General features: G+C 42.1%; 6 protein-coding genes and 4 long non-coding RNA genes across 20 annotated transcripts; 5 read left to right on the forward strand and 5 right to left on the reverse strand.

Annotated features, from left to right (window-relative positions):
- Positions 1–23,074: 23,074 nt before the first annotated feature.
- CAB39 (calcium binding protein 39) lies at positions 23,075–74,511 on the forward strand. Of its 4 annotated transcripts, none has more exons than XM_083613917.1 (9): positions 23,075–23,745; positions 49,559–49,714; positions 60,054–60,218; positions 64,944–65,062; positions 68,095–68,263; positions 69,570–69,629; positions 70,162–70,227; positions 71,137–71,280; positions 72,146–74,511. In XM_083613917.1, exons 2-9 carry the CDS (start codon positions 49,601–49,603, stop codon positions 72,332–72,334), a joined length of 1,026 nt encoding a protein of 341 aa, XP_083470043.1. In that variant the 5' UTR covers positions 23,075–23,745; positions 49,559–49,600; the 3' UTR covers positions 72,335–74,511. The 4 variants fall into 4 exon arrangements, with proteins under 4 accessions (XP_083470043.1, XP_083470046.1, XP_083470044.1 ...); XM_083613920.1 differs by lacking the exon at positions 23,075–23,745 and adding an exon at positions 24,097–24,427; XM_083613918.1 differs by lacking the exon at positions 23,075–23,745 and adding an exon at positions 43,387–43,481.
- On the reverse strand, positions 71,668–75,916 carry LOC310762648. Its single transcript, XR_014548104.1, has 3 exons — positions 75,902–75,916; positions 72,072–75,121; positions 71,668–71,951 (listed from the first exon to the last, which is right to left on the reverse strand). It is a non-coding gene; the product is annotated as an uncharacterized lncRNA (long non-coding RNA).
- Positions 75,917–91,102: 15,186 nt separating this feature from the next.
- On the forward strand, positions 91,103–112,902 carry ITM2C (integral membrane protein 2C). Of its 2 annotated transcripts, XM_083616392.1 has the most exons (6): positions 91,103–91,377; positions 102,666–102,815; positions 104,009–104,194; positions 104,625–104,735; positions 108,902–109,052; positions 109,821–112,902. In XM_083616392.1, the coding sequence occupies exons 1-6, from the start codon at positions 91,258–91,260 to the stop codon at positions 109,910–109,912; spliced, it is 810 nt and encodes a 269-aa protein (XP_083472518.1). In that variant the 5' UTR covers positions 91,103–91,257; the 3' UTR covers positions 109,913–112,902. The 2 variants fall into 2 exon arrangements, with proteins under 2 accessions (XP_083472518.1, XP_083472519.1); XM_083616393.1 differs by lacking the exons at positions 91,103–91,377; positions 102,666–102,815 and adding an exon at positions 103,565–103,819.
- A 2,122-nt stretch (positions 112,903–115,024) lies between these two features.
- On the reverse strand, positions 115,025–121,268 carry LOC310762604 (G-protein coupled receptor 55-like). 5 transcript variants are annotated; one of them, XM_083613909.1, is made up of 3 exons: positions 121,092–121,268; positions 116,771–116,843; positions 115,025–116,157 (listed from the first exon to the last, which is right to left on the reverse strand). In XM_083613909.1, exons 2-3 carry the CDS (start codon positions 116,837–116,839, stop codon positions 115,213–115,215), a joined length of 1,014 nt encoding a protein of 337 aa, XP_083470035.1. In that variant the 5' UTR covers positions 116,840–116,843; positions 121,092–121,268; the 3' UTR covers positions 115,025–115,212. The 5 variants fall into 5 exon arrangements, with proteins under 5 accessions (XP_083470035.1, XP_083470034.1, XP_083470036.1 ...); XM_083613908.1 differs by having other exon boundaries at positions 120,929–121,268; XM_083613910.1 differs by lacking the exon at positions 116,771–116,843 and having other exon boundaries at positions 120,929–121,268.
- On the forward strand, positions 117,297–197,566 carry LOC310762668. The gene is made up of 3 exons (XR_014548125.1): positions 117,297–117,375; positions 192,529–192,664; positions 196,996–197,566. It is a non-coding gene; the product is annotated as an uncharacterized lncRNA (long non-coding RNA).
- Positions 124,782–130,890, reverse strand: LOC310762582 (tubulin alpha-3 chain). Of its 2 annotated transcripts, none has more exons than XM_083613848.1 (5): positions 130,730–130,890; positions 129,626–129,848; positions 129,239–129,387; positions 127,435–128,115; positions 124,782–125,488 (listed from the first exon to the last, which is right to left on the reverse strand). In XM_083613848.1, the coding sequence occupies exons 1-5, from the start codon at positions 130,730–130,732 to the stop codon at positions 125,192–125,194; spliced, it is 1,353 nt and encodes a 450-aa protein (XP_083469974.1). In that variant the 5' UTR covers positions 130,733–130,890; the 3' UTR covers positions 124,782–125,191. The 2 variants fall into 2 exon arrangements, with proteins under 2 accessions (XP_083469974.1, XP_083469975.1); XM_083613849.1 differs by lacking the exon at positions 130,730–130,890 and adding an exon at positions 130,361–130,486.
- LOC310762626 (small ribosomal subunit protein mS25-like) lies at positions 145,117–145,817 on the reverse strand (the record flags this gene model as incomplete). The annotated part of the gene is made up of 1 exon (XM_083613976.1): positions 145,117–145,817. The coding sequence occupies one exon, from the start codon at positions 145,815–145,817 to the stop codon at positions 145,296–145,298; it is 522 nt and encodes a 173-aa protein (XP_083470102.1). The 3' UTR covers positions 145,117–145,295.
- Positions 149,783–180,266, forward strand: LOC310762654. The gene is made up of 3 exons (XR_014548110.1): positions 149,783–150,292; positions 178,759–178,891; positions 180,119–180,266. It is a non-coding gene; the product is annotated as an uncharacterized lncRNA (long non-coding RNA).
- On the reverse strand, positions 157,199–164,260 carry LOC310762601 (G-protein coupled receptor 35-like). Of its 2 annotated transcripts, XM_083613902.1 has the most exons (3): positions 163,757–163,831; positions 161,329–161,477; positions 157,199–159,724 (listed from the first exon to the last, which is right to left on the reverse strand). In XM_083613902.1, exon 3 carries the CDS (start codon positions 159,710–159,712, stop codon positions 158,750–158,752), a length of 963 nt encoding a protein of 320 aa, XP_083470028.1. In that variant the 5' UTR covers positions 159,713–159,724; positions 161,329–161,477; positions 163,757–163,831; the 3' UTR covers positions 157,199–158,749. The 2 variants fall into 2 exon arrangements, with proteins under 2 accessions (XP_083470028.1, XP_083470027.1); XM_083613901.1 differs by lacking the exon at positions 161,329–161,477 and having other exon boundaries at positions 163,757–164,260.
- Positions 197,567–198,906: 1,340 nt separating the features above from the next.
- LOC310762669 lies at positions 198,907–209,778 on the forward strand. Its single transcript, XR_014548126.1, has 4 exons — positions 198,907–199,021; positions 199,528–199,580; positions 203,058–203,126; positions 209,620–209,778. It is a non-coding gene; the product is annotated as an uncharacterized lncRNA (long non-coding RNA).
- Positions 209,779–235,416: the final 25,638 nt, after the last annotated feature.

Below are 235,416 nucleotides of genomic sequence, written 5' to 3' on the forward strand. Positions count from 1 at the left end.
AAAGTTGACAAGGTAAAGGTAAAGGGACCCCTGACCATTAGGTCCAGTCGTGGCCGACTCTGGGGTAGCGGCGCTCATTTCGCTTTATTGGCCGGCGTACAGCTTCCAGGTCATGTGGCCAGCATGACTAAGCCGCTTCTGGCAAACCAGAGCAGCACAGGGAAACACCGTTTACCTTCCCACCGGAGCGGTACCTATTGATCTACTTGCACTTTGACATGCTTTAGAACTGCTAGGTTGGCAGGAGCAGGGACCGAGCAACAGGAGCTCACCCCGTCACGGGGATTCGAACCGCCAACCTTCTGATCGGCAAGCCCTAGGCTCTGTGGTTTAACCCACAGCACCACCCGCGTCCCTCTAAAATTGACAAGAGGATACTGCAAATCAGATGCAGAGTATCCTCACAAGGCAAGCGAGGCCAGGAATCCTGCACCTTTAATATTAGGGTAGAGATGGGAAATTCAGCAGGTGTAACTTGCCATGCACATCTATTGAAGGTGCAAGAACCCTGTCCTCTTTTGCAGCTAAACTCCTAGCACAAGGCACCTAGAAAAGCAGCAGTGATTTCCGTTTGGTTCTCCTTGTTGGGTAGAAGCAACCTTGCATGTCTCCAGTCAGTAGAGGGCAGGGTTGAGACTAACAGATACTGTAGTCAGGGGAAAATACACTCAGTAGTGGTTCGTCACTAAACAACCTAAGCTTCGCCACTGCCTACTGTTCTCTTTCTCTCTCTTCCCTCTTTTCCTGCACCTCGCAGACATAAAAACCTCTTCACAATTTAGATTTAGAATCCAAAGTCACCCTCGTGAACATGAAGTAACTATAAGTAAAGAACCATTTTTCTTTAGCAACGCAACTCCTGTGTAGTTATTTAGCAATGCTAGTGATGTATGAATGAGATAGACAAGCTCCAACTTCCAAGTGCTTTTTTAACTCTGTTAAATATATATGAAGTTTAAGCCAGCCAGTTTTAATTCTAAAACCTATCACTCCTGTCCTAACCTAGAGCCAAACCCCATGGTCAAGGACTCAAGAAGCATAATTCTGCTCTCTGTCACCTCCTTATCCATACAGCTGTTTGTGGCAGATAGCTTTCTAGCTAAGCATCTAATTCAGCGTAGTAGTACCTACAATTGTTTTATATTTCAGTGACTCTGCTGCCCTGTATAATGTCACCGATAAATAAACCCCCAAAAGCCAGTGGTAGGTGGGATAAACTTCTAATCTACAACCATAATTGTGATATACATGTCAATTTGTTCACCAATGGGAACAAACTCTAGGAATAATTCTGAAAACTTGTTACATTTGGAAAATTCCACAATTTACATAGATGCCGGTTGCAGATGCTCTACCCGAGGCAGCACCTAATTTACGAGGTGCAGAGCTGGTCAGGAAATAGAAACCAGGGTGGTGTGGTAGTTTACCCATGCTAATTTCCTGCTTTATTTGTTCATTTTAATTGGTGTTAGGTCAATCAGTTTCTTTGCTGCACAAAGGCAGATTAAATTCAAAATGCTAGGTATTCATTTCCTATCTGTCTACACAAAAACACATTACTAAAAAGCTCAAAGGTTCTTTTAGTCTGTTTACTGGTATCATAACCTGTTTCAAGTAGAAGACCAACATTTCTTCATGTTTTGGTTTTCCATGCTGTAAATAAAATCCATTATCAGACCCTCCGAGTTTCCCTATTTTCTAGGGACGTCCCTGATTTAGAGAAGCCATCCTGGTTTCTGATTTGATCCCAGAACGCCCCACTTTTCCTTAGGATGTCCCTATTTTCATTGGATAAATGTTGGAGGGTATGGAGTTATCTGACCCCTGAGCCATTTGAAGGCAATTTTGTATAGGGAAGTTTTAATGTTTTATTATGTTTTTATATATGCTGGAAGCGACCCAGAGTGGCTGAGGCAACCCAGTAAGATGTGTGGGGTATGAATAATAAAATTATCATGATGGAATGGGATGTCCCTATTTTCATTGGAGAAATGTTGGAGGGTATGCATTGTATGGATGGAGATCTTGCAAATGCCATACAGGGCCATATCCATAACTTTCACCACCACAATGTGAAGACTGAGCTTTGTAAGAGAACTGTTTAAAAGTCCTCCCTTCTCCTTTAAAATAAGCAGCAAACTTACAGGTTCCATCTTATTTAGTTTCACCTTATTATGGTGAAGCGGAGACACTGAAGTGCCTAAGGGGGAGCCGCCTCTTGCAGTTCTGCCGCCTGAGGCAGTTGCCTCAGACCACCTCATGGGCAGGCAGGCCCTGCACTCTACCTTGCAGTGTTGCTACCGCAATGAAGACCTTGAAGACTGCAAAGCACATTTAAAGTAATGTGCTACACAAGTAATCATATGCCTGGGAACAGCCATGCATGATTAATACCTGAAATGTGCCATTGCACAATATCTATAGATTTTAAAGTATACACACACAGCTAAAAAGACAAGCTGTCCAAGAATAAGCCATTAGGGTGTGGACTCTGGATGAAATCCTAATACCAAAACAACTGCAAAGGGGGCAAAGACGGACTCTGCTTACTTTATTACTCCAATGAACTTAGCCAAGACAGTGTAGCTGTTCTGTAGTAACACTGTAGCAGCCTTCACCTGATGCCATTTGGAAGTTTTGGACCCCCATCCGAAACAAGGGAGAGAATATTTCAGGCTTGCTTGATCTACTTTGGTCTGCCAGCCAGAGTTAGCTCCAAGGGCGGTTCCCTCACTGCAAGAAGTGAAGCTACAGGGAGCCAGGCAGAGGGCCTTCCTGGTAGTGGCGCCCGCCCTGTGGAACACCCTCCCATCAGATGTCAAGCAAATAAACAACTATCTGACTTTTAGAAGACATCTGAAGGCAGCCATTTTTAGGAAAAAAATTAATGGTTGATGTTTTATCGCATTATATAACACACAAAATTGGGTGGGTGGGTGTGGACAGACTGACTGGAGCAGGCCCTGTGGTTGTCTGCTTCTGCCTCCCTCACACTTGAGGTTAGGGACGTCAGAAGCGAGCAATTTCTGTTCCAACTTTGTTTATCCCAATTCGTGCTATTTCTGTTCCGCTGTAGTTCAGCCTCCACAAAATACTACATTATTCCTCTTGCTTTCCTCTATTTCTGTAGCTGACATCACATACACTCATTTCAATGCAAAGAAAACGTTAAAACATGCTTTTTAAAAGCCATCAATGATGCATCATCTGTGGGACTTGGAAAACCCCAACGAAGGCAATGAGAACGGATACCCATGCTTAACTGATTTCCATTTCTGGTGGCAGATGAATCCACAGACTGCAGCAGTTTCCACTTCCTTTTCGGTTTTCATCAAAATTCTCCGATCTTCCAGTTCCTGAACAAAAGTGTGTGGGGCAACAAATGTAAATATGACCTTTGTACAGGAGCCTATCTTCCATCAAAGCAAACCAGAGGGTCTGTTCAGTGACCTACTCCAGCCAGGCAAACATATTGGTAGAAGATACAGTGGTACCTCGGGTTACATACGCTTCAGGTTACAGACTCCGCTGTTCCAGAAATATGACCTCGGGTTAAGAACTTTGCTTCAGGATGAGAACAGAAATCGTGCTCTGGTAGCGCAGCAGCAGCAGGAGGCCCCATTAGCTAAAGTGGTGCTTCAGGTTAAGAACAGTTTCAGGTTAAGAACGGACCTCTGGAATGAATTAAGTACTTAACCCAAGACACCACTGTATTCCTTTTTTTTTAATGATATTTTATTAAGTTTTTCCGTAATATCATACAATTTTTTAACATCACATATTTTAGCTTAGTAGACCTCCCTCGACTCCTCTGACAATCATTCATGCTTACATCCTATCCACACATTCCTTAGTATAGTATCGCCTTTTAATACATTTTCCATCCTCTTTTACATTTTTACGATATTCCTTATTTTTTCACAAAGCTTCTTTGAAACACACTAGCGTTATATTTTCTTCACATACAGTTTTCAAATATTCTCTAAATTTTCCCCAGTCCTCTAAAAACTTATTATCTCTCTGAAATCTAACTTTCCCAGTTAGTTTATCAAGTTCTGCAAAATTTGTTAATTTTACTCTCCATTCTTCCAAGGTTGGAAGTTCTTCCTGCTTCCACTTTTGGGCCATCAATGTTCTCGCAGCTGTTATTGCGTATTGGAAGAGTTTACAGTCCCTCTTATTTATGTCATTTTTAGTTATTCCCAAAAGGAAGGATTCTGGTTTCTTTACAAAACTGTATTTCAGTATTTTCTTTAACTCATTGTAAATCATTTCCCAGAATCTCTTCACTTTTTTGCACTACCACCACATATGTATAAATGTACCTTCCTTTTCCCCACATTTCCAGCATTTGTTACAAATTTTATACATTTTTGCCAATTTAGTTGGGGTCATATGCCATCTATATACCATCTTCATAGTATTCTCTTTCAACGTAGTACATGCTGTAAACTTCAAGTTCTCATTCCATATTTTTTGCCAATCTTCCAAATCTATACTATACCCTAAATCTCTGGCCCAGTGAATCATTACTGCTTTGACTTCCTCGTCCAACGTATGCCATTCCAGTAAGATTTTATACATTTTGGAGATTATCTTATGATCATTATTAATAATTTTTGTTTGAAATTTCGAATCCTTTTCTTTATACCCTCTTTCTTTCACCTCCTTTTTAAACATATCACTTATCTGATAATAGTGTAGCCAATCAAATACATGTTCTTTTACTTGGTCATATGGTTTCAGTCTCCATTTCCCATCTTCTTTTACCACTAAGTCTCCGTAAGTAATCCAATTACTTCTCATGTTGATTTTTTTAACTCCCATAACCTCTAATGGGGATAACCAATGTGGAACCCCCATTTCTAATATATTCTTATATCTGTCCCACACTTCCATTAGCGGTTTCCTGAAGATGTGGTTTTCAAACGATTTATAACCCATTTTCTTCCCTTGCCATAAGTGGGCATGCCACCCAAATCTAACATCAAAACCCTCTAAATCCAATAGTTTAGTGTTTTTTAGTTTTATCCATTCTTTTATCCAGCAAATACATGATGCCTCATAGTACAGTTTTAAATCTGGCAGGGCAAAGCCTCCTCTTTCTTTTGCATCTGTTAGTAATTTATATTTGATTCTCGGCTTTTTGCCCTGCCAGATATATCTTGAGATCATTCTTTGCCATTCCTCAAATATCCTTACTCCTTTTAATATTGGGATCATTTGAAATAAGAATAGCATCTTTGGGAGCACATTCATCTTGATCATTGATATCCTGCCCCAAAAGGATAATTTTAGCCTTCCCCATCCCTCCAGGTCTTTCTTAATTTGATTCCACACCGGGACATAATTATTTTGGAACAAATCTATATTTTTGGGGGTTAGCCATATTCCCAAATATTTGACCTTTTTGACGATTTCAATACCCATTTGTTGCTGCAGCACTTCAATCATTATTTGATCCATATTCTTGATTATAATTTTAGTTTTTTTCCTATTTAATCTAAAGCCTGCCACGTCACCAAACTTTTCGATCTCCTCTAGCACTTCAAATGCACTATTCATCGGGTCTTCCACCATTATTACCAAATCGTCGGCAAAGGCCTTAACTTTATATTCATTTTGGCCTACTGTCACCCCCTTTATTCTTTCATTTTTCCTAATTGAACTCAGAAAAACCTCCAAGACCATTATGAATAGCAAAGGTGAGAGCGGACAGCCCTGTCTAGTGCCTTTTGATATTTTGATTTCTTCTGTTATCACATTATTCACTATCAATTTCGCCTTTTGTTCAGTATATATTGCCTTAATTCCATTAAAGAAATCATTCCCCAGTTCCATATATTCCATATTTTTCAACATAAAATCCCATGAGACATTGTCAAATGCCTTTTCGGCATCTACAAACATTAACATTGCCCGTCTCTCATTCCTAGCTGTTAGATATTCCAAGGTATTTATTATGTTCCTCACGTTGTCTCTCATCTGTCTACCAGGAAGGAAACCCGCTTGATCCTCATGAATGATTTCTTGTAAAACCTTTTTTAATCTCTTCGCCATTATTCCTGCAAAGATTTTATAATCTGTATTTAATAGGGAAATCGGTCTATAATTCTTTACTTGTGTTTTGTCCACATCTTCTTTTGGAATAAAGGTTATAAATGCATCTTTCCATGTCTCCGGAATTTCTCTCTCTTTTAAAATGTTATTCATTACTTCTTTTAATGGTGTTGTTAAAGCTGTTCTCAACTCTTTATAATACCTTGCTGTAAACCCATCTGGTCCTGGGGATTTCCCGTTTTTCAGTTCTGTTATTACCTCCTTAATCTCCTCTATATTAATCGGAGTGTTCAGCCTTTCTGTTGCATCTGTCGGGATCTTTTGCACCTCTTTTTCTTTTAGATATCTTTCTATTTTCCTCATATTATTCTTTTCTTTACTCCTGTACAATTGTCTGTAGAAGTCCAAAAATCCTTTTCTGATACCTTTAGGGCTAACTATCTCTTCTCCTTCCACATTGATTTTATTTATTGTGCTTTGGTCTTTCCTTTTCTTAATCTGCCAGGCAAGCCATTTTCCTGATTTATTTGCAAATTCAAAGTTCTTCTGTCTTAGTCTTTTGATATTCCATTCCACCTCTTTGTTTATTATCATTGCAAATTGAGTTTGCAGGGCCTTAATACTTTGTCTGATTCTTATATTATTTGGTTTTTTAATTAGTTTTTTCTCGTTTTCCATAATTTGTTTTAATATCTCTGTCTTTACTTTCTCTCTATTCTTCTTCCTAAATGAGTTTTGTTGTATGCAGAACCCTCTCATCACTGCCTTGCCTGCATCCCATACTATACTCATCTTCGTTCCTTTATTACAATTATCCTCAAAGTAGTCATTCACCTTCTTTTGTGCCTCTTGGACAAAATTTTGGTCATCAAATAGGCCTTCATTCACTCTCCACCTAAATGATCTTTCTTCAAAGCCTTTGAGTTCTAATTTAATTGGACTATGATCTGAAATTACTCTTGGTTCAATTTCCACTTGAATAATTCTTGGAGTTAATTCATTAGAAATCCAAACTTGATCAATTCTAGACATCGACTGATTTGGTTCTGAGTAATACGTAAATTGTTTTTCCAGTGGGTATCTTAACCTCCAAATATCAATTAGATTACAGTCTTTAACCATTTCGAAAAATGTTTTAGGTAGTTTACCTTCTTTTGTCCCACTGTCTCTCAGTCTATCCATTTCTGTTGACACTACCCCGTTCATATCACCCATCAGGATTATCTTTTGATCTACATATTCCAGCAGTTTTTCTTCCAAATTTTTATAAAAATCAGTTTTATTTCCGTTAGGTGCATAGATCCCGACAATTATTAGTTTTTCACCTTGCCAGTTGATTTGGACAGCTATAATTCTTCCCTCTTCATCCTTAAAAACTTGCTGAGCTTCGATTTTACTTTTTATATACAAAATCACTCCTCTTTTCTTTTCTTTGTCTGATGATATGAATTCGTTTCCAAGTCTTTTATTAACCAAAATTTTCCTATGTCTTTTCGCCACGTGTGTCTCCTGTAGACAGATTATATCTAAGTTTTTCTTCTTTAAGAATTGTTCCACCTTATTCCTTTTTTTTTTTATCATTCAATCCATTAACATTCCAATTCCATAGTTTTAACGCCATTTTATTTCCAAATATTCAAAAAAAAAAAAGAAAAAATTTTCCCTCTAACGTATTTTTTTTCCTTTTTCCCTTTTTTTATATTTTATAATCTTTCTTCTTCTTCCTCTTCTTCCTCTTCCTCCCCCTCTCCCCCCTCTTCTCCCTCTAACTCCTCTCCTGTTTCCTTCCTCTCCCCCAAATCCTTCACTCCTTTAACCTCCACTCCTCCTGTTGCTCCTTTCAATTCTTCTTCTTCCTCTGCTAGCAGTTCTTTATATTTCCTCTGAAATTTGCCTATCTCTTCTGGGCTGGTCAGTCTGTGTCTCTTATTTTTGTAAGTAAAGGAGATCCCCTCCGGGAACTCCCATTTAAATTCTATATTATTCTTTTTGAGAATCTGCACCTGTGGCTTGTAAGGATCTCTTCGTTTTAGCAATCTGATTGGGATGTCTTTAAAAATAATTATATAATATCCATCTATCGATAGTCTTTTTTCTCTGTTTTTTTGGAGTACCAAATTTCTCATGTCTCTATCCTTGAAGGTTATTAGACAATCCCCTGGGAGTCTCCTTGCTTTAACCGTTTTCACTTTCATTCTAAAAGCATTCTGTATCATACCTGCTACCTCCTCTGCTTGGAGCTCCAACCATTGTGCCAGTTCTATTATTAATTTTTGTCTAATATTTTCACCTTGGTTTTCTGGGACCCCCCTCAGCCTTAGGTTAACTTCCCGTTGTCTGAGTTCGTTCATAGAAATCGCATCCCACATTTCTTCTTGTACTCTGTTAGTTTCCAAAAGGCCTACCCTAATTTTATCATCTTCACGTTTTAATTCTTTCACTTCCAATTTCGTCTTTTTCATTCCCTCCTCTAACACATGAGTTCTTTTGGATACTTCTTTGATTTGGCCTTTCAATTCATTTACAGTCTCCTCTATTTTCTTATCCATTTTCCCTATCTTTAAATTTACCTGTTCTATTTTTGTTTCTAAATTCTTCTCACTTTGTCTAATTTCTGCAAACATTTTTAAGATTTCTGATCTGAAATCTGATTCTTGCTTAGACCCCTTTCTCTCTGCTGGAGTCCCCCCATCCCCACCTTTCTTTGGTAAATGAGACATTTTCAAATATGGGAAGATAGCAGTAGTAATAGTAATTCAGTTCTATCAGTATTTACATAGTTCAAGACCGGTTCTAATAGATCGTTTAAAATAACCTTCCAATAGTTCTTCTTAGTGCCACCAATTAGGCTAATCCATTAATTGAAGTGATCCCACATCCTGCATAAAGAAAGATCAAATTCAAAGTTCAGAAATCAAATCCAAATTCAAATTTGTGCTCCGGTCATAAATGTCCAAAGTTTGCAATGAGTTCAGATCAGATACTTAAGTCAATTCTTCCTGCCTCCAAATAGGCTAATCCTTGTAATATCGTTTGCAAAAAGAAGATGTATTTTTGATAAAGCCCCTCTTTATCTTCTATATCTTCTTGCCCTCAATTGGGCTAAATCCCAAAAAAAATCGAATCAACAAAGGGTTCCAAAATAAATTCAGGCAGACCAAATATATAAGTCCAGCTTTCAGCAACGTTGAACCAGCCCAGGGAGGCTAACCAGTGCCAACAAAGTCAGTTGCAATTTTTCTCCCTTCCACCAGGGGGCCAGCCGCCAAAGAGAAAAAAGTGAAAAAAAACAGGGAGAAGAAGGAAGGGGAGAAAAAAGGGAAGGTATTATCCAATTCCCCTCCTCCAAAAGAGGAAAAAAGAAAAGATATGGTAACTGTAGGCAGTCTATATGAATTACTTACATTTATTTGTTAAGGATTCAAAGTTTCAAAGTTTTAAAGGGCAGAGGAAAGCTTAACTTCCGTGCCTTCCTTTCTCTTCTTCTTCTGAGATATTCGAAAACAGTGGGTAATGGCGTCCACGCCGTAACGCAATAGAGTCTTCCGTTATGCAAAACTTTCAGAAGTGAGATTAAATTCCTCTTCTTTCCGCCATCTCAAAGAAGACTAGTTTGTATCACTCATTATCCAAATATTGTCTCTTTGCTCCCCCTCTACCTCCCTCTCTTGCCAGTTATTTTGTATCCTCGCATATAGTCTTAGAAAAAAGAAAAGAAAAAAAGAAGTAGAGCGGGGAGAAGAACTTTAGCCGCTAGCGTCACTTACATTTTCCTCCGCTTTGTTTAGTTCTCTGCGTCTACGCTGATTTCAGGAAAGAATCGAGCTCTTTTTGACTTCCTCTTCTTCGAGTCTTTCCTTAGTTGTTATCCATTTAAATTTTATCTCTTTTTGAGCTCGAATTTCTTTTTTTTTTTTTGAGAATCCAGTGCTTCTCCTGCAGGCTCGGGGCTTCGCTTTTTCGGAGACAGCTATGGCTTCCCTCAGCCCACTTCTCCCCCCGCTGTACTCTTCGCTCCAAAGCGGAGTTACCTGACGGCCGGGAGGTCCGCTTTTCGGCTCCGCGGGAACCAGTGTATCTGAATACCCCTCCAGATACTTTTCAGGGGACCACGGCGCCCTGTGGAACCCCTATTTTCTCCGAAAAGCTCGGGATTTCCTCTAAAGAAAAATCCCCGCCTGACTCAGAGTCGCGCTGAACCGGAAGTCAGACACCACTGTATTCCATAGGGCTGCTGAGGGGAGAGAGACTGGGGAGAGTCCTTAGGGCCAGATAGAGAGGCGTGGAAGACTGCGTTTGGCCCCCAGGGCCTGAGATTTCATATCTCTGATGTAGGACATAAAAAGCTGCCTTAGACTGAATCAAACCACTAGTCCACCTAGCTTAGTTTTGTCTATGTCAGGGTTGGCTAACCATTTCCAGGCTGAATTGATAGCCAAGCCCACCCCTGCAAAGGTTGCCAAAACACACTCAGGCATGTGCACACCCACTCCCATACCACACCCTCCAACATTTTGCTGATGAAAATAGGGACGTCCTAGTCAATAATAATCATAATTTTATTATTTATACCCTGCCCATTTGACTGGGTACCTCCAGCCACTCTAGGCGGCTCCCAACATACTGTATATAAAATCATAACAAAACATTAAACATTCAAAAATGTCCCTATGCAGGGCTGCCTTCATATGTCTTCTAAAGGATGTATGGTTGCTTATCTCCATGGCTCAGGGGTTGCATAACTCTGTACCCTCCAACACGTATCTGATGAAAATAGGGACATCCAGTGCTTTTTTCTAAAAAAAAATGTTTAGGGGTACTCTAATTTCCCTACTCATATTGAAATACTGCCCCTCAATGAGGCCAAACTTAGATTCACAAAATGTTTAGGGGTACGTGTACCCCTGCGTCCCCCCACACAAAAAAGCACTGGGGATGTCCTAAGGAAAAGTGGGGCATTCTGGGATCAAATCAGAAACTGGGACTGCTTCTGTAAATCTGGGACTGTCCCTGGAAAAAAAGTAAACTTGGAGGGTCTGCTATGCAGGCCACTCACATACACTCCCCATGCAGACAGACACGTACCCACTTAGCAGAATGGGAGGGGCCAGCAGACAGACCCAGACATTGGAAGCTGACTTAGGACTGAGTCAGACCATTGCCCCATCTAGTTCAGTATTGTCTATGGTGACTTCAGCGCTTCAGGGTTTCAGAAGTGAGACATTCCTCTCCTTACCTGGAGATGCCAGGGACTGAACCTGGGACCTTCTGAATAATACGAGCAGATGCTCTGCCACTCAGCTCTGGCCCTTCCCCTATACAGTGGTACCTCGGGTTAAGTACTTAATTCATTCCGGAGGTCCGTTCTTAACCTGAAACTGTTCTTAACCTGAAGCACCACTTTAGCTAATGGGGCCTCCTGCTGCTGCCTCGCCACCAGAGCACAATTTCTGTTCTCATCCTGAAGCAAAGTTCTTAACCCAAGGTACTATTTCTGGGTTAGCAGAGTCAGTAACCTGAAGCGTATGTAACCTGAAGTGTATGTAAGGTACCACTGTGGTACCTCAGGTTACAGACGCTTCAGGTTACAGACTCCGCTAACCCAGAAATAGTACCTTGGGTTAAGAACTTTGCTTCAGGATGAGAACAGAAATTGCGCAGCAGCAGCAGGAGGCCCCATTAGCTAAAGTGGTGCTTCAGGTTAAGAACAGTTTCAGGTTAAGAACGGACCTCCAGAATGAATTAAGTTCTTAACCCAAGGTACCACTGTACTAACATGCCGGCAGGCAGGCATACCCTTAGCAGGGGAATATACAGGCAGGGAGGCAGACAGACAGACAGACACACTCAGCAGAGGAGGGCGTGCAGACAGACACACACACACACACATTCAAGGAGCTTGCCTGATGTCAGCCACTGCAAAATACTGCTAAATAAACAGCCAGTCACCACCACCACCACAGAATGGGAGCTTTCTTCACCTTCCTCCTTGCACAGTTCCCTCAACAAGATGCAGCTGGTTTGGGTCAGTAGAGGATAGAGGCAGGTCGCCTTTGCAAAGCCTCACACTGGGAGCAAGGGAGATCTCTGCATCCATAAACCAACAGAGAAAAGTCAGGTGATTGATGCAGCCCCCTAACTCAATGCATTAGGTGGTATTCAGCTAAGTTTTACTTAGAGCACACCCATTGCAATGAATGGATATGACTCAGTTAGGGTCATTAATTGCAGCAGGTCTGCAACGTAAGTGAATAGCACTCAAAGACTGACTGGCTGCAGCTTTCCAGGGTTTCAGCCAGGAGTCTTTCTTAGCCCTTCCTAGAGATGCTGAAGATTGAACCTGGGACCTTTTGCATGCAAAAAAGGCATGTGCTCCCCACAGAGCTACAACCCTTTCCCAAGCAACACATCAGCTGAGCGGCTCTTCTATTCCATTCAAAGCCTGGCATAGGCTGTGTAATCTGCACGGCTGGCCTTCTGCTTTGGGCACTGGGGTATCCTAGAAGGGGAGTGGGGAGAGAAGATAGCTGCATTTTTGTGTAAATACTTCCCATCCTCCTCTCTGAGCACTAGAACACTGACTGAGGAGTGCAAGAAACTGTCCTGGAGACATTCTCATGGCATGTGTAGCTGGAACTTCTAAAGGCTGATGCTTTCCCCCAGGTTTCTTAAGTTCCTGGAAAACCGGTTTTGATAACAAAGTATGAACTATCTATTGGATGAGTAAGATGTTGTGTAAATGCTTCAGCGGCTGAGACAAGATACATCTCTGCTGTGGCCATGGTGCAACTTCCTCCACCTTCTTGGCTTGAGCACAGTCCAGTAATGCATGTGCCAATACCACATCCTGATCTCTAAAGCTGAGCGCCATGCATCACTTAGCATGTTCTCTTCCTTTGTCATGGCTTCTGGTTTTCTTGCTTTGCAAGGAAGGGTGGCATGTTTGCACGAATACCTTGAGCTCTCTCTGTGTTACTCAGCAGCAGCAGCAAAAGGATTAGCAAAGCAATGTGCTTATGAATGAGCTTATTTTGAGCTTGCCCTTTCTCTCGAATGGTTCTAACAATGGTAGATTGATGAAGAAAATAAACATACTTAACGTTTCTAAGAATTCATCACATTGCTCCATTGATGTGTAACTCAAGTTCAGAGAACCCTTTTGGCCCCACAGGCAAAATCTTTATGTCCCCTGCCCCACAGGCCAACCCAGCTGTCAATCGTCAATCATCAGGTGTCATGATGATGTCAGGTGACAGAACGATAAATGGGTGGTCCCATCCCAAGTTGATACATGGGGAGGGTGCCTGCTTCACCAGCACCTCCCCCACAGGGAACACCCTGGTGAAGCAGCACCCAGCAGGATTGAACTCTGCCCTCCTCCAGTACTGAATCAGATGGACCAATGGTCTGACTCAGCTTCCTGCATTCCTTCTGAGGCCACACCCCTCAGGAACCCTGCTCTACATCCCCTCAAGTGCTTTTGCATGGAGGAAACGTGTCCTTGAACTGTGATAATGGGGCAGGGCAGTTTGAGCATACAACACCGATCCTGGACTGACCAGTCAGCTTCCAGGCCCACTTCAAAGTGTTGCTTTTGAGCTATAAAGCCTTAAACAGCTCAGGACTGCAATCCCTCAAGGACCATATGAACCAGCCCAGACTCTGCGATCATCTTCTGAGGTCCTTCTTCGTGTGCCCCCTCCACAAGAGGTCCAGGAGGTGGCAAGACAAGAGCAGGTCTTTTCTGCAGCGGCTCCCCACTTGTGGAATGCGCTCCCCAGAGAGGCTCACCTGGTGCCTTCACTGCATATCTTTAGGTACTAGGCAAAAACTTCCCTCTTCACCCAGGCCTTTGGTTAATTGACCAACTGATGGTCTTTTAAACTCTGTATGGGGTGGGGGTTATTGTTTTGCTTGTTATTGTGGTTGTGCACTTTTGTGTTTTATGCTGTAAACCACCCTGGATGAAGGGCAGTATATAAATTCAACAAATAAATAAAATAATGCCTGTTGCTTGCCTGAATGCAGTGTCTGCGCAGAAACCTCCGACTTGCGCACAGCTGCAATGGAGGCCACTGTACACTGATTTCCAATTACCCCATGAACTGCTCCATTCCTTAGAACATCTGGAGGAAAAGGGAGCAGAGGCTGGAGAAAGAACTGTAAGTGGCACCGTGTCCTTTCCCCATCCTTTAAAAAAAAAAATTATTAGATTTTCCACAATTATAACAAAAACCACAAAGCAAAATGACACACAAAAACAGGGGGGAAATACAAAAACAGGGGGGGGGAAATACATCAATGAACGAAAGAAGAAAAAAGGAACAATAAACAGATAAACAATAACAACAAACTTAATTCTGTACATATCCAACCTTTTAAACATCTTGGTTGACTTCCTCTAGTCCCTCCCTTCTGAGTGTCCTTGTAGTTAAAAGTAACAGCTTTCCAATATCATTATTAAACTAAAACAATTTCCAATTATAGTCCATCTTATTCACTTTTCTTAACATTCTAAATCCCATTTATTTAATTATAACTTAGTTTAATCCTAGGCCTATTTGTTTCTTTCAAGTAATTTCTAATTTTTTATATTACAATATTTATTCAAATAGTCCTTGAATTTCCTCCAGTCCTCTTGAAACTCCTCTTCTTTCGGGTCACGGATTCTTCCAGTCAGGTCAGCTAGCTCCAAAAAGTCCATCATCTTCATGTGCCAATCTTCCACTGTTGGTAGTTCTTGTGTGTCCTTTCCCCATCCTTTGGACCCCCCTGCCAAACTCACCAAACCTATTGTACCTGGAACTGGATTTGGAGAGTGCAGCTGACAGCTTAATGGGACACAGCTGTTGGCAGCCTGAGGCAACTCCACCCACCTTCCCATAAAAAAGCAAACATAGAGTAAGAGACTAGGGTGATGTCAGCAGCAACAATTCCTTTGTGAGACTTTTGCAGGTGACCTGAGTTTGTTTGAGTCCTGGGTGAGAGCCAGGAAGCTGAGAGGGAGGGTGTGTCCAACAGTGAAAGAATTGATAATTTGTTTATATTTATTAGTAATTTTATCTTAATATAACATTTTTATTCTGTAATTTTATGCAGTGAACCATCCTCAGATCTTCAGATGATGAGTGGTATACAAATTTAATAATAATACGTAGTAGTAGTACAGTGGTGCCTCAGTTTTCAAACATCTTGTTGTCAAATGCTTGTTTTCAAATGCCATAAACCCGGAAGTAAGTGCCTTGGTTTTCGAACACGCCTTGGAAGTTGAACCGGAATCATGGCTTTTGTTTTGAGTTTTTGGTTTTTGAATGTTTTTGGAACTTGAACAGGCTTCCAGACCAGATTACGTTCGCAAACTGAGGTACCACTGTAGTAGTTAACTGTGCATTTTTTAAACATTTGTTGCAGACCCTCCAAGTGTCCCTCTTTTCCAGGGACAGTCCTGGATTTACAGAAGCCGTTCTGGTTTCTGATTTGATTGTGGAATGTCCTGCTTTTCCTTAGGATGTCCCTATTTTCATCAGAGAAATATTGGAGGGTATGTTGTTGTTTAAGAAGTCTGTTGTTGTTTTAGTTTTCTGTACACCACGCACGCACACACACACACACACACATGTATCAGTATAGAAATGGTGTAAATAAATAAGATAAATAATAAATATATACATAAAATAATCCTGCCCCATTAATTTTAAGTGTCAGCCAGAATATGGTGGGTGAAAATTCTTCCCTTGCGTGTGTGTGGGGTGGGCAGAGAAGCTACTTGCAAGCTCAAGCTTCCCCTTGGGATGTATGATGCATCTTGTGCAACCCACTCAGACATCACTCTATTAAAAACAATAGAGCAACATGAGAGATGTGGGGAAGCCTGCAGATCCTGGTTACTCCCCTGCCCCCAAGCCTGGAGAAGCAAAAAATTTTTTAAAAAATAAATGCAAATCGAGAACGTGCACAGAGTTTTGATGAGCTTCAACCCTGCAGTCCTGGTTCAAGCCTTTCTCTGCAACAAGTTTTTCGATTTTGTTTCTGCTGCTGTTCGTCTATTTTTATTCCCCCACCCCTTTAAAATATTGTATGTACATGGTTGTAAGCTGAAATATGAGGGTTTGGTGCTATTTCCCCCCCCCCCCCTAAGAAGCACAAAAACCCACACGGCACAGTTCGACTTTGTGCAAGGTGTCTTCTCAGCTTTGCTGTTACTCTTAAAATTTATTTCCCAGCCCCACCCCACCCCCAATTCCTGGCTGATTTCTATAAAACCTATAAAAAGAAATCCCACAAAGCCCCCCCTTCCTTCTTTCCATCCTCCTCAAAACCGCTGAGGAATTAGCATACATTTGCATTGCATTATTCTTGTTGATCTGCCTTTTTGTGCCTCTCTTTTCCATCTAGAGTGGGGTTCCGATTGTCTTATTCCTCATTTCCCTGGAGTGGTGAGTACAATAGTTCTGCAGTACTTCAGCTGGTTGCTAAGCACAGCTGCAATAAACTCGCCCATAAACAACAGCCAGAACAATGAATCCGAGGTCTGCAGCAAATCATGTAGCTACATACATAGATGAGGTTTAAATGGCACACCAGAAGTGGATATTATCTTGGAACGTTAATGGACATTGCACATGGTTTCCTCTTGAGACTGGATGCTTTGAGGGGTGTCGCAGTTATCCCATAATATTCTCCATGACTGCAGCATAAACATGGTAGCTGTGTAGTGCAGCTTTATCATAGCTTTCCTAAGAAATACATATGGATCTATTCTACTTATAGCCAAGCAGAGCGAGTTCTTCCATTTAACTCATCAGTTTGGCATTCCACTTGTTTGCATCGGAAAAGCCCTGCTAGATGAGACAATCTGGTCCATCCCGTTTCCCAAAGTAACCAATCAGATGCCTCTGGGAAGTCCACACAAATAGGGCAAGAGGACAATAGCCCTCTCCTGCTACTGCTCACCAGCAACTTAGTGGTGAATTGTCTCTGAACATAGTTGTTGCATATATCCACTGGGCTGGAGTGAAATTCCATTCATGGGACCTCTTGGTTATGCGATGAGGCAAACCATGTTCTCCTGTTGCTCTTTCCCCTTTCAGCTTGCAGCAAATCTGCTCTAGGAGATTGGAAAGCCCCTGGAACAGCATAGGAAGTGGGACAGGAGACCAGAGTGGAAAGTGAGAATCAGTGAAAATAACATCCTCTCTGCCCTTTTTGTGGGCAGAAGAAGCCTTCACTGGATCACCAGCCCATCCACAAATGCAAGAAACCCTTCTGCATTTCTCTAGATCCAAGCCACAATGACTAATAGCTAGTGATAAACATATCCTTTGCAGCCATCCAAGGTCCAGAAATGTCTGTGCCTGAAGTGAAGGGTAGGCTGGTGTTTCTGTTCCACATACAATTGAATCTTACTGGCAATTGGACAGGGGCCTCCACTGCAAGCGAAGGCAACAGGCTAGCTTAGAAGAATCAGGAGGAATAGGGGGTTACTGCCACCCCACTCAATATCTGATGCCCAAGCCAGAAACCTCACTCTGCTTAACACTTGGACAGGCCCTGACATCATATAAATTAGCGAGTATCGCAGCGTCTTTCAGCGGTGAATTTTGTGAATAAACTATGAATTGTGTGAAGGAATGTTTTCTTTCATCTGCCTTGAATCTCATGCCCATCAGTTTCCTTGTGTAATGATACGCCAACTGACTACTGCAGAAATTGGAGGTGTATCCTTGAGGTGGTGGGGGGGCATCAAATAATCACCCAAGGAATGAGTTACTCTTCTAAAGAACTCTTTCTTCTTTTCCTTTCTCGTAATGTGATCGCTCCTTGAGCATCAAAACATCAGAATGAAATTTGCTATACTCATGCAAGGCACAAGTCTAGATTGCAAATTCAAATGCCAACTTGATCCCTGTGCCTGCTCTCAAATGGAGGAGTGAAATGAATGTAATCTCTCCTTTGGAAAATGTGAGATTGTCAGATTGGGATCATGCAAGTTCAGGACAGCATTGTGCATTCAGAGAACAAGCCAGCACCCATTTCCCTCAGGGACTAGAAGCACACAACACACAGTGCAATGCAATCCCCCTTGAATACGATAAAAAATGGTGTGCATGTTCAGAATAATTCAGAATATGAGTCTATGGGGGCCAGACTCCCCTAAATTCCTGGATCCAGTAAAATGTTCGAATTTCATCAAGGACTGACGTGATAAACTAGGTGCCAGACCTTTCTAAAGTTTTAAAATATAAGCCAGGCTAGCTTCCTCATGAGGTAATCTGCCAGAGAGGTCAGCCATTAAAGGTAATGGCCCATTAAGAAAGCCAAGGAGAGGCGGTTGTGTTGCAAGGTGGCAAATAACTGATAGAAGACAAAGCCAGAGTTCAAAGCAGAGTTTTAGAGTTGGTTCTGGAGGGGGGAAAGGTTGCAGGAAGGTAAAGGCAGCAAGCTGGAGAGGGGGTCAAAGCATGATGACTGATTTCTGTTTGAATCCGAGGCTGTGGTTATGGGAGAAACAAGCCCCTCTTGGGGTGTTTAATGCTGGTCTCCATGGAGTGTCCTCTCACTGGGGAATAAAGAGCACAGCCAGCTTAAACCAAAATCTAGCCTTCTCTTTCTTTATAATGGACTTTTCTTGGTTTGTAAGCAATTGGCTGTTTATTTTAAATATTTGCTTTGTCATAGTTTAACGAAATTCACTTTTAAATGAATGGAATCTCAGGGTTCTGCGAATGTTCTCTAAAGGTTTATGTACCCACTGGTATGATGAATGCTTTTTTGCTTTGCTGCCATAGGAAAGATCAGTCACATAGTTCAAGGCAACAAGTCTGACTTTCCTTCTGCTTTGTAGGTTATATTTACACTAAAAACTAGGAAGCTGAACAAGCTCAACCAGTCAGTCAAATAGCTTTTCCATAGTACCTATTTACCGAGCATTCAAATTCCATCTGAAAATAATGATTGCCAAGAAGCAGAGTATGCTGTATGCACCACTGAATTTAGTAGGACTTCTGAGCAGACACGGTTAGGATTCTCAGGGTCACACGTTAATGAAGCTCTGTAGGAGTCCTTTCCTACAGAGTCATTTGATATGAACAATGCCGTCCTTTGCATCTTCTTCCCCACCAGTACTGCACAAACTGGAGTTTTGCTTACATGCGTTTTCAAATGAAAACAGTCTGTTAATGCTTTTTCTCTGGTTATTTCTTTAATGTTTTTGTGTAAGAAATATTTATGTGTGCATAATGTAAAATAACTGCTTCAGCTATTCTACTTTTGCTTAAACAGAAAAAAAGCTGTGCAAAATGGCCATTGCTGTGTGGTAAATTGAGGTGTACTGACATGTATCTTTCAGAGGACTTTTCACTTGTTCTTTCAAGGCAGGCTTCACCTGCTGCTAGTCATATTTCAGTGTGACTTTGTCTAGGCTGCAAACCTGATTTTACATGGCACTTCATTCATGCAATTTCACAAAGCAACTGCTTCGGCTGAACAAAAAAATCACTGTAATTTACACATTGTATTGCTCTGGGGATATTATTTAATTAAAACCAGCATGTGACAGAGGGAGTGTCTCGAAGAACAATTCCCCAACTGATGCTGTGGGATGGCAAAGCAGCAAAAATGTCATCTTGGCAAGAAAAAAGCACATGAAGGGTGGGGAGGGGGGAGCCTTCTGATTCAGTGTTTCCAGAGATCAGTCATTCCAGTCTGGTCCTAGCTGACACCATTTCAATCTGTAGCTTTTCCCCAAAACCTAGTACGGAGAGCACATAATGATTCCACCTAAGTATTAAAGCAGAAGCAGGGAAACATTTTGAGCCCATGGGCCACATTTCCTCATGGGCAACCTTCTGCAGGCAGCATGCCAGGTGTGTATGAAGCCAGATGCAGAAGTGGGTGGAACAGCAGGTGTGACTCGTACATATTTGCACAGAAGGCTATATTCCACCTATGCAAACAGAGGGTTTTCCATATAGTCACACACCTCTCCCTATCCTGCATCCAGAGAGCAGAGCAGAGCTGTTGTGCAGTGTAACCTGCTGATGGGTCTGGTCTAAGAAGAGTCCCAGAGGCCAGATTGGGAGACCTGGAGGTCCACAGTCACACCCACCACCTGTGCCAGAGGTTTAATGCCCTGGCATTAAAATTGCTTGATCTGTAGCAGCAGCAGCAGCAGCAGCAGTACTACTCCTCCCTTGTTATGTGCATCGGTCTCTCTCAATTTTTGGGATAAATTTAAAAACATCCCCATTTTCCCAGGCATTAAATTATTTATTTAGAGCCTTCGTTACCCCGCTCTTCAGCCAAGAAGGCTCCCAGAGTGGCTGGTCATTCCTCTTAAGCCTTATCTATCTATCTATCTATCTATCTATCCATTCATTCATTCCACAGTGGCTTGTGCACAATCTAAACAGGACAGTCCCCACCCACAGGCTTGCAATCTTAAAAATTGCAACACGTGAAGGAAAAGGGACAGGGATGAAATCAAAGCTCAGGCACTGATTTCTAAACAGTTTCTAAGCAGATGTTGGGTGGCCATTTGTCATGTATGATCTAGTTGAGATTCCCTCATTGCAGGTGGCTGGATCAGATAACCCTTAGGATCCCTCTTACTGTTCTAACGCATTTTTAATTCTTTTTAATAAACATGGGGAGAGGGCGATGACAGCTGAATGTTTGAAAGTGAAGACTCTGAAAATGAATCACCCCTGTTTCTCTTTGACTCTAGTACGTGCTTCACCCATTAAATTCCAAGTAAATTATCTGTTTAAACTTGAAAGTTTTAACATAATTACAAGCTAGTGTAGTTTTCAATCATGCATCCACACCCTTTGCAACGTTGCCTTTGAAAGCATTTGCCACTCTCTCACAAACAGAGCGAATAAAGTGGTAGGTTAAAAACAAGAGTCTGAGCCCCACATGGCTTAAACACACCTGGTTAGTAATGTCCTCCTAGAGGCTAAAATGTATTTTTCACTTTATGTGGGGGCCCATTGAAAGTGAACTCCCTAGTTGCCTTTTCTTTCAGCAAGGAAATATATACATATTATATACATATATACATATAAAATATATACATATATATATGGGCATGATCCAAGCAACGTGGAGCCATAGCTCATTGTAGACTGCCTGCTGTGCATGTAGATGATCCCAGGTTCAAGTCCTGCAATTTCCAGGTAGGGCTGGGAATGTCCCCTGATGAGCCTCTGACAGTCAGTGTAGACAATAATGAGCCAGATGGACCAATGGTCTGACTAGGCATAAGGCAGCTTTCCGTGTGTCAAGCATTTCAAAGTCTCATTGATTTCAATGGGAAGGTTACAGCAGGTGCTTAGCAATGCAATCCTATGTCTAATTGGAAGTTCAGCAAGACTTTCCCCCAGGAACTGGGTATAGGACTCTGCTGCAACCCTATTCCCACTTAGCTGGGAGTAAGCTCCATTGAACCCTATGGGACTTACTTTCAAGTAGGCATGTATAACATTGCACTCTTCACCTTCCTGTTGAAACCAGTGGGATTTAAGAGGCTGGAACATGCCCTCTGGGGTTTGCCCTTGTATTCAGAAGCCAACAGTGAGAATGATAACAACCCACAAATCCAAATTTAGCACAAAGCAGTTTGAGCAGATGCAGGAAATGCAATCTCTTTGAAAACATGTATCTAGTTTGGCCCTGATGTGCTTTGAGTTCTGCTAGCTCTCAGCAGGGGAACACAGACAGAATTAAAAAAGAAACATCTCCTTTCATGTGCTTTCATAAGGAGTTCCACAGTAGCCATGTGCTGCAAGGAATAACCCTTCCTTACAAAGACAACTCTAGTTCCTTATAGATATCACAGTCTGCATACACACCATACATTTAAAGTACACACACCCAAGAATCCTGGGAACTATCGTTGGTTAAGGGTACTGGGAAGTGAAGTTTATTGACTGCTTTGGGTTGTTTTTTTACAATCAAGCAGAATTTAACTCTGTGAGTGTTAAACTACAGTTCCCAGGATTCTTTGGGGACATGGCAGATATGTCTTAAATGTACAGTGTGTGGGCATAGAATTTGTTGTGGACCATGACTGGTTTGCTTAAAAAACAACCACCCCAAAACAGTTTATATTGTCCTTCCCTGCTGCACATTAAGTTGCTTACAAATCTGGGTGGGGGGTGGGGAGAATAGCTATAGGTGTAGGCTGTTATAATAAAAGGAAGAGGGGTCTCCTAGACCAGTAAACACTCCCTTATGTGAGCTTCAGCAGGTTTTTAAGCCCCTATTCATTTCCCCCAAGCCTCTTTCGATTGTACCACACCTGTTCTTACATTCTGTGCGCTGGATAGCTTTTCAGAGACTGGAAGGCATTATGTTAGAACCGTCACTGCCTCAGGCACACAACTTAAAACTTCTGACCGAACAGGTTTCTGCAGCATTACTAAACCTGTAGAACAGATTTGTCCAGAGACCATAGATGGATAGAAATACGGGCGTACCATTGGTGAACATAGGGCTATCATGCTACTTTAAGTATCTGGAAACTCACCAGCCTTGTCCTTTCAGTCTTGGATTGAAGGAAAACCTCTCCCAAGTCACAAAGTGTATCTGCTCTTTCCTGCAACTGAATGCACATTTGACCTGGGAGTAAGACACTTCGAACGCAGTAGGGTTTACTTTCGCATTGGAGCAGACTGCACACACCGGGGGAAATGCTCTTTATATATGCTCAGAGGCCCTGCTATTTATTTCCAAACAGGATGACGGGTTGAGATGTGTCACTAAAAATTGCTGCTGAATTTCCAGGGTCTGCTGCTGCTTTCTGAATTTTTATTGCAGATGCGATTTAACAGTTAAAGCATTGCTAATTGCTGATTAGAGACTAAGGTGTTAAGCCCGTACAGAAACTGTTCAATAAAGCCGTGTTCAGTGAGGGAGAGTTCTTTCGACTACGTAAACGCTAAGAATTTTGAAATCTGACGAAATCCCACCTAATCCAGCATTCTTTGCAAAGAGAGCCAGCAAGAACCAGGTAGAGCACCGTAAACTGTTCTCATCTCACTGTGACCTAGAGCATGTGCAGATTTTAATCTCGCATAGCACATGTAGCTTTGGGGATATTATGATGATGATGATGTATTAGGTATTATATTAGCTTAACCACGCCCTACGATTTACGAAGGAAAGGCCGCGCCCCCCTCCCCCGGCGTCTGCCCATGCTCAGAGGCATTCCTTTCGCCCATTGTCCGCGATCTCCTTCGCGTTCCGAGAACATTGGCCGGCGTTGAAGGGCGCCTGGCAGGCCCGAGGGCTGCGGCGTCGGCTGCGCGGATCCCGCCAGGCCGCAGGGGGCAGCCGCGAGTCGCCTGCTGAGTTGGGCGCGGGGCTTTCTCCTGCTCCGCCGCAGCTGCTCGTCGGGTCAGTAGTATCCGCCGCCGGGCTGGGAAGGGAAGAGGAGAGCGAGAGCGAGCGAGAAGGGAAAGGAAGAGCAGGGGCCGCTGCGCAGCCAGGACCGCGGGGCGGGGGAGGGGCCAGCCAGGCCGACACCGAGCGAGCCGAAGGCCGTAGGCGAACCCAGCCGGGGAGAGGAGCGCCGGCCGAGGCCCACACCGAGAGCCGCCGCAGCGCCACCACGACGCCGACTAGGTGGGGGTAGCCGCCGCCGCCTGCCTGCCTGCCAGCCACCCGGCCCGCCGCGGAGCGAAGGTACTGCCGGGGCCTTGAGGGCCGCAGCTCGCCGTGTTGCGGCGCCTGAGGAGGCCTTTCCGAGGGAGCCTTGGCGCTTCGGCTTCCCGGGCGCGGGAGGCGTTGGCGGCCAGGAGGAGGAGGTGGGGGGGTCCTCTGCCTGTGGAGCTCGGGCCACGGGGCCCTTGAGGCCTCCTCGGCCCCCGTTGGGCGGCTGCGGCCGCTTGACCCTCAGGGTGTGTCCTCGGGATGCCTCGACACGGGTTCGGCGGCCCCTGACGTGCCCTGCTGGATGGAGGCGGATTTCTTCCCCTCTCCGCCCCGCCTTCTTCCTCTCTCCTTTATTATACCTTCCGCGCCCGCGGCTGAAGTGCGCGGCTCCAGCCGACCTTTGTGACTGTGGCCGCCGAGCCGGGAGTCGGTTAGGGGAGGGACGGAGGGAGGGCGGAGGTCGGGGGTGGGAAGCAAAGGGGTCCCTGCGAGGCGCCTTGGCGGCTCCTGCTCGGGGGGGGCGGCGGCATTGTTGTCCTTGTGGGGCTCCAGGAAAACTTTGCTTCGCCTTGGGGATCCTCCGTCGGCGTTGGGAGAGGGAGGAAAGGAGGGACCTCCTCGAATCCGGAACTGCTGCTAGTTCGTTCTCTTTCTTTCTTATTTTTTTAAAGGCAGCCTTTTGAGGCTTTGAGCGGCCAGAGTCTGTCGTCAGGTTAGTTAAGCCGGTTTCTTGGTGGTGCAGGAATGAAAGCGTATTTGCTTTTCTCTTGCAAAATTGCCCTGTACGCAAAGGGCCCCGGTTTGCGTTCATGCAGCTACTACATAAATCAATCTAGCGCTTCTTGGTTGCTAGGTTGTTTTAATAAATAGCGTAGATGAGTAGGCCTGTGCCTATTTTTTTAAAGCCGGAATATCGCAGTAGTAAATAATGAGATTGAGGGTGAATCACAAGGTTCTTTGTATACAGCAATTATCCTTCCTCTGGTAAACTGATTTGATCTGGTCTAATGCATCCCTCTTGAAAACTCGGACAAATGGTGCTAGCTGCTCTGCAAAAAATATGTACCTATATGTATCCTGTACATACAGGGTGTTCCTTTTCAAAGAAAATTTTTTGAGTTTTGCACAGAGTGATATTTTTTATCTGTTTTGCAGTTTGTAGACCTGGAGTTTCTGAAAATATACTGCTAAGTAACATTGGGTCTGAAGTCCCATATAAGATTTGTTTCTGGAGAAAGTGCAGCTACTTTGGACAACATTTCTGTTCCAAATGGTAATAAGAGAAATGAACCAATATGATGGACAGAAGTAGTATTTTAGGTTGGCATGTTCATAATCTGGTCTACAGCCAAATTGGTTTAAAGTACTTGGGTCAACCGATTCCATTTTATAGAAGAGTGCTCTGGATTGGGTTATACTATAAAATTTTAAAGACATAAAATGCTCTTGTGGAAAAGTGTGAAACATCAGATGCCTCCCATTAGGTCACCTGTGGCTTTGGAATATGTTTCCTCTTTCGTTTTAAAGTGCATGAATCAACTTAAGAGTATAAACATGACTCAAACTCTCTAGTCCAGGTATCATCAACCTTTTCAGTTCCAGGGTCCGCTTTTAACATATACATCCATTTGGGGACCTATTTTTTAATCTTTTACCATAGATTTGCATGGTAGCAGTGCTCCTGTTGTGACCCACATTGGATTAGGTCCCAGTCCACTGGTGGGTCCTGACCCACCAGTTGAAGACCAGTGCTGTAGACCCTGCAAAAGTGACCATAAGGCCCAGGAGTTGGGGACATTTTTTTGATACTGGCTGAGGGTCCAGCATGACAAATAATTGCACCTGGTAGTAATGAGAGACTGATAACAAGGGCCTCCAGTGCAAGACGAAGGTGAATGAGGAGTGGAATTATGTGGTTGCAAGCAATTTAGCTTGTTGAATGTGCATTATAATTACTTGGGAAGTGGACAAAAGCATTTCCAACACTGGGCTCTTACACATTTTTATCAATCAAGCTTATGTACTGGTTTATATGTATAGTAGAATATTTTTTTTTTATAATCCAGTTAATGATGGGATTCATGCTCTGGAGAAAATTTAACTGAATTGTTGAGGAAATTGCTGCTTTTGGCTCTTCTTAAAAAAACAACTAAATTACTAATTTCTTTAATCTGTGGAATTTTAACAGAAGAGAACAGTTTCTGCACAGACAGATCAGTTGTTATAAACAGGTATATTTGAAACCACCTGTTTTTTAACACAGTCCTATTAAGTTGTCCATAGCAGCTGTTGAGAATAGTAGCCTTAAATTTGACTCTGCTGAAATAATTTTATCAGGAACATCTTTTATACTTGGTTGAGGTTCATGTTGTCAGTCTTTGGGAAGAACACAATGTAATATTGTAGCTTTGGAATATAGGCTCCTAGTGTTACATTTATGGGTTCCATTTCTGCACAGAGTTAGGTGCTTAACTTTCTTTGACTTCAGCAAGATTCAGGCGAATCCGTAGGATAGTAACTTTGCAAATTATAGCAGAACCACATAACAGTTGCTTGTTAGTATTGAAGATGAATTTTGTCAAAAAAAATTTTTAGTGTTTGTCTGGCAGAACAAGTAGCTGTTTCTCCTATGACACAAAGTGATTATATTATAAATCGGTCAATTGGCATAGTATTTTGCATCTCTAGTTGTATTGTTTCACAATAGTGATAATAATGATGATGATGATGTAATTGTGGTATTTGAGTACAGATCCTGAAATGTTAAAGTGATGTATGTCTGGTGTGTTCAGTAAGTTCTCAAATTTGCTAAGTGGAAATGAAAAACATCCAACATTATGTTCCTTTAACATTGGCTAGGATCTGTAGATCCCTATGTGTACACCCTTCTAGCCTCATGGAAAGCTGTTCTGGATAATCTGATGACCTTTTGGTGCAACTTTTCAGGGGATATGAATGGCTGACACTAGAAGGGGATAGCCTTTGGATCTCAACCATTATTTGTTCTGTTTCTGTACATGTCTGTTTTCCAATATACACAAATTATACAGTGAACAAGTTAAATGTTGTGCTTTGTTCAAAAGAAGTTTAACCTATATGTTCATTGGTTATTCCTGTGTTACATGAAAATATGGTTTCTTAAGAGTGTTTTTCTTATTATCACTTTCAAACCCAGGGCTACACCTTCTGTGAAGTTATGTCAAGAATGCCCCACCTCTGAAATGTCTAGATTCCTAATATGTTTCATTGAAAGTGGAAAGGCAGTTATTTTTCACATTATAAAATGGCTTACATTTTTAATGTTGGGTCCCTATTAAATTGTGCTAATAAAACTATTGTTTTACCTTTAAACTGACTGTAATAATTTCTGTTTTAGTTCTTTAAGAATCCTAGTAGCATCCTCACAAGCTTATTCATGATTCAAACATTATTACTGATTAAAAGGAGTAGTAAGGCTTGATTTTGTATGACATTATAAACTTGCTCAAGGGCTCTGGAAGATTCAAGTGCTGTGACAAATCAATTCTAATTTCAAGTCACATTGAAACTAGATCTCATTGATGTTGAGAGTACATGCTACTGCTGCAGGTATTAGTAATGATGGTTCATTACTTTAGGTTTTGTGGCATGGTAGGGAAACACAAATCACATTTTTCAACAGAGAGAGATACCAGTATGGTTAAGATTGTATGATCAACTTTCCTTCAACCAAAACAGTGTTATAAACTCAGGTACTGTATATAAGCTAGGCACTAAAAGGCTCCTTAAATAAAGGCTACATTTGCCAAAATGGAATGTCTAGTTGCCATTTGGGGGCAAGGCAGCTCTAAAGTTGTATTTTTCAATATGACTTTTTTGTTCCTGAAATTCATTCTGATTGTGCAGATAAAAATATAACTGATAGAATTCTATAGGATGTGGTATTAGTGTGTCAAAACAGTCAAGGTCCAATGATCCCCAGGCATGCATATCCAGGTGGTGGTGTCAGGCGCCATCCTGGCGCTCAGGCATCTTCATTTGGTCACAAGTGGTCAGTAAGCCAGGTGCAAAATTATCCTGGCTCATTTCTAGCACTGATGAAGAGAACATCACCACTGAGGATTGTGGCACTTTGAAGACTAATAGTCGCATCCTATGTTAGCTGCCCGCAACCAAAATGGACTTCTGCTGGTGCAGGACTTCCTCACTTTCCTGCAGTCCCCACCCCCATCTACTCTTAGGGGACTCACTGGAGCAGATATGGGGAGGGTCTCGAAAGCAAAGAGGGAATTTTGTTTCATGAGCACTAGTTTGCTTATTGAATGTTGGCTGTCACTCTAAAACAGTATTGAAGAACTTGGTGCCTTGCAGATGTTTTGAACTGCAACTTTTACTAGCCCCATCCAGTATGGATCTGCTGGCTAAGACTGATGGGAGTTGTAGTTCAAAACATATGCAAGATACCTGGATGGCCATGTCCTACCCCAGGCATAAGCAAACTCAGCTCTCCAGATGTTTTGGGACTACAACTCCCACCATCCCTAGCTAACAGGACCAGTGGTCGGAGATGATGGGAATTGTAGTCTCAAAACATCTGGAGGGCCGAGTTTGCCTATGCCTGTCCTACCCTAACAGATTCATTGTGGCATTGGATCAGATGACATATGATGCAGTGTCACAAGACTGTTTTTGCTCCCGTATCTGAACACTGATACCTCTCAGGAATTTTCCCAGAAAATAGCTGTCCTGAGTTGTATGTGTGTGTGTTTTCTTCTTTGCTTATGTTCCCACTTGTTAGTGTTGTAACAAGATTAATAATTGTAGAAGAGCCAGAAATAACCTGCTGCTGTGCAGTAATTCTTTGATTTGTCTTTTAAAGGGGGGGGAGCTTTAAAAAGAAAATCAAAGATAGCAACATTTAGAACTTACTTTAAAAACAGCACACATCTTTTGTTCAGGAAATAATTGCAGAATAAATAAAGCTGTCTTAAGTAGTTAGTAATGAATTCACTCATTGCTATTTTTCACAACTACTTAAGATACTTAAGCTGCTCCTTCTTAGAATCGGGCAACATTTGCTGCATCTATAAATAAGCGTGTTGAATACAATATGGCAAGTGCAGCCCTAGCACTAGGCTGCAGAGTATGAAGTTACAGGCAGACACACCAGTGCAAATGTTTAGGATATAATTGCCAGTTTCCCTAACCATCCTTAAATAATTTTAAGACAGTCTTACTATGAATAGCACCACTCACTCCTTTTAGTAATTTCATTTAAAACATCCATTGTGACCCCCAATCTCCTAGAAGGAGATTTTAAGCTTGGCAGTAGAATATCTTACTTGATTGCATAGAGCTGGCTGATGCAAGGTGTGCCATACTATTGTTGCTTTCTGGTTTATAACTGTAAAACGCAGATGTGCATGCAAAGTTTAAAATTGCCTCTGAATTCCTTGGGGCATGTCCTCAAACAGAACAGTTTTGAAAAGTTCCTCTCTAATTAGATTTCAAACTCAGTGTTTGACCTTGTATAATCTTGTTGTTGCACCAGAATGGATGAGGGTGTGGGTAGATTAATGTGCTGCACGTGCAGCATGCTTAAATTTATTAATAAAAATAAATTTCCCTTGAGTGGGAAAGAGGCTGGCATTTATACCACAATAAAAGCGGAATGTGAAAAAGAATATAGGAAGTTGAGTTGGAAATGGCAAGTTATTTAATTTTTTAAAATTCATAGGTTGGAGCCTAAGAATTGCTCACCTGCATCTTCTGGAAAGCCACTCTGTAAGAGCCAAGGGATGGTATTAAATATATGGAGGGGGTATATCTGGAAGTTTGAAACCACCATTCATTAGGTGCTAACAAAATAGTTGCTCTTTTATGCAATCAACCCTTAGGATATTACTGAATTTTGGCATTTCAGTCCTGGATGTGCTTATTGAAACGTTTGAGTAAGCACATTTAAGGCTGTTTTACAATCTGAACCTCAGAGTCAATGCAGTAATGTAAATTTGGGACTAGTAGTGCTATGTTGTAGTAGCTAACAGATGTGCCCTGTGTAATAAGAGCAAAAGGATGGGACTTTGCCACAGTTCCAGCAATATCCATAAAAACTAATATGGGTGCTGTCGGTTAAGACTGGAAACAATTCAAATTACAGCCAACTATGTGAGTCCAGCCCTTTGTGAACTATTAAAATGGGACAGAGCAAAGCAGGATAGATTCCCATTTGCATATGATGCTATTATAAATATATCAGGAGTAAGCTATGTTTTTGCTGTCATAGAGGCACATAACTTACATTCTGTGGGTGACAAAGGCTGGCTCAGGTGCTCTGAATTTCAGCACATTGCCATTCAGTAATTAATAGTGTGTTACAGGGGACACGTGAATTGAATCACATTTTACAATGCAAATATACATATTTACTTTCTTTTTTAAATCCTTATATTTAAATTTTTGTTCCATGACTTGTAGTACATTATTTTAAAGCTAGTTTTATGCATTGTGATATGAATATAATTTTAGTACAGGCAACTCCCATTTTTCACGCCTTCAAAGAATGTGTGACTGCGCATTGCCACGTTGCCAGTATATCAGTTCATCGAAATACGTTGCATCTCATGAGCATTATCAGGCAAAGAAAAGACTATTCTCTACATTTAAATGCTGTCAGAAGAATCTCTCAACTACTCAGTGTCATGTCTAGACTAAAATTATGCAGCCCCATAAATCTTAATTGTTTTTTTGATTGGACTGGCTGTTATTGACAGTTATTGGGAATAGGTTTCCTCTTTTACCCTCCCTAGCTGGCCGATACTTCTCTGGATTAGGATAATACTTCTCTGGATTAGGTTAATACTGACTAGATCTGAAACCAAAGATTGAAGCTGGTAAGCAAATCCTGATCATTTAAGAGGGAATCTGGTTAGAATTAACCAAAGTTAATGTTGCTGTAAGGGCATGGAAATGTTTTTCTTTTCTTTTCTGGAGGAGGAACGGGGGGAAAGAGCATGTGATCTAGTGGCCCATTTTAGATCACTTAACTATGGGGCCATGCAGAGGCACACACACCAATACATAATATTCTAGGGCTTTGGTGCTATGCATCAGTTATTAAAAAGCTAAAATGCACGATAAATGAAATATTTCACAGATGTGTATATAGTTGGTGTGCCCTCCTAGTTAGCAAATATGAACAAAATATAGTGCAGAGGTCCTATTTAACTTGTAAATCAATGTTCTTTATTATCATTACTGAAGTATAAATAGAATGCTGGACCAACATCAACATTTTAAGCTGAGGTTTTCCACTTGGTGATTTAAATCTTGATTTATATTGCTAGCTTAAATCAGTCCTCCAATGTTGTATAAATGAACAGATTCAGAATTAAGCCCAAAGGGGAGCAGCCAACTAGTTCATACAGAAATAACTACAGCACTTTCTCAAACATATGTGATCTATTTTGGAGGCATCAAGATGTAATTTTCTCTCATACCAGTCATACCCTACTTCAGCTTTAAAATGTGAGGAAGCAGATTAACCTTTGTAACCTACTGCATAATTTTAACAAAAACATATGTAACATTAAAAGTACTTGGGCTGTATATAAGCTAGCTAAGACTGCAATACTAAGCATAGTTTCTAAGGAGTAAACTCCACTGCGATTTACTTCTGAGCTAATATGCACAGGAATACTCTGCATAAAAAGGGCCTTTTCAGTCTTTAGACATCGCTAAAAAGTTGTAATAGAAAAGTATATATTGCACCATGAAAAGCAAAATATGTGGTAATTTAACTTACTCTTTCCAGGAGGAAAAGTAATTGATGTTGAAAACAAATGTATAGATTTGGGCTGTGCCCAAATTAAAGAAATTTAACGACTTAATCTTATGGGTTTCAGCCCATTCATTGATTAAACTTGCACAAGAGTAAAACATATCTGAGGTCAGAAATAATGGAGTTGTAGGAGGCATCATCTGATATTCAGCCTTGTTAATCAGAAGTACTTTTTTAGTCTATTGAAAGACCTTTGAATAATCTTACAGATTAATCTATTAAGCATTGCATCACTAATGCAGGTATGTTTTAGAACTACTGGGGGAGGAGTAGAGGGGATTCCTTTCCCCAAGAGTTCTTAACTGATTCTTAAGGCTGCTACACTTTTTTTAAAAAAAGACTTAAGAAGCACTCTGCACATGTGCAGAACCTTCCATTCTGAACTGCAGAAAAATTTCTTAGCAAAACAACATCAATTTATCTTGCACCTGAACCTGGGAAAATTCATAATTTGAACCTGGTAATTACATGGTTGATACTGTCTCTAGTCACAAGTGACTTTTTCTCTGTAGATTATTAGACTGTGGAATGGCAGCAGCACAACATAGCCAAGCCCAAGGGCCCTCCTTATCTCTGAGTGTCACAAACTTGGTCTTGCCTGTGCTACTTGTCCTGCAGGTTGGTCATCCATTCTTTGTGTCATATGACATACATCCACATTATTTTGCTGCTGTTAGAGCACTGTATCATACCGTAATAAAGAATCTCTCTTGTGTGTCTTTGATGCTGTACAGGTCTTTTAAGAAACGAGGTAGATTATCAGAGAGAGACTGGGATGAGTGAAGAGATTCAGGCTGCAATCCTACCCCAATAATAAGTTCAATAGGACTTACTTTCTGGGCTGACAGGGATTGTCCTTTGAAATACAGTCATACCTTGGGTTACAGGCGCTTCAGGTTGCACGTTTTCGGGTTGCACACCGCTCCGAACCAGGAAGTGCCGGAATGGGTTACTTCCGGGTTTCAGTGCTCGTGCATGCGGAGAAGCGCTAAATCGCACTATGCGCAGAAGCGCTGAATTGCGACCTGCACGTGCGCAGACATGGCGCTGCGGGTTGCGAACGTGCCTCCCGCACGGATCACGTTTGCAACCCAAGCGTCCACTGTACACAAATCTTAACAGAAATGGAGAACCTTTGGACCCATTATCTCCAGCCATTGGCCATGCTACCTGGAGCTGATGGAAGCTGTAGTCTGGAGGGCCACATATTTTGCTTCAGAATGTAATATTTTTAAAGAACCACCCCCCAGTGGATATTGTGTTTTGATCCATCTTTACATTTTGCACTAGTATTTCTGTATATAGTGCCACTGAAAGCCTGTATGGCCAGTGTAGTGGAATGCCAGTTTGCCCAGTCAGGAAAACTGCCCTGTGGTTGGTTACATGTCTGAGTGATCCTGAGTTGTACCATATGATTCTGTTATGAGCCATTTGAGCAACTTCTCTAATGTGTTGGTTGGCTTGGATATTGATAATATAGTAGTTCTGAATACTGAACACTAACGGCTATAGTATTCAGCTTGGCAACAGACTTGGAGCTATTGTCCATCAATTGCTCTGCTCGCCTGTATCTATTCTTCTGCTGTTACATTCCAGACAGACAGATAACAACAACAACAACAACATTGTTACCTACTCCCCTCCTGAGGGGCATGGGTGGCAGTGGAGCCACAGTGAGGATGTCAGCACTTCTGTAACACACATGACAATGGCTTAATTTATGGTGTCAGTAATTGTGATATCAGTGTAGATACACCTGTAGCCTAGAGTCAATTGTTTGCCATAGGTAGTGAGAAAAATGCTGAATTATAAGGCAGTGTGACATAACTAAAGCAGTGATGTGTTGTTGGGATGGCAGTGTGTATTTCTTTGCTTTGAAATGAGCAGTGTTTGCAGTTTAGACATCTGGCTCCAGGATGTCTAAGGAAGCTGAGAAATTCTGCCTCATGTCCAAAACTTGAAAGATGCACTGTGTAACTCAGCGACAGGGGGTACTTTTGAAGCAACCTGTCTAATTCTGGCACATAGACTTTTAAAAATAACAAATACTTGAAACAATGTGGAATTTGTGGCATCTTCTTTGGCACCAAAGACTCCCAAGTTGTCCTTTTGCTCCCTGAACGCAGAGAAAGATCAATTTGCATTTACCTATTTAGTTGGACTCTGACCTCAGCAGTTACAAGGAAACTTTTCTTCTTGCATCCCTCCCCAACCCTGACATGTAGCTCCATTAGATCTTCATGGCACATCCATAATCTGAAAGAAAACAAACCAAAAAAACTAACTCATTTTTCTTGTTTGTTTTAAGTTCTGTTTCCTTTGCCGTTACACAATAACCACTTGGGAGAATTCAAATTATTATGAAACTACATCTTGTACTTCCTTTCCACAATATTTCTGATATCAGGCATGTCAGTGGGAAACTGCCTCTTCTCTGTAGTTAATAGGGTTGGAAGAATGTCTTAGGAGCTTGCAAAGTATTTCAATTTCTAGATAACATTCCATTTTTTCTGCCCCAGGGGAGTTCAATTTCTAATTTTATTGAGGCAGTTTTACTAATATATTCTAAAAGGGATTTTGGGAATTGGAAGACAGTAAGTGTTAGACCATTAATTCTATTATTTGGGGACTCTGGAATGCTTTTTCCTGTGAATGGGATAACTTGAGTAGTCATATTATAGAAGAATCCCATTTCAAAGCTAGAATGATTTTTTTTAATGTGCACTTTCTACAATTGATTAGTAATGTGAATGCTTAACCTTCATTGGCCAAGTGCATCTTTGCTTTTTCTTCCAAGTGAACAACTGTCAGGTGTTAATTTGTGTTGGCCCAGGCATCTGGTACCTTCATTATGCAACTTCTGGTGAATGCTGAAGATGCACCTTTTTGCCCTGGCTTTTGACACTTAAAGTGTGTGTTTTTAGGATCCTCTGTAATTATAAGTTGTTTTAAACTGTTTTTAATGTTGTGCTTTAAATCTGCCCTTGGACCTTGGTGTAAACGGTGGGCAATAAATTAAAAAATACTAATAGTAGTAGTCTCTCACCCTAGGGTTGAGCCTCATCATGGTGGTTATAAATTGAGAGGGGTTGGCATCCCTGGCCCCATTACTCCTCCGAGGGATGACTCTTTGGAGGTGGTGATGTGCCACCCATGGCAGGACTTACTTTAATAGGCAGATACCTGAAGAAGCTTCCTTAGACTGCCCCCTGCCATGTCTCGTTCAGCAGTCAAACCAGCTTCATTTCAAACACCCAGTTCCAGGCTACATTGGCCTTAAAGTGTTTCCCAGAAGGACGAATGTCCGAAAGGGCTCCCTCAGCGCACAGTTCTTTCTGCGGCCTCTGCACACCTCTTCCAGCTGTGTAATGGGTGCTGGTTACCCAAATTGCAAGTGTGTAGGATGGCAGGGATAAAATATGTATATTTATAAGAATGTGCCTCGTGATGATTCATAAAAAGGCTGTAGAATTTTTCATTCAGAAATTACCACACACCGCGTAACACACCTTGAGTTCACCTGACTGGATCTTCTAGATCCCCCTTGCTTTTGATCTTACTGAGTGAGACCTATGCTATCCAGCATTTGAAAGATCAGAGCTAGTTCCTTGAATAGTGCTGGGAACCAAATTGGCACATGTAATTTCCGTAAGTTGAATGCTGTACTGCAAATGTCATTATCCCACAGATTACTTCCTTGTCTGCCAATATATGCTTGTGCTGCTTGTCTGTATCATATCAGTGGTGGGGTGGGTAGGGGGGAGAGAAACTTAATTTACAAAAGCTTCCTGAGTTGCCTAGAGTTGATTCTTGCATGCCACAGACAAAAAAAATGAATGGCTTTTACAGGCTGGAGCTGACTGTGTTGATTGTCCTTACCTTGGGCATGTTGAAGCTTCTGAACAGGATGACAGCCCCGCATAGAATACACTCAGCTTCTAAGGTTACACATGTATGGGTGGTAGTTGGTAAACTGGCCACATCCCTTCTTATCAGATGAAACTGATAGAATAAGTCATGACCGTAGCTGCCACTTGAGCATTAATTGGCTGTGCCAGGTCTAATCCCTTTCCCAGACTGTAAATCTGATATATCAAACAAAATGAAAGTAGTCTGTTACTGGTTCAGGATCCAAATTGTTGCTTGTTGTTTGCTAAGGACTCTGTAAAGTACAGTAGTCTCATTTACGTACATCTCTTATGCATACATTTTTTTCTAGATCACAAAATAACCTTCCAAAGCTGGTATTCTGTGCTCGTACCTTATAATACTTTGCTTAGCACACCACCTGCTACTCCAAAAACAGCTGGAGATTTGGAAGATTTTGAAGGATAGGTGAGTTGAAAAGCATAGAGGAGATTGCTTTACAGTGGTACCTCGGTTTATGATCTTACTCTGTTCCAGAAGTCCGTTCTTAAACCGAAACCATTCAGGTGCGCTTTCCCTAATGAGGCCTCCAACTGCCAGTGCCCTTCCACCGTAAGGTTTCTGTTCTTAGACCGAGGTAAAGTTTGTAGACCGAGGTAAGCCTCCGGTTTTGTGGAAGTTTGTAACCCGAATCATTCGTAAACAGGGCTGTTTTTAAACTGAGGTACCACTGTATTTGTAAATATGGATTCCAAATGCCAAGGCTTCTGCAACAGTAGCAGTGGCAAAAACAAAGCGGCAACACGCTATATAATATTAGTAAATGCAGGTGTTATTTATTTTGTTAGAAAGAAGCCATTTTTAAAGACACACACAGGGGCGCACATTTTGCTTCTGATGTTTGCTGGATGAGAATGCAAATATAAATTGTTATAGGCAACATAAGTTTTTATCGCATCATGTTACTAGTTCTGCTTTTAAGATTAATTCTGCCGTTTTACTATGTGTTTTTGTTGTTTTGCTATAAATAAATCAAGATGCACAAGCTTGGGTGCATGTGGCAGGAGCATTCTTTTCTCAGCTTCCACTTTATGCAGAAGTGGTACAGTCCCTTTTGCCCTTGGGGAAAGATAAAAAAGGACTCTATGCCTTAAGTTACAGTTCACCTTGTGGCGCATTCCAGTTCTGTGATCTTGCAGTTCTGTATTTCTGAGTTCCTTTGGACTAGTGTCTCATGCTTTCTGTTCCTGATGCTTGACTGTATCATCCAAAATAGAACTTTTGCATCACTCCCTGTTGTGAGATATACAGGTTTCCCAAGTGAGGACAGCTTACGTGTCACGTGGGAACAGAGGCGGGGCAGGAAGAGAGATGTAAAAAATTATTTTAGGTGATAAGGGAAGTGGGGGGAACAAAAAGCATAAAAATAAGGCTGTGAAGTGATCCTAACAGTTCTAAGCTTTGTTCTGTGCTTGAGTACCCATTTTCCCCTGAATTTCAGATTCTCCTTTTTTATTGGCACCAATCCCCATTTTGCTCCTACCTAAGCAAGGTCAGTCTCTCAGATTAGTTAGAAATGTTGTGTAACTGGAAGAACTTGCAAGATATCAGTGAATTGCACCTGCTTGCAATTCCATCACCAAAAAAACAAAAAGCATGTAAGATTTCAGTAAATGTTTCCTAGTCCATGTCCAGTGCAAAGGAATATTTGTGAACATTTCTGCTGGTTGGTCTTTTTAGCTGGTAAAACGAGTTCTGGACCTGGGCACGAGGTAGCAAGGTACCCAGAGGCCGATCTGAACTCTCCTTACAGTTAGAATGGGCTATATCTGTCGTTGGGACTACTCTTCAACCAAATAAAGGACCAGTATCTATCAGTTGGACGCGGGTGGCGCTGTGGGTAAAAGCCTCAGCACCTAGGACTTGCCGATCGAAAGGTCGGCGGTTCGAATCCCCACAGCGGGGTGCGCTCCCGTCGCTCGGTCCCAGCGCCTGCCAACCTAGCAGTTCGAAAGCACCCTCGGGTGCAAGTAGATAAATAGGGACCGCTTACTAGCGGGAAGGTAAACGGCATTCCGTGTGCTGCGCTGGCTCGCCAGATGCAGCTTGTCACGCTAGCCACGTGACCCGGAAGTGTCTGCGGACAGCGCTGGCCCCCGGCCTCTTAAGCGAGATGGGCGCGCAACCCTAGAGTCTGTCAAGACTGGCTCGTACGGGCAGGGGTACCTTTACCTTTACCTTTATCTATCAGTTAACTTCTTTCAGTAGAAACAAACTCAGATTTGTCAATGGCCTGGTTAAATGATTAATGATTATTCCACAGCTGGTTCTAGCAGTAATGGTTTGGTTGCAATTTGTGCTAGAGCCTTCATGTCTGATTCCTTAGTTCTTAAGTAAAAAATAAACAAACATCATTTTTTTTTTATAGCCTGCCTCTCAAAGCTATTTTTTACTCTGTAGTGGTTGAAGTACTAAACGCAACCTAATGAAATACGAATGTATAATTAAGAAGTTTAACACCCCCATTTGCTCTAGATTAGAATGTGATCATCTAGTTCACTGCACTATGTATGCTTACCTAGGAGTAAGTCATAGTGAACTTAATGCTGCTTACTTCTGAGTAGACTTGCACTGTGAATTAGTGTTTAAACCTGAGAAATTATTTTTACTTGCATTCAGAACCCAAGGAGAGATTGACATGGTATAGTTCCTTAGGGAAAGAATTCCAGAGAACCACTATCTTATGGACAGCCTCTTAATGTACCTCTGCAAGATCTTGGTAGTTCAGACAAGTTTGAGACATTAAAAGTTAATCCATATTTGTGATTTGTTCATAGTTTTCAACTTCACATTTTGAAGTAGGTCTACAGCTCTCAAGCTACCATCTAGTAATGCTTTTTGAAGAGGTTTTTTTTTTTGGTCATACCAAGGCCAATATAATCAGTATATTATGTATTTCAATTTAGTTGTCCTTTAAGTATTAGTTATTGGATTACTTTAAAATACTGTTTTCTACAGTTTCATTCAGTTTACATTTTGAGTCAATTAAGATATTGAATTTGAAACTTGTAGTTGGCAGTCTGCTTTTAATTAGTTGTGTGAAGAATTTGATAAGATCATATGAATGTGTATACCATTTTGTGAAGATTGAAAAACATATGGGAGAAGTCGTGATAAGATATTGAGTCATAATAGTACAATAGACCTGTCAAACTTTGGGTCAGATTATGCACGTAATTTTTATACAGCTGATGACTTAACATATATGTCACAAAATGTTCTTATCATACTAAAATCCCATTAAATCTGAATGGTGCTTCCACCATTATGCCCATGATATTACATTTATGTCATGTATTTGTTAGATCCTTAGTTCATACATGTTTTTTTCTGTTCTGAAATGTCATATTCACTGGTCAAGTAAAAGTAGACTAGAAGCTGCTCTAACTTCAAATGCTATAAAAGCCAAAGCAGATCCAATGCAAAAGATGGTAATTCACTAATGGCAGATTTTATTACATAAATAACTTATGTCCTAAACAATATGATCTTTGATATATGGTTATCTTTCCACTGTTCAAATGGCCAATTTTGTTCTGTGCCCAGCACATAAATTTGATGCCATCAAATGAGGGTTAGGCTATCATTTGATACAGAAAATTATGGCTCTAACTTCTAGCAAGGTCAAGGTGATCTTGTCATAGACTGGATTAGTTGGCTCAATGCAGCTATGGTTGTTAGTCACCAGTCTTTGCATTATTTGCATTCCTGCATGACAGGTGCCACATCAGTTCACACTTCCTGATGAGAATATCAGGTAGGTATGCTTTGTGACAACCACAGGCTATGGTACATGTGGGAAGTATACCCAGAGCTACCTTATTTGAGAGCAGAACTTCTTGGAAGCATCTGGTTTATGTGTTGGCAGGAGTAGTGTTAACTTCCATTTCCACTAGCTTGATTGCAGAGTCACCACAGATTACAGCTGAATATGTGCTGTGCAGTTATCAGAAGTTGTGGTAGGATTCTCATGTCAAACATGGATATTTCTTGTTTACTGTTGGGAGGCAGCATGCTTCTGAACACCAGTTGTTGAAAACCACTGAGGGGAGAGTTCTTTTGCACTCAGGTCCTGCTTGTAGGCTTTCCGTAGGCATCGACCACTGTGAGAACATCGACCACTGTGAGAACAGGATGCTGGACTAAATGGGCCACTAGGCCTGATCCAGCAGACTCTTCTTATGTTTAAACTTCACATATTGTAAGTCGCTTGTTAGGCAGTTTCTGAATTTATTCAAGCACTCTTCACTGTGCACTGCATAGAGTAGGGACAGGGAGCCTGTGGCCTTCCAGGTGTTTCTGTATTTCAGCTCCCTTCATCCCTGACCCTCGGCCATGCTGACTGGGACTGATGGGAGCTGAAGTCCAACATCATCTGGTGGTTCATAGGTTTCCACCTTCTTTGCACAGATGAAACATAAAGGACTCCTGCAGCTGCTGTGACATCTTATATGGCATGGGGGTGGGGGCGATCAGTGAGTAAAGAAAATTTATCACATAGCTTTGAGTCTTCTATAATTCAGATGCCTTCCTAGCCTATTTGAACTTACCTGATGTTGTATCACACTCGGTGAATGGGAACACTTTCTCCCTATTCCTATTTTTTTGTGATTAAAAGCTACGTATGGCAGTCTGGCATTTTGTTTCTTTCAGGCTTCAATAGGAAAGTTCCTTGTTTTGGACCTGCATGTGTTAACTGCATGCAAAACAATGCAAGTGGGTCTGTATCCTCGCCAACAATGGCCACATGATAACCATGACCAGCAATCTCAAAGGCACTGAATACCATCATTGTGTCAGCATCACCATCTGCCAGCTTAACATTTGAAGCTGGATGAGTAGCTGCTGTACTTGTTCAGTGGTGTTGTGCGTGCATTTTTCTTCAGCAGTGCCACTTCGTTTTAACTTTGATTACCACTTCGGTGATCAGTCACTATGTGTTGGCAACAGTGCGAGTGCTGCCAATCCACATTTCCTCACCTGGTTACTTACTGTAAATACGTACAAAGGTCAACAAATTTTGTGTGGCTCCCAAGGGGAATGATGGGTCTCAGTTGTGAGTTTGGGGGATGCTTGAAGTGCCTCTGCAGCTCAGTGCAGCCGTGAGGTGAGTGCTGCTTTCTGCCCCCGTCCTAAGCTGATAGGTGGAAAACCAGCAAGTTCACAGATTCATTATGAAGTTAGTGTGAGGTCTTTGCTGTTTTCCAGGCTGGATACGAGTGAGATGAAACTCGCCAGAAGTAAAACTTCACCAGTGGCAAGCCCATTTGTAATCCCCTGAATAAATACTATTGATTATGTGAAGGAATAGCATATCACAGCTGCAGTTTAACACTTTTGTGGCACGAAATATATACAAAAAAATAAAAAATAAAAAATCCAGTATTACCTTAGAGACCAACTAAGTTTGTTCTTGGTATAAGCTTTTGTGTGCATACACACTTCTTCAGATACACAAATTGGTTCATTTTGGCAACAAAGTTGATCAGACAATTTTGGCACCTGTACTTGCTTCTTGTAAAATCATACAGCAAAGGGAAAGCACCTTATTTGTCAGGATCTTGCAGATGACCAGATGGGAGTGTAATGGGGACTGGTACTCTCTTGTTTATAAGTCCTTTTCGAGAGACAATAGAGAACGCCTCCAGGGTGAAGTCAAACCACTGTGTTAGTAGCACCAAAGTGACCTCCTTGGGGCACAAGCCATGGCAGTGTGTATGGATGATGAGACTGCCCTCTTGGCCTCACTGTGTTCCAAAGGAAAGCAGAGCAGTCGTTTGGCACCAGATTGGCTGCAGGAGTACAAGGCACCATCCAACTGTCTTAGGGACTCTACTTAGATTTGTGTAGGGTTTGCTCCTTAGCTTTTTCTTCTCCTGAAGATATCCTTCAAGGCAGCGGAGGTTTAAGATCAGAGTTTTTCTTCTCCTGGATGGACTACCTTTCCAGGTTGATGAGCCCCATCTGCCCCTCATTTCCCTCTACAGCACATGCTGTAACTACATCCTTGATCATTGTACCTACTATATCTTCGCATTCAGGGGAAGTTCCTAACTCACCAAGGGTTTGAGACCCATCTGCAACCTTCACCTTGGTTTAGCCAGTTTATGGGGTGTTAGGGGACACGTTGTGCTCCTTCTGGGATAGTTTTTCACCTTTGGTTCCCACCCTGCACTCAGCTCTCACCTGTGGCTCCTAAAGGCTGTCAGCATGTGACAGAGGCCACAATCCTGTGTACATACTATTATAAGAATAATGCTATAGAGTATAGAAAATAGAAGCTCTCAAGTGGAAGTAATTGTTATGTTAAAGTTTCCCATGGATTTAGTTGTCGATACTTTATTTGTATGCCGTGTTTCCATTTTATAATAATTACTTGAATCTTCTTTTAACCATTCTACTGGGCTTGAAGAAAGGATTCTAGGTTTAGATTTAACTGTATTATTTTGTTTAGATGGAATGTAATGTGGAGTTGCTTCCCACAATGTCATTCTTAGAACTAAAAATAAAGCAGTTGGAGACAGATTATTTAAAATTTAGCCCAGCACTAAGAATTACTCACACTCAGTATACTTACACTTCAGGTGTAAAAATGTTTAGAAATGAAAAACGTTAGAACTAGCAATGCTGAATGGGAGTTAGTTTTCTGTTTCATTGTTACCTAGAATATGGGTTGCAAAGTAGGGTTTATGCAGTCAAATGCCATAGTTTTGTGAATACAATCACCAACAATTCCTGAGATTAACAGTACCTTTTTCCAGTATGCCATTGTCCATTGCATTAAAAAAATTACTCTGAGCTAATATTTCATTGGGGGCTAATTTAAATAGTGTCGTATGGGAGTAAAAGGCATTACTTGCCATAACAGGTTTCAGTATAACTGAGTTGCTTTATCATGTACTGCAGTAAAGCCATGATCCGGCAAAGGCTTAAATCACATGCTTCACTGTGATCACACTAGCTCCTCTGGCTTCCAATTACTGGGTGAGTCATTCCTGAAAAAAGTACTGAATCCCACCAAGGCTGTTGCTGGCAATCTTGAATATATTGCTGTCATGCTAACACGTTTAAGCAGGGATGGAGAGCCTGTGGCCCTCCATATATTGTTATGACTCCAGTATACATCAGCCCCAGCCAGCACAGCTAATGGTCACTGATGATGGGAGCTGTAGTTGGCAACACACTTGGAGGACCAAGGTCCCCATCCCTATTTTTTAAAGGATGAAAGGGGCCCTCCTAGTGACAGAACTTTAAAAATTGTAACCAGCATTCAAAGACATGCACAAGTAGCTATGCATAGTCAAATGTTCTTTGGGTTTCTCTTTCTCAGGTAGCAGTCCTCATGTAACATGACAGGCTGCCTTAAAATGGAGAGTTTGAAAAGCAATCTTGGACTGGGTTGGGGACATAAATCTATCACCTTCACACAGTTAAGAAGCAGGATCACACCTGCCACCGTACCACACAGTGAGATAATGTTTGTACATAGAGCCTGCTCTGCACATGTAGGCTCACCCTGTGATGTAGCTCCTCTCTGACATTGTCACTTCCACACAGGGAGGGTATAATGCATGAAAGTGACTGTAGGGTCTCCTGTTCCAAGAGGACAAGTAGCAATTCCACTGTGGAAGTCCTTGGGTACAACTATAATAATTCTTTAAAATCCAGGATCTTATCAAGAAGAAATTTCTGCGTGCTCTTTCATAGTTATCCACAAATATTTGAATGGCCTTTTTAGACAAAATATTTGGTAGTTAGGACACTGCATGTCTCACAATAAGGTAGGGGAGTGTTTGCTGATGTCACACTGAGTTGCATGAGAAAAGTCAGCATGAGCTCAGGAATTGTCCCCTTCCCCAACAGGATGACACTTAAAGGGCAGTTGCAGCAATGAGCCATGAATCTGTGAGCCCCTGCTCATTTGAGAACTTACCCGTTGGAGTTGATCAGTCATGAATTCAGGGTTTGGATAGTATTGTCCTTCAAAACTTTGAAATGTGAATGAGGGTGTCTGTTTCAAGTACTGTATTGGCTTGAACATGAACTCTCTGTGGCTTTATGCAGATTTATGGCTTTATGTGACTTTACGACTATCTGCTAGCTTTACCCTCTTCTAACAAAACCAGGCAGGGGCAATGGAGGGATGGAAACTGAGAAGTTCTGCTCTTAAGTCCAAAATACTGTTTGGAACTGTGGCTGAAGCTTTTGGTGCTCAACATTTCAAGGTCTCTGGGCCAGGATTGTTGACATTTTTCAGTTGCTCTAACATACTGTTGCTCTTTCCTAACTTAACATCTGGGTGCAAGTAGGGAAAAGTACATTGTTTTCATGCTTGATGAAACCAGTTTTGAAACCCATTTAGGAGGGCACTCCCAACTTTCAGTGTTCTTATGCTCTGCTGTGAGCTAAGGCAAACCCTTTTGTGTGTTTAATTTTGGAAATCTTTGCAGACGAACACTTTTCCAACACTTTTCCCTTGCCACCTGAATCTGCTAGGTGATGGTCACAGGAGAAGTTTTAGTTTTGATATTTTACCCATGAAATTGCTATTAAGTTTGTGAAACTCACTACCACCTTACAGATGGGTATGTCATTTCATTTTTGTTCAACTGCCTTTGGGTACCTATAGCTTGCCACATTATAAACAACCATTGTAGGACAACTATGTCTGACATGGTTGATGAAAATGGGTCAGTAGATAAAAATATACCAGTGTGTAAAATTCCAGCAGCACAAGAGAAACAGCTGCATAAGCCCTGTGTCTGGCTAATCTATGTTAAGCATTAAAGTTAGCTGTTGAACATTTTTAGTTTTCAGTGTCTCAGCACTTGTTTACCTTCTCATTTTTCTCTGCTGACATTGTGAAAAAGTTACTACTTAAATGGGGAATAAAAGATAGAGCTCCATTAGTGATAGGATAGCTTTGAGAGCCTGTGCATATTGACTCTATTTTAGCTATATCAGTGCTACCATTCCCCCCCCCCGACTGAATGTGGTAATTATTTGTCTGAGGATTGAATATCAGTTCTGTTCTTTTCTTTTTACTTTGGGTTTGCAGGTCAACCACAAGTTTATGTACAATAATCTTAAGATATTGGATAAATCACTATTTCAGAGGTTAAAAATAAATTTAAAATATTTTATTGATTGGTTTACAGGTCACCTTGTAATGGAGTTTTCAGAGTGCTTTGGAACAAGAAGATAGACAATAGACATAGTGTTCTTGCATTGGCAACCAATTTACTTTTTGTAATTTGATTTACGTCAACAATAGGGCCAATAAGATGTAATGATACAATATGTGTGTTGAACTAGTTTGTAATAAGAATGCCAAAATACAAACAGTGCTTTGGAAAGTCAATTTATTGTTTAAATGTAATGGAATTTTAAAATTCTAAAATTGCCTATCTACACCAGATAGTCTTAAAAAGGCATATCAAAGTTTTTAAAACAAACAAATCAGGTGGAGACCAGTATTGTGATAAACATGGACCAAAGATTTGGTCACATGAACCAGTGACTTGGCTTTTTATGGGTTAGTAGAAAATATTTACCCAAGTCAAATGTTTAATTGAATTTTGTTATCCTTAGTGTATCAAACATTGAGGAATCCCAAGGCTTCTGTCTGGTATGACTGTTTTTATAAGATGTGAATTTTATGTAACATTCTTTCTCTCAACCCATTTCATTTTTATTCATGGAGTTGTTAGAAAAGACAGTGTAATACTGCAGGTAGGTTGGCATTTCACATAAGTACTATAGTACTTTTAAATACTGGCTTGGATCCCAAGATAAGTTAACCTAGATTCAGGGGTACCTAAACTTTTTTCAAAGAGGGCCAGATTTGGTGAACATGTGTCAGGGCCAACCAAAGTTGTTGAGCTTTTGAAAGGCATGATATAAATGTACTAAATGATGAATGATAAAGCCACTTCAAATACAAAGGGGTTAATACTTTTTTATTTAAAAACCCCACAATTTCTCTTAGTTTTCAAGATGATCAGTCAGTGCTGACCTGCATTCCATATAATCACACCCCAAACATTGTTGTGTGCAAACAATTTACTACTTGTTAAAGAAAAAATGCTAGAACATGGATGAAGGACAGACCTGTTTTCCAGTTGTTTTTTGGGGAATTTAGTACATGATCGAAGATTTGATGTTCATATAATATGATTTTAATCCTCTTTTAGTGGGTTCATGACCTGTATGCTAAATTGTTCCAGAAGTATGTACTTTTCCTGGATAAGAGCCTAGGTTTTATGTGAACAGGCCCTGGGGCAGAAGTAAGATAATGTGAAAGGGAATATTGACACAAGAAAAGAGACAGGAAGTGGTTGAAGGTTGGTTTACTAAACCAGGGATTAAGAGGATAAACAAGGGCCTTGTTCCAGGCAGTATTCCATTCCCCTGTGGTGCAGCTGAGGAATTTTCATCTTGATATGATTGGATGAAAAATTGAAGTTTCATTCTGTATAATTTTTTAACAAAAGGAATGGTAGGGAATGTTCCTTCCCTCCATTTTTTAAATTGCAAGGTGATTTTGGATCAGGGAGGGCATCTGTCAGGCACCACCTTAGCAGGAGTTTACCCAAAGATAGTTACAATAGACTGACACCATTAAACGTCCTGACAAAAACTATGCTTTTTCAAAGCTCATAGGATGACTAAGCTTAGCAGAACCCTGTGGACTATCAATTTCAATCACTTGATGTGGGTTGCTTGTCATTATCTCTTCGTAGATCATGATTTGGCATTTTCCACCTGCAGCAAAGGTAGTAGCAATCTGCTAAATAGGTATTTCCCCCTATTCCCCCACCCCCCCTGTCATTCACAATTCCAGCTACAGAGAACTAAGCAGTCTTTTGAAGTTGAAATCTTTTCAGCTGCTTTATCAGATGAAAAACGTTTGCAAACATCCCAGTTTAGTGCATGTGGAGTTGCCTAGCATGCATATCTGAGAAATTCATAATGGCAGCTGGCTTGGAATAGAAGTATTTCTCCAGCTCTGGAAAAATTGCATTTTAATTAAAACACTAAACCGCTTACTATTCTGAGAGAAGGAGGACAGGGACAGTCCTTCACCTTATTTTTATATATTTTCTTTCTGCTGCTATACTTATTTGTACTATAAACTAGTTTCTATAGGTGGCCTAAATTGCCTTAATGACAGAGGGTGGAAGCCAACATTGTGCAAGCAGACCGGCTCATGCATTGAGACACCTCCCTCTTCTCCCCTGCAACCATTTGTATGCACCTAAAATGTGCTTTGCAGGGCCCATCAACCCTACAGAAATGTTCTTGTGGAATTGTGGGTGACAGAAAGAGAGGAAGGTGATCCCCTGTAGCATGAGTAGAAGTCTGTGCATGGACAGTTTTGGATACAACTGAAATATTTACTAGTTTTACTGTGCATTGTAGGAAGATAAGTACTGTAGTACATGGGAATAGTGGATCTATACTTTTATTTTATTTTATTTTACTATTCCGTTTGTAACAAATATAGTCCAATTGATGGCAGAAGCATATTGATTATCTCAGTGTTCATAGAATTATAGAGTTGTAAGGGACTCCAAGGGTCATGTAGTCCAACCCCCTGCAATGCAGGAATCTCAACTAAAGCATCCATGACAGATGGACATCCAAACTCTGCTTTAAAACCTCAAAGGAAGGAGAGCCCACCACCTCCTGAGGGAGTCTGTTCCATTGTCTAACAGCTCTTACTGTCAAAAGTTATTCCTGATGTTTAGTCGGAATCTCCTTTATTGTAAATTGAATCCATTGGTTCAGGTTCCACCTTCTGGAGCAGGAGAAAACAAACTTACTTCAGTTTCCATGTGACAGCCCTTAAGATTCTTGAAAATGTCTATCATATCTCCTCTCAACTCTTTTCCCGGCTAAACATTCTCAACTCCCTCAACTCTTAGTTTCCATACCCTTTATCATTATGTAAATTATTTTGGTTTTTTACTCAGTTTTGTTGTGGTGGTGTGTGTGTGCGCATTTATTTTAGTGATAAAATGTCAAAAGCTCCATCACTAACACCTTGAGCCATCAGATGTAGAAATAATGAAATCATGTAGCTCTAAGTAGAGAATTAGCCATTCTAACATCTTCTCTAAGATTCTGAGCATAAATATATCCTTTAGGTTTTTCATGTATCAGACTGATAGCACTAGTGGTGATATTATTGTGAATTGCAACCCAAAACTTGTGGATTGTATCTAACATAAGTCATTCTTGGAGTAGGCCCTTTGAAATTAATGAACATGACTAATATGGTTCCAATAATTTCAAGGGGTGTTATCTTGAGATGACTAATATTGGCTACAACCCTATGTTTATTTGTAGGCTATGGCCCAGATCCAAAGATAACATTGTTCCTTGAGCCCAAATCAAGAGTGACTTGCACTTGCTTTTCTTGAACAGCAGCCCTCTGCCATTGTAAACTGCAAATTCCAAATGTGTGTGTTTATGTGCATTGCCTCCCACAGGTGAGATGTGCAATTTTCCCATGCTACAACATGCAGTAAGAATAGAGGCATAAGTAAGCCTTGCCTCCTTGCACACTGTGCTGTAATGTCTAAAGCAGAGGTCACCAACCTAAGGCCCATGGGCCCGAAGCAGCCCGCGGAGGTCGTTTGACCGGCCCATGAGCCACCCCCTAACTAAGCATAGTTTGTGGCGATTCTCAGGCCCTTTTTTTTTTAACCTGTAGCTTCTACTGCCTAACTGGTTTCCAGTTATATATTTGCGTTATTTGCAGATTAAAGCCACTGCTGGCTCTAATTTGCAGATAATGGCGTTAGAACAGCTGAAATCTATGAATGGCCTGACTGATGGAAATATTCAGGCTTGAAATTGTGAGCCCATAGAATTGTGCCAAGTTTCACTGTCCATCCCCACATTGTTCCAATGAAGGTTTTTATTTACATTTGTTGTAAACTGAGCAGTAGCGATTTGCTTCCTGACCCAGACTGTGGGCTATTTTCATTTGTGTCAGGTGGGGACAGGCATTCTTTGTCATGACATTGTGACCTCTGCTCTGTCAGCTTCAACTGTCCTTTTGTTTGCGGCAGGAGTAACCAACCCATCAGCATTTTTTAAGCACAGGCTTTTCTGTTGTATCCTATCGAGAACGCTGGAAGTCCAGTCATGAAGTAATTTAAGGAAACATTTATTAATTAGCACATACATATTTGATGGCTAGGCTGCTAAAGCATTTGTTGTTACCTGTTTTGTATTTGAATAAGTAAACTGTAAATATTGCTTGAAAAGGTTTACTGAGTTACAGAATGCTACTCATATTTTAAATACCTTCAGGTCTGTACTTCAAGCACTTTACCTACAGGTGGCTTGTGTTACTTGTATCAGAGGTTGTTGACCAAACTACTAATGAGAGTTGGAGCCTTTTTGAAACCATAGAGTATTCATCATAGAACTACTGGAAAAATACAACGTAAAAATAAACTGATCCTAATCTCTGTGGAGTTCAGTTGTGCACTGAGATCCCATATGAGTACTGTTAACTTCAGTGTGGGGGCCAAAAGATAAGAGAATGTTTCCTCTGCATGGTTAGATCTCTTTTTATCATTTGTAATTACATACACACGACACTTTAGTTTTACCAGGACAAGCTTCCAACAAGGCTACATTCTGCCTCTCCTGTGGCCCAATGGCAATGAAAAGTTTCAAAGTGGCTCCATTTTTTATTAGCCGCAGACCAAAAACTCACTAATTTTCACTATTGTTAGCAAAAATGAGCCATTTTCATAAACTATGATATGAACTTGGCTTGCTTCCACTAATTACAGTTTGTCTTGGGTTTATACATCACAAGAACCTGCCCTTTGTCTAAAATGGAAGCAGATACTTCTGCAGTGTCAGAGGCAGACATGAGGGGCTCAGGAACAGCATTTTGACTCTGAATACAAGTTGCAAAGTTTCTTGCTAAAAAAAGTGAGATGATAATAGGAAGTAGTAGAAAGCACTGTAAAGTCTTGTTCAATTGTGGTGCCTTCTTGCTTTGGCTAAGCGGTCCTAAGCTTTGTTTTATTGCTCCTAACTACAGACTCTCTCTTTTAAACTTTTTTACAGGTGAAGGAATTGTAGAAGGAGAGGCGTGCTTAGGTTGCAACCATGCCATTTCCTTTTGGCAAATCACACAAGTCTCCTGCAGACATAGTGAAGAATCTGAAGGAGAGTATGGCAGTGCTAGAAAAGCAAGATATTTCTGACAAGAAAGTAGAAAAGGTATGTTTTTGCATTTGCTTCTTTGGGGATCTGTTTTAATACAAATATGTGCTCTCCATGCAGGAGAATAATGTACTGGCTATGTATTAGTTTTGTAGAGAGCTTGTGTCTTCTCTCCCTTTTCTAAAGTAACGCTTCCAGGAACCCATTACCGTTCCTCTTTGTTGATGCTGGCACCCAAATGCTTCAAATCTTTGTAAGCAGCCTATGTGGACATGGACAACTCCCCAGTGCTGATGCTGTTTCCAATCTACACTAATTTATTTTCTGTCACTACTACCATCATGCCATCTCAAACCTACTCTTTCCTGAGCCTAGCCTGTATTCTCACCTGATTCTTTCCTATCTCGGACCCACTACTCAGTAATCAGTCGCTTGAGATTGCCCACCAGTATGAGATGTAAGTGTCTATTAACAACTTTGATGAGTGTAGTCATCTTCTCAAGCCACCAGACTATAGGACATCTCAGCATAAATGTTCTTGAAATTGTTTAGTGCAAGTGTTAGTCTGAAGTTTCTCCCTTATGTTGAATGCAGTACTTGAAAAACTTAGAAGTCTTTAGTCTGTGCAACAGTTAAAGGAATGGCTGAAACATGGATCTTCACAACCCAGTTTGTAAATATGTATATTCAGTTGCTGAAAAATACCCATAGTCTCACTGATGCAGAGGAGAAACTAGTTATAGCATAGTTAAGGGATGTAAGATTTCTCTCCAAAACATTTTCAGTTAACTTCAAATATAAGTAGTGTCTTATCCACCCCCACTGCAAAAATAATAAATAATAATAAATTCATTGTGTCTCCCTTGGAGAGATGGACAGATAGTTTTGAAACAGGTGCTTAAGCCAGAAATACTCCCATGCCGGATGACTGAATCAGAGGAAACATTACTTTGAAATTAGCTGTATGTCACAACTTTTTGAAGACAAACTTGGGGACACCAACTAGGAACATGGGAGGACCAAAAGTCTCTTTGGTAATAAGCATAAAGAGCCACATTTAACATTTCGCAAAGTCAAAGGAGTCAAGATCTGGACAGCTTGGAGCCCAGTTGCACCAGGGGAGAGGAAGTAGTATATATTCAGGCAATTGTAGAGAACTGGGGTGCCAATGGCGGATGCATGCAGGAATTAAGTAACTGTTCTGGAAGGAGTGGCACAGAAAATGTAGCAGCTATATAGAAGTATATCAAATGAAGCACTGCTTTTTTGTTGGGGAGGGGATAAGGGGGGATGGCAGAAATAAGAATGATGATGGTGATGTTTTAATATACAGTGGTACCTCAGGTTAAGTACTTAATTTGTACCGGAGGTCTGTACTTAACCTGAAACTGTTCTTAAACTGAAGCACCACTTTAGCTAATGGGGCCTCCTGCTGCTGCCGCGCCGCTGGGGCATGATTTTTGTTCTCAACCTGAAGCAAAGTACTTAACCCGAGGTAATATTTCTGGGTTAGCGGAGTCTGTAACCTGAAGCGTATGTAACCTGAAGCGTATGTAACCTGAGGTACCAGTGTACTTAAAAGGGAGCATAATTTCATGAAGACAGAAATTACTTTTGGGGGAAAGGCACATTTGTAAAAGCTGGAAAAAACAAAATGGCATTAAATGGAAAAGGAGGTCTCAGTTATACTAAAGATTGTTATAATTGTTCTGAAATGCAAGCTAAGCTGCCTCCAGAGTCATTTTTGAAAACCCAAGTTTATTGCTTAATTTGCATCTATTTTTCCATGGCGGGCATGTTTCAAACAAGTTTTGACCAAGTTCCACAGGTGTTGAAATGATCACCCACTGATCACCTGACAGGACACTTGAGGAATCTATGAATTGAAAAATATGGTGAAGTTGGGGTCTTTTTTTGGCCCTTTGTTTCGCCCCTGTACTTATTTTGCCATTTCATCTTCAAAACAATTTCTGGTGTGCTTTTGTGTGAGAGAGTACACATGGATGTGACACATGCACACCCATTTGTACAATGGACTTATGCTTCCACCAATGGAACTCCCCCCCAGCACCCCCCTCAAAAAATCAGCTCCTAAGGGTTTAGGAAACTGCGGGAGGTAGTGGAGGACAGAGGTGCCTGGCGTGCTCTGGTCCATGGGGTCACGAAGAGTCGGACACGACTAAACGACTAAACAACAACAACAAGGGTTTAGGACTCCCAGCATACGTTTCTTGTTGTTGTTTAGTCGTTTAGTCGTGTCCGACTCTTCGTGACCCCATGGACCAGAGCACGCCAGGCACTTCTGTCTTCCACTGTCTCCCGCAGTTTGGTCAGACTCATGTTTGTAGCTTCGAGAACACTGTCCAACCATCTCGTCCTCTGTCGTCCCCTTCTCCTTGTGCCCTCAATCTTTCCCAACATCAGGGTCTTTTCCAGGGAGTCTTCTCATGAGGTGGCCAAAGTATTGGAGCCTCAGCTTCACGATCTGTCCTTCCAGTGAGCACTCAGGGCTAATTTCCTTAAGAATGGATGCGTTTGATCTTCTGCAGTCCATGGGACTCTCAATAGTCTCCTCCAGCACCATAATTCAAAAGCATCAATTCTTCGGCGATCAGCCTTTTTTATGGCCCCTTCATGGATCACTGCCTTGCCGTGGCGACGGGGCTTGAATAACTCGGAGAAGCTATGAGCTATGCCGTGCAGGGCCACCCAAGATGGACAGGTCATAGTGGAGAGTTTTGACCAAATGTGATCCACCTGGAGCAGGAACCGGCAAGCCACTCCAGTATCCCTGCCAAGAAAACTCCATGGACAAAGACAAAAGGCATATACGTTTCTTATATTCCTGTAAATTAGCCTTCCCCGACCAGATGTTAGACTCCCAACTCCATTAGTCCCAGCTGGCATGTTAGTGGTAAGGGTGTTGGGAATTATAGTCCAAAACATTTGGAGGGCACCATGTTGGGGAAGGCTGATAGTAAATCAAAGCAAACTTTAAATAATTTAAACAAAAAAAAAATTTTTCTTTCCAGTAGCACCTTAAAGACCAACTAAGTTAGTTCTTGGTATGAGCTTTCGTGTGCATGCACACTTCGTCAGATACACTGAAACAGAAGTTGCCAGATCCTTCTATATAGTGAGAAGGTGGGGAGGGGTATTACTCAGAAGGGTGGTGGGAATGGGTGGTTGGCAGATAGCTGAGATGAGCCTGTTGACGGCTCTTAACGACTGCAATAGGTCTTACAGGAAAAAGCAAGGGGTGAGAAGGTGAAAAATGGCTTTGTCATGTATAATGAGATAAGAATCCAATGTCTTTGTTCAGACCAGGTCTCTCCATGGTTTTAAGTTTGGTAATGAGTTGCAATTCAGCAGCTTCTCTTTCCAGTCTATTTCTGAAATTCCTTTGTAGTAATACAGCTACTTTGAGATCTTGTATAGAATGTCCTGGGAGATTGAAGTGTTCTCCTACTGGTTTCTCTGTCTTGTGATTCTTGATGTCCGATTTATGTCCGTTTATTCTTTGGCGTAAGGTTTGGCCTGTTTGTCCAATATAGAGAGCTGAGGGACACTGTTGGCATTTGATGGCATATACAATGTTAGACGATGAGCAATTAAATAGTCCCGAGATGGTATGTGTGATGTTGTTGGGGCCAGTAATGGTGTTGTCCGGGTGTATGTGGCAGCAAAGTTGGCATCTGGGTTTATTGCAGGCTCTGGTGCCAGTGTCCGTGTTACGTCTGGTTGTAGTATTATTGTGGGTTAGGAGTTGTTTAAGATTGGGTGGCTGTCTGTAGGCAATGAAAGGTCTTCCTCCCAGAGCTTGAGAAAGAGAACTGTCATTGTCCAGGAGAGGTTGTAGATCTCTGATGATGCGTTGTACTGTTTTGACTTGGGAGCTGTATGTGATGACTAGAGGTGTTCTGTTATTTTCTTTTTTGGGTCTGTCTTGCAGCAAGTTCTCTCTGGGTATCTGTCTGGCTCTGTTGATCTGTTGTCTAACTTCATCTGCTGGGTATTTTAGTTCTAAAAAGGTTTGCTGTAGATCTCTTAGGTGAGAGTCTCTGTCTGTAGAATTGGAACAGATACGGCTGTAACGTAGTGCCTGGCTATATACAATGGACTGTTTGGTATGTTTGGGATGGTAGCTAGAGGCATGTAGATATGTTTGTCGGTCAGTTGGTTTACGGTATAAGGTGGTGTCTATGCGTCCATCCTGTATTTTTATAGTAGTGTCCAAAAAATGTATTTCTTGCATAGATTGATTCATTGTTAGGTTGATTGTGGGGTGAAAATCATTGAATTTCTGGTGGAAGGTGTCCAGGGTCTGTTGACCATGTGTCCAGATGATAAAAATATCGTCAATGTATCGCAGGTACAAGAGAGGTTTGAGTGGGTAGGAGTTTAGGAAACGTTGTTCTAAATCTGCCATGAAGATGTTGGCATACTGTGGGGCCATGCGGGTGCCCATTGCTGTGCCGCTGATCTGAAGGAACAGGTCATCACCGAATTTGAAGTTGTTGTGGGTAAGGACAAATTGGCAGAGTTTGGTGGCAAAGTCCGCTGTGGTTTTGTCTGAAATGGTGTTCCTTATAGCTTGTAAACCATCGTTGTGTGGGATGTTGGTATACAGAGATTCCACATCCATAGTAGCTAGTATAGTGTTGTTGGGAAGATTATTTAAAGATTGTATTTTCCTCAGAAAATCTGTGGTGTCACGTACATAGCTGGGAGCACTGATGGCATATGGTTTCAGAACAGAGTCCATATAACCGGAGACACCCACTGTAATAGTGCCAATACCTGAAATGATGAACAGACCCTGGACACCTTCCACCAGAAATTCAATGATTTTCACCCCACAATCAACCTAACAATGAATCAATCTATGCAAGAAATACATTTTTTGGACACTACTATAAAAATACAGGATGGACGCATAGACACCACCTTATACCGTAAACCAACTGACCGACAAACATATCTACATGCCTCTAGCTACCATCCCAAACATACCAAACAGTCCATTGTATATAGCCAGGCACTACGTTACAGCCGTATCTGTTCCAATTCTACAGACAGAGACTCTCACCTAAGAGATCTACAGCAAACCTTTTTAGAACTAAAATACCCAGCAGATGAAGTTAGACAACAGATCAACAGAGCCAGACAGATACCCAGAGAGAACTTGCTGCAAGACAGACCCAAAAAAGAAAATAACAGAACACCTCTAGTCATCACATACAGCTCCCAAGTCAAAACAGTACAACGCATCATCAGAGATCTACAACCTCTCCTGGACAATGACAGTTCTCTTTCTCAAGCTCTGGGAGGAAGACCTTTCATTGCCTACAGACAGCCACCCAATCTTAAACAACTCCTAACCCACAATAATACTACAACCAGACGTAACACGGACACTGGCACCAGAGCCTGCAATAAACCCAGATGCCAACTTTGCTGCCACATACACCCGGACAACACCATTACTGGCCCCAACAACATCACACATACCATCTCGGGACTATTTAATTGCTCATCGTCTAACATTGTATATGCCATCAAATGCCAACAGTGTCCCTCAGCTCTCTATATTGGACAAACAGGCCAAACCTTACGCCAAAGAATAAACGGACATAAATCGGACATCAAGAATCACAAGACAGAGAAACCAGTAGGAGAACACTTCAATCTCCCAGGACATTCTATACAAGATCTCAAAGTAGCTGTATTACTACAAAGGAATTTCAGAAATAGACTGGAAAGAGAAGCTGCTGAATTGCAACTCATTACCAAACTTAAAACCATGGAGAGACCTGGTCTGAACAAAGACATTGGATTCTTATCTCATTATACATGACAAAGCCATTTTTCACCTTCTCACCCCTTGCTTTTTCCTGTAAGACCTATTGCAGTCGTTAAGAGCCGTCAACAGGCTCATCTCAGCTATCTGCCAACCACCCATTCCCACCACCCTTCTGAGTAATACCCCTCCCCACCTTCTCACTATATAGAAGGATCTGGCAACTTCTGTTTCAGTGTATCTGACGAAGTGTGCATGCACACGAAAGCTCATACCAAGAACTAACTTAGTTGGTCTTTAAGGTGCTACTGGAAAGAAAAATTTTTTTTTGTTTTGACTATGGCAGACCAACACGGCTACCTTTCTGTAACTTTAAATAATTTGTGGTCAATCATTGAGGATGGGTTGGAAAAGCTATTTTTAAAATGCAGAATTAAAAAGGCACATCAGAGACCAGCCTTTTAGCAATCACAGCCCAATCTGCAGTCCTGTCACATAATTATGGGCTGAACTGTTAGTTTTATTTTAATTTGTTTGCTTTAGAAGGCTTTTAAATGTGGCCCAGTTGGTTAAATAACTGTTTTCTGGGATGTTGTAGGAAAATATTTACACAGCAATGTTCACGCGCAGGTTAGTTTTCAGTCAGTCAACCAGTACAGTTTATAAGCCTAAAATTCCACTTTTCTACACCTTGTTGTGGTGTTCTATACTTCCAAATCTACAGGGAAATGTGGCTCTGGTTTGCACAACAGAATGTGTGGAACTTTGTTGCCCACATAGCACTGCAGATTGTGCCTGCAAAAAGAAATTGTAACACCCTACAAAATAATATGCCTCTTATAAGTAGGATTGGGGGTTGGGGATGCACATACTGCAAGAAATTAAAAGACTGGTGTTAATATAGCCATGCAAGTATAAACATGAATGGCATTTCCCTTTATAATGTGCCTATTCCCTAGTGCTCTTAACTTCTTGGAGTTTACCCTGTGAAGCTGTTGGATGAAAGTTACTACCCTAGCGGCGGCTAATTGTTTTATCTCTTGGGTGGTTGGAGCAAATTAAATTATCTTGAAGCTGATGTCACTTGCTTCTGGAACCAGAACTAAAATCACTGTGGGAATTAGGCATTCAGATTCAGGCAAGGGTTTAGTCCATTGGTTGTTTATGCTCTTCACAATAGGATAACTATTGTTCCACCTGGAATTTTAATTAGTAATGGTGGGAAGAGTGTTGTGCCGTTCCTTTCTGGCTGCAAGGAGCTTGATCTTTCTAGCTGCTGCCTTGGGAATCCAAAAAACGATATGGACTTATTTGTCCGGGTGGCAGAAGCTGCTGTGGAAAAGAATTAAGCTAACTACACAGTTCCTTCTATTTCTAAAGAAGCTGCAACTCTTCTCACTACAATTTTTCCTCTCTTCTCAATTGGCAAAATATGATCTAATCTTCAGTGTATTTAAAGTACGACTCTTAGAAATAAGCTATGCTATTGAGAAGATGGATACCATGTTTAAAGTTTTGAAACAGATGTAAATCATACATTTTATGGAGGATCATGTTAAGGAAAGAGTCCTGTTAAACCAATCTTCATGGTTGTGTTGTGTTTTATAAATGGTACCGTCTACCGCACTACTTGATATGCTGCCTCTTAAGCTTCCTTTCATTTCTTTTATAAAGAAGGGCATTCTGTTTCACATTTTAGATACGCCTTAATATGTGAAATGTGATACACAAATGCACTTAAAGATTTCATGTACAATCTTCTGAGGCCCTTCTTCGTGCGCTTCCTCCATGAGAGGTCTGGAGGCTGGCAACACAAGAACAGGACTTTTTTCAGTGGCTCCCTATCTGTGGAATGCTCTCCCCAGGGAGGTTCACCTGGCGCCTTCATTATACATCCGTAGGTGCAAGGCAAAAACGTTTCTCTTTAACCAGACCTTTGGTTTATTGTCATCCAGTGCCCTTTTAAAATGCGTGGGTTTTTTGGGGGGGTGTTATTCGGTGGTTTCTGTTTTTATTTTGATTATATATTTTGTGTTTTTATATTGTGATTATCCTGTGAACCACCCCGAGACCTGCAGGTGTAGTGCAGTATATTATTATTATTATTATTATTATTATTATTATTATTATTATTATTATTATTATTAGCACTAGCATTTTCCATAAGAATTATTTATTAACTTAGGTGTCACAAGAAAAATGTCACTGGAAAGTAACATGTGGTAGAGATTGTGGCTTCAAATTTTTAAAAGTTCTCTCTTTCCTATATGGTTGATACACACAGCTTCCAGTTTTTTACTCAAGGGGTACAATAATTACTCAAAATAACAAATGAGCAGCTGTTTCTGGGGTTACCCCATTCTTCTTCTCACCAGAGTCCACAGTAGCATATTGTTGCCTCCCCACTGACCTCAGTGAATGTGTATTGCAGAAGTTTGTAGCACTGAAACTCTCACGAATTGCTCAGTTTAGGATTCTCTATATATGTGCATATCTTCTGTGCAGTGTGCAAGCCTGCACATTGACATGCACATATGCAACGGAACTACTTCAGATTTGCAGTGATCTCAAAACTACTATTTACCTGGCAAGAGGTTGAACAACCCTTCTGTAAGCTAAGCATTTTTGATTGAATGGAGACCAAATGCTCTCCACCCTGCAGTGCTCACAAAGTTCCCGTTTATAACCCCTGTGCATTAAACAGCCCTGGTCCCAATTGGGGCTGGAAAGCAAGAATGTGCAGCCTGTAGAACTGATTGCTATTTGTAACAGAGCAGGCAAGAGGGATTTGACGGTTTCTTAAATACCTGTTTTTCCTGCTTAATATAGCACTGCTTATGGTCTTTAACAGCTGTTTTTCATGTTATGCCAAAGAACCTGTTGAAACAATAGGAAATGCCAGATCATTAATCCTACATCCTCTTAACCAATTTGATGCTGACAGCATATGTAAGTGTGCACTAAATCTTTTCAAACGTGAGTTGCAATTTCCTACTCATTGGCAGCCTCCCTGCTGTATCAGAAATCCTTTTGACCAGATCAACTCCTGTTTTGAGTTTCTGGAAAGGCTGATGATCTCATGGCTTAAAAATACTGTGGGTATTTGAATTTTGGAACAGTTCAGTATTGAACTCTTCCTATTTTTGAGCTCAGAAAGACATTTCTTCCACAACTTCCCCCTTCCAAAGCAAACAAGCCTTGTTTTTTGTTTTTGTGTGTGTTGTTGTTTTTTAGAAGAGAGAGTGATTAATCAGCATGAAGGAAATGATTCTCCTAAATATCCTCAGGAATATCACTTCCTCCTAGGGAGCATGGAATGAATAGTTTTCTCTACCTAGAACTATTATTATAGAAAAAGAGGTGCCAGAACTCACCATGAACACCTCCCTTTTTCTCTTATGATGGCAATATCATCCACCTGAGAGGTGCCGGAACTGAGTTCTGGCAAGTTCTAGCTGAAAAAAAGTCCTGCTTCCTGATTGAGTTCTAGGAACAGAGAACACCTCAAATTCCATGTTTCTTGATGAAATGATGCCATTACAAATAGTGAGAGGTTGGAAAGCCCTTTCTCTCACTTGCAAGCTGTCCCTACTGGCACATCTCTGCTCTCCTCAAACAGATGGCCTTGGAAGGCGGCATGTTTCACCTATTCATTTAGGGTGGCATTTTCTTGTGATATTGATTGCAGGTAAATTTGGCAATGGTGGTTTATTGGGTGAGTTTGGAAAAACAATCAACATCCTTAGGTTTTAGATGTCTCCCCTGCATGGTGTGGATTTTACTTCCAATAATGTAGGAGTGAGGAAATAATATTAGGGGTTTTTTTTGTTCTTCAGCATGTCACTTTGTGTTAGGCTATCTCTGGACAATTTTGTGTATGTTGATCTATTTCCAGCTTCTTGGTTTACCTCAGCTTTATTTTTAAACTGCCACTGTGCTGGTTTGTGGCATATATAATTGCTCTTGGTGCAGTAAATATTTACTTAGTCATAGAACAGACCTTGCTAGCATTCTGACTCCCCCCCCCCTTCTCTCTCTAACCTTTATTCAGTGTGTAACATCCTTGACTTTCAGCTAAAGTATGGCATTCTTGGTCCTTTTGTGGAATATGTTCAGATGACAGCTAGCTTCCCCCACCCCAACTAAATCGTCCCAATCCCCCCCCCCCCCATTGTAGAGTGTCATGGGATTACCAATTATTCTGTAGCTTAGTCACTCTCCCCTGGTTGTGGGAATGTGGCACACTGAACTCTCATCACCACTCCAGGTTTTTGTGATCTGGCTGAACTACACCAGTGAAATTGTGTATTTAAAAAATGTATTGCATTTAGCCATCTGAAGCTCTCTGTGTTTTCAGCACATAACAAACACCACTTAACCAATTAGGAATAATTTTATTCTTTCAGTGTATAACCAGGAGGTAGGTATGCATAGGTGGACAGAAGTTGGGGCTGTAATTTTATCAGTGAAATATGTGTTGATGTTCATTGTTCATTTTGATATCTGTTGCATGTTTTGGTGCTCAAGCACATACTAATGAGTAGCTTGGTTTTGGCTTTTGAAACAATTACAGCTTTTATGTTTTTCCTTGCTCAGGCTACTGAAGAAGTTTCCAAAAATTTAGTTGCCATGAAAGAAATCTTGTATGGCACAAATGAAAAGGAGCCTCAGACAGAAGCTGTTGCTCAGCTTGCTCAGGAGCTATACAACAGTGGTCTTCTTAGCACCCTAGTAGCTGACCTACAACTCATTGATTTTGAGGTAAGAAAATGTTACACAGACTCATTGCAGCTTCAGTTTCAAATTCATGTTGCTTTAGAAAACCATGTTCCCCAAAGAGAGCTTCCTAATCTGTATTTTGGAAAGTGATGGAGAATATATGCTCACACATAAAATTTCTGGATTTATTATTAAGGAACTTTTAGAACTTAGACAGTTGTTTGACTGTAACATCAAAAGAACTATATTGTCATAGCACATTTTATACCCAACCTATTACTGCAGTTTGACTCCTAGTCCTGGAAAGGTAAAGCACACAGGATCCCTCATGTTCAAAGGGAAGTAAAACCGCTCAAGGCATCCTGGGTCATGATCTCCTCAACCACAGTTTTGTGGATCCACTCCTACTAATTTTTGCTGCTGCCCTAGATCAGGGATGGGAAAATATGCTATGTGATTGGTAGGATTCAGAAGAACATCAGAAGAGCCTTACTTATCTAGTTCAGGATACTGTTTTCACAGTATCCAACCAGATGTCTATGCAAAGCCTGAAATTCATGATTCTAAATGAGACAAACTTTGTAGAGGGAGGGGGACACCCAGCTCATCACATGCCTGCAGACTTTTGCGGAGAGGTAATATTGAGCCTGGTGATCTGGGGAGAGTGAAATTTCAGCAGTAATTTCTGTGAAAGGAGAAGCTATGTGTGCATTGTAATGTTTCACTTGAGCAAAATGGCTCCTTTTTTAATGGCATTGCAACAGAAGCCCTGCAGGTGGTGTATCTGCATGTGTGCATTTGGAACCTTTGTGGCTGCAAAGGATTGCTAGATTTTGGTGAACTTGCTCAAGGCACGTTAGCTATGCTTATTGGTACTGAGGTGACAACTCTGTTGTCATTTTGATTATCTGAATAGTGCATGAATGTAAATTGGATAAAGGCTTCTGCTATTCCAAGAAGTAATATACAGAGAATTCCTTTTAATTCTCTGTGAAACAGAGCTGTTTGTCCTTTCAATGGATCCTGGTATGATGAATTTACTTTGGAATGTCAACTCTCTCTGGTCTCTCCTGCTTATTGTCTTACCTGACACTGTTATGAATGATATTTTCCCCTTGGAGGTGCATTCCAGAATAGATTAATCAGGAAGTCCACAAAGCCACTGTGATGTCTTATAAAACTAGATCCTTGTGATCTGTTAAGGAAAATTTTAAAGTCGAAATTACATTGTATAAAGTTCTAGAAAACACTCATATGCTAAAAAACCTTATTTCTCTTTAAACAAATGGCTTTCTTAAACTACATTCATTCTTTTAACCAGTTATTTCTGTACTGTCTCCTTTGAAGTTGCCTTTTCCATATATGCTTACTGAGAAACTCTGGTCTAGCTTAGCAAGAGTTTTTGTTTGTTGTTTCATTTTAATTTTTGTAAGTCCCCCTTTAGTCCAGGTTCTGAGGAAAAGGTGGGATATAAATTGTTTTTATTAAATTTATATTCCAAAGGGCAGTTTACAATACAAAAATACAAAATAAAAACACAAAATTCAAAACAACATTATTATTATTATTATTATTATTATTATTATTATTATTATTATTATTATTATTATTTTAAGGCCATAGATTGTTTAATCAGCCCATGGCATGGTCAAAGAGGAATGATTTTGCCTGGCATGCCTACCTGGGGAAAGAGTGTGTTCAGAAACGGGGAGCTACTGCAGAAAAGGCACATTATTGTGTTCCTACTCCCCAGACATCTCATGGAGGAGGCAAACAGATAAGGACCTCAGATGATGATCACAGTGTCAGGGTCTGTTCATATGGGGAGATGCAGTCCTGAGCCGTTTAAGGCTTTATAGGTCAAAACCATCACTTAGAATTGGACCTTGAAACCAATTGGAGGCCAATGCTGTCAGGCCAGAATTGGCGTTACATGCTCAGACCATTTTGCTGCTGAATTCTGCACCCTCTGAAGTTTCTGAACTGTTTTCACAGGCAGCGCCACATATAGCGCATTGCAGTCATTTAATCTAGAGGTTAGCAGAGCATAGACAACAGAGGTTAGGCTATCCCTGTCCAGATAGGTGTGCAGCTGGGCCACCAGCCAAACTGTTGGAAAGCACTTTGCACCACCAAGATGGTCTAAACCTCCTGTGATACAAATGGATCCAGAAGTACCCCTAAGCTGCATACTTGGTCCTTCAGAGGCAGTGTAACCGCATCAAGGGCAGACCACCTCCCATCCATCCACTAACAGTGCCTCAATCTCAATGAGTTTCAGCTTGTTGGCTCTCACCCAGTCCACTAATAATAAACATAATTACTTTCCAGATGTATTGTTTGCTTATGGAAGGGATATTAGGTGTTCTAGGTTTGAGGTGTGCATTTACTCTTCTTCAATAGATGTCCAGTGGTTTGTGGGCAGACAGATCTTCAGGGTGTTGTGTGTGGACCACAAATTACCTTGCATATCTATTAAAACAAATGCCCCCAGGGAGTTACTTCAACTACTGGAGTAATTTTTTTTCTTGGTTTCTCCTGAAAACTGTTTGTTAAATGCCTTCTTCTGCTTGGGCCAGTACTAGTAGCTTTTAGTCTTCACCTCTGCCCACGAAGGACGTGTGTTTATCATCATAGTGACAAAGTTACATCATTGGAAGTGGTAAATAGTTCAAACAATGATGTAATTGTGTATTATTGTGAACCATCACCAAGTTCATTATGCGGCTAACAAGGAAATACTGTTACTAATGGCAAGTCCGGAAAGAATAATGAGACCCTAGGCAAAATTGGCTGAGCTGGTGAATGACGCTTGACTGTTGTGATACGTGGGGTTTGGGTGAGGCCGCTTCCAGAAACACTGTCCTACTCATTGCCGGAACAAAGAGCTCTGGTGCTGCTTTGGGCCAGCTTACAATGGAATTGGAATTTAGAAAATCATTTGTCTTTTAAATACTTAGCATTTATATTCAGCAGCTCAACATCCAACTATTCGTGCAGGTGGGTGGGTAGAAAACTTCAAGCACCCCCCCCCCTTTGCAGCTTCCATTTGGTGTGGATAATGTTTACAGACAGCTACTGGTGGCATGGGTCTCTTTCCATGATAACAGCACTTCTTCCTTGGCTGGATGCCATTTCTTCAGTTTGAGCCCATGTGATTGTTCTCACCCATATTGTTTGAGACTCATGGCTGTTACCTCAGCTGCACGGGAGCTGCTCACAATAAAATGGCTCCCATATACTCAGAGTAACATTGAAAGTGAAGGTAGCCAACACACTGCCTCCAGGTGTTGTTGAACTACTGCATGGGTAGGCAAACTAAGGTCCGGGGACCGGATCCAGCCCAATCACCTTCTCAATCTGGCCCGCAGACTGTCCGGGAATTAGCGTGTTTTTACATGAGTAGAATGTGTGCTTTTATTTAAAATGCATCTCTGGGTTATTTGTGGGGCATAAGAATTCATTCATATTTCCCCCCAAAATATAGTCAAGCCCCCCACAAGGTCTGAGGGAAAATAGACTGGCCCCCTACTGTAAAAGCTTCCATCATCCCCTCGTACCTACGGGACAGCCTCTCCTGGTATGCCCCACAAAGAAACCTACGGTCTGCAAATAAAAACATCCTGAATGTCCCAGGCCTCAGAGAGGTTAGGCTGGCCTCAACTAGAGCCAGGGCCTTCTCGGCTGCGGCTCCAATCTGGTGGAACGCTCTGTCACAAGAGACTAGGGCCCTGCGGGACCTGACATCTTTCCGCAGGGCCTGCAAGACAGAGTTGTTCCACCAGGCCTTTGGTCAGGGCGCAGCCTGACTCCCTCCTCTGGCAACCTGCACAGAATTTTGCTTAATGGTTGCCATCAACTTGATTTTAATTAATTTTTATAATGAAATATTTTTAGAATGTTGGTTTATTTGATTGTTTGATTATTTGATTGTTGTTAGCCGCCCTGAGCCCGGCTTCGGCTGGGGAGGGCGGGATATAAATAAAATTTATTATTATTATTATTATTATTATTATTATTATTATTATTATTATTATTACCATTGGCCATGTTGGCTGATGCTAATGGGAATTGTAGTTCAACAACATCTGGAAGACTGTATGTTTAAACCACCTTGAACTAGCAAAGAAACCCTGTCAACAACATGATCTTCCTAGATAAATGTTTTAAGGCATTGCTTGTGGCCTTTTTTCCTGCTGCTTGTAGTAATATCTACTAACTATAAGCAAATGAATAAACTGTTCTAAGGAAATTGATATAAAGAAAGGAGTAGTCTTGAATACAAGTGTAACTCATCTTGAGGTACATGAAACAAGATACTGTTCCATTTTCAAATGCCTAATAGTCAATTCAGAACATGAAGTTTACCTGCTAAGAGTGTGTCACAGATGAAGTCAAACTTCACATGGGATGGAAACTTCAGGTATGGTACTTTGGTTTCATTCTTAAAGTACACAAATCATGACTGGATAAGGGGGATTCCTAGCAGCAACCAGTGATATATATAACTGTGATAAATTTTATTCTAGGACTAAATAAAACCATAACTCCTAAACCTGTGTCATTGGTTAAACTGTGCTCTGTGCTTTATATATTAAAATTGGCATCGCAATAGCAAATGTTTTGGGAATTCTTGGGCAATAGTAAGTGCAAGTCTTGGACAATTCAGTTTGCAGCTTTAAAGGCATGAAGTTATGGTCTCTTCATGTTATCCCTTTTTATATTCACCACTGATTCTCTATGCTGTATGGCTTGTGTTTTTTGCAGGGCAAAAAGGATGTGGCTCAGATATTCAACAACATTCTGAGGAGGCAAATTGGTACAAGAACCCCCACAGTCGAATACATCTGCACTCAGCAAAATATACTGTTCATGCTGTTAAAAGGGTGCGTATAGTATGTTGTATAAACAAACATAAACTGCTGTACTTCCAGCTTAAGACTAGGTCACCCCCCGCCCCCTTTCTCCTGCTCTCTTCAGTCAGGTACGCTATCGGTGATTGGAAGTCAAACTGAGCTGTGAAAAGCAGATGGCTGAAGTTGCTTGCATGGTCATAGGTCTTTGCTAGAAAAATTCAACCAAAATTATGAAAGTGACTGCTGACTGTACGTGGAAGAGACCTTGAAGGGCAATGGAGACACTTTTTGAAGCTCATGCATTCATAAAGGATATGAATTCCATGTTTGGTTTCTCTTTGAATGAACTGAATCATTACTCTTCCAAGGGAGTAACTAATACTTAAAACACATTGGACAGCAAATCACCTCCTGTGTTCCTTTGAGATCTCCCCTTTTGTTCTTGCATTTGGTGCCTTCCCTTCTTTCCTCAGTTGTATTTGACCTGGTTCACACTTAATGCTAAGCCATACCATGGTTTATCACAAATGTGTAGGCTACTGAAAAGGAGATTGCAGCCATTTTTCTACTCTTCTGGTCCCCACTGCTGTGACTTAAGGCATGGTTTGGCTTAGCATAGAGGTGGCTAACCTTTTAAAAGGACATACTTTGGCATCACAATAAGGAACCTACAGGAGTGTTCAGTCATTATATTTTAAAATAGTAGCAAGACCAGAGGAGGAATGATGCAGTCACAATCTCCCTATCATGCCTTCATACTAAGCCATAGTTTGCCTTAGTGCTATGCGATAACTGAGCCTTTTTGCTTAGAAACGTTCACCTTAAAGTTTCCCTATAGGATCACAGTTAGGCAGCGGTTTTGCACATAGAATTATCTGACTCTGCAAACTGGGCCAAGACATTTGACCCTGTTCCTTTTGTTCACAGAGCAGAACTTCAAACTGAAGTCATGCTCCACAATTCACCCTGTGGCTTGTGATACACCGTTGGCTCAGGCTTGCCCAGACAAGGGCTAATTCATTATGTGCACTCCCTGCCATATTGCTGTTTCCGCTTCTTATATTAATTGCATTGTTTCATTGAAGCATCATGCTTGGTTTTTTTAACATTCTAACAATGAAACAAATGTGACACTTTACACCAAATTAATGGATAACGTAAGTGTTGGTGCTGTTTGAAACAGAGGGGTATTTGAGATTGTTTTCTTCCGTACTTAAGGAAATGACATCTCTTCCTTTTTTTAAAAGGTTAATGAAAACGGTTAATTAAGAGCTTGCCAACCTTAAAACACTTTGGAAGCCTTTCACACAACAGAACCCAGTTATTTTTCTTTGCTATTTTTTCTCCTGATGATGATGATCTCAATTGCATTTGGCCAAATGTTTAGGGTAGCTTCTGTTTTCCTTTCTTACACCAGCTAGTTCTTGGGGGAAAGCAGTATAGCATATTTTTGAGGTGCTTAGTTTTGCATGCATAAATAGCTTGATGTTCTCAGAATGAGATGCTGTGTTCCTTAACTAGGAAGATAGATAATCTTAAAATATTAGGGAGGCCACATTCATCCCACATTTCCAGACCAATCCACTCTGTACATCACCGAATGCAGCAGGAAATCCCAAACAAGCAATGTGTTCTGAACACATTAAACTATACTTACTTGTTCAAATTTTGCCCATCCAAGTGTAGGTAACAGTGCATTAATCACCACTAAATGTTAAGATCACTTTAATAGCTAAGGTGCAGTCTAGGTAAGTTTAAGTTCAAACTATTGAGAGCTTTTTCAGTCAAACCAACACAAATATGGTAAGAAGCCTTTGCAGATACTGGAGTACCAGTGTAAATGCTCCTGACATTCCATCTCCATGAGGAAGCTTTGAAACCCCTTTCTACTTAATTTGGCGCTTCCAAACAATTAAATTCAGCTTTGTGTTGAGTGCATTTTAAAGGTGTGAATGAGGGTCATTAAGTCTGAAAGACTAAAGGGACACAGCTTTCTAATAATATGAAGTTTGTAATATGTATTCCTGACCTCTGTTGCAACCTAAGCCTTTGTAGATTAGCAGCATTTGAGGTTATGAACCTGACTGTAATAGGAGAGGGAAAAGTAGTTGTTCCAGAGCCAAATTATCTGAAGAATCAGTCTTCTCTCATACCAATGGGCATATATGTTATGATTGTCTGCAGAGGCCTTTCTCCAAATGCCTCTAGCATCAGAAGGTAAACAAGGAGTGACAGAGGCCTTCTCTGGAATGCAGACTTATCCTTTTGAACTACCTCCCAGACTAGATTCACACAGCATCCTTTCTTGGCTATTTCATAATTTTTTGTTGCTGCTGCCACCACCGCAACATAGTATCTTTAAAAAATATTTGCCAATATAATCTACAAACAGAGATGGTGAGGAGGTTCAAGATTTGTATTAGTGAATGTTGCTGCATCAATCCCTTCAAAGGTATTAGAGTGTAAGCCATTGAAAGAGCAAAATTCTAATCTAGAATCTAGAATTTGCTATTTCTATAGGCCAAGATCTAACTCGCATCACTTTGTGCAAGTGGAAAGCCAATCTGTGCATGCAAAAGGAGGAAGGAGATTGGCAGAGTTCAGTTGCTGCTGTATCTCTTCACATTGCTCCAGGGGATCGCCACACCTTTTGGATGTATCCTGGCAACCATATATTAAATGGCAATTCAGCTATTTGTGGTAGATCTTCCTGAGGGCCAGGCAATTTGAAAAAATTGAACTGGTGCACAGTATTGAATATAAAATTAATAGGACATTGATCAGTGTAGTTGTAGATAGGTGAACTGTGAAAGTGTTTTGAAAGTGCAGATGTCTATTCCTAGATTACTTATCAAGATCAGAGAGTATCAGTGCCACCCTAGTGAGAGTGTTGCCATTGAAGAGTGGCACAGAAAATGTTAAAATAGTTTCACTGAAATTGTAGAATTTATTTTACTAATAAATATTATATACAGTAGTTGCTGAAACTTTAAGGAGATAAAAAGTTTCCTGTGATCATATTTCTCTTTCTGAGTTAATTACGTTGATGTCTCATTTTGCAGTTACGAATCCCCAGAAATTGCTCTGAATTGTGGAATCATGTTAAGAGAGTGCATCAGACATGAACCACTGGCAAAAATAATCTTGTGGTCAGAGCAGTTTTACGACTTCTTCAGATATGTGGAAATGTCAACATTTGACATCGCTTCAGATGCTTTTGCAACTTTCAAGGTAACACATTCTGAATTTTGACAGCTACTTCATATCTAGCTATCTTAGCTATCTATCTCACACCTTCCCCATAAAATTTCAGAAAAACATACAACAGATAACAAGTATATAAAATCTCATTACAACAATCTAATATCGGCAGCTAGCAGCCATAGAACAGCATTAACGAAATCACAACAATTTCAGCAGTAAAAATACCCTTTAATTTTTTTTTAACTGCTGCAGGAACAGACGAGCCTTGCATAACTTCCTGAAGGCAAATATAAACTGTTGCATACTTCACATTAATTGTGTGACTTCAAAATATCTGCAGAGGTGGTTGGTTGTATCCACCTGCTACTTAGAGTAGACCCATCAAAATTAATGGACCTTAGTCATGTCAAACCTAGCTGGCTATGTAGCATACAGACAAAATTCCTTCCATTATGTGATCTATAATTGGCTGTAGTAACCCATATACAATCATACCTCAGATTGCGAACATGATCCATGCAGGAGGCATGTTTGCAACCCGCAGTGGCGCGTCTGTGCATGCGCGTGACGCGAATCGATGCATGTGTGTGATGTCATTTTGTGTTTCTGCGCGAGCGCCGAAACCCGGAAGTAACCTGTTCCAGTACTTCCAGGTTCGGCGCGTTCCGCAACCCAAAAACACGCAACCCACAGCGTTCATAACCCAAGGTATGACTGTAAATAATTGAGGAAGATTACATAGTATGGTTATGATAAAGTAGTTAGCACCAAACAGAACGGAAAAGGTGAATATTTTCAAGACTACAGGATTTTTAAGGAAAGCATTTTCCCAGAGCTAAAAACACTACTTCTGACCTGAAACAAAATGGCAGAACATTGGGTACTGCCCAAAAGCAAGCCAAAGTGAATTAATTGTTCCACATTGAATCAAAGTGTGAGGGCCTCTGTCATTGAAAGATAGAGAATTGTAATCAGTGTTGGTGTTGTTGTTGTTTAGTCGTTTAGTCGTGTCCGACTCTTCATGACCCCATGGACCAGAGCACGCCAGGCACTCCTGTCTTCGTAATCAATGTTAGTCCTACTCAAAATAGATCCATTTAAATTGACATGACTAAGTTCCATCTTGGCTGCCATTTAGAAGAGGAATTGCCATAAAAGAGTGAAATATTGTCATTTCTAAAAGTGTGGCTTAAGAAAACCAGAGAAGCATATGAAAAAGGCTGCATATAACAACCAGGGGGAAAGGGGAATACAGTGAAGAACTGTTGCACCCTGAACTATAGGGTAGGAATGGAAATGCCATTTAAATAACCGTGTAATCTCTTGTTTTCAGGACTTACTAACAAGGCACAAGTTGCTCAGTGCAGAGTTCTTGGAACAGCATTATGATAGGGTATGTACTTTTATTTCATTTTCATTTTTTAATTATGTTGTTATTTAATAATGCTAATTATATCCTAATAGAAGTTTCAAGCTGTCCCTTCACAATGTTGCCCAACTGCTATCTGTTCAGTTTTTATTATTCTTATTTCCATATCAATGCAAGTTCAATGTTTGACAGCAAACTCTTGCAACTGCACAGTTCTAAAAACGCTGGGAATGAAATTGTATATTAAGAAACCTGTTTCCTTGGTGTGCCAGAGTAATCACAAGGGCATGTGTGACAACCGTGCTCCATCTGCTGGTCACATCTGATAATGAAAATGTAAATCTGCTTGTGTTCCCTGTCATGTTGTTGCCTAAAGAATTGCCTGAAAATTTCCTTCAGCCTTTCCACTTGATCATACAGAAATTGGAGCAAAATACTTGAAATGTTTAAATCTTTACATTATTTCTGTGTTTTATATTTGTGCTTCCAGTTCATTGAAATCATTTGGAATCAGAGTGCTTGTGATAGTTAGATTTTTCTTTCTTTCTCCATTCAGTTCTTCAGTGAATACGAGAAGTTACTCCATTCAGAAAACTACGTGACAAAACGACAGTCGCTTAAGGTAGAGAGACCTTACTGACTTTAATTATTTTGACATTAGAAAATATTATGAAGAACTTAATTTCAGCAGGTAGGACCAAGCTAGCTATTCATTCTGTGTTGTCTCCTGATCAGTTAAGAAAGTTTTGAAGCATGAGGTTTTATACTTTAGGAGACCAATATTCTAACATTTAACGGTTAGCACAGGCTCTATAACTGCAAGACTCAAACATTTTGCAAATGTTGAGTAAAAACCTGGAAAGTTTTTGTTTCCTAAGGTGCCTCATCAGTATATCAGTATATTAAAATACACATGGACACATACGCAACCTTTTCCCCCAAACCTTGATTCATATCAACAGTTTCACTATAAAAACAAACAGCATGATCTAACATTCTGCACTCATGAAGTTCAAAGTGCAGAAATTTCTATGTACACTGGATGACCCCAAGGATCAAGTCTTTATGCCCCCCCTAGAGCTCATGCTTTGCCATAATAACCAATGCTGAACTTGACTAGCCCATTGAGGTCCTCAAAATCTTACAGATGGCCGTAGTGTGTTTTCTCCTTGTGCTGTAAGTCAGAAGACTTGTCAGGATTTTGTTGGCCACACTCCCCATACAGTATCCTTTAAACTCTGGTTTAATTTGGCACAAGATTGCTTGCACATATTCTCCTGTGTTACCTGCAACATACAACAAATAACAATGGATTGCATCCAATTTTTCCTGAAGTCGTCCAAATTATGCAGACTCAGTAATGCTAGTTTAGGTAGCACTAGAATAGAGTTGTAATAGAATATAATACCAGAAATTCTGGCTCTTGAAAAAAATCATTGTGGCTAAAGAACAAAAAGGTTGATTGAGTTTTATAGCCCTTATGGAAAACTTCACCAGTTCCCTTCCTCCCCCCCCCCCTCTTGTTTTTTAGCTGCTTGGTGAACTACTGTTGGATAGGCACAACTTCACAATTATGACAAAATACATCAGTAAACCTGAGAATCTCAAACTTATGATGAACCTTCTAAGAGACAAGAGTCGCAACATTCAGTTTGAAGCCTTTCATGTCTTTAAGGTAGAAACAACTTTTAAATGTTGTTGATAATGGTATTCAAGACTTCCTGTAAACAGAAGGTATCTAATCTTACATTGATCTAATACTACACCAGAGTGGCTTGACGTAACTGAATGAGAAGTATTGGATAAGTATTGGAAAGGGTGGGTGGGGTATGTTGTACAAAGCAAATTCTGTTTCAAAGTCAAATTTATTTTTTAATTGAATCCATCTCTGAGACTGGCTTATCATTTTTCCTAAAACATTCAAATAAATATATCACATGAAGCTATTTTGAAAGCAAACAGATCCCCTACATTTTTTCTGAAAAGAAGCCCCTTAATATTGCATGTAATATTTGTTTTTAATATCCTGTGACAAACAAAAGTTTCTGCATGAATTATTTCATTAATTGCACTAATGAGTATTTTTCAACACAACCCTTTGTAAGCAGTTTTGCTTGGTGCTACTTGGATTGTGAATATGCATATTCAAATGCACTAAATCGTTTTGAAAATAGTATCTAGGAACATTTGTTCCATTAATAGGTTAAACTAATGAATTCCAGGAGGGAATAATCTATTCTGTTGTTTTAAGTGATGCTTGGTCCTTGTCACTAATAATTGCACAAACATTGCCTGTGGGCTTTTAGCACCTTGTAGACTTGGCTCATACTTTACATAAATGTTTGACTATTTGATTGTTGTTAGCCGCCCTGAGCCCGGCTTCGGCTGGGGAGGGCGGGATATAAATAAAATTTATTATTATTATTATTATTATTATTATTATTATTATTATTATTAAATGTAAACATTCCTCTGAGAGTTAATATTTTCTGATATATTAACTGAACTTTTCCCATACTGACCATCTTCTTTCATTGCAGGTGTTCGTAGCCAACCCTAACAAGACGCAGCCTATATTAGATATCCTCCTAAAGAACCAGACCAAACTTATTGAGTTCCTCAGCAAGTTTCAGAACGACAGGACCGAGGATGAACAATTTAATGATGAGAAGACCTATTTAGTTAAACAGATCAGGGATTTGAAAAGACCAGCACAGCAAGAAGCTTAATCTCCTATAAACCCCTAAAATATTAAATCCAAATTCAGCATTTGCTGTTAGATATTCAGCATCAGGCACTCTTATCAATTCATGAGGAACATTACTGCTAATCTGCTGTTCAGTGAACAGTGTTTGTTTTTCTCTCTTTTTTTTTAGTCCAAGTTGACAAACCTAGCTGCTGCTTTCTTGCACAATGTGGACTTTGGTATTTGTGTCTGAATTCAAGCACACTGCTTGTTTTTAGAAGTTTGGGGGGCGGGGGGAGATTGTTGGTTCATGAAAGCAAACATATAGAAGATAGTTTGGGATAGGAAAAGAAGGTATTAGAGTAGTTTAAGTGACGGGGTGCATGCTTGCAAATCTGATTCAATCCGTATGTTTGCACTTAACCTTGTATGAGATGCGAGCACAATGTTATCTGTGCATACTTGGCACCATAGTATAAGATTGTATGCCTTGATTTTAAAAAAAATGTGCAGTGCTTTATGTGTAATCAAAGGGGAAATGTGAGCTTACTGGGATGAACAGTTGTCTTGCAAATAAAACTGATACTGAAACATAGCAACTTCTAAAGAGTGAAATCTCAGAGTTCATAAGGAAAATGTATATATGCCTTTCACTGCTTTGTAGGTTTTTTGTTTTCTTTGGAGAGAGAGAGTGTGTGTGATTTTGTTGAAAATTGAGTTGTAGACTTGGAAATACATTCTAAGGGTTTTTGTTAATTTTACTTTGAAGGTATTTCAGACAGTAGAGCTTAGCAGTGACACTTTGCATTTCATTTCAACAATGCTTGTTGGTTTCTTTTGTATATAACTCCTAGGCTGCTCATTTCTTTAAAAAGGATTTAATTTGTACAGCAGAGGAATGTTAATGTATTAGTCTGTATCTTTTACCTGATACTGAGTTTTGCAAAATGAAAGCTCATCTGTAATGAATACTTAGGATCACATGGAAATGCTCATTTCACATTTCTTAAATACAGCAGCATTAAAAAGAAGAAAATCCAATTTTTCTGTATTCACTGGTTTAATGGGGTGCCATCAGTTAGGGTAGACTAAAATATAGTTCTGGAACCCACTAACCTATATCCTTCAATGTTGGCCTTATTCATCTATATTAGTGCTGTGTTCAGCCAATTGCAAAATTATAAAGATTATGCTAAATTAATATCAATTTGTTTTTCCTTGTGGGTACATAGAGAATCTCTATTCCTTTCATATCGTTAACATTCGGTATGGTAGTTGTGATGGTAAATAACTTAATAATTCCCCTTTACTTCAAAAACCATAATTTCATAACTGTCCTAGTGTCAATATCTTGTTTGTTAATGCTGCAAACTATCAGTATTTATTTTTTAAGAAAGACTGATGTTGCACCACTTTTTGTTACTGTGATCATAACAAAACAAAAAAATCTGCTAAATATATCTCAACTATGTTATCAAAATACTATCTATTCATCTTAATAGTAGTACTGAGATCACAACCAGCCAGCCAACTTTATGGATTAGGAGTGTGGAAGTTCAAATTCTGCATGATTGAACCTGAATGAGAATGCTCTAAAATTATTTATTGCTTTCTAGCTTCTTTCTGGTTAAATTATTTCACAAATGATTAAACTAATCTCCTGATTGACACCTTAGCTAATTTTTACAGCTTTCATGAAGGAAGTAGGAAAGTAAATCCAGCAAATAGGATTCTAGTAATATTGGCCATCTCAGCATTGTCATGCTTCCTTTAGTGGTCATAACCTGTCCTTTGCAAAGTGATTCATAATGTCTACTGAAAGAAGAAAAAGTAATCATTAAGCCTTTATTAAATCATTTATATAGACAGGCAAAACTGGCCACGAGATGATATTATAGTTCAGTACTCTGTCCTTTTTTATATTTTGGTTAATCGTAGTTAAGAAAAGGAAAATATTACTTGGCAAGTTATTCTCCATTATGCATAAGGCTTCCACTTTAGGGGGGAAATGTAGAAATGCTAAAAAGTTATGTATGTGTATATATAAAGAAGTTCAAAGATGGATTTGGATATTGGTTTTGCTTCTCTACTATTTGGCATGGGAGAAAGTGGCTCTAACTTTTTTCAAACATTAATCCTTGGAGTGTTGGCATTCAAAAAAAGTTGTATTTAAGACCATTTGATGTGCTATTCATATTAAAAAAAACTATTGTACTGGAAGTGGTTTCTTATCTGTGTGAAGGCTTAAAGATATTACTAAAAGTTATTTAATGTGAGAAGTGTTTTTAAACAAAAAAGATGTATACAATTGTAATTGTACTTCCACAAAAGCATTTCATTTCTTCAGATGAATGCATTTCTTAGAAGATCTGGCTGGCCCCATAATTTAAATAGAAATAAAATTTTGAAGAAACACAATTGTGTGTTTTATAATATTTATAGAGGGGGGAAGAACCCACCTGAATCGGATTATTTCTTTTAAGAGGTGTATATTCTGCACTTCTTGTGAATGCAGTTGAAACCTTAATGCAATATATATACAGTATATATAAATAGCCATCTACACTTGCAACAACATATAATACTTCTCCAACCTTTGCATGTTAGGTTTATTTCTATCTTACGCATAATTTAAATTTTGCTAATAGAAACTCTGTTTTTCCCACATATAGGTAACATCTCCTGGACTGATCTAAATCACAAACTTAACTACCCTGTCTTTCTTCCAAGTTCCATGGAAATTTATCATTTGGTGAACATGTATATTTGGGTGAAGATGCTGAGAATTCAGTTAAGACACTCAACTGCAGCTCCACGAGAGAGGGAATGACTTACCGTATTTTTCGCTCCATAGGACGCACCAGCCCATAGGACGCATCAAGTTTTTTGGGGGGGGGAAATAAAGGGAAAAAAAATTATTTCCCCCCCAGGCACTTGTGGTGCCGGCGGCGGGGAGAAGCGCTCTTCTCCCTGCCGCCCGCCTTCAGACCAGGTCCGGGGACAGCGGGAAGACGCACTGCGCCTCCCCACTGTCCCCAGAGCTTGCGAGGCAGGCAGCGGGGAGAAGCGCTCTTCTCCCCGCCGCCCGCCTTGAGATCAGGTCCGGGGACAGCAGGAAGACACGCTGCGCCTCCCAGCTGTCCCCGGAGCTTGTGGGGCAGGCAGCGGGGAGAAGCGCTCTTCTCCCTGCCGCCAGCCTTCAGACCAGGTCCGGGGACAGCGGGAAGACGCGCTGCGCCTCCCAGCTGTCCCCGGAGCTTGCGAGGCAGGCAGCGGGGAGAAGCGCTCTTCTCCCTGCCGCCCGCCCTCAGACCAGGTGCGGGGACAGCGGGGAGACGCGCTGCGCCTCCCAGCTGTCCCCGGAGCTTGCGGGGCAGGCAGCGGGGAGAAGCGCTCTTCTCCTCGCCGCCCGCCTTGAGATTAGGTCCGGGGACAGCCGGAAGACGCGCTGCGCCTCCCAGCTGTCCCCGGAGCTTGCGGGGCAGGCAGCGGGGTCTCCCCTCTCACTCTGCAGGCTTCAGCGAAAGCCTGCATTCGCCCTATAGGACGCACACACATTTCCCCTTCATTTTTGGAGGGGGAAAAGTGCGTCCTATAGAGCGAAAAATACGGTAAGCCCATTTTAATATGGATTTGTTCCCCAATTCCCACAAGCCACTTGGAGAGGTGGATGAGTTTGCCCACCTGTCAATCACCATGACATCGGATGCAATCATACCATGCAGGCAAAGGAAGAGCCCAGAGTATTATGAATAAGATACTATATTGCATCTTAGGTTGCCTTAGCTATTTCCAATCTAAGGGAGCTTCACACACCTAACTTTGGGGGTCCCCCCTTCCCATTAATCAGAGGTTCATTTACAACCTTAAAAAAGAGCAGTAAAGAGCAGTTTTTTCCAGTCTCTTTATCTATATCATATTAAAACTAGCTATGGTCTTCCTCTTCCTTGTTATACACTTAAATTGTGTATCTTGAAGCCTGACTCAAAGATTGGAATGTAAAACTTAATGCACCTATAAATAACATATTTGTTGAAGTACAGTTTTCATAATTTCTGCAAGATTCTTGACATCCCCTTGTATCTTTTACCGCTGCTCCCACCAGAATCAAGCAGACTGCCAAAATAGCAGGGTGTCCTTTGGGCTTAGCTGCAAAGCAAGATTAAGTCAGGTGTTAAGTTGATCCTCACCTCTGACCAAGGTGCAAATTATATTTAAATCTTCTTAGCGGTAAACCAAATTGGGCTACTCTATGAGGGAACATTTAAATTGCTTTAAATTAGGATCTTTCTGAGTGTTCTTAACTTCTTAACCTAGGAGTGGGTAGGGGGTATCATTAGAAGTCATATATGGATATCTGGTTTTCCCAGCTTTACTCCTAATCCTAACCTAAAATACCCTGTGAATCAGCAGGTGCCTTCATTTAGTGAATTATTTTAACACCTTGCCACTCCATTTTGGTAGGAATAGATATTACTTGGGGTACTAAGTCATCATCTCTCAGTTCCCAATCTCTGCATATACAACTCCTTTCCCTGCTTCTCACCCTTTATTTATATCCCGCCTTTCTTCCAGTACAGAATCCAAGGACTTTGTGGGCAATCTTAGAGGGCTGGGGCCATCATAACATGGCAGTGGTGGCCCAAGTGGACAGGGCAATGGTGGGCAGCTCTTAGCTTTAATTGTATGGTAGAACACATTCCACCCACACAAAGTCAGAGGTTTTTACACACAGACGCACCCCTACACCTTCTCCCATCTCATATCTAGGGAAGCATGAGGCATTATCGCAGTTCAAGGACACAATCTGGTCAAGCCAAACCACTCAAGGGTGCAAAGAAGAACTGATGAGAAAATCCTGAGGCAAGAAAAGGTGCTGGAACCAAACTATACTTGACTATCACTGCTTGGTCTCTGCAGGCACCATCACATTTGTTTGTGGGTGTTACAGAGCCTGTAGGCACTGCACTGGTGACGTCCCCAATAGCACTTTGGTCCCGTTTCACACTAGTCATTTTCAATTACAAACAGCCTCACTATCTGTGGCATTGCACCTGCTTGGATAACGACTGAATAACCTTCGGGTACAGTTTGGCAGCAGTTCCCTTGATCATGGTGACATTTTGCCCAGTAGCTTTGAACATGAGAATTGTTTCTTGTTTCATCCATGATTGCCTAGTTCATACCTGGCAAGCTATACAGAAACAAATTCCTGTGTCAAATGTCCTTTGAAGGAGAATGGACAGGGTGTATAAAATTTCTTCCCTTTTAACCACTCCTCTTCTTCGCGACATAAATTCATCGTTAGTCTGCCCATCTCCTGAATCTTTGGGGTCTTGCAGCATTATTCGTTTCAAAAAGCTCAGCAATCTGGCAGGTGCTCTCAGCCATGTTTGAGTCTTATCCAACGGCCTCCTCAGACATGTTTTGTTAAAACATCCAGACATGTTTGTTTGTTTTTTAATATAATTTTTATTGATTTTTGCACAAATTTTCCAACATAACAACTCCAAAACATCCAGACATGTATTCTGCAATGGGCTTGACACTCATAGTGCGTTAGTGATGGAGTTAATTCTGTTTTATTAGTTCTGAAATGCTCCCCCAATGCTAACACATCATTTCCATGCATCACTGCCAAACTTTTGGAGGCACGGACGGTGTTGAAAGCAGGATCGCACACAACCAATAGCATCATGAGTGCAAATAATCATGAATGCACAATAAAAAGGAGATCTGGAGGAGACCCAAAGCTGGCTCCTTGCCTTCCTTCAAGACCTTGTGAATTGTTACCCAATTACTGGCCCAGAGAAGAAAATGTATGTCTGACCAAAATCCAGGGAAATGGGCAACTGTGTAAAACATACAGTCTATGGCAAGCTTCCTCAACCTTGGCCCTCCAGGTGTTTTTGGCCTACAACTCCCATGATCCCTAGCTAGCAGGACCAGTGGTCAGGGATGATGGGAATTGTAGTCTCAAAACATTTGGAGGGCCGAGGTTGAGGAAGCCTGGTCTGTGGTGTCACCTGGCCTAGCTGCTGCTGCTCTACCACTAAACTGCAAATCTAGCTCCCTACCTAGCAGAGGCAATAATTTCAGTTGCTAGCACCACTGATCCTAGGATCCATCCATATCTCTTACGATCCTACTGTACACATGCTGGAGGTGTTCGCAGTTGCTGGGTATCGGCTGTGCAGTTGAGATGTGTTTCCTTCTAAGTTCACAGCTCTAACCTTCAAATGCTGCTTCTTTGCACTTCGGTGCCAAGAAAGTCGCTAGGAAATGAGGCAGCAATTTTATACTTCGGTGGTGTTAGAGTAAGCATGACCCTTAAGAGTTTGTTTTGGCTTTAACCCAGTGTCTCCTGAAGTACCCCCTGCTTTTTTAAAAAAACACTGGTAGATATTAATTCAGCATACGAATGTACGTCAACTATGCTATCTATATTTGAAAATAAAATAGGGTGGGAGGTGGACAACAAAATGCTAAGCAGTATGGGTAGATGCAGAACACTTAACAGACTATGAAGGAGGACTGGTACTGTGTATGCAGTGATGTAGTGGTAAACTCTGAAGCGCAGGAGCTTATCCTAACAGTCCCCATATCCACGCCGCCCCCCTCAAGAGTTCAGAACTGCAAACCACAGTATCAACCAGCTTATTATACACAAACCACACACCAAAGAAGCCAGAACCCACAGGGCCAGCAGGTTCAGCCTGTGATGCAATGATGATAATAATAGCATAAGAAAATACAAAGTGACTTAACCAGTCACACTCTCCTTGTGCTGATCTCACATCAACAGAGCGGCTGTATTCTTCACCACTTGCTTCTTTCCCAAATACCAATGAACAACTATCAGGAAGGCATTGCGGCCCCATTTACAATTGTTAAAACTGCCGCATCTGCAACCCTCCCTTCATAAGCGAGTACTTTGGTGCAGGCTCATGGCTCCCATATCTGGGACCCAACTCTTGAGGGCACCCCCTGGGGCATGGTGCAGCTCTCAAATGACAATACTTTGTTGCTGGAAAAATACAATTTCACTGTCTGGCGAAACCTGTGGTTGACTGGAATGCAGTGTGACAAGTGTCATGGGGCACGTATTGGTTAGCACTTATGAAATCAGCGGTGACCAGTGGTAGTCTTCCTGTGTCATTTTGTGAGCACATTTTAATATGCCTTAAGGTGATTTTTGAGAGCTTTCAGCTGAACCATTCCAGCAGAAGCAGGATGTAGCATTTAAAAGAGATTGGAAATGGGGTGAGAGAGAAAAACGGGTGAGCATCATTGCTCTTAATTTATTTATTATGCTTACTATGTCACTTATTAGTGTATTACACAATTTGAAATAGTGTAATATCCATTTAGGGACGCGGGTGGCGCTGTGGGTTAAACCACAGAGCCTAGGACTTGCCAATCAGAAGGTCAGCGGTTTGAATCCCCATGACGGGGTGAGCTCCCATTACTCAGTCCCTGTTCCTGGCAACCTAGCAGTTCGAAAGCACCTCAAAGTGCAAGTAGACAAATAGGTACCACTCCGGCGGGAAGGTAAACGGCGTTTCCGTGTCCTGCTCTGGTTCACCAGAAGCGGCTTAGTTATGACTCGGAAGCTGTATACTGGCTCCCTCGGCCAATAAAGCGAGATGAGTGTCGCAACCCCAGAGTCAGCCACGACTGGACCTAATGGTCAGGGGTCCCTTTACCTTTAATATTCATTTACATCCATCCATCCTCCCAAAGAGCTCAAGGCAATCTACAGCGTTCTCTGCTTTGCTCACCAGGGTATACTTGCAGCAACCCTGTCAGGTACACTAGGCTGAAGTAGGCAACATGGTGACCTGCATATGCTGTTGAACTACAACTCCCATCAGCCCCAACCAGCATGGGCAGCAGCGGTCTGGGATAATGGAAATTGTAGTTCAACAAAATCCAGAGGTTACCATGTCAGCTGCACCTGCACTCAGCTGAGAGATAGTGATTGGCCCCAGGTAACTAAGCGAGCTTCATGGCTAGGTAAAAGGTAAAGGTAAAGGACCCCTGGACGGTTTAATCCAGTCAAAGGCGACTATGGGGTTGCTGCGCTCATCTTGCTTTCAGGCCAAAGGAGCCGGCATTTGTCCACAGACAAATGTCTGGGTCGTGACCAGCATGACTAAACCACTTTTGGTGCAACGGAACACTGTGACAGGAACCAGATTGCAAGGAAACACCGTTTACCCTCCCGCCATAGCGGTACCTATTTATCTACTTGCACTGGTGTGCTTTTGAACTGCTAGGTTGGCAGAAGCTAGAACAGAGTAATGGGATCTCATCCCATCGCGGGGATTCGAACCACCAGCTTTCTGATCGGCAAGCCCAAGAGGCTCGGTGGTTTAGACCACGGCGCCACCCACATCATGGCTGGGAGGAGGGATCTGAACCCTGCTGTCCCAGATCACACTCCAGCTCTCCAACTACTGCATCACATTGTTGCATTATGAGTCTACCATTTCCTCTCCTGAATTATTCTCAAATGTGGGTGGGGGATTGGGCCCTGCAGGCACCCCACTGCTGCAACACAACTATTTCTCCCTAGAGACAGACACGCTATTCCTTTCTCCGTTGAGATGTGGGCAGGGGCAGTAATTATCAGTGTTACTGTAATGCTAATAGTCATATGGGGTCAGGAAGATTATTAGTGACAACATATCTGATGCAAATTACACCAAATTTTATAATGGATTCTGGCTTCGGTGAGGAGGCCAACGCAGGTTGACAGTAAACCATTTTTGAGGGCAAAATGGCCACAAAACACCACAAATTTCTCTCAAGGTCAGGAAGGAGCAAGCTCTATTAAATGTGTAAATGATGGCTGTGAAGTGAAAATGTTGGGTGGCGGGGAGTCTTATTTGCCTTCAACAGAGGGCCAAAACAATTAATGTGTCTGCATGTTTCATGAAAGAGTCAAGCATCTTCTTTCGATGTTCTTGGATCAAGGAAAGTCAGCATTGCCCGATGCTCCCCTTATTGACCGCTTCACCTAACAAAGTGACAGATTTTAATTGCATTTGCTGTTTAAAATTCAGTTATATTCATTTAAGGAAGTCTGAAGCAGAGGGAAACACACTGACCTTGACTATGAAAATCTCCTGGCTTAAGAAGCCCGCTGGGAATATGACTTACCGTTGCATCAGTACTGCAGAAAGCGGGAAGGGTCCAAATTAGAAAGTCGAATGTCTCCAGCTCCTCTTGATTATCCGATAAATTTGAATTGATCATTTGCTTTTTAAAAAACAAAAAACAGGGCATGTCCAAATAGAGGCTCACATGCAGCAATGCAAATACTTATAGCAAGGCATTTATGGTAACTACATGTTTACAACAGAACAATTTCACACAATAACTGTCTACTTTTCATTTATAAATAAATAAATAAATAAATAAATAAATATCCAAGTACAGTGGTACCTCAGGTTACATACGCTTCAAGTTACATATGCTTCAGGTTACAGACTCCGCTAACCGAGAAATATTACCTCAGGTTAAGAACTTTGCTTCAGGATGAGAACAGAAATCGTGCTCCGGCGGTGCGGCGGCAGCAGGAGGCCCCATTAGCTAAAGTGGTGCTTCAGGTTAAGAACAGTTTCAGGTTAAGAACAGACCTCCGGAATGCATTAAGTACTTAACCTGAGGTACCACTGTACTTGGGAGCTACTGTATGGGGTTTACTGTTGACTGAAAATATCTCAGCCTGTTGCGCAAGGGGTCAGTGTATCTGGCTGTTAACCAGAAGGTTGGTGGTTCGAGCCAAGCAGGAACAGCTGTGGACAGGATTCCTGCATTGCAGGAGTTGAAATAGATGACCCTCAGGGTCCCTTCAAACTTTGCAGTTCTATGATTCTTCTCTTGCCTCTTTCCAAAATATGTCTACCCACATTATTCACTTATTACACACTTCCTTCAATCTCCACACTGCTTCCAGGACCCAAGGATGGGGAAGTGGGAGGGAAAGTCTGGCGAGCCAGGAAGACCCAGTGGAAGCTGCAACCCTATTATCACAAGTTTTTTAAAAAATCATTCATTTCTTAAAATTTACATCCCTGTCTTGTAGAACACAGCAGGGAGGAAGATGGCAATGAAATGAGAATGAATTGGCTCTGCCCTCATTGGCTCTGGCCCCACCTGCTGCTGGCCTTCCTGTTTTCTGCCCATACCAGTTTCAATGGGCGCCAGCCCCCCACTGTTCCTCATCCTTGCCTTCAAAGCCCTATGTGGCTCAGCTATCCTGCTACATTCCTGCCCATAGCTCTGCCTCATCACCATCTGCTGTCCAAAAATCTTCTCCCCGCTTAAATTACTCCGCACTTTCTCCCTTGCTGCCCCTGATGCCTGGAAGCTCATAATAATAATAATAATAATAATAATAATAATAATTTTTATTATTTATATCCCGCCCTCCCCAGCCGAAGCCGGGCTCAGAGCGGCTAACAACAGTAAAATAATGGCAACCATTAGGCTAGAAGTTCTGTGAGGATTGCCAGAGGAGGGAGTCAGGCTGTGCCCTTGCCAACGGCCTGGTGGAACAGCTCTGTCTTGCAGGCCCTACCAGAATGTCTGTGTGATGCGACCTTTCTTGCTTCAAATTCCTCTTTAAAACCCACCTATTCGGTGAAGCCTCTGTTCTCCGTGCCTTACTGTACATGAAATAAATGCAGATTCTTCTCCTTGTTTAACCCTGCCTCCATCTCTCTTCCGTTCTCTGCTAGGACTAGCTCCGCATCGACATTGAATGCTAGATTGTTGAGGCTGCAAACAAACCAGACATTTAAAGTGCATTTGCCTCCCAAAGAATCCCGGGAATTGCAAAATAAAGTTTCCGGGATTTCTTCTTTAAGCGCATGGTTTGCAGCACGTAGCCAATGTCCTTGAGCCATGGGCTTGTAATGGCCCTGTAAAGAGAATAACAACATTCGACATGTTGAAGATGAGTTTTCTGGGTGAACAGATGTTATTTGAAAATGGTTCTATTGCCCACAGCAGATAGTGGTTATGTCACCTTTGACAACTGTCTCCACAGTGTAATTTGTTGCTGGATTCCAAGAGATCTGGAACATTCCTTCTCCTCAGAAGATCTTCAGAACAGGCATAATTAAAAGGCATCATCAGTCACTTGGTGAGATTCTCTCCCCCTCAAAATGATACAAATTCCCTCATGACCACATCCATTTGTCTTTATGCTAGCAATAACTCTGCAGAGCTCTCTGGTAAAAAACAAAAAAAACCTCATTCATTTCTGGTTCAGAATTTTTAATAGGCTTTATTTGGTGTGTGGAACAGACAGGTGACTCTGCATTTTGTACTCAGGTTAGGGTTGTTGTTTTTTTGCAAGAGACACTATTGCTCAAATTACTGCTTTAACAATCAGGCACTTTAGGTAACTTGAGAAGAGGTCATAGTAAGCAAAGCAGAATGCCTTCTCACCTCTTTTCATGTAGGCGCCATCCCTGCGGGGATCTCAGTGCTGCACATCTGACAAAAAAGGAGTGGGGTAGCATTTATTCATCATTTGTTTCCTGCTACGTTTGAGTGGACGAAGTGTCATTGCCTTATATTCTGCCTGTATCTCTGACACACAATTCAGCTGGATGGAATGGATGGATTGCTTTTGGGGTGGAGTGAGAATGGGTGGTATATAAAAATCTGTAGGAAGAATCTATAGATCTATAAATCTGTAGAATTAGGCCACAAACAGCCTCTCTCTTTTTTGGTACAAACTCCACCTGCTTAGTCACGAATTTTGACTAGCTCTGTTTGCTCAGCCATTCCTCAGTATGGTTAGGTTCTCCTATCTATTAAAGTACCTCACTGCTGTTTTCATGCAAGTGTGTTTGCTCATCAGTTAAAACACTTTAGTGTATAACTGTTACTTTTTCACTGTGTGTGCGGCTATTTTGCATCAAAATTATTGCATTTCGAGATCATTATGAGATTAGGCAGCAACTCCAAATTCATTTCCCCTAAGCCACAAAACCTTGAAGTTGCTCAATCCCTGAAAACAGGAGCAAAACTGAAATTATTGACCATGTTGGATCCAGTATGATAGCTGCGTACAGGGCTGGATTTGGGTTTGATGAGGCCCTAAGCTACTGAAGGTAAGGGGGCCCTTTATATGTCCAGCTGTCCTTTGTCAACAACAAATTGCCGCTGTTTTTTGTGTTGAATATATGCTATATGGTAATTTATGGACCATGAGAAGAGAAGACTCCCTGGAAAAGACCCTGATGTTGGGAAAGATGGAGGGCACAAGGAGAAGGAGACGACAGAGGACGAGATGGTTGGACAGTGTTCTCGAAGCTACCAGCATGAGTTTGACCAAACTGTGGGAGGCAGTGGAAGACAGAAGTGCCTGGCGTGCTGTGGTCCATGGGGTCACAAAGAGTCGGATACGACTAAATGACTAAACAACAACAACAAGAACAATTTATGGACCTAATAGGTATCTAAAGTCATTTGCACATAACAAAATATGTATTTTATCAAAGTAATTGTTGAACTGAAATACAATTAAGAAGAAGTATATTAGTAGTGAAATACAATTAAGAAGAAATATATTGGGGGTGGGGGGAGAGTGGGGCCCTAAACTATAGCTTGTTTAGCTTATACATAAATCCGCCACTGGCCATTAAGCATACAGCCATTTGGGATTTTTTAAAAAGAGTTTGGACTCAGCACATCCAATACAAAACCACTTCTGTTAAAAAGGTTTCAAGAGTTAAGCATCCAGCCTCCAACCCGATTCTTGTGGGCAGGAGAAACATAATGCTTGTCAATAGAGGCAAGGCAATAATGAAAAGGCTTCTTCATCATTATTTTTTGCTATTTATAGCACCATCAATATGCTTGGTGCTTTGCAGTTGGACAACAAAAAATGAGACTAACAAAGGAAGAATATCTGTTCAGTAAAGATGGGGGAGAAGTTTGGTTTCAATGTTAATGAGAACTTAACTAATCCATACTTTCCAAACAATATGTGATCCAAAATACAGCTATCCTTCAAAATTTGCACCTCTCAGAATTTTCTGATGCAGTTTTCAACCAAATAATTTGCAGGAAAATGTGTATGTTACGGGACAGTGTGCTTTAAAAAGCATGCATTAGTGAGCACAACATATAACATGCATTATATTGGGGGAAATTGTTTGCAAAAATGCATGCATTAGAAGAAATTAGGACTAAATGCTGGCAAATTTGCATAAGGATTATTTCTTTAAAATAAAATAAAATTGCAGATTGAGGCAGAACTGTGAACTGATCTTGAGACGGAAAAAATGAGAAACTGAAATTCATCCTTCTCTAGTTACATCAGGGGATAGTGATTAGAAGACCTTCCCTCACACATTAAGAGCACATGCAGGAGCACACAGATGTTGTAAAGGTGTGGTGGTCTGTGCTGGAACAATTCCATTGAAGGAGCTAAGAGTGGTTACCCAGACCTCACTGCTGGTTGCAAAGGGGCCCCCATGGCAGTTCAAACTTCAGGGGCCCCCAAACATAGGTCCGCCAGCCACTGATCTGAACTCCTCTGGACTGAGCATACAGAAATTTGGCAAATTCCCCTTTGGTGTGGCAGATTTTAATACGGCTACCAGAATGTTCAAATTAGGATTCGGATGTGCTGGAACCATATTTCCCCCATTATCCCACTTCCTTTAGGACACTGGTGCTGACATTACTGATGCCCTTAGTTATGCAAAGAGATCCAAGGCTTTAAGCCTTATTATATATGTTGTGTAAGCTGCACAGAGTGTCTGGGAAAACCTAGCCAGATGGGCAGAGTATAAATAATAAAATTATTATTATTATTATTATTATTATTATTATTATTATTAAGCTGAGAACATCTGAGGTTGAGTGATTACGTGGTTTGAGTGCAAAGGCAAAAGCAGATCTGTCAAGTCCAGAAGCAAACATAGCCTTTTCTTAAGAAATTTCAGTTGGCCTATACTGTATTCATAGTTTCAAGGTTTGTGGTTCAGTCTTGACACAAATGCTCCATCACCTAGGCAATGAAACTGGCTGCCATAGAAACCTCAAGGCTGGATTACTCATCAGCTGCTTTTTCAGAAAGCAGATGGCTGCCTTTTCGCAGGAGGTATTTAAAATAGCTGTTATCTTATGGCAGGATGAAATCAACTTCATATGGGTTAAGTCTGTTCATTTAGATTTGTGGCCCATCCTTTCCTGTGGTTTCAGGATAGGTGATACAGTTACAGGTGCACAAAGATGGACCCCTATGCCAAAAAAATCCCTGAATTCAGTGCTGCACTCTCAAATATACTTACGTTTGCAAATTTATTAACTAGAGCTTTACCTGTAGATTACTATTTGCTTCTGGATTAATAGGCGTAGATGAGTTTTTAAGTACGATGGTGTCATAATGACCTAACTGTGGCACACACTGACAAGGTTTGAGGGCACCTTGAACCTTGTATTGTGAAAAATCCAAGTGCAAAAGATATCCGTCTCAACATCAGAAATAACATTGTGACAATGAGGGCTGTTCAACAGTGGAAAAGTCTTCCTCCGGAGGTAGTGGACTCTCCTTCCTTGGAGGTTTTTAAGCAGAGGTTGGATGGCCACCTGTCATGGATGCTTTAGTTGATATTCCTGCATTGCAGGGGGTTGGACTAGATGACCCCTGGGTCCCTTCCAACTCTGCAGTTCTATGATTCTATATGCCACCTCTTGTTTTGGGCTGGACACTCTTCAGTTACCTCTGGCCCTTATTGCTAGAAAGAAAACAACTCTGGTTTTACCATGAAATGCAAAAGATTATGTAGCTGTTGTAATTTAGATATTATATTTTGTGTGAGGGAATCGTTGGGAATTTTGGTTATTATGTATATATGTTAAGTTTCAATAAAGATCTTTGGGGGTAAAAGAAATGCAAAAGATCTAGGTTTAGGTATAAACTGAAGTTTCTTTTTTATTAGATTTGACACATGGGATTTGGATTTTAGTTTTAATCCGAACTTTCAGCGCAGATGAGAAAAAGAGAAAAAGCTCTGATAGTATAGTGCTGCCATATGTCTGGAATTTCCTGGATATACCGTATCTGGGATTTGGCCATCAGAAACAGCGCCTGGGCAGAAATCGCTTAAATATCTGGGAAAATCTGGATGTATGACAACCCATGTCGGATGTGTAGATTTTGGCAAATTTACTTTAAAAAAAAGCTCAACTACTTTGCCAAAAATTGCTCAACAACTTTTGTGTCTGCATTTTCACTTTTTGAAATATGGCAACCCTGTGATAGCAGGTTTTTAAAGTAATGGTACTCCCATAGTGTAATGAAAACAAAACGATGGCTTTTCCCTTCCTATCTCCGAGAAACAACTCGTATTGGCAACAAGGAAGAAAAAACTAACCAATGTTTACTCAGGAGTTCCATTGAGTTCCATAGGGCTTGCAATCCCGTGCCTACTTCTCTGGAAAAAAGCGCTATAGGACTAAATGGGACTTACTTCTGAGCAGACATGCAAACAGACATAGCATGACAACCTACCTGCTGCTGAAATGAATGGTACTTCAACTACTTAACAGGCTAGATCATGTCCGATGTGATTTGCCCTCCTTATACAGAAGTTACAAGTGTGAATGGCATTGTACATATCCAAATTTAACACAAAGAGACTTGAACGGATGCAACAAAATAAATTATATTGGATCCCGAGACCCAGGTGGCTGAAACACAACTGCTTAGAAGCACCCACCTAGAGGCTAAAACACCAATTACATTATAATGTTGGAGGTTGCAGAAACTTTTCTCCCAGCAGAGGAATCAGTAAAAGTGATGGGCAAAATCCAGGTAAGGTGAACCTTCCCATGTTGCTAGTAGCCCTAGTTTATCAAGACCTTGAGCAAGAACACATCCATCACCTTTTTTATCTGCTCTTTGGTTTTGATTGCATGATAATGAAGTTAAGTGAAGTGCACATGTTTAAAATAGCTCAATGCATGCATTACCTGGAATGCAACTTTGTTGGATTCCTGTCCTACGTGCTTCACTTTGAAAGAAAATTGGTCCATTCTCTTATCAGTTGGTCTATCACAGGTACATGATTTCATTACTTTTACAGAGGACAACTGGATGGGAATTGCTCTGTGGCTGCTGGAGTTCACATGCATAGATTAATTAAAATTGCCCTATCAATGGGACAGTTGCATAATCAGGTTGGACTAGATAATCCTCAGGGTCCAAAAATGTTTCCAAAAATGCCTAAATTGGGGAAAGTGTGCATTAAAATGAAGTTATTAGTGAAAACACCATACAAAATGCATTATTACGTATATTAGAGGAAGCTGCTTGCAGAAATTTGCACATTAGTCAAAACCTCATACAAAAATGTGTCTATTATACTAAATTTGCACTAAAGCGATGAATTTCCACCATGATTTTTTTAAATCACAGATTAAAATTTAGGAAAAGTGCTTCCATAAAAGAGAATATAAGTGGATGTGCTCTTTTCCTAGCTGGAAGTGACCATCATAAGAACACAAGACTAACCCTGCTAGACATGCAACTACTCTATTCTGAACTTAAAAATGGAAAGCGTAATGTTGGTGCGTCAACAAAAGAGGTCTAAAGACTCTCTCAAGGCAAATCTTAAAAAATGTAGCATAAACACAGACAACTGGAAAACACTGGCCTGTGAGCGCTCCAACTGGAGAACAGCCTTTACCAACGGTGTCATGGGCTTTGAAGACACTCGAACTCAGCAGTGGCGTAGCGTGGGGGGTGCAGGGGGGGCGGGCCGCACCAGGCGCAACATCTGGGGTTAGGGCAAATCCATGGGTTAGGGGGCGCAAATCCACGGGTTAGGGGGCGCAAATTACTTGCCTTGCCCCGGGTGCTGACAACCCACGCTACGCCACTGGAACTCAGGACAAAAGGGAGAAATGTGCTAAGAGGAGGGCACACTTGGCAAACCCTCACCATGATCAACTCCCACCCGGAAACCAATGTCCCCACTGTGGAAGGATGTGTGGATCCAGAATTGGTCTCCACAGTCACTTATGGACTCATTTTTAAAACCGTTTTTATGGAAGACAATCTTACTCAGGTACGATTGATCGCTAAAGAAGAAGCATGGACTTTTGTTGTGGGAACGGGATGGGACAGAACTGACGTGATTGGTCTGTTAGTGAAGTATGTCTATTGTTTTACTTGATCTTATTTCCATTGTTTTACTTGATCATATGCAGTCACGAAATTAAAAAACGCCTGCTTCTTGGGAGAAAAGCAATGACAAACCTAGATAGCATCTTAAAAAGCAGAGACATCACCTTGCCAACAAAGGTCTGTATAGTTAAAGCTATGGTTTTCCCAGTAGTGATGTATGGAAGTGAGAGCTGGACCATAAAGAAGGCTGATCGCCAAAGAATTGATGCTTTTGAATTATGGTGCTGGAGGAGACTCTTGAGAGTCCCATGGACTGAAAGAAGATCAAACCCATCCATTCCTAAGGAAATCAGCCCTGAGTGCTCACTGGAAGGACAGATCGTGAAGCTGAGGCTCCAATACTTTGGCCACCTCATGAGAAGAGAAGACTCCCTGGAAAAGACCCTGATGTTGGGAAAGATGGAGGGCACAAGGAGAAGGGGACGACAGAGGACGAGATGGTTGGACAGTGTTCTTGAAGCTACCAGCATGAGTTTGACCAAACTGTGGGAGGCAGTGGAAGACAGAAGTGCCTGGCGTGCTCTGGTCCATGGGGTCAGGAAGAGTCGGACACGACTAAACGACTAAACAACAAATACTGTACTTGCTGCTTTGTTGTTGTTTAGTCGTGTCCAACCTTTCCCAACATCTGTCCTTCCAGTGAGCACTCAGGGCTGATTTCCTTCAGAATGGATCGGTTTGATCTTCTTGCAGTCCATGCGACTCTCAAGAGTCTTCTCCAACACCAGTACTTGCTGCTAAAAAAAAAGTAAAGGTACCCCTGCCGGTACGGGCCAGTCTTACCAGACTCTAGGGTTGTGCGCTCATCTCACTCTAGAGGCCGGGAGCCAGTGCTGTCCGCAGACACCTCCGGGTCACGTGGCCAGCGTGACAAGCTGCATCTGGCGAGCCAGCGCAGCACACGGAACGCCGTTTACCTTCCCGCTGGTAACTGGTCCCTATCAGACTCTAGGGTTGTGCGCTCATCTCACTCTAGAGGCCGGGAGCCAGTGCTGTCCGCAGACACTTCCGGGTCACGTGGCCAGCGTGACAAGCTGCATCTGGCGAGCCAGCGCAGCACACGGAACGCCGTTTACCTTCCCGCTGGTAACTGGTCCCTATTTATCTACTTGCACCCGGGGGTGCTTTTGAACTGCTAGGTTGGCAGGCGCTGGGACCGAGCGACGGGAGCGCACCCCGCTACGGGGATTCGAACCACCGACCATGCGATCGGCAAGTCCTAGGCGCTGAGGTTTTACCCACAGCGCCACCAGAGTCCCAGTACTTGCTGCTAGATGAGGCCAAAAGGCCTGTCTAGTCCAGCGACCTGTTCTTCCACGGTGGCCAACCAGTGATGCCCACAAGCAGGACTCACCCCACTTGAGACCCCCCAGCAACCATCATTCACAAGCATCCCTGCCTCCAACCGCGGAGAGAGACCGTAGAGCTCCGAAGCTAGGAGCTCTCTCGCTTTCCCTGAGCCTCTTTGGAGCGCATCCTGAGCGCGGACTCTCGCGGCCCCCTGCTCGCTCGCCAGCGCAAGACGCGCGTCCGCGGAGCCTCATTAACTCTTGGCTTCTCCCGCGAAGGCGAGCGGGGGGCGGGGGGGAGAGACGCGGGAGGGGGGGCGGAGAGCCAAGGCTGCACTTCCGGCGCTTCCTCCCGGCGGCGGGGTGGGCTCGGCGGATGGTCCAGAGAGCCGCGTCGAGCGCAGACGAGGCGTCGGGTTTCGCTTCGGACGCTGCTGCTGCTCCTGCACAGCCATGGTGAAAATCAGCTTCCAGCAGCCGGCGGCGGGGCTCAAGCCCGAGAAAGAGGCGGCAGCGGCGGCAACAGGAGCCAACTATGGAGCCAAAGCCGAGGTCCTCTTGCCCCACGACTTGGTGAGTGGCGGCGGCTGGGGAGCGCCTTTTAGCTCAAAGGATAATGATAATAACAACAACACATTCAATAAAGGGAAAGCGTTTCGCTGTCAAGGGATGGGTTCCATTAGGGGGACTTGAAAAGAAAATCAGCCCCGGAGAGTTGCTTGGGAAGGAGTCCCCTGGAATGCACAGCGCGATCCACTGCAGAGCCCGGCCGGGGCGGGACGGGTTTGCCTGCCGGCTTTCCCCTTGCAAGCGCCGACCGGGCGAGCGGAGCGGAAGAAAGTCGCCTGCTTTCCTTTCGCCCCCGAGGGAGGGCAGAAAACGGACGCGTTTTCTGCAAAGGGAGGCTGTGCGGTGGTAGAAAAGTGGGGCAGGGTCGCGGGTCGGGGGGGCGCATCATGGCGAGAGGGCGCGTCGTGGCGCGCAGCCCTTCCCGTTCGCTGGCGAGCCTTGTCCCGCGGCGTTTCCCCTTCCGCCGCAGGGTCCGGGGCTCCTGAGGGTGCCCGCCCAAGCCCCTCGGTTGCGGGGCCGGGGAGGCACTTGGAGGCGCCTGCCTTGGGCTCCTGCATCCGTAGGACGCGAGAGAGGAGTCGGAAAGTTACAGCAGGAAGAGGCCTGGCGCCGAGTTGCAGCAACAGTCCAGCAGCCCCAGCCGTAGAGGCAGCTCGTAGCTTCCCGCAGGCGGAGGCAACTTTTGCCCATCCCTGAAGTCTCGGGTTATTTATTTATTTTTCAGGAATGACCGGAAAAACGTACGCTTTGACCACGAGTTCTTCCCCCCCCCCCCCCCCCGCAATTCAGGCACCATCATTTGAAAAACCCAACTATAGGAAACTGTAAAATACGTCTTTGAACTCCTGAGCTTGTGCAGACATTTTCCCCACAGAGCGTTTGTTTCTCAACATTTATATCCCACCAAGAGTCTCGAGGAAGTGCAATGATTCTCTCCCTCCGTTTTTGGTCTTTGCAAAACAACAACCCTGAAAAGTAGATTGAGGCTGAGCAAGAAACTGGTCTGAGGTGATCCATTGTTCTCTTGCTAAGTGGGGATTTGAATCTGGATCTCCTTGTTTCTGATCAGACACGCAAACCACTAGGCCACGCTGTTCTCTCCTGACCAGGGCCTGCTGATCAGGGAAGGGCTTCTGGGCCAAGGCAAGAGGGAGATAAGCATAGCTGTCAATTTTTCCCTTTTCTTGCGAGGAATCCTATTCGGAATAAGGGAATTTCCCTTAAGAAAGGGGAAACATTGACAGCTATGGAGATAAGCTATCAGGCATGCTAGACCTTTGTTGCCTCCCATGTTGAAGATTTTTTTAAAAAAAAAATGTATGTGAGGCTTTTTTTTTTTTTGGAACCCAGGGTCCAATCCGTGGCCTAGAAAAAGGGCTGTTTCAGCTGTGCTTCAGAGACCTAGTTGAGAAACCAGCATCTCCACAGTGAGTGGTGCTTTGGGTCTCTGTTTAGATTCCCTCCACCCCTGGGGTGTGACCTGCTGAGTTTGGGGTTTGCTGTTGATTCTTCCCCTCTCCTGCCCCCTTGAATAGAATCAATGGTTGGCATTCTTTGGCAAGATTTCAATATATCCAGTTACAAAGCTGAGGGAAGCAGCCAAAAGGTTTCTGGGCTATAGTGGCTGTGTCCTTTACCGCAGGGGGCTCTTGCTAGTGTTTCTCTCTATATCAGTTCCTATCCAGTGGGTGGGTGGGGAGGTGCTGAGCTGCCTCCATGATCTCTTCTAAAATAATGGGAGCCTGACTTCATCCTTTGTCGTTTGTGTGTGCTGCATAATATCTGCCCCTGTTTTCATCACACCAGGAATCTCTGCTTGACTCCCGCAAATTGCATTGCACCGCCTCTGTTTACTCCACACAATTTCTCTTTCTAACTCGCTGTCCCGCTCCGCCCCCATGAATAGCCTGCAGGACATCCAGCATGCTTAGATAATGTTCTCATTCAGCCAGATTGCTGAGCATTTCCAGAGGCTTTCACTGACACGAGGAATGCGCAGAAAACTGAGAAACGAGAAGCGTAAAATGGAGGTTTGGATGACCAGGATTCTTCTACATTTGAGTTTAAAGTTTTGTACAGAGCACACACCTTGTGTTCATTTGTTCTGTTATAGCATCCTCCTTCCCAAAGGAGCCCGGGGGAAGCACTTTTCCATTCCTCCATTTATATATGCGCCATTTATCTTAAATTATTGACAGGGATGGGGACTGTGTTGCAATGACAGCTGCCTACAGTTTTGTTCCTGTAGATGTGTTCTTGTTGAGTGGTTCAGGAAGTGAACAAAGTAAGGTCTCTCCCACTGTTGCCAGAACTGGGTGTGCAGAAGAAGATGCTTTATACGGACCATTGGGCTATATAGCCCAGTTGGGCTGGTAGTGGCTGTTCTCTGTCTTCCCCACCATGTGTTAGCTGACTCTTTTAATGCAGGTGTGGGAAAGATTTGGCCCACCAAGTGTTGCTGAACTACAACTTCCACCATCCCAGCCATTGGCTGTGTTTGCTGATACAGACTGTAGTTCAGCAAGCTTTGTAGAGCCAGAGGTTCCCAGCCCTGTTGTAACTGGAGATGCCAAGATCGACTCTGGAAACATCTTTGTGCAGCATGCAGAGCATCACACTCTACCAATGAGCTATAGTCCCCATAACCTGCTGTATGATCTGCACTTGTTCTCATTGGATCTGTAGCCAGGGAGTGCAGTAGTTTGGAGTTCTCTGCCCAGATAAAGAACAATTCTGAATCAAGGTAACCCAGATTCTGATCCTAGGAAAGCTGAATTCCGCAATCGCAACACAATATTCAAATTGATACAATTCTCACAATATATTCCTTTGCTATTATGGGGAAATTCAAGGAGCTATGCAGGACTGTGAACTCATTGAAACTCCTCTTTAAAATCCTAAAGGCTAGAAACTTTTAAAAATCAGACCTTGTGGTTCTGCCTTCAGAATAGTATTTTCCATGGTTTCCCTCCTCTTTGCGCTTGTGTGGAATAACCAGAATTATCACCATATTCACGTTGGAAAAGGCTCCAGGCACAGTTTTGCCTACTTGTAAATTTATAGTGCTAAACTGACTTTCCATGGCAACGGTCAGTGGTGACATCACTGTACCATGAGGAAGATGCTGGCAGGGATTCCTGACACGGTTTTTTTCAGTTAAAATGAAGAAAAAGATAACACAGTTTCTAACACCATTGAATGCACTACAGTGGTACCTCAGGTTAAGACCTTAATTCGTTCTGGAGGTCCGTTCTTAACCTGAAACTGTTCTTAACCTGAAGCACCACTTTAGCTAATGGGGCCTCCCACTGCCGCTGCCCAATTTCTGTTCTCATCCTGAAGTAAAGTTCTTAACCCGAGGTACTACTTCCGGGTTAGCGGAGTCTGTAACCTGAAGCATTTGTAATCCAAAGCATTTGTAAGCTGAGGTACCACTGTACTAGGATTAGTGTTCCCTTGCGGTCGTCTTGCAGCCCTTTTCCAAATCCAAGGTGAAGAGAGACTTGTAAAAGTTGTTTTTATTTTTCGTTTTTTTAAAAAAAACTATTACAATAAAAAATACTTTAAAAAAATTTAAACTACTCTTGAACTTATTTTATGAATATTATAAAACTGAGCGAACACAAATCTGTAAACATCAGATCTTCTCCAAGCTTTGCAGCTTGCGTTTGAAAGGAACAGCAACATGAATATTATGCAATCATTTTACTTTCTTACTTCAAGTTGAGTGTGTCGTATCTCAACTACTAGGATGTTTAGATGACTGATATTGAGCAAGCTGGGCTACAGATTTTGTCTGAGGCTCCTCCCATAGAATTCAGAGTCAGAATCCTTGCTAATCTACTTCAAGTCACTCAGAGATCTGCTAGCATATTCCATCCAACCTTCCCCCCATTTCTGCTTCGTACAGGGGAATAGGAAGCTCTCTTATACAGAGTCACACTATCGGTCCATTTAGCTCCATGTTGCCCACACTGACTGACAGCAGCTTTCTGGGATTTTAGGTGGGGGACATTCCTAGCCCTACCTGGAGATGCTGGGGGATTGGACCTCGAATCTTTTGCATGCACAACTGCAGGCGCAAGCTCCTCTTCCTCTCCTCCCACCTGAAACCCCTTTTTGCTCCCAAAAATCTGCTTCAGAAGGTTGGGGAACTCTGCAAACCCAGGTGGGGGGAGATGAGGCAGAGGAGGATGGAGAAGTCGTGTTGCACAAGCAGGCTTGCACCACTGAATGTCACTTAAGGTACAATCCTTTAACACCTGTGCAATTTCTTCCCTCCAGCTATGGAAAGTGGTTCCAGGACAAGGAAATCTGGGTGGCTCCAGCTGCTGTCAGACCATAAGCTCTTGGCATTGGGCATGCTGAGAAGGGTTGGTGGGAGTTAGAGTCCAACAACATGAAGGGACTCCGTTTCTGCCTCCTAGTTTTAGAGTCACCCTGAGGGGGCTGGGGAAACAACTGTTGGGAATTTGCATGTGTTGGTCTCCCTCTCAACCCACTCCCCTTTCCACATGACGGTGTACATTTGTCTTCCACTATGGGCTGATAATCCTGCACTTCTCTGATAGAGGAAAAAGGGTTAAGCAGCCAGGGTTTTATTGAATTCCCTTGTTCTGATTGCACACCCACACGAATCAGCACCCTGCCACCTCTTTCATTCGTGCAGTGACAAAGCTATGCATTAATTAGAAAAGCAGCTTTATTGGGTATTTTGTGCATGGCTTGCTGCCTGTAGCCTCTGCTTAGGGCAGGTGGGTGAGCATTGTTTCTCAAAACACATGGCTGGTGTCAAGGATGCAATCAGACACATCATTGTGATTGTTCTCTTCAAGTGTCTTCATTTGAGATCCCAAGTGTCTGTGACTCTCTGTGGCTTTGCACGAGTACCACATTTCATATGCTCTCTGCTGAAAAACTGCTTGCCGTGAAGACTGCATGTAGTACCTTTTCCATTCTAAAGCAAAGCTTTTGAAACAGTCTGTATGCATAATTGCGTCCTGGTTTCTGTTGATGTGAGGAAACAAGAGCCATAGTGTTAAGGCTGTGCTCTTGACTTCCTGGGGTCATGAGGATCTAGCTCAAAGCCAGGTACCAACAAGAATTCTTGGGTGCTAGAGAGGACAAGGTGAGAGGTTATAGGCAGTTTACATGTGCAGCAAGAATAGTTCCCCCCCTCCACCTAGCTCAGGATGTCCACTCCAGTAATCTATAACTTTTCCAACCTGGAACCTGCCCTCAATTCACACATGCCTTTAGGGACCCACTTCTTAATTTTTCTTCACTAATACATTAGTACGGCCCTAGTGTTGCTGTTGCAACACATATTAAATCAGGCTGTGCCCAGTAGTGGGTCACACGACCCACTGGGTAAGACAAATGGCATACACTGACTAGTAGCGACACTCCAGCTTTTCAAAAATGGGACATTTCTGGCCCTATCTGGAGGTGCTGAGGTTCGAACCTGGGCAAAGCAAGCAGTGATAGAAACTCAGATATATAAACTAATTGCCAAATGGCACCTTAACGTTACGTTCGCCACGTTCGTCTAGGGGCAATGAAATTATTTCATTGCATTTCTAAAGGTAAAGGGACCCCTGACCGTTAGGTCCAGTCGTGACTGACTCTGGGGTTGCGGCGCTCATCTCGCTTTACTGGCCGAGGTAGCCGGCGTACAGCTTCCAGTTCATGTGGCCAACATGACTAAGCCGCTTCTGGCGAACCAGAGCAGCACACAGAAACGCCGTTTACCTTCCCACTGGAGCAGTACCTATTTATCTACTTGCACTTTGACGTGCTTTCGAACTGCTAGGTTGGCAGGAGCAGGGACCGAACAACGGGAGCTCACCCCGTCGTGGGGATTCGAACCGCCGACCTTCTGATTGGCAAGCCCTAGGCTCTGTGGTTTAATCCACAGTGCTACCCACATCCCATTCCATTTCTACACCGCTTTATATTTCAAAGAACAAAAAATCTCAAAGCAGTTACAAACACATTAAAACAATCCAGAATAAAACAAATTCAAGCTTCAAGGAAAATATATCAGATCCTTCTCTAAATGACATTTTGCTTTCCCCTATTTATTTGCCTACATAATTTATATGGCTGCCCCATAGCAAAAGTACTGTAGGAAGCCAGAGCAGTGTAGTGGTTAGAGTGTTCGACTAGGACTTGGGAGATCAGGATTCAAATCCCCACTCAGCCATGAAGCTCAATGGGTTACCTTGGAGTCAGTCACAGCTTCTAAACCTCACAGGGTTATTGTAGGGATTAACTGAGAAGGGGGTGAACCATGTACTCCTTGCAGAAAAAGGTAATTAATAAGCTCTTCTGCTTACTTGCTTAAGAAAGCCGGGGATGGGGCAGCCAGATGGAGATGTCTGAACCAACCCGGCATGCAGAGATCTCGATGTGGTTGCAGTTGGATCTGCACAAGTCGCAAAATGCGTCTGGCACGTGGAAATTTCTAATACTGCAAAGCAGAGGTTCTGCTGCTGAGCTGCAATGAGTGCATTTGGCGTGATAGAAACATGGAATTTTTTTGTTAAGAAAAGCAGGAAAAGGTGCTGGAAGGTTATTGTATAACCTCCATGCAAGCAAATTGGAATGAATGAACTGCAGTATGGTGTGACCTCTGTAAATGTTGTTCAAACAGATCAGGATGAACGGTGAGTAATGGGGTTGTCTGGAAGAGCTCTTAGCAACATTTGCTAAGGACATATAGCGGCACTGAGATGCTGGTGGACATGCCCACCACTTCAAGAATTCATTGTTATGCCGCTCAGGAAACTGTGTGCCTGTTCTCCAAACCCATGTGTTTTTTTCTAGGCAGGGGGCTCTTAACCAGCATTGCCTGCAAAGCTCTCAATGCGGAACAGAAATAATCTGACAGACTCACAAAATGCACACATTCTCTGTGAGCACATTTTAGCTGAGGTCATTTTCATATTGCAATCTTAGTACAATATATAAGCCCTTTGGGAGCTGCAGACTGTAGTGGAAGAAATAAATAAATGGGGAAAGAATATCGAGGTCCCAGCAGAATAGAAATGGGAAGATTTCAGGGCAAGTCATAAATAATGATGCTGTTCCCTCTGTGTAATTGAATGTTCCCATCCCTGAAAAACAACAACAGAGGACCAAAATGTGATAAGAGTTGAAGGGCTGAGTGTCCTTTGCACCTTATTTGGGGGAAATGGTCTAGGATGGCAACAGCTGAAAAATGAAACAGATGAAACAGCTTTGGAAAGCTAAGTGGGCAGGGGAGATGAAAGGACTTCTCTCTGACGGCACTGAACTTGGGTAAACTTGCTTGGATTTCCTTCCTCTTGTTTACATCAGCAGAAATCTCATTGATCAAACCTGCCCGGATACAAGCAACTGTAAGCTTGGCTGTCGCTTATTACATCTAACCTTGAACTTTATCAATGGCAACTGATTTCCTGCATCAATGGCAACTGATTTCCTGCTGATAAAAAGGTTGCAAACGACTCTGGGGTTGCGGCACTCATCTCACTTTAAAGGCCGAGGGAACTGGCATTTGTCCACTTCCGCAGACAGTTCCCCCTCCCCCGCCGGGTCATGTGGCCAGCATGACTATGCTGCTTCTGGCGAAACCAGAGCAGAGCATGGAAACGCCGTTTACCTTTCCACCGGAGCGGTACCTATTTATCTACTTGCACTGTGAGCTTTTGAACTGCTAGGTTGGCAGGAGCTGGGACCGAGCAACGGGAGCTCACCCCTTTGCGGGGATTCGAACTGCTGACCTTACGATCGGCAAACCCAAGCGGCACAGTGGTTTAACCCACAGCGCCACCCGCCTCCCTGTTGACACACACACGTAAATTATATATAATACACAGGCATACAACCCACCCTGTTTAGGAGGTCCAGGTGTCTTTTGTACCTTGCCTTCACAAACATCCTTATTTCACCTGCGAGTGCTGCATTTCCCCCTTAATCGGCTCTGGTTTATTTTGAGTTATTTTCCTCTTGCGCTCCCATGATTTTGGGTCAGGTTTGCTGTACTGCAAGAGGAGGAGGCATGAAAGGAAGAGTGGGAGATACTTGCTCTAGGCCAGAAGCTCTCAAACTTTCCACCCTCAGAGCCCAGTTGAAAGGGCTACAATTACTGAGGCTCCAACTATCACAAAATAGCCATGTCAATGTTATAGCCACTTTCAAAACGGAGGTGGAGGCAGACATAATAAAATAAATGGCAGTTGTTGGCAACATTTTCTATTGCTTTCTAACCCCTCTTTTAAAAATGGATTGTTTGCCACTGTGAGTTCCCTGCAGCAGGGAGTTCCACAGGTCAGCTTTACTCAAGCTTAGCGCAGACATTGGGTTCTGTGGGTATTGTGACTCCTGAAATTCTTTTTGTTTTAGGCAAAATGTGCTGACGCAGAAACTCCTTGCAAGTATTTTTAGTAGCCTCCTGTAGCTTCTTCTCTCCATCTCCTTTCACACTTGTACGCCGTGCCTGCCCCCAATCTGACAGTTTCTTTCCTCCTTCCTACCTGGGCCATTTACATTCACTTCTTCCTCCAGTAACAGCTTCCATGTTTTATCCCCTTCTTCTCTATCCCCAGTTTATTACTCTCTCTTTTGGAGATACTTCTGCTAGCACCTGCCCAACTCACATAGCCAGGGCTGGGTGGGTTATAGCGCGGAGGCCTTCTTGCCTGAAAGTGGGTTGAGGCTCCCTAGTAGTCCCTGACCCACAGCTGGAGAAACATGGCTCTAGACAGATTTCCTATTAATAATGAATATATTTCCATCTGTGTTTTCTCCCTGAGCCAATCTAGCATTGTTTCCAAGGAAAGAAGAAAATGTCTCAGAATAAATCAGTCAATCCTGGTGTGTGTTAATTTATTAACCTGCCCTAAAATGGACCAGATGTTTTTCATGATCCTTTTGTTTTATAACAAGTTTGGGAAAGCCTGCCTTTTCATAGCTTGTTTGTTTTTTGCCATTCTGTGCCTGCCGCTCGTTGCTCTGCTTGGTTTTCTGCAGCAGACTGTGCACCAAGCTGATCCACTCCTTCCTTTATTGGATCGTACACTCCTATATATCCTGCCTGCCAACTGGGACGGACTTAAAATGCCAGAGCATGCTTCCTGCAAGTCAGCCAGGGAGACTGTTCTCACCCCCTTACTTCAAGGCCCTCCCAGCTCCGACTATGCCCACCCCACCCACTCCCAACTGAACTGTGGAGTATCTGTGGTGTTCATGGAGCTCAGCCAAGCTACACAACCTGCCTTGTTGATTAGTTTATTATTTTTCTTCCTTCCCGCCCCGGTGGAATGCTCGCTTCTGCCGAATTGCATATGTCTATTGCATACAGGGGCTGCTGCAAATGAGCTCATTTAATGTTTTCATGCAGTGCATCCTGAGCCGTACCTTGTTTTAAGGATTTGCAGCCACAGGCTTGCTCTCAGCAGTGACCCTTCATTGTTTTCCTAGACTGTGTGCCTGATGTTACTGTGTTGAATTAGCATTATCATTGTGCAGGCTGATCTCATGAGCGCTGGAACGGTGATGTAATGCCACACGCCGGATTCCAGTTGCCCGTTGGAAATTTATTTATCTTTGCCCCTCAGATGTGTCCAAGGCAGTGTGCAAAGCTTAAATTAGAAAAGGTTAGTTAGCAAAACAGGACCTGAAACCAGCTTGGTGTCGTTTTGTGAAGTACAGACGGAAGAAACCACATTTTCCCCCAGTTATGGACATAACAGGAAATTGTGGTTTATTCAGAACTGTATGTGAGTTTGGAACCTACAGCCTTTGCATGTGAACAACGAGGGGAAGGGATGAGAGGGCAAAGCACCCAAGGCTCTTTGCACCTTCTTCTTTGTAACTAAACCAAACCAAACAAAAATGGTTCACTGTTACTTTTGAATCCTGATTATATAAACGAAGCAACAAATTTATTGTATGCTATATATTGGGGAAAATAAAACAAGTTACAGGATTATGCAATAGTGCCAAAGATCAAAATGACTATGAATTAAGGAGGACAAATTCTGGATATTTTTAAAAATCAAAAGTTATGCATTCTTTTCTGATTTTTTGTGACATGGTTTTTGAATACAGTGGTACCTTGGGTTACATACGCTTCAGGTTACAGACTCCGCTAACCCAGAAATATTACCTCGGGTTAAGTACTTTGCTTCAGGATGAGAACAGAAATCGTGCAGTGGTGGCGCAGCGGCAGCAGGAGGTCCCATTAGCTAAAGTGGTGCTTCAGGTTAAGAACAGTTTCAGGTTAAGAACGGACCTCCAGAATGAATTAAGTTATTAACCCGAGGTACCACTGTATTACAAAACATGATGTGTGTGTAATTACTATTAATTGTTTTCCGTAGTGTGTCCAAGAGACTCAACAGGGACAAAAATATTAATGGCAGCATTCAAATAAAATATGAGCCACTTGGTCTGCAGAAACATACCCTCCAAAATTTAGCCATTGAAAATAGGGACATCCCATTCCATAATGATAATTTTACCATTTATACCCCACACATCTTAACTGGGTTGCCCCAGCACTCTGGGCAGCTTCCAACATATAAAAAAACCTAATAAAACATTAAACATTAAAAAATTCCCCTATACAGGATTACCTTCAGATGGCTCGGTGTGTGTGTGTATAACTCCATACCCTCCAACATTTCTCCAGTGAAAATAGGGACATCCTAAGGAAAAGTGGGAGATTCTGGGATCAAATCAGAAACCGGGATGGCTTCTCTGAATCGGGGACATCCCTGGAAAATAGAGACACTTGGAGGGTCTGTAGAAACATCATATCTGTATAGGGATTCCATAGTAAGTAAGTACAGTGTCCATATTGCTGACAGGGATGATGAGGCTGAAGGAAAATGACTTGCTTAAATCTACCTAGTGAGCTTATGGCAGGGGCAGAATTTGAGTTGAGGCCTTCCTGGTTCAGAGCGCACTATCTTAACTGCTCGTGACTAATCATCACAAGATATAGTAAAGAATACAAATCACACACCAGCAGTAGCATACCTGTTTGCAGACTACCTGTTTGCAGACTTTGCTTTGTTTGCTTGGCACAATTTGGAAACAATAATAATCAAAAAACTTAAAAAGTCTGCTGTTCATCATGGGAAGCAAACTTTCTGAAATGTTTTACTCTGTATTGCCGTCTTGACTCCTCTTATCTTCTGAAAATATTCTATTCAGCACTGAGAAATCCTGATCAGGGTTTAAGCATGTCTTGCGTTGCCCATACCAATGTTTCTGTTACCTTGTCTTCTTCTTTTAAACAGGAGGAGCAGCCCTTGCCTTTTCCAGTGGAGACCAGGAAGCCTCTTAGTCGCATCTTCTACTGGACGATGATGATGCTGTTGTTGCTCCTCGGCCTGATTTTGACATCAATGTATGTCTACAGATACTTCTCCTATACGTTCCCAAATCAGGTATGTATGGGACAGTGTGAAGGGTCTCCACCTCGTCCCCCCAGGATTCTCAGAGTTCATGTTGACTTAACCTATTGCCTTATCCCCATTAGTCATTTGATTCCTTCATCTCTCCCCCGCCCTCAGTTTCATTTATTGTTCATACCCCACTTTAGCTTCCTAGGGAAGCCCAGATCCCCAAACAGTAGACAAAAACAAAAAGCCAGAATGAAAGATCTCTGCTGTATATAACAAAACGCAGCATAGATCCAAATATAAAACAAGTCAAAGGCAAATTCATATCAAAACAGTGTCAGCAAAACAATAAAACTGTTAGATACATAAGAATTAATTAAACAACTTAATCTTCTGACCTTAATGTTCCCATCCCCTTTCCATGATACCGACAGATAATTGTTCTGAGAACTCCAGGGTGGAGTCTGAGAAATAGGTGGACCACAGCACTTGCCCATTAAGCACACTTTTTCTTTTTTCTTTTTTGGCAAAATAAATTTCCCATCTTTAATATTAATGTGCAATTTTCATTTCCAAGTCCTTTGTCACTGGCATTTCTCTTTCTTGAGTACATTCCTGGCTCTCTTTCTACTCACTGGAGAGTTTGCTCTGTACGTACGCTACGGTGGAGGTTTGCGTAAAATGTGTTCTGTGAGGTGATATTTAAGCAACGCAGGTGGGAAGCTGAGACTTGTGATATATACAGCTGGTCCCGGAGAACAGGAGGCAGGAAAAATGGGAAAAGTGGTCATTGTTGTTTAAGACTCATCATGTGCTTGCTTTTGAGTTACATAGAAGCTTTGGGTAGAGAGGCAGCACACTTGAGGGCCAGCTGCACATCATATGCAAATGTGTGCAACAAAGCCCCAACTGTCACTTGTTTTAAAAGAAAAGCGGCTTCAGGAGGCAGCCATGTTGAGGTTGTTTGTTGTATTTGCCTCATCTTAAGGGCCTTAGCTCAGTGTGTGGGATGCAGAAAGCCCAAAGTTCAGCCCCTGGTCTCTCCAGAGGTGGGTGAGAAACACACGTCTAAAACCATGGAGAGTTCGTGGTAGAGCCTTCACAGCTAATGCAGAATTTGGTGGGCCAACACTGCATAAGGCACTGTCTGCTGTTCCTGTGTGAAAGCTTTTTCTCTGACTCTTGCAACAAAGGTCAAAGAGCCCCTGCATTTACAACCACCCTTTTTATTTCCACAGTATGGCCTGGAAGATCAGGAGCAGGAGATGCTCTGCCAGCTTTTCTACGTAGACGAGTTGAGGGAGCAGCTGGAGCTGCATGAGAACGTGAGGATTTACCTCGGCGAGAATTATGAGCAGATCAGCATCCCAATGCCCCACTTTGGTGAAAGCGACCCTGCAGATATTATCCATGACTTTCAGAGGGTAAGGAACAAGCAACGTGCTATGGATATTATGACAGCTTCTGAGGAAGGGCTGCACCTTGGCGTCTCCTGAATATGCTTGTAGCATCTTCAGAGGCTTGCAGGAGTGACAGGACAGGAAGCCCATGTGAGATGCAGTTTTCCTGACCATGTTTTTAGTACAGCTTTCAAAAGAGGTTCCTGCTCAGTTAGGTGTACCAGTTCCTTTTCCTAACATTACATCACAGGTATCTCCTGTAAGCAGAGCTTGTACTAGAAGGATCTTTCAAGAAGAGGATGCGCTAATGGTTAATATTTGATGTTGCATGAGAGGTACTAAGGTTGCTTAGGCTGAGGGATCCTGGGTTGTTGGAGTAAACCTCTGCTGCTCTCTCACCAAGAGCAACATAGCCTCCCTTGTTTGAGCTCATTCTGCCTGTTTTTCCTTTCAGGGTCTGACTGCCTACCTTGACATCAGCTTGGATAAATGCTATGTCATTGAGCTGAACACCACCACTGTCATGCCACCTCAGAGTTTCTGGGAGCTGTTGGTTAACGTAAAGGTAGGGGGGAAATGTTCCTTATTCTCACAGGGGTGCTTTGAAGATAAAATGGAGTGGACACATGAAACAGAATAGATAAAAATAATTGTGCACAGTCTGAAACACAGGGCAGGATTCACCTTACGAACACCAGGGCTTTTGCTTGTGCAGGTGGGGTATTACCCCTCACTTTCTTTCCTGGAACAGCTGCTTAGTTGAGGGGGAGAAGGATGGGAGAACCCCCTGAGTAGTGTGCACTGGGTGGGGACATCACAAATTGAACATGTGTAAATGAGGGGGTTGCCTGTATGTTGTAAACTGCCTTGATATACTTTATAGAACTGTTGATTATCAATATTTAAATAAAAATAAATAGATCTAGTCGGATTTAACAAATAGATATTGCCAGGAAATGCGTAGTCAGCCTTGCATACATGCTATCTCCTTCCGTGATGCAGATAAACAGATAGCTTGACTTTTACAGAACAGCTCTGCTGGCATTGGAGAACTCTCCTTAATTGACTGAGACAGCAATATTTTACAACAGGCTATTGATTTAGCTTGATGTGGCAGCACAGCAGCATAGCAATGTGTTAAGATGCCCTGCTCCCATTGAGTTTTCTTAATCTCCCAGGAGATAATCAATCACTGGGTCAGGAAGTGGGGTGGGAGGGCATCTGTGGCTTGGGATGCTTGCCAGGGGAACTGCCTATTCAGCTGATGCCATTCTGATGGTATCACTGTGGGATCTCTCTGCTTGCCTCCTCCAGTTTTGGAATGTGTAGGTCAGTATGCTGGTGGGAAGCTTGTTTGCTTAGTAGATGGTCTTGTGTTGGGGCAGGTGTTTGCTTTTTTAAATTAATTTCATTTTTTTTAAATGCTGCCCTATAATTGTGTAATCTTAGGGAGGCAAACAGATTTAAAATTCTGGTGGGAGTGAGGGTTGGTTAATAAAACATAAAGCAGGACTAAAACAGCCTAGATACCAGAAACAACGCGGGTGGCGCTGTGGGTAAAACCTCAGTGCCTAGGACTTGCCGATTGTATGGTCGGCGGTTCGAATCCCCGCGGCGGGGTGAGCTCCCGTCTTTCGTTCCCAGCTCCTGCCCACCTAGGAGTTCGAAAGCACCCCTAAGTGCAAGTAGATAAATAGGTACCGCTTTATAGCGGGAAGGTAAACGGCGTTTCCGTGTGCTGCGCTGGTGCTGGCTCGCCAGAGCAGCTTCGTCACGCTGGCCACGTGACCCGGAAGTGTCTCCGGACAGCGCTGGCCCCCGGCCTCTTAAGTGAGATGGGCGTACAACCCTAGAGTCGGACACGACTGGCCCGTACGGGCAGGGGTACCTTTACCTTTACCTTTACCAGAAACTTAAAGTAGAAGCAAAAGGCTTAACAAAATGAAAAGGTCTCTACCTGGCACCAAAATGTTATCTAGGTAGATGCCAGGTGAGCCTCTCTTGATAGGGCATTATATAATCAAGGACCATCGCAATCTCAAGCCATTTAAGGTTTTAAGAGTCAAAAACCATTGCTTCTATTTGTCCCCAGAAATGGTCTGGGAGCCAGTGAATCTGGCAACACACTGTCTTGTTTCCTAATCTCAGTTCAGCAGTGTTGCAGCTCAGTTTTGAACTCTGACGTTTACAGACCATCACTGGTCCTGTGCATGGTACACAATGGGAGGTCGCCCAGGGCATGGATAACTGAAGCTGGGCTATTCCTGTCCAGGTAGGATCACAGTCAGCACCCAGCAAAGGTGCTAAAGGGCCACACCTTCTGTGCCAAATATGGTTCAAGAAGCACCCCCAGACTGCAAACCTGATTGTTCAACCCTCTCCAGAGCAGGCTGAACACAACACGCTTTGCTATCTTGTTTGGGTTGAATTTCAATGTACTGTACATCATGCACTCTATTAATATGCCCAGGTATTGATTTAACACCTCTTCCTCCTCCTCTGAGTCGATGAAAATGAGACGTTGGGAGTCAACCACAAACTGACTTCGCTGAAAAGCTTCCAGATGACCTCACTTTGTGGTTCGTGTAAACGTTTCAGAGCACGTAGGCAATCGAGCAGGACTCTTGTGGGCCCCTGAAGCACAAGCACCCAGATATGAAGCGAACTCTCTTCTAGTCACAAACTATTTCCTAAAATAATTTGGCAAGTTGAAGCAGAACTACTGCAAAGCACTGCCCTCATTTCTCAGCACAAGGCAACCTAATCCAGAAAGAAATCATGGTCTCTTTGCTTTGTTTCTAAGCAGCAAGGATTGAATTGGCACAATCTGACCTATTTGGTCATTCAGATCAGATTGAGTATGAGGATACTTGTATACCCAAAGATGAATGAGGACAGAGTCCTGCACTTAGCAGGCTCAAAACCAACTATATTTTATTATTCTGTCCTAATATTGTTTGTTGGAAGCCTGTGGGGTGAAGAAGATTAACCCCTGCTTATTAAACTAGTTCTGTTTTCTTCCACCGACACATTCAGAGCCATATTGTGCATCTGTGACTTTGCAATATCATTTCTGATTCCCTATTTAGTGCTTCTTAACTATAATTCTAGCCTTGTGTGGCTACATTTAGACCATTGAGAAACAAAGCGACACTGGGAAGGTGGTCTGGCTCTAAATGGAACTGCAGTTTTCCAATTCCGCTAGGTGATTTGCTTCAGAAAAATAACCACCAACTCTCAAAACGTCTTCAGTGCACTCTCTCTCTCTCTCTCTCTCTCTCTCTCTCTCTGTGTGTGTGTGTGTGTATTTGTGCTTTTCCTCCATGCACTCCAGGGCCAACTAGCTTGCAGCTTTAGAGATGGAGTGGGAAAGCTCTAAAGAGAGTAAGCAAAATTCGGCAGTGTTTTGATTCGATCTTCTTACCTTCCTATTGGAAAAGTGTATAATTGCATAAACTATCCTAGGCAGAACAAGCTTGCTAGTTTCCTGCAGGCATATGGTTGGTCGCTGTGAGAAGAGGGTACAGGACTAGATGGTCCTTTGGTTTGATTCAGCAAGGCTCTTGAACAAAGATTTATCCAAGAAACCCGATGAGATCATTGCCATTTCCCCTCAACTCTATGGTTTTTAAAAAACAATTATTAGCGATCGGGCATTGTGTCAGCACAAGGATTTCCACTTGTGCAACAGAACTTCCCCCTCCTCTGCTGTCCCTGAGTGTGCTTCATACCCTCCTCACATCTGCTTCAGAGTGTTTGGGGGGGGGATCCCCAGAACAGATTTAGAGGGCATGGGGTGCGGGGCGAGAAGAGGGAAAGTTCTGCTGTGCAAGTGGAAACCTTTGTGCTGATGGAGTCTACTAGTGAGATACCACCCACTCTTAGTCGTATTAGTATTTCATTATCATTGTATGTTGCACTGCATTGAGTAACGTAAGAAAAAACATTGGTCCCTGCCATAGTGGCCCTCCAAATTAAACGTAGACTGAGGGCACCATGTAAGTTTATAATAATAATAAATAATAAATAATTTTATTTATACCCCGCCCTCCCCAGCCAAGACCGGGCTCAGGGCGGCTAACAACCAATAATAAAAACAAGTTGATTGAAATACAACTTAAAAAACAAGATTAAAATACAACATTAAAACATTAAAATGCAGCCTCATCACAGGAAGAGAAAGGAAAAAAGAAAGAGGGGGAGGGAATCAAATTGATTCCAAGCCAAAGGCCAGGTGGAACAACTTACAGGCCCTGTGGAAAGAAATCAGATCCTGCAGGGCCCTGGTCTCATGAGACAGAGGGTTCCACCAGGCCGGAGCCAGTGTTGAAAAGGTCCTGGCTCTGGTTGAGAACAGGGGACAAAGGTGGAGGCCCCCTAGAGGGTCTATGTGTTCATTTTTGGCCTTTTGATTTATAAAAACCAATTAAGCCATGAGAAGATTCCACCTGATACCTGTTTGTATTGATGGTCTTCAGAAAGCTTACAAAATGATGATGTTCCTGTCAGAAGTGTGCTGCTGCTCCCGGCTGGTTTTCAAAATGCCAATTAAATCCTTTGCTGATGAAGATGAATGAATGTTGCTTGGATCAAAATATTGAAGCCCTGATAAAATCATTTCTGAGGAGCAAAGATCATGGCTGTCAGGCATACTTTCCCCCTGAAATTTGATCCTCATCAAATAATCTCAGTAATAGTTAAGATTTTGTGAATTTAATTCTGTGGTTTCAGAAAGGGGCATACCTGCCACAAACCTACATGATCCAGGAGGAGATGATAGTGACGGAACATGTCACTGACGTGGACCAGCTTGGCTTCTACATTTATGCCCTGTGCAGGGACAAAGAGATATACAGGCTGAAGCGCAGGACTGCGAGAAGACGTAAGTTTTTGCTGTTGCTGGAGTTACACTGTTCAGCTGGGCTTTGAAGACAGAACAGCATTTATCTTTGCAATTCCACAGAGGATAACTATTTTACTTAGACATTTATTAACTGCCCATCAACCATGGCCACTGGTTGGTTTACAACAAATGTCGGAAGCAGTAAAATATACACTAATGATAAATTAGAACAATAAAATCAGTAAAAACATTAAACTCAACACAATATGCATAAAACCCCTTGGAAGGCTGTTAATTCATCTAGCTGATTTACAGTAGGAATAACTGTATGCTTTTGTAAAGGATATCATTATGATAGTCTTTATTACTGAGAGCCAGTGTGGTGTAGTGATTAAGAGCAGTGGACTCATAATCTGGTGAACCGGGTTCGATTCCCCGCTCCTCCACTTGCAGTTGCTGGGTAACCTTGGGCTAGTCACACTTTTCTGAAGTCTCTCAATCTTACTCACCTCACAGAGTGTTTGTTGTGGGGGAGGAAGGGAAAGGAGATTGTTAGCTGCTTTGAGATGCCTTCGGGTAGTGATAAAGCGGGATATCAAATCCAAACTCTTCTTCTTCTAAAAAAAGCTTATTTCTTTAATAGAATAAATGCCTTGATGGAGGCCAATTTTTAAAAAATGGTTATGGGATTATTTTTGTGCCCTTGCTTCAACATCCTTGATTCTTGAACCGGTTCTATTTTAACACTCATCTTCTTTCTTCGCCACACCATTCCTTAATCTGACATTTCTTTCTACTCTCTTCCAGATATCCACCGACGTGCTGCTGAGACATGTCATCACATCCGCCATTTTGAAAACACTTTTGTGGTTGACACAGCCATTTGCCAGAAGTTGTGAGAGCTGCACTCCCAATGTAACCCTCTTGGGCTTTTCCTCTACTCATCCGCGCAGGCGTTCTTGCTCTGTCCTTGAGAGAATGTGTCTTAATTTACTTCTTGCTCCCATTGCTTGCGCATTACTAACTTCTCAGGTCACATGTGGGCAACACTGGGCCTTGGGTGTCTTTGTTTTGCATTTACATTCAACATTCACACATCACTGGGCTTAAATTTAGACAACGACCCCAAAATGTGAGTATTAGGTTTCTCTTGAGAAAGCTAGCACAACAATCTCTTCTGAAAGAGAATGAGAAGTTTGAGAATCGGGAGGCCCTACTTCAAATCTGTACCCAACCACAAAGTTATCTGAGTGACGGTGAACCAACCACTCACTCTCAGCGTTACCAACTTCACAATACTGTTGTGAGGATGAATGGGGTTCATTTGTTGGTTAGGAGCTCCTTGGAAGGTGGATTATAAACGTAATAATAAAAAAGAAGAGTTGGCCTTTTTCACTAGAGTGCCACTTCCTTCTCAGCGCAAAGAACCATTTATATGAATCAATTAACAGAAAATCTCCAGTGAAATTAATTCCCTAAAAGGGCAATGAAGCTGTATCAGTATCCTTGCAGCTCAACATCGAAATTCATGGACTTGTTATTCTAGGTCAGAGCTTTCCAAACTTTTCACGTTGGTGACACACTTTTTAGACATGCATCATTTCGCAACACAGCAGTTCAGTTTTACTAGCAAACCAGAGGCGACACTAACTCCTTTTCAGCCTTGAGAAGCAGCGCAGGGAACATTTGCCTGCAGTCAGCACACTGACGTGTCGACACAGTTTGGAAAGCTCTGTTCTAGGCTTTACATAGCAGCATTCGTTGCCTTTCTGTGCTAGCTTGCCTGCCATTTTTTCCTCATTTCTCTGTAAGAGGCACAATCCCACAATGCAAGGGATGCGTGTACCACTGATCTGCATGCAAGATTGGTTGTGTTCTCCTGAATCTTCAGGAGAAAGAAAAGCAAACTCTTAAAATCCTGAGTTTGTAGACCAGCAAGAATAAACCATTCTGGGAGATGTTGCTGGTGAAGAGGTCGATACAGCTGGCTCTCCCAGTGTCCAGATTGTCTCACCATCTCCAAGTGAAACAGGGCCCACTAGTCTTTTTACCATTGGATAGATGACAACTGAACCTGGACCAAATGTTTATCTTGATTGACTTATCTTTGGGATCTTAAATAAATGTTTCAGAATATTACTTAGCAATTCATTTTTGCCAGATGTTTATAATGGAGGTTTTGTAGATGCAACAGTCAGATTGAGCTCTTGCTTTATAGGAATGGATTGGTTGAAATAATGATGAGGACCTCCATGCAAATAGGTAGTAGGGCTGTGATTCATGTTGCCCACCCTCCACAATAATAATAACAACGAGAAAGGGATTAGTAGCATTGCACACTGGAGGAAAGATTGGCTCCCAATTCCTTGCACACTATATACTACCCATTAGGTTTCTAAACATCAGAAGTTGAACAGTAGATTATGATCCAGGGCCCTAGACGTCTGCTCTTGGAAAAGATTGGTTAAACAAGAAAAATCAAATAAAGTTGGACTGCAGTTAGACAATTTTCTTTTTTGTGTGGCAGATGGAAAAATGTGGTTGAGAACACCCCTAGACAAGTAGAGTTCAGGGAATATGAGGAGGGAGAGGGATGCACAGAAAAGAGACCAACATTCGTTTAGCAGAACTTTGCTAAACACTTCCTACACAGTAAAATTCTCCCAGAAGATAACAGAACTAAAAGCTGTGGTTGCGTTTAATATACTGGAAATGCAAATTGCACAGTCTGAAGCATCTTCATCATGTGTCTTGACCATTGAGGGCATTAATGGATCAGTCCCTGGGAGAACGTTGGTCCAGGTGTTGTGTAGGGCATAGGATGCTTGTGTGGAGCTGGGAGATGGAGCAGGTGGACACAGGAAGAGAAGATCTCATATTTGTCAGAATATCTGTGGCAAGGTTGTCTCCCATAGCATGTAGTGGGAGAGAACTGTGGGTCTCATTGAACAGCTCCCAGGTTACAGAAGATCTGAGTTGTCAACACATCTATATTTCAGGAATGTGCCTGCATCTCAAATTGAACTCTTGGTGCTTCTGAACAAGGTTTAGGGTAGCTATGCGTGCACAAATTGCAGTACAATATGTGCTTCAAGTGTCCCTGTGGCATTTGCTCCCTGCGATGAAGTAGTGGCCTGGAGTGATCTGCCACTGTGCTGTCGGAAACCTGCCCACCCAAATATAGGGCATGATGACACCACCTCTGTATGGCAAATTGAGTGGTTTAGCCAGTGTTAATAATAACAAAATGCCTAATGTCTGGCTGCTGCAAAATAGAGAAAAACTCAAAACAATGCACACATTTTGCCATGTGGAGGTGGACTCAGTGTGATTCCAATTAAAGCAGTCACAACATAAAGGCATATTACTTATAACCATCCTTGGATTTTATTTTAACTTTTACCTGCCTGTGCAAACAGAATTTTCAGCTCCTTTTGAGGTATGCACTCTGCTTGGTTAGGAGTAATGTTCAAATTCCTATTGATTTTCATTGCAATTTCATCTGAATGGTACAGATCCTGAAGGGAAAGGAGCATCATAACAGTTTCTTTAGTGAGCATTGTGGCACAGTAATAAAAATTAGGCTTGCATTTTCTTCTGCGCTACTCAAGTTGGAAATCCAACCTTTTTGTGTTTGGTTGTGCATGTTTTAAGCCAGTCATTAACCTTGGTAACTTTGTGCAAAACCTGAAACACATGGACAAGGCCTTAGTTCTTTGCTGGAGCTAAAGATGATTCAAAGAACAGAACATCAGTTATCAGGTGACGAGATGGGGGGAGGGCGGGTGGAACAAAAGAAAGACCATTAAATGCTTTATATATTTTGTCTGAAAGAAATCTTACCTTTTAGGAGAAATGAATGAGATAATAAAATATTTTACTTCTGGTTGCAGTTGTCTCTTATTTCTGTGTATGTATTCCTGAAGGATTCTCCCAGTGCTACTTTTCTAGAAAAAGAGGTGCCAAAACTTCTCTTACAGTGACAATGGTAGCCACTTGAGATGTGCCAGAACTGAGTTCTGGTGAGTTGCGGTTGAAATAGAGCCCTGATTATACATGTCTTCAGTCCTTGCAAAGAGGATTAATTAAGCACATGGAGGAGACAGGATGAGCGCACCAGCTCCCATGCCACCACTATTTTCATTGCCTTCCAACCGTGGAGGGAGATGGTCTGAAAGGAGATGTTTTGGAGCTTTGAGCTTAGAGGGGGGGGAAGTGGTAGTGAGGCATCTGATCATAGCCTGCATTTTAATCAAGGCTTATATTTTGATCAGATTCCTGTATTCTAAAAATGAGCTTAAATTCACAAATGTTTCTTTCGAGACAGGAAACCAGCAGGCAAGGTCTTTGTCAGAGGCCCCTTTGGTTTATTGCGGTCATAAAACAGGCTGGGAGCAAAAGGTCACACTGACCATACAAATTATAGAATACAATCAAGGTTGCAAAAACACAATTAAAAAGTAATAATTATTGTGCCTCCCATTAAACTTGAGCCACATCTTCCTAAGGTTAAAAGGGCAAAGAGCTAATACAAACAACAGCTGGCTTGAAAGGGGGGTGTAGATTTAAGGGGTTGCTTTCAAAACTGTTTTTATAAAGTTCCTTTTTTACTTAGAAAAGGTCTTTGCTTCTAAAAATCTATATATGTTATGTATGAAATATATTGGCTTAAATGTAATTATGCAAAGGATTTAGAAAGTAATGTTAGATTCTTATTTCATAGAATCATAGAATCATAGAAGAGTTGGAATAGACCACGAGGGCCATTGAGTCCAGACCCCTGCCAAGCAGGAAAAACACCATCAAGAGCACTCCTGACATATGACCTCCAAAGAAGGAGCTCTTTCATAGATGCTGTGTGGGAAGATGAACAAAAGATCTGTTCAGATAAAATTAGCCACCATCTGTTTTGGAGTGAATAGGGCAATAGGGCAAAAGGTGAAATGTTAGTTAAGGCGCCTAGTCTAGGGCAAAAGGTTATCTGGTAATTAAGGTGCCTTGTAGAGGTTAATGGCTATTTGTTTGCCAATTATAAATAGAAGGAAATATAGCTCTTTGTCTCCCATAAAAGGTAATAGGAAATGGGTGTATCTTTTATGATTGGTTCTAGCAAACAGCCAATAGGAATTTTAACCAGGCTGATTGGACAGAGGCAGCCAAAGGAGGAACCAGGGGGCTGGGCTGAGGGAATATAAGTGCTGGCCATAATGGCAGGAGGCCAGGCCAGAGCTTGGTAACCATATACCACTGTGCCTCACATTTATTTGTCTGACAAATAAATTATTATTTTAATTTCTCTATTGCTGCGTTGAATATTTCATTCCAGCTAAGCGTTAACCACAAGCAGGATGCTACAGTAGGTGCAGTGAATGAATGCATTGCAACACAAGTGCTTAATTTCATGCAATTCCATCAGCTGAGAACCCCCTAGTTAGACAGCACTGAACGTCATGGCCATCTGGATGTACAGTTCCTACTACTTGTAAAGCAACAGTAGGGCAATACCTTTATTACGACTAACTAAAATGTCACAAAGCAGTGAGCAGACTTTTGAGTTCCCTGAGAGGCCTTCTCTAACATCGGTCTTTCCGTCTTGTAATTATGAAACCAAAGCTCGTAAACCAAAAGAGAATGGAAGCTGCTGAATCATATTTCCAAGTAAATGTTCTGCAAGCATAAAGCCCACCATGCATCTTCCTGTCCAAAGCATTACAATTTTGCAACGTAAGAAAAAGCTTGATGAAATGCAGAAAACTGCACCAGAATTGGCTGTGCTATTCATTTTACTGGTAAAAACATGGGAGTAACATCATTACAGCCAATGGATTTATATCAATATTAAATGACAAAAACCAGTACAATAATAGAGAAATCGGTTGCCTGTAAACTCAAATACTGTATGGGTTTGGGGACAACTGCTACCTTACCATAGTCCTCATTGTGGGCTCTGGTTTGATTTCCAGGAAATTCTGAACATAATGTGATTTAATTGGTGCACACAAGTCTGGATGTCCCTCTCACACAGTTTGTTTTATTTATTTAGGAACTGAAATGCCACTTTTCAAAACACAGTTTTCTCAAGGTAGCTTATAATTAACATCATATGACACGAATTTAAGCACACTTCAGCAAAATTGTTCCAAGGGGAGAAATTTCCGCTTCACAACAGCACATCCAAAATGGCTGCTCATCGAATACTTTAGTCAATGGTACTTGCTTGTGTATTCTTCTCTGTTGAGGCAAATTTCATAAACTCCTTTAAGACGAAATAGTAGCAGATACCATCCAGGAAGCAGTTGAGATTAGCCCAGCACAGGCTGATCTGAACAAATGAGCGAATCATCTGCTGGCAATCATCCAGTATTTGGTTCTTCACAAGATAATATAACACCAGGGCCACATGCAAAGGGGTGAAGCAGATGAGAAACGTAGTCAGGTTTGCTGTGATTATATTGATGGATTTGCTCCTGTTTGTGAGGGGCTCATCAGGCGTTTGGTTCCTTCGCAGGCATACAATGATCCGGACTGTGCAGAAGATCATAGCTGTCATGCAAATGAGAAAAGCTGTTTCCAGGGTGGCAAACAAGATGGTGTTTTTCCAAATACTTCCGGAAAAGCCATAGAAGCAGGGGCCTCCATGTTGGTGAAGTTGATACGTATATGCAGTTCCTGCCCACACCCCAGCTGAGATGACAAGACAAGTTGTGGCTGCTTTCTTGGGAGATCTTAGGGTCACGGCGACAAAGGGGTGCAATATAGCAATGTATCTATCCACACATATGCATGTGGAGGTTAAGATGCTTCCGTACATGTTCACAAAATACAAGCTTTCCAGGAAGGAGCAAAAGGCACTGCCGAGATCCCACTCGCTTTTGTGATAGGAAATTATCTTAAAGGGAAGAGCAAAGAGCATCAAGGTATCAAAAACCATCAGTGATGCCATGTAGATAATGGGTTCTGTCCATTGCCTGATCTTGCGGCAGGCAAACCACATCGCCATTCCGTTGAACAGCAATCCCAGGATGAATGTGGGAATGTATATAGCAAGTTGGAAGCGTTCCACATAAGGTGGAATGGGGAGGCTTGTGTTCCCTTGACTAGAACAGTTGGCTTGAAGGCTGCTTGTCTCCATCAGTTCAGTTTCCTTCAAAAAAGAGACAATGAGGCTATTGAAGTGAAGGCCACTGGATGATAGTTTAAAGAATGAATCAACTGGTCGGTGCCCCCCACCCATCCCCATTCAAAACCCATCTGAACCATGAGCTCATTCCATCAGGGAATCCATTTTCTTTCAATCTCCCATGTGTAATATGGAGGTAACAATAAGGTAAAGGTAAAGGGACCCCTGACCATTAGGTCCAGTTGTGACCGACTCTGGGGTTGCAGCGCTCATCTCACTTTATTGGCCGAGGGAGCCAGCGTACAGCTTCCGGGTCATGTGGCCAGCATGACTAAGCCGCTTCCAGCAAACCAGAGCAGCGCACGGAAACGCCGTTTACCTTCCCGCCGGAGTGGTACCTATTTATCTACTTGCACTTTGACATGCTTTTGAACTGCTAGGTTGGCAGGAGCAGGGACCGAGCAATGGGAGCTCACCCCGTTGCGGGGATTTGAACCGCCAACCTTCTGATCGGCAAGTCCTAGGCTCTGTGGTTTAACTCACAGCGCCACCTGCGTCCCCGGAGGTATCAATACTCACCTACAATATTAGAGTTGCTGTAAGGATTGAACACTTAGGAGTAGTGGAGGAGACCAACCTGGTTTCTCTGAGCCATTAGCAGGGTCAAATCCCACCTTTGCCACTTCCACTCATGTAGGCTAGGCATGGCCCTGCAATAGGACACCAAGGGGTTTGATAGCACCGCAGTAAAGCTTTGAGTCTTAGCATTCATATTGGTCCTACTGCAAAATCAACTAAATCATATCATAGTTAAGGACTTCTCTAATCAACCTGGGTTAATTAGTATATGCTCTTCATTCTCCCATTGAAATGCTGCTGCGATGCGGATGTGAACCTAAATTTTATACCACAGCACTCAGTGAAGCAGGCAGAAGATACCAATGGGTTTACCCATTCAAACTCCTAATAAATTATGAAGGAGTAGCTAAAGCTGCCTCCTCCATACAACTGGAAGCTAAAATAAAATAATAATAATTAACTCAACTGGAACTGCAACCAAATGAAGACAAACATCTGAGAGAAGTAGGCAGTGAAGAGGAAGTCACAGAACTCGAAGAAGGCGACTGGCAGCAAATGAATAGAAAGGGAAGAAAAACAAGATGAAAAGGAAGACGCAACAACAGCAAAAGCAACACAGAGATGGTTTCCTCTCTGCCTGACGTCTCATTGAAACTACCAGCTGTAAGTTTGAGATCTATAACCAAAACAGGAAGGAAATGAGATCTATGAGATCTATAACCAAAACAGGCAAGAACTGGGCTATTCTTCTCTTATTTTTTGTTTGCAATATAACCATGTAAAACATTTTCTGTTTCTGTGGGGGAGGGGTTAGTGCTTATGTTCCCCGAGTTCATCTTAGCTCATGAGCATCTGATTCATGAAAAAAGAGGCAAACTATTTCACTCTCAGCTATAGGTGCCGGGAAGGTTGTGGCATTTGTGTCAGTATTCTCAGCATTCGCCATTTCACATTTTAAGCTCATCGTTGTACGAGGGTGCTCTGCGTGTGTTATGTTCCCTTGGAACCTGGCTGCTAGAATTTTATTCTATTTTTGTTATGGTTTAGGAGCTGAAATGTGACCTTGAAGTGTGCTGTGAAATACGGTGCTTGGTGGTTTATTTATTTTTTAAATTTCCTGCTGAACAAGGATGTGACCTTGAGCTATGTTTCAAAACCACTTTAGCTGTAGCTAAGTATTGTTGTTTTCTTCAAAAGAAGCCGTGGCAGACTCTTTAACTAGTGCCTCGTTGTGAGACTCATTGAGAAACCCCATGTAAGCTGCCTTGACTTCCACGATGGAGAAAGGCCATTAATATTCCAATAATATTCCATTAATATTTGACTTCCTTCACCAAACTGGTGCCCCACCAGGTGTTTTGAATTCCAACTCTGGTCAGCCTGAGCCAATGATTCTGTTGGCAAAGGCTGACTTACATAATAAGTACCTATAAAACCCAATGCAAAACTACTTGAAGGACTGTCTCCTCATATGTAAATCTGCTCATCCTTTAAGATTTGGTATTGCAATCCTTCTTGTGTGTCTATCGCCTTCTGAGGCAAGATTGGTGACAGATATAGCAGGGGTTTTGTTGTTGTTGTACCTCCCACAAATCTATGGAAAACTCTTGCCTCCAAAGGTGTTCTTCTGGCAACTGAAATTATTCAGTTGATTCTGTTGCTGTTTGCTTATTTAATTAAATAATTAAATAAATTTATATCCTGCCGTTGCTCCCTAAGGGTGCCAGTGTATTAATTATTGGCGTTGCTCTTCGCCTTTTTTGCTTTCTGCTGTTGTTCTTGGTTTGAAAATCTGTTGCTTTTACATTTGCTGCTCGGAGGCAGGGGAAAGTGGAATGTGCGTTAAATTACATAAAATAATTATTCCTATCCAATTATTATAAAATTGGTCTATTTTGGACTTGTTACCAAAAAACACGGTGCCAGCAACCAACTTAGATGGATTTAAACAGGCATGAGACAAATTTATGGAGGACAGGGCAGGCATTGATTACTAGTAGTGATGAATCAGAGTTCATATGGGTCTGACTGCCAACTGTTGGGAACAGGCTGCTGAATCTGATGGATCCTTAGTCTAATCCAGCAGGGCTCTCTTCATGTTCTTATACAGGTTGTTTGAATAGACTTTTATGTTTTTATACTTTCTACAACATGCTTAATATTAAGCGCAAAAGTAAAGTGTCATTTGCATCAGTCTGTCTCAAGAGACAACTGAGTGCACCTCCAGGGGTGAAGTCAAACTGCTGCATTAGCAACATCAAAGTGACCTCCTCAGGGCGCAATCCTGGGCAGGGTGTACGGAGGTCCTGGGCTGCCCGGATGACAAGACCTCCGTCTCAGCCTTGCTGATGTGGTCCAAAGGGAAGCAGAGCCATGTTTGGCACCAGCTTGGCTGCAGGAGTTGCTGGAAGGAGGCGTACAAGGCACCATTCAACTGTCTTATGTAATAAAAGTAAATAAAATTATGGTATTAAGTGAACACGCTATGCAGTCCTAAAAGCTATACAACAGAAAAGGTATAAATTGAATGTATTCTTTGCTGCCGAGATGAGATTACATAACAACCAGCTATAACATAACAAGCATGGTTGAGCATGAGACACTTAATCTCAGGGTTGTGGGTTTCATTCCCACGTTGGGCAAAAGATTCCTGCATTGCAGGGGGTTGGACTAGATTATTCTTGTGGTTCCTTCCAATTCCGCAGTTCTGTGATTCCATAATGCACCCCAAAACAAGACAGGAAAACATTTTTCAGTCAAGACATGAAAAGGAAAGTGCAAAACACTGCTCTTTCTGGTAATGGGCGGGTGTCATTTCCTTGAAGAGGATTTATGCAGGAGTAACTAGGCAGAGAAAAGGGATGCAGGTGGCACTGTGGGTTAAACCACAGAGCCTAGGGCTTGCTGATCAGAAGGTCAGCAGTTCGAATCCCCGCGATGGGGTGAGCTCCCGTTGCTCGGTCCCTGCTCCTGCCAACCTAGCAGTTCAAAAGCACGCAGTGCAAGTAGATAAATAGGTACTGCTCCAGCAGGAAGGTAAACAGCGTTTCCGTGCGCTGCTCTGGTTCGCCAGAAGCGACTTAGTCATGCTGGCCACATGACCCGGAAGCCGTACGCCGGCTCCCTCAGCCAATAAAGCGAGATGAGCGCTGCAACCCCAGAGTCGTCCGCGACTGGACCTAATGGTCAGGGGTCCCTTTACCTTTTTAACTAGGCACAGGTGACCACCAGTAACCATGGTCTAAATGCCAATGCCTACTACAACTGAGATCATCTTTGTTAGTTCCACCAGCTCAAGTCAGTCAGGATGGTGGAATGGGATGGCTAGGTTCAGGCTGCCCATACACCATACATTTAAAACACATGACTTCCCACAAAGAATCCTGAGAACGTTATTTACCCCTCACAGAGCTACAGCTCCCATCATCCTTCAACAAACTACAGTTCCCCAGATTCTTTGAGGGAAGCTATGTGCTTTAAATGGTGTGTACGCTGCCTCACTCCCCACCTTACAAACAGATGGGCATCACTCTCAAAGCTGATAGTGTCAACCATCTGATTACGGCTGTATATGCAGCTTCCGATACACACACATAGCACATTTTCTACTCAGGCAGAGGAAGAAATGCACCTCAAGTATGCTATGCTATGCACACAAACACATAGAGTTGCACAAGTATGATAGTTAAAGGACCCCTGTTTGGCTAAGTCCAGTCAAAGGTGACTATGGGGTGCAGCACTCATCTTGCTTCAGGCTGAGGGAGCCAGCATTTGTCCACAAACAGCTTTCCGGGTCATGTGGCCAGCATGACTGAACTGCTTCTGGAGCAACAGGATGCCATGACGAGTGCCAGAGTGCACGGAAATGCCGCTTAACTTCCCGCCACAGTGGTACCTATTCATTTGCTTGCACTGGCATGCTTTCAAACTGCTAGGTTGGCAGAAGCAAGGACAGAGCAACGGGAGCTCACCCAGTCGTACAGATTTGAACCGCCGACCTTCCAATCGGCAAGCCCAAGAGGCTCAGTGGTTTAGACCACAGAACCACCCACGTCCCTTAGTTGCACAAGTATTTTCCAGGGTCTGCCATATCCAGTATTGAGGACTACATGAGATGGCTTGCTGGATCTAGACAGATTATTAGCCAAACTGGAGATAAAGCATTGCAAATTTAAAATCCTAGATGTGATCAGTACTTAAAGCTCATAGAACTTACCCCCATACTCACTCTCCATAAAACCAGCCAGAACACTGGATGTTATTCAGTGAATCAACAGTAGGTCCTTCTTTACAAAGCCTTTCCTGGAGCAGAATAAACACCAGATCCCAAATGCAAATACTAGCTTCCTCTTATCGATGTTCTTAAAACAAACATGTGCCTGCACCCTACTTAATTAGCTGGTGCCATCATTTGCGAAAAGCTGCAGCTCTATTCTGTCAACTCCAGCTAACGTTCTCAACTCTCATTATTTGAACTCAGCCTTCTGACGTAGTTTTTAAAGGTATTTGCATACGACGCTCCACTTTTTACTATGTGGTAAACCTGTAGCAGAGGAAATGGTATTTATGTCACACACAACCTGCGTGACAAGCTTCTCAATTTGGCCATGATTAGGGAATAGGATTATGTTTATTTGAAACCACTTGAGAGACACCGTACTGTAGCATATACTGTAGCATAACCCAGGCTTTGACACTGATTTTTATATTGCACTGAACTGAAACAGCGGCATTGCCACTTAATCTATTGTTGTAAATAATTAGCTAATGAACTGCTGGAAAAGAAGAAAGCATGCAGTATAGAGTGCTACTCTTTTACACTTGCAGGTTAACAGTCACTACTGGACATGGTTCAAAACTGATTCTTGGCACCCTATGGAATAGGGCTAGATCTGTAGTGCATTGTTTGCATACTTCTTTTGAAAACCAGCCCACAACTGGGATAACTATTTTAGAGCTCCCAAAGAAGGGCTACATTTGATTTTAAGAAAAAGTGAATGATATGCACAACCATGTTTTTATAACCTTCCCCAGCTTACTGCCACATTTACAGAATGAGATGTCAGTGTATTTGGTGCGAATGAGATTAGTCTGCTCATTCTACAACAGTTTCGTTGAAGATGAAATCAAAATATAGTTGTGAGTTTTACTTCTGAGTAAGAAAGTTTCTAATTTACTTTGAGCAATCATTAAAGTCATTTATAAAACATGACCTTCAGTTCCAGGAAACTTGCACGTTATGAGTCATCTGCTGTTTTCCCCACGCTATATAGTACAAGAGGGCAGACTATGACAGAATCATCCAGTACATATGTGGATTGAATATTCATCATAAGGCAATGTCAGAATTGAAAATAGTAAGAATTTAACATCTTAATGTATGTCACTTAATACATTTTAAAATATGAATTGATGGACAAACAGGCTGCGCATATGCCTATAGCAAAAACAGCACCAGTGATATTATTTCTTCCTGATCACCTATGAAAATCCAAACTCAAAATGAAGTATATTTAACTTTACTAGACCCATCAAGATGTATAGTGTCAACTTGTACATATATGGTTTGTGAAAATGCTGTTAGTCCTATCTTACTAGTGAGCAGGATTTTCTGCTCAACACAGTAGTTGCTTCTACTAAATACTAGGGACACTGCCTTCTGAATAGTTTATAGCCTTTAATTAAAACTCATTAGATACTAAATTTCTCTCAGCTGTTTGTGTTCACGAGGATACTTTCAAGATATTCTTGATAGCTGTTCTACATACTCAGTCATCTCCTGGTTTTTAATTGCTTTATTAGCCATACTTCAACAATCCTTAGCTGCAGGTAACCTCAGAAAACCACTTTCATCATTTGATTAAAATGAGCTTTCACAGAGCAAATATGGGATAGAATTTTCATTTGCAGAGGCAGCTCATTCATAATCAGAATGATCAAGAAATGAGAAAGCAATGGTCATGCACAGGTTAACTTGGCTTTAGTGTTGGAATTGCTTCTATCTCTTTTGTAGACCTACTACTTCCTTAACAATTAAGTTCAATTGGCCTTTCCAATAATTATGCTGAAATCAATTCCCATTATGCTGGTTGACTATCATTTCTTCTACTTTATTCTTTTTCCTCTTCTAACATACTGATTTTAACTTTTCAACTGCTGTCTCTTTTGGAACAATCCTTTTTATTAGCATTTTTCTTCCACACCACATTTCCAATTTATTTGCTTTATGGCTAAAAGGAGGCAAGTTAATACTTTGAAATTAGACCACTCCCATTTGACAACACCTTTGAAAACTCAAACTGGGCTCTTCACAATACCTTTGCCACATAGTACTCATAGAAACCTTAAGCTCTTGCAGTTGTTCTGATGCTGCACTCTTATTGATACAAGGAATCAAGTCATTGTTATCCAATTAAGCTTATGTGGGCTGAATAGCCCCAAATCTGGAAGTTTGTCTGCAAAATAAGATGTATGACCTTAGTACCTGCCACCCCAGGGTCATTCCAGGGCCCAAGTGATCAAAATCTCTAGAATTCAGCTGCTGAAATAGAAGGGCCCTCCTTCAATGTCTTCAAGACCCTAGATGGCTGCTGAGACCTTCCTAGCCCTGAGAATGGGAGAGGCTATTTCTCAATCCAACAGAAAATTACCCACTCACAGGTCAACCCTGACACTATCTCAGCAATAATAGCTAATGCATACAGAAATAAGGTGCTGGCTTATGCATTCCATAAACCTTTGGCCATCCCGTATCATATACCCACATCTCATACGGCATTGCATCCAACCCTAAATCTGTTTTATGGTTCAAGGCCGTTAAGTATTCCGTGGCCACAGGCTCATTCATTCCTACCCATTATTCAAATAATTGCAAACGTTAAAGCTCATTTTTACAGGACAAGGGATAAATACAAGCAAGCTCTATTCATACTAACTGGAGGCTAGAAAAGTATTCAAATGTTGTAAAAAATGCAACCCAAGCTTAATTGTAAACTTAACATTGAGAGCATTGCAATTTTGAATGAACATGCAAATATAAAATAGCACCCGTTCTTCAAATTTAACAGCATTTTCTATTATAATGAATCTTAATAAAAGTCTTTGGATTCCCAACAATAAAGACAAACACACAGGCTGCCATTGTTACTTATCACAATTACCCCTGCAACCAGTCAAAATGTTTCGGTTGCAGGTTTTGCATAGCAGGGACACGAGATCTAGAATCAGCTTTAATACGCAACCATGTTTAATGACTTGAGTAACAAAAAAGTTAATGCCTATATGCTATTGCTGCTTAAGATTGTAGTATGTACTTAAAGGTAAAGGTACCCCTGCCCGTACGGGCCAGTCGTGTCCGACTCTAGGGTTGTGCGCCCATCTCACTTAAGAGGCGGGGGGCCAGCGCTGTCCGGAGACACTTCTGGGTCACGTGGCCAGCGTGACGAAGCTGCTCTGGCGAGCCAGCACCAGCGCAGCACACGGAAACGCCGTTTACCTTCCTGCTAGAAAGCGGTACCTATTTATCTACTTGCACTTGGGGTGCTTTTGAACTGCTAGGTGGGCAGGAGCTGGGACCGAATGACGAGAGCTCACCCCGGCACGGGGATTCGAACCACGCCGACCATGCGATCGGCAAGCCCTAGGCACTGTGGTTTTTACCCACAGCAGCACCTCAGAGTAAAACACAGTGAATTTTGCTTCTAATACAGAATGGTATTGCACATGAACTGGAAGCTACTTCATGCTATGATCCAGTTTCTTAAGACACAAATACTATTCTTTGGTACGACTCCAAACCTTTGTAAAGGACTCGACTGCCTGAAAAGATGGGTTTATATTCCCTTTCTCAATGTATTGCTTGCATTTTGTCTTTATTTTAAAATTTACATGGACAGATTACATAGTTTTTCTACCTAAGCTTTAAGGATACTTTCATGAGGTATTCTTTCCAGTTGGTTCTGGAAATGTCCTGTATAAGGAGGAACATGACACCATTATCAGGTTCTATTAAACCATAGGATAGGAAACAGAAACTTTTAAAAAAAGAAATAACGGAAGATATACATACATTCATTCATGTTTCTTTATTTAACACAAAGCTCAATGTGCACAATGATATCCCCATGTGATTTTCATTATAAAGACATGTCTGCTAAGATTTAGGATCCTGTAACGTATTAGTATGATTCTTTTCCATATAAATTTTTCATTTTTCAGGTTTTCAAGATCGTTGCAAAAGGAATGCAAGGGGGAAGGGAGAATAGATCTTCAAATCTAGGAGGCAGTATACAGCATTTCTGACAGAAACTTTATTTTATACTTTTCTCAGAATATATTTATAACTATTCTAAGAAAGATTTTAAAGCTATTTTAAATGATTAAACGAAACTGCTACAACGCTTAAATGTTTATTTGAAACAGAACAAGTGAACTGAAGTATGAAAATATTTTCAAATAATCATCTGACATTACTTTTTTTCTAATACTCTTCCCCTTCTTCAGCCTCAGCTTCCACAGAATCAACACCCACTTCTTCATAATCTTTCTCAAGAGCAGCTAGATCTTCACGAGCTTCAGAAAATTCTCCTTCCTCCATACCTTCTCCAACATACCAATGCACAAAGGCTCGCTTAGCATACATCAGGTCAAATTTATGGTCAAGACGAGCCCAAGCTTCTGCAATGGCAGTTGTATTACTTAACATACACACAGCACGTTGCACCTTGGCCAGATCCCCTCCTGGCACAACAGTAGGAGGCTGGTAGTTAATGCCCACCTAGAAGAAAAATGAAAGTTTAATTATGTTTCCCTATAGCACAATGCTCCACCACCCACATTCAAGGGAATCATTGCAGGGCTTATGAGTTTTGCTTTTTCCTTAATTCCCATTACAGCAGGCAAGGACATTACAGAAAGAAAATTAGAGGTGAACTGAATATTAAGCAACTTGAATAAGACAATCAGGTAGGTGAGAATATAAAAAATGTATGTATCTATTCTCCACTATGTCCTGAGGTTCTGCTTCTACACCATAGGGAGGGAAGGACAAATGGGTTTGTGGGCAATCATGAGGATCCCACTGTGAGCAGACTGTACTTTTGACCTGGGGGTTGTGTGTATCAATAAAACGATAAAACTACACAGGATTAACATTCAGAATGCAGTCATCATTAAGTTATATTTCAGCCAAGAAAGCCCTCTGGATATAGGGCGGTATATAAATTCAAATAACAATAGTAATAGTAATAATACTGTTAAATATATGGTTAACTTATTAATATCTTAGGATCACATTGTTTGGCATACACAAAGATCACAAAATCTACCAGGAAAGGGCAAATTATTTAAAAGCCTCTCTATCTAGTTAAGTTTCACCCCAAGATGCTAAACAAATACTTTAAAAATGATAGGCAAACCCTACTTCTTAAAACCTACATTATTCCAATTCTGAAAATCAATAAAAGCAATGATAGGCGCTGTTCCATCCGGTCACCTATTTGAGGGAATGGAGAAAACTGAACCTCCTTTCTTGCCCAAATGTCTTTGTTCCGCAGAGGAAAAATCTGCAGCCCATTTCTATATGAGCTGTCTGGTTAAGGAGTGATTTCTGTTATTACTTTTTTATTTTACTTTTAATAGGTTAGTTGATGTGGTGTAGCAAACAGTTGTTCTTTAATCAAGGAGACTTGTACTCAAATCCCAAACTATGCTATGAAGCTTATTTCAGGGTAGCCACAATCTTGCTGCCTACACTACTTTATAAGGCTGTGAGAATAAAATGTGATGCCACTATATACAGTGGTACCTCGGGTTAAGAACTTAATTTGCTCTGGAGGTTCGTTCTTAACCTGAAACTGTTCTTAACCTGAGGTACCACTTTAGCTAATGGGGCCTCCCGCTGCCGCGCAATTTCTGTTCTCATCCTGAAGCCAAGTTCTTAACCCGAGGTACTATTTCTGGGTTAGTGGAGTCTGTAACCTGAAGCATCTGTAACCCAAAGTACCACTGTATAGTGCTCTGAGCACTGGGTAAAAGGGAAAATAAAAATAGAAACATTAATAGTCCTTAGCTAGATTTTTAAAGGAAAGATCTCACCCTTTAATATTCTACTTTGTGAGCTTAGTGATTATAGGAAATGCTAACTGCCACAAATTAGTAAAGAAGTGGTACAGCCATGTACTTTCCAAACTATTGGATATCTTGTGCCTCTTAGTGACAAATAAGAAATGTAATTTACATGAATTTAATATTGTTGGGATATCTAAAATGCACTTGCATATCATACGTAGTGTTTTTTAAGTGTATACTCTCCCATTTGGATTACGAAGCACGGTACATGGGCCTGCCTCTAAAAAGAATTTGGAAATCTTTGGAACTCAATACAACTATGTGACAAGGATCTGATCTGAAAGAATGAAAGGGGCCTCATGAATGAACAAATGTACCCTGTCATTTTAGACTGAGGCCTGCATCTTTAAGAAGCTTTTAAAACCATATTTGATTAGTTTTGATTAGTGCAGCGTTTTCTATGAATTTGACTAATTTTACTTTCAAAATTACGGATTGCACTGTTAAAATTGCAAGTGTGAAAACAACTACCTATTTGTTGTTAATTTACAACAGATTAAAAATGAACTTATGGACAGCTTGTGCACCGTGAAAACCACTTATAAAGAAATGGCTGAAAGGTTCTGTAAACTCACTTAAAATGCTTAAAAATACCTTGAATCCAGTTGGACACCAATCCACAAACTGAATGGTACGCTTTGTCTTGATAGTTGCAATAGCTGCATTGACATCTTTTGGGACAACATCACCTCTGTATAACATGCAGCAGGCCATATATTTGCCATGGCGAGGGTCACACTTTACCATCTGGTTGGCTGGCTCAAAACATGCATTAGTAATTTCAGCGACAGACAACTGCTCATGGTATGCCTTTTCAGCTGAGATGACAGGTGCGTATGTTGCCAAAGGAAAATGGATTCGTGGGTATGGGACAAGATTTGTCTGAAATTCTGTCAGATCTACATTCAGAGCACCATCAAAACGTAGTGAAGCTGTGATAGATGAAACAATTTGGCCAATGAGACGATTTAGGTTGGTGTAAGTGGGACGTTCAATGTCAAGATTGCGTCGACATATATCATAAATAGCTTCATTATCTACCATGAAGGCACAGTCAGAATGCTCCAATGTTGTGTGTGTAGTAAGGATAGAATTATAAGGCTCTACTACAGCAGTAGATACCTGTGGAGCTGGGTAAATAGCAAACTCCAATTTGGATTTTTTGCCATAATCAACTGACAGTCTTTCCATGAGTAAAGATGCAAATCCAGAGCCAGTGCCTCCTCCGAAACTATGAAAAATAAGGAAACCCTGAAGACCTGTGCACAAATCAGCCTAGAAGAAAAAGACAGCAAGCAAAATATTAGTATTCTAAGTGTGTACTTAATGTACAAATCATTCCTAGAAATCACTTGTTTTCACTGTGTGCATTTAAAATATTTGGCTAATTAAAAATTTCCTTCCATTTTTCTTAAAAAGTCTTAAAATCTAATGATCCTAGACTTATTTAATGTTGTCTGATTATTTCATGAAATATGCTGTTTTGATGTTTGATAGATAAAGCTAAGCAGTAGTTCAGTATTGCATTCTACACTAGTAAGTTCTATTTAGTGTAGAACTAATAAGTCAACTTAAATTAATCAAGCCCATTAATTTCAGTGGGTCTACAAATATGTTTAATGTTGGATACAATGCACTGAATTTAATAAGTAGTAAAATGAAATCTTTAGTACATTTTACTTGAAATCAAAGACTTCTAGAAAAATATTAAAAAATGGTATGTGTGAACAAAAGAGAATTTATTTATTTATCTATTTCAGATAACATAAATAGTTGCCTTGGATAAAATTAGCTTGTTACTGGTGTATGCCCCCCCCCAAGACACAAAAATGACTTCTAATTATTTATGTGGTCAGTTACAGTGCATGGCTTTGGGAATACTTTTTAATGTGCAATAAAGAACCAATTTTCCTGTCTTTGTTAAGTCTACTAAATCTATTTCAATCACCTTTAAACTCTATTCTGACACAATAAAATCATACCTTTAAGATTAAGGACCTAAACCAGAATAACATGGGAAGTCTGTACATACCAAAATCCTGTGAACATAGAAGATCCCTATGCAATACTCATGTGTTGATATTTTACTGATCTCTGTACAAGTGTGTTACAAAAACATACTCCCTTACAGTAGTTCTATAGCTGTCTGTGCAGATGTCAAATTGATTCAAGATAGATGGGCCTTTACTTGTAAGTTAAGTTTGTATAAAGATGGGAGGTGGTAAGGAGGGTGTGATTAGCAATTTGGTTGTGTGTGTCCTTTGGATTTATGGCCTGTTACTGATACTTTCCATTTAAATGTACTCTTTTATTTTCATAATAGAATATTTTTTTCTGACTAGTTTGAAAGGTAGCGAAATAGGTTGGTGTCTGTTCTTAGCTTTCTACTAAAACTTACCAGTTTGCGAATGCGATCCAGCACTAAATCAACAATCTCTTTTCCTATGGTATAGTGGCCTCGGGCATAATTGTTGGCAGCATCTTCTTTTCCAGTAATAAGTTGCTCAGGATGAAATAACTGCCTATAAGTGCCTGTACGCACTTCATCTATAAAAAATTATAAAGAATCTTGTAAACCATTCCTATTTCACCTTTGCCTGATGCATTTAGCCTTAGAACATTATGCATGAAATGGTAAAGACAGCTTGCCACAAAAATATTCTGTAAAATTTGTATTGCTAAAGTTAGTATTAATCTATAATAACTCTAATATACTGCTCAAAACTGCAATAAAGTCTATTTAACACTAGCAATTTCATACACTGGAAAGAAGCAATATACCTACCAACCACAGTTGGCTCAAGGTCCACAAAGACAGCTCTAGGCACATGCTTGCCAGCTCCAGTTTCACTAAAAAAAGTGTTGAAAGAATCATCACCACCTCCTATGGTCTTATCACTTGGCATCTGACCATCAGGTTGGATTCCATGTTCAAGACAATACAGCTCCCAGCAAGCATTACCAATCTGAACACCAGCCTGTCCAACATGGATAGATATACACTCACGCTGTTAAAAACAAAAAGATAGAAGAGTGAAAATTAGTTTGTTCTTTTGTAAATCACTGAGAATTAAAAAAAGTAGTACCATCACAGACACCAAAGACTATTTTTTAAAAGTGGCTCTCTTTTCAAACACACCACTATCTTAGCCTAGATAATCTATTTAAGGGAATATCCGAGGCCTGTTTAACTAACACTTTCAAAGAGGAATGTATTTCTCTTACCTCCCATATGATCCAATTAAGTTTTACTTATGCACTCATTACCTGTCATCCTTCACAGCATTTTGCCATAATCTGGCCACTACGCACTTCCCAAACGGTTAATAATTACAGTGCATTCCCTCCCGACCACTGTCTCCTTTCGCCCTTCTCGACGATTTCATGCCAGGATACCCGGTTTTACATTTCAACACCGACTTATCCCACTGTGGGCCTGATTCAAAGGAAAGCGATCGCTTTCACGCCTCCTCCATGCCACCCTTTAATAGCAAAACCACACTATTCCACCGCTCCCCACCATGGCAAATCTGAGGCGAAGCGACGGTCAGCCCTCGCGCTCTCGGCCCTGAGGAAAGACCGCCAACGGCGCGAAGCCAACCGACTCTCTCGGCAAGATTCGCGCCTTTCGGGGTCACGCGGCCGCTCTCCATTGGCTGCCGGAACCGCCGCTCGTTCACTCGTGCTCGCGCGCCACGAGTCGGCCGGCCTTCGCCGCGCACGATGCGGGGGACCTCGGGTTTCCGTCTCCCCGCTCGCCATAGGGCCCTGCTTACCACCCTCTTACCCCGAGCTCACGGCCCCCGTCAGAACACCCTCAGCCGAAGGGGTTCAACACCCGCCATGCCGTCCCTCCTAAAGCCCCACCACAGAAACCCCCGCTCCCTACCATGGCGCCTCGCGGAGATGACGAGTTTCACGGACACCGGTGGAGCGTTCTGCGCCCTATCCCGTCTGAAACTAACGTCAATTGTTCAGCCGTTGGGGGCAACGGCCTCTCTCGCGCCCCTTTCGGTCGCCCTACTGATGCCTTATTGGCGGAGGCTGCTCCGCTTTTGCACGCTGATTGGTTGAACGGGGCCTTCTCCAACTCGGGGTGGTTGTGGCCTGATATGATGGGGGTGGTTGTGGGGCGGAGGGGAGCGTGACACTTTAGGCGGAAAACATTTTCGCTTCTGGGGGGAGGGGTGGAGAGCTAAATGGATCGTCGGAACCCCATGTCAACAAAAGCACCCTTCTACAATATGGGGGGGGATGCACTTTTGTCACTCACTGTCAAGTGTGAAAACTGCATGCTTTTCACACATAATTGAAATGTGTGAAGTAGCCCATGATTGTGGATTGCGAAGCGCATTGAAAACAGACGTCTACCCTCTCCAAACTTTGAATTAACCAACTGCCCTTTATAACTTTATCTTCTTTGAAGGCTGCAGCCTTATATGCACTTTAGGTCCAGTTGCAGACGACTCTAGGGTTGCGCGCTCATCTCGCCCTATAGGCCAAGGGAGCCGGCATTTGTCCGCAGACAGCTTCCGGATCATGTGGCCAGCATGACCAAGCTGCTTCTGGTGAACCAGAGCAGCGCACGGAAACGTTGTTTACCTTCCCGCCAGAGTGGTACCTATTTATCTACTTGCACTTTGACGTGCTTTCGAACTGCTAGGTGGGCAGGAGCAGGGACAGAGCAACAGGAGTTCACCCCATCACGGGGATTCAAAGCGCTGACCTTCCGATCTGCAAGCCCTAGGCTCCGTGGTTTAGACCACAACGTCACCCGCGTCCCTATATGCACTTACTAGGGAGTAAATTCAACTGAACAAAGCATGTACATATGATTACAGTATATTGCTTTTCACAAAAATATGGCTCAAAGCAACTGAGAAACTCAGAAATGAACCACTTAGAAAAGAGCAAAAAACAAGTATACAGAAAAACCAACAAAAGACTAGGTCTATCAGGCCTCTTCTTCTTGAATTGCTGTCCTGGGAGCAACCATTTTATCAATCCGCCTCTAGGACAGATAGAAAGCTAAGTTCACTCCCCACTACAAAACGACCACTATCCCAAAAACATAATGTACCGCAGTACAATTGTGTTGTAAAATATCACCATTCTCATTTAAAATTAATACAGAAGCTTCCAAAATGCACAATGAAATGTATATGTTTTAGCTAATGAGCAACATTATTCAGAAAGAAAACCACCCAACAGTGCCATCGTGTGGGAAATCTATCTGTCATTTGAAATCCTGTGTTTCTTAACTGTCTTAAACAGTTTCTGTACTTGCCACAAGGAGGAAGCAGAACCCACATTTAGAAAAGCTGCGTATCATTTAAAGAATGGCTTAAGAAAGTAAAGGTAAATAAGTTTTCAGCATTTGTAATGAGGGTTACAAAAAGAGTAGAAGGGCTGTATTTTAATATTCTCTTCAAATCTTCAGAAATCTTCAAAAATCACTGAATTGCAAGAATGCCTTTATGTGCTAGCTGTTACGTTCTGCTTAACACAGATGAATTGAATTGGAGGCAGTTTTCAAATCAAACTGGATTTTATTCTAAGTGAAATATTATTATGAGTGGGTGGTCACTGACCAGATTCAGACACTCTGGAAGAAGACTGATTTTCTAGATCCATTTCTATCATGGTTTCGGCCTGGCTTTGGCACAGAAACTGCCTTGGTTGCCTTATGCAGTTTGCCTAGATGCAATAAAGTTTAATACGAACAGTCAATTTCAACAAGTATATGTTGGTTGAATACTGCAAATCAGTTGCATAACCAGCCCTTGGCTTAGGCTATTACCAGAAAATTTGCAGTGGGCAGAATTCCAGTGTCAGGGAAAGGGAAGGGAGTATTTGGTAAAAGAGCTAAACCCTAAATACAAACAGCAAATAATAATTTAAATTATGGCTGTTATTTCATAACTTTCATAACTTTAATAAAGTTTTGTTTTAATACTTTAAGTGCCAACTGTTTGCCATTTATTCCATAGTGTTTGCACTCATTGGTTAGAGCATTTTAAGCCAGAAAAAAGCTTCTTAATTGTTTACCAATAGGAGCATACAATGCTGCTGTCTATCAGGCCTGATTATTCTTTTAGTCCAGTATTGTCCGCTCACCTGCTACCTAATCCACTGGAAAGGTGAAGGATTGAACCTGGCACCGTCTGCATATAAAGCATATGCTCTACCGCTGAGCTATGCTCCCTCTCAATAACAATTGGGTAGCATAATTGGCTTGATGCTTTTTTAAATCTCTGGAAATTCAAACACTAGGGTCATTCCTTTTTAAATAGCAGATGAACATTCAATAAAGGAGTTTAAAACAGGTCTGCAAAACTTGTGATCCACCAAGTGAACTCCTTGCCTTCCACTTCATCTGCTATGTTTGGGAGGCAAACAAGAGATTAATAGACCTTATTTTTTTCTGCCTGTCTGGGATTGCAAAGAAGAAGAAAAAAGGTAAGCAGCCAATAGGCCCCCACAACACATAGATGGTGGGCTGCAGTAGGGTTGCCATATCACAAATTGAGTGCAGATTTGTTATATAATATCCATAGGTCCTTGCATCATAGGCAAATATATTTCTGTTATCCCAGGTTTTTTAATCTGTTTGGGTGATATTCAGTAATGGTGAAAACTTATGTAAATGGGACTTACTCTTCCTTTCCCCCCTTCTATAACTGCAACCTAAATCTTCTGTGGAGAGCTGAGGGATCCTTCAGAGCAGAGATTGAGCTTGTGGCCATACTGATATGTTGTATTCTAGCCTTTTATTTTTGTGACTCATGCTGGAAGAAAGCAGGCAAAAATATTTTTCATCTCACAGGGTTCATTGCCAGGGGCAGAGTTGCTTTACTAGCTCGCTGCTGCCTGAAATGCAGCCGGCTGTCAGCCAACGTTGCTTTCGTTCAGATGCTGGAAGTCTTTATTAATAAATATCTTCCCACCAACATCTAACAACATCATTCAGAAAACAGGATGAGCTGAAGCAGGGATGGGGAACTTCTGGCTAGCAGACTGATTGTAACCCAGGTGCTGAGATTTCCCCAAGGTTACATCCTCTGTCCCAGGACGTGCCTTTATGTGCTTTTGCTTGTGTTCAGGTCATGCTGAGAGGTACCTGTAAGTGAGGGGCACATGGGGCTCATCAGCCTGGGAAGGAAAAGTCTGAACCTAAACCTCCAACTGCCTTGTGGGATATCTTTGGGAGAAGAAAAGACTAAGGAGTAAACCCTGCACAAATCTGGAGTGGAGTCCTTAAGATGGTTGGATGGTGTGTTGTTCCTTCTGGAACTCCTGCAGCCTAGCTGGTGCCACACATATGGCTCTGCTTTCCTTTGGATTACATCAGCTAGGCCAAGAGTCGGGTCTTATCCTCTGGGTAGCCCAGGACCTCCATACACACTGCCCAGGTTTGTTCCCTGGGGAGGTCATTTGGTGCTGTTAACGCAGTGGTTTGACTTCACCCCTGGAAGCACGCTATTGCCAGCAAAAACATTTCAATGATTGCTGCATTTTACAACATACCTTTTCCCTTACATATTTAAATGGAGACATTTGATTTTATGACAATTTCCCCTATTATCATTAGCATTCATCTTTAAGCTTAGATTAAATGTGCGGGGAAAGGCGGGGAAGATGACTGATTTTACTCCTAGTTCTTGTGCCACACTGTCCTATATTCTGTAACCGCACAGCTCTGTAAGGGTGCTGCAGAGAAGAATCACTGTTCTAAATTGCAATTAGACTGGATATTTCTCATTCTTCCTTCCACTCTTTGCAAAATAATACAACACCACACAAACTTTTCTGCTGGTATATATTTGGGGAGGGGGGCACACTGTACACTTAGAGCCAGTGTGGTGTAGTGGTTAAGAGTGGTAGATTCGTAATCTGGGGAACCGGGTTCGTGTCTCCGCTCCTCCACATGCAGCCGCTGGGTGATCTTGGGTTAGTCACACTTCTCTGAAGTCTCTCAGCCCCACTCACCTCACAGAGTGTTTGTTGTGGGGTAGGATGGGAAAGGGAAATGTTAGCCGCTTTGAGACTCCTTCAGGTAGTGATAAAGCGGGATATCAAATCCAAACTCCTCTTCCTCCTCCTCCTCCTCTTCTTCTTTTTTAGAATATTAAATACATTGGAAAGACAGACAGAAATGAAATTTTGATGAACGCGCACTACAGTAATTTACATTGCTTCAGAGAAGAGGCCAGCTGCCAAACTTTCTGCACTTACTTTGAAAATAGTTCTAGACAAGGGCCTGTTTAAATAAGACAATGTAATGACTGATGTGCTGAGGCATGATTGATATACATTGAAAAGACGTGTCAGAATTCTAACATTTAAAAAGTGCCTTATCTTAAAAATGTAGAAAAGCAAACGGAACAAGCTGGGAAACTAGCAGTCAAAATAGATCGTTGAAACCATGTTATAAATAGCAAATATAAAAATAAGTAGGATTTCTCTGTCATTTCAAATAATTTTGCTGTTACTTGTTAAGTGACTGTTAGAGCACTTTAGGACTGAGTTTTAAGTCATAAATCATGATGAGGCCCTGCCTGTGATTTCAGAGGTAGCAATATTGTATGGTGGCAATAAGGAAGTTGTATACCTGGCTGACAACACACACGTTTGCCTTCCCAGGTGTATCATCTGTGTTTTTTCTGCCATCATTACTTACAGACTTTCAGTGATCATTTCCCATTATATACTGGAAACAACATTCATATCAATAGCCCATTTGCTATTAGTCCCAGTGGCTGCAGGCTAAAGCAAGACTGGATACAGTGCAGCAGCAGCAGCACACTTACACCACTATGTGGCAGAATTGTGCATATTTAGACAATGGCCCAGTTTGCATGCCACCTTCAACCACAGTTAATTTAAAGAATGAACAGTATGCTGGCGCATACTGTTCAGAAGTTTGTGCTTCACTCCTTCCCCGCACCTGCCTGCTGCCTTCTGAGGGAGAAGCAAGCCAGATAGGTTACATGCAGGTATGGGCTCATGGTTTGTGTCCCACAAACAAACCACGATCAGTAAGCCAAAACCAAAGACAAAATCATTTGTCTTACTTGTAGCTTAATGCATAAACTAGGCAGAAAGTTAATTTCCTAGACAGAAATGCTAATGAGGTAAGAGGGGCATATTAGACAAGGGGAAAGGCAAAGGGAAAGAAAAGAAAGATTGACGCTAGTGACATATACTGTATGAACATCTCAAAAGAAAGTTTGGAAAATGTCTGTCGTGATTAGGGAACTAGGATTAGCAACATTACAGGTGCCCAGACAAAGAAAGAGGATGTGGGTACAATCTGCTTTACCAGTGGGGAAGAAGTGAGAATAAAGATTGAGAAAGCTGAGGACAATACACCGGCTTTCTGTTTTCCTGGATCACTGGCAAAAAGATTTCTGAGTACTTTATTGGTGAAAATATTCAGAATTCTGTCCTCATGAAGGAACTAACAGACAGATCTCCTTCATTCTCTTGGCTACAGGCAAATTCATCACACCTTGTCAGGAGGGTTAAATATTGTGTTATGGTGTAATGTGCTTTTTGGCAGCTCACATTGAGCAGGGGACATATTACTGTGTTTTCTACCAGCTGTGCCCTCTGAATACTGGGAGGCCGACAGATAAAGTCCTAAGATGGCAAAAACATGATAACAATTACTGTCTGAATACAAAAGCTTCCAGCCATTACAGTATAATAGCAGGATAAGCCAATGCTCAAGGAGCTGGCGCAAAGCATGCTGGCCCAATTGAGGCTGCCGTATAGTCCATCAGAAGCCAAGAGGAGGTGAAAGTACCAAGCTGAGCAGGTATTTACAAGGCAAATACACAAAATACAGAATGTTGGTGTATCCAACCTTGCTGCCAGCTGTTGATGTACACAGAGAAGTATTTCTAAATCACTCTGTTCTGCTTTGGTCAGACCTCACCTGGAATACCGTTTCCAGTTCTGGGCACCACATTTTAAGGGGGATATCGACAAGCTGGAACACGTGTAGAGGAGGGCGACCAAGGTGATAAAGGATCTGGAAGCCAAGCCTTATGAGGAATGGTTGAGGGAGCTGGGTATGTTTAGCCTGGAAAAGAGGAGACTGAGAGGAGATATGATCTAAATATCTAAAGGGTTGTCACATGGAAGATGGAGCAAGCTTGTTTCTGCTGCTCCGGAGGACAGGGCTCGAAACAATGGATTCAAATTACAAGGAGATTCCCACTAGACATTAGGAAGAACTTTCTGATGGTAATATCTGTTTGTCAGTGGAACAGACTACCTCCGAGGATGGTTGATTCGCCTTCATTGGAGGTTTTTAAACAGAGGTTGAATGGCCATCTTTAGCTGAGATTCTGGCCTTGTGGTGTGTATGTGTGTGTGTTTGTGTGAACCTCGGGGTCTCTTCCAACTCTACAATTCTAATATTCCAGAAGGAGAGGGGCTGCCTGCCGTGACACACTGAGTCCCCCAAACTGCCAGTCTGGTGGCAAATTCTGCATAAATTGCACAAACTGCAGCAGGGCCATGCAGCACCAGGGAGCCTGCAAGGAGAGGAGTGGGTGGGGTGGTAGAGCATCAGTATGGTGCCCACATGGAGCCAGAGAGCTTGACCCTTCCTAACAATGACCCCGGATGAGGCCAACGAGGAGCTAGTGGGCACCCCTTGGCAGAAAACACCCATTTGGCGTGCTCCATGAGAACTCCAGAGGAGGAAGAGCAGCGTGGAATGGGCAGGCAGCTCCTGCGGTTGCAGCTGTGCATTTAAGTCAAGCACCACAGGGTTGTGAGCCCCTAGTGCCTTATGGCAGTTAAATCTAGAGAAATAAATGTGTCTAAGAGCCCTCATTGTGAGTAAACAAATGTGCCAAACTGCATTTTAACTGGTATCTAATCTGCAAGCAAATCAGTCTTAAATATCCATCGTTGGAAAACAGCCCTTTCACCACATCGCTTAGCATTTTTAGAATAACCATTGGACCAGGATCTTCAGTGTCATACAAACCTGTGCACATCAACCAGTTTGTGCTCAAATGGATGACTAAGAACAAATCATAGAAAGGAGGTTCTAATAATTATATAGAATCTTTTTTAGTACATGTTCTTTTAAAATCTATTCCCTGAATAGAATGGAATGCAAATGAGATAAGGGTTCCCATAGGGTCGTTGAGTTCATTATTTGTTTTTTTTTTAAAAAAGATATTTATTGAAGTTTTACAAAAACATAAGTTTACAAAATGAAAAAGGTCATATAAAAAGAAAAAGATACAAAAAAGAGAACATAGAAAAATACAAGAAAAAGAAAAAAGAGGAATAAAAATACAAAATACAAAAGACAAATAGTTAACAAAGAATTAAAAACAAATCCGTTTTTTGTAACTTTGAACTCATTTGCTTATTTCCTTGGCCTCCTCACACCTCCCCTTTTTGTATTCCCATTTAAATAATCAAATCAGCAAATCCTTACCCTCTTTCGTTTATCTTAACTCTGTATCTTAACATATTATAACTCTATATTTTCATCCATTATCAATTCATTTTTGCATATTCTTATTAACTTTGTTGCTAATGCCACTTATTTTCAATCCAACATCATTTTAACATTCATTAATGTTACAGTATTTCTGAAGATAGTCTTCAAATTTCTTCCAGTCTTCTTCCACCAACTCTTCTCCCAGGTCTCGGATTCTGCCAGTCATTTCCGCCAATTCCATATAATCCGTCACCTTCATCTGCCACTCTTCCAGGGTGGGTAGCTCTTGTGTCTTCCAATACTTTGCAATAAGTATTCTTGCTGCTGTTGTTGGATACATAAAGAAAGTTCTATCCTTCTTTGGCACCAATTGGCCGACTATGCCCAGGAGAAAGGCCTCTGGTTTCTTCAGGAAGGTATATTTAAATACCTTTTTCATTTCATTATATATCATCTCCCAGAAAGCCTTTCACCAAAGGTGAAAGAATGTACCTTCATTTTCTTTACATTTCCAACATTTATTATCGGGCAAATGATATATTTTTGCAAGCTTGACTGGTGTCATGTACCACCTGTAAATCATTTTCATAATATTCTCTCTTAAGGCATTACATGCCGTAAATTTCATACCGGTGGTCCACAACTGTTCCCAGTCAGCAAACATAATGTTATGACCAATATCTTGTGCCCATTTAATCATAGCAGATTTAACCGTTTCATCCTGCGTATTCCATTTTAACAGCAAGTTATACATTCTTGAAAGTATCTTAGTTTTGGGATCTAACAGTTCTGTTTCCAATTTTGATTTTTCTACCTGGAAGCCAATTTTTTTATCCAAATTATAGGCCTCTCTTATTTGATATTAATGAAGCCAGTCTCGCACTTTATCTTTTAATTTCTCAAAACTCTGCAATTTCAATTTGTCTCCTTCTTGTTCCAATATTTCCCAATATTTCGGCCATTTGGCCTCCATATTGAGCTTTTTCTGAGCCTTCGCTTCCATTGGTGACAACCACCTTGGGGTTTTATTTTCCAGTAAATCTTTGTATCTTATCCAGACATTGAACAATGCTTTTCTGACAATATGGTTTTTAAATGCTTTATGTGCTTTAACCTTGTCGTACCACAAATATGCATGCCATCCAAAAACGTTGTTAAAACCTTCTAGGTCCAAAATGTCTGTGTTCTCAAGAAGCAGCCAGTCTTTCAACCAGCAGAATGCTGCTGATTCATAATAAAGTTTAAGGTCTGGCAGGGCAAATCCACCTCTTTCCTTTGCGTCAGTTAATATTTTAAATTTTATTCTAGGCTTCTTGCCCTGCCAGACAAATCTGGAAGTCTCTCTGCCACTTCTTGAAACAGTCCATCCTGTCCAATATTTGCAATGATTGAAACAAAAATAACATTTTTGGCAATACATTCATCTTTATAGCTGCAATTCAACCCAACAAGGAAAGCTTCAAATTTGACCATATTTCCAAGTCTTTTTTCACTTCTATCCAAAATTTCTCATAGTTATCTTTAAATAAGTTTAAGTTCTTAGCAGTCATATTAACCCCCAAATATTTTACTTTCTTAGCTAATGTTAAACCAGTCTCCTTCTGAAACCTCTCTTTCTCAATCGGTGTTAAATTTTTTTCAAGCACTTTAGTTTTTGACTTGTTCAGCTTAAATCCTGCCGCATGACCAAATTCTTGAATCAATTCTAATACTCTTTTCGTACTAGATTCTGGCTCCTGTAACGTCAAAACTACCGTATTTTTCGCTCTATAGGACGCACTTTTTCCCCTCCAAAAATGAAGGGGAAATGTGTGTGCGTCCTATGGAGCGAATGCAGGCTCCCTGGCTTCAGCGATAGCAAGGCAAAGCCTCCGAAGCCTGCGCTCCGGAGGCTTTGCGTTGCTTCCGCTGAAGCCAGGAGAGTCTGCTCTTTGAGGCTGGCGGTGGGGAAAGCAGCGCTTCCCCCATCGCCTGCCCCAGAGGATGGGGGGCAGCAGGAAGGCGCGCAACGCCTTCCCGCTACTCTCCAACCCGGCTTCGAGGCTGGCGGTGGGGAAAGCAGCCCCTCCTGTGGGCTTTTGCGGGAGATGGGGGAATTCTGCGAATTCCCCCACCTCCAGAAAAGCCTGCAAGAGCTGCGCAGCCTTTAAAGAGCGCACAGCTCTTGGGGACTTTTCCCCAAGGAGGGAGAAGGGACTGACTGGCCGAGTCAGTCCCTTCTCCCTCCTGCGGGCTTTTGCGGGAGATGGGGGAATTCCCCCACCTCTCGCAAAAGCAGGCAAAAGCTGTGCGCTCTTTAAATGGGCTGCGCGGCTTTGCTGGCTTTTCTAGGAGGTGGGGGAATTCCCCCACCTCGCAGAAAAGCCCGCAGGAGCTGCGCAGCCTTTAAAGAGCGAGCGGCTCTTGGGGGCTTTTCCCCAAGGAGGGAGAAGGGACTGACTGGCCGTTTCAGTCCCTTCTCCCTCCTGGTCGAAAAGCCCGCAGGAGTCACGCGGGGCTCCTGTGGGCTTTTGCGGGAGGTGGGGGAATTCCGCCACCTCCCGCAAAAGTAGGGAGAAGGTCTTGGAGTAGCGCACAGGCTGCGTGCAGCCTGTCCACAGCTCCCAGAGCTGCGGGGGGGGGGGAATCATATTTTTTCCTTGATTCCCCCCCCCCCCTGAAAACTAGGTGCGTCCTATGGTCCGGTGCGTCCAATCGTGCGAAAAATACGGTAGGTCATCTGCAAAAGCTTTCAATTTATATTGTTTAGCTCCGACCTGAATACCTTTAATCAGACGGTCCCTTCTAATCATAGAATCATAGAATCATAGAGTTGGAAGAGACCACAAGGGCCATCGAGTCCAACCCCCGCCAAGCAGGAAACACCATCAGAGCACTCCTGACATATGGTTGTCAAGCCTCTGCTTAAAGACCTCCAAAGAAGGAGACTCCACCACACTCCTTGGCAGCAAATTCCACTGTCGAACAGCTCTTACTGTCAGGAAGTTCTTCCTAATGTTTAGGTGGAATCTTCTTTCTTGTAGTTTGGATCCATTGCTCCGTGTCCGCTTCTCTGGAGCAGCAGAAAACAACCTTTCTCCCTCCTCTATGTGACATCCTCTATGTGACATCCTTTTATATATTTGAACATGGCTAATCATATTCAGCAAAACCTCCAGAACCGAAATAAAAAGCAATGGGGAAATTGGGCAGCCTTGTCGTGTCCCTTTCTCTATCTTAAATTCCTCTGTCATCACATTATTAACTATTAACTTAGCCTTTTGTTCTGAAGTTGAGTTCATTATTTGACCTCCCCACAAGCCATGCCATTTTCATGATTCACTGCTGAGGAAAACCCGAGTTGAAAAACAACTGGCACGCAAACCGTAAACTTCTTCACCACATATTTTATTTCCTCTTTTTAGAGGGAAGCAAGCAGACCAGAGTTCCTGTTTGTGTTTCTTTTTAAATGTCACCCTTTTGGAGTTGTGGTGAATTCAAGGTGGTGTTGTAGTGGTGGCAAAATATAAAGTACACTTTTTCACCACCACTACTAGGTACTTAGTTGTGGGAAGAAGGGGAAGATATGCAAATGCTGTCAGAGAGATGCATATCTTTGGTGTTGTAGCTATGCTCTGTGGAAAATTACATAGTAGAGCAACTTTAATGTTTTTCCTGGTTGCAGTCAGAATTATTCAGAAACTATACTAGTTAGCAAGCTACCAATCTCCTTCCTCCCTTACCCTGAGTAAATGAAATGAAAAAGTAAAAAGAACCACTGGTTTCCTCTTTTCCAAATTTCTGGTCGCACAACTACTCAGTAAACAGTGCCCCCAAAGTGCAAAACAAAAAACCAGTGCAAAACAAAACAAAAAACTTTACACCAAGCAGTTAGCTGCTGACCGTGATGCTCTACTTCTCAGAAAAACTTGTGTTTTTTAAAAAATAAATAAGTGATTTACAACAGCAGAAGCAAATATATTTATTGCTAGGTTTATGTTTATTGTTTGTAATAACATTTAAACTAAAACATGAAAGAGAAAGGCTACAGTACACGAGAAATCCCTAGCTGTAGTTATGCATTGATAATGCTTAGATAACGTGCCCTTTTTGGTTGCAAGCAAATAGCTGTATGGGAGATAGACAGGTACAGTGGTACCTTGGGTTACAAACGCTTTGGGTTACAAACACTTTGGGTTACAAACTCCGCTAACCCGAAAGTAGTATCTCGGGTTGAGAACTTTGCCCCAGGATGAGAACGGAAATTGCGCGGTGGTGGTGTGGCAGCAGCAGGAGGCCCCATTAGCGAAAGCGCGCCTCAGGTTAAGAACGGTTTCGGGTTAAGAACAGACCTCCGGAGCGAATTAAGTTCATAACCTGAGGTACCACTGTAACTAACAAATAAACATTAAAATGGGTTGTAGGATGCTATTGGACTCCAACTTCCATCATCCCCAGCTAGCGTGGCTTATAGTCTGGGGTGATCGGAGTTGTATTCCAACAACATTCAGTGAGCCATCGCTTTTCCATCCCCTTATTAACGTGATATTTTTCTCTTGAGAGCAAAGTGTTGAAGAGAACAAAGAGTTAAATGTGTGGGTACAACTGAAACCAAGTGATGCTAAAAATAAAAGTGGAATTTCCCACAAACACTGAATGACAACTAAACGAGGAGGTATGTGGCAACTTAAAAACTGACAAATATACCGTACTGTGGCATGGACATTTATGAACTGAAGTGCAGTTCACACACACACACACACGACTATTTCAAACCCTCCAACATTTTTCCAGTGAAAATAGGGACGTCCTAGTTCATAATAATAATAATAATTTTATTATTTTTACTCCACCCGTCTGACTGGGTTGCCCCAGCCACTCTGGGCGGCTTCCAACATATATAAAAACATTAAACATTTAAAAAGTTCCCCATACAGGGCTGCCTTCAGATGTCTTCTAAAGATTGTATAGTTACTTATCTCTTTGGTTCGGCGGTCACATAATTCCATACCTTCCAACATTTCTCTGATGAAAATAGGACTATCGTAAGGAAAAGCAGGACATTCTGGAATCAAATCAGAAACCAGGATGGCTTCTGTAAATCCAGGCCTGTCCCTGGAAAATCTGAGACACTTGGAGGGCCTGCCATTTTCATTCCTAACTGAACCACTGTGGTCAACCTCCTCAGTTGCAATCCCCTGTAAATGTTCCCCAGTGCCATAATTCAACTTGAAAATGGCTTCCTATTGACTCCAGGAGGGGCTTTTTCAGCCTAAAACCTTCATAGAGGGAATGGGGGTGGGCCGGTTGTATGCTGGTTGAGGAGGCTCCATAGGCCACTTCCAGCCTACAGACTGCTGGTTCTTCATCCCACTATGTAAGCTAGGGTTATTTGCTACAACCTTTGGCGAAAGTACGGTCTTACTATACTAATTAATCTCTACATAGTTAGATGGACAACCTCTGCCCTGTGGGAGGAAGTGGAGACTGAGGGACACAGGCAAACACAGCATCAGCGCATTCTCCATTTGGACTTCTCCCTCGCCTGTTCTATCATTTTTTTTCAGCCCTTATAAACTGTAAACCACCTTGGGTGCCTTGGCAAAAAGACAGTATACAAATGCAACGAATAAGAAAAAAAAATCTTAGCTAGTGTTCGGACACCTGTTGAAAAGGTGGCTCATTTTTTAGATGCGGACGGCTTGGGGTAGGGCTTCAAGGTAGCCATTTCTTAAAGCGGCACTGCAGTCTAGTCTCAGAATGTTAATGTTTGCAACATATTAAAGGGGCTTGGAAACGCATCAACGGAGACAGGCGAAAGCTCTGCGTACGGGCTGCTATAGGAGCCTATCAATTGTTGTTCTGAGGGATGAAATCATTGCTTATTGAGTCCGTGATCAAGCTATAATAAACATCTGCTATCTTTCACCTAGGGATGCAGGTGGTGCTGTTGTCTAAACCACTGAGCCTAGGGCTTGCCGATCGGAAGGCCAGCAAGATGAGCGCCGCCACCCCAGAGTCGTTTGCGACTGGACTTAACTGTCAGCGGTCCTTTACCTTTTTTATCCTTCACTTATTGCTTTGGTCATGGCATTCGGATAGAGTAAAAGAACAGTTGCTGCTGGTAATGCAAGGGACAAGAGGTCCAGTTCTGGAAGAGGGTGGTGGTTCCTTTCAGAAGAGCTAGTAAAATAATATAGGGCAGATACAAAGTCTTTCCCCATGAGACAAGTTGCTTAGAATGAAGGCCACAGTCTTGACACCTGAATTTCATAAGGTTTTTTGGAACCAGGTTGGCAGTGGGGAGGTTAGCTGATAGTGCCAAGCCAGGAGTCTGCTGATTGAGTCAGGCAGCTTGCATTGCAAGCAAGCTGGCACCCTTTGTCTCCAAGTGCCTTGTGTTTGCTTGAGATAGCTCATGACCCACTAGCCTACTTACAAACACACTGGCCATTAAGATGGACTGAGTTTCTATGCAGGGATAATGGCATATCTGAGGGACTTCTGGGGGAGATGCACGGTGTGTTCTGTGTATAGAGACATTACACCCCACGCATGAATTCCCTGCTGGTGGAGGTAACACAACTTTATCAGTACAGTGGTACCTCGGGTTACAAACGCTTCAGGTTACAGACTCCACTAACCCAGAAATAGTACCTCGGGTTAAGAACTTTGCTTCAGGATGAGGACAGAAATCACGCGGTGGCAGCATGGCAGCAGCAGGAGGCCCCATTAGCTAAAGTGGTACCTTAGGTTAAGAACAGTTTTGGGTTAAGAACAGACCTCTGGAACGAATTAAGTTCTTAACTAGAAGTACCACTGTATTTTTTTTTAATTCCATAATTTATTTAAAAGATTCATCCTTACTTGTTTTAAGTAAGTCCAGATATTTTTCTGTTACTTAAATGGTGGTTTGTAAAAAGACCAATGTGTTGTCATCAGTGTTAAGATGCCCACTTTCTTGTCAGTCTGAATGCTTTACTCCCTGCTGTAGAAAGTTGGCTTAGGAAGCAGCACTCTCTTTCATGGCAGTTTTATATTTCCCAGTCATCTCCTTTGGTAATGGCACATTACCAGGGCAGGCAATATGGCCTCCAATTTCACACATACATTGCCGCAAGTGGTACTTTTTGGGGCCAAATGTTGTGGGATGCCGTAGCTTCATTTGCTCTTGTGCTTCTCCCTGCAGTGCCTCCTCACTTTTACCAAGAACTTTCTTAACATGTTCTGCGATCTCTTTGTTAGTCTTCTCTTCCACATCAACCAGGACTTGCTCTCCAGTATCTAAATAGAATTTTAAGCATGGAGGTGGTTTCATGTTCTTAAACATCACAATCTGAAGCCAAGGGTTTTTGTACTGAATCTGAGGTATGTTGAAAAATACAAATTTTCTGGCTCCTTTGCTGAGAGGCCCCCTCGTGTTGCAGTTCACCGTCATCACCTTCATGGCATCCTTGAAGATGATGTCGCCCTGGCTCAGGTACTGCAGCGTCCTGCGGATGGGGAACCGGCTCTTCATTGGCATGGCAGCGGCAGCCAGTAGCCCCGCGCACACCCTGTAGCCAAGGGCAGCGGCACAAGTCGGCGGCGCAACTTCCTTGCTCTGACCCACCTGGGTGGGAGCGAGGTACCACTGTATTGAGAAGTAATTGAGAAGAGCTGCATTGAAGCAGTAATAATGGCACATTATTTGTTGGAGCACTTTGGGGGGCAGAAAAAACAGCATTTTGAGTGGTAGTGCACTTGTCACCATTACGTATATCTGGGCATGCACTCTTTAGGTCTTGACCTTCAGTGCCTTGTTTCTGTTGTGTTAGATATTTGGTTTTTAGTTTCATGGAAGCTTCCTGGAATTCCTTGTTCACAAAGTAATAGCAAATGGCATCCAAACAGCAGTTGGTGTTGGCAATAATTCCTGCAAGGTTTGTAAAGTTGTCAATTTTTTCTATCTTAGTGCAGCTGGCCTCAGTGAAGTCAGCTATGGACCGAATTAAGTATGCAAGATGAATAGGTAAGAAGCATATGACAAATATGCTCATATTTGCAAAAATGATATTGATTGCTTTCTGGATGCGCTTTTCTTCATATGGGTTTGTTTTCTTCTTCTTCACGAGTTTCTTTGTGATTTGAATGGAACAGAAACTAAAAATAGTTAATGGTATAAAAAATCCCCAAATGACAGATGCAAAGACATACATTGATGGTTCTCTGGAAATCCTTCTAAAGCAAGTGCCTGATGAAGCTCGTTTCTCAAATTTTTTAGTTACATATCCAATGCTGATCATCAAGGCCCAGAGAAACCCAGAGATAACAGCTGACTTCAGAGGGGACCGTATATGCCTTGCTTTGAGGGGATATTTTATGGCAATGTATCGATCAACTGCTGTGATGGTGATAAGGAAGATGCTCATATACCTGTTAATGAAGTATGCAGACTCAAAGGCCAAACACAGTGTAGTCACATTGATTGTCTTATAAGCCATCTTGAAAGGCAAAGTAAAAAGCAACAAAAAATCTGCAATGGCTAAGTTGGTCATGTATACTCTCGTTTCAGTCCACTTGCTCAGAGTGCAACAGAATATCTTCAAGGCCAAGGCATTCAGGACGACTCCAAAGCAGAAAATGGGGATATAAATAAGTGCTTGAGTAAGAAATATCTCTTGACTGCTAGTGGTGTTGCAGTTCAATTCCTGACTCACTTCTTGGGTCATTTCCATACCGGTGCTGTAAAAGAAACATGCTATAGTTATTATATACCTTTAGTGGCCAGGCAAAAACATTGGCTGTTTAACAGCCAGGGCCTTTGGCTGTTTAACATCCTGTGCACTTTGGGATGTGTTAGTGGGAGCGGGTGTGGGGAGTGGGGTTATTGGGTTGTTATCGTTTTTATTGTGTGTTTTGTGTTTTTATCTTGTACAGTGGTACCTTGGGTTACATACGCTTCAGGTTACATACGCTTCAGGTTACAGACTCCGCTAACCCAGAAATATTACCTCGGGTTAAGTACTTTGCTTCAGGATAAGAACAGAAATCGTGCAGTAGCGGTACAGTGGCAATGGGAGGCCCCATTAGCTAAAGTGGTGCTTCAGGTTAAGAACAGTTTCAGGTTAAGAACAGACCTCCAGAACGAATTAAGTACTTAACCCGAGGTACCACTGTATTTTAATGCTGTGATCCACCCTGGGATCTACAGATGAAAGGAAGTGTGCAAATTTTATAAATAACATTAACAATAATATTCATGTAATGCCAGCATTCAAGCTGTTAATAATAATCTTTCATACTTCTACAGAATTTTGCATTCCAAATATTTTGCTTATTTAAATATGTACGCTTATTTAAATATGTAAGCAGCACTGTCATATAAATTATGACAGCAGCCTCATAAAAGCATATCAGTATTATTTATCCTCATATTATCAGTATTATTTATCCTCACGACCCTGAAGGTGGCTAGGTTCCTAGTTGCTGTCCTTTCCCAAAAGCGACGCCAAGGAGCACTACAAGCTAATTAAGGCCATTTTATAGTATTTTATTGTTATAGTATTTTATAGTATTTTATTGTTATAGTGGTGTTTTAGCGATTGCTTTTTTCCCCCTACGGCACAAGCTGTTATTTATATGTTGTTTTTACCTGTATGGGCCTATGGCCGTAATAAATGAAATGAAAAAAAATATCCTCATATAGCAGTAGATACCCATGTAGTCCTGATCAATTATAAATATAACTGGAGATCTCTTTTCCCCCCTGGCATGGTTATAACTAGCAGGAGTGCCAGTTTGGCTCCGCAACCATAGGTGCCCGGGACTGTGGGTGCCATACAGCGTGCATGGCCCTGGCACTGAAATTTGTGAGTGCCCGGCCCCTTTATAGGGAATTTTGTGAGTGCTCTGGCACCAAGGGCCCCAGGGAGTTGGCACCTATGATAACCAGCCTGAACCAGAAGTGTCTGCAATCATACTTGGAGCTAACTGCATGGAGTTAGTGTCGGGAATTCAAGCCCATATCAGGGGAAACTGGCAACAATCCCCTGTTGTTTCAGTTCCACCCTTGGAACTACCCGCCACTGGTTTCCCCAGTGTACCTCTCTGGTTGTCTGACATCCAAGGAATGAGTGCATCTGCATTACCTTGGCTAGGGAATGTAGTGTTACACTTAGCAACTCCCTGTTGTGTCTTTGTCTCTGACTTAGACACAGCTTCAACCTGTCTTGAGTTGTCAACAATAGTAACACATGCTACAGCTGAGTTAGCAAACTCTTTTGAATACCTCTTGGGTGGTACACCCTTTGTAACTCTCTCGGACCTGCGTATGAGGTGCTGATCCTCTCTGTTCACTGGTTCAGTCTCAGGACTCTTTGGAGAACCAGTTCCAATAGTAAACAGTGGTTCATCCTTCACCTGTGAAGGTCTAGCCATTGTGTGAGATTTCCTCTCAATGACTGTGTCAACTGAGCTCCTTGAGCTTTCACTGTCACACTCAGTACCACTGTAATCAGTAAAATCATCATCATCATCTGAATTGTCCTCAGTGGGAAAAGTGTGAACAATTACTCTCTCCTGTTCAGGAGCACTCTCTAGAAATTTTGTGAGAATCACCTGACCAGATTCAGACAAAATTACTCTGTAGAGACCCTTTTCACAACCCACAAAAATGCCTCTGGCATTCTTTACTCCACCTGGAGCTTCAGTCCTGACTTGAGACCAAAAAACCTTAAAATGGGCTACAGGAGGTTTTCTGTGGAATAGCTTTTCAAAAGGAGAACATCCCAAACCTTTTGAAACCTTTCTCAACCACGAGTAACAAAAACACAATAACGACTCCGCCCAAAACTCATGTGGCAAATGTGAACTCAGCAATTGCGCCTTCATCCCATTTTGCAATTCTTTGTTCACTTGCACACAGACACTTTTGTTCCATGCTCCTGCAGAAACATCAGTCTTGTGCCTTATCCCTTTCTTATCCAGGAAATCCTGAAAATCCTGTAAAAGAAAAACTGGCTTTTCATCTGTGAAAAGACCATCAATGTTAGCATCATGAACATTCTTAACCTTGTCACAAAACTCTTTAAACCTTTCTAAGGCTTCTTGTGGTTTCTGCAATATGTAGTTTACAGTTATAGTCATGTTGCCATTATAATGTAGTCAAGGAGTCCTGTATGACAATCTCTTGAAACTCAACTAGATTTGGTGTCACAAAGGACTTTCTATCCGCTGAGGCTGATGTGCTGACTGTAGACAGAGGGAGACTAGTCACAATGATCCATGCCCTGGTAACTTCAAACTTCGGCTACTCTGCAGACAGTTTGGAAACTACAGCTAGTCCATGACACTGCAGCCAACCATTGCTTGCCAGTTTTGAAACCAATGAATGAGCATCTATTCTGTTCTATTCCCACTACGCAAAGTGATTGTCCTTATCTAGCGATTAAATTAGAATAACAAGATAGCATATAAATTATGTACATAACAAATAATATGTAAGGTTGACCTTGCAGAGTCTTATTTAAGGACTTCACCATCTCACAAATGGAGAAAATTGTCCCATCATGAGATTAAAAGGGGGGAGATAAACAAGCCACCCACATTTTTGATTTTCACACTATTTGCTTCCCAACTGCATATTTTTAACAGCTGCTAGATTAGAAAGAAAAGCCGGAGTTTACAGACAGTAGTGGATTCTAGCCTGCTGAAAAGCCTGAGGACAACCTTTTGGGCAGGCTGCAATCCACTGCTGTGTAAACTCAGTCTTTGCTTCTAATCTGGCAGCTGTTAAAAAAATAGGCAGATGTGAACCCTGGAAGAAAAGACTTTGCAAATCTGTGTGGTGAACAGCTGCAGCAGAGAGAACTGTCAGATTAAACGCACAAAGACAATGTCTCCACACAGCAGAACTTACCACTCAACAGTTCCAAGTAGTCCACTTGAACAAGTCTGGGATCTTTTGGTAGAGCTTGGAGTATCCTTGCCGTAGGTTTGTTTTCTTTTCAACTCAGTGTGGTAAGTCTGGCTACTCAGCCTCTTCTTTTGAAAATCTTGTTCTCACAGCCTGTTTTTCTGTGAACCAGCTGTTCCACTCTTGAAAAGTTGTCTTGAAATCATATCTTGAAAAGTTTAGTATTTTAATTTTGAAGTTAGTTTTCTCAGAATTCGTAGGCACAGTGGGAAAATTTTAAGACTGTATCTTTCTCAGTTAGATCTTTTTCTATTTACGTGTATATAGGCTTTTCTGCAAACACAATTTTTTCCATGACTAATAAGTCATCTGCTGTTTTTCTGTTGTTAAATAATGCTTAGTCAAGGAAATGCATTCGAAGTCGTGTGGTCTGTTGCAAAATACAGCGCAGTATCTCACTAAGAACATAAGAACAGTCTGCTGGATCAAGCCAATAGCCCAGGGGTCAGCAAACTTTTTCAGCAGGGGGCCGGTCCCCTGTCCCTCAGACCTTGTGGGGGGCCGGACCATATTTTTTTGGGGGAAATCAACTAATTCCTATGCCCCACAAATAACCCAGTGGTGCATTTTAAATAAAAGGACACGTTCTACTCATGTAAAAACACACTGATTCCCAGACCGTCTGCAGGCCGGATCCAGTCCCCGGGCCTTAGTTTACCTACCCATGAGCCATAGCCCATCTAGTCCAAACTGTCTTAATATTGTTTTTAATGCTGCAAAGCTGCACTGGGACCTTAGGGTGAAGGGCATATAAGAAGTAAGTAAGAAAATAAATAAAAAATATTCTCCTTGCTTCCTGGCTTCCCTGCATTCCCTCCAGTTCATCCTCCTTGCTTTTTGACTTCCCTGCTCTCCCTCTCCTCCTGCCCGACCCCCCAATTTTCCTTCTCCATTTAGTGCCCCTTGCTTCACCATGACATTTTTCCTTCCCATTTCATGCCATATTCATTTCCCTTCCTTTCCCTTCCACTAACCCACAGAGTCCCGGTCAAAGGAGCCAACTCCTAGGGGCCAAGGGGACTTTGGACCTCCCCCCAATAAAATATTTTTTGGGGTGTTTCTCTAAAAATTGATGGGCACTGCCATTCAAATGGTGTGTGCGCACCATGTCATGAGATTGATTATGCGGGAGGGGACCACTCCAATATTTTATTGAAGTTGGCACCCCTGGCTCTGAGCAAGTTCCATTCTACCTATGTGTGCAGTTTTCTCCTGATGGGCAGTGTTATGTACTGAAGTTCTCACCCTGGGCCCGCAGGGGGATACTGTAGATAGTTCAGGTCCACATATGCAAATAAGGGATCGAAAGTGACGTTCAGTGATTGGATAGTTATAGAAAATGGTTACTGTTGCGTTCTAGTGGAGCTCTATATAAGCAGGCTGGCTGAACCCTTCAGCTCAGTTCTGTTCTGGCCTGTGAATAAACAAGAGCTGTTTGAAGAATCGCTATGTCGTCTGATATGTTTACCCACAACTTAACAGGCAGGTTCCCAGCTTTGCAAGAGAACAGCTTCAGTCTGCAGCCAGTAAGCTATGGCGCAAATGCAAGAGAGACGTCAGTCTGCAGAATCGAAAGAGGAGGCATGTTTTTTGGGAGGCGGGGGGAGAGGGAAGGGAGAAAGAGGAATGCTTTTCCACTACCATCATAAGGAGGGTGCAAAGCAGGTCTGAGCCCCAGCAGAGAGGCTTGATATTCCCTATACATGCTCTGACCCAGCACCCTTAATAAACTACAGTTCCCAGTGGTGCACACTATTTTTTTGGTTCACCTCAGGCAGCAGAGTGTCTTGGGCAGCCCTGGATATGACAGAGCTGGTGGATGATTGGGAGGGAGGAGCTGAATTTCACCTGAGTGGCCATATAAATGTAGCGCCAGCACAAGTAATCCGACAGCTTTGGATGGGATTGGCAGATGAGCAGGCAGCTGATTCATTATTTCTGTCTTAACTACCGTAGATGAAATGGCGACAGCGAGCCATCACAAAACTGGACAAAACTGGTCGTCTGAATCTTTGTGGCATTGATAAAATGCACCTTATTGTAGGTTAGCTAACGTATATGTTATGTACTGAAGTTCTCACCCTGGGCCAGCAGGGGGATACTGTAGATAGTTATGCAAATGAAGGATCGAAAGTGACGTTCAGTGATTGGATAGTTTTAGAAAATGGCAACAGTTACATTGTTCTAGAGCTTTATATAAGCAGGCTGACTGAGCTCCTCAGTTAGTTCTGTTCCAGCTTACAAATAAAGAGCTGCTTTGGAAGAATCGCTGTGTCGTCTGATATGTTCCCCCACAACTTAACAGTATGTATTTTATAAAGCGACTAATAAATATAAATAGTAACTAGGAGCATGAGATTCTTAATCCCACGGTTGTGGGCTTGAGACCCACACTGGGCAAAAGATTCCCGCATTGCATGAGGTGTTAGACTAATGATCCTCATGATCCCTTTCAGCTCTATAATTCTATGATGCTATGAACTAGCTAATCATGGGAGGCATTCAATGTACAGTGGCACCTCGAGTTACAGACGCTTCAGGTTACAGACTCCGCCAACCCAGAAATAGTACCTCGGGTTAAGAACTTTGCTTCAGGATGAGAACAGAAATCGTGCGGTGGCAGTGGGAGGCCCCATTAGCTAAAGTGGTACCTCAGGTTAAGAACAATTTCAGATTAAGAACGGACCTCTAGAACAAATTAAGTTCTTAACTGAGGTACCACTGTAGCTTTGAGATTGCATACATTGTGGAACAATCCTCCCAGAGGCAATGGTGTGTGTGTGTGTGTGTGTGTGTGTGTGTGTGTGTGTGTACGTATGAGGAGGACAGGGTGGGAAGTCCCATTGTGCCAGCAGAAGAAGAGGAGTTTGGATTTGATATCCCGCCTTTCACTCCCTTTAAGGAGTCTCAAAGCGGCTAACATTCTCCTTCCCTTCCTCCCCCACAACAAACACTCTGTGAGGTGAGTGGGGCTGAGAGACTTCAGAGAAGTGTGACTAGCCCAAGGTCACCCAGCAGCTGCATGTGGAGGAGCAGAGACGCGAACCCGGTTCCCCAGATTACAAGACTACCGCTCTTAACCACTACACCACACTGGCTCTCAGAAGGCCTTGTGTGGCTAGTGGGACCTGCTAGTTGAATCCAGACCCATGTACTGTATTTTAAAAAGAACTTGTTCACACATTTTTGCATGGATGACAACAGCCTATGATGTCTCAACCACACAAAAGGAATGGTGAACTGTAAGGGTTGCTTCCTGTTCCAGACATCTCTCTTCAAGGCCTTTTTTATATATAAATAATAATAGAAAAGTTCTTCCAGATTCTCTTTTCCCCTTACCCAATCTTGAAATAAGGCTTGGCTGCTAGTGATCCAAGGTCAGTCACCTGTGTGATTACTCCTTTTTCTGTAGCCACTAACACCAACAGGCTCACGGATAGTTCAGTCAGAAGAGCATGAGATTCTTAATGTGAGGGTCGTGGGTTCGAGACCCACGTTGGCCGAATTTTTCCTGCATTGCAGGGGGCTGGACTAAATGACCCCCTTGGTCCCAACTCTACAATTCTATTATTCTTTGTGGTGAACTAGCAATAACGAAGCTGGAGGAAGAGTAGAGAAGTAAATAAAGCCGACAATAAATCCTTGAAATAAAATATTTTTTCCAGCATTCAAAAGGTATCTTCAATTTAATACTGGCCAGGAATCAGGATCCCAAAGTGGAAGTTAGCAAGCTGCAGGCTTCTAGTGCTTAACAGCTTTCTTCTCTGAAGTGTGGTTGGCTGACTTCCTGCTAACTACAATTCCTTGGAACTGAGTCTCTGTTGTAGCTTAGCTTTAACTGCATTTCCTGTTGCACCAAAGAAGAAGTGTAAGCTTGGCATAATAAACTCAAGCGTATGATGTAACCCCATGTATTTCTATACTTAATCATTTAATTAATTTCACAAAAAATTATATACTGCTCAATTGTAAAAAACAACAAACGTCAGTTTTATGTATTACAGTGGTACCTCGGGTTAAGTACTTAATTCGTTCCGGAGGTCTGTACTTAACCTGAAACTGTTCTTAACCTGAAGCACCACTTTAGCTAATGGGGCCTCCTGCTGCCGCTGCGCCGCCGGAGCACGATTTCTGTTCTCATCCTGAAGCAAAGTTCTTAACCTGAAGCACTATTTCTGGGTTAGCGGAGTCTGTAACCTGAAGCGTATGTAACCTGAAGCGTATGTAACCTGAGGTACCACTGTATATGTATTTTATTACATGTGCTGTTCTTGCTACTTTTGCTTGCTTGCTGAAATCTGTTTGTTCATTTTTTTGGCTACTGCCTTTATTTTGGTTGATCAATATATCTTGATTTGATTGTAAAGTGGTTGGTGTTGTTAGACCCCTGTTCACTTGAGCAACTCATATAGCCCAACATTTTGGTACTGTCCTTCCAAGGAGCTCAGTGTCATGTTACATGGTCTTCCCCTTGCCTTCATTTTATCCCTGAGGTAGGCCACACCAGCAAGCAAAAGTGACCAGCAAGCAGTTGAATATGCACATCCCACTTATCATTCTTTTCTGTCTTCAGAGGCGGTAACCCCTTTGTCATCCTTTGAAACAAACAAACAAAAAGGGATGGTGGCAAATGGCTGACAGTTTCTACAACCACCTGGGTCTAGGGAGGGGATCTAATAACCTCTTTCAATGGGACCAGAACCACCTCGTCTCTTAATGAACTATTTATGGAGACACATCACTTTGTTATTTGCTTCTTGTCCTTAATATAGTTAGTAAATTGAACTAGGAGCTGCGATTCAATACAGCAGCAGGCCTGATTAGCTGGATGCAATTGGAAACGTGGTTTCACTTGGTGCCCTTCACTTTCCCCCATGGCAATCTGTGGCTGAAGCAGCGTGCTTGCAATGAAACTGCAACTCTGACAAGACGTGTCGGAGATCTCCCATCTTTTAAACCAAGGCTTTGTTTCCGACCGCACATTTCTCAGAGCCCCCCCACCCTTTGATGACTATGACTCAGCTGAATCCAATAAAAAAATCCATCACAGCAAATACTTCATTGTTCACATGACCCCGATTAAGTATTGAAATATATTTCAAGGAAAAGTAAACATCTATAAGAGAAGAGGTGTAGAATGGGGAATACAGATAGGAACAGAGCGACCTGTTTTCATTCACAATAAGGTGCTCATCTTTTTTGAATATGGGTTCCACAGAGAAATGTCATACAAGCCGCCTGCCGTCTCTTTGCAGAAGTACAAGAATATTTTTTTATCAGGGGGTTGGAACCCCCAAAGGGTGTTTTTAAAAACAAAAACAAGCAACTCGGTAAAGACTGAGCACCGTATTTTTCCATGTATAAGACGCCCCCTATTTTTGGGGACTCCAAATTAAGAAAATGGGGGGAGATTGCCCATAGTTGTTGAGCTTTTTTGGGGAGGGGCAGAGTTGTTGAGCATTTTTTGGGGGGGGGAGGGATTGCCAAAAATCGCTCACCTGCCTAACTGATGGCGACACTCACACACATTGCAAAAGCCACCGATTGTCTGTCCCACCAATAACACGCACAATAGCTGCTGATAATATCCGGCTCACGAAAGGAACCAATCCCACGTCCCCCCTATGCACTATCCGTGTATAAGACGACCCCCTAATTTTAATTTCTTAATAAAAAAACCTCGTCTTAAACACAAAGGTACAGTATGTTCAGTGGGTAGACGACATTGATTGACTGCTGGAGGGGAAAATGAAATGCGGGGGGGGGGGGGGGCAGGAGCGCCAGTTCCTGGGGGTTGAGCCCTTTTGGCCCCCCCCTATATTTTTGGAGTAGGAGCTGGGTCCCCCAATGTTCAAAAAGCATGGAGCTGATTGCAGGACAGCTCCAGTGGCTGGCTCCTTCCCCTCCTACTCCAGCCATTGAAGTCCCCCTTGCAAGTCACCAGCCATTGAAGCCCCCCTTGCAAGTTGGTGCCTCTGCTGGGGGGACAAGAAGGAGGAGGAATGGAATGATGGGGAGTGGCTGGAAACCTGAACAGGAGCACTTGCCAACTGCAACATTTTGTTGCAGCAGGTACCAGTTGGTCCTACATATTACTAATGAACTCCTTTTCTAAGTTATGCAGCCAGAATGGCATCGTCCACACACAAGAGGGTGGTATTGCTATCAAGAGGCTTGGGGGGACCCTAAGGGTTGCAGAAGTACACCTACTAACCCCCCCTACTTTAGGAAAAAAAATTTCTCAGGTGGAAGAAACCCCCTAAACAGCCCAATCAGGCCTGTGTTCATGCTTCCTGGTCACAGAATGCGGACTGACTGCTGGAAGGTGGGAGGGGAGATGGAAACCAGGGGAGAGGGAAGAAACTAGATGCAGTATGCTGAAAAGGGCATGGCTGGCTAGCAAGAACCCTGAATAAGAGCATTTGAGCTGCAGCTCAGTAGTAGAACATCTGCTTTGCATGCAAAGGCCCCAGGTAGAATCCCTGGCAGGTAGGACTGGGAGAAACCCTCTGGCTGAACCCTGAGAGAGCCATTGCTAGTCGGTGTAGACAATATGGAGCTGGGTGGAGCAATGGTCTGACTCGGTGCAGGGCAGCTTCCTGTGTTCACTGCATATGGAAGGTTCTACTTCTGTTTCTGAGAATAGCTATCAAGGTGCAACCCAACTTGGCAGCATGATAGCACCCTTAAACCACATAGCTCAGTCTGCCAGGCTTGTGGTTATCTTGCAGCCTGGCTGCCAGGAACTGTGCTTCAAGACTTAACATTAGCAGGAAAATAACCATGTATACTATGCAAATAATATGTGCATTTCTAAATAACCTTCTAGAATAAGCACATCACTATTTGTATGTTAAAACACACACACACACACACACACAAAGTGTTTTTTTCTGGGGGTACACATACCACTAAACATTTTGTGGATCTTTTTACTTTTGTCCATTTACTGTGTTTATTTGTCCCGATTAAATGGTGATTTTCTTGAGTCAAAATGAGTGTGTGTGTGTGTGTGTGTGTGTGTGTGTAATGAATTGACCCTTTAACTGACAGACAATTCCTTTTTGTGTATAAAAAAGAAATGTATTTATGTGTTACATTTATATCTCACCTTGACCCCAAAGAGCTCAATTTTGCAATCAAACTTTTGCCTTTCCCAATTTTATCTGCACAACGTCCCTGTGAGGTAGGTTAGACTGAGGCCTCATTTGCACTATACATTTGAAGCAGTATCATAATGCCAGTTTAAACAGCCATGGTTCCCCCCCCCCAAGTATCCTGGGCAGTGTAGTTTGTTAAGGGTGTTGAGAATTATTAAAAGGTAAAGGATCCCTGACAGTTAAGTCCAGTCGCGAATGACTCTGGGGTTGCGGCGCTCATCTCGCTTTACTGGCCGAGGGAGCCGACGTTTGTGCGCAGACAGTTTTTCCGGGTCATGTGGCTAGCATGACTAAGCCGCTTCTGGCGAAACCAGAGCAGTGCACAGAAATGCCGTTTACCTTCCCGCCTGAGTGGTACCTATTTATCTACTTGCACTTTGATATGCCTTCGAACTGCTAGGTTGGCAGGAGCTGGGACCGAGCAACGGGAGCTCACCCCGTCACGGGGATTCAAACCACCGACCTTCCAATCGGCAAGCCCCAGGCTCAGTGGTTTAGACCACAGCGCCACTTGAGAGACCCCTATTCCCCTCACACAGTTACAATTCTCAGAGTGGTTTAACAATACCTCTTCCCAGGGAATTTTGGGAATTGTAGTTCCATGGGGGGAATAAGGGTCTCCTTTAACAAACTACACTTCCAAGGATTCTTTGGGCAAAGTCATATATATTTAAAGGGGTATGATGCTGCTTTAAATGTATAGAGCAGGTGGGGGCCTGAGAGACAGTGAGTGGCTGAAAGTTAGCTTCACAGTAGAGTGGGGATTTGAACTCTGGTCTCCTAGTTCTAGTCCAACACTCTAACCACTGCGCAATGCTTCTATATAAAAACTATATTGCACATCATGCAAAACCCAGCATTTATTTTTTTAAAAGGTAAAGCTCTTAATATAGTATATGCACTCTGCAACCAAATGTATATCAATCATAAAACAAACTTACAATGCATAATACAAATCCATCATTGTAAGCTGTATCAAACTACAAGCACTAATTCAGCTGAGGAAGGCCTGAGTATAAAGACAGGATTTCAACATGAAAAATAATCATCTTAGATACAGGGATATGTATCTTTCTGCAAGAAGTATGGATCCAGAACATAATCTGCCATTTCAGCAAGAGATGTTAAACCAGCACACTGATCTCCATCGGCGAAAATTCAAGGGAGCAGCATCGGTTTAAAATGTATCAACTAAAATTAACGTGATATCCAATTTGTTTACTGGTCTTGAATAGTTTGTGGGGCTTCGTTCGACATAGCGTTCGAAAGGCAATGTTTCGATTGATTGGACATAGTCCTCCAAAGGTGAGACTAGATGCATCTTAAAATGACGTTGTGATTTCAGCTGTTTAAACTTTTCAGTTGTGAATTTTCGGTTGTTTTGCTTTGCAGCTGTGAATCTTGAGTTAAGTTGGACCTGGATTGCATTGCGTTGAAGGGAGGTAAGAGAGCTGCAGCTTCCTGGAATTCCTTAGCAACCATGTAATAGCACACGGCATCCAGGCAGCAATTTAGCTTGGTCATTAACGCAGTTGCGTGTATGGTATTGGCGATGGCTTGCCACACCTCGCAGTCAGCAACTTCAAATGCTGTTGCTAAGTAGCTAAACAGTAAACTCAAGTGGAAAGGCAGGAAGCATATAATGAAGGTGGCCAGGTTGATTGAGACCACCCAGATGGCTTTCTGGGTTAACTTTTCTTCATGAGGACCAGCATTATGTTTCTTCCTAAGGCATCGGATGACTTGTATGGAACAAAACAACAATATAAGCAGTGGTATGAAAAAGAAAACGATTAATCTGACCAGGGTAAGAGCTTTGTTCTCCTTAGAAAGTTTATGAAAACATAACTCTCCTTTCAACGAGAGACTGAATGGGATTGTATAAAGCAAGCAACAGAGCCAAACAAATAAGCAGAAAAGAGCTGCCTTCCACGGAGACCTGATTACTTTGGCTTTCAGGGGATGTTTGATTGCAAGGTACCGATCAACCGCTATTAACATGATGATGCCTATGCTCATTGGCATGTTCATGCTACTGATTCCGAATATGACACAGCAAAAGTCATCCACAGGCCACTTGTAGTAGTGAAAGTACACGATGAATGGTAGGATAAGGACCAGCGTGTAGTCTGCCAGGGCTAAATTGATCATGTAAACTCTGGTCTCTGTCCATTTGCCCAGTTTGAAGCAGAAAACCCACAAGGCAACTGTATTAAATATGACTCCGAAAAAGGTGAGTAGGCTGTAAAGAATAATTTCAAAAGTAAATATGCCCTGCTCAATCCTGCTACTGCAGTTCGCCATTATGACAGTTTTCTGTAAAGAGATATTTTAAAAATAAGTAGCAAAAATGGAATGCATAATTAAAGCTTGATTATTTGTTCTAACAACAGCACCTGGATTATTTAGATCCATTCCTATTATTATTATTAGTCAAATTTGTATACCACTGTATACCTGTAGATCTCAGGGCGGGTCACGATCTGTGTCTGGGCCTGGCAATTGAACTAAGGCGTTTTGGGGTGAGGTGCCATGGTCCCAAAATTCCACCTGTAGCTGACTAAATAATACTTGCGGGATGTGTGAACTGTTTCGTGTTTTGATTTGTATTGAGAGTCGTTAGGACAGTTTTTCTCCAGCTCGGCTCTCCAGCTGTTGTTGGACTACAACTGCTGTCATCCCTCGCTAGCAGGACCAGTGGTCAGGAATGATGGGAGTTGTAGTCCAACAACAGTGAAGAAATACTGTGTTAGGAGAACCTTATTCCCCTCACACACCTACAATTCCCTGGATGGTTTCCAGTTTTCCAAGGGAACTCTAATTGTAGAGGAATAGCAGTATCCTAACATCTCTCAGCACCCTTAGCAAACCACAGTATTAGAGTGTTATTATAGTGCTTTAAATGTATGTTGTGGGTGCTGGTATGTGTGTGTTTTTGTGTGTTTATAAGAGTAGAGAGATACAATCAAACCTTGGATCCCGACCGCCTCCATTTTGGAACATTTCGGCTCCTGAATGTCGAAAACCCGGAAGTAAATGTTCCACTTTTTGAACACTTTTCTGAAACTGAACGTCCAATGCAGCTTCCGTTTGAGTGCAGGAAGCTCCTGCAACCAATCGGAAGCCGCACCTCAGTTTTCGAAAATTTCGGAAGCTGAACAGGCTTCCAGAATAGATTATGTTCGATGACTGAGGTTTGATTGTAGTTTATGCATGTCATATGTATTGTCTAGTTTGACCCTCAAGTATGGGAAGTTCCTAAAACAGGACATGTTAGTATTAATGAAAATTGCACAGTACATAGATGTATACACCGCAATGCAAGTAGGAGTAAAACAAGAACCAAGCAAAATAGGTTATGAAAAATATATGGTCTGATCTGATTCAGAAGCCTGTTATTAAACTGCTTATGAAGGGGAAACTTTCCAGCACCCCTAATATCTTATGCCCAATCATTCTGCTATAAATGGCTGGGGCAACCCAGGACTCAGCTACATTACTCGTTACAGATAGGTAGCCGTGTTGGTCTGCCATAGTCAAAACAAAAAATTTTTTTTCCTTCCAGTAGCACCTTAAAGACCAACTAAGTTAGTTCTTGGTATGAGCTTTCGTGTGCATGCACACTTCTTCAGATACATTACTCGTGTTACAATGCTATAACTGCGTCATAAACATGCGACACCAGATGGCACTGTAGAGCTAAAAACATTGTCTATGCAATTTTACATAGAGTTTTTTTCCTTTCGTTAATTTATAACTTATTTATAGTGTTTTTCCTGTGTGTAGATTCAGCCCCTAGACAGATGGGCAGGTGCAATTAATAACATTATTATTATTATTATGAAGTGAGAAATGTAGTTTATATTTTTGCTCAGCCTTCAGTGGAGCAAAATGTAAAAGAAGAATGCATGTTTACCTACCTTATCTGATTGCAGTTGCCCACAAGGAAATGTTCAGTCTAACATAACCTTGATTATCTGGATGCCATAGGAAACATTTAATCTGATAGGTGCAGCACTTGTTCTCTCTGATGCTTCCAACTTTTCAGAATGCTAGTTCAGCAGGAGCTCTGCAGGCAAATGTCATAGCATTAGTACTATCTGAGGTAAAATTTTGCAGAGTTCCTGGAGAGAGGAAACCCAGCTCTTTATCACAAAGCGATAAGCTTCAGAAACTTAAACATACCTTGCCAGGTTCTCCTCTGATTTCTTGTGCTCTTTTCAGGTCACATTACTCCCTTGTGATAGTTTTGTTGTTGTATCTACCCCCCCCCCCATTTCCCTCCCTCATTATTTAATCTACAGTGGTACCTCTGGTTGAAAACGGAATCCATTCCGGAGCCCCGTTCACAACCTGAAAGGAACGCATTTGCGCATGCACGGGTCACGATTCGCCGCTTCTGCGCATGCGCATGATGTCATTTTGCATGTCTGTGCATGCGCAAGTGGCGAAACCCGGAAGTAACCCTTTCTGGTAATTCCGGGTCACTGCAGGACGCAACCTGAAAAGATGTAACCTGAAGCAAACGTAATAAGAGGTATGACTGTATATTGAATCATCACATTGATCATTGTAATTTCTCGCCATATTTTCCACAGAAAGAAGAATCTAAATGGTTCTGTGGGTGCTAACATTCTGGCCTCAAGCATTAGGACTTTGCTAGAGTTGAACCACTGCCACACATGTAGCTTAAAATGGATCAGTTCAACCAGACTGCGATGTGAATGAAGTGGCAGAACTTCGGGTCTCAAATTTCAGAGGCACGCTTTGTGACACCGAAATTTGGTGCTCCTCTGCCACTCACACTCCATTCTAAATCATAATTGTCGCACCTCCAAGGCTCTGTACCCAGTGTGATTGAACCGGTCACCATTCCCAAAATCTGCCTCTGGGTGATTGCAGTCCTGCATTGGTCAGAATGCTGACACGTTTCACAGATACATCTCTCCTTCCTTGGAGGTTTTTAAGCAGAGGTTGGATGGCCAACTGTCATGGATGATTTAGCTGTGATTTCTGCATTGCAAGGGGTTAGGCTAAATAATAATAATAATAATAATAATAATAATAATAATAATATATTATTTATACCCCGCCCATCTGGCTGAGTTTCCCCAGCCACTCTGGGCAGCTTCCAATCGAGTGTTAAAAACAATACAGCATTACCCTTGGGGTCCCTTCCATCTTTTCTATGATTCTGCTTTCTTGCCCTCGTTTACAACAACCAGACACATCATATAAATAATAGGAAGTTTCAAAGTCAATTTAAGTGTTCTTAATCCAAATTGCTGGATTGACTGTTGGACTATAGTGAGTGCCTCATTTTGAATATTGAGTACTGTGATGACCAGGGTTTAGGATTTATTTTAAATACCAAGAAAACACACAAAAGACCAGGGTCTCTGATCAGGTGGCAGGTAGTGGGGAAAGTCTCTGTCTGAGATTCTAAAGAGCCACTGTCACTAAACTAGACAGCACTTGGCTACATGGTGAAAAAGCCTGACTATACAGCATAGAGATAGAAAAAGGCTGGAGTCATTCTGTCACAGCCCTTATTGGTTGGTACTTCCAGTGTAAGATTTAACTAGCTTCCCACTCTAATTTTCAGTGGAAAGTATATAGGATTTTCATCATAGAAATGTCAAGAGGTAGGACAGGGGTAGCCAACATTATAATTATTTATTTATACCCCACCTTTTTCCCTGATGGGACTAAAACCAGCTTACAGATAATAAAAAAGAACTGCTAAAAATACATAGAAAAGCAATAACTAAAACACAAAGAAGCATTGATAGAATTAAAACTATACTATGTATAAAACTATAAAATCTATTGAAAGTCTGGGAGCAGCCACCAAGAAGATGCCCTCCTGATGCTGTTTGACTACAAATCCCATCATTCCTGACCATTGGCAATGGTCGCTGATGCTGATGGGGACTGGAGTCCAACGACATCAGGAGGGCATCTTAGTGTGTAAATGACAAGTTGGATTTACATAGGAAGCTGCCTTAAACCAGGTCAGACTATTTGTCCACCTATCCCAATATTGTCTGTTCTGACTGGCAGCAGCTCCCAGGGACTCAGACAGAAACGTCTTTCTCATCACCTCCTACCCGAATTGAAGATGCCATGGCTTGACCCTGGCACTATTTACATGCAAGGCCTGAGCTACCCTGTTGAGCTTTGTCAGCACGGGAAGCATAATCTCAAAATACATGAAATTATGCGAGTAACTATACCAGGAAGCTACTCCACAGAAAATATTTCTGCAGAAATATGGATAAAACTAATTAAGTTCCTGCTATTTCAGTATAGTCCTATAGAACTCAATTAATTATAACATACACTAACCTTGTATACAAGTTGGAAACAACTTGTTCGATAGTTGAATGCAGAGCTTGCATCAGGAAAGGACAAACACCATTGCCAGTGCCTTTTAAAAACTAGCTGTCTTATTTGCATAGCCTCTTCGTCTCTGTGATGTAAAACTGTTTTCTCACCGCCGAAGTCTCTGAGTGGTTGGATATGTGGTATTAAAGCGTACAGAGTCTTGCGTGCTAACAGGCTGGTTTGTGGCTTTCTTAGAAGCAATGGGTATGACTCTAGTAGAGTTTCTTTTCTCTAAGTCATGACGGAAATGTTTTTTCATTTCACTCTTGCGTCAGGCATCAAACATTCTTTCTGTCATTTACTTTCTGCTGCATCCCTGTTGCTCGTTACTGGAGAGCAAGACCCCTTGAAAAGTAATGACATTTACTGCTGAGCTAACATGTGTAACGCAACACACTTAGATGGTATTTGTTAACTTACCTGTTTGTTTGAGGACACCGTTAAATGCACCTAGAGAGCACACTATACCGGGCAAATGAGAACTGTCAAATCAGAATAAAATTTTGTACAGATCAGTGTTTTGTTCTGTTTGTGCTAGATGCAGTGCTTTTTTCTGTGGGGACTCAGGGGTATGCATACCCCTAAACATTCTGTGAGTCTACGTTTGGCCTCATTGAGGGGCAGTATTTCAATATGAGTAGGGAAATGAAATTACCCCTAACTTTTTTTTTTAAGAAAAAAAGCACCAGCTAGATCTGTTATGATTCTATATGAAGATAAGAATGATCATATACCCATAGTTCTGGAAAGGCTTCCATGAACTCATGAACAGAGGCAGTTTTAGAGTCGTATGACCAGTTTGTATCCCTTCAGCTGAGGTAACAGAGCTAGGTGTCCACTAGCTGTTGAACTTCTACTCCCATCATTCCTGAACACTGGGTATGCTAGCCGGGCTGCTGAAGGGTGAAATCGAGGGCACCATGTTGACTATCTATATATCAGATCATGACCTTGATGGGTGACAAAGAAGAATATATCTCACTTGAAATAAGTCAGGCGAGGACCACTTCATATACTTATGCACCGTCAGTAGGCTGGCCATCGCTTGCTGGTGAATGTGCCTTCATTGATAGATGGGGAAGCAGAAAGGACCGACTTCGACCTTGCAAGGGCTTCATGCTCTTTATTCTAAAGCTGGTGTGCTGGTGTGCCTAAGCAACAAACCAAATGTGATGGAGACAATGGGACTGGATGCCCTCTTTTCCTAAAAGCAGTCACGTGTTGGGTTGGGATGATTTGGAATAGGGCTGCCATGCTTGGGCCGGGCAGGGGGAGGGGGGAGATCTAACCCTCCCTGCTGACTCCTGACATGGATCCCTCTTGCAGTTGCTTTTAGGAAGAGAAAAGTGCATCTGGGATCACAGATTCCCTAACTCACCTGTAGCTTGGCCCTAAGAATCATGAATCAGAAAGTTCTCTGTTCGAATCTCACCTCTGCTATGAACTCCCTACTTTGGGCATGTCCTTGGAAACCTCCTCATCCCTGCCCTTCTCCTTCCTCCCTTCTGTAACACAGGCTATAACATGGGTAGGCAAACTAAGGCCCGGGGGCCGGATCCGGCCCAATTGCCTTCTAAATCCAGCCTGCGGATGGTCCAGGAGTCAGCATGTTTTTACATGAGTAGAATGTGTGCTTTTATTTAAAATGCATCTCTGGGTTATTTGTGGGGCATAGGAATTCATTCATTTTTTTTCTTTCCAAAATATAGTCCGGCCCCCCATAAGGTCTGAGGGACAGTGGACCGGCCCCCTGCAGAAAACATTTGCTGACCCCTGGGCTATAATATATATATATTTTTTTTAAATAATTTTTATTAAAGGTTTTTATAACAACAACAAACATATAACAAATACATAAACAGACAAAAACAAAAACAAAACAAAAAACATGTACCATTTCATATCTTAATTTCTTATACCTTTCTTCCCCGACTTCCTCATGCCTCCCTTTTCTGTCTTCCAAATTCTTATCAATTACTCAGCAAATCTTCCCTTATTTTAATTTGAATTTAATCTAATCTTCCTTATTCTCCTTGTCTTAACCCTTGCTAATAGTAACCATTTACTTTCCAGTCCAACATCATTCTAACTTTCGTTAATTTTATAATATTGGGCTATAATAACCATGGTTGGCCTTGCAAATAATTACTGTATAACCCATGCCAAGTGTTTTGTGCACACTAAAAAAGTGTTATAACGGTTTATTATTACAGCATAGCTGATGAATTTCAGCTTTGGAAAGTCATAACATTGTGGGCTTGTATTTTTCTACGACACTCTGCGTGATCTGCACTCCTTCTTCTGTCTAACATTTTTTCTTTCTTTCATCCCACACCTCCGTTATAAACGGATGCAATTATCCTCCCTGTTAAAACATCCTTATGAAAAGCCTAATCTGCAGACAGCAAACTCGAGTCTATTGGAATGAGCATAAATTAATTTTAATTCCACGAGGCATGTCCTTTCTGTTAACAGCTTTTGTCTAACATTCCATTATATACATACATTTCAAAAACATGTTTCACTAGATATTTAATTGCTTCAAAATATTCCAAGCCAGTTTTGGAGCCAGTTTCTCAAAAGTTTCAGAATGTGGGTGGGAGACTCATAGCTATTTTCAGGGTTGAGTAAACATGAAAAATGCCATTTTGGGTGCATGTTTTACATCTATGTAATTGTGAAGTAGGAAAGATGTGTAGTCTGGGGCTTTGCATTATGGGTTTTTCGTGCAGCAGTGCCACTCGCCTTCCACTAAAATGGCCATGTGAGAGCCCGGGGTGGAGAGAGTGGCTGCACAGCTGGGTGTGGCCCATGAGGGGCCCTTCTGAGCCGCCGTGGTCCTTGGCCAGTGCCCAACCTGGTACCAGTAAAGGTTTGCCTTTACTGAACAGCTTCTCCTTCTTCAATTCCATTGTGCTGTTGTTTGCTGGAGGCGGTTGGAGGATGGATGGTGGCTAACGGATTGAGGTTGAATCCTGACAAGACAGAAGTACTGTTTTTCTGGGACAGGCGGAGGGAGGGGGTGGGGGATTCCATGGTTCTGAATGGGGTAATTGTACCACTAAAGGACCAGGTGCACAGTCTGGGAGTCATTTTGGACTCGCAGCTGTCCATGGAGGCGCAGGTCAATTCTGTGTCCAGGGCAGCTGTCTACCAGCTCCATCTGGTACGCAGGCTGAGACCCTACCTGCCCGCAGACTGTCTCGCCAGAGTGGTGCATGCTCTAGTTATCTCCCGCTTGGATTACTGCAATGCGTCCTACGTGGGGCTACCTTTGAAGGTGACCCGGAAACTACAACTAATCCAGAATGCAGCAGCTAGACTGGTCATTGGGAGTGGCCGCCGAGGCCACATAACACCGCTCTTGAAAGACCTACATTGGCTCCCAGTACATTTCCGAGCACAATTCAAAGTGTTGGTGCTGACCTTTAAAGCCCTAAACGGCCTCAGTCCTGTATACCTGAAGGAGCATCTCCACCCCCATCATTCAACTGAGGTCCAGCGCCGAGGGCCTTCTGGCAGTTCCCTCATTGCGAGAAGCGAAGTTCCAGGGAACCAGGCAGGGGGCCTTCTTGGTAGTGGCGCCCGCCCTTTGGAACGCCCTCCCATCAGATGTCAAAGAAATAAACAACTATCTGATGTTTGGAAGACATCTGAAGGCAGCCCTGTTTAGGGAAGTTTTTAATGACTGATGTTTTAATGTATTTTTAATCTTTTGTTGGAAACCACCCAGAGTGGCTGGGGAAATTCAGCCAGATGGGCGGGGTATAAATAAATTATTATTATTATTACATCATGTATGTATTGCAAAATTAGCCCCGGCAAACTCTGATCCTGCGCTAGCTGTGAGAAAGCAGCCAAAGTAACTGGGGATCCAAGAAGATATTTAATTTCATGCCATTGTTGTCTGCTTTTCGGAATGGCAGGAACCTTTCCAAAGGCTTCAACAGTGCAGATGGGACAATGTTCTCCCCTGCACCTGACGGAGATGTAGGGCACGCCACATATTGTAGTTCTGCCCTCCAACATCTTTCCCATCCACCCTGCAGCGATTGTCACACGTGATGTCTGCCTCACAGTGCCTAATCTATCTGAAATGTCATACCCCCATGAAAGAACTGGTCACATCTTTTCTTTTAATTCTTTCTTCCTCTTTTAAAAATAGTACTGCTTTCTCAGTGTGGGAAATGCAACCAGCCAGCTAGCAAATAATTTTTTTCCCCCAGTAAAGCTTCACTTTCGGAAATGCCAGTGTGTGGGGAGGTGAATCAGGTGGCCTGGCTGCATTTCAGTGTTTTGCACAAGTGCTGTCATTGCATGCAGGGAAAAGTACACAGTCGCTGAAAACCTTTTAACAAAACCAGTCGACGAAATCGCAAAATTGCTAGGTAATATTTGCTTATATCGGCAGGCCCGGTCTCCTGAGCAGGGCAACGTTTCAGAAGCAGAGCTATCTGGGTCTGACTTCCTGAACAATGAAGACTTTTGGTGCAATATTTGATTTATTAAAAAATACACAAGTACAGCATAGCACCGGTGGAAGCAAGTAGCACAAATACTCCTAGGAAGCCGCAGGCCTGTTATTTCAGGGCATATTCAGACTTCCTTTTGTGCCACATTTCTAGGTACTCTTTAAACCTGTGGGTCCGAGCGCTTTAATTTTTGTCACAGCGCTTTCCCCATGAAAACCCGCTATTTACTGCTAATTTGGAGTAAACTGCAATCCACAGTGAAATATACTCGGAGTCGAGACTGGATTTCATGCTCTTTATTCAGCTCATAGTGGTGAGGAGGAATGAAAGTTCCCCCAAAATATCTACTTTATATACATTATTTACACAATGGGCTGCATATGATTGGCTAATTCTGGGATTCTCGTGTAGGCCAATCAGGTTGCGGATTCACTTCCACCTGGAGCTGGATTGGATGGCTCCTGGAGGCCAATCATACTGCTGCATTGTTCTAGGACCAGTCAGACTGCTGCATTTTGGATCCTATTGTTCTAGGACCAATCAGACTGCTGCATTTTGCATCCTATTCAACTCAGAACATAACACACAAAAAACCCCAATTGCTGTTTGTTTGGATTTAGAGTTAAAGAGCAGGGGTTTTTTTTAGGGAAAGTGGTGGTACAGGGGGGGGGGGGCGGGGGGAGAGGAGACCCAGTGTGGATGAGCCCTCACATCAAGTCTACACAGAGAGATGGATGTATGTGAAGGAGCTTTCAGAGTAGATCACTGTTAGCTCTCAGTTCTCTTTCTCTTTCTCTCTCCCTCCCCCTCTCTCTTTACAAAAACTGCAGTTTCTTTCACATAAAAACTTTAAGATCTACTCTTGGAGGGGCTGGAAGATGTCATTTTCCCTTCAGGAATGATATGGGTACATCTCCTTTTTCTAAAAAATAAATAAAAATAATTTTAATTAAATTTTGTTCATCACAATAACTTTGTCTCCATAAAAAAGCAAAATACAATTCCCAAATTCCCCCCTCCCCCTCCCCACAGCTTCCCTCAACTCCCTCTTCTGGTTCATTACATACTAATTTCTCCTGCCTGTTTTATTAACTCTCAATAAAGCTTTCGTAAATCTGAATATTATTCTGATCTTGTCATTTTTATATTGTAATTGTTTTCAAGTTTCATGTTTTATTAGTTGTAAGAGTTTAATCAAACCCACTTCTTTGCAATATTCTGTAAGTACAACATAAATGGTTCCCAGTCTTTTTTAAAGTCTCTATTGTCTTTGTCTCTATTTTTCCCTGTTAATTTCACCATTTCTGCACCATCAGTTTTTCTTGTCATTCTTCTTGAATAGAATCATAGAATTATAGAGTTGTAAGGAACCACAAGAATCATCTAGTTCAACCCCCTGCAATGCAAAAATCTTTTGTCCAATCTGGGGCTCAAACCTATGACCCTAAGATTAAGAATCTTATGCTCTGCTGAATATACTCGGAGTCCCATAGTGATTTCATGCTCTTTATTGCAGCTTGTAAAACAGTGACTGAATTGCCCCCCAAACCTCAGGCTTTTATATACATTATTTACACAATGAGTCCCGCCTGATTGGCTGATTCTGCTTCCCTCCTGGAGCCTGATTGGTCTTTTCCTGCAGGCCAGTCAGTTGTTGTATTCTATGATCCTACCAGCCTAATAGGCTGATTAACTTCTTCCTGGAGCCTGATTGGTCTTCTCCTGCAAGCCATGGATCCTACTTGCCTATTGTTCTAGGATCCGAGGTTAGTACATAACATCTACCAACTGAGTTATCCCAGACATTCACAATCTTTTTTCTGATGGTTCTCTCTTAGATATTCTGCAGCTTTTACCTCCTCCTTTTTGGTCAATACTTTACTATTAAAGTATGTTGAAGCAATAAAATTCTACAGCTGTTTCCCAGGAAGATGCCTTTCTATTTAATACGTTCAACCTCATATTTATAGTCTCTTTGAACCTGTCAGTTTGGAATTGATTCCCATTGATTAAACTGCCACCAGTCCTTGCTCATTCCTGTGCTAACTCTGCAGTCTCATTGCTTTTCTCCTCGTTGGGCACTTGCACAAATTTATAATTATACAGGCATTGGTAGTGGATTTATTCCAGAATAAAGGAAGTCATCTGCATAATGGGCTCCCTATAAATGCATCGTTTTGTGTACATGGTTCTTTTCACAAAAAAGTAAGGACTTTAATGCAAGGAGTGCCTTTCATATTAAACTTATTATGGCTTCATTGAATTCAGAACACAGCAGACTGATTATTTAGCTGGAGAAGTCTGAAGTCTTTTAGCAGGAGCCTTGCTTTAACTAATTATAATGAAAAGAGACTTTTTGTTGGACGTGTGTGTCACACAGCTAGTTGCCGCAAATGGAGACTGATGATAAATTCCCGAAAACATATAGGTAAAAAGAATGTGGCCATTGATTCTTTTAAGTGGAAATATGCAGAAGTTTGGCAATTTCAGTCACTGTGGGATACTTCCTTTTTTTGCTCTAAAATGGGAAGCAATTATTAATCTGTAGAAAAGAAAGATGGGCTATATGCTTCTAAAGTCATGGAACAAATTGCTGCAGAAGTGGACAGTCTGTCTATTTGAATCCATGGGATATTTTTCAAAGGATGTTAATCCACAGAAAATTGGTTGCCCCCCCCCCCAAAACCAGCAACTTCACATTTTAAAATAAAGTTATAATCATATTGATTTATAATCCTATGTAAACCAATCTGGGAGCCTTTGCTGAAGGTTGGGGTACAAATGCTCTAAATAAATGAAATAAAAGCCCATATTTAGGAACCAATATGAAATATCAGATCTAGCTAACAAACAACCATTAATCCAGTGCTGTGGACCTAATGGTATATTGGATTATTATTTTTTTATAAATAGCAGTGCCTCATGAAGCTGGCAAACTGCTTTTGACACTGAAGTGAGTTTCAAGGCCAAACTAAATGTGACGATTTCCTGTCATTAGCTCTTGAGTAACTCCCCCCACCTCAAAAAATTGGTTGCTGCAAGGAAACGTGAGATGGATTGGGATTATTTGTTTATCCACACTTGCCTTTCCTCCACGCTTTCCAGGCACGGCCTGCATTTTAAAGCTCCATATCCAAGTTCTAAAATAATTATTTCATTTTTCTTTTGCTCTGGATCTTTCCCTGCAAAAACCTGCACTATAAAAAGCTGAATCGGAGCAAATGGCAATCTGTGGGAAACCTGAATGGCTGTTTGTTGCACTTCCGCTCCAGGGCAAAAAAAAAAAAGGAAAAACAAAAGAGTGTTTAGACACAAAGCTTTAAGCGCAAACTTGTGCCTGGAAAGAGCGGAGCAGAAGGTAAGTGTGAATAAGTCCTATAAAGAGAGGAGAGCTTAACTCTTTGTCTGTGTTGTGGTCTGGAGCTGAATTGGATATCTGTTTTTGCTTGGCATCAAAGGGAGGTTTCTTCTCTTGAGAAAAATGGACGAGAGCAGCCCCAACAGATTTAGCAAAGCCAAAGAGCCAACGTCTCATCCCCTTTCACTAGGGACACCTGCCTCTTTTCTTGTCTGTGATACACACATACAAGTGGCTCCGAAGATGTTCAAAACTAGAGAGATGCAAAGAAACACCAGCAGCTCCCACACTCAAATGCACTTTTACAATGTGATGTGTCTGCTATCTGTAGATACAAGATAACAAGCTGTTCTCTTTGCAACTTAACTTTCCATAACCATAAAACATAAATCTAGTTACAGGTAGGTGGCTGTGTTGGTCTGCCGTAGTCGAAACAAAATAAAAAAATTCCATCCAGTAGCACCTTAGAGACCAACTGGTAAGTTTGTTATTGGTATGAGCTTTCGGGTGTATGTACACTACTTTGTGTATCTGAAAAAGTGTGCATGCACACAAAAGCTCATACCAATAACAAACTTAGTTGGACTCTAAGATGCTACTGGATGGAATTTTTTTATTTTGTTTCATAAAACATAAAGTTCTTAGAATCCCTAATCAAAAACATTACATCTGCCAGAAACTTTGTGTTACTATCAACACTCAGCCTTTGTTGAGGTGGCCTGCCAAATGAGAAAATATACAACGGCCACAGAAATCTGTCGGAAGTAGAAATTGCTGCTGCTTGCTTTTTTTGTCCTGGATCCAGAATGGGAATACTGTAAAGCCAGAGAATACAATCAATGTCAGTCCAGCAAATATGATCAGTGTTTGCTCATCGTGCCCTTTGTTTTTATTGTTTAAACAGCCCACGGTCAATAAATCAGAGGATTACATACTGTGGTCCTTGGACTACCAGAGGTTCACATGCTTCATTCCGGTGGTAGAATCATAGAATTGGAAGAATCATAGAGTTGGAAGGGACCCTGAGGGTCATCTAGTCCAACCCGCTGAAATGCAGGAATCTCAGCTAAAGCATCCCTGACAGATCGCCATCCAACCTCTGCTTAAAAGCCTCCAAGGAAGGAAAGCCCACCACCTCCCGAAGGAGCCTGTCCCACTGTCGAACAACTCTTACTGTCAGAAAGTTATTCCTAATACTTAGTCAGAATCTCCTTTCTTGTAACTTGAATCCATTGGTTTGGGTCCTACCCTCCAGAGCAGGAGAAAACAAGCTTGCTGCCTCCTCCTTGTGACAGTTCTTAAGGTATTTGAAGATGGCTGTGAAGGGTCCTTCAGCTGCGTGGCGCTGTGGTCTAAACCACAGAGCCTAGGGCTTGCCGATTGGAAGGTTGGCGGTTCGAATCCCCGCGACGGGGTGAGCTCCCGTTGCTCGGTCCCAGCTCCTGCCAACCTAGCAGTTCGAAAGCACGTCAAGTGCAAGTAGATAAATAGGTACCGTTCCGGCGGGAAGGTAAACCGTGTTTTGTCCATTGCTCTGGTTTGCCAGAAGTGGCTTAGTCATGCTGGCCACATGACCTGGAAGCTGTACGCCGGCTCCCTCGGCCAATAAAGCGAGATGAGCACCACAACCCCAGAGTCGTCCGCAACTGGACCTAACGGTCAAGGGTCCCTTTACCTTTTACCTTTATCCTATCTCCTCTCAGTCTCCTCTTTTCCAAGGCTAAACATGCCCAGCTCCTTCAAGCGCTCCTCATAAGGCTTGGTTTTCCAGACCCTTGATCATCTTGGTCTCCCTCCTTTGCACACGTTCCAGCTTGTCAACATCCTTCTTAAATTGAGGTGCCCAGAATTGGACACAGTACTCCAGGTGTGGTCTGATTAAGGCAGAATGGAGTGAGACTTACTATTACTATTGCTACTTCTATTATTAATAGAATGGGACTAATGCTATTATGACTATATATGGATACTATACGACTGTTGATGCAGCCTAGAATAGCATTAGCTTTTTTTGCTGCTGCAGGACATTGTTGTCTCAGGTTAAACTTGTGGTCTCCAGTCCACAGGGACCTCACCTGTTCTCCAATAATTCTCAAAGATTATAGGCAAAGGCTCTGAGATTACAGCTCCCTTAGTACCCTTGGGTCCATCTCATCAGGTTCCGGAGATTTTAATTCATTTAATGTACTACCCCTTTCCCTATCTTGGGCTTCAGCAAGTCTCTGGATTTGTGGCTGAAGATGGCCCATCTATCACATTAAATATTCATATTGATATTGAATTTATTTTTATTACTGCCTTTGTTATATTGTATTCAATTTTATTGCATTACGATTTGAATTCTATGGAATTCAAATTGGAATACTATGTATGAGGAATAAAAGTAGCAATAAAAATACAACATAACTGGGACAGCACATTAAAATAGCTATAAAAGGAAGAAAAATCTTTAAGTGGTCTCCCAAGATCCTCAATAATGTTCAAAGCGGTCCTTGGTGGGTGGGTGGGGGAAGTTTGGGAACGACTGCAATGCATAAATAACGACAGTTTCCTTTTGCATTGTTTTGACATTTCCTTTAAATTGACTGGTATGGAAATAATGACATATATATTTTTTTAATTGTTAAAATAATTCAACATTAATACACATACAAACATACAAACATACATTTCATACAACATACCTACATACATACAACATACCTACAACATACCTACACTCAAACCCACAGAAAATTCCCATCACCATCCACCACCCCTCACCCTTTGTGTTAGACTTCCAATCTACTCAATTGAAATTTCTTTCTACTTCTATTACTTTCTTTCACACACCTTTAACCTAATTTCATATTTCTTTTTCTATTACACATTGTTATCCATCTTATTTAGTATTCCAATATTTGAAACGAAACTTGTTTATTCTAATAGGAGTTCTGATTTTTCGATATTGTTTTGCAAGTATCTTTTAAATACCTTCCAGTCCCTGTCTGCCTTCTCTTTTGAGATCCTTCCAATTTCTCCCATTGTTTTGGAAGTATTGTAGTACTCCAATAATTTGGCAAGCCACTCTATCTTTGTTGGTACAGTACCACTTTTCCAATTTTTCGCAATCAATAGCCTTGCGGCTACTGTTGCGTATAAATATAAGGTCTTGTCTTCTTCCTTTAGGCTTCCTGGTACTATTCCCAATAAAAAACCTTCTGGTGTTTTCCTAAATGAATATCTGAACATTTTTTTCATTTCGTTATATACTGTTTCCCAAAATTGTTTGATGTTTAAACAATTCCACCATATACGTATCATAGTACCTTTTCCCGTGTTGCATCGCCAGCAGACATCGCTACAATTTTTATTCATTTTTGCTGTTCTTTCAGGTGTTAAATACCATCTGTGTTGCATTTTGAGATAATTTTCTTTCAATATATAACACATAGTGAATTTCATATCTTCCTTCCACAATTTTCCCCATTGTTCAAACATAATATTTTTCCCGATATCTTGCGCCCATTTGATCATTGATGCTTTAACCAATTCATCCTTTGTTTCCCACTCTAAGATCAAATTATACAATTTAGATATATTTTTTGATTTTTCTTGTATTAAGTATTTATCGAATTTTGATATTTCTTTTTCAAATCCTAACTTTTTGTCTTTCGCTAATCTGTACTTAATTTGAATATATTGAAACCAATCACTAATATGAGCTTTAATTTCTGTATAATCCTTTAATTCCAATTCTCCGTTTTCTTCCTTTAATACCATTTTATAGGTAGCCCAGTTTTCTTTCATATTTAATTTTTTCACAGCGACAATTTCTGCTGGCGATGCCCACCAAGGAGTTTTCGGTTCTAGGATTCTTTTATATTTCTCCCATATTTTATATATAGACTTTCTAACTATATGCCCTAGGAAGCCTTTATGCACTTTGACTTTTTCATCTATTAGATAGGCATGCCATCCAAATCTCGTATCTACTCCCTCTAAATCCAATACATCCGAGTCATCTAATTTAATCCATACTTTTAGCCAGGTCAGACCCACCGCATCATGATATAACTCCATGTCAGGGAGGCCAAATCCTCCTCTCTCCTTCTTATCTATCATGGAAATAATGACATCATTAATTACCTCAAATTTGTAACATAGATAAAGAATTGGGTACAGTACATTAAATAGTGGAAAGCAAGATGTATTGCGTAGTGGTAGGAATGGAAATGACATCCCTAATACTATCAAATAAAGCACTTTATTGATTCTACACATAGAATCATAGAATTCTAGAGCTAGAAGGGACCCTGAAGATCATCTAGTCCGACCCCCTGAAATGCAGGAATATGCTGCTGTCCCATACAACCTGCAACCTTGGCATTATCAGGACCACACTCTGAGCTATCCGGTTATCCATAGGACGGAGGGGGAGAGGGAACCTCAGGTCTGTGGGCCAAATGCAGCCCTCCACACCTGTCTCTCTGGTCCTCAGGACTCTCTACCAGGCTGCCCCCTCTCCCCAGCCACACCTCCTACTATCCATAGCTGTCAACGTTTTCCCCTTTTTAAGGGAAATTCCCTTATTCCAAATAGGATTCCTCACAAGAAAAGGGAAAAGTTGACAGCTATGCTACTGTCCCTGCCTCACATCCTCCTTGAGTCAGGTAGGTAGCCGTGTTGGTCTGACACAGTTGAAATAAATAAAAAATAAATAAAAAATTGTCCAGTAGCACAGGAAATAATAATAATAATAATAATAATAATAATAATAATAATAATAATAAAATAAATAAATAATTTTATTTATACCCCGCCCTCCCCGGCCAGAACTGGGCTCAGGGCGGCTAACACCAGTAAAATTACAGTAGAAACATAATAGAGGAAGAAGGAAAAAAACCACCCAATTTAAAATACAGGTTAAAATGCAATTTAAAACGCAGCCTCATTTTAAAAGTAGCCCATAGATCAAAACTGTAAGGGGAGGGAAGACATAAGGGTCAGACTGAGTCCAAACCAAAGGCCAGGCAGAACAGATCTGTCTAACTATACTTCTATTTCTTGGAACTCTTCCAATAATTTACGGCATAGATTAGAAGTGGCACATGAAGGGGCCACGGCAGAGGCGCTTGGATGAGGTGGAAGGAAGGTTGGGGGAACTTTGATGATTGCAGCAGTTTGTAGGTGTGGGCCCCCCTGCTGGCAAGATGGGGCAACTGCAGTAAAGTGCTTGCTTCTTTGTGTACTGTATATGTTATCATTTACAGTGCAATCTCTAAAACATGTTTCCTTGTATTTAGTCCCATGGAATACGATGGGACTTACTCCCAGGTAAATGTGTATAGGTTTGCAGTCCTAATGCAAGATTTATCAACAGGTCCAGACCAACTGAAAAATCCTGATGGGTTTGCTGATGTCTTTTAATGTACATTTTAAAATACTCACTAAATAAGTGCAGGACAGACTTTAGGCCTGTGAGTTTGGCATCAACCTTTTGATTTACTAGGTTTTACTAGGGACATATTGGATCAAACCAATAAAATAAAAAATGTAACCTAAGGCATGGAGAGCAGAATGCATAACTCCTCCCTGCCCACCTGCTGAGTCATTGTTTCGGGCACCCCCCACATGGGCCTGTGACTTCTGCACAGCTCGGCTGACATAGGGGGCAATCACTTGGCTGATTTTCTATTTTCATTTTCCCGATCTGCCTAACAAGGAACCTGTGCGTTTCATTGAATGCTGGGGGCAGAGCGTTCTGAGTACTGAGTGTACTGAGATTAACATTGCCAAAAATGGGGATTCGGCCATGGTGTGTTTCTTTGTCCCAGCAACAGGCCAAACCCTCCAAGTGTCCCTATTTTCCAGGGACAGTCCTGGATTTACAGAAGGCATCCTGGTTTCTGATTTGATCCTGGAACGTCCCAGTTTCCCTTAGGACGTCCCTGTTTTCATTGGAGAAACGTTGGAGGGCATGGGATGTCCCTATTGACATCGGAGAAATGTTGGAGGGTATGGCATGCAGAACTCTTAGTAGAGCCTGTTTCAGTTGAGGCTGCATTAAATTCAATGCAGCTTCTGAGTAGACATGATGACCTTTGTGACCTAAGTGTGTAATCTCCCTCTACAGTCCTTCCGAAGACTGTGGGAAAAGATATATTTTGTGATTACAACATTGCATCATTGAACTCCTGATTTACATAACATCCAATGCAATGAGTACTGGAGAACTCAAAGCCTACTTTTTAGATCAGGCACAGGCAAACTCGGCCCTCCAGATATTTTCGGACTACAATTCCCATCATCCCTGACCACTGGTCCTGTTAGCTAGGGATCATGGGAGTTGTAATCCCAAAACATCTGGAGGGCCGAGTTTGCCTTTGCCTGTTTTAGATGGTCCTGATATTGTTCAACTTTGATGAGTTTGGGCACTTTGCTTTTAGTACTTTGATGCAGGAATCTTTAGGTGGCATCCAGATGTTTTGTCTCTGCATGTACAGTGCCAATGTTGGTGTGCTGGGGAGTAGCTGCACATGCTTTCTCCCTTCCCATAGTATAATGTATTTTTTTCTTGTGTGGTTATAGGTTGTAAGAACACGAAATTATTATAGTGGCTCTATAAAACCATTTACATAAATTTAATAAAATGACTCCAGTTATAGACTGAATGAAATCATTAAACATTTCATTATGCAGGTAATATCCATGAAGGCTGCAATCTTGCAGAGTCAGGTACCTGAGAAGAAGCCCCACTGAGCTCAATGGGAATTACGTTTCACTAGACATTTAAAGGATTGGGTGGTAAAATAGTTTAAGCAGCGCCAACAAACCGATTCCATTTTCTAATGGGAAATTAATATGAGTTATTAGTAATAGAAGGGTATGTTTCTTCACGAGCATTAAATGCTTATGTAAAAGTTGCCACTTTGCAGTAACCGATCTCTTAGCCAAAAATAAGAAGAAAAGAAGATTCTTAGATACTGATCAGTTGGCTTTTCCTGGTAAAAAGTGAGTCAGATATCTATTATGAATGTCCTCCATGATAGGACAATAAAATGACTCAACTTCTCAACTCCCACGAATGGACTAAAATAGATATTATCCAACTTATGGCTGAATAGAAGCTTTCTTCCCCCTGCCCTCTAAAGTAGCCATCAGTTATAGCTGGAGCCTGGCCAATGCGAATATTCTTCATAGAAGAGATTTGACGAATGAAGCCAAAGAAGAATCACACAACTGTGTAAAAAGCTTCATCTTAGCATGCCAGTCGTGGGACTGGATGTAAGGAGGCAGCAGATCAAAATGTCTAGGGCAATGCCCAATATGATCTAAAGCAGAGGTGGCCAACTCCCAAGAGACTGCGATCTACTCACAGAGTCAAAAACTGGCAGTGAGCTAACCCCTTTTTGGGGGGCGGGTTCAGGTCAAAGTTGTTGAGCTTTCCTTAGGGAGGAGGAAAGCCCCATTTTTTGGGGGTGCAGGGTAAAAAAGTTGAACTTTTTTGGGGGGAGCCAAAGCTGTTGAGATCTTTGGGGGGAGCCAGTGATCTACCAGTGATCTACCACAGACGCCCTGTGATCTACCGGTAAATCGCGATCTACCTGTTGGACGTGCCTGATCTAAAGGATCTGCCTCCAGTGGACAGTTTCCTTTGTCTCCATCTAGCTCCTTATTGTCCCCAGCAGCTTCCCAGGGTCTCAGGCAGACAACATTTGCACCAACTGCTACCTGACCGTTTTAATTGGAGGCACCAGGCACTGAGTATGGGACCTTCAGCATGTGGAACACAGGCTCTGCCACTGAGACCCAGTCCCCTCCCCACAGAACTTGGTAAAAATTCACAGCAATAGCAGTACAGGGTAATAAAAGGAAAATTGCACCCACGGGTGGACAGAAGTATATGTGTGACAAAACCAGACATATAGTCTTAAAGACAATGATGGAAAGTTATGGCCTCTGAAACTGCAGCCCACAGGCATTTGGCATGAAAGCTGATGAGGTTTGCTGGCTCAGGAGGGTTGCTGTATGGAGTCACTAATCATTTGCCCTCTGTGGAGGAATCCAGATGTGATTTGTGTGGGGTGGGAAGGTTATCTAGGGAAATTCTCTAGTGTGAATTGAAATCAAAATAAAATGAAAAGCAGAGACATAAAAAGGAAAGTGGAGCTCCAGTTCAGGTATTTGCACTGTGAACAGAAGCATCGATGACTCCATGCTGGTTTCTACATTACAGCATATGGATGCAAAGTTCATTCAATCAAGGTGGAGGAGGTTTGATCACTGGCCAAGGACTTTGCCCTTTCAAATATGTTTGTCCTAATATGAATTTGTGTTAAGGCATTGTGCCCATGTGCCCATCTTGTTTCCCGGTGCGTGCTATATTTCTATAGTTTTATGGGTATTTTATTATGTAATTTGCAATTTGGTTTTTCTTGTAAATCACTTTGGGACGCCTTTGTGTTGTGGCCAACATAGTAAACTAACCTAGCTAACTAACTAACTTTACAGAGGATGGTTTTTCGAAAGGGCTTTTTAATCCAAGTCTTCCTAATTAAAGACAAAGAACCATAAGAAAGGTGAGCTGGAGGAGTCCACCTGCAGTCAGCACCAGGACAGCAGAAAGCACACTGGTCAATTGGTCACCGTCTTCTCCACTATGGTGAGATAATTATTTCTTAGTTTGTGTTTACTCATATAGGTGAGCAAGTGCAACTTTAATATAAGCCTTTAACCTCTTTTGGGGGGGCAATACATAAGCAGTCATCCTATTCCCAATAAGTTGCTGAGTAGTATTCAAATGCTCTTATCTCCGGGGTTTATTTTCTTACACTGGGCCACAACATACTGTTACTGTTGTGAGGCCCCTTAGGCAAGACAGGCTCCCTCTCTCCTTTCCTACATGTCATTTTTAAATCCTATTCAAACGCTTGCTGTTGACATAGACTTATATCAACGCTGAAATGCAATGTAGAAAATCCAATCAGGGTTCACTAATGGTGTGCCAGCCCTGTGCTTTCTGTTGCTGAGGGGAAAGTAGATCTTGAAAGACTGAAGACCCCTCTTGACTGGTGCTTTATTTCAGCTGTGTTCTGCAACGTGTTCTCGGCACAATTCGAGTGCATTCATGGTGGATTTCTCTGCTCTCGTTTGTTCTGTGATGTTATCCTGATTGCCACCATGTTACTGCTGTCGGGAGGGGCTATAGCGCAACAAAAGCGGGACCAAAAATAAACCAGAATATTGGTGGTATAAAATGCTATGGGTTCTCAGCAAGTAGTTATGGCAAATGCATTGGCTGCAAATGAAGTAGTAGATCCACCCCAAAATGTTTGCAGGTTCAAGCAGTGTTGAAATCAAGATCATGTGTGACCTCCCCAATAGCAACATGAGTGCAAATCATAATGAATGCACAGTAAAAAGGATGTGTGGAGCGGGACCTCTGTAAACTTACAGGTAAATCCAACGCCAGAATGTTTGAGAAGCACTGAGATAAGACATATATTTCATCACCAATTTTACATTGCTGTATTTGGTTTGTTTCAGCTGGGATCTTGCTGGCTGTTGGGCAAACAAGGAAATGCTGTACTGCATTGAGAGCCAGTGTGGTGTAGTGGTTAAGAGCAGTAGTCTTGTAATCTGGGGAACCGGGTTCGAGTCTCCGCTCCTCCACATGCAGCTGCTGGATGACCTTGGGCCAGTCACACTTCTTTGAAGTCTCTCAGCCCCACTCACCTCACAGAGTGTTTGTTGTGGGGGAGGAAGGGAAAGGAGAATGTTAGCCGCTTTGAGACCCCTGAAGGGGAGTGAAAGGCGGGATATCAAATCCAAACTCTTCTTCTTCTTCTGCACCAAAAGAGAATATTCCCTTATCCAAACTGCTTTATCTTCAGCAATGCAAAATCAACAGGAAAAATAAAGGGATTCTTTCTTCAGCTTGAATTATCGTGGGAGTATGGTAATGATTATCTACAGTGTAGATTTTACAGGATCAAGGACATCCAAAATCAAATGCATGTTTACTTAGAAGCAACTTCTGGTGTATTCAGTGGGACTTACTTTCGTGCAAGTATGCACACAATTGCACTGCAGATCATATAGAGAACATTTTTTATTCAGTAGACTAAATAGTAGTGGTTATAATATAGCCATATCAAATTTATAATGCCATAGACTCTCACATGTCTTTATGCAATATTTCCCAGAGTTCCATGCATCCCTTCTCCAGCTGAAGTCATGGCTGCAGAAACAAATCTCAGTTTATTGAGGTGGTGTTTGCTTGGGCTTTTGTTTTGTTTTGGACTTATGCCTTTTGCTCACCACAATTTCCTTTAGAAAACAACAACAACATACCCCTCTGTCGCTTCTATCAGGATGCATCATAGATACAGGGAGACCAAAGGCTGCTGCTTCTTTTAAAGAAATGATGGCTTCAGAAAAATCTGAAATCAGACTAACGGAGGCAGCTCCGTTTTCTTCATTTGTACATGTTGCAATCAAACTGCAGGCAAGGCACGGGGTTTTGCAGGCACCAAGGTTCAGCTTGGTAGTGCTTGCAACTTATTATTATCATTATTATTTATTAAATTTATATACCACCCTTCATCCGAGGGTCACAGGGGGCTGCAGTATAAAATCACAGAAAAAGCACACAACAACAAATAAAACAATAACCCCTCTTTTGGCTGGTAGTCATAACTTTACCTGCCCGTATCCAATATGGCTTGGAGAAAATGGACTTGCAAGCCAAATTAGGACCCGGGTAGTAGTGATATTCTGAAACTTAAGTTTACCAAAATCAACATAGCATTGTGACCTGGCATTTAGGGCAGTTTTGTAGCTTGGACCAATATGCCTCCCATCCTTAGATATTAATGTGTATTTCTTCATTTCACCATCTGGTAAGGCAGCCCACTGTGTCCTCCCTCTGCCCAACACCTCCTGCTACCTTAATTCTGGAACCACTGCATGGCAACTCTAATTGGACTGGTTTGGGCTAATTAGCCTATTTTTGGGGTTGCAGACTTCTAGTCCTATGTTGCACTGCTTTTCATCCTGTTTACATACCTTATTACTGTGGATTAAAGGCAGAGTGGAAGATTGTCTCAATTAGCCATATTTCTCATGCGAATGACAGCATTAATGAATCGTCATTAGATTCTTCATCAGAGAAGGAGCTTAATATCAGCAAGCCACTCATTTGTGTCACTGCGTCTTTCTTCATCTGTTTGAAAGAAAATTGGAGACAGACATTCAAAACTGAATAGGGGGGAAGTGTGAGCAACTACAAACATGAGTCTGACCAAACTGCGGGAGGCAGTGGAAGACAGGAGTGCCTGGCGTGCTCTGGTCCATGGGGTCACGAAGAGTCGGACACGACTAAACGACTAAACAACAACAACAACAACATTTCCTACTGTGGCCAATAAGTATAGTTTAATTTCTGTACAAAGGATTATTCTGAATACAGGATAAAGACTTGTGTACGTCTGCATGATGGGTATCATCCCCTCTCTGCTCAAAGGGACTTACTTTAAAGTAGATGCAGTGGTACCTCAGGTTACATACACTTCAGGTTACATACGCTTCAGGTTACAGACTCCGCTAACCCAGAAATAGTACCTCGGGTTAAGAACTTTGCTTCAGGATGAGAACAGAAATCGTGCAGCTGCAGAGGGGGCCCCATTAGCTAAAGTGGTGCTTCAGGTTAAGAACAGTTTCAGGTTAAGAATGGACCTCCGGAACGAATTAAGTATGTAACCAGAGGTACCACTGTATGCATAAGATTGCATTGTACATTAGTAACTTATCAGATTTTAACAAAATACTTAGAGGTCAACCTGTCTTTTGAAGCAGAGTTTCCTGCTAGGATGAGTTTAATAATCTTGCAAGTGGATCAGTCTAGGAACATTCATTCAACCACAGCAAAGGTAATCAGCAGGGACTTACCCCTATGCTATGAGATTTATTGATTTTTCAAACATTGTACAGTATACTGGTTGATTGTAAAAAAAAAAGAGTCAAACCTCTAAGTGGTCTACAGAAAAGAAAAATAAAACTCTAGCATTATCAACAAAAGACTCAAAAACAGGTATTTAAAAAGATAATTAAAATGAAAAATGGGCTTAAAAGACATGTGCTTTTATCTCAGCTTCTACATGTATGGATAGGCCTGCCTAAAGAATAAGTGTGGAATGAGTACTAGGTGGCATCTGCCAGTCTGACAGATCAAAGCAGTTGAGTTGTCAGGTATGGGTAAGGTGAGCCCACAAGTAATATTAGACATGAATGAAAAGTTTGATTTTTTAATACAATTTAGATTCCTTGAACAGTTTAGGAAAACAACATGGAATTCAGCGTAACTACAAATTGTTGTGTGCTGTTGATTTCCAGAGTGTAACATGCTGCAACAGGCCTTGAAATAATGGCACTTGTTACGGAAGATTACCAGCATTTCAGTGAAATCAGATCAAGGATAAGAATTCTCATGCTGGTCATTCCTTTGTCACCATCTTTGACAAACTCGGTGCCTTTAAGATGTTTTCAACTACGACGCCCATCTTCCCTGGGATGGGGCTGATGGAAGTTGGAGTCCAACCACATTTGTAGGACGCCCAGGTTGAGGAAAGCTGACCTGTTGGACTTGCACCTGTGCAGGTGTTCAAAGAGTGCGCTCCCAATGCTGTCGTCAGAAGAAATTGGGCAAGGGCATTTTCATTGAAATTGGGCGGTGTTTCATGCAAGACAAGGGGTGAAGCCACAGATGCTTCCCCCAAGACCCTGGAGGACATTGAACACAGTTTGTGCCAGCGGGTAAGGAGAAGAGAGAGGGGAGAGACCAACAAATCCATCTGCATGTCTCTTCCTAGCTGCTTCCTACTGTCCTTGCAACCCATGAATTTCCTCAGAACTGAGAAGGGCAGAGAAACACCCAATGTGGTTTACTGACATCCCCTTTCTCTCATGTGGTTTTTTTCTTCTTTTGCTTTGTTGCTGAGGTGGGCGTTTCTCACTGTGGGTGCTTGTGGGCAATGATTCATGCCACTCAGGGTGAGAGCCTAATAGATTGGAGGAAAGTAAGTTACCCAGGGTGTTCAGCTACTCAGAAACCACAGTGAGAGGCTGTTGGCTCAGAACCAGGTTCCCTTTGGGTGTGAGACAGGGGGAGAGAGTAGGTCACCAGATATGAAAAACAGTCTGGGAACTGTGGCTAATCTGGTTGCTTAATCTGTTTGAATGTTTTGTGTTTGTTTTTACGTAGACATTTGGTTGAACTGGAAATTTTAATTTTTGCTGTTGTGGTTTGGCTGGTTTACCTTATGACAGAAATGTTAATTTGTTAGAATTGTTAGTTCTTAATATTTTATATATAAATACAACTCTATCTATCTATCTATCATCTATCTATCTATCTATCTATCATCTATCTATCTATCTATCTATCTATCTATCTATCTATCTATCTATCATCTATCATCTATCTATCATCTATCTATCTATCTATCAACTATCTAGTTAGTTTATTTTTTGAGTACCGGTCATTGACCATAATAAAGAGATTAACTGATTGACTAAAGAGTTTTAAAAAATCAAAACTCCTTAGTCGATCTCTTTATTATGGTCAATGACCGGTATTCAAAAAAGAAAGATTAAAGAAATAGATAAAATATTAAGAAAGAAAGCAAAATAAGAGAACCACGACAATAAAATTCCTAGTAAGTGCATTGTACTGTAGACTGCCAGGCATAGACAATAAAATCATAACTTTGCTAAAAATGAGTTTTACACGCAGCAGCTCCATATCGAGCTACACTGCCAGAGGTGGACACGTTCTGATCTGAAAGGAGTAAAGCATAAAATGAATCTGATCAACAGGGTTTTCCATAAAAAAGGGTTCAATATCTTATGTGTATCATGATAAAAGGAGCAATACATTAGAACATGAGTTTAGTACCAAGGTCAGTGCTTCTTTTCTGGGGGGGGGGACGCAGGGGTACACATACCCCTAAACATTTTGTGAATCTAAGTTTTGCCTCATTGAGGGGCAGTATTTCAATATGAGTAAGAAAATGAGAGTACCCCTAAACATTTTTTTTTTTTTGGATAAAAAGCACTGACCAAGGCACTTGAAGGACTGTCGTCCTACCCACCCACTGTGCTCTTCAGTGGAAGGCCTCTTAAATCTGCCCCCAGCATCTGAGATGGCGACAAGAGTGAGACAGAGACAGAGAGAGGTGATTCTTGGGGGTGGCACCCCATTGTGGAATGCTCTCATCTGAGAGGTTTGCCTGATGCCTTTCTGCTTTCCCAAAACCTTTAGATGCTATTTTAACCTTGCTGGCTGTTTTGAGCTGCTTTTGTCCACTTTTAGCTCATGGTGCTGTGTTCGTATCCCCCCTTTACTTGTTTTATGATTACTTGCAAACAGCCCTTGGAATATGATGCGAAAGGTGGTATAAAAAGGCCTACAAAATGCCTACAATGTCTTTCCACCATTTTATAAAGGCAATATCTCCCAAGCGACAAAAGAGTTAATCACATTTACCATAGTAGGAGCAGATGCTGCAGAAAAGGTGAATCCTTTTATTAAAAATGAAATGGAATGAAATACCTGCATCAGTAAAAGCAGCTCTCTGAGTGCAACTGTGATGTGAGTTCTCTACCTCCATTGAAACTGTTCAGAACCTTCTTGTTGAGTGCATCAGAGTGTATTTTTATAGCTCGCTTGTTTTTGCTCGAGATCCATCAATATCCTTTCATGGAATCTGAGCAGACTGGTTCATCCTGGTAGCACATATTTATCAGCTATGCAGTGCTACAGTCAAAATGTCGTGACTGAAAGATAATGAGTGTCCCCATTGACATAGCTATGTTTGCAGTGCCTCTGAAACCTTTTATACTCAGGGTTGACTTGAAAGGGAATGCAGAAGAAAGGGGGAAAGGTTGCTGTCAGATTTTCTCCAAGCTTCACTCACTCCCGTCACTAACCTGACATCTCAGTACCAGGGTGTCTGTTGTGCCACAGAGTGTGTATGTTGACTCTACTTTTTTTTGTAGAGCTTTCAGATGGATTCCAGCAGCTTTCAAGCAAAGGGGTTTTTTTTAAGCAACGGAACTGTGTTGTTTTTTTGCTAAAATTATTTATGGATAAAACCTGAGGACTGAATGTGCATAACAAGATTTTGAAGAAAGGGTTTGGTAATGTCAGATACATGTTCATTGAATCAAGCTTAGTGCAATTGTGATGTGGCAAATAAAGTGATATGCATGATCTGAAGATGGCTTATAAAGACCCCCAATAACGCTTGCTCTGGATAATACTTGATGAAACGGGTTAAACTTGATAACCCTTGGTGTCCACTACTACTCTATACTTCTATGAAGTTGACTCTAAAAGCGCTGAACACATCACAAAATAATTAAACTTACAATTCTTGGAAATGTGTTCTTAGTCTAAAATACGGTGATTTTTGCAAGAGAAAGAAACATGCTCATTTGATGAGAAATGTTATACTGTCTACAGGGATGCTGACTGATCTTTTATCTGGTACACTGGCTCACCTTTGGAGACTTTCCTGATCATGCACAAAATATTTTTTTATCTCAAAAAATAAATAGAAATAAATTGCAGCAATCAAGTCAGTCTCTAGATGACTATAGAGAAATGATACATAATTTGACATTTAGCAAAATGCTGCAAATGGTAGTGATGCCTGTAATCAGTTGGCCATAGCTTGTTAAGAATTAAGCATTCTGGTCAGTTACCAAGGAAGTCCATGAAGCACTTTTTAAGAACATAAGAAGAGCCTATTGGATCAGGCCAGTGGCCCATCTAGTCCAGCATCCTATTCTCACAGTGGCCAACCAGATGCCTGTAGGAAGCCCTTAAGCAAGAGCGCTCTCCTGTGGTTTCCTGCAACTGGCATTCAGATGCATTTATATCTCCAACCGTAGAGGCAGAGCTATCAATGGACTTCTCAGCCACTGATAGCCTTATCCTCCATGAAACCAATGGATCCCATAGACCACTTGAAAATTGCTGAGGGTCTTTGACGATCACGTAATCATTTTTCTGCATCTTGTAGCAATTGTAATGTTCACTGCTAGGTAGGTGCTGTATGATTGTTAACTGCCTTTTTACAGACACGCTGAAAACCACCTGAAGAAAGCTCATGGACCTACAGTTTGGGAACTTGTGCCACAAAGCCAGCAACAGTTTATGCTATCTGGCTTGATTAAGGAAGTGGTCAGGCTTTATTGCCAATCTTCACTGGGTTTTGTTATGAATATTAATGTTTGCATGAGATGTAAGTGAGATGATGGTTGCTCTGCGCGACACAGTGGCAGGGTGAAATCGTTGTTCATGTTCTCATTGCCTTGACAGCATTGACTATAAATTGATCTCTGATGATGGTTGCCATGCAAGATAAGATCCAAAGAACCGGACCTTGCTGCAGGCTTCTCCAGTCTGGTGTCTTCCATATGTTGTTGGACTCCAGCTCTCATTGGTCATGACCATTGGCTGTGCTGAGTCCAACAAAATCCAGAGGAGACCAATCTTTTGGAAGGCTTCTTTGCTGGGTCTATTCAACTTCAACAAGTCCAGATGCTAAGGGTGTACCAGTCATTTAGATCTGTGCCTGTTCGATTGGCTTTACTTCAATTTCATGTCAGACAATGTCAAGACATACATATACAGTCGTACCTCGTTTTCGAACAACTTAGTTCTCAAACATTTTGGCTCCCGAACGCTGCAAACCCGGAAGTGAGTGTTCCAGTTTGCGAACTATTTTTGGAAGCCGAACATCTGACAGGGCTTCCGTGGCTTCTGATTGGCTGCAGGAGCCGCACTTTGGTTTTTGAACGTTTTGGAAGTCAAACGGACTTCTGGAATGGATTCCGTTAGACTTCCAAGGTATGACTGTATAATGTATAAATGTCAGCAACTCCCCCACCCCCACTTGAAGCTATTTGCCTGTAACCTGGCAGACTGAATCCACTCTGGAGGGGCTATTATATTCCATAATTGCACTCACTTCTGTCAAAATGTTACAGCCCTTATTAGCAATAGCAAATAGAGGGGGGAAATTATAGCCACCCTCCCAGAGGACTCTGTCTCAGATGGTCAGGCACAAAACTGCAGTTGGGTACCTGATGTTATGTACTAAAGTTCTCACCCTGGGCCAGCAGGGGGATACTGTAGATAGTTTTCACTCAGGTCCACATGCAAATAAGGGATTGAAAGTGACGTTCAGTGATTGGATAGTTACAGAAAGTGTTACAGTTGCGTTGTAGTGGAGCTCTATATAAGCAGGCTGGCTGAACCCTTCAGTTCAGTTCTGTTCTGGCCTGTGAATAAACAAGAGCTGTTTGAAGAATCGCTGTGTCGTCTGATATGCTCACCCACAACTTAACACTGGCGACGAGGATGGGATTGATGGACATCAGAGCACAGCCAGATGCGGCCACCCTCTGAGCTGAGCTGAATCACTGAGCTGAAACACCGAGCGAAATCACTGAACAGAACCAATTCAGAGCTGACCGTTATGTCTAGAGCACTGTGTTCCATCCATCACCCTCCATGTTGGCATCGGAACCATGGCTTCACTGGTGTTTTCCAAAGTGCCAGATTGAGGTTTGAACATGGTTGGTGCACACCCCTGTTAAATACCGGTATGTGCACACATTTAATGTACCTTACTCAGGGTGAGAGAGCAGGGGAATCTTCTAAAACAGCACACTCTTAAACTTTGTCTCCTATGTTTCAGTCCATATTAGTGTTAAGTGTAAAACTATACCAATGATTCAGGAGAGCAAGGCAGCAGCCTCATCATCCCAGGAATATTGCCGCTTTTTCTAGAGAAGGCTCCAGGGAAATCTCACCCCGAAGGAGTTTTATCCTGCTACATTACTTTTCCCTGCGCCTCCGAACTAGGCATTTGGTAGGATTCGTTTTGTCTGAGAAACTAAGTACGTTTTAAGAGACCGTCCCTGGAGGCAGAGTTTTTCAACTTAGGCCAAGCGTGCTTCTTATTTCCAGTGCTTATATGAGCCCCTAGAGAGAATGAAGACATGCGCATCTGCCACTGTAAGTGGAATGTTATTGGGGGAAAGCAAAGCAGTCACAAAAAGTACCCTGTGAATAATATATTGCAGTAGAAAAATAGCGGAAGAGAATAAAGCGATAAACACTGGAAAAATACAAGCAGTCTGCATTCAGCTTAAGTTCATGACTGCAATGGGGAACATGATGCAAAACTTAACAGGCGACTCCTAATTAACCTTCGAGCTCCATTGGGGCATTTTTAGCATTAAAATATTTGTCCACGGGAAGTCTGGGCTGCGCCATGTAATATTTAGTGCTTGTGGTAGACTTATTGTAATTCTTCCATTCATATAATAATTTTCATATCATTTACTGTTTTATCATTTCTATGACATTTACTGATTATTTTGTAAACGAATATTTGCATTCCCCCCTCCCATTTGTCAGTTATTTTAAAAGTGAATTTCCATTTAACTTTCTTTTTGGCATGGTTCTGCCTCTTTTGTCACCATCCATATGTTTGCAGGGTCAAATGAATTCAGAACCTGTTTCTCAGTGCCCAGAAAGGTTTATTTTTTCATCATTAAAAGAATGAAAGGTGGTTTGCTAATATTTTAATTAACAAACACAGCTAGAAAAAACATGGTAGTGCTAATTAAGAGATGGATAAATAAATGGGGTGATAAAATGTTGCACACAACACTGTAAGCAATGTTGCAGTGGGCATTGGGTCATTACATTATTTCATAAGGCCTGAAAAGTGGCATATAAACAAGGCATAAACAGGAGTGAGTTGCTTTCATCTGGTTTATTGCCAATAGGTGGCAGCAGATGACAGTCAAAGACCAGCCCCTCAAGCTCTCTGATAGTTTTTGCACAATCTTGGGGTGGCAAATTGTTTTCTGGGGAAGGGGGCTACTTTCTAACCACAGCACAAAACCGAAATATAACCACTCTCCCCATTGTCCAAAGTCCCTTACAGTGTTTTAGACAGTCTGCTGAAAACTTTTTGTTTTGTTTCAGCTTGCCTTTCTAGCCACATGATTTTGTTACATTTGTTTTCAAATCGTTTGTTGATTTTTATCTTGCTTTTAAATGATGGATTGGTTTGCGTATGTGTTTTTTTTAAAAAACCTGTATACCACTCGATTTCCTTTTTTTAAAATAAAAAAGTGGCTTATAAATTTCCCGAATAAACAAATAAATATTGCTTTCACCACCATAATCTGGGCCAGAGTGAGAGGTGGGTAAAGAAGCAAGATGGGGGAATTTTTTTTCTGTAGGTGTGGGCCCCCAGCAGATTCCCCATCATGCATTGCATATGGTCCCCGCCCTCACCCCATTCTCTTCCAAGCACTTGGTTGGTTCCTCACCTCCGCAGCTCTTTCACCTGCCATTTGGACCAGAATTATGGAAGCCAAGCAGAGGCTCCCTCAAGGCCTTGTCAGATGTTGGATGAGTATAGAGGGTAAAAGACTCTCTGCTTATAAAGCTGCAGAAAAGCAGTTGGAGATGGATTGCATTTTCCTTCTTGAAAAAGGCATTATGTTCCCCATAAATCTCAAACACATTCTTCCGTAGATCACTTTCTTCCTGATGTTCAAGGAAAAGCTGGGTCGAAGAGTAATGCTCTTAAGGGAATGATTTCTCTTGTGCACTTTTCAATGCACCCCCCATTTCCCCCCAAGTATTATCCAAAAAGTGCCCTTTTGTCTTCTTGCTGCATTTTAGCTTTCTCCTTCAAAGTATATGGTTATTAAAGGGGAAAAAAACTAGCAGAGGGCTTCTGAAAGGGTCACTGTTAATGTTTCCTCTTTATCAGGGTATCAGGGTATTATCAGGAGTTAAGCTTCCTATAAGAGCACAAAGGAGGATGGGAAAGCCGTGACTTTCCAGATGTTGGTGGACTCCAAGTCCCATCAGCCGTTAGCCATAGCAGCCACTTGCCAGGAATGATGGGAGCTGTATGCCAGCAACATCTAGTGGTCTCTAGCCCTCAAGTCTGAATAAATCACTCTATCTGCCTTTTCTCCTTTCTAATTTTCTGACAAACTTGCTTCTCTTTCTCTAGTGAAGTTGCATATTCTTCTTTGAAACCTTTTTTATTTTTAAAAAAGTGATACAGAGACAAAAGGAGGGAAGTGAGGGGAGAAAGAACAAAGGTATGTATAAGAATACACACACACACACACACACACACACACACACACACACGCTGCAATATAATCCCATAATTCCAATATAAATTGATACAGTGTTATTATCCTAATAGATATGTACATATTAATAGCTTACTATATTAAAGGGTATCATATAGTTATTCTTCCAATTCATCAGTATCAGTCTCTTGGCCACCATTAGGGCACATAGAATCCATTTTCATTGTTTTGTCGTTAATTTCTATACAATAGGTATACAGTTCAAAAGAATATTCTCTGCTGAAAGATTTAACTTTTTTCTGCACAGTCATAGTTATACAGTCCAGTACTTTCTTCCAAAACTTATAGAACACTGTACAAACCTATGTTTCAGGGAAGCATTGTCCTTGCGACATCTCCAAAGCTAGCTAGTCCTTTTTTTTAATACATCTGTATCAGTCTCTACAGCCACAGCAGGTGCCGTAACTCTCCAACGGTTTCACTTCATCGCCAAAGGTGCATTTTTCCATTATTTCCCGAGACAGGCAGTTGCCAACCATGAGTCTATGATCGTAGCTGCTTTCTTTTAGAAATCCTACTTCATGTTTCTCTTTCTGAAGGCTTATCCTTGTCAGCTTAGTCACCAAGATATGTAATCTAATCTTCTGTGAATGTTTGCATTTATTTTCTAGGGAGTTTGTTTTCAGTTGCAGTTACAAAGCCTATTTGCCAAACAGGGATCCAAATGTTGGGCTGCGATAGCGACCGACCAAACAGAACTGCAGCAGTCCTGGACAGTAGCTGGAAGAGTTGAGTGACAGCTGTAACAAGAGGACATACGTGACTAACATAAACAATGCTTCTATTGTTCAGGTAGGTAGCTGTGTTGGTCTCATGCAGTCGAAATAAATAAATAAAAATTGTCCAGTAGCACCTTAGAGACAAACTCTAAGTTTGCACACAGAAGTCACCAGACCTTTACATATAGTGGGAGGGTGGGGTGGGGTTTTTCTCAGAAGGGAGTGGGAGATGGGTGATTGACTCAATGGGTATGGTAAAACTGGAGTCAAAAACAATGCTGCCATTAAAGTAAATGGGCTCGCCCCAGTACATATATGCATACAAAATGAAAATATAATTGGTCCACTTTTTAAGCTTTTGATCCTAACACCTGTTTGATCACCTCTCTCTGATGACAGTGATGATGCAAATGGAGTCAGTGGAACTGGGAAGCTAAAAGCATTCAAGATTAAAACCAACCGACAACCTAGGTACCAGGAAACATCTACTAAGAATTCCCATCCCTAGACTAATTTATTGGAATGGTATGGCCTTTACACAAACCACAAGAATTCTCAATGAATTTTAGTTTCTCCAAGTGTTACCATTTAAAGCTTTATGTCATTAGGTGACACAAAACTTCTTTATAATCCTACATTTAAGTCCCTGTGGGTGGAACTAAGGGACACGGGTGGCGCCATAGAGACCATAGGGACCATAGAGCCTAGGATTTGCCAATCAGAAGATCGGCAGTTCAAACCCTGCGACGGGGTGAGCTTCCGTTGCTTGGTCCCTGCTCCTGCCAACCTAGCAGTTCAAAAGCACGTCAAAGTGCAAGTAGATAAATAGGTACCATTCCGGCGGGAAGGTAAACGGTGTTTCCATGCGCTGCTCTGGTTCGCCAGAAGCGGCTTCGTCATGCTGGCCACATGACCCGGAAGCTGTACACCGGCTCCCTTGGCCAATAAAGATGAGATGAGCGCTGCAACCCCAGAGTCGGTCATGACTGGACCTAATGGTCAGGGGTCCCTTTACCTTTACCTAGGTGGAACTAAGTTCTCTCTTATCTATATCTTTCTATCTATCATCTATCATCTATCTATCTATCTATCTATCTATCTATCTATCTATCTATCTATCATCTATCATCTATTGTCTTCCAGACAGCATACCTCCCCCCCTTTATTAGACTGGATAGACTATCCTAACAATCTAACAACTGAGCTATTACCTTGAAAGTTTGGCAAAAGGCCAATCACTGTGGGGCTTCTGAAACGTTTCCGAAAGCAGTATTTTCACTCCTGTATTGTGAAAATTATAGTACACTAACAGTAATTAATATTGTCATTTAGAAAACAAAAACAACAGGCTAAGACAGATATTTTGTTTCATACTGGCTGAGAAAATTACACCTATTAACAGAACAATTCAGGAAGCAATCTCCACATAATTTTAGTCTTGGTACAATTATGTCAATACATCCCTAGCAGACAGCTTGGAGTGTCAGACAGTAAACAATAGTTCCGTCATATTTCATTATTGTTTCTTTACAAGGAAGATGACATTTTCTATCTTCAGATTATGGACTAATTTTCAGACAAGTGGTTCTTGGAAGCTTTACCACAGATTATGTTTATCTCATTTAAAACACTCAAGGGATTGAGATGGCTTGAAGCAAGTTTGTCAAAGGTGGCAAAACATTTGTTACTTTAATATCGTTGAAGGATTGTTTAGTTATGGCTGAAATCTGAGCATAAACATCTTAAATAATGGGTGATAACAGATGTTCGTTAAACTCAGGTTGGACCCACTGAAATAAAGAGATTTGGATTCGGATAATTTACTTAGCTTGCCCTAATCTATATACACGTGCATATGAATAAAAACAAGTGTGTTTCTTGGTGCAAATTGCACATGGTATAAAAATGTCATTTGAACTCCAGGTGCCTGTTTATTTTGCAAGAAGCTGGGTTTATTGGGATCAGGATCAAACTGCAGCAGGGTGTGGAAGAAGAGACCTGGGCTCCAATTTTCCCCTTATGCTGCTCTCACAATTTAAGCACTGTGCTCTAAACCACTGAGCCTCTTGGACTTGCCAGTTGGAAGGTTGGTGGTTCGAATCCCCGCGATGGGGTGAGCTCCCATTGCTCTGTCCCAGCTCCTGCCAACCTAGCAGTTCAAAAGCACACCAGTGCAAGTAGATAAATAGATGCTGCTGTGGCGGGAAGGTAAATGGTGTTTCTGTGCACTCTGGTTTCCATCACAGTGTTCTGTTGCTCCAGAAGCGGTTTAGTCATGCTGGCCACATGACCTGGAAAGCTGTCTGTGGACAAACACCAGCTCCCTTGGCCTGGAACCAGATGAGCACCACACCCCATAGTCGCCTTTGACTGGGCTTAACTATCCAGGAGTCCTTTACCTTTACCTTACTACTATAATCTATGGAAATGAAAATGGAGTTACACCAGTATTTTTTCTTCTTCTTCTGTGGTCAATAATAGCTTTCTGGGAATTTGGAATGGAGTCAAGAGTGTGCAAGCAAAGAGTTAGACCCCTCTACATGCCATGCTTCCAATCCAAATAGGCCCACCCTATTGATAAATTAAAATAATCTTGGATGTTGCATGTGGTTTGACCCCTCAGTTTTAGTGAAAGAATCAATGGAAGAAACTGGCTGTCATCAGTGTCCTAGGAGACGCAGTTATATAAAGCTAATAGGCTTTCTGATTACGGTATAATGAATTGAAAAAAAATGTTTAAAATAACTTTTGTAAAAACAAACAAACAAACAAACAAACAAACAAACAAACGCAGAAGCCTTTTATTAGGAATTGTAGGTACCGACATTCCAAAGGACCAGAGAAGACTTTTCATGTATGTGACAACAGCAATGCGGATGCTACTAGCCCAGAGATGTAAAGAAGACGAAGTCCCTACCAGAGAGGAATGGCAAACCAAGCTGTTGAACCATGCCGAAATGACAAAACTTAGCAGGATTTTAATAACACGTGTAATGTAGTGAATATTATGGATAATATGGAAAGATATAAAATATGGACTATGAAATAATATGCAGTTGAGAAGGTGAACAATAGGATCCATGGAGGGGAAGGTGGGAAGTCCAGAGAAATCTCTAAATAGGGATATGTAATTTGGATTGTTATAATTCTATATTTGTAAAATCAAATTAAAAATTATTACATATGTAAAAAGGGAGGCTTGGGCGGTGGTGAATTGGGGCAGCACCTTCCCATTTCATATCGGGTGACGAAACAGGATGGCACTGTTCTTGCCCGTCCCTCAAAAATGTCATCTAAGAAGAGGAAAGGAATTCCTGCAGCAGGGCACTTTCCCTCCCCTCCCCTTCTTGAATATACACTCTGTAAAATGGAAGACCCTGCAGTATGAGGAGACCAGTCTTATAGCACACAGTCAACCCAAGTGGAGGTGACGATCTTCTTGTCATTGCCCCAGCCCCATCCTTGAAACTACAGTCTGTAAAGAGGAAAGAAGGAGACACTCTAAGCAGAACAGGAGGAGAGAACTGCCTTCTACTGAGCTCATTCACAGGGCCATCTTAAGCATATGCAGTGCCGGGGTGCAAAGATCCACCCAGCGCCCCTAGGTTGCCCAGAATGCAAGTTACTCTTGTTCTCAGTAACCAAAAACATATTATCAACATATACAAGGAGAAAAGTTGTTTTCCTTCATTTGCAAGGAATCGTACAAAACAAAGTGGCACTAATAAAGAAAAGTTCCAGGGTGGCAACAGAAAGCAAGCTAAAAATGCTTTTGCAGTTCATCAGAACTATCCAGCAATATCAAGTTATAGGAAAACTGGTGCTATTAACAGTAACCCTAGTTGGTTAATTGATTTGGCAACTTCCATGCACATGACGTCTGATGCTAATTCCCGCCCCCCCCCCCCGAGAGTTAAATAAGATTCAGGTGAGGGTCATATACCTTGTCAATCCCAGCAGGTATATAACAGGAAGACCCGGCCTGCCCATTCAGAATTTTTTTTTTATTGTTTTCCTCCTCTAAAAACTAGGTGTGTCTTTTGGAGCAAAAAATACGGTAATTTAGGCACTAAATGTTATAGATTGATAGATACTATTACTATACTAATATCCTTGATTAAGAAAAGGTTCCTTGTATTAATGATCTAATGCATTAAAGAGCTTCAATGAAATGACATGATTTTGGAGATAAAGTAGAAGAGGAGTCGTTATCACAGATAGAGATAGTAATTGCCATTTGGGCCAATTTGAGTATGGCAAGATCTTAAGCAGGATAAACGCCATGCGCAGTCATAGCAAACAATTTCTCTAGAAAGATTCGGCATTCCTGAGCAATTGTTGGCTAGGATTCTGATCTCACACGTACAGAGAGATGGAATTTTGCTAAAGGTAATTTGCTTTCAGATGTATGGCGAGATCATTTGAGGAGAAGTTATACAGAACCTGGAAGAGACTATTTTTCCTGCTTACACAGCCAACAACATTGCCACAGGATGCAGCTGTAGGACATCTAGAGAACTTTCCCAAATAGCCAAATGTTGCTTCTATGGATGCTTCAAAACTTTATGGTGATGCTGTCATCTGTTTCCAGGTAATGCATGCTTATTGTGCTACATGTCTCACCTTTCCTTCACGGAGCTCAAAGCAGCATTCTAGCCTCCACACCTCCATTTTATCATCAGGACAATCCCGTGAGGCAAAACGAGTGACCCAAAGCCATGCAGTGAGCTTCATGGCCAACTGAATCTCCCTCATCCTACTTACTACCCCTGATGCATTAAGCACCCTCATTTAGCATTGCCCACTCTCATCCTTGACTGAATCCTTTTAAAAATAACAGATAACTTACCTGGTACTCAGGACTCAGTTTTTGCAGTCTTCATGTTTTATTCTATTTTTTGTAATTTGGAGGGTAGGGGCTTCAGAAAGTACAAAAGTGTTTTCTTAGGAGAGACGAGGGAAGCTATCTGTGTTGCCTTGGCTATCGAACCACCTTTGATTTGGATTCTGCCACTTTTTTTGGGGGGGAGAGCTCCCCTGGGTGTGCAAAAACTTCTGGTTTGTTCATTGGGGGCCCTTTTTGATACCAATGTAGTTTTCATGGGACCACTGAAGTTGTTATTAGGATGATGCTGAAAAATATGACAAGGAGATTGTTATATATTTCAGAGATAAAAGCAAACTTCATCTCTGGGGTGAATTCATGTACAGTTTTCAATATGATGCTGTTCTTTCCCTTTAAAGGGACTTGAACTTAAATTGTTTTAATAGAGCACAACTGAGGGAACTCTTCGACTTAGGAGACTGCACCAAATGGAACATTGGCTGGTCTTTTCTGAAGTATATCCATTTATAGCATTCCCACTACGTGTTAGTTGTTTACATGAAAATACTTTCAAATAACCAGAGGTGTGAATATTTACTCCTGTCAAAGTGACTATGGCTGTCTCCAGGCAAAGCTACTGAACCTTTAAAGGAATTGCACTGAATTTTCTCTTTAGGAATAGAGATAAAGACAGCAGCTGAAAGAGGTAAGTACCAGAAATAAGAAACTGGGTTAATGGATGGACTGGTAAGATGGGAGTCAGAAGCACCCTTTTAGAAAAAGATCTTAGAAGGATGTTAATTTTTGTGAATATAAGTCTACAGGCATAAGCAAAACCGGCAAAAAGGGTGTTTGGGAGGAAGGGTAGGATATAAATCGAAACAATAATTTACATGCAATTTAAATGTGAAGCTTGGTTTTTTAAATAAAAAATCCACACTAAATGGGACAGACCTATGTTTGAGGGTCAGTGAAACAAAAATGGGAGTGGCTTAGTCATGAACAGATCAAACGATTACCGGTCCCTCAGCTCTGTGGTAAACCCCACACTGAGTAGTAGGTGATTGGTCTAGACCAGTGGTTCCCAACCAGAAGGGGAGACAGGTGATACAGGGTTATGGCAGGGGGCACAAAAAGGTATCCCACCCTTTCATTTAAAGGAGGGAGGAGGCTTCTTCAAAGAGCACCTTAAGACAGTCTCTCTGTTCCTATTCCTCTGGGGGCTGTGATGCAGCCCTGCCCCATCTCAGGCAGACAGGACACTTCTGTGTCCTGTGGCCCGCCCTGTGGAACGCCCTCCCATCAGATGTCAAAGCGATAAACAACTACCTGACATTCAGAAGACATCTTAAGGCAGCCCTGTTCAGGGAAGTTTTTAATGTATGATTTTAGTGTATTTTTGGTTTCTGTGGAAGCCGCCCAGAGTGGCTGGGGAAACCCAGCCAAATGGGCGGGGTACAAATAATAAATTATTATTATTATTATATTCTTGTGGGCATGTAGAGTTGGGAAAATGTGAAGGTGCATGGCCCTGGAGGCAGCTGCAGCAGTTTGTTCACCCCCTTCACTGCTTGGACACACTTTTGTGGAGATTGAGAATAACAGGTTAGTCTGAAGGTGCTACTTCCAAAGGGATTTACTGCTTAGAGATCTTTCTGCCTCACCATTCACTCCAGCTGTATCTCTAAAGCTTTTTATTTACTTATAAAAAAGTAGAAATTCTCACCAAACCGCTGCAGTATACCACTGACTTTTATTGCAAGAATATTTTTTTAAAAAAATAAAACAACAACAATCCCAAAGTTGTATTGTCAGAATTCATAATACGAGTTAGGTTCTCTTTAAAAAGGCTTCCATAATTCAAAACACTTAAATGCACAGGTTTTTGTGCATCTGCTTTTATACTCCATTCTCTCTTCTTCCCATTAGTGAGTTTGTTCTGTTTTTGTCCTTGGTTTTCTTAAAAGCCTGCTCTTACTCCCTTTCTCTGCCCCACCCCCTCCGAATGCTAGAACACTTGAAGACTCTTTTGTGATGCTATAACACTTGTCAGGTATTTCCAGCTTTAATGAACATTTTCGCCTTTTCACCTTTTGCCTTCCATTCTTCAGAACTTTCCCCTGTGTGAGAAAGGGACTTTACAAAAGGAGACAGAAAGTCAATAGTAAGTTGTCCTTTCCAGAGATCTTTTCTCTCTCTCTAGCCTTTTTAAGGGCAGTGCAATCCTAATATATCTACTTAGAAGAAACTCTGGGAAGAAAGACCCTGATCTGCCCACTCTCATTTCTCTAAGCCAGTATGCCAAGCATCTCTTGCCACAGAGTGCAGGGTGCACTCGATCAGGGCCTTTTGAAAAACCAATGGCTTTGGTGCATCCCCAGTTCCCCTCTTTGTTTCTGGTGCTGTAGATGAAGAAGAGGAAGAGATTTGATATCCCGCCTTTCACTCCCTTTAAGGAGTCTCCAAGCGGCTAACATTCTCCTTTCCCTTCCTCCCCCACAACAAACACTCTGTGAGGTGAGTGGGGCTGAGAGACTTCAGAGAAGTGTGACTGGCCCAAGGTCACCCAGCAGCTGCATGTGGAGGAGCGGAGACGCGAACCCGGTTCCCCAGATTACGAGTCTACTGCTCTTAACCACTACACTACGCTGGCTCTCTGACAAAAAAGGATGGTGGTGGCTACTGGACAGTGAGACCCAGATAACAGCACTGCAGGGCTGTTGTGCAAAGTTGGGCAAAGAAGGGGGTTTGAGAGGCTCTGCTGAATGCGCCCTCTCCTTCACAAACCCAATAAGTTTAATGGTACGTATGAGCAGGTGCGTAGGAAGCGGTGGGGCAGTGGGGGTGGGGTAAGGGCAGGGAGCTGCGATGCTTTGCTGGCGGCATTCCCCCTTCCCCCTTTGTTTTGACGGCTTGGGGGAGGCTTGGGAGTCGCAGGCAGGCAGTGCGCCGAATGTCTGCCATGGCGGCTCACTCCGGCCCCGTGATTGCCTCACTCCGCCCCTGGCTGCAGGGCGCACGTGTGATGCTCCGGGCACCTGAGCAGCTATCCTGCACCTGGGAGGGCACCCTCTGCACCACGCCGTCCTTGGGAGTGCACCCGCCCTGGGCAGCATGGGCATATGCTCCGCCACTGCTTATGAGAGGGGAAGCAAGTATAGAACTGAGGTTTCAGTGACAGAAAATGTGCGTGCTCATCTTGTGGAAAACACTTAATGAAGAGTGCCGTCTTGTTGCCAGGCTTAGAGAACAAGTGGCTGTTACCTATTGGCAGGCCCTTGTCATAAAGAGCTTCCTGAACCAGGAGCTGAAGATGATACATTGCTCAATATCCTAGGTGTGCGGATTTCTTTCCAGATAGCACTTGTACCCAGAGGGAACATTTAAAACGGGTGTCCAGTTGCCCTGGCATCAACCAGACTTGGTTCACCACTCTGGGTGGTTTACTCTCAACCTGTGAAATTTTGCTTTACTGGCCTGATTTCTATGAACTGTTGAAGCAGTGAACAGTGTTTGGTAGGTGGGCAAGTTAATCCCTAGTGTGGCAGAGAAAAATTGACTAGCCAGTTCCTTTCTTGACTTTACATTTACAATGGTACCTCGGGTTAAGTACTTAATTCGTTGCGGAGGTCTGTTCTTAACCTGAAGCACCACTTTAGCTAATGGGGCCTCCCACTGCCACCATGCTGCTGCTGCACAATTTCTGTTCTCATCCTGAAGCAAAGTTCTTAACCCGAGGTACTATTTCTGGGTTAGCGGAGTCTGTAACCTGAAGCGTCTGTAACCCAAGGTACCACTGTACTGACTTCTACTGCAGCCAGCTGGTGAACAGTAAGCAGAGGTGTCTTTCCCATAGGGCTTAGTGGTTCATTGCACCAGGGCGCCAGCCTCTCAGGGGTGCCCCAGTGAGTGGGGGAGCTGCGCGGCTTTGCCGGTGGCCTCCCCTTTCCCTCCATGCCTGCCAGCTGCCCCTTGCCAACCATATGGCTGGCGGGCGTGCAGCTTCCTTCCCAAGCCTCTGCGGGAGGAGAGCGATCCCTGCAGAGGCTTAGGATGGAAGCTGTGCCCCACCAACTATATGGCGGGCTGGCATGTAGCGCTCTCTCTCTCTCTCTCTCTCTCTCTTGCCCGCCCTGTGGGAAGAGGGAGGCGGGCGATGGTGAGGGGGAAGCGGAACGTGAGGAGGAAGGAAGGAAGGAAGGAAGGAGAAGAAGAAGAAGAAGAAGAAGAAGAGAGGCACCCCCCAACGTGCCCCCTTTCTTCCTCCTCTAGCCAGCTGTGGAGCCTCCTCGCTGGGTTTGCATCCCTGCTTGCCCATCCTGTTCAGCTACATCTAGCCCGAGTCGTGAGTAACAGCAGCTGCTGCCCTGGTTTCTCTCTCTCCCTGGAATCGTGCCCTGTGTTTAATGTTATGGGCAACTCTATCCCGGGAAGGGAAGCCTCCTCCCTTCGCTCTTCTTCGTCTTCTTGGGGGGTGGGCTCCTTCTCCACCCCCCCACCAACAAGGTCTCTAGTGGTTGTAAAGCACGCCAGACCATTTAGCACCGACCCCATGCATTCTAGCAGCTGACCATCACCCACTCACTCCAAGCCCTGCAAAAAATATAATCACCATTATTATTATTATTATTATTAGTAGTAGTAGTATTAGTAGTACTAGTACTAGTACTACTACTACTGCCCTCCACCCATAGATATCAGGGCGGCTCACAGCCTGAAACTACGGTACTAAGCACATGCTAAAAACTAGAACAAAGGCAAACCAAACCAAGCCAGCAACGCTCCTTCTCCCTTATTTGTGAAACAAGCCTGTTAATTGCCTATCCAACTAAAAAAAAAAAGGCACTGAAGGTTTTTGAAATCAATGCAAGCTAAAAGAGTTTCCAAGTTCATAATAGTTTTTGTCATTATGTTTTCTCAGTTAATGAAGCCTAACATTACAATGATTAGCATGTGGCCACCAACAGCCCCTGGAATTTTTTTTTTAGGTAACAAAGAGCACCTGTATTCATACAAGTTGAGAACAACTGGCTTAGATGAGTCCTAAGATTCCTCCCAGTTCTAAAATTGCTTGATTCTATTATTAAATGAACAACCAACCAACTAGAAGTGGTGTTCAAGATGTCTAAGCAAACAGCTGTTCCCTCAATGCATGGCTTCCCTGTATTTCTCTGTAGCATCTTAATTTGGCAATGGTGAATTCAGTGTTCTTCGGTTTATTTTTGCATTGTGAAATAACTTTTCCACTGACTGTATTTATTTAATGCTTTTTCTATTTCTAAAAAAAATAATGAATGTGAACATTAGACTCTAATCTAATGATTAGATATGAGTCATATGTGATTTGCATTCATTTTGTGTGGTATTCATTGTGAAGTAAATAAAACCACTAGGTGGCAACACTCACATTATTTAAAAAGCTTTGCAGGCAAGAAACAAATGACTGGTTTGACTTTGCACATACATGGGACAAGAATCTTCTGACTTGATCATCCTTTGCTTCTGCTTACATCTGAAGTAGCAGCTGTACTTATATAATAGCTTCTGTTCCTAAAAGTTTAATAATTTCTCACAGGAAACAATTAAAATTACCATGTTGGAGAATGGAAGTTACTTTATTTTGCATTTTCTTGCTTTCCAGAATTTAATCCTAAGCAGTGTTGGCATCAAAGTTTGAAAATAATGGGCTCAAAAGACGTTTTCCAGTGTTGTAAGTGTTAGAATTCCTGATCCATGATTGCAGTCATGGGATTTTTGTCTTTCACATGACGGTATGTGTTTTGACTCCACAGAGTGGGAAGTGACGAAGACAGGATGTTTGTGTTACTGTGTTCTGTGAAGTGGGACTATTGTCCTTTGTCCTTTTTCTCTTTGCTGTCTGGTGCTAGAGAGAGAGGGAGCCATGTTGCAGTGCTCCGTGTGTGTTTATATGTAAATAAAGTAGATTAGCCAAAATGCTGAGTTGCTGAGGTCTGTTACGCATGATGCTCAAACTCTGCGGATCCCTAAGTGTGCCGGTGTCGGTTGGCATCGGTCGCTGTGATGTTCGGGCAGAAGAAAGCTTATGAAGCTCCCGAATGATCGACCAGGAGGAAGAGAACATTCCAGTCAAGTGTAGGCTGAACTCCTGACAGTAAGAGTCTGGATGTTTTCTGAGAAAAGCTCCATTGCTCGGAGAGCTCCCTTCCTCTGTTTATGATTTGAATTGCGATGCTCTGTATATGGTACAGCTTGTTTTCATCCATTGTACCACAGAGAGTTTTCATCCTCCAAGCCTCTTCTCTCCAAACGACTCATCTCAGGGTTATTTGGCCATCTTCCAAAGTATTCCTTCCACTCTGCCCTTAGATGATTCCAAGACCTTTTTGCACTTTCGACGCATGCACACCTTCACTGTAATCAAACAAAAATGGCACCAAGGCACATGAAGGTCAAGTCAAAGCACTTCTCATCAGCTAAATGAATAGTTTTAATAAATGCCAAGTTGGAAATGCAGACCCAGAAGTTGCATTCCTGGCCTTTAGGGGACATTCAAACAAGGGCGAGCGGAACAGAAACAAATCAAGGAGACGTTCCCAAACAAAAGGTTTCAACCTGTATAATTTTAGTAGCTACCTAGAGCCTTGTATTATGAGACTCTCAATATTGAATCAACAGGAACATGGGAAGCTGCCATAAGCAGAGTACTCACTCAGTGCTGTAGCCGCAAACTGGCATCAAGTTTCAGACACAAGGCCTTACCCAGCCCTATCTAGAGATTCTGGGCATTGAATCTGCCACATTTCGCATGCAGTACATGTGGTGTACCACTGAGCCACTGAGGATATTTTATGTTCCCCAACCCATGTCAAACACTCCTTGAAATTATTATGGCTTTACCTGCTGAAATGGCAACAGGTACTATTAAACAAAATGGACCCAATCAAACTGGTTCCTTCCATGTTCCTTCCTAAACATTAGGAAGAACTTCCTGACAGTAAGAGCTGTTCGACAGTGGAATTTGCTGCCAAGGAGTGTGGTGGAGTCTCCTTCTTTGGAGGTCTTTAAGCAGAGGCTTGACAACCATATGTCAGGAGTGCTCTGATGTGTTTCCTGCTTGGCAGGGGGTTGGACTCGATGGCCCTTGTGGTCTCTTCCAACTCTATGATTCTATGATTCATGTGGCATTAGGTGAATGCAGCTGTTTCATGAGTCCAGCTTCCAGCTCACAGGTTGCTGCTTACTCATCATGCATTTAGAAGAAGAGTTTGGATTTGATATCCCGCTTTATCACTACCCTAAGGAGTCTCAAAACGGCTAACATTCTCCTTTCCCTTCCTCCCCCACAACAAACACTCTGTGAGGTGAGTGGGGCTGAGAGACTTCAAAGAAGTGTGACTGGCCCAAGGTCACCCAGCAGCTGCATGTGGAGGAGCGGAGACGAGAACCCGGTTCCGCAGATTACGAGACTACCGCTCTTAACCACTACACCACACATTACTTTCCCCAAAGACTCACGAGAACAGTACTTTGTTAAGGGTGCTGCAAATTGTAGCTTGTGGGTTGGGGGAGTAAACTCCAGTTCCCAGGATTCTTCGGGGAAAGTCATGGGCTCTAAACCAGGGGTCAGCAAACTAAGGGCCACGGGCTGGATCAGGCCCAATGGCCTTCAGGATCTGCCCTGTGGACTGTCTGTCGATCGGCGTGGGGATTCTGTTCATTCAGGCTGTGTCATTTTCTCCCCTGTGCCATTCCATTCCCCCCTCCTCATACACCTCGCGGCGGCACCTCCTCCCTCCCTTCTCCTGGCTTCTCCCTGCCCTGCCTAGAGGAGGAAGGGGGCTGGGCTGAGCTGGCTGAGAGCCATTTTAAGCAGCGCCTCTCCGGAGGCTAGCCCTTCTGCACCGCTCATCTTCCCTCCACCGCTGCCCTGGTGCTCCTGTGGGCCAGAGAGCGGAGCGGACGAGCTCGTTCTGCCTACCCACGAAAAGCAGCAGTGGTGGCGGTGGCAGCAGCAGCCCCAGGGAAGGTGAGCGCAGCTGCTGGGGCTGGGGAGGAGGACTACTTGCCCCCCTCACCTCTTCTTCCAGCCCCCCCCTTGGTGCCGCTTCTCTGGCCCACCACAAGGTCTGAGGGACAGTGGACCGGTCCGTGGCTAAAATTTTTTGCTGACCCCTGCTCTAAATGTCCTCTCCATTGAAATGTTTTCCTACAGGAAACAGGTGAAGATACAGTATATTCAGGCCTGAGCTTTTAAAATGTTCATCGTTGGTAACTTTGTAGATTCGAATCCTATTTTAGGTGCCGTGTAGCTCAGCTACTTTCTCCATTCTACGTTTTATCGCGCTGGTTGACAGCATAATAATTCATAGCATGAATTCAAGCCTGACATTAAAAATTAAATGGCAGCTTGGAGTGCTTACATTATTAATAGCCATTGTGTGTGTGTGTGTGTGTGTGTGTGTGTGTGTGTGTGTAAGTAAATCTCTCTTTTTTACAGCTATAACATGTGGTTCATGAGAAACAAGTGAAAGATGGCGAACTTATTGCAGATGTTGTGTAGCTCTCTTTAAATAATGCCCCCCCTGATTAAAGAGGGAGATCAATGGGGCATTGTTCAGCCAAAGCTAAAAGTTCAATTTTATTTCAGTAGGAAACATGTCTAGCACAATCCTAAGCACATTTATTCAGAAATAAGACCTTCTGAGTCCAATAGCACACACTCTCCCAGTGAGTACAGTGGTACCTCGGGTTACATACGCTTCAGGTTACATATGCTTAAGGTTACGCACTCTGCTAACCCAGAAATAGTGCTTCAGGTTAAGAACTTTGCTTCAGGATAAGAACAGAAATTGGGCTCCGGCGGCGCGGCAGCAGCGGGAGGCCCCATTAGCTAAAGTGGTGCTTCAGGTTAAGAACAGTTTCAGGTTAAGAACGGACCTCCGGAACGAATTAAGTACTTAACTTGAGGTACCACTGTATATGCATAGGATTACAGCCTTAAGTGCACATTCTGACTAAAATTAATGGAACTCAAAAGCACCCTGCTTTGGCTGCCCTGTGGCCTCTTCCTGAATATTCTGTTTTCCTAGTCATGGTGTGAAAATGTGCAAGGCTTGAATTCTGCTTTCCCCTCTTACATTGCAAACCTCTTATAAATTTTCCCCTAGTAATTTTCAACATCAGCTTTTTAATTGCCAAATCTGCTATTTCTTTCATTCCCCCCTTATATTCCTTCTGTTTTTAATAACATTCATTACATCGAGTTATGCAGAAAAACCCCGCATTTTATTTTTTACATTTGCAGAAGCTCAGAGCGATTGTAAGGATAAAAGAGGTTATTCAAGGATGCTTCTGCCATCTGTTCAGGCATGCCTTCTCTCACTGCATGTTCTGACCTATTGGACACATTTTCTATTTAGAAGGAAAGGGGGAGGAGGAAAATGTTTATATGGGGACGAAGTGGGCAAAGGGAGACACTGGCAATTCTCTGATACCTTTGCATAGAAATGCCACACTAAAAGATAAAATAGTAAACACAGAGGAGAAGACTGGGGTGTACATCTATCTAAAGGGTTGTCACATAGCATCAGGCATTCCCAGATTACTCACTGTATAAATTGATTAATTTATCGTGAATATCAGCAGAACTCCAAGATAAGTGCCTTTTTCATATATCATTGAAGGAAATGTCAGACAGCTTTTGCTTATTATTGCAAGTTATTCGTCACAGGGTTGTTGTTTTTGGTTATATTTATCTATAATATACAAAACATTTCCTGCCACTCACTTCACATGTCCCTATTTTCCACGGTCTGTCCTGGAATTAAAGAAGCCATCTCGGTTTCTAATATGATCCCGGAATGTCTCTTGTTTTCCTTTTTATTTGTATGTTTATATGTTTCCCTCCACATCTTGGAGAACAATTAAAAGTGGTGGAGAGATCAAGACTCCCTCCTGTCCTTTTTGGAAACAGGAGCCCTTGCTTGTGTGTGGGTGGGTGGGTGCGTGCAGGTGCAAAAATAGAAATAAAACTGAAAATAAAATACCTGCACCAAATGAAGGAAATGGTGAAGCTGACATACAAAGCCCTTCCTATAATTTTGAAGAAAAATATAACCAATCCACTTTAATTGTAGCACTTCAGCAGCCAGCAATTTTTCAGAAACCTGTGAAGTGCTTATTCCTTCATTGTAAATTGAGCCTTACGCTGCAAGCCTTTACATGTCTACTCAGAAGTAAGAGCCACTAAGTTCAATAGAATTTACTCTCTGGCATGTTCCTGATCATTCTCACAATTTCTATTATTATTATTATTATTATTATTATTATTATTAATCATCCTTTTTTCTGACAGGGATGTAAGGCAGCTAACAGCTAAATTTTTATTTCATTCCATTTATCTGTTGAAGGTGTTGTGCATGAACTCTTCCCTCACACATTTTTTTCTTTACAACAATCCTGTGAGGTAGGTTGGGCTGAGAGGTTGTAATTGGCTCAAGACGACAGATGTATATGAGTATATTTCATATATGTGTGAGGGAGATCAAATATGGGAGAAGCTTCCTGGTGTAGAATAGAATGTCCCTGTTTTTATCTGAGAAATCTTGGAGGGTATAATTTCATTCCCCCCCCCCCATGTACCAGATGGGCAGCCAGTGTAGCTGTTTTAACAATGGTGACATCAGCAGGCTGATGGCCACATTCTGCACTGGCTGCAGCTTCTGGATGAGGTCCAAGGGCAGCCCCACATGCAGCATATTGCAGTAATACAGCCTCTTCCAGTGAGACAAGAACATGTACTTGAAGCCTTGAGAGTTCCCAACTTGGATGGCTTCAGTTTTGTTACCAATGATTTTGTGCCCCTGATAGGCATTCCAAAGTCCTTGATTATCCTCTGCCAACAAATCAGCCCAAACTCCAGTAGGTTATGCATTAAACCACTTGAAGCTTGCAGCCCACAACTGTTCACAGCACCTGGGGGAGCAAGCTTATTAGTTCATGTCACTGGGTCATGCAATGAGAACAGAGGAAAACAGATTTTTAAATTTGTAAGTCTCACTAAAGATAAAAACTAGGAAAATCACCAGCAAATCCAAGGGGCATTCCTCCAATAATCTCTCTCACAGCAGTGTGCCATGCATTTTTAAAGATGTTAAACACAAGTATTTCTGTTTCTTTGGGGTTTTTTTACAGCAAAACCCCTCCCTTCCACTTTCCGCGTCTGGTGTGAATTGTCCCTTCCTGTCCTTTCTGAACACATCTCAGTTAGGGATGACTTATTTGCCATGACAGATTTAAATATTTTACTAGATGTCTGTATAAATTATGAGGGCCTTAAACTTTTACACAATGCATTTTACAGAGGCACTATAGAAGCCACTGAGCATCAGATGGGACATATGCCAAAAAGTAATTTATTGAGACACCGGGGTGTGCTTAAGGCTTTTGTCATCTGGAAACCAAAGGTGTGATGACTTCAATATATCACTTGTCTCTAATGAGACATAATATTATAGCAAATGGGTGCCCAGCCACAGATGGTGAGCAGTTGTCTATAATCAAATGAAGATCAATGTTTCATCCAGAACTGGACTTACTGATTGTGCTAGTTGTACGAGGCGAGTATCAGAAGGAAGGTAGCAAAGATACAAATGCACTAGGACAGTTCCCACAAATAAGAGTGCTGACATGCTGGCTAATGATGATAAATGCTTCTCCTCAGTATTGCGGGTTTATTCATCTTTCTGAAACTATACAGCGGGAATAGTAAAATTGTACAGCCTCTGAGATGGCTGTCAGCCAGCAGTTTGTCACCCACCAGTTTCCATAAATATGTATATTAAAAAATGACACCGAAGTCATGTTGACTAGAATTGTTTCCAAACCTTCTGAATGTTTGAGAAATTGGATTGTTAAAAAATAATATACCATACCAATAAATATGAAACATCACACCTGCAAGATGGGGAAAGAAAAAGAAGGTCCCCTTGGTGGGACTTAAATTAGTCATATGTCAAGCCCTGCTTCCAGGACAGCTCTCAGAGGCCAAGATTCAGGGTTGGCCCATCCTGATTCTCTACCTGAGGCAAAACAGGAAGGTCCCCTGTCCTCTCCCCACTGCCTTCTCTGAAGTCTCACTTACTTTGGTCACATGTGTTAAGTTGTAGGTGAACATATCAGATGACACAGCTATTCTTCAGACAGCTCTTGTTTATTCACAGGCCAGAACTGAACTGAACTGAAGGGTTCAGCCAACCTGCTTATATAGAGCTCAACTACAAAGCAACAGTAACAACTTTCTGTAACTATCCAATCACTGGACGTCACTTTCAATTCCTTATTTGTATATGCGGACCTGAGTGAAAACTATCTATAGTATCCCCCTGCTGGCCCAGGGTGAGAACTTCAGTAGATAACAACATGGCTGCGGTTTCTGGGTTCTGGTGAGATCTCGTGAAAGCCCCACCAGATTACCCAGAGGCCTCGTGAGATGCTCTGCTTTGCTTACTGCGGTACTGGGAAGGTTTAATGAGGCCTCTTGAGGCCTCCAGGTGATCTCAAGGAGATCTCAGGGAGCTCTTCTGAGATCTCGTCAAAACTCGGAAGCTACATTTTTTCGATTATTTGAAAAAAAAAATATCATAACCAAATGAAATCGTGGGCAAGATTTGAAATTTGAGCAATGTGAAGAAAATGATAATATATGAAATAGAGGAATATGTATTAGGTGAAATGTGTGATATTATGCAGAATGTGGAAGGGATGGAAGGAAAGGTGGGAAATCAAATTATAGAGAAATTTATAACAAATTTGAAATTAATTGGTTAAAGTTATGAAAATTTAATAAAATTCTTAAAAACCGAAAGCTGCTTCTGCTTCCTCTCACTTCTCTGGTGGTGGGGTGTGTGTGAGCCTGCAGAGACACCCCTGCCCCCTGAGGTGGCTGCCTCTGTCTGCCTCATGGACAGGCCAATCCTACCCAGAATGACCCTAACTTCAGAGTGTATCTGGGTGCTCCCTTGTTCCCTAAAGAATCAGAGACTATTCTCATCTCAACAGTGTAAGAAGTACACTGCTTCTTACAGTGGTTTGAGTTCTGACTCATGACTGGGTCTTAGCACTCAGACATTCCTGCCCCGCAACCTCCATACAGAATTCTACAGTGGTACCTTGGTTCTGTTCCGGAAGTCCGTTCCAAAACCAAAGCATTCCAAAACCAAGGGGCGCTTTCCCATAGAAAGTAATGCAAAATGGATTCATCTGTTCCAGACTTTTAAAAACAACCCCTAAAACAGCCATTTAACATGAATTTTACTATCTAACGAGACCATTGATCCATAAAATGAAAGCAATAAACAATGTACAGCAGTCACACCATCAATCAATCAGTAGCTGAACTGGGTTCCACACAGTCACAAAAAACAAAAAAGAGCCGTAAAAACGCAAAATAAATAGCAAAAACAGACAGACCTCAGTGTAACACTCAAAATGGAAGTGTGGCACTCAAAATGGAAGCGTGGCACTCAAAATGGAAGCGTGGCACTCAAAACGGAGCACGTTCGACTTCCAAAAAAAGTTTGCCAACCGGAACACTTACTTCCGGGTTTGCAGTGTTTGGGTTCCAAGTTGTTTGAGCACCAAGGTGTTTGAGAACCAAGGTACCACCACTGTATTAAGCTGTCTTGCTGCAGCCTCCTCACTTCCTCTTCCTTCGTCTGTGCGTTACCTGCCTCTGCTTCTTGCCCTTTGTCCCCTCTGGTGTATGACTCTTAGCTTTTTTTGGTCCTCTGACTCCCTCCTTACTTTTAATCAACTTGTAGTGTTCCGAGTCACTGTGTTTGGGCTCTTCCAGTGTCAGCCCCTCTCTTATATAGTGCATCAAGCCTTTCTGCCGCCAGAGTCTGGTGGCTGCCTTTGATGTAGCCACAGTGCACCCAGGCTAGAAGCGGGATGCTGTGGAGGCTTGCAGCATCCTTCTCCATCTTCTTGCAGAACAACTGGCGTTTTCAGTGGGACCTGAACTTGGTCTGCATCCAACTCAATGTAAATTTCTCCCCCAAATGCTGTCTTATCTATGTAGCTGAGGACTTTTAAAAGCGAGTATTGAATAAACTTAGCATTTTAAGTAAATGGCTTCAGAGAAAACAAAGGCTGGAAGAAAGAATAGGTGGATATAATTTTCTCACAGGAGACAGGTAAAGTGCCTATTCTGAGGCAATGTTTTGCAGAAACAGTCGACCAGATCTCTGGAGTTCCATTATGCAAAATTCTGACACTGAGAATCCCAAAGCAAAAATGAATATACTAGAGCTTCAAGCCCAAAGTACACTGGCACCTTCTGCAAGACAATATATGAGGGAACGTATTTCATTTTACATAACCTCCATGCGTCTCAGTTTAATAGACTATTATAGGCCTATATACCCTGATGAGACAAGACCTGCTGTTATTGTGTAGGGCAACCAGACAGATGAATCAAATCCATTTAAAATTACAAATAACATAAAACTGTTACCTCTAGAAAGTGGTAAGATTTTAATCTTACGCTGCGGTTACAAGCACACGCATGCCCTCGAGAATGTCTGCCTTTCTCAAGTCTGTTTTTAATCCAAATTTATTGACATACTAAATCCTCTGTAAACAAGTTATTGCAACTGTCTTCAATCTTTCACATTCGTTGTTGGCAACGTGTTTTTGTTTTAGTCAATTTTATTTTGTTTTTGCTTCCTGTGATAAATTGGAGAACTGTGCCACATAGAATCAGTGGACAGAATGGGAATAACTAAACCTAAAGGAAAGCAATAGTTCCTTGCTGCAGATTAATTTGTAGCAGCAAGAGACACAGTCTTTCTACCTTTGACACTGGTGGACAGTATGGTTGTTGGCTTCAGTAAGGAGCCAACTCACCATATGACTTGAATGCTGAAATAACGCGGAAGCAGCAATAGACATCTACAGGCTACATTCCAACCAGTAGCAGACAGCACAGTAGGTTCTGCGCTGCTTATCTGACCTCCCTCTGCCCAAGTCACTGATGTATACCTGCATAGAGAAGAGAAGGGACAATACGGCAGTGAGGTCAGTGTGGTGCAAATGTGTTGTAGAAGCATTCCGTTGGCTCTACTGGTGCATTTGCACTGTGCTGACCTTGTCACTGCTTCCCTCCCTTTCTCCAACCTGGGATTCAGCTGGAGAGAGGTCACGTAAGACCCATGGCACCACCCACTTCAGATAACACCTTCAAAAAAAAGTTGAGATGCATAGGAAGGCAGCTGTCTCATGAACCTTCAAAATTTCTCTACTTGAAAATTTACATAAGTGAAGACTGGGGCCATCCTGAGTGGAAGGTGAGGCCTAAACTGGATCCTCCATCCTTCAAGAATTTGACTGATGCTGTCAAAACCAACTGTACTATTCATGTAATCTTCGATACCTCCCTCTCTATGGAGGCGCAGATTACAGCTATAACAAAGGTGGCATTTTTTCATCTCCGCCAAGCTAAGCAGTTGGCTTCTTATCTCTCTCGCCCTGACCTAGCCACTGTGATCCACGCAACGGTCACCTCCAGACTGGATTATTGTAACTCGCTCTACGTGGGGCTGCCCTTGAGACTGACCCAGAAACTCCAGCGGGTGCAGAATGCCGCGGCGAGACTCCTTATGGGGTCTTCGCTGCGAGATCACATTCATCCGGTACTATACCAGCTGCACTAGCTCCCGGTGGAGTACAGGATCAGGTTTAAGGTGCTGGTTTTAACCTTTAAAGCCCTATATGGCCTAGGACCCTTGTACCTACGGGACCGCCTCTCCTGGTATGTCCCACAGAGGAACTTACGGTCTGCAAATAAAAACATCCTGAAGGTCCCAGGCCACAGAGAGGTTAGGCTGGCCTCAACTAGAGCCAGGGCTTTCTCGGCTGCGGCTCCAATCTGGTGGAACGCTCTGTCACAAGAGAATAGGGCCCTGCGGGACCTGACATCTTTCTGCAATGCCTGCAAGACAGAGCTGTTCCACCAGGCCTTTGGTCAGGGCACAGCCTGACTCCCTCATCTGGCAATCTGCACAGAATTTTGCTTAACGGTTGCCATCAATTTGATTTTAATTAATTTTTATAATGAAATGTTTTTAGAATTTTGGATTATTTGATTGTTGATAGCCACCCTGAGCCTGGCTTTGGCTGGGGAGGGCGGGATATAAATAAAATTTATTATTATTATTATTATTATTATTATTATTATTATCCATAAGGGATGTGTGTGGATTGAACATGTAGCCATGGGTGTCAGGAATGCGTGCAGGAGCCAGGCCCTGTGACCAGTAGGGCTTTGCAGGACTGGGGCCTTCCTAAGTTTGCTCTGGAGAGGCAAGGCGCGGCTGCACAGGAGAGGCCGCTTGGTAACTCACTGCACGTGGTGGCAAGAGCCGGGAAGGGATATAAGGTCAGCATTTCCCTTCGGCTCTTTGCCACAGCAACACGTTTCCTGCCTTGCTGCATTTGGCTTCTTGCTTCCTGAGCCTCAGACTTTGGCTTCCTGACTCCCTGCTTCTTGATCCCTGGACCCTTGGCTTTGTGACTCTGTGCTTCCTGACCCTCGAACCCCTGGCTTCTGGACTCTCGTTCCTGCTCCCACCCCGCCATCTTGCCCCTGATCCCGACGTCCTCAGCCGGGACTTCGATCGCCTGTAGACTGGACCATGACAATGGGTATCAGATTTATATCCATGTCCCCCCCCCCCCCCGGTTTTATCCTAGGCAGAATGTTTTATGCATGCAAATTGTGAGTCTGCTTTTGCAGACTTCTTTGGAGGACGAAGACTATCTAGTACTGTCAGTGATTAGCTCTGTTATGCGAAGTGGATATAGACTTTGAAAACTGGATCAAGGAGAGTCAAATTTAGATACCTCCTATGCAATAAACATTCTGCATGGCTGAGCAAATCAGTCTCCTCCATTCACAAAGCAGAAGCGTCAACAACCACCTCAAAAAGTTGTTGTGAGACTATGTGAGAGGTTTACTGCAAAGCTCTTAGAAGTGCTTTTACGTATGAAATTTATATAAGAATGTGTCTATGTACAAGAATCAGGTATTGTTACTTGCAATTAGGTGATGGGAAGTTTTGCTTCTGCACAATTTCATTCTGCACAAACCGTTCTAAGCTGAAGCATTTCTTCTTCACCCGAGAATGTTCAGTTCACATTGAGTTCATGAAAACATTGTACCCTGACCTGTTCTTAATCCATGATTGACCACATCTTCGGAACGTGATTGTTATGTCCTTTTAAGTCTTGCTATATCAATCACTAGTAATTGTTTAAGTCTTGCTATATCAATCACTAGTTATAGTTTAATAAGGAGGTTTTCATGCCTGTCTAGTTCTGTGTTCCCTTTCCCACCCTTTAATCTATTGATGATTAATGCTTATATGCAACCCTTGTACTGTATTTGTGTTAACCAATCAGCAACAAGCACATATGTGGCAATGCTGTAATATTCAATAAAAGGGACTCCCCGAGACTTGCTCGAGAGATGCCTCCCATATGACTCTTGCCATTCGTCTGTCGTTTATTTCAACCCAACAATTAGGGAACATTTCTCGAGCAAGCGTCATGGGGTATCAGTCACAGAATGGCTGCTGTGGAGGAATGTTGCAACACAAAATGGCTGCAGTGGGGAATGCCATAATATAATGACTGCTACATCTAAAAAAACAAAACAAAACCACACACAGAGAGGGGCAGGGGCACAAAATGGTGCACGCATGCTCTCTCTCTCTCCCCCCTCTCCCCCTCCCCTCCCCCCAGTCAGGGAAAAAGTACCTATGTCAGCTACCACTGCAGTTACTCACAGAGAGAAGTGTTTTGTTTTGACTTTTCTGTTCAGAACAGATGGGAGAATAGCTGTCCAATCCTGGCATCCAAGAAAATGTGGTCATGTTTAAGGAGATGCTCTCAGTGTAGATGGGGATGAGCCAATGCAAGGAGCAACTGAGCAGGAAGTGCAAAGAGTCTCTCATGCATTGTGATTTTTTTGGGGGGTGGGGTGGGATACTTACTGACAACTTTCACAGGAATCATAGGACGTACTGGTGGGCACATTAGTACCGATGGGCACCACAGTAGCGACCTCTGTTCAAGGGATAGCAGCTGCTTCCTTCAGATATTTTTCACCATTCCATTCACTGTTCTAACTTTCAGTAACAGGACATTAAAGCCCTATGCAGTGGTACCTCGGGTTAAGAACTTAATTCGTTCCGAAGGTCTGTTCTTAACCTGAAACTGTTCTTAACCTGAAGCACCACTTTAGCTAATGGGGCCTCCTGCTGCCACCCCGTGATTTCTGTTCTCATCCTGAGGTAAAGTTCTTAACCCGAGGTACTATTTCTGGGTTAGCGGAGTCTGCAACCTGAAGTGTCTGTAACCCAAGGTACCACTCTATAGCAGTGTGATAAATTCTTGCTCCCCCAATGTTGGTCTTGGTCATGCCCCTTGCTAGTTTTTTTAGGAGTCACCTCTGAGGGTGAAGAGGGTGAGCACTTGCCATCTTAACTAAAGGTTATTGAGAAGGGAGCCTACAGAACAGCGAAGAAAGACACTTTGGGAGCAAAGGCAGTGGCAAAGTGACTAGGAGGTTTGAAGGGGCTGGTCAGAAAAGCACAGACCTGCTTAAACTAGGACACAAAGCCCACAATAGAAAGATGTAATAGGTTTCTTGTTACTTCATTATTTAATAAGTGCAGCAGCTGAACGACAGCAACGTGACTGGAGTAATGCCCTTTCAGAGCAGCAGAACAATTCATGGCATGAGTCAGAGTCGTTTCAGTTGGAAGGTGAGGGACCAGGAACTTGGCTACGACAAATCCCTTCATTTCAATGGGGACCTGCCAATTCTGCCAGCTGTCACTCTATCCCAGTTGTAATTCAAGCCACTTAGGTCCTCAGTTCGGTGAGAAAATGAGCATGTTCAGCTAGGAAAATATTTCTACTGATCAGCAAGTCAGTGCTCCACTGCTGAACGTTGTTCCTCTTGTTCATCAGGCTCTGCCTAATATCACTGTCAGTCGCATTGGCTTCAAATTACCACTGGGATGAACTGGCAGTTGGTGTAATTGGCATAGCTCTATTGAAATAAAAGGATTTGCAGCACTAGCCAAGGAGCTGACCTGTAACCTTTTCCATATGCAGAGAGACTCTGTGTGCTATATCTAATTACCTATACAGTGGTGCCTCGCAAGATGAAATTAATTCGTTCCGCGAATTTTTTCGTCTAGCGAATTTTTCGTCTTGCGAAGCACGAAATCCCATAGGAATGCATTGAAAATCAATTAATGCGTTCCTATGGTCAAAAAAAGTCCAAACAAAGCCAAATTTGGTACAACAAGAGTTTATTAAGTGCTCTTTAAAGTCACACATACTGTAAAGAGCATTTCAAAATTCAAACCCAGAATTTTTTTAAAAAAACAGCAGAGTGGCCCAATGGTCAGAAAATCATAAAAATGCAGGAAAAAAAACACAAGCTTCCAGATTCTTGCAAACCCCTCCCCAACTGTTCCCCCAGCCACCCAGCACACAGAAATTCAAATCCAGAATTTTTTTAAAAAAACATCAGAGTTGCCCAATGGTCACAGAAAATCATAAAAATGCAGGGAAAAAACCACAAGCTTCCAGATTCTTGCAAACCCCTCCCCAACACCAAGTCTTTGAATTCCAAACACCCCAACCCAAAATCCAACCCCCCCAAAAAAGTTTTAAAAGCTTAACTTACCAAATGGCTGCAAAAGAAGTTTTGGAAAAGCTTCAAAAATCACCAAAGTCTTTAAAAACCTCAAAAAAGGCTACTATGTACACTGCGTTCTATGAGTTGCTCCTCGAAGTCAAGTCGCAACTGTATTAACGGTGTTAAGAAAAAGGAAACAAACTTGCAAGACGTTTTCGTCTTGCGAAGCAAGCCCATAGGGAAATTCGTCTTGCGAAGCAGCTCAAAAAACGGAAAACCCTATCGTCTAGCGAGTTTTCCGTCTTGCGAGGCATTCGTCTTGCGGGGCACCACTGTGCTTTGGATAAGAGCTGGCTGGTAAAGACAGTAGGTCAAACAAGGTCCATAGGAATCCAGCAAAGAAGATCCAAAGAATCCAAAGAAGAGTCTTGATGGACTTTGATCATTAGGCAACATAGGAGAGGTTGCGTGGTCTTTACTAAAAAGCCAACCCTTGTAATCTTGTCTGCCTCTGGAAAATGTGCAAGGTCAGCCTGAATAGTTTGCATAATATATACATACAACATTACTTCTATGAAAATAAAGGCACCTCATGTTAGAAATGCATTCATCCTAAGGGTGGTTCCAGATGGGGACTTAATACTGTAAAAAGGTTTTGGGGGCATTGGAAAATACTCAAGGTAAAGTCATTGAAGTCCTGTGATACAGATTTCTCAAGTTAGCCTTGATAAAATACATATTTTATAACTTGGTTGCTTGTCTAGAAATGCTCAAAGTCAAAACAGGTGGAGAAGACAAGTGACAGAGAGACTCAAGAAAGACTTCAGGGTGACAGTGGCCTCAACTTATTCATGCAGTCTTCACTTACTCAGCATTTTACCATAGGTCTTAAATGACCTTGGCAGAACTGCAGGGATAATATTTTCACATGGGTGATCTGTTTGTGACTCGTGAGTACTGTCTTCTGCAAAGCAAGCACAAATTGCCTTTTTTTTTTTTAAACATCAGGAATACAGGACTTGTCACGCAAGAGATGGCAGTGGCATGAAGATTAAGAAGAACATTTGCTGCCGAAATGTAGAAGAGGCAACATCAATGCTAGTAATATGAGTTGTGAGAAGGGGTGTGTGGTTTCAGTGTCTAAACAAGCAGATCCAAGCAATGCACTGCATTTTTTTCCAAAGACAGATGGAGCCAGTCTCCCATTTGGGGCATGGAATGCTTGTGTTTAAGGTCTTCCAACTTTTCACTCTGAGACTGTACATTAATGGTGGCTGGTCGCTGTTGTGAGCTATCCAGAGTAGTGTTTAAGAATAGGCCCATCTGAAGCAGTATCATAGCACTTTACACAGTAAGGGCTTCTCCCAAAGCATCTTGGAAACTGTAGCTTGTTAAAGGTGTTGAGAGTTGTTAGGAGACCCCTGTTTCCCCCACAAAGCTACAGTTCTCAGAGTGGTTTAACTATCAACCCCTTTCCCCGGGAACTCTTTCAGAGACTTAACAGTACTGAACATTCATGGTCTTCCATGGGGAGGGATTTCCCAAAAATCCAGACAAAGCTCTCCTCCCTGCCTCTGCAAATGACATGACATACCGTATGGAGTGGGAAGCATCTGACAAGCCTGCCCATTGTGGTAGGAAGGGGGAGGCTTGCAGAGCAGCAATGGGGAACCTGTGGCCCTCCAGATGTTGTGGACTACAACTCCCACCATCCCTATTATTTGGTCATGTTGGCTGGGATTGATGGGAGTTGGTGTCCAACAGCACTTGGAGACTCAAAGGGCCCTCCTCCTTACTGTATACTCTCCTGGAGAAATCTATGCTGCCAATATAAAGAATGAGGGAAAATACTGAGCCATTAAATCCAAATTAAACCTTTTCTCATTAAGCATTTATCGGAAATCAAATTCACCAAGTCTTTATTTCTCCCATCTAGCTGCATTATGAACATTGTCTTCTGGAAGGTGAACTTGGTTGGGAAGGATCAATCTTCTGAATTTTGCATACAGTTGTTTGCTCTTGTGCCATTGACTAGAACTGCAATTTAGCAGCTTCATATTCACTCAATTATTTCTCTGTGGGCTCTAGGTGGGAATTGTTAATGATTTTCTCAATTATGTCAATGAACAATGTAAGTGGAATGTCAATAGAGGCGTCATCTGTTGCACAAAGGCAAACCTCTTTTTTATCTCTTTAAAAAAGTTTATATTCACTAATTAAATTCCTGGAAAAGTTTTATTTATTTTAGAAACAGCATAAGTTTCTGGATTAATGTGATTGAGAGCAGAAGTCTGAGGTAGTTACACGAAGAATGCATTTATGAAAATTCAGCCATGACTATGGCATCTAAAGATGCCTTTGTTGCTGAGTGCCAAGAAAAAAGGTTTCATCTTACATCGCACTGTGCTATGTAACCTGTTACCTGTGATGTAAGGGTATACTTTCAGATGACCCCCAAAACGAATGCTGAGGCAAAATGCAGGGGAGGGGGAGATTTCTAACCTCAAAGTGCTTCAGGGATGGAGAATCATTGGGCTGTTGTTGGACTACATACAGCACTTATCAGCCCCATCCAGCATGGTCAGTGGTCAGGGATGATGGGAGCTGTAGTCCAATATTGGCACCGTATTGGCTACTTCTGTTCTACTGGAATATTTTGTGGTTAAAGCATTCAGTAGCATGGCAATTCCAATAGTAAGCAAAACTTGCTAACAAAGACCACAAGACTTAAATAGCAGAGTCCTCCTTTGGTCAGAAGAAGCTATGGGCAAAACCAACTGCCACAACAACAAAATTAGGACAGAGATTTTTGTTCACCAAGGTACAAACATATGAACACAAGGAGAAGCTGCAGGCTCAGGCCAATGGCCCATTCTAGTCCAGCCTCCTCTTCTCACAGTGGCCAGATGCTTTTTGGCAAGCCACACGCAGGACCCAAGCATAAGAGCACTCTCACTTCCTGCGGTTTCCAGCAAGTGGTATTTCGAAGCATTACTGAATCTGACTGTGGAGACAGAGAATATCCATTGTGACCAGTAGCCTCTATGAATTTGTCTAATCCTCTTTTAAATCCATCCAGCTTAGTGGCCATCACTGCTTCCTTTGGGAATGAGTTCCATAGCTCAACTGTAAGCTGCATGAAGAAGTATGCCGGGGAATTTTGAGGGGGAACAGCCCCTTCCTTGATAATTTTGAGCCCCCAACCCCCCGATGGTGTGCCTGCATGAAGATTGCCACCCCCCACTACTTTGCATTGGGTTAAGCCAATCAACTCAGAATGGTTATCTTATTTTCCTTTTCCTTCCTGATATAGATCAGGAGGCATGCATTAAAATGTGTACTGGAACATTGCACATTTTTGCTCTACCAATTTTACAGTGGTCCAGCTGTAAGATTCTTCTCTCTCACTGCATGAATTTAGTCACTGATAAACATCATGAAAGCAAATAATTATTAGAAGCTGCCCCTTTGTGAGGTTTTAGAAAGTGATATGCATTTCAGCTTTTTTGCTGCCCTGTTTGAAGGTTGATAAAGTAAGCTATTTAATTATGGTGGGCAACCTCATAAAGCAAAATTCAATGACCTTTTCTTCACCCTCACCCTGGTACATCCCAGTCGTTCAGCTGTTATACAATCTGTACATTTTAGCCCTGGAGATAGAAGTCAGTGAGCCAAAAAAGTCTTTAGCAGTTAAACCTACTTTTGCAACTATTTTTGGTCATCTCTAAAAGGGCTTCCAGATTGAAAGCATACTGGGAGCCTCCTCCCTTATAAAAGTAGTCCAGTCACATAAATCTGTTTTGAGATTGCCCTTTGTCTCCCCTCATGGTCCCATGGCCAACTAGAGCTTGTTCTAACCTTTCCTATCACTTACCTGAGGGATGTCTGAAAGCTACAATTTCTTTTCAACCTTGAGTTGAAAACTTTGCTGGGATTCCAACATTCAACCTTCCACTATATCAAATTTGCATAACTTTAGTGGGATGAACATAAAACGCTTAACCCTTCTCAAATCACAGTTGCCATTAACATGAATGCAATTTTAGATTGTAAAAGAGAGTTCCACCTGATTTTCATGGTTAGCTAACAAATCAAGCAGTGAATGCTGTTAATTTGCTAAATCTATCAAAAACATGCTTTCAACCACCATTGTACACACTGAGGGAAAGTTAATGAATGAATTTGTCAATTCATTAGTCAATTCACCTGTGAGCAACATCTAGCTCAGTTATTCCTTTTGTAAATGTGCAGGTGTACCTTTTGTATAAAACTCCTAGAGCAGGGCACAATTCAGAATCAATAAAGCATATACAGTAAAGCTCAGAATAAAGACAATGGAAACATCATAAAAGTAGCAGCCATAAAATAAGTAAGATCAATAAAATCCATCTGAGCCAAAAATCGCAAGAAAGTGCTATGCAGAGATTTGATACCATTCCAAGCAAAACATCAGTTCACTATATTCTACCCTCAGCGAGAACAGAAGGTGAAGAAGAGCTAGCAACAATTTTTTTTGACACCAGGAGCCAGATAAAGCAGAAATAAAAGATCATACCAGTCCATTCCACCCTTTGTTTTTCCTTCAAAGCAGAATGCACCTCAGACATTAAAAAAGAATCAAGAACCCAACATTTTTCCTGGTTCCCGCTTTGCAGCTCTTTTTTGTCATAGCTGGAGAGTGGACTCACCCACAAAAATCTCTGAGATGCACAGCTGTGACCACTCAATCAAAACTTCGCAACTTTGCAGTCTAGAACCTGCCCATTTTCTGAAGCAGAAAAGGGAACACGTGACAATATATAATATATAAACCAAGCGGCTGGGGAAACATTGTGGTCAGAGGTCATTTTCAGTCAGCTACATGCCTACAGCTGAAGGCCACCTGCAGGATCACAACCATCATTCCCTAGACCTGGGAGGATGCCGGCTAGGTCGCCTCCCTATAAAAGCAAGCTGCAACTATTACCAGTGAAAAGTATGCACTCAGCATCACACTTGGTAGAGCAGGAGGAAAATGGGGGGTCCCCACCCCCACCCCGCTCCCCAGCAAGAGGAAATGGCAGGTTATTTCAGATGGTTGATTTGGGTGGCATTCCTATTAGGTGAGGTGCTTCTTTCCTTTCTCACAATTATTTCAAGGGTAGGTTGTACAGACGGAAAATAGAATTTCAAGTTATGAATTATGGTCCTAAAGATCTAATGAATTAATACAACTACATTTTTCATTGGATTCTAGCTGTGATTAAGGGGCCATGTAACCAACTGAATGAAGAGATTTATTAGGAATGAGTAAATCTTCTGATCTGGATTGTGATTAAGTGACTACACGGCTAATGAATCCATGAACTGACAGATATTTTTCTTTTTAGCTGTGAGAGGGAGCAACTTTGCCAAATTGAAACTTTTGCTGCCTCTAGCTTAAGGACAATGTGGGGGCAGCATCCACAAATTCTAGTGATTTTGAGGAAGAGAGTAACTTTGCAGGCGTGCATCGGAAATGAAGTTCTCTTGCTCAAGTCTAACACTTTACACCACTCTGTCCCTCTTAGTAGCACTTTAGGGGCTACCTTCTCTTGGTTGTAACATTGAAATGCCCACAAAATGTAGGTGGGAGTGTGTCAGACAATGGAAATGACTGTTGTAATGGCCCTGCCACCTCCTGACTGTCGCAGTAATGCCATGCTATGAGTTCAGCTGTAAGGTGTAAATGGCTCTTCTTATTTGTCGTTTTATGGAGGAAAGGTCTCTCTAGTCAACTTGACGTTCACTGTATTACATTAAGGGAAATGCTCCATGTACTTTAATTTTGTGGCTCTCCAATAAAAATAGGCACCAGGCCATGATGTGAAATAGCTGAAATCAAGGCTTTTTCTTTTCTTTTTTTAAAAAAGAGCTGTTTAAACAATTAGCAGTTTCAATCACATTCACATCTTGTTTCTTTGGAAAGCAGGCAGAAGAATTTGGCTCCCCACCACCCCCATATAGACCTGCTGGTGTTAAGTACTCTGGGAGAGATGAGATAATCTGGCTCCAGCTGTTAAACTAAATGGATTTGGCTTGGAGCCATATTGGTTTTTATTCACACCAGTAGAAAGGTTAATATACTAGCCTCTCACCTCTCCAGGCTCAAATGGCACAATCATAGGTCCATTTGGATTTACTGAGCCAAATGCAAAGAAGGGTGTGCATAGGACTTATAGCATTAATGGCATTTCTAATGCAGATTTTAGAAGGAAGAATAGGCTGAAACCCACAACTCTTATGGAGCTACACTTTCTTTCCCTTTAGAATAGTTTGCTTTCTTTTAAAAATAGTGGCCTGGGGTGGTGAATGGCATTTCATTGTGCCAGGTGGGAGCATGTGCCAGACCATCATCCTTAAGGTGAGCTGGGGTCTTTAGTTTGACTTAGCATTCTGTCTGCAACTGAGCTGTACCTGGTGGCAATGCCCTGTGTTATCAGCAAGTTTGGTAGCTAAGTCTCTGCTCCCCATGCCTTCAGTCTGCCATGTATCCCACCAGTGGATAAAGTAGCCCTAAAAGCATGCACATGGCTCAGCTGAACACAGCAATGTCACAATTCAATTCTGGGAGCATGTGTAGGATAACATGCTACGCTTTGTATTTTAATATCAGCTCGATGCCATACCTATCTTCAGAAGTGAGGAGGCAGTGCATTATGTTCTTTCCATTGGTGACAAAGAAGGGAAAGAAAGTTGGTGGGAGGTGTTTAGGGGTAACGTCTATGCTTCAAAGACAACTGTCAGCTCAACCTCACACCCATTTTCAAAGGGGCCACAAATGATGCCCGCAAAGAAGAGGAGTTTGGATTTGATATCCTGCTTTATCACTACTCGAAGGTGTCTCAAAGTGGATAACATTCTCCTTTCCCTTCCTCCCCCACAACAAACGCTCTGTGAGGTTAGTGAGGCTGAGAGACTTCAAAGAAGTGTGACTAGCCCAAGGTCACCCAGCAGCTGCATGTGGAGGAGCGGAGACCCGAACCCAGTTCACACAGTATGAGAGCTGCCTTGAAAACTGAAAAATCAGGATAAAATTGGATGTGCAGATTAAGGACACAACCAGAGCTTTTTTTCTGGGGGGTACGCAGGGGTACGCATACCCCTAAACATTTTGTGAATCCAAGTTTGGCCTCATTGAGTGGCAGTATTTCAATATGAGTAGGAAAATGAGAGTACCCCTAAACATTATTTTTTTTTTGAAAAAAAAAGCAGTGGACACAAGTGTCCTTTTCAAACTCAAGCTCCACTCTGACACCCATTGCAAATGATGTTAGCACTGAAAAGTGATATAGTCACAGAGAAACCTCCATTTAGTACTGTGCTTAGTTTATGACTGTGTCATCCTCATAAGATGGTTATGAAACCTTAATAAGAAGATTTGGACAATTAAATTTATGAATCATTAAGATCAGTCTACTTGAACACCTTCCCCCCCTTTCCTCATCATTCTCTGTACTCTCATTTATTTATTTGCTCATTCTAATGATAAGTATTCATTGAGAGACCTATAAATCTAAGATACCTTATAAGGGACCAGAGCCATTGAAAAAAAAATAGTTAGGAGTTTGAGGAATCAGGATAGACTTTTTAAAAAAGCGACTGATCAACTTGAGGCAACATGATACAATGGTCACACCAGAGGTACCTTCCAAAAATGATGCTCAAAAATCCCCTAGTGGGGGGGTTTGAACTGGAAACATCTGGGAAGGCTCTTGAACCTGCTTTTGGTAAAATAAAATTAAAAATTTTTTGGCCCCAGCTTCTTGTTAGGAGGTGCAATTTGACCAAAAGTCTTGTGCCATAGACTTCATTACATTTTAAAGGACATAAAATCACCATATGGACCACCCAAGATAAGTAAATTGCAAAATTAATGCCCTGTAAGGTGCACTGCAGTTGTTTTCACTGCCCCAAACAATTACCCAAAAGGCAAACCACTATCATTCCTATTTCATAGATAGAGACCTGAAGCTGGGAGGCTGTAGCTTGCCTAACGCCATCCAGTGAGATGATTACAGTCCATTACAGCGCCACAAATCTGGAAGGAACCCAAGGTTTAACTCCTCATTATGGGATTGTCATGGCAACAGCATTCCTGGGGAGATCATATTATATCTCATATGACATATTCCATATTAATATGAATACAAAAATAAAATAAGCAGTATATGTGAGGTGGAGGAAATGAAGCAAAGATATCTGTAAATGCTAATTAGCATTTGAAATCAAAGCCCAGTCAAAGTTCCAGTTTTCTGTAGATACTGCTGAAAACTGGTGTTGCCAAGGTGCACTGTTAATATAAGTAGAGTGCTATCAAGTTGTATAAATAGCCTGTGGCTGTTCTTTGCCTTGTATAGCTCTTAAATTATGTGTTATTTCCCCTCAGAAATTGCCAGGTTCCATATATTCTTATACCAAATGAATGCATCTGAAGGATTTCCCCATCAAGACTGCCACGCTGTTCCATGAAGGCTGGGGAGGAGAGCAACTCAACACACTTCTGGTCTCTGCCCCCATGTTGAGTAACATTGGGAGTATTAATGCATGGAAAGGGCTGATGTCACCAAGAAACCCTTATTACCAACTATCCCCTCATTCGACCATGAACTCCAGAGCTGAAGGCTGAAGTGAGAAAGCATGCATAGTCCCACTGTGAGGAAGCCACTAACAAAATCTGGTGCATTTGTTAACTCCTTGATAACATCAATTCAGTATCAAGAGGAAAGGAAGGGGGATGCTTAATGAACTACTATCAAGATGAAAAGATTGTTTTGCTCCACTGGGTGGTAAATCTGCACAGGCTTCTTTTGTTTCCTCATTGGTATTTTGCATTTCAGCATATTTTGACAATTGTGTGAGGAAATAAATCTCTCTGTGTGTGTTTGCTCTCAATAGTACTTGAACATTAATTAAAAATTCAATATGTGTGTTTTAAATTGATTCCCTTATCCTGCTGAATATAAGACTTTCCTCCCACCTTCTCAAATACTTCATGTTCGTATTGATACATACATCCATACAATCCCCTTTCCTTATTGTTAAGAACCTGTCGAAATTATTGCTATGGTTATTGGAGCTACTGAAGTACTATTTGCTACTTTGGGGTGGGTAGTCTTTTCTTATTTATGTACAAAGAACATACACAAGAAGTTTCATTTCTTTTGGATTTTGGTGTTTGAAAGCAAGAATGAAAAACTACATTTTCTTCAGATAGTAACTCCTTGATTCAACAGGCATAACAAAAATAATAGCCTAATATAACAGAGTCAGACCACTAGTTAATCTAGTCCAATACTGTATACTCTGACTAATCATGGCTCCCCAAGGTTGTAGGAAGGAGGTTACTATTTGATATTATTTCACTGGAGATGCAGGAGAGTGAACCTGTGACTATGTACAAGCAAAGAATTTTCTTTGCCACTAAAATGATTTGTGCAGTTTTGTGAACCTTCTCCAAATTTGTGAAGCATTGAATTTGCACCATCAGTTTAATGCCAAAATGAAAGTCAGCACCTTGGGAACATGGCGACCTCATGCTGAAAAGTTAGCACTGGAAAAACCAGCTAATTTTGCCAGTACTGTTATATTTATCAGAACAACGTATGATTCTCTTTCCAGATTGCTCAAAACAGGGTTGCATCAAACACGACAAAATCAATTTCTGTATTGCTTATCTGTCTAGTGCTAAAGCAAAGAAAAGGAGTATTTAGAAGAAAAGTTCAAAAATCTAAAATCATACGTTCATGCTCAAAGTTTGAAACAATTAATCAATAATTTTTGGCTATATCTTTATTCATTTACTGCTGAAGTTTTTACCCAGACCTTCAAAGGTCAAATGGCATGTCCAGGTGAGCTTACAAAAATGCAAAATAAATAGATATGGATAGTGCAGAAATCTAAATCAATGAAAAGCACAGTATAATATAAAAGAGTAAAAAAAAACAACCCACAGCAGCTGAAAAGAATTATAAACTGTACAGGTTAGCAAATAGACATTCACTTTGTGTTGAAATGATAGCAAGGTGGGCCTCAGGTAAACCTTCCTTAGGTGGGCATTCTATAGGTAAGGCATCATAATTATAAAGGCTCTTTCTCTTTGATTGTCATCCATATAATGTCTGATAGCAGCAGCTCAAAAAAGCCTCAAAGGTAGACAATTCTCTGTGGTGGGTGACAAGAGAAGACCTGGGTCTTAGTCATGCGAGGTTTTGAAGGTCAGTCCCAGCACTTTGAACTGAGCCGAGAACTCAATACAAGGTCAGTGAAGTTAGTTTAAAACAGCTTTGAATATAATCCTGCTTCCTGGACCCTGTTATTTAGTGATATTTAGTAGTTCGGAATAACCGAGAACTGTTTTGCATGATACGTTTTGCATTTGAGAATGTACTCCAGGGTACACAAAATATGTGTGCATGAAGAGCACTCATATGCCTGAAATCATTGGATTTCCCTTGAAATAGGTGTGCACAGCTGCATGGCAAAGAACTGGCCCATGCTAATTATATGTGAAGGTAAAAAGTCCTCAAGGTTGCACTTCATAACTGATGTTATATTTTATATGCAGGAATTTGTTCCAGGCTATACAGTACAGTCAGAGGCAATACGTCTCTGAATGGCATTTGCTGGAAATGGCAAATGGGGAGAGTGCAATTGCACCCAGGACCTGCTTGTGGGCTTCTGACAGGCATCCGGCTGGCCCCTAGAAGAATAGAATGTTGGACTGGATGGGCCTTTGGCCTCATCAAGCAGGAGTCTAATGCTATTAAATTAATATATCATAAATAGTGCTAATAAGATGAATTTTGCCCAGGGTGGAGAGACAGAAGTTTATCAACCAATTGTGGGGCAGGAGGTGAAAAACTAAAGCTCTGAAGCTCTTATTCTTGTTCCAGCACCACAAACAGCTCCTTTGTAATCTGCATAATATTCAAGACTTTTATCTGAGAGTGAGGCAGTTCAGAGAGTGCATTTGGCGATTCCTGATAAATCTGATAAAAGCCTTGCATCTGAAGCGGCCAATGTTTCAAAAAACAAAACAAAATGGTTATAGCTATTATTAAATCTGAAAGGTGGCCCAGGACTGGCACTAATTGCATTCATTACTGTATTGGGACTGCTAAGGTCACAGATTCTTCCAGGACAAATTGTATTATATTACTTCAAGTGAACTGAGACTTGGGGACTTTTGAGAAGTTTCCTCTTCCAACGTCGAATGAAGCCATGTTGCAATTTCGTGGCTGCTGTCAACTTGCATCTATGCTGCATTTCATAGCACTGTGGTCTCTGTTCCCTATTGGCTCAACAGCACTTTAACCTCACACAAAATCCTGGGTGTCATTTAAGATTAAGTCCAAGATCTCCACCCCTCTGTTCAGTTCCACTACCAGCTCTGCTAGAACTCAATCATTTAGGGGATCTGGATATTGTACCTCTTTTTTGTGACTGGAACAACACATGTACCCATTATATATGAGGGTAATTGAAATACTTTATAGCACTTCTTCCTTTGGATGTTTCCATGATTTCATTCTCCATCACAAGAGCACCCTGGCCATTTTGGTCAGGGAGAGGAGATTATGTCTGCAATGCTAGATTGCTTTTGGGGCCAGGTATCATCACCCACAACAATTCTGTGGAAGAGACTGTCCCTTTGGTGATTTCTAGCTTGCTGGACTCTGTGTCCTCTTTGATGTGCAGATCAACACTATCTCCAGTATGTCCTTTCCTGTCCTCCTTATAGAGATAACTGTAACCCCCGGTTCACTCTATTCCACCAGGTTTCTGTTATGCTCACAATAGCTGTGCTTTTCTCTAAACTAAGCACTCCAGAGATCCCATCTTGGCTCAGATGCGATTATTAACACTAGCTCCAATCAACCTAATTAGCAGCAGAATAAAAATTGCATCCAAATAACTAATGCCCTGTCCCTCTGTTTTATTGCTTTTTCAGCATTAAAAGCAAAACAATTCATACATTGACTTGAACCCAGCCGTGCAAAACCTGTTCTCAGCAGCTTGCTAACTAGATTTAAAATATTATCACTTGCTTTGTGGCAAAGCATTAGAGAATAACATGCTGCTTTTGCAAATATAACCAGGCATTAAACTCTTGCCTTGCATTGTGTGTTGAAACCTCACAGCTGATCACAAATCAGAATGCTGGGATTAACAAGTCTTACACTATTAGCCATCAAAATTTAGATTTGTAAAATATTTCTTCCCCAGCTTCTCTGTTCTATCATGCTGAAGGACCAGCATCATGTGTCTTTCTATTTAAATAAACTCTACACCTACTATTGCTTAGTTTTCCTGTTGGGATTAATCTTTGCTGTTCATTTCCTTCCAAAATTTTTACAGCCTAATAAGGCTTAAGTTTACAGGGATTCTTAACCTGGTGTCCTGAAGAATGTCAGACAGAGATGCATCCTATGGCCTCTTGCCCTTCTTGACATTGGAAAAAGGAGAGAACATCTGCAAAAGCAACCATACCAGTCAGGGAAGGCTCCTAACACTAATGGGCCAAAGGGCCAATGCATTATACACTGGGCAACCTTTGAAAAGAGTTAAAAAATGGCAGCAATTTAGCAATCCAATTGTTGACCAAACATACTGTAGAAAACCAATTCTGGCACTACTGCACTGGCTAGATCTATAAGACCTGGCTATTTGTTGAGTTTGCTATAATAGGCTTTAGCGTTTCTACTATTGTTTTTTAAAAATCTCTTAAGGGTCGCATTTGTGAGGAACATCATCATCATTATTCTCCCTGACCCTCAGAAAAGCTTCCAGGGTCAGACTTACTTACTAGTCTTCTGAGCAAATAGGAGATGCACTACACCTATGTGCGACACAGGTAGGTGGGTAGCACAGGAATGAGGCTAAAATTGTCCTCACCTACTGACAAGGACTTACAGGTTGATGCGGAATGAATATGTTGCCTTAAGCAATTGAACAGCATTGCACATCTGGGCCTCTCAGTTTCCATCCAACACCAGCTCTTTGATCATTCACTCATGCTTAGTGAAGACTAATGGCCACAAGTTTTGGCAAGAGTCACAGTGGCCCATATGAATATGTATACTGAGAACCCATTGTATGAGTAGCAGAGAAGGCGCTGGTGAGTGTGTGTGGGAGCAGGATACATTAGAAGATAGAAACAAGCAGCAAATTCACCTGGCCTTTCCTCCCTCCTCTACTAAGACAGTATTATTTAGCCACCTGGTTTGCCCTATGACAAGCTTCCCTAACCAGGTACTCTCCATAGGCTTTTGGACTACAGCTTTCATCAGTAGCAACCTCTGCAGGGCATCAGGTTGGGAAAGGCTGACCTAAACTCAGGTACACTGTGGAAACTCTTGAAGCCTTCCAAATCTGTGAACAATGTTTATGATCTGAAGCTTCTCACACTGGTGGAAAATTTACTAGCGGTGGGAAATGTTTCCTGCTTCTATTATTGATTTGTTGATGACACATGCAGAGGTTATGTGGAATGCATTGAAGAATGCTCCCTCTTTCTCTTTTCATAGATGTCCACCCCCCCATCTTTCCCTCTCACGCCATAAACCAAAAGAAAGAGAGGTGGCTTTCCCCCAGAGATGCTATCAAATCAATGACTCTAAACCTAGTCCTGATTTTTTTAAAGAAAACCTGGCCTACAGGCTTTTCTTTTGCAATGGTAGGGGACTACACTATTGATTCCAGCACACTTCATTTCCTTATTCCACATGGATTTTTCTATATATGGACTTCTTGCACTGGTTGAAAAAGAATGCTTCTCTTCCTTTAAAGGTAAAGGGACCCCTGGCCGTTAAGTCCAGTCGTGAACGACTCTGGGGTTGCAGCACTCACCTTGCTTTACAGGCCGAGGGAGCCAGTGTTTGTCTGCTCCGCAGACAGTTTTTCTGGGTCATGTGGCCAACATGACTAAGCCGCTTCTGGCACTTAGGTACAGCATTAACATATATTTGTGGGATTAGTGGAAAGATATAGGTCAGAGGTGAACTTTTCTGCAGCATGAGGGTTGCAGTCTAAGGGCCACCTATCAATGGTGTGTGTGGCCAGAAAGGAGGGGCTGGAGCAGGGCCAGTGATGGATATGGTGAGAGAATCCCAAGGGCCAGATGTCTGGACGGATGCATTTGACTTTCATACTTGAGGTTTCCCATCCCTCCTAAAGACAGAGCGAAACAATGCATCTCTGCTAGGTGTGGCAAGGAACTCATTGAAAGACCCCAAAGGCTCATCAGATATCCTATTGGCCTTCTGTATGTGTTTGGTGGAAACTGCAAGTGAAGGCAGCATATAATCAAACTCTAGTATGGCTCAAGTGGAGTACAGAGCAATTTTGACACTGCTGTTATTTCCAAATCTACTCTGGGAGCTAGTGAAGTTCCACACCATACTATCAGGACCTCCTTGACCTTGTTTGTCAGCTATACATTCCTGCCATTTTGATATGGTCTAACTTTGTTTTTCCAGAAACGTAAGGAAGTCCATGCACCACTTAAGTATTATTTAATTGGCATGTGACAGCAAATTCCGAAGCTATTTTCACGGCATGGAAAATTGCTAATCATGGGACAAAAACATTATTGGATGGCTGGTATGTAGCTAGGACCACTTTAGCCTGAATTAAGCAACCCCATGCTTTATACGATGTTCACCTTGCTGCTAGTATACAATGAAATGAAAGGAACCAAATTATGATGAGCACTTCATGAAACGAGACTATCATGTAATAATTGCCATAATCACACAGATAATAAATCTACGCTAACCATTCCAAGAAACTCCATTTGGTAGGCTTATGCAAATTGCTTTTTGATGAATGAAAGAAAAGGTTATAGTAAACAAAGTCTAATATTTTTTATCAGGTCTAGTATATGGTCTTGACTCCACCCATGCGGCCAAATCCATACTGACTCCCCTTCTGTTTTAAGAACAGCAGAAGAGCCTGCTGGATCAGACCAATGGCCCATCTAGTCCAGCATCCTTTTCTTACTGTGACCAGCCAGATGCCTGTAGGAAACCCATAAGAAGGACTTGAGCACAACAGCACTCCCCCTTGTGGTTTTCTGGAACTTGTATCCACAAGCATTGCAAAGCTCTCTCTCTTTGGCAATCACTTGTAGCAGAGTAAGATTGTCTTTCATAAACATGGTTTTAACAATGAGTCCAAAAGTGACTGTGGAGGCCAATTCTGGATCCACACATCCTTCCACAGTGGGGACATTGGTTTCTGGAAGGGAGTTGATCATAGTGTGGATTTGCCAAGCGTGCCTTCCTCTTAGCATGTTTCTCCCTTGCGTCCTGAGTTTGAGTGTCTTCAAAGCCCATGAGACCTTTGGTAAAGGCTGGAGCACTCGCAGGCCAGTGTTTCCCAGTTGTCAGTGTTTATACTACATTTTTTAAAGATTTGCCTTGAGACAGTCTTTAAACCTCTTTTGTTGACCACCAGCATTATGCTTTCCATTTTTAAGTTTGGAATAGAGTAGTTGCTTTGGAAGACAATCATCAGGCATCCACACAACATGACCAGTCCCACGAAGTTGATGTTGAAGAATCATTGCTTCAACACTGGTGATCTTTGCTTCTTCCAGTACACTGATATTAGTTTGCCTGTCTTCCCAAGTGATGTGTAAAATTTTTCGGAGACACCATTGATGGAATCTTTCAAGCAGCTGGAGATGGCGTTTATAAGTGGTCCATGTTGCACAAGCATATCGTAAGGTTGGTAGTACAATAGCTTTGTAAACAAGCATTTTGGTTTCCTTGCAAATGTCCCGGTCCTCAAACACTCTGCACTTCAATCAATACTGAAAGCTTATCTCTAACTTGTTTTTGCAGAATTGTGAGAGGACCTCAGCAGCTACGGGGGAGTTGTGGTTAAGGAGATGTTCTTTCCAGCACAGTGTAATAGCTTATCTTTTAGAAGTGTGAGTAGGGGGCATATGCCATGATTTATTGGCCCATAGATGGCCTTTGTGGCTTTAAAAAAACTCTGTGCACCATGAGTGCAGAGCACAGCCATCATGGCTAGTAGCCTTCATAGTTCATTTCCTTTTACAGCCCCCTTGCCTTTTTGTTTCTCTGCTATCACATGTATTCTTTGCACAGGGAAAAGTGTTACACTGAGAAATGCATGCATTTATTTAGACTGCTCCCATATTGGCTGAGTTTTCCAGGGCTGGCAGTCTGGATTAATCTTTTTTTAAATAACAGTGATCAAAACTATATGGAAATGAGCAAGATAGAAATGAGCACCCCATGGCTTGTTTTTATAGTGTTGTTTTTCAAAAGTCTACCCTATGATGTGTTATCTAAAGGAGATAAGGAACAACACTGAATGTTATTAAATCTAGAATGCAGAGGGACCCCACTGAGTAATCCAGCACGTTTATTTTTCAGAATAGCTTTTGGTGACACCCGAAAACACTGAAAAATCAGGTTTTGGGGTAACTAAATTCCCTAAGCTGCTTTCTGTCTGATCTGCCTTCTCTAGTCATGTGGACTGAATCTTGACTTGAAATTCATTCATTCCCCTCACCACCCACTAAGCTTTCAGGGAAATGCTGTGTGTGTGTGGGAAACACGTTTGGGTACTTTCACAATTTTCTTGGAAAACTTGAGGGTGGAGGATATCAGACAGAGTTTCCTTACTTCGCTGCAGTTTTCACCACCCCTTTCCCGATCTGCCCCCCTCAACCCTTTTCCTTGAGAAGGGGAAAGGGATAGCTGGCTGCAAGGGGACTCTTTGGGAGACCGAAGAGTGCTTAGCAACCTCTCTTTAACTGGAAATGCTGATCCACAGCTTGTCTTGCTCTGCTCTTGCTGACTCGCTACATAAAAGCTGAGACTATTCTGCTGATTAACCGTCTGTTGTCTTCTGGCTTTCATGGGATTCTTGCTCTGGTTTATTGGTTGCTGCATTGGCTTTTGCAGATTTATTTATGTGGTGTAAGATGCTTGGCCCCAGAGAGGCAAAAGGTGGGATTTATGTTCATTTTATTCCGACCTGGTCTTGGCAAACTATGGGGATTTATTGCTTGGTTGATCAAGACCCCAGGCTTGTGCTAGTGCACAGAATTGACAAGTGACCATCAACTTATGTAACTGGAAACACACAGTTCTGCATGTTCCCATCAGCTAAAATAGCCTGGGTGAGTAAGCGGAGGCTGCTCCCTTCTGCCTCTCATAGGAGTGGGAATGGAATGGCAAAAGTGTGAGAGTGGGTAGGTGAAAAAGAGGACAGGGCTCCTTCACCTCTTAAAAGCTGTGCAGATGGTGGAATTGCACCACTGAACTAAGTGGAGTTTACTCCTCAGAAATTATGCACTGGACTGCAGTCACTGCTGACCGGGGATGTGAACCTAGGTCTCCTCAACCCAATTCCAAACACGTTAACCATTATACCTTCTTTGTCAGGATTAGGAAACCTCCAGTTGAAATCTTGCCTCTGTAAATTCACTGGATGGATTTGGGTGTCAAATGCTCCATTCCCATCTAGAATGTGGTGGGTTAAAAAATGCCAGTCCACCTCATAGATCTGTTATTAACTTCAAGAAAATACAGAGAAAGTTCTGGGAACATACTCAAAAGCTGTCCATAACAGTTAACTGATTCCATCATTATATATTTCATTACAAAATAAATTTCACTAATTTTAAAACTTAGGTACAAAGCAATTTGCAAAGGTACAGGTATTTCAATTATTTTGCAGGGTGGGAATCCATCCTTGTTGCAAAGACTGTGCATCCCACTGTGCATGCCACGGAAAGTAATCCTGCTTAGGGGAGCAACACCTGCATTTGGGTACACGGGTGAATGTGGAAGTCCGTCCTCTGAACTGCATTAATATCAATGGAGCACATGTTTGGTTGTGTTTGGTTGTGTTTACAAGCAGAATACAGCACCAACAGAGTGGAAGAATGAGGGATAAAAGGAACAACAAATATTCAGAAGAGAAGGGATGATCTTTTCTTATTTTTGCAACCCCACAAAATGCCAACTCTTGCAGCTGCAAGTTGTGCAGTTCTGGCATAGAAAGCACTGCTAAGTCCCAAATAAAATCAAGGTATACGTAATAGAAATGTTTAATTCTAGCAGAATTGTGTCTGAGGTTCATTTAAAAGTGTACCAACAAGAACTAAAAGCTCATTTGTGTGTGTGTGTGTGTGTGTGTGTGTGTGTGTGTGTGTGTGTGTATGTGTGTTTGGAGACATTGTATTTATCTGCTTCTACCAGGGAGCATAATTTGATTTAGAAATGCATCAAGTGTCCTGGAG

The sequence above is a fragment of the Podarcis filfolensis genome, assembly GCF_964270895.1.
Source record: "Podarcis filfolensis genome assembly, chromosome: 5".
Taxonomy (NCBI): domain Eukaryota; kingdom Metazoa; phylum Chordata; class Lepidosauria; order Squamata; family Lacertidae; genus Podarcis; species Podarcis filfolensis.

Bases quoted from the DNA above. Each gene is read 5' to 3' on its own strand.
- ITM2C (XM_083616392.1), top strand. From the start codon at position 91,258: ATGGTGAAAATCAGCTTCCAGCAGCCGGCGGCGGGGCTCAAGCCCGAG. The intron at 102,816-104,008 runs GTATGTATGGGA...TTATTTCCACAG, and splicing joins CCTATACGTTCCCAAATCAG to TATGGCCTGGAAGATCAGGA. The intron at 104,195-104,624 runs GTAAGGAACAAG...TTTTCCTTTCAG, and splicing joins TTATCCATGACTTTCAGAGG to GGTCTGACTGCCTACCTTGA.
- LOC310762604 (XM_083613907.1), bottom strand. From the start codon at position 116,905: ATGAATGCTAAGACTCAAAGCTTTACTGCGGTGCTATCAAACCCCTTG. The intron at 116,158-116,770 runs GTTGGTCTCCTC...TCTTTTTTGAAG, and splicing joins TAATGGCTCAGAGAAACCAG to GAAACTGAACTGATGGAGAC.
- CAB39 (XM_083613917.1), top strand. From the start codon at position 49,601: ATGCCATTTCCTTTTGGCAAATCACACAAGTCTCCTGCAGACATAGTG. The intron at 65,063-68,094 runs GTGCGTATAGTA...CTCATTTTGCAG, and splicing joins CTGTTCATGCTGTTAAAAGG to TTACGAATCCCCAGAAATTG. The intron at 70,228-71,136 runs GTAGAGAGACCT...CTTGTTTTTTAG, and splicing joins CAAAACGACAGTCGCTTAAG to CTGCTTGGTGAACTACTGTT.
- LOC310762582 (XM_083613848.1), bottom strand. The intron at 129,388-129,625 runs GTAGGTATATTG...AATTTTTTATAG, and splicing joins CCTTGAGCCAACTGTGGTTG to ATGAAGTGCGTACAGGCACT. The intron at 128,116-129,238 runs GTAAGTTTTAGT...TTTTTCTTCTAG, and splicing joins TGGATCGCATTCGCAAACTG to GCTGATTTGTGCACAGGTCT.
- LOC310762601 (XM_083613901.1), bottom strand. From the start codon at position 163,867: ATGCAAATAAGACAGCTAGTTTTTAAAAGGCACTGGCAATGGTGTTTG. The intron at 159,725-163,756 runs GTTAGTGTATGT...ATCTCTTTACAG, and splicing joins GTTTCCAACTTGTATACAAG to AAAACTGTCATAATGGCGAA.